Here is a 288,358-nt window from a genome sequence, read left to right as displayed (position 1 = left end):
CGTCAGCTGCAGGCTCGTTTGTGGCTGACAAGTCCGATGCGGGACAGGCAGACACGGTTGCAACGGTTGCAGGGGAAAATTGGTTGGTTGGGGTTGGGTGTTGGGTTTTTCCTCCTTTGTCTTTTGTCAGTGAGGTGGGCTCTGCGGTCTTCTTCAAAGGAGGTTGCTGCCCGCCGAACTGTGAGGCGCCAAGATGCACGATTTGAGGCGATATCAGCCCACTGGCGGTGGTCAATGTGGCAGGCACCAAGAGATTTCTTTAGGCAGTCCTTGTACCTCTTCTTTGGTGCACCTCTGTCACGGTGGCCAGTGGAGAGCTCGCCATATAACACGATCTTGGGAAGGTGATGGTCCTCCATTCTGGAGACGTGACCCACCCAGCGCAGCTGGATCTTCAGCAGCGTGGACTCGATGCTGTCGGCCTTTGCCATCTCGAGTACTTCGACGTTAGGGATGAAGGCGCTCCAATGAATGTTGAGGATGGAGCGGAGACAACGCTGGTGGAAGCGTTCTAGGAGCCGTAGGTGATAGTACACAAATAAAGAGTTTACAGATATATCAAATTTCTCCCTCAATTGGTTAAAAGAAATAAACTGTCCTTCTTTAAAGCAATCCTGAACCATCTTTATACCCTTAGAATTCCAACTCTTTAAATGACTATTAAACATTGAAAAGGGAATAAGTTGATTATGATATAACAGAGTTTGAATTGATAGTTTACCCTTCAACCCTAAAACCATATTTCTTTTACCCTATATCTTTAACAAGTGCTTTAATACCGGCATATTACATTCCCACAATAAATTCATATTCCATTTAAACTCTTTGAAAGTAAACAAGGTATTGACTGAAACAAATATTCGAGGAAAAATGTTCATTTTAATACAATTTACTCGACCAAATTAATGTTAACGGAAGATCTTTCCGTTTAATCAAATCCTTTTTAATAAAGGAACATAATTTATATAAAGATTGGTCATCTGCATTTACTGTTACTCCAAAATATTTAATTCTATCTGACCATTTCAATTTTATAATATTTTTATATTCTGAATAATCTCCTTCCCCAACTGGTAATATTTCACTCTTATCCCAATTTACCTTATATCCAGATAACTCCGCAAATTTCAGCAAGCAATCTTGCAAATATTTCAAAGACTGCTCCGGTTCTGTCAAATAAACCAACACATCATCCGCAAATAAATTAATCATATATTCTTCATCTGCAATTCTCATCCTTTTGATCTTATCATTCTGTCGTATTGTCTGAGCTAATGGTTCAATAGCTAATGCAAACAAGGCTGGTGATAATGGACAACCATGCCGGGTCGACCGCGTTAATTTAAATGGTAAAGAAGTTTGACCATCTGTCACCACCCTAGCAATTGTGTTTTTATATAAAGCTTTAACCCAACCAATAAAATAAGGGATAAAATTAAATTTCTCTAACATCTTAAATAAAAAAAAATCCACTCAACCCTATCAAAAGCTTTTTCCGCATCCAGTGCAACCACCATTGGGTGGTTAGGTTGCTGTCTAGATGCATTGACCAATGTGATCAATCTAAGAATGTTATCAGATGCATTTCTATTCTTAATAAAACCTGTTTGATCTACATGTATCAACTGAGGTAAATATTTAGCAAGTTTATTTGCTAATACTTTTGCCATAATTTTATAATCTACCTTTAGTAACGAAAGAGGCCTATACGAAGATACTTTCAATGGATCCCTATCTTTCTTTAAAATCACAGTAACTATAGCACTCGAACAAGATTCTGGCAACACCTGGTCCTCAGTTATTTGCTGTAGAACATCTCCAAATAGTGAGGATAGATCTTCATAAAATACTTCATAAAATTCAGCTGAAAAACCATCATCCCCTGGTGACTTCCCATTCGGCATCTCTTGAAAAGCTTCTTTAATCTCAAAATGTGTAAATGGAGCTTCTAATTCCCTAACCTCCTCATCTCCTAGAACAGTTAAATTTAATTTAGATAAATAAGAATCAATAAAACCAGCTTCCTGCTTTCCGTCAGAAGTATATAATTATTAATAAAATGAGTAAAACTGGTCAATAATTTCCTGAGGTTTATAGGTAACTATTGAATTCTTTTTAACAGGATTGATAATTTGCGATGTCATTTCTGTTTTTAATTGCCATGCTAACACCTTATGAGCCCTCTCACCTAATTCATAGTAACGTTTCTTAGAACGATTAATTAAATGCTCATACTGATAAGTTTGTAATTTATTATAACGTAGTTTCAACTTTGCTAAAGCTGCCTTTTTATCTTCCGTAACATTTTTCTGAAATTCCTTTTCTAACTCAGTAATTTGTTTCTCCAATGTTAAGCTTTCCGCCACATATTGTTTTTTTTTTAACTTATGTAGTATAACTAATAATTTGCCCACACAAATATGCTTTCAATGCATCCCATAATACAAAGATACTGCTTACTGTATTAATATTCTCAGCCAGATATAAAGCGATCTGTTCCTTAACAAAAGCAACTAATTCTGGTTTCTTTAAGAGCATTGTATTAAGCCGCATCTATACGACAATTGCACCACTTTCAGACTTGCACAAGAGAAGAACAACATAGAGTGATCTGATATGACCAGGCTTTTATATTCAGCTTGGAGTACTCTACCTTGTAAATGTGCCGATACCAAAAAAAGTCTATTCTAGAAAATGAATCATGTCTAAATGAATGAAAGGAGAAATCTTTCTCTGTAGGATTTACTCTCCTCCAAATATCAATTAAGTTCAAATCTTTCATCAAGGCCCCTAATTGTATTGCCGCCTTTGATTTCCTTAAACTTTTCAGAGACCTATCCAACAAAGGATCTAAAACATAATTAAATTCTCCATCCACCAAAATATTTTCCTTGGCCTGATTTAACAAGAAAAAAGCCTCCAACATAAACCTTTCATCATCTACATTAGGTGCGTAGATATTTAACAACGTCCATGATTCAGCAAAAATTTTACAATTTAACCACAAAACTCTCCCTGCATTACCTTCAAAGGATTCTTATTCTAACGGTAATTTCTTATGAATTAAAATCGCTACACCTCTCGCCTTAGAATTAAAAGAAGAAGAAAATGCCAACCCAATCTCTCTTCAATTTCATATGTTCTTTTTCAGTCAAATGTGTTTCTTGTAAAAAAGCAATATCGACTTTCATTTTTTTTAATATAAGCCAATACTCATATACGCTTAATAGGATTATTCAATCCCTGGACATTAAAAGTTGCAAAGTTCAAATTAGACATTTCAATAAAAGTTCTACTATAAAATATTACTCCCCTTTCTAATTCCCTAACTATTCTAAACCCACATCCCCTATATAAAAATACCAAAAAAGCAAAAAATATATAAATTTCCCCTCAATAAACTACTAAAAAATAGTAACTCCCTAAAAATCTGGGTGTGGTAAAACCCACTAGTGACAATCGACTATCAGGCCTCAGTGTCATCAACCCCCCCAGTTAGACTTTCCCAAAGTAATTATTCAGACATATTCAACCCAGCGATTCCAATCCCAATTGTTCCAGGTCTTCAATATCAAGAAGACTTTGCGTCAATTCAACCTTCTTTCCATTGTCTCCGTGTTTCCCATTCTTTCCATTCCCATTTCCATTTACCCTCCTTTTAGGCGACGATAACGGCGACTGACCATTTCCTCGCAAATTTGGGAACGAATTAGCAAAAATTAATGCATCATGATCATTTTCAAAAAATTGAGACTGAAAATTTCCATAAAAAACTTCATAAGTACAGCCGGATAACGAAAGGCAAACTTTTAACCCTTTCGTCACAACACTTCTTTAGCTGAATTAAATTCTCGAAGTCTTCTAATAATTTCTTGACTCAAACCTCATAAAAGAGCACTCTATTATTTTGAACCATCACTGGAGTCTGATTTTGCCGTGCCTTCTGCACCACAACTCGTAATATAATTTCTCTATCTTGGTATTTCAAACAGCGAATCAAAACTGCCCTCAGTGGTTGACCTGGAAACGGTTTTTTCCTCAATGCTCTATGCGCTCGATCCAACGCTATACCATCCGGAAAAAAATCCTTGCCTAATACCTTAGGAATCCATTTCTTAAAAAACTTTACCAGATTTGAAGCTTCCATATCTTCTGGGAGACCTACTATTTTTACAATATTTCTTTGACCTTGATTCTCTAGTGAGTCAATCTTCTTCAGTAATTCCTTCTTCTGAATCCCCAATCCACAAAAGAATCCTCCATTTTTCCATTTTTTCTCTATTACGATCCACTTGGTTCTTACGTTCAAAAAAAGCTTCTTCATTTTAAAAAAAAATATCTTGTACAGTGTCCACTGTTTTTATACATCTTCTAAAATCACTTTTGACTACAGTCATATCTTTCTTCATAGAGGTCATCTCTTCACATATATTATTCATTTTAGTTTTCACTTCCATAAATCCTTGATTTATCTGAGTTGACATCTGTTTTCCATTTGATGAGCAATCCCTTCCAGTATAGTAAACACAGAATCCAATCCAGGTTTCATCACTTCCCTTTGAGGCCTACCTTCTCTGATCCCAGTCTCCATATATTCTTCTTGTGTTGATTCCAATAACGCTGGGCTCTCCTCCTCTTCTGACACAGTAATTCGTCTTCCAGTGCGGCTGCGGATCTGGATACCTGTCAACAGCGTGCCGACCTCGTCAGCCCGCCGTCTTTCGGGTTCCCCCTCAGCCCACACCTTCTCTAATAAATCTCGAACTCGCGACGCACCGCGAATGCCTGGAAGAGTCACTGACCACGCAGCTGCGTTCTCCGACGCTACACTGCGCGCCCCTAGACCACCAGGCATTGCTGTGGGCTCGTGCATCTGTCCCCGCTCGGCCGATCCACCCCCGCGCCTGGACTCATGGGGGCGCAAGTCAGGTCCAACCGAGCTCATCACCAAACCGGTGCCATCTTGTGGATACGCGATCGGCGCAGGTGTAATACTCAGCCGAGCAGGGGTCCTTTGAGGCTTGGGAACTCCAGTTGATGACTCCGTGTCTTCAACTTGGTAGGTAGGCCTCAATTCTTCAACACTTTTATAGGGTAATTTCTTCTGTAACTGAGTTTTTGATTTTTTCACGTTCGTAGCCATTTCAATCCTCCACTATTCCAAAGTCTGTAAATACTATTTTTAACAACTTTTACAGGGTTTAAAATTGGGTATTTATAAGTCTAACTGGGGAAAGGTGGAACTGCTCGTCTTCCCTCTACGCCATCTTGCCATGCCCCCTGTAAATGATCAGCCTTGATTTTATTGAATATCAGTCATGAAGGTCTAAATAACCTACTTCTACCTCTTTTTTTATATTCGTATTAATTGCTTATCTGACATTTGATTCAGGTTAAAGCATCTCAGTCATCTGGAATTTCTATGAATTCAGAAAAATGCACTGTCTCTGATTCTGCCATTATCACAAGTAAGAAATTTGTTGATTATATTTAGGTTGTATTGTGCTAGATCTAGAAATTGTTTCTCAGTAAAATATTTTTCAAAATAAATAGCGTATTTTCTGATGTAAAACAACCATGCTTCATTATTTTTAGCTTGGGCCATTTTAAAATCTTAAATCAAGTATGCTTATTTTTAAGGTTTCTAATTATTTTTATGTGCTTAAAATACACTGAGTAAAGTGCAGAAAACTTTTTCTGAAATTTTCTACGTATTGCTTCTTAGCAAGTTAAACAGTCTCAGACAAAATAAAACACAATTTATTTTCCTCACATTCAGTGCAAGAAGTTGAAATGTTTGAATGTTCAGAATGTTAGGGTAGCACTCTGAGAGACCCTGTGGCTACAGTGACTTCCGGTGCTGTCTGGGTGGCAGTCGCTTGACTGCCTGAGTTTTTCCAAGGTGCGCTTATTTCCAATTGCATTCTAAAGATGTGCAGATTGATAGGTTAATTGGTCACTAAATTGCCACACTGTGTAGGTGAGTGGTAGAATCTGAAAAGAAATTGATGGGAATTAAGTAAGATTAGTATAAATGGTGCTTGATGGTCAGTGAGGATCCATTGGGCCAAAGAGCTGTTTCTGTGCTATATGGCTATTGTTGTAACCTTTGTTTGATTCATTTAGTATCTTAGCTTTTTAGATTATAAAATATTTAGAAAATATTTCACATGGGAAGGATGGATCAAAAGGAATATATTTCATAATACAGTATCATGTTGTAATTATTGGCATACCAAATTCTGAATAGCAAAATATATGCCACAGCGCTTTTTGTTCTGCTTCAGAATTGATCTTGATTTTTATATTAATATGTTGTAACACTACTGCTTACTCCTTCAGTATGATGTAGATTTATTTTTAGTATTTCACAATAATATTTTTTTTGCATCTTTGTCTTTGTATTTTAAATAGGTCAATGTTTGAATACAAACCAGTACCTCTGTAGCTTTGTTCTGTGTATTAATGGTATAATATAAATGGTTTCCATGTTGTTTTCCCAGCAGGTTCAGTTGCCTTGTCCTTTTTGCCTGTATCATCAACGGCCACTCCACCTGTGCTGTCGTGGGCCAAAATTGTTTCACAAACACCCAAGAAACCAGTTCTCATTTCAGTTCCACCAAAGGCACAGGCACATAATAATGCTCAGGTTAGAATGAAACCAAAATTGTAGATTATTTTATACTTGTAACTTCAAAATTGTTCTTACTTTTATTTGTCAATAATGAAATGGAAATTATTGCAGAGAAATGAAGATGAAACAAAGTTGAAAGAAGCAAGTGTAAAAGTGAAAAAGAAGAAAAAGAAGAAGAAGCCAAAAGAATCCAATGAAACTTCAAAGCAAATCGAGTCCAAGATAACAGCACAAGAGCCTCCTCGACTTGAGGTACATGACTTCTATAATTTGGTGATTCATTTGGTGTTGAAGATGATGTGTATCCCTAAATTATTTTGCTGCTGTGGTCGTTAAGGTAGTGAACTAGCAATCGGTTCACACTGACTATCAAATATCATTTACAGTTATATTTTTTTCCCATCAATTGCTGTTAGATTTTATTGCTCACCTACACAGAGGGACAATTTACTGTGGTCAATAACTTATCAACCTGTACATAGTTGAGATGTGAATTGAAATGGGAGTACCTTAGGATATATTAACACCATGCTTTTTGGAGAAGTTGGGAAGCTATTAACCAACTAGCAAGAAGGAATATTTTGATGGTATCAAAGGAAAGACTATTATTATATGCATCGCAGTGATATCTACAGTTGCGTGCAAAATGAGCACCAATAGATGGACTAAAGTTGTAAGACATAGGGTTACATTCAGCGGCTCAATTTTCTTGACCTTTTCAAAGATTAGCACTTAGATAGGTTGAGATTGTCATACCGGGGCATAAACTTGAGTGATTGATTTTTTGCTTGTTTTAAAAGCTTTCTAATGTAACTGTTTGCAAGGGTCTTATTTGATCTGGCTAATTCAGCATAATATATATAAAAAATAATTTGGTGTTCATACCTTTTGAAATAATTTGCTTGGAATTGGGTTTGGGTGGTGTTCATGGACTCAGCTAAGGATCGGAATGATTACACCAGGGCTGTCACAGACTTTATCAGAACAGCTATGGACCATTGTGTCCCCACCATATCATTCAGGATTTTCCCCAACCAGAAGCCCTAGATCGAGGGGTGGCCAACCTTTTCATTTATAGTTCAGACATATAGCACGGTAATAGCCATTTCAGCCCATGAGTCATGGCGCCCAATTAACCCCTGATATGTATTCATGGGCCGAAAAGGCCTGTTACCCTACTGTATGTCTAAATTAAAAATTAAAAGGTTGGGCATCCCTGCCCTAGATGAACAATGACATCTGGAACGTGCTGAGAGCCAGATCACAGGCATTTAAGTCCAGAGATCCAGATCACTACAGAAGGAGCAGGTATGATACAGAGAGCTATCTCCTGGGTGAAGTGGAGTTTCCAGGCAAAAATGGAACAACAAAGGATACCCAGCAACTTGCCAGGATCTAAATAATATAACCTGCTACAAAACCAAATCTGGTCCAGTAGGTGACGGCAAAGCTTTACTCCCAGATGAACTCCATGCCGTCTATGCCTGATTTGACCACGAACAAGGAAGAAGCACCATGTTCTCTAATGATCCTCTCCTGTTCATATCCAAGGATGACGCGTGGGCTGGCTACAGGAGATTCAACCTGAGGAAAGTATCCTGTCAGGGCAGAGTACTCAACTGAGTATCAGTATTTAAAAACCTGTGCTGACCAACTTCCCAATGTATTAACGGATATTTTTGACATCTCATTCTGGCAGGGTGTGGAACCCACCTGTTTCCATCAGGCGTCAATCGTACCAGTGCCCAAAAAGAGTGTGGTAACATGCCTAAATGACTGCTGACCAGTGTCATTCACATAAACAGTGATGAAGTGTTTTGAAAGGTTGGTGTTGAAGTATATCAGTTCTTGTCTGAGCGACAACATGAACCTGTTCCAATTCACCCATCGTAGCAACAGATCTACGGCAGATGCCATCTCATTGGCTCTACACAAAGCCCTGGAATACCTGGTCAGCAAAGATGCATATATCAGGATGCTATTTATTGACTATTGTTACGAGCCCAGAGGACCCCAAAACCCAGCAGCAATAGATATTCACCAAGACAAATGGTGACTTAAACAAAAGTTGCTTTTAATTATCTTTAAACATGAAAACAGAATCAAACTTTAATTTATTATTATTAACTTAACTAACCTAACTTGAACCAACTCCCCCCCTCCCCACCACTTCTAATTCTAAGCACACGTGTATGTAAGTTCAGAAAAGTTCACAGTCCAATCTCATTTCTCATTCCTCCAAGTTCACTGGTTGCAGGCAATTCTTATACTGTGTACAGAATTTAATATTTATGAAGTTCACCAGGCTTTGATGTTTAAAAGGTAAATGGTTACCACTCAGGAAGGTTCTTGTCGGTTTTCAGAGAGAGATTGGTTGTTCCTGGATCCCTTTTAATCAGCCACATCAGTGTCTTGCCAAAGAATCTTGCCCATCAAGGTTTTCCAGATGATAACTTCATTCTTTCAGGTCACTACAGAGTGCCTTTTTGTTTCTCTTATTTCAAGTGAAACATTAGGCAGCCAGTCCTCTCCTCTTCCATGAAGCACAAGGGCTTTGACAAGGCTGAACTAAGCACTCACAACCTTTCTTCCAAATGGGGTTTTTCCACAAGCTTGCTAGCTTGCCCTTTTCCAGTCCCAGCTGCTGCTGAAATGTAGCACTGCAGAACTGATCTCGCTCTCTCTGAGAAAAGCCTGTTTTACTCTCTCTGCTTGTAAAACCTCATGACCCACTTAGAACAGCAAGCTCCACTCCAGACAGCCTGCATTTCTCAACTACTCCTCTAATTTTTTTCATCTGTTGCTTTTCAAAACAACAATCCATTAGTGAAGTCTCTTGGGCACTCTCCAAAGGTTTTGCAAAGGCCCCCAGATGATGCCCTGTCTGGCTTGAGCAGAGCTCCATTATTTTAAATGAGATCTGTTTTGAAGTGTTTGTATGTGACCTACATTAAAAGACTTGTCCCAATTTATCTCCCAAAAACATATCTCTAATCTGTCACACTATATTTATCACCATCATCCCCTCAAAATTGATCAGCAATCTCCAATTGATCAGCAAATTGAAAGACCTGTGACTCAACACCCCGCTGTGTGATTGGATCCTGGATGTCCTCACCTCCAGACCAAAATCAATGAGGATTGGTAAGAACATCTTCTTCACAATCTCCATCAGTACTGTAGCACCATGGGGCTGCATTCATAGTCCCCTGCTCTACTAATTTTACACCTATGACTCTGTGGCTCGGCAGAAAAAATAAAACCATCTATAAATTTGCTGACGATACCACAGTAATGGGTTATATGAAAAGGAGCAATGAATCTGCATATAGAATGGAGATTGAAAACTTGGCTGAATGGTGCATTAACACAACCTCGCACTCAATGTCACCAAAATCAAGGAGCTGATTGTTGATTTCAGGAAGGGTCAGAGGTGGAGAGGATGAGCAAATTTAAGTTCTTGGGGGGGTCACTATCTCATAGGATCTTTCTGGGACCAAATAAATTAATGGCATTGTGAAGAAAGCATATCAGCGCTTCTACTTCCTCAGGTGTTTGTGGAGGTTTGGTATGACCTCAGATACCCTGGCAAATTTCTACAGATGTGTGGCAGAAAATGTCCTGACTGGCTGCATCACTGTCTGGTATGGCAGTACCAATACCCCTGAGCGAAAAGCACTGCAAAAGGTAGTGGACACAACCCAGAATATTACAGGCAAAACTCTCCCCACCATTGAGAACATCCTTTGGGAATGCTGCCGCAAGAGAGCAGCACCAATCATCAAGGATCCATATCACCCAGCACAAGCTGTGTTCTCGCTGCTAACATCAGGAAAGAAGGCTAGATGCCATGACTCCACCAGGTTCAGAAGCAGCTGCTACTCCTCCATCATTAGACTTCTCAACAATAAACTCAATCAGGGACTCATTTTGGACTCTTACTTTTGCTCTTCATTGATTTTTTTTCTCTCTATTTCAATGTTTGTTTACATTTCTTTATTTGTTTAAGTTTATACGTTGAGTAGTTTTTTTTTCTCTACCATTAAGTGGTCATTTTGCCTCGCCTGCGGGAAAAAGAATCTCAGGATTGTATGTAATCTGACAATAAATCTGAAATTGGAAAAGCACAGTGTGTGGTTTTATAAAAATGCAGCAACAAAAAAGTGACTGGATTTGGACTTTATGCAACACTAGAGGGCATTGCAGCCTTTAATTAGAAATGATTTCAGTAAAAACTATACTTAAGGTTTATTTTCCTTCTCCATTTCTTTTTCCTCCTGTTTCACTGTACAGTAACCTCTAATTTTTAAAGACTTGTCTCTTCCAACATCTATTAGAATTTTAAAGTATAATGCAGTACAACTCCAATTATCTGAAATCAGATTCCCTGAAATCCTCATTTATCCAAAAAATTTTCTGAGCCAAACTGACTGGGGATGTCGGGTTCCTGGCACTGGCAGCAGTGGACCTCAGGCTCCCAGCACAAGCGGGGCCTCGGTGGGGAGGGTCAGTGATCGGCAGTGGCCACCATCTTTTTTTGGTGAGAATTAAACATTTTAATGCTTAAAAAGCCTTACCTTGTTTTTTGTTGTTTAAACACTGTTACAAGTGATTTGCTGTTGCTACTGGGCTGTTTTTAAAACATGACCGGTTCTCTGAAAAAAAATGTTTATCTGAAATGGTGCTGGTCCCCACCATTTTGGATAATCGAAGTTGTAGTTACATTTTCAAGATGTTTGCATTTTAAGAACTATCATGTCTCAGTGAAGCTCATTTACATGTAAAGTACATGGTTGCCATTTATAGAACCACTAATACAGTTTGTATATGTATTTGACAAAAGGCAAAGGAGGAAAAACCCAACACCCAACCCCAACCAACCAATTTTCCCCTGCAGCCGCTGCAACCGTGTCTGCCTGTCCCGCATCGGACTTGTCAGCCACAAACGAGCCTGCAGCTGACGTGGACTTTTACCCCCTCCATAAATCTTCGTCCACGAAGCCAAGCCAAAGAAAAAAAACATGGTTGCCATTTATAGAACCACTAATACAGTTTGTATATGTAAAGATTTCCTGGTTAATCTTTTGTTGATTGAGATCAAATTTCACCTGGAGGGAAGAGCACAGGTTTTCTTTTCATGACATGAACATGATTTATTGGCCTCATTTACACTCCCATGAGAATGTGGTGGACAACCACCTCTCTGAGTCACTATGTTGAGAGTACTGGATGGAGAGTTCAACTGGTGATGAAGGAACAGCAATGCATTTATAAGTCACAATGTTCTGTGATTTTATTTTTTCAATTGATTTTCTGTGCTTTGGGTGCCTTTATCCTTATTGGTATTGTTCTGTCACACAACTTCACTTTGGAAAATTGGACTACCAGTGACCAATCCTACCTGCCTCCAAGCAGAAGCTGAGACATGAGCTCTCAGTCAAAATTGTGCATCACTGGATTGAGAAAACAGATAATGTCCTGCACAACAGCTTTGAGTCAATAGACTGGCCACTATTCAACAACTTGGCAACTAATCTTGAGGAATACATCGCTATGCCAATTATTTCATCACTAAATGTGTCAGAGAACAAAATCCACATCTCTCCCCCGCCTCCAACAAAACTAGGAACCATGGCATAAGGCCATCAGGGATCCAAGAGATAGTACAACTTGTACGTAAGGTAGTACTTGGGCCTTCGGCAAAACTATGGACACCGAACGCTTATGACAGGGTTTGCATGCAATCATAGGCTACAGTCCAAAGTTGAGCAAAATAGTGCATTCTTCCTGGACAACCTTGCTGCATTCTACACTTGCTATCAGCAGAAGGCCAGTGGAACACAGTTCTCCTTCCTCGATCACTGACGGTCAGCATTGCAAATGACTAATTTGTGGGAGTATTCACAGACATCTTCAACCTCTCTCTCCAACAGACTGAATTACCCACCTGTCTCAAGAAGGCCACTATCATCTCTGTGCCAAAGAAGAATATAGTGACAGTATAAGTAACTAGCAGCCACTGGCTCTGACATCCACCAATTTGAAGTGCTTAGATAGATTGGTCATGGCTCACATTAATTCCAGACACACTTGACCCACTCCAGATGCATACATCTGAAACAGGTCCACAGCAGATGCCATCTCCCTAGCCTTCACTCAGCCCAGGCACACCTAGTCAACTATTTATCGATGGCAGCTCTGCTTTCAACACAATAGTACCAAACAAACCAATTCCCAAGCTTCATGACCTCCTTCTCAGCACTACTCTTCACAATTGAATCCATGACTTTCTATTATGCAGACTGTAATCTGTGAAAATTGGTGACAACACCTCTTCCATGATCATCTGCAATACCAGAGCACCACTAGGCTGTGTACACCCTGTATAGTCAAAGCTTCATGGTCAACAAAATCATCCTATAAATTTGCAGATGATGCCATCGTCTTAGGCAGGATCTCTAACAATGACAAAGTGGAGTACAGAAGAGAGATAAGATTTGTGGCTTGGTGCCAAGACAACAACCTTCCCCTCAACATCAGCAAGACCGAGAAGGTAGTCCTAGACTTCCAGAGGAGAGGCAGAGCTCACTCCCTGATATGCAACAATGGTGCTACAAACCTATCTTGAACCCTGCATGTGGTCCCTAAACTTCCTCCACATTACTTCTGTTTTCACCCTTAATCATCTGTTTCTACTTTACTCTCGCTAGTTCCTCCCTCATCCCTTCATAGTAAGCCCCTCCTCACTTTCCCATTTTGACTTTTTTATCCTTTTCCATAGCTATGTTGAAGCTAATGGAGCTGTGTTCACTCTCACCAAAATGTTCCCCCACTGAAAGGTTTGGCAGGTTCATTAACCAGATCCAGTATGGCCTCTCCTCTCATGGGCCAGTCCACATACTGTCAAGAATCCTTCTTGAACACACCTGACAAATTCATCCCTATCTATCCCTCTTGCAGTCAGTAGGTGCCAGTTAATATTAGGGAAGTTGGAATCACCCATAACTATAACCCTGTATTTCCTGCACCATTCCAAAATCTGTCTGCTTATTTGGGGGCTTTTAGACTATTCTCGGCACAGTGTTTGCTCCCTTTTTATTTCTGAGCTCTACCCACACTGACTCAGTGGACACCCCCTCTGCACTGTCTTCCCTTTCTATAGCCATGATACTATTCCTGACCAGTAATGCTGCTCATCTCACCACCCCCCCCCCCCACCTTTTTCTACCTTCCATCCTATTCCTTTTAAAACACCTAAACCCCGGTAACTGCATCAGCCAATCTTGCCCTTCCTTCAGCCAAGTTTCAGTAAACTAATGGATCTAAAGGTAGATATGTGCCCTGGTTTTGATGGACTGCATCCCAGGGTATGGAATGAAATGGTAGAAGTTATAGTCTATATGTTAGTGGTAATTTACCAAAATTCACTGGACCCTGGAACGTTTTGGGTGGATTAGAAGACAGCAAATGTCAAGTCACTGCTTTAAAAAAAAAGGATGTTGCAAAAGGCAGGTAACAATAGGCCGCTACCTTAATGTCTGTAGTTGGGAAGATACTTAAATCTATCATTAAAGAGAAATAGCGAGACATCTGGGTAAAAATTGTTCCTTCAGGCAGACACAGCATGGATTGATTCAGCAGAGATTGAGTTGGCTGGGTCGAGACTTGCTGGAATTTAGAAGAATGAGTGGGGATCATAGAAACATGTACAATTATGAAAGGAATGGATAGGATAGAAGCAGGACAGTTGTTTCCACTGGCAAGATTAGAACTAGGGGATATTGCCTCAAGATTCGGGGGATAGATTTAGGGCAGAGGTGAGGAGGAATTGTTTTTCCCAGAGAGTAATGAATCTGAGGTTCTATGCTCAAAGAAGCAGATGAGGCTACCTAATTAAGTATATTTAAGACAGTTAGATTTTTGCATAGTAAGGAAATTAAGGATAACTGGACATCTCCATGTCCTTTGCTGATCCATTACAGTCAGTATCCAAAGATAACGTGCTGGCTGCTTTCGGGAGAGTGAATCCAAGGAAAGCATCTGGTCCAGACAGAGTATCTGGCTTAGTACTGAAAACCCGTACTGGCCAATGGATTCACAGATATCTTCACCATCTCACTGCAACAGTCTGTTTCAAACAGACCTCAATCGTACCTGTGCCCAAGAAGAGTGTGTTAACACGCCTGAGTGTGTTAACTGACCAGTGACACTCACATCCACAGTGATGAGTATTTTGAGAGGCTGATAAGAATCTGTTCCAATTTACCTACTGCAACAACATGTCATAGGAACGTAGGAAGTAGGAAAAGGAGTAGGCCAAAAATGGCCCATCGAGCCTGCTCCGCCATTCAATACGATCATGGCTGATCTAATTTATGACCTAACTCCACCTACCTGCCTTCTCCCCATATCCCATAATTCCTCTATCATGTAAAAATTTATCTAACCGAATTTTAAATATGTTTAATGAGGCAGCCTCAACCACTTCCCTGGTTAGAGAATTCCAAACATTCACTACTCTCTGGGAAAAACTATTTTTCCTCATCTCTGTCCTAAATCTACTCCCCCGAATTTTGAGACTGTGTCCTCTTGTGTTAGTTTCTCTGGCCAGCTCAAAAAACCTTCCTACATCTATCCTATCCATACCCTTCATAATCCTATATGTATCTATAAGATCTCCTCTCATTCTTCTGAACTCGAGCGAATACAATCCTAGATGATTTAATCTTTCATCATAAGTCAACCCCTTCATCCCAGGGATCAACCTAGTAAACCTCCTCTGGACCATCTCCAAAGCCAGAATATCCTTCCTCAAATATGGAGACTAGAACTCAGACACAGTACTCCAGGTGCGGTCTCACCAGTACCTTATACAGTTGCAACATTACCTCCCTACTCCTGAATTCAATTCCTCTAGCGATGAAGGCCAACATTCCATTTGCCTTCTTAATAACCTGCTGCACTTGCAACCTAACTTTTTGTGATTCATGCACAAGAACTCCCAAGTCCCTCTGCACAACAGCATGCTGCAGTTTTTCACCCTTTAAATAATATTCAGCTCTTTTATTTTTCTTGCCAAAGTGGATAACCTCACACTTACTAACATTGTACTCCATCTGCCAGACCTTTGCCCACTCATCCAGCTTAACTATATCCCTCTGCAGACTCTCCACATCCTCATTACAATTTGCTCTTCCACTCAATTTGGTGTCATCCGCAAACTTGGCTACACCACATTTTGTCCCCTCCTCCAAGTCATCAATGTAAATGATGAACAGTTGTGGGCCTAACACTGACCCCTGCGACACCCCACTTACCACTCTCTGCCAACCTGAAAAACTCCCATTTATCCCGACTCTCTGCCTCCTGTCAGACAACCAATTTTCAATCCAGGCCAATATACTTCCCCGGACTCCACTTTCCTGTAACTTACTGATAAGTCTCTTGTGTGGCACCTTATCAAACGCTTTCTGGAAATCCAAATTTGCGCCTCAAGTTCACTAACCTTATTTCTAATACTGCGGGCATTCAGATAAAGTGCCCTTATGCTCTTTATCCTTTTAATATCTAGTGACTTCTGTAACCTTTTTTAATTTTTCTGCCCACTATTTTTCTTTGTAATTTTCTTAACACTATCATTGACCCGAAAACTCACTGCACCATCTGATTTTTTACTTTCTCCTCCCAACATTACTTTTTCTATTTTACTTTTCCTAGCCATTACTTTATCTTCCCTACCCTTTTTCCTATCACTCTGGTTCCCATATCCCTGCCAAATTAGTTTAAACCTTGCCCCACTGCTGTACCAAACATACTTGCCCAAATGTTGACACCTTTTGGATTTAGGTGCAACCCGTCCCTCTTGTTAAGTTCATGCTTTCCCCAAAAGAGATCCCAATGATCCAAGAAGCCAAATCCTTGCCTTGTACACCAGCACCTCAGCCACATGTTCATTTTCCTTATCCTTACATTCTTTTCATCACTTGCATTTGGAACAGGTAGTAATCCCGAGATCACCACCCTAACGTTCCTGTCTAAGGCAGATGCCATCTTGCTGCCTCTACACAAAACCCTGGAACACCTGGGTAGAAAAGATGCATACATCAGGATGCTCTTTATTAATGACAGTTCAGCATTCAACATCATCATATCCTCAAAACTGATCAGCAAAACCCAAGATCTGGGCCTTGGATACTGGATTTCCACACTTCCAGCCTACAATCAGTGCAGATTGGCAAGAACATCTCCTCCACAATCTCCATTAGCACCGGAGCACATCAGGGCTGCGTATTTAACGCTGCTCAACTCGCTTTACACCTGTGATTGTGTGGCTCAATTTGAGAACAAAACCATCTACAAATTTGCTGGTGATACCACAGTAATGGGTTGTATAAAAAGGGGTGATGAGTCAGAGTACAGGAGGGAGATTAAAAATTTGGCTGAACGGTGCACTAACAACAACCTCGCACCCAGTGTCATCAAAACCAATAAGCTGATTGTGGACTTTAGGAAGGGAAAACTAGTGATGTACTATTCAGTGATCCTTAAGGTATCAGAGGTGGAGAGGGTGAGCAAATTTAAATTCCTGGGAGTCACTATCTTGGAGGACTTTTCCTGAACCCAGCATACCAGTGACATCATAAAAAAAAAAGCACATCAACACCTCTACTTTCTCAGGTATTTGCAGAAAGGTAGTGGTCAAAGTCCAGTACACCATAGTCAAGTCTCTTTCCCACCATCAAGGAAGTCTACGTGGAACTCTGCCATCAGAGAGCAGCATCAAGGTTCCACATCACCCAGGACATGTTCTGTTCTCACTGCTGCCATCAGGAAAGAGGTATCAGTGCCATAAGATTAGTACCCCCAGGTTCAGGAACAGTTGCTCTCATTCCACCATCAGACTCCTAAACAACAAGTTCAACCAAAGACTCAGTTATGAACTCTTACTTTACACATTATTTATTTCTGAATATTCTTTCCATATTGTACTGTCAGTCTGTTTACATTTTTCACTCTGTGTATGTATATATATCTTTTTCTTGAGTACAAATAGTCCCCAAATTATGATGGCCAGTCTTATGGTTTTTGAAGTTACAATGCCCTTTCAATTTCGAGTTCCAATCTGTTCCCGCACTTGCGATATGTGGTACTTTACTGTCTCACGATGCTGGGCACTGGCAGCATTGTGCAGGAGTATTGTACAGCATACTCTCGCGATTCTGACTTAACCACTCTTGCAGTCTCTATAGTGACCATGCGAACGAGTGCACTGTAAACAACCCATCCTGTCTACAAAATTCCCCTGTTTGTCTCCTGCTTCTGGAGATGAAACTCAAGATAATTGCTCAGCCTGAAGATGGCAAGCAGTAATGGCTGTGGCATGTGACTTAGGACTTTCGGAGCCGATGATCTTGACCATCTTAAAGGATAAGGGGGCAAATCAGTGAGGCAGTGACATCATCTGCAGCAGTGATTAAGACCATCATCAGGAAGAAAAGAGTTGGGTCAATTGATGATATGGAAAGATTACTTGTCACATGGATGGAAGATCAAATACAAAAGCGGATGCTGCTTAGCCTACTGACAATACAGGCTAAGACAAGAAGTCTTTTCGATATGCTTAAAGAGCGTGCTGATGATCCTGTGTATTGTTACGAGCCAAGAGGACCCCAAAACCCAGCAGCAATAGATATTCACCAAGACAAATGGTTACTTAAACAAAAGTTGCTTTTAATTATCTTTAAACATGAAAACAGAATCACATTTTAACTTATCACTATTGACTTAACTAACCTAACTTAACCCCCTTCTAGTTCTAAGCTCAAGTGTATGTAATGTGTGCTTAAGTTCAGAAAAGTTCTTTGGTTCACAGTCCAATCTCACTTCTCATTCCTCCAAGTTCACTGGTTGCAGGCAACTCTTATACTGTTCACAGAATTTAACATCTATAAAGTTCACCAGGCTTTGGTGCTTAAAAGGTAAATGGTTACCACTCAGGAAGGTTCTTGTAAGTTTTCAGAGAGATTTATTGTACACTGACACCCAACATCTAATTTACTTCCATTAGCCACTTCAGTGTCTTGCCAAAGAAACTTGCCCCCTCAGGGTTCTCCAGATGATAACCTCTTTCTTTCAGGTCACCACAGAGTGCCTTTTTGTTTCTCTTATTCCAAGTGAAACATTAGACAGCCAATCCTCTCCTCTTGCATGAACCACATGGGCTTTGACCAGGCTGAACTAAGCACTCACACCTGTCTTCCAAATGGGGTTTTTTCCACAAGCTTGCCAGCTTGTCCTGTTCCAGTCCCAGTTGCTGCTGCTGACTGTAAAACTGTAGGACTGACCCTCTCTCGCTCTCAGAGAGAAAACCTGTTTTACTCTCTCTGCTTGCAAAATCACATGACCTTCCGAGAACAGCAAATTCCACTCCAGACAGAATGCAGCTCCAACAAGTTCTTTCATCTGTTGCCTTTTTGTAAACAACAATCCATTAGTGAAGTCTCTAGGGCACTCTCCAAAGCTTCTGCAAAGGTTCTGGGGCCGATATGTCTAGCATTAGCAGAGCTCCAGGACTTTAATTAAGATCTGTTTTAAAGTGTTTGTGTATGACCCACACTAATAAACCCTGCCCCAATTTATCTCCCAAAAACATATCTATATTCTGTCATAGTATACGCAAACATAATTTTCATAATATGCAGGTTAGTAGTGAGGCAGCAAGTGCTGATACTGAAGTTGCTAAAGCTTTTAAGGAAGAGCTGCATAGGATAATTGTTGATGAAGAATATTTGCCAGAACAAATGTTTAATGTTGATGAAATGGGCTTGTTCTGGAAGCCTATGCAGGAGCATACCTACATTAATCAAGAGGCCAAGACAATGCCAGGATTCAAGGCATTCAAAGACTGTGTAATGCTGCTTTTGGGTGGAAATGTTGCAGGGATCAAATTGAAGCCTTTCCTAACCTACCACTCTGAAAACCCTAGAGCAGGGGTGTCAAACTCAAATTCACGGAGGGCCAAAATTAAAAACTTGGACTAAGTCGAGGGCCGAACTAAATATTTATTGAAAATTTTCAACAACATCTGCATGTTTTCTCTTCTTTCAACATATGTAATGTTAAACTTTAGGATATAACTTTAGGAGGATAATGTTACAGGTCAGGAGTAGGTAGCTCAAGTTCACCCTTTGCTTGACCTGAGGGAAACCTATTTGGTCCCTGTGGAGATGTAGTCAGCATTCACAGGCTGCGTCCATTTTGGCCTGCATCAGGACTCAGCATTTCCTGCTCACTCCTCAGGCTCTAGGCCTCTATTCACCCTCGACCCACCATCCCTCTACCTGACCAGTCCTTTACCCAACCTCTACTCACCCCTCACTCCACTCGCTCTGCCTCTACCCACCCCATCCTATACATGCCCCTCTACTGCCTCTCCCCTCAACCTGTTCCTCCCTCTACCCGTCTCTCACCCTCTAATCACCCCTCCCCTACTCGCCCTGCCCCTCCCCTTTTACCTCTTCCCTATCCACCCCTCCTTCTACTCATCCCTCCCTCTAACTGCCCCTCGCACCACCATAACTTCCCCTGCCCATTACTCCTCACCTACACCCTCTGCCCACCCCTGCTTACCCACCCACCCACTCAGGCCCAGCGCGCTGCCGATCAGCCTTTGCGGAACAGCAGGGGCCGTGCGCAGCCTGCCATGTCTGTCACGCCGACAGGAAATCACAGGCGCTCGCCAATCCGCCGCACCGCTCGACAGGTGGGAGAAGTGACTGGTTGTGCGGGGAGCCTTCCAACTGGCTTGCCGGCTGATGACATCGACAGACTTCTCGTGTTACAATTTTGTTTTCCCCGTTCTCAAAGTTTGCACGGTCAACCTGCAACACTCTTGCTCCCTCCGCGTCCCGTGGATCTGATGCCCGGGTGTTGTTAGGATTCCCAGCAGAAGGTTTGTGGAACTTTACCATTCTGGATTCCTTTTTGAGAATATTCTGGCCATCTTTTAGGGGGGGGGTGGTTTTAGGGGGGAGGGGATAGTTAGGGGGTGGGGAGGATGTGCAATGAAGGGGGAGGATGGTGGGGGTGACATTACCAAAAAACAGCATCGGCTCTCGCTGTAGGGCAGGCCACCTCTAATACATTTTTGAAATGATCTTGCGGGCCAAATATAATTATATCGCGGCCCAAATTTGGCCCGCGGGCCAGAGTTTGACATGTGTGCCCTAGAGCATTCAAGAATGTGAGCAAGCATACAATTCCTGTTTATTATCACCATAACAAGAAAGCCTGGATGACATTATTGTTATTTGAAGACTGGTTTTTGAACTGTTTTATTCCCCAGGCAAAAGAATGCTGTTGTCAAAACATCATCCCATTGAAGAGCCTGCTGATGTTAGACAATGCTCCAGGGCATCTACAGCAGCTCAACAACGTGCATCCTGATTTAAAGGCTATGTTTTTACCATGGAACTCAATTTCATTTATTCAACCAATGAACCAAAGTATACTTTCAAAAGCATACTATTTATGCCAGATGTTTGCCCAGGCTGTTAAATCAAATGAACGTGGCTGAGAGTTTTGGAAAGGTTTTAACATTTTATAAGCTATCCAGAACGTCGCTGTAGCATGGGAAGAAGTCACAAGGCAATGCATGAACAGCATTTGAAAGAAAGTTTTGCAGACTTTTGTGAGCACTTTAAAAGACTTTAACAAAGATTTTGCTGTTGATGAAATACATAACAAGATATTATTGCTTGGGAAACAGCCAGAATTGGAAATGGATGAAGAGGACATTCATCAGCTTGTTGTCTTTGCGGCTAAAGAGTTTTCCAATGAGGAGCTGATCGAACTGGAGGAAGCAAGAAATAAAGAAACTGAGGCAGAGGAAACAGAAGTTATACTCAAGGCACCAATAAAGTTCACAGCAAAGAAACTGGCTGAGGCGCTTGCTACTATCAATAGTAGCGTATGAATGTTAATTACGATAGATTTGCAAGAGCTGTCAGCTCTTGCTTGCTATAGAGAAATTTACATTGAAAAGAATAAACAATTTGTCCAGTCAAAAATTGAAACTTTCCTGAAGAGGACGATGCCTGTTAAACCAAAATTTATTATGATAGCCTTAGCTGTAGCAAAAAAATGTATTATGTCAACCTGGAAATTAGAAGATAGCCTGAGAATACAGCAATGGTACATAGAATGAATAAATGTATTCCATTGGAAAAAATAACATATAATTTAAGAAATAACATCACAGTATTCGAACAAATTTGGGAACTGTTCATGGAACACAATAGAGAAATCCTACCGCCGACCTCCTCCGCCTAAAATGACAGAAGGAGAAGAAGACGAAATGAACTGACCCAGTGTGTAAAAGTAGAAGACACAAATTTCTTGTTTATTTTCATTGTGTGACGACATTGTTTAATGGGTTTAATGTATCATATAGGTTGAACGTTGAGTGAGTGGGGAGGGGGGGTGAGGGAGGGAGGGAGGGGAGGGGGGGAAAAGGGGAGAAAATGACACTGTGTATATTCAAGAGGGAAATGTCTGTGTGAATTTTGGTCAGTATGGTTCATAGTGTGAAAAATAAAAAAAGTTTAAAAAAGTGTCAATGATGCAGTACGTTCTACAAGCTTTTGTTGAGCATCATTAGAAGAGAGTGAAATTGATGATTAGCATCTTCGCAATCCAGCAATTCATTTTAGTTCAATGCTTCAAACATTCTTTTTTTTAATAATTTTTTATTTTTCACACTGCGAACCATATCAACTAAAATGTGTACAAATGTTTCTCGTTAAATATACACAGTGGCATTTTCTCCCTTTTTTTCCCCCCTTCCCTCCCTCCCCTCTTCCCATCCCCCCTTGAAAACCCATAAATATTCAACATATACAATACAATAAAACCATTAAACAATATTTTCACACAAAGGAAAATAAACAAGAAAAATGCGTCATCTGTTTTTACACACTGAATCAAGTCATTTTGTCTTCTTATCATTTTAGGAGATGGACGTCTGAGGCAAGCTCTCTCTGTTATGTTCCCTGTATGCTTCCCAAATTTGTTCAAACAATTGTAACTTTATTTTTTAATTATGTTATTTTTTCCAATTCATTTCCATGTACCATTGCTGTACTCTCAGGCTCTCTTCCATTTTCCATGTTGACATTGTACATTTTTTTGCTACTGCTAAGGCTATCATCATGAATCATTTTTGCGCTTTATCCATTTTGAGGCCTAATTCTTTACTTCTAATGTTATTTAAAAGAAAGATCTCTGGATTTTCGGTATGTTATTTTTTGTGATTTTATTTAAATATGATTTTGTTCTTCCCAAAACGTATTCATTTTTGTACATGCTCAAATTGCATGTATTGTTGTTCCCATTTCCTTCTTACAGCAAAAACATCTGTCTGATAATGTTGGATCCCATTCTTTTAATTTTTGTGGCGTGATATATAACCTGTGTAACCAATTATACTGTATCATGCGTAACCTTGTGTTTATTGTATTCTTCATAGTTCCAGAACACAACTTTTCCCATGTTTCATTCTTTATCTTTATATTTAAGTCCTTTTCCCACTTTTGTTTAGGTTTATAGCTTATTTCATCATTTTCCTTATCTTGCAGCTTAATGTACATGTTTGTTATAAATCTTTTAATTATCATGTGTCTGTAATCAGATATTCAAAGCTGCTTCTTTCTGGTAATATCAATCTGTTTCCCAATTTATCTTTTAAATAAGCTTTCAGTTGATGATATACAAACATTGCATATCATGAGTTATTCCATATTTGTACTTCAACTGTTCAAATGTTAATAAATTATTTCCCAAAAAAACAATTTTCTATTCTTTTGATTCCTTTTCTTTCCCATTCTCTAAAGGCAAGGTTATTGTAAAAGGGATTAGTGGATTTTGCCTCAGTAATAATTTTGGTATTTGGTCATTCGTTTTTTTCCTTTTTAAGTGGATCTTCTTCCATATATTAAGTAAATGATGCAATACTGGTGAGCTTTTATATTGCACCAACTTTTCATCCCACTTATAAAGCATATGTTATGGTACCTTCTCCCCTATTTCACCTAGTTGTATCTTAGTTTAGTCTGGTTTTTCCCTTGTCTGGTAAAAATCTGATAAATACCTTAATTGTGCGACTCTAATAATTTCTAAAGTTTGGTAACTGCAAACCACCTTGGTTATACCTCTCTGTTAATTTATCTAATGCTACCCTCGGTTTCCTCCCTTTCCACAAGAATTTCCTTACTATTCTCTTTAGTTCATTAAAGAATTTCTCTGTTAAGGGAATTGGTAACGTTTGAAATAAGTATTGTATCCTTGGCAACACATTCATTTTAATGCAGTTTACCCTCCCTATCAATGTTAGCGGTAATTATTTCCAATGTTCTAAGCCTTCCTGCAATTTCTTTATTAGTGACTAATAATTTAGTTTGAACAAGTGGCTTAAGTTATTATCTAACCTGATCCTGAGGTATCGGATTGCTTATGCTTGCCATTTAAATGGTGATTCTTTTTTAAATTCTATATAATCCGCATTACTCACTGGCATCACTTTACTTTTCTTTGCATTGATCTTATACCCCGATATTTCTCCATATTCTTCAATTTCTTATGTAATTCTTTTATTGATATCTCTGGTTCTGTTACGTATACTATGATGTCATCTGCAAATAAGCTGATTTTATACTCCTCCTTTATTTTTATCCCTTTTATTTTATTTTCTATTCTTATCAGTTCTGCCAATGGTTCTATTGCTAAGGCGAACAATGAGGGGGATAATGGACATCCCTGTCTAGTTGACGTACTTAATTTAAAGTGACTCGATACATATCCATTTAGTGCTACCTTTGCCAACGGTCCATGATACAATGCTTTAATCCAATTAATATATTTTTCTGGTAGATTGAACTTCTGTAATACTTTAAGTAGTTCTACTCTACTCTGTCAAAGGCTTTTTCTCCATCTAAAGCAACAACCACTGTTGGTTTCTTATTTCCTTGAACTGCATGAATTAGATTAATAAGTTTACAGACATTATCCGTTGTTCGTCTTTTCTTAACAAATCCAGTTTGATCTTGTTTTACTATTTTTGGTACACAATCAGCCAATCTGTTTGCTAATAATTTCGCTATTAACTTATAATCTGAGTTAAGTAGAGATATTGGTCTATATGATGCTGGTGTTAATGGATCCTTCCCCATCGTTGTAATTATTGCTCTTTTACATGAATCTGGCAAGTTTTGTGTTTCTTCTACCTGGTTCATTATTTCCAGGAGAGGAGGAATTAATAACTCTTTAAATGTTTTATAAAATTCTATTGGAAATCCATCCTCTCCTGGTGTTTTATTGTTCAGCAGCTTTTTTAATATATCCTGTACTTTCTCTATTTCAGATGGTTTTATTAGTTTGCTTTGTTCTTCTTCTTGCACTTTCGGCAGTTCAATATTAGCTAAAAACTCTTCTATTTTATCATCTTTCCCCTTGTTCTCAGTTTGGTATAATTGTTCATAAAATTCCTTAAAGTTTTCATTAATCTCTGTTGGATTATATGCAATTTGTTTGTCCTTTTTCCTTGATGCCAATACAGTTCTTTTAGCTTGTTCTGTTTTAAGTTGCCAGGCTAATATTTAATGTGTTTTTTCTCCCAGTTCGTAATACTTTTACTTTGTTTTCATTATGTTCTTCTCCACCTTGAACGTTTGTAATGTTTCGTATTTTTTTTTGTCCGCCAATTCTCTCTTTTTCATTATATCATCCCTTTTTACTAGTTCCTTTTCTCCCTTTTCAACTGCTCTATTTCCCAATTGTAATCCTTTTTCATCTTAGTTACATAACTTATTATCTGCCCTCTAATGAAGGCTTTCATTGTGTCCCATAATATAAATTTGTCTTTCACTGATTCTGTGTTTATTTAAAAATATGTTTTAATTTGGCATTCAGTAAACTCTCTAAATTCCTGGCTTTTAAGTAGCATGGGATTTAACTTCCATCTATATGTTCTTGGGGGATGTCCTCCAGTTCTATTGCTAATAACAGGGGTGAATGATCTGATAGTATTCTAGCTTTATACTCAGTTTTCCTAACTCTCCCTTGAATATGGGCCGACAACAAAAACATATCAATCCTTGAGTATTTTTTATGCCTACTCGAATAATATGATTATTCCTTCTCTCTTGGGTGTTGCCTCCTCCATATAGACATAAGTTTCATTTCCTGCATTGATTCAACCATAAATTTGGGTACTTTATTCTTTTTGCTTGTCTTTTGTCCAGTTTTATCCATCATTGAATCCAAATTAAGGTTAAAATCCCCTCCTATCTATATATTTCCTTGTATGTCTGCAATCTTAAAAAGAATATCTTGCATAAACTTTTGATCCTTCTCGTTAGGTGCATATATATTGAGCAAATTTCAAAATTCTGAATATATTTGACACTTTATCGTTACATACCTCCCTGCTGGATCTATTATTTCCTCCTCTATTTTGATTGGTACATTTTTGTTAACTAATATGGCTACACCTCTAGCTTTTCAATTATATGATGCTCCCGCTATGTTTCCTACCCAGTCTCTCTTTAATTTGTTATGTTCCACTTCAGTTAGATGTGTTTCTTGCACAAATGCTATATCTATTTTTTCTTTCTTCAATAAATTTAGTAGCCTCTTCCTTTTAATTTGGTTATGTATTCCATTAATGTTTATAGTCATATAGTTCTGCTTTCTCGCCACATCCATCCCCCCTTTCCCATTTTCATCTTAGTTTTCCCTTTTTAAACTCAATGTACGACAACACATTTAAAACATAAAATACTCCAACAATTCCCACACCCAATAATACCTTAAACCCAAAAGCTCCCCTCCCCCCTCTCTTAGTTGCCCCTTATCCCTTGCCAGGCAACCACAACTCCCCTTTCCATTTGGATTATGATCTTGCTCACAAGCATCAACTGATTTTGCAGTGAATGGTTATTTCCTCTGCCCCCAGCCCCCCCCAGAAAATGTTTTTTTTACACATATAACAAAGCTCTCTTTTTTCCCCCTTACTTCCTTCCTTCCCTTCTCTTTTCCCTCTTTAGTTCTTTATATATACATTGTTTTTACATCTTTATATATACTTTATCACCGTTCTTCATTCTTCATCTCTCCTTCTGTCCTGGAAACGTTCTGCGAGTTCTTGTGCTTCTGTTTTGCTCCCCGGGTATAAATATTTTAAGCACAGCTGGATGACTTAACATGAATTAATGTCTTAACCTTTTTTCCTTAAAATCGTTTTCACTGTATTAAACTCCTTCCTTCTCTTTAAGAGTACAAAACTTGTGTCTGGGTAAAAAAATATTTTTTGACCTTTGTATTCCAATGGCTTATTATCTTCCCTAACTTTATTCCTTGCCTGCTCCAGTATATATTCTCTCAAAAATTTTACTAAGATTGATCTTGGTTTTTGATGTGCTCTGTGTGCCCTTTCTATTTCCATTTCTTCCTGCATTTCTATCATTCTCAGGACCTTTGGGATCCATTCTTTTATAAATTCCTTCATGTCTGTGGCTACTTCATCCTCCTTCAGGCCCACTATTTTTATATTGTTTTGCCTACTATAATTTTCCAACATATCAATTTTCCGAGATAACAACTCTGGGTCTCTTTAATTTTTTTGTCACTTTCTTCCAATTTTTCTCTTAAGTCATTGACTTCCATTTCTACAGCCATTTCCCGCTGTAACACATTTTCTACTCTTTTCCCTATTTCTGTCATGACCAGTTCTAAACTTTGCATTTTATCTTCTGCTCTTTTCATTTTTCTTTTAATTGCACTAAATTCTAATGATAACCATTCTCATTTGTTCTTCAAAAAGGCTTTATCTATATTTTGTCCATCTGTTTTACCTTCTATTTCTCTGTGAAGATCTTGGTCTTCTTGTTCCTCTTCTTCTGTGTCTGTACCTGTGTTTGTGTCTGTACCTGTGTTTGTGTCTGTACCTGTGTTTGTGTCTGTACCTGTGTTTGTGTCTGTACCTGTGTTTGTGTCTGTACCTGTGTTTGTGTCTGTACCTGTGTTTGTGTCTGTACCTGTGTTTGTGTCTGTACCTGTGTTTGTGTCTGTACCTGTGTTTGTGTCTGTACCTGTGTTTGTGTCTGTACCTGTGTTTGTGTCTGTACCTGTGTTTGTGTCTGTACCTGTGTTTGTGTCTGTACCTGTGTTTGTGTCTGTACCTGTGTTTGTGTCTGTACCTGTGTTTGTGTCTGTACCTGTGTTTGTGTCTGTACCTGTGTTTGTGTCTGTACCTGTGTTTGTGTCTGTACCTGTGTTTGTGTCTGTACCTGTGTTTGTGTCTGTACCTGTGTTTGTGTCTGTACCTGTGTTTGTGTCTGTACCTGTGTTTGTGTCTTCTTCTCTTCTTTGTCTCTGTGTCTCTTCTGTTTTTCCTGATGAATTGCTTATATCTCTTTATCGGGCCTCCTCTTGCTGGGCCTCTTGCTGTTGGTCCTCCCCTCCTGGGCTGCCCGTTTGTCGGGCCTCCTGCTGTTGATCCTCTTGTTGGTCACGTCGCTGTCTTTCTCCCTCGCTCCCTCCTCATCTTCCAGCTGAGAGCCCTGGTGTCGGGCGACCCTCAGCTGGTCGTACTGTGGCTGCCCGCTCCTTGGCTGAGCCCCCCCTCCCGTCGGTGTTTTCTTTTTCCTTTGATTGCGCACTTTTGGCTCCGAGAGCCATTTTTTAAGTCCACCGGTTGGGAGGTCACGACTCCGCAGGGCAGGCACCAACCTCGGGGATCGTGCACTCTTTGCCACCACAGCTCCCTGTTCCTTTGTGCAGGTAAGGCCTTTTTCTTTCTTCTCCGGTGACTTTATTTCTGGTTGCTTTTCCTTCTCCTTCTTGGGTGCCATCTTCTTTTTCTTCTCTGTAACTTTATCTTCTATTTCTTGTATTTTATATTTGTTGAGTTTTGTCTTTTCCTGACTTTTTTTCCTGGAGAGGACTGGTTTTACCCGACCGGCCACGACTCCATCACGTGACTCCTCCTGCTTCAAACATTCTTAAGGACCAGTGTGCTTTCAGCTGTGTACGTTAATGGTTTTTTTTCAGTGTGGACTAAAAGTATTTAACATTTAATTGTACAAAATGGTAGGTGCGGTATTCTTTTTCGATTTAAAATTTTCTTGACTTACGATGGGAGTGCTGTAATGCAACCCATTGTAGGTTGAGGACTACTTGTACAGTGTACAATTACTGATAAGTAGAAATTTTGCTGGCCAGCAGGGAAAAAAAAATCTCAGGGGTATTTAGACAATAAATCTAAATCTGAAGACAAAACAGATAGGTGGAGCCATGTTCATGGCCAGATCAGTCATGATCTTATTGAATGGTGAGAGTAGGCTCAATTGGCTAGATAGCCTACTCTTGGTCTTATTTATGTTCTCGTGGGAATCAACAGTCTTTAGTTTACTACCTTTCCAGTCACACTCCTATATTAAAATTGATGGTTTATTTTATCCATCCTGCCATGTCTGCTCTGTCTATTATCTACCTCTCTCCTAATTGTACATCAGATTGGTGTCCCATTTCCCTGCCAAAATAGTGTAAAACCTCCCCTTAGCACATGCAAGCTCCCTGCAAGGATTTTGGACCTGTTCCAGTTCAGGTGTAATCTGTCCTGCTTTTACAGGTCCCACATAACCTGGAAATATCCTAGTGATCTAAAAATCTAAACCACTCCTTCCTACATCCCTCTTTATGATCTTATCTTTCTCCTATTCCTCTGCTCAGTAGCACATAGTAATCCTGTGATTGCAATCTTGAGAGGTCCTGCTCTTTAATCTACTACCTAGCTCCCTAAGTTTATGTTGCAGTACCTCTTCTTCCATCCTTGGTACTGACATGTACTACAACCACCTGCCATCACTCAGTCTCCTCAGAATATTCTACAACTGCTTTGAGACATCCCTGGCCTTCATTCCAGAGAGGCAATATACTATTTAAGAGTCTCAATTGTTGACCACACATATGTCTGTCTGCTTTCCTTACAATTGAGTCTCCAATTGCTATGGCTCGCTTCATCTTTTTCTTTTCCTGTCATCCAGCACTGTTATGCTACAAACTTAGTTTTGCTGATTTTTCCCTGCATTCCACCCTCATCATTGTCTAGGACATTGCATCAGCTTGAGATATGGATGGCTGCAGGTGACTTCTGCACTACCTGACTCTGCCAATAGCTGTTCCTGCTGACCACCCCACTGCTCTTCTGCCTTTGCTGCCATTGTTTGCAGTGTAACCTGCTCCCAAAATGAGTTATTCACAATGACCCCATTGTTGCGGATGCTTCGTAGAGAGTCCATCTGCAGCTTCAACTGTAGAATGCCATCACTTCAGAACTGCAACTACACATTTTCTGTACACTAAATTACCTGGGACACATGAAGTCTCTAAGTTTCCACATATTGCAATAGGAGCATTCCATGGGTCCAAATTCTCCCACCCTTGAGCTCATCACTTATTATGTTCCTTTAGTTTAGAGTACTAATTACATGAGGTTCATCTTTCTCTTTAAATACTAGCTACTACAGTTTCTGACAAGAGTTGAAGATAAACTTGACTGATACTCACCAAAGCCCACACTCTGTAACTCCTGCACTCCAGGATCAGTTATACAAAATATTGTGGTTTCTTTATCTCTCTTTTTGTCCACTCATACAGCTTTAGACAACTGAAATTGACAATTGTGATCTGCAGATGTGGGTATATTCAGAGTGTTGAATGGGGGCCAATTAAATTGGCTGCTTTTATCTTGAATGGTGCTGAGCTTCTTCGCTGTTGTTGTGGTAGGATAATTTATAGTGGTAATTTCATTAAAATATCAAGATTAAGCAGTTTAACTCATTCTCAATTAATGGTTTTTACCTGGCATAGATGTTCATCATCAATGACAGATTGTCGACCAGTCCTCATTGCATGTAGGTACAAGCAGTTCCTTTTTTTGTAGAATTACAAATGGGACTGTTCTGCCAGTGGATAGGAATTGCCCATGAATTGTGATGGATGAGTCTGGTGCATTGCCTCTGAGATGTAATTCTGTGAACACATGTCTGTTTGGCTGATTTTTGACTGGTCTGTGAGACAAATTTCTCCAACATTAATCCATGGTTTAAGAGGAAATCTTATCAGTGTGACTGTGCTGGAAATGCCTTTGCACTGTTTGAGTTCAGTATCCAGGTGGATACCAGGTATTTCTATCTAGTTTTTTTTAAATACTTTTCCAGTTTAAACATAGCAGTTGGCCATTTTGGGGAGTGCTTAATTGTCAGCCACATTCCTGCAGGCCTGAAGTCTGATGTACATAAAGGGAGTAGATAGTACCATTCAATATTCTTAGATTGGAAAGATCAGAACATTTTGATGTTTTTTTTTGTAGATCTAAATTTTCATTGTACTGATCACCATCTTTTGCTATACTTCAAATTAGAAGGCACTACTACTATTGGTTAACAGTTGGCATAGTTCTAGATCTTTCCAGGAAATGGAATAGCAGCACTCTGCATAATTTTCTTAGTTGTGAATTATTTTTTTGCTACTTTAAAGAATTTACACAGGGTAAAGAATAGTACTCACTTTTCAATTATTGTGACCTGAGCATATCCTTTTAATTTTTTTAAAGTATAAAATAGTACTAGTAAAGAAAATAGGAATGATCATATTGCACTTTGCTATTGTTCTGTTTATGATAAGGTCATAGCTCTGGGCCATTCATTTCTTTTTGTAAAAAGTACTTCTCATTTAATTTACAGCTATTGTAATTCTGTAAGCAAATTCTCTGTTTTTGAAACCCATATTGTTTTCTGGCTTTGTTAAAGAAACCTGAGCTCAATCAAATACTGCTGTTGTGTTAACAATGTTCTTGAAACAAATAATTCGCCTTTTTAGGATGATGAAGAGTTTCCAGATCTTGCATCAGCTATAAGCACTTCTGACAAAACTGCCAATGCTGGGCAAAGTAAGTTTTCTGCTTACAATCAGGTTGTGAAAAAACAGTTTGAGGTAAGAGAAACTTTAGAACCTGAATACCTTTTTAAAAATAAGATAACCAATTTATTTTAAATGTTATGAATAGAAATGCATTTTATTTGAATCAGTAGAGAATACTAATGTAATAATTGTCCATTAGATGGCTACAAACAATATTGGTACAAAATATAATAAATGTAAACCATGTTGGTTATTTTCTGAAGATGTCTAGTTTTAATGTCTCACATCTTTGATTATTTTCTCCAATCCAGTGCTAAAACCAGCAATTTTATTTTGACTTCTATTAAAGGTCAGGAAGCCTCCTTGTAAATCAAATATTTAAAAAAATGAAATTGCTCCATCATAGAATAAGTAATTCCACTTTTCTTAAGAAATTTTCAAAGAGAAATATAAAAACATGTTTTAAGTAATGTTAAAAGGTAGAAAAGTATGGAATTGTGGTATTTGGGTGGACTTCAGGTAACAGTTTTGGATATCATCAGCCATTTTGGCCTTCACTTTGCTAACCAGTCATTCTCATCCTGGTTTTGGTTATGGTCCCTGCAAACAATGCTCAAAGTTTATGGACTCCCTTTCCTGTGAAGCAGTCAAGTTTAGTTGTTTTCTCTGTAGTTCTCTCAGAACAACTATTTTAAAAAAAACAAAAATATTTTTCACTTCAGTCCCCACCTTAAATGTGCTGTGCCCTTCAGGGGGACCATCTGCCCTCCCCCCCAATCCTTTGCGAATGGGTACTGTAAAGTAACCATTAGCTACAAATTCTATTTCTGCACATGGCCATTTAATTTTAGTAGAGTGTGCATGCCAAGCCACTGCAAGTGAAAGAAACACACTGAGTTGAGCAGAGTTTCAGTTCAACTGATTTACTCATTCAAAATCACATGTTTAAGAGGCCAGTGCTTCCCCAGCGACTCTTGTGCCCTGCAGGCTGGAAGTGACATCGGCTTCTAGGCCGAAGCTTTGGCCTGCACTAAGAGACCCTGTGAACGCTGCTGGCTGCTGTCGGACTCTAGCTTTACCCTACCCTCAACTTGGTCTATGTGTTGGCTGAGTCCACCGTGCTCGTTGAATGAAGTGATAGGAGAAGGTATTCGGTTTCACAATCAGTTTATTACATAGCACAAAAATAAAGCTTAACAGAGCTCTGGTTCAGTCGTTAGTTCATAGGTCACCTTCTCGGTGAACTATTTCCCAACACTGACTCCTACCGTCCAGTCTCTTCTGTTTATATAGATCAACATTATTACACTGACCAAGAGTTGACTTTCTTTGATAGGCTCCTTGCATAAGATTTATCTCAAGCAATTTCCTGTTCTGCAATTATCTATGGTGTAGACCTCCTATCTTAATCCCCAAAGCCAGAACATCCTGTTGTTTTGATCAGGTCAATCCATACCCCAGGTATTTCTAATTATTTCTTTGTTCTCGTCTTGGCCATAATCTTCTGTTCTAATCAACACCTCCCGTGTACCCTTATGACTCATCATTCCTACTAAAGTCGTTTATCCATTTTGTTTTACTCTGACATTCTTTGTACTTTTCCATGATTACTTAACTCCTTGGTTCCAACACTGCAGACCTGCCTGCGACTGCTGGAGCCGGTTTGCTTTCCGCTTGGGTGAGCCGCCACATGACCCCTTCCCAAAACTGGCAATAGGAAGTGCAGAAACTGTAATCGATACACTGTCTGTTTTATGTGCCGGCTTTGTTTCCTAACCGGTGGCGCCCGCCACAACTGGTTGTTCAATGTCCAGGCATGCTGGTTTGAGATGGTCAATGGTAAAAGTCTCTTCTTGGCCATGCCGTAGTCACTGAGGCGGTGGCAGAGCAAGCGAAGATGTGCCAGATGTTCCTGGTGGGAGTGGCTGGCTACCAGGATGTCATCTAGGTAGATGAACAGAAAGTCTAGATCCCACCCTACTGTGTCCATGAGGCATTGGAAGATCTGCACTGCAATTTTAAGGCCGAAAGGGATCATAAGGAATTTGAACAGGCTGATCGGGGTAATACCATCCCTCGAACCAGGTCAGTCTTTGAAAAGATGCGTGTCCCGTGCAGGCTGGCTGTGAAGTCCTGGATGTGTGGGACAGGATATCTATCGGAGATGGTTGTGTCAATCAGCCTCCTGTAGTCACCACATGGAGCGAAGAGGGCCATGGGTTATCTGAATACTGTTCAATCCCCATCTCCTCCATTTTGTTAAACTCCACTCTCGCAAGTCAGAGCGTATCTGGTGGTAGCCTGTGGGCCTGGGCGTGCAGGGAATTTCCCTGTGCATCATGCTGTGTTTAGGGGCTGCTGTGGAAAACTGCGGCGTGATGATGGATGGAAACTCCAACTACACCCTGGCAAACTCATCCGAATGTGGAACAGAGTCCAGGTGCAGAGCCGGCAATGGCCTCACTGAAGTAGAAGGTTAAGAATGTCTTTGCTTCAACCAGCTGTTGTCCTTTCAGATCCACAACTAAACAGTGCGCGTGGAGGAAGTCTGCATGTGAAACACCTGGAACCAAATTACAAGGGAATAGTCCGTTTGTTGTAGGTGCAGATGGTGCTGCTGTTGGCTGCCGTGAGCTCCAGTCCAGCCCTTCTGGTTTGGGTATCATGGCTCGAGGGTGGGAAGGATGCTGATTTCTGCTCTCGTGTCTACTGGGAACCTGTGCCCAGAGTGTCTGTCCCAGACGTATAAGAGGCTATCATGGTGGCCAGCTGCAGTAGCCATCATCGACGGCTGGCTCTTTTGTTTCGCTGGAACGAGCATGGCAGTCGGCAATGGCAGGCCTCAGATCCCCAACTTTGATGGTAAAAGCATCAAGACTAAGAAATCTCTTTGTGTGGGTGTTGCAGGTTTTGCTGCTGGGATGCAGCGTGGCTGGAGTTTCGGCCATGAAGTAGCACTAATCCTGATGCTTGTTCCACCATTTTGTTTGGCATGCCACAGAACGTCCCTGCGAGTGGCCACCTTTAGTGGGTCAGAGAAGACCTCATTTGCTAAGAGGAGGAGGATGTCCTCCAACATCTGCTCAAAAGAGATCTGTTCGAAGATTAGACGCGACTTGTCACTCATCAGGGCTGACAGCTCGCGGTCAACCAGGCCGTCCATATGTAGCAACCGCATAGCCCGTTTCCGGCATGAGAGGCTGAATGTGCAGACCAACAGGGCCTTGAGGGCTTCATACCTGCCAGCTCCATGGGGTGCATTCAAGGAATTCCTCCTCCTCAGTATTTTTACTAATTTGGCTGGTCCAATCTATATGCAAATTAAAGTCTCCCATGATGACAGCTGTTCCTTTATTGCACGCTTTTCTAATTTCTCTTTTAATGCCTTCCCTCACCTCTACACTACTATTTGGAGGCCTATATACCACCCCCACTAACATTTTCCGCCCCTTGCTATTCCTCAGTTCTACCCATATAGATTCCGCATCTTCCGAGTTGATATCCTTTCTGTCAATCGTGTCGGTCCCTTCTCTCACCATCAATACTACCCCACCCCCTTTGCTTTCTTGCTGATCCCTCCTAAATATCGTATACCCCGGGATGTTAAGTTCCCAGGCTTGCCCACCCTGCAGCCATGTTTCTGTAATCCCAATCAAATCATATTTGTTTATCTCAATTTCCACACCTAATTCATCTACCTTGTTCCGAATGCTTCTTGCATTAAGATATAAAGCCTTCAGATTTGCTTTTTTCACCCTCCTTGCTCTTTCTGATTTTTTACTTTTGCTGCCTAACCTAACTTTTCCTGTTTTATTTTTCTGTCCTTTGCCCTATCATACAGGTTCCCACCCCCCTGGCAAATTAGTTTAAACTGCACCCGACGGCTGTACCAAACCTAGCTGCCAATATATTGACCCCTTTTGGGTTTAGGTGTAACCCATCCTTCTTGTAGAGGTCATGCCTTCCCCAAAAGAGATCCCAATGATCCAGGAAGCCAAAACCCTGTCCTTTACACCAGCCCCTCAGCCACACATTCATTTTTCTTAACCTTCCATTTTTGTCCTCAGTTGCACTTGGCACAGGTAGCAAACCAGAGATCACCACCCTGGCTGTCCTATTTCTTAGTTTCTGTCCTAGCTCTCTTTAATCCTTTTTCAGTACTTCCTCCTTCTTTTTATCTATGTCATTGGTACCCACATGTACCAAGACATCAGGCTGTTCGCCTTCCCCTTTTAGAATACCCTGGACCCGATGTGAGATATCCTGCACCCTTGCACCAGGGAGGCAGCACACCATGTGGGCATACCTATCTGGCTCACAGAATCTCCTGTCTGTATTTCTGGCAATGGAGTCCCCAATGACCACTGCATTCCTCTTTACCTTTTGGTCCACCATGCCAGGCTCAGTGCCAGCGACCTGGTCACTGCTGCCAGCCTCTGTCAGGTCATCTCCCTCAACAGCATCCAACAAAATTTATCTGATACTGAGAGGGATATTCACAGGTGTGCTCTCCATTTTCCTGGTATTTTTCTTCCCTCCCCTGACAGTTACCCACTTACCTGACACATCTGGTCTTGGGGTAACTATGTCCCTGAAAGTTGAATCTATCAACTCCTCACTCTCCCTTACCAGCTGTAGGTCCTCAAGTTGCAGCTCCAGTTCCCCAACTCGGTCCTTAAGGAACTGCATCTCAGTGCACCTGACGCAGATGTGGCTATTTGGGAGGGTGGGACTCACCTATGGTTCCCACATCTGACATCCAGTACAAAGCACTAACCCCATAGGCATGACTGAGCTAAAATAATGCCACTTACCTTTCTCCTCGCCTGCTTTTGCCTAAGCCTGTTGAGCCAAAGGCTGGAAGTCCCACTCCTTCAGTGCCCCACTCACTCAGTGTGCCGCTCCTCGCTGGCCGCTCCCTCCCCTTTTACTCCTTTTACCGGCCCCTTGACCAATTAACCTTGACCAATTAACCTTGACCAATTAACCCAGTTACTCTCTCCAAGCTCCTATTCCTCTCTGACTCACAGCTCAAACTCCAACTGCTGCCTCCTCAGACTCCCAGCCCGATTTGAGTAGGCCCAAGCCCCAGTAAGCCCTTGTATTTAACTGCTTACCTCGACGTCACTCTCTCCGAGCTTCTCCTCCTTCGACACCCAGCTCGAATTTACATATAGATTGAACTAACCAAATTAGTAAGTCCAGCTATTTATTCTACTCACCCTCTGATGCTGTCTCATGGCTCCTCCTCCTCTCACCCGACACCAGGCACTGACTCACTGTCTCCTCCGACCCCGAGTTTGACCTTTCTGAGCCCAAGCCCCGGTAAGTCCAGCTATTCATTATACTCACCCTCTGATGCTGTCTCTTGGCTCCTCCTCCTCTCACCCGACACAGGCACTGACTCACTGTCTCCTCCGACCCCGAGTTTGACCTTTCTGAGCCCAAGCCCCAGTAAGTCCAGCAATTTATTTTACTCACCCTCTGATGCTGTCTCTTGGCTCCTCCTCCTCTCGCCCGACACCAGGCACTGACTCACTGTCTCCTCCAACCCCGAGTCTGACCTTTCTGAGCCCAAGCCCCGGTAAGTCCAGCTATTTATTCCACTCACCCTCTGATGCTGTCTCTTGGCTCCTTCTCCTCTCACCCGACACCAGGCACTGACTCACTGTCTCCTCCGACCCCGAGTCTGACCTTTCTGAGCCCAAGCCCCGGTAAGTTCAGCAATTTATTTTACTCACCCTCTGATGCTGTCTCTTGGCTCCTCCTCCTCTCACCCGACACCAGACACTGACTCACTGTCTCCTCCGACCCCGAGTCTGACCTTTGTTCTTTGGTTCATAGTTCAATCTCACTTATCCTTCTTTCAAGTTCTCTAGTTGTAGACAATTCTTATATTGTGCACAGAATTTAACATGTTTAAAGTTCACCAGGCTTTGGTGCTCAAAAGGTAAATGTTTACCGCTCAAGAAGGTTCGCAGAGAGAGAGATTTGTTGTTCCAGGATTTCTACAACTGAGGTACCACCATTAGTCACCTCAAGGTCTCTTTCTTCAGGCTATCACAGAGTTCCTTTCTGTTCCCCTTATTCCAAGAGAAACATCAGACAGATAGCACTTCCAGCCATCCACTGCTCTGGAACTTTCTGCTTCCAACCAACTTTTCCTGGCTTGCACTGTTCAGTTGCTTTCAGTACACCCACTAGCTAAGAAGGCTTGTCTTCTCTCCCCCTCTCTCTCTCTCCCTCTCTCCAACTGAGACTGCCAGAAAGCCCATGTGACTCTCTCACTTGCAAAATCCCCACCTTCCTCAGCAAATAACAGGAGTTCTCCTTGGTCAAGCTGTTGTCTTACATAAACAAAACCCAGGAGTGACCTTTCTGTGTGCACACTGTTAAGTACTTTTTAACAGCCAGTTTGTCTCCTCCAAACAATGGTCATTCATTTCATAATGTCATTTCAATTAGCACCCACTTGTGAAATGTGCATAAAAGTCTCCTAAGATCCTGCAATGTTACTGAATATGAATTCTTCAGTATTTGAAATAAGATATGTTTTAAAATGTGTGTATGCATGTAACCCACTAATCTTACAAATTCTCCCAATATTTATACATTACAATTAATATAATTTCTAAATTAACTCCCCTTTTGCTACTTTCTGTCTCCTATATCATATTAGCACTAGTTGTGCACTCCAATCTCCACAGGCCTGGTCTACAGCAATGAAGTGAGGAAGCTAATAACAAGATAGAGGGCTTAACCAGTTGGCGAGAATTGGCACAAGCTTTAATGAACTCGGTGGGTCAGGCAACATCCATGAAAAGGAATAGTCAGTCAACATTTTGGATCAGGACCCTTGATCAATCAAAATGCATGTCTGCCAAAAATTCAACATTTTTTGAATAGTTCATAGTTAATAGTCCCATCAGCCAACCCATGAGCTTGCTGTTTAGGAAGATTTCCATTTAGAACACTGGAGTTTCTTACTGATTATTGAGTTAGCAGGACACCTCCTGAAGGATTGGTCCCAGCCTTTCCTCGCACTCTGGCTCAGTCAGAGACTCCAAGGTTAGGTTATGGGATGGAGTGGAGGGGGATGAATTTAATTAACATCTCTCTGATACTATGTTCAAAATACCTCTCTTTGTGTTCCTATTGTTTTGGGTGAATAATTAAATAAAATCTCAATCAAGGGTGCAGACCAGAAACGTTGACCTGACTACTTCTATCCATGGATATTGTCTGACCCGCTGAGTCCCTCCAGCTTCTCTTTGTTTACTTAAGTTTCTAGCATCTGCAGTTTTTGTGTTTCTCTGGCATAAGCTTTGCTGGATATAAAAGATGAGTGTCATTTAATAGTTTTTAAACATCTATGAGATTCAGAGTGAAGTAAATATTAAAAAATAAAATAAAGTTGTCTAAAACGAATAATAAGGAACATTAAACCTCGTGATCTTTAAATTGAATTTTTCATTGACATTCATAACTCCACAGTCCTCATTAAACCCAATAAGATTTAAGAAATCCAAGAGGCAGTACCCATTGAAAAATGCTGGAGAATCACAGTCTGATACTCCATTGATATCTGATTTTAGAATTATGAAAGAGATAAGAATGTATTCTGCAGACCAAAGATTATCTATACTGCTTTTGCCTTTATTTTATTACTGGCTAATTGTGCTCATTGCAAGGATGGAGCAAAAACACAGTTAATTCAGATGTATGAGTAAATTTAAATAGTATTAAGAAATATTCATGGATGAATATTCATTGAACTGAGAATAAGATAATTTCTTCTGGTAGCTTATAGAAGTAGAAAAGCTGAACTCGAATCCTTTTTCAAATAAATTATTAGAAGTTTGATCTCTTTTTGGGTGGCTATTTTTCAAAGGTTACTAAAGTTTCTATGTGTTTATTTTTCAAATATCTTCTAGTAAGAAGATATTTGAACAGTACGTAGTTAATGGTCTCATCAACCAACAACCCAAGAGCTTGCTGTTTAGGAATGTTTACCTCTGTTTCTAATTGGAACACTGGAATTTCTTACTTACTGTTGAGTAAGTAGCACTCCTCCTTAAAAAAGAATTGGACCCATCCTTTCCTTGGCTCTTGTTCATTCAGAATCTCCAAGGTTAGGAGGAAGAATTTAGTTACCATCTCTCTGAAACTGTATGTTCAAAATACCTTTCTGTTATTGTTGTTTTTGGGCAAATAATAAAAAGGCTAAAGCTGGCCCCTAATATTTTATATATTTTTTTAAGTATTTTTAGAAAAATTTCCAGCTCCCACTTTTCTTCCAGATGATTGACCCAACGATCTAATGACATTTCCTGGCTATTTTTGAGTGGAGAATGGTACAAATGTGAAGTCACTCCCCACCACAAAATTTGACAACATGCGTAAAGTTTTAATTTGCCCTGTTGGGGAATTACCAGCGGCAGCCAATATAGCCCAATACTAACATTAAAAAAACTAACATTAGTAAATACCACCATCATGTTCACAAAAAAAGAACAAATGGCCATCTTCTTTGATTTTATTTTTTCCTTAGAAATACAAGTCAACTTAAGTATTTGATTATAAACAATTATGAATATCTCTCAGTGGTTGATCTGTTTTGTACAGTGAAATATTAAGACAATCATTTGATCATTTTGATCTAATGTGTGAATTTCAATAGTAATATAATTTAAAACATTGATATCTGCATGAACAATTTTTTTTTCATTAAGCTTAGGATGCTTAGTTTTCTGCTGTGGAAGTATGGCTCAATTTTCTGGATCTAAGTGGCATTATGAGATATTCTATTCTTCATAGGAGTATAGTGGGTGTACTTTAGATTGCCCTTGCTGGTTGAGGGAGTTCATTATTGGTCATTGGATGTAGAATTTGTTATTGTCTCTCTATTGTCAACAACCTGTATTTGAGCAATTTTTTTGTTAAATGATGTTCAAAGTACACAACCCCCTCAATAACACTACTAAAGTAGTGAATTTGTATTCATTTTTGGCAAACATTTGCTAACTTTTATTCAACTGTAACAGAACAACACTTTTGATCATACAATTATGATTACATAGTGCTCTTCAATTTGGCTTGTAGTGAACCAAATTAGAATGCGCAAGGTCAACTTATTTTGTTAACGCTGTTACAGTTTTAAAGATAGAAAACATAAATTTTGACATAACACTTGTGTGTGATGCCAGCAAGCAATATGTAATCGAGTTATTTCATGTGTAATAATGCTCCTTGTTTTATTTTGGTTCCAGATACAATAGGAGGCAAGATGTCCACTTGATTCATTACCTAGTTTAATATTTTTCTTTCTTTTGCAGCCTTTCTCTGTCAACTGTTGCTTTATTTTATTTTTTTTTTCAGGTTTCAGTGGATGAAGAGCTAGGTTTACACGAGACCAGCTTGCACGATCCTGGTGATGGATCAATTTATCTGGACCAGAAGACAATTCAGATAATGAGGAAAGAATCAGTTCAAGAAAATAGGACCACCAGTCCTCTAAAGAACTCTATGGTTTGTTCAGAACTATGCATCTATTTCACTGCTATAACATTCTTGTGGAATTTGAAAACATCAAAGGAGATCACAGTCTTTTAACTTGTGGTTTTTAAGGAAATGCTGCCTTATTCAACCATTGAAGCACCCCATTCCTTTTGGCCATGTGGAATACTTTAAGAATTGTCCATTTTACTCTACATAATTTAAAGAGCTTGAAGAGATGCATTGAGATCCTGTTTTAGAAGTGAGAAAGGCATTTCCACTATCCAATGCAGTGAAGGGATTTGTTTTGAACTAGTTCTTTTGATGCTGGTAGTATAAATTGCATATCAGTAAAAATGTTAAGCTGTGTGTAAGTGCCTGCAATCTACAGTCATTATATTAGACTGCTATTCTATGAAGAAAATAAGATTGGACCCTAAGTAATCCTAATGAATGTGACCCATAAGGTACCCATGAGCTTCTAATTTATGTCATTCCCACAACCCACACCATGGACAATTTGGATTCTTCAGTTTTTAAAATATTTAAATATGTGGCTCGCTGTGGGAATACATTACTTACTGTGATTCAATTGTGCTTTTGATTGGCAAGGAATTTAGCATTAATCTAATCTGCATCTACCTTGCTCCTAATCTATAACCATATTACCTTCTTGTCAAATTCTTAATTAGAATTGCTCTGCCTTTTCCATAAACTAATTGATAACTGAGAAAGTTTCAAAATAAGAATTCATAATCGCTGCACGGTCCAATTCACATTTTCATTTGGCAAATGGTGTTCTCCTTTGTGATTTGGAAATTTAACATGCAACTCCAAAACTTGCTATGTAAGACCTTTTATAAAATGAAGGGTGCATCAAAATATGACTATTGTTCTGTAGTAAACAATTAAGACTTTTTGGATCCTTCTATTCAAGTTTGTATAGTTTTGAATTGAATAAATTCAATGTGATATCACTTTCAAATATTGATTAAAGAGACCCAAAGGACTGCAGATTTTGGGATCTGGAGCGAAATACAAGCTGCTGGAATAACTCAGCGAATCAGGCAGCATCTGTATAGGGATAATGGCCGATATTTCAGATTGAGACCCTTTATCTGGACTGGCATCGACTGTCCATTTTCTTCCATAGATTTCCCTGCCCCAGAGAGTTCCTTCAGTGACTTATTTTTTGCTCCAGATTCTAGCATCTGCAATCTCTGACGTCCTCATTGGTTATAAACATTTTTTTGAAAAGTTGCGGTTTTAACTATTGTTTTGTTTAACTTTTGCTTTCAACAATTTTTCACCAGTCTTGGTCTAGATCTAGATCCAGATAGTGTGAAGTAGGGACACAAGTACTGATTATTAATACACATATAAATTACTGGGGTAATTGTGATTCCTCCATATACACAGAATGACACTGAAATTATTAGCAATAATAGATTCACTTACACAGCAAATAATTCCAATGATCATGACTTGTTTTTGTATAGGAAGTTCCAAAGAAAAGTGGTAAAAAGAGTAAGATACCCATGCAACTAGATTTTGGTAACATGCTGACTGTCCTAGAGCAGAAACAGCAAGAGAAGTCATCCAAACATACCCCTAAGCCAATAGTATTTGCAGGCAAGTGTTGAAATTATTCTGTTTTATCTCTCCTTTGATCCTGTTGTATATTTTGAGGCAGAGATTAATGAATTTATGGGGATTTTATGCATTATTTTTTCAAACATTCATTGATTCGTCGTCAATACATTATTATTTGTTTTGTTTTCCTGTCCGTAATCATTCATTGTAGTTGGAGGAGCACTTCCACTGGTTCCCAAAGAACCTACCAGTACATCAAAAAGATTACCTCAAAGCTCAAGACAGGAAAAGGTTCCTCACAATCCCTTGGACTCAAGTGCGCTTTTGATAAAACGAGGAAAACAGAGAGAAGTCCCAAAGGCTAAAAAACCAACATCTCTGAAAAAGGTTAGTTGGATGAAAAGTTGTTTTCCTTAGATAACATAAGCTAGCACACTACACAAATGGCTGTCCAATTTAAACTATATTCTTTCTTTTTAAAAAGCAAATAAATACTTTAAGGAACAATCCAACTTGTATGTTTCCAAATGTGACATTTTAATCCAAGCCCTTTGTCATTAAAAATGTTAAATTAGAAAGTCTGTTGATGTAGGGGTTGAGTGCAAAAAAAAAATGCGTGCAAGATCATCAACCTGACTTTCACTCCACATAAAAAGTATGCCTTTGATTGCAAAACTAATTATAATTCTGGTAGAACGTGACATTTGGCAGTAGTCCTGCAATAAATTAACATTAAATGGAAGTAGGTTTAAAAAAAAGTTCTATTAGAAGTGTGTGTGCCACAGTTTAATTTTGGTCTTAACAGGAAATTGGATACATTTTCCTAAATCCATTTGACTTTGCCAGAGGAGCCAACAAATATTTGTTAATAGATTAAGGTGAGAGGAAGGAATCTTAAAGGGGACCTGAAGGGCTTATTGTAACATTAAACCTTGTACAGGGAAAAGAGTTCTATTGCAATCTAGCCAGTCAACTCTAACATTCATTTAACCATACAAAGTGAAAGCAAGGGTACATTTACAGATCATAGTGTTACAGTGAAAAGATCAATTATAAAGTTGTTGATACTCAAGAACTCAGATACAAATACAGTAAAACCCTGGTATCTGGACTTCAGGCAACTGGCAAAAACAAATCGAGAAAAATAAATAAGAATAAAATAATTGGTTAAAAAAATATGCAAGTTAAGTAAATGTTCTCTGAAGTAGCACATAAACCTTTCGTGAAGATGGGAGCAAATATTTAGCCAGTGGAGTGTCTTAGTTGTGCTTTGCTCTTGATAGCGGTTTGAATAAAGTTGTGTTTGAATAAAATGGCGTTGTCCAGGATGAATGGCTGCTCGCCGTTGGGGTGATTACTTATCCCTGCTTAGTAAGAGTTGCCCATTTAGAGCCTTTATATGTAAACTTGGGGGGAGGGGGGGGAAATTAATTTTCTATAATGCTATTGACTGTCTTTCGGCGGCACTGGAGGGGGAGGAAGCTGCAGGTGCAGTGACAATTAAATGTTTTTAAAGAATGTGACTGAAAATAAAGTAAAATGCTTTAAGGTTTATATATTCATGCAAGTGAAATTTGTTCAGTGTAAGTACAGTGTAGTATTTTTGTCTTTTAAATTGTTTATTTTTAATACAAGTGTATTAGGCATTGTAAGAGTAAGCTTCAATCAACCAGAAAATTCACTTAACCTGCATCTATTAATCCCCATAGATGCCAGCTATTAGGGGTTTTACTGTACTATGTTTAAGAGACATGCCAACTGACATTTAAATAGGCAAAACTTAGAAGGATATGGACCTAATGTGGGCATGGAATTAGTGTAGCTGAGCAAAAAGGTCAGCCTGGATATGCTTAGTCGAAGAGCCTGAATCCATGTGGGTAGACAGGTTTTGGAAGGATATAAGTATTTTATTGGGACAAGTTTTGAAGATGAACATTTTGAAGGATCCTAGAGTATTTTTATTGAGATATTTCCAAACTGAAGTTAGATATTTATCAAAAGAAGTTTTTAAGTGTAGCAATAGCAAAGAAATTTATAGCTGTTACAAGGAAATCTGGTGATATTGTAGGGTTGAATGGAATTATTACATTTTATATCATTAGAGAGAATAACATATAATTCACAAAATCAGCCAGAAAAATTTGATAAAATTTGGAAACCCTACATGGATTTTATTGCTAGTGTTACGAACCCAGATAACCCATAAACCCAGCAGCAATAGATATTCACCAAGACAAATGGTTACTTAAACAAAAGTTGTTTTTAATTATATTTAAACATGAAAATAGAATTGCACTTTAACTTATGACTTAACTAACATAACTCAACCCCTTTTAATTCTACGTGTATGTCATGTGTGTGTAAGTTCAGAAAAGTTCTTTGGTTCATAGTTCAATCTTACTTCTCATTCCTCCAAGTTCACTGGTTGCAGGCAATTCATATACTGTGCACAGAATTTAAGATTTAGAAAGTTCACCAGGCTTTGGTGCTTGAAAGGTAAATGGTTACCACTCAGGAAGGTTCTTGTCAGTTTACAGAGAGAGATTTGTTGTTCCTTTTTAATCAGCCACTTCAGTGTCTTTGCTGATGAAAATTGCCCCCTCAGGGTTCTCCAGATGATAACCTCTTTCTTTCAGGTCACCACAGAGTTCCTTTTTGTTTCTCTTACTCCAAGTGAAACATTAGACAGTCAGTCCTCTCCTCTTGCATGAACCACAAGGGGTTTGACCAGGCTGAACTAAGAACTCACAACTGTCTCCCCACAAGCTTGCCATCTCTCTCTCTTCATTAGTGAAGTCTCTTGGGCACTCTCCAAAGCTCTTGCAAAGGCTGTGGGGCCAATATGTTTAGCATTAGCAGAGCTCCAATATTTCAAATAAGATCTGTTTTAGAGCGTTTGTATGTAACCAACTCTAACAAACCTTTCCAAATTTATCTCCCAAAAACATATCCATATACTCTGTCACACTAACGACTTTACCTGCTGCATCCACCATGCCCCCATCCAACCCACCCTAATTAGTTATGATTTAAGACTGTTATGTAAATTGAAATTAATTGAAGGGAAGGGGTGGGTGGGGGGGGGGAAGAAAATATATAAAAATTGTATCATTTTTGTGTCGTAATTTTATCTTTTTTATGTTATGGATAAATACTGTGTATGCTTTGATGCAAATGGAAAATAAATTTAAAAATTAAAAAGGGTACATTACTGAAATCTGATTATTGGTTATAATTTTAGCTTGTAGTTTCTGGTAAAATGTTTTTTTTATCTAGTTTATAAATATTCTGTCTATTGCAAAATTTTCCAATGTTTTAAATAGAAAGGGCCATTCCAAACAGTCGAATGGTCTACATCTGGACAGGGCCAGGATCGATGTCCTAGGGAGATTGTTTGCTAGAGTGTTGGGGAAGGTTTAAAATAATGCAGCAGGGGGATGGGAACCTACAAAGAAAGAATGAGGAAGGTGGTACAGGGACCATAGATACAGTTAGGAAAGAGAAAAAGAAAAATAAAGGGCAGAAATGTCAAAAGCAAAGGATGCAGAGGTCACTAGATACTAAAAGGACAATGAGCATAAGGGCACTTTATCTGAATGCCCATAGTATTAGAAACAAGGTTAGTGAACTTGAGGCTCAAATTAGTACTCAGATATACGAGTTAGTGGCCATCACAGAAACATGGTTGCAAGATGGGCATGTTTGGGAATTAAACTTTCTAGGTTATCAGGTAGTACAAAAAGATAGACAGGATGATAAAGGTGGTAGGGTGGTGCTCTTAATCAAGGATGAGATCAGGGCAATGGTGATAAGATCTAAGGAACAGAATGTTGAATCCATCTGGGTAGAGATTAAGAATGGTAAAAGGAAAAGAAAATCACTGGTGGGAGTTGTCTAGTGCCCACAGTGGCACAGGCAATTAACCGAGAGATAGCTGAGGCATGTAAGAATGGAACGGCAGTTGTCATGTGGGACTTTAACTTCCACGTAGATTGGAAAACTCAAGTTGGTCGAGGGAGTCTGAAGAATGACTTCATATAATGCATTTGTGATAGCTTTCTTGAGCAGCATGTTAAGGAACCAATAAGGGAGAATGCTATTTTAGATCTAGTATTGTGCGATGAGATAGGTAAAATTAACAATCTAGTAGTTGGGGACCCTCTTGGAAAAAGTATCATAGTATGAGTGAATTTCTCATACAGATAGAGAGTGCAATAGTTAGATCTGAAACTAGTGTATTATGCTTGAACAGGGGAGACTACAACAGGATGAGGGAGGAATTGGTCAGCGTGGGCTGGGAGCACAGGCTAGTTTGCAGAACAGTTGAAGAACAGTGGTAAACTTTCAAAGAGATCTTTCACAATGCTCATCAAAAATATATTCCTGTTAAAAATAAGGACGATAAGAGAAGGAAGAGTCAACCTTGGATAGCTAAGGAAATAAAGGAAAGTATAAAATTAAAAGCTCTTGTGTACAAAGTAGCCAAGAGAAGTGTGAAACTGAAGGATGTGGAAAACAAAGGTCAACTAAATGGGAAATAAGGAAAGGGAAGAAGAAGGATTATGAAGGTAAATTAGCACAAAATATTAAAACCGATAGCAAAAAATGTTATAAATATATAAAACAAAAGAGGGTGACTAGAGTCAACATAGGTCCTTTGGAAGATGAGAAAGGGAGTTTGATATTGAGTAATGAGGAAATGACTGAGACATTGAACAAATGTTTTGTGTCAGTTTTCACAGTGAAAGACACGTCCAGCATGCCAAAGAGTGGTGATAGGGATACGTAGGGAGGTGAAGACCTTGATAAAATAATTGTTACAAAAGAGATAGTGATGAGCAAACTAATGGGACTGAAAGCGGACAAATCCCCTGGTCCTAATGGGATGCGTCCCAGGGTACTGAAGGAAATGGCAGGAGTTATAGACAAATATGTTGGTATCATTTACTAAAATTCTCTGGATTCTGGGCAGGTCCTGGCAGATTGGAAGACTGCAGATAACATGCTACTTTTTAAAAAGGGATGTAGGCAGAAGACTGGTAACTATCGGCCAGTTAGTTTTACGTCTGTAATCGAGAAAATGCTTGAAACTGTCATTCAAGATACAGCATGGATTCAGAAAGGGCAGGTCTTGTTTGACAAACATTCTGGAGTTCTTTGAGGATATAATGGGTGCAGTAGATAGAGGGGAACAAGTTGATGTTGTATATTTGGATTTCTAGAAGGCATTTGATGAGATACCACACAAGAGACTTACCAATAAGATACAGATGAATGGAGTTGGGGGGAGTATATTGGCATGGATTAGTTAACTGACAGAAGGCAGAGAGCCAGAGAGTGGTAAGTGGGGTGCCACAGGGGTCGGTGCTGGGGCTGCAGCTGTTCACCATTTATGTTGATGATTTGGAAGAGTGGACAGTGTCGTGTAGTCAAGTTTGTGGGTGGTACTAAATTGAGCGGAAAAGCAAATTGCACAGAGGATATGGAGAGGCTGCAGAAGGATATAGTTAAGTTAGGTGAGTGAGCAAAGGTCCGGCAGATGGAGTACAATAATAGTAAATGCGAGGTCATCCACTTTGGTAGGAAACATAGAAGAGCAGATTATTGTATAAATGGTGAAAAACTGCAGTATGCTGTTGTGCAAAGGGATTTGGGAGTGCTTGTGCATGAATCACAAAATGTTAGGTTGTAGGTACAACAGGATATTAAGAAAGCAAAAGGAATGTTGGCCTTCATCGCTAGAGGAATTGAATTCAAGAGCATGGAGGTAATGCTGCAACTGTACTAGGTACTGGTGAGGCTGAACCTGGAGTACTGTGCAATTCTGGTCTCCATACTTGTGGAAGGACATACTGGCCTTGGAGGCAGTCCAGAGGAGGTTCACCAGGTTGATCCCAGAGATGAGAGGGTTGACCTATGAGGAGAGACTAAATTGTCTGGGATTATACTCACTTGAATTCAGAAGAATGAGAGGAGATCTTGTAGAAACATAAAATTATGAAAAGGATAGATAAGAGAGGCAGGAAAATTGTTTTCACTGGCAGGTGAGACCAGAACTAGAGGACGCAGCCTCAAGATTCAGGAAAGTATATTTGAAACAGAGATGAGGAAAAACTGTTTTTCCCAGATAGTAGTGAATCTGTGGAATTCTCTGCCCAAGGAAGCAGTTGAGGCTACTTCATTAAACATATTTAAGGTTCAGTTAGATAGATTTTTACATAACAATGGAATTAAGGGATATGGGGAAAAGGCAGGTAGGTGGAGTTGAGTAAATGATCAGATCAGCCATCATCTTATTGAATGGCAGAGCAGGCTCAATGGGCCGGATGGCTTACACCTGCTCCTATTTCTTATGTTTCTATGTTGGGAGACTGCAATACTTAGATTCCGTTTGAATTTTGCCATGCGTATTAAATAATCTTACTAGATTATTTGAGGAATGTCTTCCTTTAACAAATCCTGCTTGATCAGTATGTATCAATTTCGGTAAATATTGTCCTAACCAATTAGCCAACGCTTTTGCTAATATCTTGTATTTAGTGTTTAACAGGGATATTGGTCTATATGACAAAGTTTTTAATGGGACCCTTTTTTGGTAACACTGTAATAATCGTGGTTGAGAATGATTCTGGGAGGATCTGCGTTTCTACTGCTTGGTCCAGAACATCCATTAATAGTTCTTTAAATTGTCTGTAAAACTCAGGTGGGAATTCATCCTCCCCCGGTGATTTATTAGCCTGTAGGCTACCCAGGGCCTTTTCAAATTTTTCCCTTGTAAAGGGAGTGTCTAGTTCTATCCTTTCTCTCTCTTCTAGTTTTGGAAGTTCAACATTTGACAAAAATTCTTCCATTTCATTCTTGTCTTGTAGTAGTTCTGATTTGTATAATTTTGAGTAATATTGTCTAAAATTGTCATTGATTTCCTTTTGTTTATATACTAGAGTGTCTGTCTTTGTTTGTATGCCATTTATTATTCTTCATGACTCCACTGCTTTAATCTGCCAAAGTAAAGCATTATGTGCTTGTTCATCTAACTCATAGTATTGTATAGTTTTTAATACCCTGTATAGCTTTTTCTATTCTATATGTATATTATATTTTAGCTTTTTATTCTCCAGTAACCTATATTCTTCTTGTAGTCTGTTCTTTGATTTTTTTCCCTAATTCAAAAATATCTTTCTCCAAACAATTTACTTCTGCCATATATTATCTCATAAGAATCTTCGTATAGGATATAATTTGTCTCCTCAAATATGCTTTGAGCGTGTTCCATGTCAAAAAAAACTATTGTTAGTGGACTGCTGATTTGTTTCAGAAAATATTTCTACCTGTCTCTTTATAAATTCACAGAAGTACATTCTTTTAAGTAGCGTGATATTAATATGTCATCTCTATACATTTTCTTGCTTTTCCATTATTGCAGTAGTTAATGTTAGTGGTGAGTAGTCTGATAGAAGCCTCGCTAGGTATCCTGTTTTTGTCACTCTACTTTTTAACTGGGCAGACATTAAAAATAAGTCAATTCTTGTACGTGAATTGTGCACCCTTGAGTAAAAGGAGTAGTCTCTCTCTGTGGGATTTAATTGCCTCCCGATATCAATAAGATTTAGATCCTTCATATATAAACATGTGGTTTTTGCTGCTTTCACCCTCATTACTGTTCTTGCAGATTTATCTTGTATTGGATCCAAGGAAAAATTAAAATCTCCTCCAACCAATATATTTTGTCTTCCCTCTGCTGTTTTTAAGAAGATATCCTTCTAAAGACTTCATTGTCAGAATTTTAGTGCATAAATATTCATAAATGTCCATGCTGCTCCATAAATTTTTACAATGTGCCATTACATACCTTCTAACTTGATCAATCAAAATGTTTTCTATTAATATTGGTGTATTTTTATTAATTAGAATTGCTACCCCTCTTGCCTTTGAACTAAAGGAAGATGATATTATTTGTCCTACCCATCCTTTTTTTTAAAATTTATCATGTTCCAATTTGGTAAGATGTGTTTCCTTCAAAATGATTATATCTGCTTTTAATTTCTTTAGGTATGCCAAGACCCTTTTCCTCTTCACCAACCCGTTTATCCTGTTAATATTAAGGCTAATAAACTTCAGTGTTTTATCCTTACCATTTTTCAAACAAATATTGTATAACAATAAAATCTTTCCATTTTTTTTTAAAAATACTGTAATGTTTCCCTTTCAAAAGTAATTTCCCTTTTCATTTCACTTGTAAGGAACATTTCCCTTTTAAGAAACACACACATATCCCTGGCTCTGCCAGCGACATTAACAATAGAACCCGGAAGCCCGCAAGAAAAGCCCACGGAACCTTCCGAAGAAGAAGACCCCTCCTTTTAGCGCCATTTTTTAAAACCACTCCTCGCAACGCTATTTTCCCCCTTAAATTGGAGTTCCCAGTCTGCTACTTTCTTCACCTTTTTCCTTTCTTTCCAGAGCTCTCCATGTAAATTACAATGATTTTTCTTTAGCAGCAAAAACAAGATGGTTCAGTACGACTAAATATAAATTTTTAAAAAATGCATTTTTTAGTTAGTCCCATTTTAAAATGGTCTTTTCAGTCTTCTCATCTGGCGACTTTAATCTTATGCTTCTTTGTTCTTGAAAATTCGTTGATTACCTTAGACGTTCATCCTCAATGTCACTGGGTAAGTCATTGAATATTTAAAGATTTTAGATCACAGTTGTCTCTTCATCTTTGTTTGACAAAGGCAGGACTAAAGTCCTGAAAAAAAACATTATTTTTGCATTGTCCACCACATTGTTATTTTTTGAAATGTTGCTCTCAAGATCCCATCCCTCGCCCGGTAACTTAAAAAGTCTTACCACGACTGGTTGTGGTTCTTGTGGGTCTGAGGGTCCGGTGAGCTCTTTCAGTTTGCAACTTTTTAATACTTTTTATGGAGAGCTTTTTCAAAACATGTCTGCTCAGATCCTCAGCATGCCCATTCCCCAGATGACAATAATCTTGTGCATGATTTGGTTGCAAGTCCTTTTCAGGCTCTGCACATCTCAGTAAAGGGTTAATTTACCACTAGTCCAACAACCCAATCCTCTGTATAACTTTGTATTTCCCATTAAATGCAATTTTCATCTGAGACTGTGCTTTGCTAGTGTATAAAAATATGTACTTTTGTTCTCTTAGATTATATTGAAGGAAAGAGAAGAAAGAAAACAGCAGCGACTACTGGAGGAAAAAGGATTGATCCCATCAAGCTGCAATATAATATCTGCTCCAGAGAGTCAGACACTCACCTTGGATCAGAATGTAATTGTGAACACAAACAAAGAAATGGCTGAATTAAATGGTAAGTACTTTTTTTAAAAAAATCCTTGAATAAATGTAGAAAATGGTAGAAGAATTCAGCAAGTCAAACATCATCTGTGGAAACAGAATTAACATTTCAGGTGATGATCTTTCAACAAGAATGATCTGATACATTATCTCTACTACTCTCTCTCTACTGAGACTGCCTGGCTAGATAAGGGTCTCCAGTTTTTTCTGTATGTTCCACCATTTTTGGTTTAGTGTATGTACCTAATGTCTAGTTAAAAGTGACCTGTGAGGCAATAAACAGCGATTCTCAACAGGAGTCACAGCACATTTAAGGTGGGGGGGGGGTCATGAACTGAAATCATATTTTTTTACGTACTGGTAGATATTAGGAGAGAAGTATAGAAGAAACCAACTAAATTCAACCACTTTGCAGGGAAAGGGGTCCATAAAACCTGAGCAGAGTCCTAAAGGGGCCATAGCCAAAAAATATTCAATTGAGAATGGCTGCTATAGTCTTTCACAGTGGCCAACGGTTGTACTGTATCTGCTCCAGTTGTGATTTTATTTTTGTTCATTGATTAATACCAATATTCAGGTCAAACAAGGCTAAAAGATGGCAAATAAAATATCAAGATGGTGGAGAATAGAATTGCTGAATGGTTTAGAAGACAAGTGAAATAAGAGGATGATTATCTGAGGAGAATGAAGAAGGTGTGAAATGTAGATTGTCAAATGCTGAATAGAGCTTCACTGAAGTTGCAGCCTAGATTTTGCACTCCAGCTCAAACAAACCAGCGACAAACAATCTGCTTGGATCGCGATATAAAATTATTACTTCCAATTCACCCAATTTCATGCCAGAAATAGCTGTTTTTGGTTTAAATTCTACTATTTCACCTTATGTTTTGTGTCATGATGCTTCCCTTGATTTTCTCTGCTTTTCTTTTCATGATTTGATTCTCCACATATCTCCTGTTGTAAGTAATTCTGCATGAATAATATCCTTCATATTTCTGCATCCTCACTCTAATTTTTTTCATGCTTCCATCTACCACCATGCAATGAAAATGTACCTCTCCTTGCAAATCTTTCCTATCCGTCTTATATATTCATGTCACAATTCTATTTTTAGCTGTATTGGTACAATATGTCACACATTTCTTTGGTCCCTTTAAAATTTGCAATTTGTTTATGCACTTATTCACCTGACTATTGTTTAGAAATTACCATACATTTTGGCATAAAAGATGACCTTCAGATAAGACCGGTCCCCAATTTCAGCCTGAATTTCATGGTTTTATCATATATTGGGTGAATAAGACAACCCCCTCCCCCCAAAAAATACGTGTGTTGACTGAGTTGTTGGGCGTGGCCGAAAGGTGGGTGTTATCATGGAGCCTCCAGCAAAACGAAGAAAGTAGGAAGCCAGTTTTAAGTTAAAAGGCATTAAGTTAAAAGGAATCGACCATCTGAGCTGCTGCGAGGACATTTGACGTAACTGAGAAGATGGTAAAAGAGTGGAAAAAGAATGAAGATGCTTTAAGAAAAATAGCAAAAATTTCATGTTCAAACCATGAGATAAAATGGAAGTAGATACTGTAATAAAATCTTTCAAAAAATGTGGTATTGTGGTGGCGCACATACTCGTGGCGAACCGGCCCCGCTCGTACCGCCGCGTGGCGAGGCAGCCACGAGAAGATGGCGCCATCGGGGGACCTCCTTGCCTAGTGGCTTCAACCCAACGCGCGCCCAGGGCAGCCATTATGACATCACCGCCCACGTGGGGGCAGAGCTCACGCTGCCCTTAAAGGGACGTGCACGGGATTTGAATAAAACAGTCGCTAAGAATCCCCAACGTGGTGGCTGTGAGTTTCTTGCTTAGTAGCTGCTGCTACATTGGTGACCCCGACAAGCCAGACGTTTTTCTGGTCTCCCAAAATGGATCCCGTGGAGATTAACGCTGTCGCCGTAAAATTGCCCCCCTTCTGGACCCATCGCAGACGAAGGCGCAGTTTTGCCTCAGGAACATCTCTGCAGACGCCACGATGTTTTACCACATCGTGAGCGTACTGGACGAGGATACTGCAGCTAGGGTTGACGACCTCATTCACAACCCGCCCTCAAAAATCTCCTTCTGGGCACATTTGGCCTCTCCCCACCACAGCGCGCCTCCAGACTCCTGCACCTAAACGGGCTAGGAGATAGGACGCTGTTGGTCCTGATGGACGAGATGCTGGCACTGGTGGAGGACCACAATCCCTGCTTCTTGTTCCACTAGATCTTCTTGGAGCAGATGCCCGAAGACATTCAGCTTCTGCTGGCAGACGAGGATTTCACAGACCCACGGCGAGTCGCGGCCTGAGCAGACACCCTCTGGTGAACCAAAAGGGAAATTGAGACCGCCCTCAGCCAGGTCACAGCCCTCCCCCAAGCACAAGCCAGAGGAGCACCATCCAACCTGGTGCTTCAATCACCAACGCTGGGGAGCCAAGGCTCGTAAGTGCAGACAGCCCTGTACCTTTCAGGGAAATGGCTTGGTACGCAAACAGCCTCCTCTGACAGTTCCTGGTGGACACAGGAGCGAAACTGAACGTCTTACCTCTGACAGCCCTTGAGACCCGCACCCGAGCACGGGGTCCCACCCTGCGGGTAGCCAACGGGTCTACCATCAAATCCTTCGGCATCCACAGGACGCAGATCCAGATTGGGAAAGACAAGTTCAGTTGGAGGTTCATGCTATTGGGAGCTGATTTCCTTAAGGCACATTGCCTACTGGTGGATGTAAAGGACAAACGGCTGGTCAATGCTCGCACCTTCCATTCGGCCCATCTCAATGCCACAAAAGCCTACAGGGCAGAGATAGCCGCCATTACCACTCCCAGGGACGAGTATTCCACATACTCGACGAGTTCCCCACCATCCTGCAACCGCAGTTCACCGCCGCTATGCCCCAGCACAGGGTCTATCTCCATATCTCCATGCAAGGCCCCCCGCTGCACAACAAGGCCAGGAGACTACCACTCAAAAAGCTACAGCTGGCCAAGGAGGAGTTCTCCCGCCTGCAGGAGTTGGGGATCGTCCGCCGGTACGACAGTCCCTGGGCCTCACCTCTCCACATGGTCCCCAAGTCTTCTGGGGCCTGCCAACCCTGTGGAGATTATCGGCGCCTGAACGACGTGACTACGCCTGACAGGTATCCAGTCCCGCACATCCAGGACTTCACTGCAAACCTCCATGGCACCCAGGTCTTCTCGAAAGTCAACCGGGTACGGGGCTACCATCAGATCCCGGTGCACCCTGATGACATTGGTAAGACCGCGATTATCACCCTGTTTGGGCTGTTTGAGTTCTTACGGATGCCTTTTGGACTTAAAAACGCAGCCCAGACTTTCCAATGCCTCATGGACGCAGTGTGCAGGGACGTGGACTTTGTGTTCATATACCTCGATGACATCCTTATTGCCAGGCACCACCACGAGGAACACAAGGTCCACCTCCGCACCCTGTTTGCCCATTTGGCCTCACAGTCAATGTGGCCAAGGGCCAGTTCGGCAAGCAGACGCTGCAGTTCCTGGGGCACACCATCTCTGCAGCTGGAGTCGCCCCGGCACCATAGAAAGTCGTGACTGTGCGTCAGTTTCCCAAACCCACCACCCTCAAGGGCCTGCAAGAGTTTATCGGTTATGGTGAACTTTAATCATCGCTTCATCCCCGGCGCGGCCCACATCATGCGCCTGTTTTTCTCCATGCTTGCTGTGAAAGACAAGGTCCTGATTTGGTTGTAAAGAGGCGGAGGGCACCTTCACAGCAACAAAAGAGCACCACACTTTTGGCTCACCGTGCCCAGAGGCCCACACCGTGCTCTCAGTAGACGCCTCAGCCATGGCCATTGGGGGCGTACTGGAACAGTGGGTCGATGGCCAGTGGCGCTTGCTGTCTTTCTTTAGCAGGCACCTTCGACCCCCGGAACTCAAGTATAGTGCTTATGACTGGGAGCTCTGGCCCTGTACCTGGCCATCTGACACTTCTAGTACTTCCTGGAGGGCAGGCCATTCACCATGTTCACTGACCACAAGCCCCTCGCGATGACTGAAGCTCCATGGTCGGCCCGCCAGCAACGCCACCTCTCCTACATGTCCGAGTTCACCACCAACATCTGGCACAGGGCAGGTAAAGACAACGTCGTGGTGGACGCGCTCTCTCGACCCACAGCCTTGCCCCTATCCTGAACTACACTCAGCTGGTGCAGGACAGAGAGACGACACGGAAACACAGGCCCTCTGAACCACTATTACTGGGCTCCGCCTCCATGACATTCGCTTCCTGGACAGCCCCAGACACGCTGCTCTGCGACGTTTCCACCGGTTCGCCGTGCCCAGTAGTCCCGCCATAGTGGAGGTCCTGGGCTTTCAGCGTGGTCCACAATCTAGCACACCCCTCGATCAAAACATCGGTGTGGATGGTGGTGGAGCGGTTTGTATGGCACGGGCTCAAGAAGGAGGTCACCCAAATGGCCAGGAACTGCACACAGTGCCAAGCCTCCAAGGTCCACCAGCATACGAGGGCCCTGATTCAACAGTTCGACCCGGCGATCAAAAGGTTCCAGCACATTCACGTTGATACCGTGGGCCCCCTACCGGTGTCCAGGGAGGCGCAATACCTGCTAACGGTGGTTGACCAGAACACAAGATGGCCAGAAACCATCCCCATCAAAGATACTTCTGCTGAGACATGTGCCAGGACCTTGATCGTCCACTGGATCGCCAGGTTCAGAGTCCTGGCACACATCGCCAGTGACAGAGGTGCTCAGTTCACCTCCGCAACCTCTCTGGGGGTTAAACCATCACACCACGGCATATCACCCGCAAGCCAATGGCTTGGTGGAGCGGTTTCACCGCCACTTGAAGTCAGCCCTCATGGCTCGCCTCACTGGTCCTGGATAGACGAGTTGTCCTGGGTCCTCCTTGACATCAGGACGGCTCCAAAGGAGGATCTGCAGGTATTGTCCGCAGAGCTGGTGTACGGCGCGCCACTGTCGCTACCTGGTGTGTTCTTTGGCCTAGAAAAAGCCTCCACGACCGACCACCCGACCCTGTTGGCAGACCTCCGTAACAAAGTTGCCTCGCTGGCCCGCCTCCTACACACCAAGGCACCCGATCAACCCAACTGCCCAAAGAGCTGGATGAAACTGAATTTGTCTTCATTCGGTGCGGCCTGCATGCTGTGCCCTTGCAGCGCCCTTACAAAGGTCTGTACAGAGTCTTCCAGCGGTCTGGCAAAACCTTCACATTGGACATCGGGGTTAAAAGTGAACTGTTTACGGTGGACCACCTGAAGGCAACACACCTGGACTTCTTGCAACTGATCCAAACAGCTCCGCCCAAGCGACGGGACGCATAAGCCGGTTCTGTGGCGGCGCACATACTCATGGCGAACTGGCACCACTTGTACCGCCGCATGGCGGGGCAGCCACGAGAAGATGGCACCGTCAGGGGACATCCTTGCCTCGTGGCTTTAGCCCAGTGTGCGCCCAGGGCAGCCGTTATGATGTCACCGCCCACGCAGGGGCAGAGCTCATGGTTCCTTAAAGGAGCATGCACGGGATTTGAATAAAACAGTCACTGAGAACCCCCAACGAGGTGGCTGTGAGTTTCTTGCTTAGTTGCTGCTGCTACAGTATCTCTAATACAATGGATGGTACAGAGGATGATTATTATGGGACAGTGTCATCAGATTCAGACTGGGACCCATATGATGACAGAGTAAACCGTGAGACTCTGGATGCGCTTGCTGAGTTCTTTGGCTCAGACAGTGATAGTGATTGTGGAGGATTTTAGATTTTTTTTTTACAATAAAAATGTCTTAAAAATTTGTTGTAGTGTGGGATCTGTGGGTTATGGAACCAATCGAGTGGTATTTTGAGTAGAATTTTTATGAGCAGGTTTTTGTATCTGGCCTATACGATAACCCGTTTTTGGCCTTTTTTTGGGGTGCTTCAAGGGTCGTCTTACACATCGAAATATATGGTAGGTAATTCTAAACAGCATTACTCCAATCTTGTTAATTTGACACTTTTCCAAAGCCTGGAGGAACCTAATCTCCTATGAATCATTGCTGAGTCCCTCCAGCATTTCTGTGTGCTTTTACTTTTCCAAAGCCTGCTTTCCAGCCTGTCTCCCTGTTCCACAGATAAGAAATTGTTTTCTGTAATTCCAGGGTCAGACTGACATAGCTGAGATAACTGCTATCAGCACAAAACAACTAATCCAATATAAATAAAGTCTCTGAGCATATCATGGATTCCCAATAGACTCTGATTAATCAAACCTTTAATTTCCTAAAATACTACCCATTGCACATTTATCTGTTTTTGCATGGTATCCAGTATCATTTTTGCAGTAACTTTAATTTAACCAACAAGTTTTGAACATAGTTAGCATAACTGTTCATTAAAAGCTGTTAATTTACTCTTCTGCCTTTTGGTATTAACTTTGCAGCCTTGATTATAGTGGTCAATCAGATTTTTTATAAACATGTCATAATTTTATGTAAATTAGATCAAAATTGAGCACTGCAAATGTTTTGTTGCAAATGTTTTTTTTGGACTTTCCTAACCAAAGTATCTTGAAGTGCTCTTGTATTTGTGAAGCAGATACATGTAGAAAACCAGGACAACACAGTTGTGGAGTGCAAGGCAATGATAATAACTTAATTAATGGTTAGAGCACTGGCCTTGTAAGTCAAGGATTGCAAGTTCATTCCTCGTTGGGCCCTCATTTCTGTTTTTGTGAGGGGCGCTTGACAAAAGGGGTGTTTCTACTGAGCCGGGAAAAGCGCGGTGACACCTCGAATCTGGCCGCACTGTAAACATCCAGTTGTGGCCGATGTGCGGCGATTCGAGGTGCTCCGGCGTCCTACTTTTGAGGTGGTCGATGCGGGGTGATGCGAGGGACGACCTCGCAGTGGAAACACCGCGGGTGACTCACCGGAAGTCACGATTTTTCACCCGTGGTTTTCAATTGCTCATCGGACTTCCTGGTCACCTCGCATCGCCCTGCATCACCTCGCATTCCTCGCATCGCCCTGCATCACCACATATTCATCGCTCGGTAGAAACAGTTCGGGTCGTCCTAAACTGCACGGTAATGCGAGGAGATGCGGGGTGATGCGAGGTGTCCTTAGTATAAACACACACAAAGTGGCGATGCTGTCTTCCTTACGGTAGGCAAAGTTAGAGAATTTAATGTATTTACATTCTAAATGTAGTATTACATGATAATAATGGAATCTTTACCATTTTATCTTTAACTTTCAGTGCATTCTTCCCAAGTCCGGTAATGGAGGAACAAACAGTTTGACATTAATGAGTTCATACTATTTCATGTTCTTAGTAAAGCAAAGTACTCTATTTGAAAGCTAAAGCTAAGATTGTAGCAGTATTCTGTTCCATGCCAAACCTTTTCATTCCAGGACATCTGAGATATCGTCATTCAGTAAACATGGTGCCCACTCCACTGATAGCAGTATAGCTCTCAGCTGCATTTCCTCCATTTTCTACACATCTTCTCTCGCCCCTATCCTCCCCTATACAAGGTTCCTCTCATTCTCACTGACCAGCCGTCACATCCCACGTTATTCTCTGCAATTTCCACCACCTCCAAAGAGAAACTACCGCTAGTCACATCTTCCTTTCCCCTCCCTCTCTGCTTTCGTAAGGGATCAATCTTTCTGTGACTCCCATCTACACTCATCCCTTCCCCTGGCACTAATTCCTGTGATACACCTCCTCCCTCACCTTTATTCAGAGCCCAGAACAATCTTTCCAGGTGAGGCAGTACTTCACTTGTGAATCTATAGGGGCTATTTGGTGCAGCCTCATTTAGATTGGGGGAACACTTTAGGTACCTTCATTCTGTTTGCTGCAACGGCCAGGATATTGCCATGGCCAGATCTTTAGTTCCACTTCCCATTCTCACACTGACATGTCTGTGCATGACATAATTACTGCCAGATCAAAACCATAGGCAAATTGGAGGAACTGCACCTTGTATTCCATCTTGGTGGTCTTCAACCACACGGCATTGACTTCTCCAATTTCCAGAAATCTTCACCTTTGTTTCCTCAACCATTCCCCATTTTCTGTTCAAAGCAGATTTTTAGTCTGCGCCATGTGCAGTCTGTATCATTATAACTCCTGTTGCTTCTATCTAAGTTTCTGGTTATAGAATCGGTTATATAAAGGATGAACTCTGGCTAAATTTTTACTCCAACTTTCTCGTATATATTATGTAGAAAACCTAACATGCTAATTGGGCTAGAACGTGCTGTGAAATGTCAACATTTGTGTGTGAAACTGCCAATAATATTTCCCTCTCCTCCCTTAAGCGTCAAAATATTCTGAACTCCCCTGATGTCCTATCACACACAACTGCCAAATTAGGTGTGCAGTAGATGGTCATTGGCTCCTAGAACGCTTCCACCAGCGTTGTCTCCACTCCATCCTCAACATTAATTGGAGCGACTTCATCCCTAACATCGAAGTACTCGAGATGGCAGAGGCCGACAGCATCGAATCCACGCTGCTGAAGATCCAACTGCGCTGGGTAGATCACGTCTCCAGAATGGAGGACCATCGCCTTCCCAAGATCGTGTTATATGGCGAGCTCTCCACTGGCCACCGTGACAGAGGTGCACCAAAGAAGAGGTACAAGGACTGACTAAAAAAATCTCTTGGTGCCTGTCACATTGACCACCGCCAGTGGGCTGATCTCGCTTCCAACCGTGCATCTTGGCGCCTCACAGTTCGGCAGGCAGCAACCTCTTTTGAAGAAGACCGCAGAGCCCACCTCACTGACAAAAGACAAGGGAGGAAAAACCCAACACCCAACCCCAACCAACCAATTTTCCCCTGCAGCCGCTGCAACCGTGTCTGCCTGTCCCGCATCGGACTTGTCAGCCACAAACGAGCCTGCAGCTGACGTGGACATTTACCCCTCCATAAATCTTCGTCCGCGAAGCCAAGCCAAAGAAAAGATGGTCATTAGAACATTACAGCACAGTACAGGCCCTTCACCCCACAATGTTGTGCTGTCCTATATATACATACTCCGAGTGAACCATTTTGAGGGATAAACTAATTGTGTGTCCTCGGCAATCTTGCTGGAGCTCATGGATTTTCGGAAGTGTCAGCACTGGTGGAGCCATGTTCCTAGTCTCACACCACAGATACTGGCAACCCTCTTATGTGGCGCTTGTATCGTGCTTAATGAGATGGACTCAGAATAGATCTGATGTCTCAAAACTCTTGTGTCCATGAAGCCCATGGACCATCATCAGGAAAGTATACCAGAAAAGTCTAACCCCGCGGCTTAAAGTATTCCTCATTCTACCTACTGTTAGCCAAGGAATGAACCCAGCTTCAGAGAGGAGACCTGAAGAGCAGATCAGAAACAGAATTTGACTGTAAATGAGGTGCCATGAAGCTGAACCATCAACAGAGAACCAATTACATATTAAATAGGCAAAAACAGCACACACTAGACAGCAAGAAATCTATCCGTAAATTATATCAGATGTCTACAGTCTTGCCACATCAAATTGTGAAAGTTATTGACAGAACCATAAGAGGATGATTCTCTAAGAAGATCTCCATCCTCAATGATGGCAGAGCTCAGTGCATAGCTATTAAAGACAAAGTTGATGCTTTTTGAGATAATTTTCAGCGAGAAACATCAAATGGAAGATCCATCTCTATGTCCTCTTCAGAGCTTCACCATCACAGGCCTGGTCTTTGGCTAGTTTGATTCACTCTATGTATATCGAGAAATAGCTGAACACACAATACATACAGCAAAGGCGACGTGACCAGACTACATTCCAGATCTAGAAGACCTACTCACCAGGACAAACTAGTCAATCCACTCAACGCTGTTACAATTTCAATATATCTGCCCAATACTAGATATTTTCTGATGTTTACAAAAAGCAGAACAAATGTAATCTGGCTAATTATGATTCAATCGGTGTATAGTCAGCAAAGTGATGGAAGGTGTTGTTGAGAGTGCTGACAAAGTATCACTTACCAGTAATCTGCTGATCATTGACCAGTTTTTGTACAGTCAGGAGATCCTCAGATTAATATTGTGGATAGTATTTTCCACTCATTTTTCCTTCTGGGGATGTTCACTAACAATTGAACATTCTGCAATTCCACTGGTGAAACCTGTGTTTTGCTACAGACATGCAGCAAGACAAGAAGTGGACACATCATCAAAGCCCTGTTTAATAACCATCTTTAACAAGTTGGAGTATTAACAACAGTGTTACATTCCCTAAGCCCTCCTCCATCAATATTCTGGGGGTTGATGTTGAACAGAAGCTCATCTAGACCAGAACCATAAATACAGCAGTTCCAATTGCAGGTGAGAGGCTGGGCATTCAGTTGCAAATGACTCACCTAACATCCCAGAACCTTTTAACCATCCACAAGGGACAAATGAAGTATGACATAGAATACTCTTCACTTGTCTGGATAAGTATGATCCTAATACTCAAAATCAATTGATTAGTACTTGATCCACCATTGCTGATCATTTAATTCACCTGTGATGCACAGTTGGCTACAAAATGAACTGGAAATATTACAACTCTGATAATATCTTCCAGACCCACTTTTCTGATTGTATTTTAGGCCTATGAGGATTTGAAAGGGGACCTGCAAGTGGCATTTCATCATGACTTGAAAATATATAGCTGGTTTTTCACTGTTGTCAGGCATCTGCTGTTATTTTGCTTCTTGGTGATAAATACAATAGGTCAGGAAGATTCTGTAGAAGAAGCCAGGAGAAATAACTACAGTGCATTTTGAAGATGATATTCAGTACAGGCACTGTGCACCAGTGGTGAAGGAAATAAATGTTTAGGTGGATTGAATGAGGGATGCAAGTCAAGTGGTCAGTTGTTGAGTGGCTTGAGTGTTATTGGTATTGTTAGTGGATATATTGCAGTGTACCAGGAGGGCTGCACCAAACCCAGAACAGAATTTCCCTTGCAGCTGCTGTGGCCGGGCATGTCTGTCCTGCATTGGCTTCATCAGCCATCAGTGAGCCTGCAGCAGACGTGGACAGCCCCCTCCTAAATCTTTGTTCGCCATGACCAGGAGATAAATCATTCATCGTGGGATATCAAGCCTCTGAAATGCTCCTAGAGCTATGGTAATATTGCTGGTCTGGAATGAATTCCATGTTAATGGTGAGGGACCCTGTGATGGTAATGCTGTTGAATGTCAAAGGTAGGTAGTTAGACCCTTATTTGAGATGTTCATAGCCTGACTTTTTTTTTTGGCACATATTTTGCTTGTCATCTGTCAACCCATGCCTATTCCACAAGAGAAACTTGTCCGTGAACTACTCTTTGCAGACGATGCCGCTTTAGTTGCCCATTCAGAGCCAGCTCTTCAGCGCTTGACGTCCTGCTTTGCGGAAACTGCCAAAATGTTTGGCCTGGAAGTCAGCCTGAAGAAAACTGAGGTCTTCCATCAGCCAGCTCCCCACCATGACTACCAGCCCCCCCACATCTCCATCGGGCACACAAAACTCAAAACGGTCAACCAGTTTACCTATCTCGGCTGCACCATTTCATCAGATGCAAGGATCGACAATGAGATAGACAACAGACTCGCCAAGGCAAATAGCGCCTTTGGAAGACTACACAAAAGAGTCTGGAAAAACAACCAACTGAAAAACCTCACAAAGATAAGCGTATACAGAGCCGTTGTCATACCCACACTCCTGTTCGGCTCCGAATCATGGGTCCTCTACCGGCATCACCTACGGCTCCTAGAACGCTTCCACCAGCGTTGTCTCCGCTCCATCCTCAACATCCATTGGAGCGCTTTCATCCCTAACGTCGAAGTACTCGAGATGGCAGAGGTCGACAGCATCGAGTCCACGCTGCTGAAGATCCAGCTGCGCTGGATGGGTCACGTCTCCAGAATGGAGGACCATCGCCTTCCCAAGATCGTGTTATATGGCGAGCTCTCCACTGGCCACCGTGACAGAGGTGCACCAAAGAAGAGGTACAAGGACTGCCTAAAAAAATCTCTTGGTGCCTGCCACATTGACCACCGCCAGTGGGCTGATATCGCCTCAAACCGTGCATCTTGGCGCCTCACAGTTCAGCGGGCAGCAACTTCCTTTGTAGAAGACTGCAGAGCCCACCTCACTGACAAAAGGCAAAGGAGGAAAAACCCAACACCCAACCCCAACCAACCAATTTTCCCCTGCAGCCGCTGCAACCGTGTCTGCCTGTCCCGCATCGGACTTGTCAGCCACAAACGAGCCTGCAGCTGACGTGGACTTTTACCCCCTCCATAAATCTTCGTCCGCGAAGCCAAGCCAAAGAAAAAAATATGCAGGTCTGGGGTGCTTCATTTACCAAGGATTTGTGAATTGAATCAAACATTGCACAATTATTAGCAAACATTCCCACATCTGACCATATAATGAAAGATCATTTAAATAGTCATATAAAAAAGGTTAGGCCAAAGACACTGCCTGATGGACTCCTGTGGAATAGGTACACAATCCTTTATCTGGAACCTTTGGGGGACAGTGTGTTCCGAATATCAGATTTTTCTGGATTTTGGAAAGCCAGATTTAAGCCTATCCGAATTGTACTGCCGTATCCACCCCACCCCCTTATAGTCGCCCTGCTGTCTCCCCCCACCCCCTACGGCCGCCCAACTCGTGCTGCCAGTCCCTCGCCCACTCGACTCGCATTGCTGGTCTCTTTCCCCCCCCCAACCTCAGCCACCCAACTTGTGCTGCCGGTCTCTCTGCTGCCTGATTCGCACTGCCAGTCTCTTGCCTGCCCGACTCATGCTGCCGGTCTCCCCCCTCGCCCGCCCCCGACTCGCTCTACCAGTCTCTCGTCCGCCCGACTCGCGCTGCCGCCTCTTTCCCCACTTGATTGTTTTCTGCTCCAGAGTTTGCTAGCATCTGCAGTCTCTAGTGTGGCCTGTTGTGTTGTCTTGTGGATTAAGATTTCTGACAATGTTGACCCCACCTGAAATTAGTGAAATGGAACAAACAACCTGGATTGGAAATACACCCAAATTTATAACAAAAATGTACTATGCTCTCCAGGATTATAGAGGTCAAGAGAAAGGTGGAAGTCGGACTTGAATGTGGTGATTTCAGAAAGAAGCTGGACAGGTTGGTGTAAGGACAGCCTGACATCAATTATAAATGCAAGATATGGATTGGTTCAGTATAATTTTTTACACCAATTATATCTTACCCCACATAAATTGCATAGATTAAAAGCAGAAATATCAGAGATATGTTTCAGATGTGGGACTGAGACAGGAACTTATTTACATGCTATGTGGTCATGCGTGAAGGTGAGGCCATTTTGGCAAGACATCACAGAAAATATTAACCAGGATAACAGAAGTGGCCTTCACGGGCGACCCAGAGCTATATCTACTAGGTAATTTCATGGAAATAACCAACAAATTGAATAAATATCAAATCTCATTGATAAAAATAGCAAATTTCTTCTTGAAATTTAGAAATATGACGTAAAATTCCAATTCCTATGGCCAATAATGTGGTAAAAGAAGTAGGAGAAGTTGTTTTGTCACTTGCATTTGGTCTGCCATTCAATGAGACATCATGCCATTTTCTTAAATAATAAATAATGTACATGATGGAATATGGCCCTTTGGCACACTGAGCCATTAATCATCCAGTTGTACACTAATTCTATCGTAACCCATTTTAATCTCCAGATTTTATTTACAATGGACATTTAACCTACCAGTCTGCATGTTTTGGGGATGTTGGAGGAAACAAAAGTGCACAGGGGAAACCTCAGTCATGGGGTAGAATGGGCAAACTGCACATTTTCCAGTGGTGCTTAATGGGTGGGAGGGAACAACAGTTGTGTATACATTCCTCACTGCACCATTGCATGGAATTTTCTAAAGTTCAAATTTGTTTCTGTGAGACAAATAAAGCAGAAAATGTTCAGGTGAGTGGTATTGCTGGTTAATAGAATACTTTGAAAAGCCATTGCAGTTCATACTTTTCCAAATGTAGATTTATCATTCTGTGTAACCTAGAAAATGCAAGTGCTGTATAATTTTCCATTTGTAATTTACAATGTTTTTGGTTTAGATTCAACAGAAGATTTGAGTAATTCTGCACCATCATCGCCCTGTCAAGATTTACAGCCTCTTTCTGATGTTCCAAAAAATCCTGAAGAAATTTGGACAAAAAACATTCTACCGAACCCCAGTCATCAAAAGATACATAGCAGACGGTTTAGAGAGTAAGTGAATTTCTATTGCTCTAAGTTTTGCCATTACAGTTCCTTTGAACTACCAGTACTCTAGCAAGGTGTGCAATTCTAACTTCTGCACTGAACATTCCAACAACTGTTGCTTTTTGTGGAAGCCTTTTATTTTTTTGCTGTGCCTTCAGTTTTTTGATCCCCATGTGGGACAGAATTCCTTTCCCAAACTTCTGCACCTTGTCAAGGGCAGTTACCAACGGTCGACAAACATGAACCTTGCTGAAAATGAAAAAAAACCCTCCTCCTCCTGTAGTGGGCAACAGAAGAACAGTACAGAGTTGAGAAGACAGGATCATTAAAAAGTAAAGCTGTCAAATGCATTGGATGTAGTATGCTGGTAGGCTTAACTGCATTTACTTGAATCCAAAGAGATTCACAGGTCGGACAGATGAGCTGAGAGCATGGATCAATGCAAGGGAGCATGATATTGCTGCAATGACAGAAACATTATTAAAGGAAGAGGAGGACTGGCAGTCCAGGGAGGTGAAATTTCAGGTCTTACAATGAGGTTGTCAAAGGGGAGACTGTGTTGCACTGCCGAAGAAAGAGCATGTCAGTCAGTACCTCTCAAGAAGGATAAACTGGAGAGATCGGCCAGTGAGGATTTATAGATAGAAATAAATCATGAGGGGGAATTGGACAACAGACAGGTAGGCAAATCACAATAGGGAATTAAAAAATAATTTTTTAATAGAAGGGATTTTTAACGTTCGCAATATTGACTGGGAATACATTAATGTAATGGGCTTGGATAGGGTTGAATTTGTAAAAATGTATCAGAGTTTTTTTTTAAAAAACAATATATAGAAAGCCCCACCTTGGAAGGGTCTATACTTAACCTTGTTTTAGGGAATTAGGATGAGTAAATGTCTATTGAGGAATGTTTTGGGAACAGTGGCCATAATTTGGTAAGTTTCAAGTTAGTCATGGAAAAGCATGCGGTTAGGGAGGGCTGATTTCACAGCTCTAAGACAGAACCTGGCAAAGGTAAATTGGGAACAGCTGGTCGAGGAGACAAACATCATTTGAGAAATTTAAAAGGGAGCTGAGGGCCAAGTTTCAGAGATTGGTTTATATGAAACAATTTGCCAGAGGAGGTGTAGTTACAATTACATTATTTAAAAGGCATTTGGACAGGTAATTGGATAGATAAGGAGTAGAGGGACACAGGCCTAATGCAGGCAAATGAAATCAAGCAACAGCTCTGACTGTATGACTGAGCTATTGGGCATAACATCACTGCTTGCCATGTATTTTTGTGGGTTATTTTTTAAATACCTTGGGACTTTTTCATTTTAAAAATAGTTGTTTTCTTTATGAGCAAGTCTGTTTTGGTCATTTCATTGTGTGATTTGTGCGTAATCTGATGTTTTAAGATTATGTATTCAAATATTCTGCATGCTAACTGAATTGACAATAGTTTGATAATGTGTTTCTGCTTACTAACAGTTTAGTTAACTGCAATATTGAATAAAAGTTGACAGATGTTGAAAACTAAATTATTAATCATGATTAAAATGTTGCCAACCTGTTTACAGTTAAGAGTTACAATCCATCTGTCAGTTGCGCACCAATTTCTGAGTTTAGATATTTATAAACTACTTAAGGTTTTTGTTCTTGTGATTCACAGCAATCTCCAAGATCAAGTTGCAATTATAAATCCAATAGTTCCTTCTTTTATGAAAGGGATCTGCTCATGGAAAATTGTTTTGTGAAACCAAAATTCACATCTTGACTATTTGTAAATTGAGGAACAACTGTCATGAGGTTCCTAGTGTTCTCTACTGCAAATTCTATTTTGCCCATTAACTTTTCCTCCATGTCTTGTTCTTTGTCACAAGAGCTTAGTCTAAACCTTCCAACAATATTACAATGTTGTTCCTCACATAATAGATTTTTTTTCTTCACCATGTACATTTTTTTTGTTACCTCAGATATTGCAGCCAGGTATTATCTAAAGAAGTTGATAATTTTGTCACTGACTTGCTGAAGGAACTTGTCCGTTTTCAAGATCGTTTATACCAAAAGGATCCAATTAAAGCCAAGAAGAAACGTAGGATTGTTATGGGGCTGAGAGAAGTGTTGAAACATCTCAAGCTGAAAAGGCTGAAGTGCGTCATCATCTCTCCAAACTGTGAAAGAATAAAGTCCAAAGGTACATTATTTATAATTAAATTTTCTTTCATTGGATATAATAAGACTATAAAATATAGACTTAGCTTGTTCCAAATGTTTGTGGCACTGTATTTGCTATATAATACAAAGTACAAGCTGACTATGGTGGATCTGGAAATTGAAAGGTATATTGCAAATGAGCAATAACTCTTGTTTAAAATAATTACTGTTCAGTTTAAAGTTATGTATATATCCCCTTATGGTACAAAATGAATAGGAAGATATAGGTATAACTCCAATTGTCCAAAATGTGATTCTCCAAAATCCTCATTTACCTGAATTTTTTTTTTTAATTTTGGATGACTGATGATATCCAAAACAAATCAGAAATTCTCATTTATCCAAAATTTTTTTGGAGCCAAACTGATTTCACAAGTTGGAAAAAAAAATTCACTCAACGGGAAATTAGATCAACGATTGTCCTCGTTTCAGGTAACTCCCTTCCCTCTCTCTTTCCATTTCTTCTTTACCTTTCCCCATTGACTTTTGTCTCCCTCTCAAACTGCCTCCGAGCCACAAACGGTCGGAAGAATCCCTTGTGCCGGCGTCATCAAAGAGACTGGCCTTTCACGCAGGAGTGGGACCTCAGGGCTTAGTGGCATTCACACCCCTCCACTCTCTCTGTGGTACACCAGAGCTCCTGACGCCAACTGCAAACCATCCCCATGGCCTACAACCACACATGTACACTGAGTGTGCATGTATGGTAAGCTGATGGGAGGATTCTGAGTCGGGACTCGGTTGTCAGGAGCTCCGATGACCGGGGAGACCGGAGCCCACAAACTCACCAATGAGTATTCCACCAGCCCAGAAAGCATCCCCAGGGATCAGCGGCAGCAGTGGGGAACATGTCGGGAATCAGTGGTTGGGAGATGTTGGTGATTGGCAGTGGTGTTGCAGCCATCAATTTTTTAGTGAGAATTAAACATTATTTTAATGCTAGCCTTCCCTTGTTGTTTGTTGTTAAACATTGATACAAGTGATTTGCTGTTGCTAACGACCAGTTATCCAAAAAAAAGGTCCTGACCGTTTCAGATAATTGGAGTTGGACTTTAAAAATAAAAGCCCCTACTGGAAGATAAATGTTGGAAATCGGAAATTAAAACAGAAAATGTTATAAATAATTAGCAGGTCAGATATGTCGAGGTTTAAATGTTGGCAAAAAGTAGAGTGAACTTGAGGATCTTTTTTGGATTTCAGAAAATGCGGGACCAAGAAATTAAAGAAAATATAAGTTTAAAAAATAACAAGCAACCTAATGAGAAACCAAATCAAATTTTAAGAGAATAAAGACTATTATAGGGGATGAAGGAACACATATGCAAGTAGATTAAGGAAAGATGTAAAAGTAACAAGGTAATTGTATCAGGTGACTCATTTCTCCAGTGTTGACAGGCACACCCTTAATCCCAGATTTTTTATGCCATTTCATGTCAGGCCTCCACCTTGAGGCCGACTACAGGAGCAGATGGAAAACCAAAAACTTATCTTTCAGACAGCAGCCCTAAAAGGATGCTCCATCGTCCCATTCATATCCAGAGACGCCTCGTAGCGACCTTCCGATCTGATGGAGGCGGGGCAACTGGTGCCACTCTTCATAAATATGCAGCAGAGCAATGGCTGTCTTCCCTACCCATAATCCCCCAAGCTGCTGGAACCACTCTGTGGTTCCCAGAATAGTTCCTGCTAGGTGAGGGATTATAGATAGGGAAGACGGCCATTGCTCTGCTGTGTTTTGAGCCACAGAGAACTCCTGCTGCCTCAACACTCTCAGCTGACAGCTCCCATTGCCCCGACAGCCACCGCTGATAGCTCCCACTGCCCTGCTGCCCCTGCCTTGGAGGGAGAGGGGTGAGTGGGGAGATGGGTCACAGGCTGATGGCATCATCAGCCCGTCCATAAGCAGCCGCTTGTAGCGGCTGTACATTCAGGTCAGGTGGCAGAGCGCAGAGCTCTGCCAATAATGCTTCCCTGAGAAGGGTTGGATTCAACGCCTTGGAGCCAGCCATGGCACATTCAGGAAGGAACATCTTTAGCTGTAAGGGCAAAGAACTTCCCCATTTACAAATTAGTATTTGATCAACCTGAAAGTGCCTTTGGATAGGGCAAATATTTTTGTTGAGCCTGCTCCATCAGCTTAAATGATCAAAAGATTCTTATCCTAGAGCAGGGTCACCAAAGTGGTCTATATTGATCCCTGGGGATCGATGGGACTATCCAAGGGGTAGATAAATGTCTAGGCTATAGAGAAATTCACAATTGATAATATTTATTTATTTATTTTACATGCTTGGGGGTCAATGAGAAATCAAGGATTCCATGAAGAGGTCGATGGTTTAAATAATTTGCTGACCCCTGTCCTGGAGGAAACTTACCAATTCATTTTTGTGAATTACAGACGTTGGATTTTTTAAAGCTTGTCTTTAAGATGTTTACAATATCTAAAAATTGTTTTGATCAGGTGGCTTGGATGAAGCATTGTATACTATAATTGAAGTGGCCCGTGAACAAGAGATTCCATTTGTATTTGCTCTGAATCGCAGAGCTCTCGGCCGCTGTGTGAACAAAGCAGTTCCTGTTAGTGTGGTTGGAATCTTCAGCTATGACGGTGCTGAGGTTAGTCACTCAGAACCAGTGATTTGCAAAGTCACAGGGGATCTTAAGAGAGTATAATTTCCATATTGCTGCTGCTCTTTAAAAGGATATGAAATTAAATTCTGTGACAGTATTGAAAAAAGCCATATAAGAATTTTGAATGATGTATTCACATTAAAAATCAACAATCCGGCACAATCAGGCTTCCAGCAGATTTTCTAGACTATTAGAAGTTATTCATCATTTCACTTTTATTTGCAGTTTTAAAGTGAAATTTGTATAATAAATTTTCCCAGTAAATTAATGCTAGTCAGAAAAGTTGAAAGATACAAATATTCTGGACATCAATCCTTGGTTCTGATCAAAGATCTAAGCACACACATTTTCGAGCTCCCGGTTCTGGCCAAGCATCCACTCACTCTCCCACTGAAGCATAGCTGATCCCAGAAGAACTTGAGCCTGCAGGTAAAGTCCATGCATAATGAGGGCTTGATGTATAGATGTGCTGAACCATCAGGAGCACCATGGAGTACATTTTACATTAACTAGAATGCAGTGTTGCTGGATGTGCATCATATCAGCAATAGTGTATCTATTTTAGTGTATCTATTTAACATATTCTTTCTTCTTTGGCTTGGCTTCGCGGACGAAGATTTATGGAGGGGGTAAAAGTCCACGTCAGCTGCAGGCTCGTTTGTGGCTGACAAGTCCGATGCGGGACAGGCAGACACGGTTGCAGCGGTTGCAAGGGAAAATTGGTTGGTTGGGGTTGGGTGTTGGGTTTTTCCTCCTTTGTCTTTTGTCGGTGAGGTGGGCTCTGCAGTCTTCTTCAAAGGAGGTTGTTGCCCGCCAAACTGTGAGGCGCCAAGATGCACGGTTTGAGGCGATATCAGCCCACTGGGGATGGTCAATGTGGCAGGCACCAAGAGATTTCTTTAGGCTCTCCTTGTACCTCTTCTTTGGTGCACCTCTGTCACGGTGGCCAGTGGAGAGCTCGCCATATAACACGATCTTGGGAAGGCGATGGTCCATATTTACATTTGTTAAATTGCAGTGTCACATTTTAACTGAAAATGAATATTTTAAGTTCAACAGGAAATTAAATATGAATGTGAATATTCGATTGCTGGATAGAAAATTAATTTTGATCTTCTATTGACACAAATTGTATCAATTTTGAAAATTAATATTTTCAATATTTCACTTACAGAATCAGTTTCATCAAATGGTTGAACTCACTGAAGAAGCTAGGAAAGTATATCAAGAAATGCTGAATTCTCTAGAGCAAGAATTACAGGCAGATAAAGGCAATTCATTGGAACCATTGTGCAATCTTTCAGAGACCATTGCATTAAACAACATGACCTCTCAATCTTTTACTGAAGCCAGTGAACCAGAATATGGTGCGTATTAAATATCATACAGGCATATATTCCAAATGGCTACATTCATATATAATAATGTCTTTTCCTGTGCAACCATAGTGAGGCATTTATTAAATTGTAATCATCCCTTCTAGTTGGAAACCTAAATTGTGAACACGAGGATAGTGGGTAACAATGGCTTTCAGACAAATGCAGAATCCTAGAATGGTACAGCAAAGAAACAGGCCCTTTTGGCCCACCTCATAAATCCAACAATGATGGCCATGTACACCAACTCCATTTCCTGCAGTAGGCCTGTATCTCCTCCCCCCACCCCCCATGCCTTTCCTCATTAAACACCTGTCTTTTATCTACCTCTTCCACCCGGTTGGCAGCTCATTCCAGATGACCACCATCCTGTGTGGAAAAAATTAGGTTCTTTCTAACATTTAAACCATGGCCACATGAACCTGGACAAGCCAGGTTCTGACTGCAAGATATACAATTGCAATTTGCACATTACTGGAGTTTAGTTATTATAAATGACTTTACTTTTGTGGTCATAAAAGGGTGTTTAAATGAAGGACTGTCATGGTAGTTGCCAAGATAAAGGACTTCAATTAAAAAAAACATTGTATTGCTTCTGTAACACTTGTATTTACCCAACAAGATGCAGAATTTTTCATTTGTATCATGTCCATGAAAATTATGACTATTTACAATCAGGCCAATTAGCAAAACAGTGAAAAGTGCATTTAACAGTTCCATCAAGCAGTACTTTTTCTGAGTCACGTGATGGAGTAGTGGCCGGTAGGGGAACCCCAGCCCTCTCCAGAAAAGTTAAAAAAAGATAGAGAAAAAGCAAAGGCACAAACTTAAAAACCAAAACAAAGTGAAAGTAAAAGTGTGGAGAAAATGGCTGCGAAAAAAGAAAAACCAAAAACAATGGGAAGAAAAGAAGAAGGAAAGACGTCGGAAGAAGAAGGTGAAGGCCTTACCTGTACGAAGAGGCCCGCCGCGGAGAGAGAAGCCCGCTCCCGCAGGTCAGTGGAAGTCCCGGGCTCGGGACTACAAAAATGGCTCGCAGAGCCGAGTAAAAGTGCGCAACCGCGCACGCGATGCGCATGAAAAAAAACACACTGACGGGAGGGGGGAACAGCTGCGGAGTCGATCTCCACAGCTGAGAGAGACACCTGCAGCACAGCAGCAGGTGCAGAACACAGACAATAACGACAACACGAAAGAAGAGGGTAAAAAGAAAACAAGGAAACAACAGATGGTCAATCCAGAGGAAGAAGAAGAAGAACAGAAAGAAGTGGAAGAAGAAGAGAAAAGCAAGACAATGGATGTATCTTTTTTTAAAGAATATATGGAATCAGTGTAAGAATGGCAATTACAAGAATTTAATGAATAAAATGGAAATGGCCATATCAGAGTTAGGAAAAGGAGTGGAAAATATGGAAAAACGAGAAACATTTGTAGAAATGGAAGTAGAAGACTTAAAAGAGAAATTAGAAGAATCTAATAAAAAAGTTAAAGACACACAGGAGCTGTTAGCTCAGAAGATAGATATAATAGAAAACTATAATAGAAGAAATAATATAAAGATAATGGGCCTTAAGGAAGATGAAGAAGGCAAGAATATGAGAGAATTTATAAAAGATTGGATCCCCAGGATCCTGGGAAGACCAGAATTACAGGAAGAAATGGAAATAGAGAGGGCACATAGAACTTTAGCCCCGAAACCACAACTGCAGCAAAAACCAAGATCCATTTTAGTAAAATTCTTAAGATATACAACATAGAAAATATACAAGAGAAAATATATTGGAGAAAGCATGAAGAAAGTAAGAGAGGACAAAAAGCCACTGGAATATAAAGGTCAAAAAATTTTTTTCTATCCAGACATAAGTTTTGAACTCCTGAAGAAGAGGAAGGAGTTCAATACAGCAAAAACGATCTTATGGAAAAAAGGATATAAGTTTATATTAAGGTACCCAGCGGTACTTAAAATAGTTATTCCAGGGCAACAAAACAGACTATTCTCGGATCCAGAGGAAGCAAGGAAATTTGCAGAACAACTACAAAACAAGCAGAGAGATGAAGACATGTAATAAGAGTAAAAATGACCACGATCTATATGTATGTGTGTAAAGGGGTATATGTGTGTATATATATAGTGTGCATACATGAATGTATCTGTATTTAGAGGAAAATATATAGAGTATAGACAAGAATTAATAAGGGAGGGAAATGGAATAGAGGGAATAAGGAGGGAATTAAAAGAGTGACCTTTGTTAGACGTTTGCGAGTGAATTCGCAAATCCGAGGGGAGATGTGGTTGTCCGACAAAGGATAAAGGGCAACTCAGGAGGGGGAGGGGAGAATGGGGTTAAAGAAGTTTTAAATAGGAGAATAAGGAAAATGTTTGATGTTTTAGAAATGTTGTCTGGTAAAGTGTTCAAAACAAGAAAGCAGAAATGGATAAGAAGGAAAGGTGATGATGGAGAAACGGAAAGGGAAGATAAACAAAGTATAAAATGGCTACGCTGAACTGTATGGCTTTAAATATTAACGGAATACATAACCAAATTAAAAGGAAGAAACTGCTAAATTTACTGAAAAAAGAAAAAAGTTGATATAGCATTTGTGCAAGAAACACATTTAACTGAATTGGAGCACAAGAAATTAAAGAGAGATTGGGTAGGACACGTAACAGCAGCGTCGTATAATTCAAAAGCAAGAGGAGTAGCTATATTAATTAGTAAAAATGTGCCAATTAAAATAGAAGAGGAAATAATAGATCCAGCAGGGAGATATGTAATGATAAAATGTCAGATATATTCGGAGTTTTGGAATCTACTCAATGTATATTCACCTAACGAAGAAGATCAAAAGTTTATGCAAGATATTTTTTTGAAGATAGCAGATACGCATGGGAACTTATTAATAGGAGGGGATTTCAACCTGAATTTAGATTAAAATATGGACAAAACTGGGAAAAAAAATTAACAGAAAGAACAAAGTAACCAAATTTATAATTAAATTGATGGAAGAAATGCAACTTTTGGATATATGGAGGAAACAACATCCAAATGAAAAGGAATATTCATATTACTCGGCTAGACATAAAACATACTCAAGAATAGACCTATTTTTGTTATCAGCTCATATGCAAGATAGAGTAAGAAAAACAGAATATAAAGCTAGAATATTATCAGACCATTCACCCTTAATATTGACAATAAAGTTAGAGGACATCCCTCGAAGAATGTATAGATGGAGATTAAACTCCATGCTACTCAAAAGGCAGGATTTTAGAGAATTCATTGAAAGACAAATTAAAATGTATTTTGAAATAAATACGGAATCAGTGAAAGATAAGTTTATACTATGGGATGCAATGAAAGCGTTCATCAGAGGGCAAATAATAAGTTATGTAACCAAGATGAAGAAGGACTATAATCAGGAAACAGAGCAGTTGGAAAGGGAAATAGTAAATATAGAAAAAGAATTAGCAATGAAGGAAGATACAACTAAAAGAAGAGAATTGGCAGATAAAAAAATAAAATATGAAACACTACAAACATATAAGGTGGAGAAGAATATAATGAAGACAAAACAAATATTATGAACTAGGGGAAAAAATGCACAAAATTCTAGCATGGCAGCTTAAGACAGAACAAGCTAAGAAAATGGTATTGGCATCAGAGAAACAAATCACATATAATCCAAAGGAGATCAAGGAAAACTTTAGAGAATTCTATGAACAATTATACCAAACTGAAAACGAAGGGAAAGAAGGGAAAATAGATGAATTTCTAACTAAAATTGAACTACCAAAATTACAAATAGAGGAACCTTTTGAAATAGTAGAAATACAAGAGATAATTAAAAAAATTACCAAATAATAAAACACCAGGAGAGGATGGATTCCCAATAGAATTCTATAAAACATTTAAAGATTTATTAATTCCTCCCCTCCTGGAAGTAATCAACCAGATTGATAAAACACAAAGCTTACCAGATTCATATAAAACAGCAATAATTACAGTAATACTAAAGCAAGGGAAAGATCCACTCGCACCAGCGTCATATAGACCAATATCATTACTTAACACAGATTATAAGATAATAGCTAAACTATTAGCAAACAGATTAGCAGAGTATGTACCGAAAATGGGAAATCTAGACCAAACTGGATTTATTAAAAAAAGACGGACAACAGACAATATTTGTAAATTTATTAACTTAATTCATGCAGTAGAAGGGAGTAAAGCGCCAACAGTAGCAGTTGCTTTAGACGCAGAGAAGGCCTTTGACAGAGTAGAATGGAATTATTTATTCAAAGTATTGCAAAAATTCAGTTTACCAGAGAAGTATATTAATTGGATTAAAGCATTATATAAGGGGCCATTGGCGAAAGTGACAGTAAATGGATATATATCAAAGCAATTTAACTTAAGCAGGTCAACACGGCAGGGATGCCCACTATCACCTTTATTGTTCGCATTAGCTATAGAACCACTAGCAGAATTGATAAGAACAGAAAATAATATAAAAGGGATAAAAATAAAAGACAAGGAATATAAAATCAGTTTATTTGCGGATGATGTTATAGTATACTTAACAGAACCAGAACTATCAATAAAAGAATTATATAAGAAATTGAAGGAATATGGAGAAGTGTCGGGTTACAAGATTAACGTAAATAAAAGTGAAGCAATGCCAATGAATAATGCGGATTTCTCAAAATTTAAGAAGGAATCACCATTCAAATGGCAAATGCAAGCAATAAGATACCTAGGTATACAAATAAATAAAAATCTCGGCCAACTATATAAACTCAATTATTATCCACTAATGAAAAAATTACAGGACGATTTAGAGCATTGGAAAGATTTACCATTAACACTAATAGGAAGGATAAACTCTATTAAAATGAACATTTTCCCAATGATATTATACCTATTTCAGGCATTGGCAATACACTTGACAGAGAAATTGTTCAAGGAGTTAAAGAAAATAATAAGGAAATTTTTATGGAAAGGGGGGAAACCGAGGATAGCACTAGATAAATTAACAGAATGGTATAAACAAGGAGGCTTACAACTGCCAAACTTTAAAAATTATTATAGAGCCGCACAATTAAGATACCTATCAGATTTTTATCAAACAAGGGAAAAGCCAGATTGGACTAGATTAGAATTAGATAAAATAGGGGAAAAGATACCTGAACACATATATAAAATGGATAAAAAATTGGTACAACATAGAAGTTCTCCAGTATTACATCATCTACTCAATATTTGGAAAAAGATTCATGTAGAAAGGAATAAAACAAATTATCAATTACCAAAACTAATATTGATGCAAAATAAGTTACTCCCTTTTACAATAGATAAACTTTCCTTTAGAGAATGGGAGAAAAAAGGGATCAAAAGAATAGAAAATTGTTTTTCAGGAAATAGATTATTATCCTTTGAACAAATGAAAGATAAATACAATATAACTCAAGGTACAGTGCTGGCATATTACCAATTGAGATCCTACTTGAAGGACAAATTAGGAAGCAGTCTGAGGTTACCAGAGGGAAATAACTTTGAATATGTGATTACAGATACAATGATAATCAAAAGATTTATAAAAAATATGTATATTAAACTGCAAGAAAAGGAGAATGAGGAAACAAATGGTAAAACTAAACAAAAATGGGAACAAGATTTAAATATAAAGATAAAAAAGGAAACATGGGAGAAGTTACGTTCTGGAACGATGAGAAATACAATAAATACGAGGTTACGTATGATACAATATAACTGGATACACAGGCTATACATTACACCTCAAAAGTTAAATAAATGGGACCCAACAGTATCTGATAGATGTTTTCGATGTAAAAAAGAAATGGGACAACAATTCATGCAATCTGGACATGTGAGAAAGTAGAAAAATTTTGGGAAGATCTAAACCAAATATTAAATAAAATTACAGAAAACAATATACCAAAGAATCCAGAGATCTTCCTCCTAAGTAACATAAAAAACAAAGAATTTGGAATTGATTTGGATGGTGCACAAAAAAGATTTGTTAAGATAGCTCTAGCCGTAGCAAAAAAATGTATTATGTCAACCTGGAAATTGGAAGATAATTTGAAAATACAACAATGGTATATAGAAATGAATAAATTTATTCCATTAGAAATAATAACATATAGTTTAAGAAATAATATTGAAATATTTGAACAAATATGGGAGCCTTACATGAAACACAATAGAGAAAACCTACCGGGGACATTCACTACCTAAATTAACGAAAGGAGAAGGAAATGAAAAGAATTGACTCAGTGGAATTTCTTGTTTATTTTTATTGAATGACAACATTGTTTGACTGGTTTAATGTATCCTAGATTTTGTACTTTAAATGGATGGGGGGGAGGAGGTAGGGAGGGTGGGATGGAAGGAGGGAGGGGGGGGGGAGAAAATGGCACTGTATATATTTGAAAAGGAAAAAGTATGTATCATGGTTAATGTGGTTTATGGTGTGAAAAATTAAAAAAATTTTTAAAAAAGCAGTACTTTTTCTTAAGTACCCTATTGACCTATGCTGAGTTTGCTTCAAGAGATGGTCTTTTCCACATTTTCAAGTGCATACAGAAGAGCTAAAATGTTAGTGACTTCCCAGCAATTGACTAAGTGTCCATCATAAAGTTGTAATTAAACTAAAGGTTAAAATCTTCTAGTGTTACAATCTTACCTTCCCTAGATAACAAGATCTTCATGATTGTTCAAGACCAATCATCTCAGTTACAGGCTGTCACAGCAGTTGTTTCCCCAGGAAGTATTGAACTCTAAACCATCTTGTATCAATGAACTTCCATCCATCAAAGGTCAGAAGTGAAGGTATTTGCTGAGGATTGTAGATATTTTAGTTCCACTAGCAGATCTTTAACTAATGATATTGTTTGTGTGCAGCAACATCTTTACAAGGAATATCAATTTTAATCTCAAACAACAAGTTTAACACCTTTCATTTTCCATATCAATTTGGACACAGTATCTTGGGTTTCTTTACTTTCACTTTCTTGCCTTGTTCTATGTGCACTATTTCACATTTTGCTAATTGGTCTTTTTATGTATTTTTATATACTGTATATTTAAATTATCCATATCCAATATTCATTTGTGCAAAAGCAACTCATTTTCATGGTTCTGTTGGGCAAGTAAACTGTCACAGAATACCGTGTGGTGCAAGTTAAGAGTTAAATTTGGTTTTCATGAAATTATTCTCTGCTCTGGAAAAGGAGAATTTTGGATCTTTTAAACCATTTATATCAATGTTAAATCTATTTTCAATTTTCTTATGATCAACTGTGACTTAAATAAATTATATAAAGTGTATAATTCTCAATTCTATTGCAATTTGAAATCATGTTAAGCACAGTCAGATTGATGAAAGGGAAAAGAACCAGCAATATTTGAATTTAGTTGGAATACCTAATAATTTGCTTTATCCCTTGATGCTAAATCCCCAAGTTGAATTAATGTTATGGTTTAATTATCCCTCTTACAGTCACCACATGGAGAAACTTGTTAAAGAGACAGTGCAATCCTAACCTGTCAGACACTGAAAACACTCAAACTTCAGAGATTCTACACAGTGACTCGGAAGAAGAAACCAGTGATTCTGTGCAGGATTTTCCAAAATCTATTCTTGATTTAGAATGTCAAGCAGCAATAAGATGAATAAATGAATATGGTTCATGATAGTTACTGTAAAATGTTTCAGCAGTTTTCAATCCTAAGGAAACAAGTAAAACAGCTTTCCATACAGTCATTTCAAAACCAAATATAGATTTCATAAATACACAAGTAGGGTTAAACCTGACTTAATTGCATTTTTATAATTAAAGCATTTGATTGGAAGAATAATATTAATCTGTGATACATTTTAGAAATTCTTAAAATCTATATAAACCATATTCAGAAATGATGCAGAACTAAAAGTTGATCTGTTGCCCAGAGATGACCTCAGAATAAGATTGGCAGTGATAGCGACATTTTGCTCCACAGCAACTGCAACAACCAACCTCAAATTAATGGAGTGTAGCAGATTTTTTGCATCTTTCTGAAATCCATGCCTCCCTGTCTTCTTATTCTAGGACAGAACCCAACTTTAAACTGGAAAATGAGGAAAAACCTGGTAGCTGGTTTAGCAGCATTGTGAAGCTTTGTCATCAGACTGGCTGATTGTCATCAAATGTTTGCTCATTTATAGAATAATTATATTTATTACAAAATTGCAGGGGAATAATCCATCTATTGTTAGGTTTACTGCACACATTGAAGACTCTGGACAACTCAATACCATCAGGATGTATTTTCACTACAAGTTTGTGCTAATATCTAGGACAATGTACCAGATATTTTTCACTGCATCTCATTATTTTTAACAACTCTTTGCCCTTGAGTGGATATGTTGAGAACAGTCAACAATTTTCCTAAATCATTCATATTGAAATGTGTTCATCTTGAATTTGAATCTATCTGCTGTTCCTAAAGCATAAACTGCACAAATTAAACATGCATTTCCGATTTTCTTATGACATTAAACAACAAACTAGATATGTAAAATATAAATGAAGACCTTGTTTTTAACCATAGTTTCTGAACCATTTAAGCTGTAGGGAATCTTCCAAAATTTTGCAAAAATCCCTCAAAATATTTCTATTTATCTGTTCATTTATTTCTCAATCGGTTTTGAGTTTTTTTTTTAAATCAATACTTTGAATAAAATTGATTCGGTTGAATAGCCCATTGAAGCCTTTTTTGTGAGATGGTAAAGCTGCCTATGATCCAGATTTGATGTGGCAATGATTGCAAGTGACCCAATTGGATTAGAACAGGTAGCACTAATAAAAACACTAATAAACATCAGTTCAGCACATCTCTCTGATCAACAACAGCAACAGAAATGTGAATTTACTAAGTGGCAGCCCTTGCAAAATGAAATACCACGAGGGACAAAACTAGCCACATATTTATAACAAAAAAAAACACCAAAGGTATAAAATCATATTTAATAGCTGCTGATAAACCTGTTGCCATGAAGCACAGAAAGATTTTGCCAGTGGGTTTTTCATGATGAAAAGAAACATTTAAATTTTGGTGAGTGAAATGCTTCCTGCATAATTAGTTCACGTTATGCTCTATCAGAGACACAATTAGTTAATTTGCAAATAAGAGTGGCGAGCTTCTGCCTAAATAATTTGCAAACAAAAGTAATTTCCTTTTGATAAATTTCCATCGTCATTTTGTCAAGGTGCATATCTAATATAATTTATCAAATACATAATTTAAAAAACACCCTAATTTGGTAATAAGTGGGAGTTCAGTTATTTTTTTTTAAAATAATAAGTGCTAGAAACACTCAGCAAGTCAGTGTGTCCCAGCATTTTCTATGTGCTTTTTTTTAAATATTGTGCAATGCATTTCAACTGACTTTGAACCCATTTGAATTCCAATTATATATTTATCTACAATGCAAGCTTTCATGGTAAAAAAAAATTAATGTTATATGTTTACTACAGAAAATGATTCTAAATGAGCGTAATTCAATTGTTAAACTGATCATCACACACACCAAACTACCATGAACCAACTGATTTTATAATCAATATGCATGAAAGAGAAAGATCGATCCAACACAGTTGAACATAATGACTCATTAGGGTAAACTAACATTACTGCAGAAGAGATTGGTGAATAGCTAAAGAAGACTGTAAAATTAACAAGGTATGCAAAATACAAGAGTCATCCGTGTAAGATTTGGAATTAACTTTAGCATACATACAATTCTTTTTTAAATTTTTTCCCTTTTTTTGTATTAGAGATCCAGGCCATTTTCTGCCTTGACAGATTGGCATTTTGACGCCATAGGTTTGGAAATTACTATGGGATCTTGGTTGTCGCACTGCTGTTGTTTTCCTATTCTAACTGCTTCACTTTGCTACATATTTTTAATTTCTACTAAAAAAAAAACTTGTGGCAGTCCACCCAATCATTGGGTTATCTATATCCAAAAGACTAAACTTGAAAGTCAAAATTTAGGGTTCTATTATCCAAGGCACACATTTTCAGTCAGTAATTAATGATAGTCTTACCAGTATATTTTAGAGCAGCATGGTTTATTAGCCAAAGATAGAGAAAATGATACAACTGAGTGTGTCTTGATAAAAGCAGCAAAGAATCTGTTGTGCTTAAACTTGGTTTATAAAGTTCACTTCAGTACCTTATAGCGATGGAGACAACTAAAATCTACAACTCATTAAACAGACATTAAATTAACAATGCTGCCTGCAGAATTACTTCTGCAGTGTTTTCATAAATTGATGACTTCAGCCTATTGTTAGTTTTGTTTTAAACATCCATAAATTGTTTTGCATGTTTTATAAGAAAGCAACCTTGATATTTTAAATGGATTAGATTGTGGGTCAGTTCCATAATATTACATTTGTTAGGTTACAAGTGAACTCAGTTACGCTTTCATAAACTGGCAAATAGAAGAAAATCTATACTGCCGCAAGTATTATTGCTTTCCTATAATACGTGCACAGTGGGTAGATGAGTTAATTACCCAACTTCCTGCAATTGATATCAAAACAAATTTTTTAAAACTCAAGTTTTTCTCCTTTTTTTCTTTCCGTCTTTGGCTGGAAACGTAAAAAAAAAGTACAGAACAAAACACTGACAAAGGACAAGTTAGCTGTGAATTATTATGAGCTGTTCAAGAGAGCCGCTGTTGTTCTCTGCCGCTCATACCCAAACATTTTCCAATTTTTTCAGATTTAAGACCCAATGTTGCACTGAAAGTTGGGCCTATTTCAAATTTCCAAAACAATGTTCACTTACTCGCTGTGCAAATATGGTCAACAAATAGCTGAAATGATACTTTGATGTCTTTCTGCTGCTACGTTTTCACTGTTGTATAACGAATCTTACCAATCCCCCTCCCAAAAAATCAACTTTTCAAAGAGAGTACTGTTATTCATACTTACCTTGTATTTAGGCCATGAGAAAGCATGATGCACTAAGAGGTGATGGGAATACTGGGCTCTGTTTGCTGGTTTGATTTGTGAAAGCAATTAATATTTAATAATTGCAATTCTGTAACTATTAACTTAAGGATATGTTTGTGTATAAATGATTAAATGAGTTTTATGCTGCAGAGCATAGTAAAATAGCAAACATCCGTACAAATTTTTGAGTTTAATGAAAGTTTGATATACATGATTGTTAAATACATATTCTATAGATTTATATTGAATGAATAAAATTCAAATGTTGCTGCTTTTGAATATTTTTGAAAAATAAATGTTTTGATTAAAGGAAAGGAGTGTATTTTTGGTTTCCTTTAGCTCTCGCTGCTGAAACTCACCTTCCTGGGGAGGCGAAGGGGAGAAAAACTTCTGTGTGCCTATAAATTAATGGTATTGCGGCCAAAGTTATTTCACTGTTATCTGCTGTTGATTTTGGCTTTTAAAAATGAATGGAAGTTAAATAAATTGACATGAGTGAAACACAACTTTGACTACAATCTGTCCCCTGTAAGAATTCCATTCCTAACTCTCAATTCCTTCATCTCTGTGCATCTGCTCCCAGGACAAGGTCTTTCATACCAGTTCGGAGATGTCCTCCTCCTTCAAACAATGTGACTTTCCCTCTACCACCATCAACTCTGCCCTCATCTGCATCATCTCCATTTCCTGCACATCATCTGCCCTGGCCCCCTCCACCCCCAAGTGCAACAAGTACAGGATTCCCCTTGTCCTCACCTACCAACCCATCAATCTCTGTGTCAAACATGTCTTCTGCCACCTGCTACGTGAGACACACAATCCCCTCTCCACATTCCACAGGAACCACTCCCTTTGTGCCTCTCATTCACTCCTTCCTCCCCATTAATCGTCCCCTTGGCACCTACCCCTTTGACGACAGGAAATGCTCTGGTTGCGCCCTAACCACCTGCAGCACCATCAGTTGGGCCCAAACAGTCCTTCCAAGTGAAGCAACATTTTACATGTGAATCTGCAGGGATGTGGTCTCTGCATCAGAGAGACTGAACATGGACTGGGAGATCACTTTGTTGAGCACCTTGGTTGTGGCCAATTCCCCATTCTATTCCTTTGCTGATACATCTGTCCATGGACGGCCAGACTGAGACCCCCTGTAATTAGGAGGAAAAACACCTCATTATTCGTCTGGGCACCCTCTAAGTGGATGGCAATAACATCGACTTCTCTGGTTTCCATTAGCGCTGCCCTCCCCCCCCCCCCCCCCCCACACCTCATTCTACAGATTTTTGTGATTTACTTCTACCCCTTATTGTCTTTCTCCTGGCTCTGTCAATCTCTTCCCTTTTCCCTCTGTCTCCTTTCACATAGCCAAAAATCATTACTCACCTCTGCTCTTTCATATCCATTACAAAATCCAGTAGTTGAACCCGAAAATCTTAAATGAGGTTCTCCTCATCTGTTTTTGCCAAGCATCAGCTGGGAAAATATTTGGTAATTCATCCGATTATATTTAAACATTACTTTCCAAATCATTGGAAATAGTTGACTAAATGGATACTAGTTCACATTTCAACAAGAACAAGTACAGAAAAGTCTGTAGATACTGTGATGGTAGTCAAAACACAAATGATGGAGGAACTCAGATGGTCTCACAGAAGGTCTGAGGCTTAGGCCCGAAGTGTCAATAATATATCTTTACCTCCAATGAATGCTGCAAGACTGGCTGAGTTCCTCCAGCATTGTGTTTTGAACACATTTCAACAAGGTTCTTTACCATTTGGGTTCTCTTGGTGCCTGGTTTACCACATAACATGAGGCCAAAAGCTTTGTTAAAATGGTTCTGCTCCCGACAGAATCATCATTTACTTAAGTGGCCCTTAGTGCTGCATAATGACTTGCATCATCCCAGGATATAAATGAGATTTTCAAATACATGGTTGGATTGGCCACGTGCTGAACCTGATTAAAGAAATTTCTACAGGTGCAAGTTAGTGGAGGTGTAGAGAATTTGGCGTAAAATGCAAATAGTAGCAGGATCCAAGATGGTGGTAGAGGAGTGGTAGTAGGTTTCTAGAGCTACCTGGATAGTTAAGTTTAAAAGACATAAAAAATATTATTAGGAAAGGATAAAGAAAAAAGAAAAAGGTGAGGAAGAATGGGAAAGAAGACAAAAACAGTGATTTTAGAAAGAATGGAAAAGAAGATGAGCAGGAAGGACTCACCTCGTGGTCAGGAAGAAAGAGACAACTGTGGGCCTTCCCAGAGGCCGGCGACAGCACTGGTGTTGGGATAGTAACATCGTGATCCCCGTTGGGATATCTGAAGCGGTATGCGATGGCAGCCCTAGTGGAGGTCAGCGGGGAGTTGCAAGTGAGGTGGCTAGAGTGCTGTCGGGTGCAGATGAGGAAGCCTGTATGCAAAGGAATCGGCCTGACACGGCGACAGCAGCAGCAGTGATGGAAAAGGGAACCCAATGGGCTGCGAGAAAAATAAGAGACTGGGTAAAGTTGTTTAGTCCAGGGATTGAGTGGAGACTGATCGCAGAGCATCGTCAGGAATTCGAGGCATTGGCCAGGCGGGAAGCAGGAGTGGTGAGGCCAAAGAGGCAACAGGAACAGAGGGCTGGAAGAAATACTGTGCGAATCGAAGTTGGAGAAGTGGAAGAGAAAGATGGAGAAAAGGGAGGAAGAATAAGGAGAAAGACATTAAACAAGAGCAGAAAAGAAAGGAGGTAGAGGGCTTGATGCCCTCTACCAGGGATAGAATGGTGGCCATTGGCCAGATTTTAAAAAAAACATTGAAAACACTGGTGGCAGGCCTGGGGGTGATAAAAGAGAGGCTAGATAACTTGACAGAATGGGTGACAGGGATAGAAGAAAGAAGTGAGAGGGTGGAGGAAAGGTTGGATAAGATAGAGAGAAATAAATGGATGTTTAGGTGAGGGAGAGAGAGAGATTGTGGGGAAAAATAGATTTGTTAGAGAATTACAGCAGGAAGAATAATATCAAGATTGTAGGGGTGAAGGAGGGTATGGAAGGGAGAGACCCAGTGGGGATCTTTAAAAAGTGGATCCCATAGGTGTTGGGGAGGGGAAAAATTGGAGAAGATTTGGAGATAGAGGGAGCACACCAGTCTCTTGCCTCTGCCTGGGTCCAAATCAATGACCCCACTCTGTCCTGGTTAGATTAATTCGCTACCAGGACAGAGATTGAGTTTTGTGGGTGGCAAGTTTGGGGATAAAGGAAAAGGGGAGCCTGGTGGTACATGAAGGAGTAAAAGTTTTCTTCTACCTGGACATTAGTGTGGCACTATTAAGGCACAGGAGTGCATTTGATCTAGTAAAAAGAAATCTTAGGCAAAAAAGAATTGAGTACACCCTCTTTCACCCAGCAACTCTGAAGGTAACAAGGGCAGGAGGGGAGAAAAGGTTTTTTTTAAGGGCCCTGGGGAGGTAATGGACTATGCAAAAACCCTGCCACCCTAAACATAAATAAGGAGATAAAGGGAAATCAATGGAAGGGCTGAGTTTTGTGTGTGTGTATTATATATATTATATATATAATCCATTGGAGCGCTCACACCCCTAACGTCGAGGTACTCGAGATGGCAGAGGTCGACAGCATCGAGTCCACGCTGCTGAAGATCCAGCTGCGCTGGATGGGTCACGTCTCCAGAATGGAGGACCATCGCCTTCCCAAGATCGTATTATATGGCGAGCTCTCCACTGGCCACCGTGACAGAGGTGCACCAAAGAAAAGGTACAAGGACTGCCTAAAGAAATCTCTTGGTGCCTGCCACATTGACCACCGCCAGTGGGCTGATAACGCCTCAAACCGTGCATCTTGGCGCCTCACAGTTTGGCGGGCAGCAGCCTCCTTTGAAGAAGACCGCAGAGCCCACCTCACTGACAAAAGGCAAAGGAGGAAAAACCCAACACCCAACCCCAACCAACCAATTTTCCCTTGCAACCGCTGCAATCGTGTCTGCCTGTCCCGCATCGGACTGGTCAGCCACAAACGAGCCTGCAGCTGACGTGGACTTTTTACCCCCTCCATAAATCTTCGTCCGCGAAGCCAAGCCAAAGAAAAAAAAAAAAAAATATATATATATATATATATATATAGCAAGTGCTATGAACATAGAGGGGAATATGTTCACTATATTATTGTTTAAATATGACTGTTCAAGTTAAATGAAGAATTATTACAGGAAGCTCAAAGGGGGAGGGAACAAGTAAGAGATAGATGGGTGCAATATGCAGACCTCAAAATGGTGGGGAAATTGGCACCAGTATCTCAGGTATGAGTGCCAAGAAGGGAAAGGGTAGACTAGGGTGGAGAAGGGGGGGAGGTATTTGGGGGTATTTTTGGGGTTTTTTTTATGAATTGTTGATTTTAGTTTTTTTTCAGGTTTTGTTTGGAGCATGGTCATCTGTGTCAGAGATCTACAGCAGATAAACAGGATGGAAGATAAGTAACAGGGAAAAATGAGGGGAGAAAAATGGTAGAAGGGCCCTGGGGTAATAGATAAGACAATTAAATTTGTAAGTTTCAAAGTGGATAGGATGAATGGACTGATAAAGAGAGTTTTAAAAATGCAGACAGATATAATATTTTTACAGGAACTTCACTTTACAAATCAAGAACCTATAAAGTTAAAGAGGGGTGAGTGGGCCTGGTGGTGTCATCCTCCTTAAATTCCAGAGCCAGGGAAGTGGCTATTCTGATACAGAAAAACATTCCAGTGGTGGTCTGGGGCTGTGGTTGCCAATCCAGCCGGAAGATTTGTTTTTTTTAAAAAATTTTATTTTTCACACCATAAACCACATTGACCAAGAAACATACATTTTCCTTTTCAAATATATACAGTGTCATTTTCTCCTCCCCCTCCTCCCAACCCACCCTCCCTACCTCCCCCCCCCATTCATTTAAAGTACAAAATCTAAGATACATTAAACCAGTCAAACAATATTGTCATTCAATAAAAATAAACAAGAAATTCCACTGAGTCAATTCTTTTCATTTCCTTCTCCTTTCGTTATTTTAGGTGGTAGATGTCCCCGGTAGGTTTTCTCTATTGTGTTTCATGTATGGCTCCCATATTTGTTCAAATATTTCAATATTATTTCCTAAATTATATGTTATTTTTTCTAATGGAATACATTTATTCATTTCTATATACCATTGTTGTATTCTCAAATTATCTTCTAATTACCAGGTTGACATAATACATTTTTTTGCTACGGCTAGAGCTATCTTAACAAATCTTTTTTGTGCACCATCCAAATCAAGTCCAAATTCTTTGTTTTTTATGTTACTTAAGAGGAAGATCTCTGGGTTTTTTGGTATATTGTTTTCTGTAATTTTATTTAATATCTGGTTTAGATCTTCCCAAAATTTTTCTACTTTCTCACATGTCCAGATTGCATGAATTGTTGTTCCCATTTCTTTTTTACAACAAAAACATCTGTCAGATACTGTTGGGTCCCATTTATTTAACTTTTGAGGTGTAATGTATAGCCTGTGTATCCAGTTATATTGTATCATATGTAACCTCGTATTTATTGTATTTCTCATCGTTCCAGAGCATAACTTCTCCCATGTTTCCTTCTTTATCTTTATATTTAAATCTTGTTCCCATTTTTGTTTAGTTTTACCATTTGTTTCCTCATTCTCCTTTTCTTGCAGTTTAATATACATATTTGTTATAAATTTTTTGATTATCATTGTATCTGTAATCACATATTCAAAGTTACTTCCCTCTGGTAACCTCAGACTGCTTCCTAATTTGTCCTTCAAGTAGGATCTCAGTTGGTAATATGCCAACACTGTATCTTGAGTTATATTATATTTATCCTTCATTTGTTCAAAGGATAATAATCTATTTCCTGAAAAACAATTTTCTATTCTTTTGATCCATTTTTTCTCCCATTCTCTAAAGGAAAGGATATCTATTGTAAAAGGGAGTAACTGATTTTGCGTCATTATTAGTTTTGGTAATTGGTAATTTGTTTTATTCCTCTCTACATGAATCTTCTTCCAAATATTGAGCAGATGATGTAATACTGGAGAACTCCTATGTTGTACCAATTTTTCATCCCATTTATATAATGTGTTCAGGTATCTTTTCCCCTATTTTATATAGTTCATATCTAGTCCAATCTGGCTTTTCCCTTGTTTGATAAAAATCTGATAGGTATCTTAATTGTGCGGCTCTATAATCATTTTTAAAATTTGGCAGTTGTAAGCCTCCTTGTTTATACCATTCTGTTAATTTATCTAATGCTATCCTCAGTTTCCCCCCTTTCCATAAAAATTTCCTTATTATTTTCTTTAATTCCTTGAAGAATTTCTCTGTCAAGTGTATTGGCAATGCCTGAAATAGATATAGTATCCTTGGGAAAATGTTTGTTTTAATACAGTTTATCCTTCCTATTAGTGTTAGTGGTAAATCTTTCCAATGCTCTAAATCGTCCTGTAATTTTTTCATTAGTGGATAATAATTGAGTTTATATAGATGGCCAAGATTTTTATTTATTTGTATACCTAGGTATCTTATTGCTTGCATTTGCCATCTGAATGGTGATTCCTTCTTAAATTTTGAGAAATCCGCATTATTCATTGGCATTGCTTCACTTTTATTTACGTTAATCTTGTAACCCGACACTTTTCCATATTCCTTCAATTTCTTATATAATTCTTTTATTGATAGTTCTGGTTCTGTTAAGTACACTATAACATCATCCACAAATAAACTGATTTTATATTCCTTGTCTTTTATTTTTATCCCTTTTATATTATTTTCTGTTCTTATCAATTCTGCTAGTGGTTCTATAGCTAACGCGAACAATAAGGGTGATAGTGGGCATCCCTGCCTTGTTGATCTGCTTAAATTAAATTGCTTTGATATATATCCATTTACTGTCACTTTCGCCAATGGCCCCTTATATAATGCTTTAATCCAATTAATATACTTCTCTGGTAAACTGAATTTTTGCAATACTTTGAATAAATAATTCCATTCTACTCTGTCAAAGGCCTTCTCTGCGTCTAAAGCAACTGCTACTGTTGGCGCCTTACTCCCTTCTACTGCATGAATTAAGTTAATAAATTTACAAATATTGTCTGTTGTCTGTCTTTTTTTAATAAATCCAGTTTGGTCTAGATTTACCATTTTAGGTACATAATCTGCTAATTTGTTTGCTAATAGTTTAGCTATTATCTTATAATCTGTGTTAAGTAATGATATTGGTCTATATGACGCTGGTGTGAGTGGATCTTTCCCTTGCTTTGTTATTACTGTAATTATTGCTGTTTTACATGAATCTGGTAAGCTTTGTGTTTTGTCAATCTGGTTGATTACTTCCAGGAGGGGAGGAATTAATAGGAGATTTGTGATGATGCATTGTCAAATATATTCTGAATCATGGAATCTTATGAATATAAATTTTGATGATGAACAATTTATACAAGATATATTCTGTAAGGTAACAGAGGGGTGCAGAAATGTCTTGATTGGAGGGGATTTCAATGTTTGTCTGGATCCAGTCATGGACAAGTCAGCAAAGAAAATAACAAGGGCCAAAATGGCTAAGCCAACCCTGGCTTTTATGTATGAAAGAGTTGAATTTAATAGCGCCTGAAGAAGGTTGAAACTGAGAGAAAGGGATTATTCCTTTTACTTGAGACAACACAATTCCTACACCAGAATTGATTTATTTTTGGCATCAATCCAATTTGAGAATAGAATCATGGAGTCTGAGTACATGGCTGATCTACTGTCTGACCATTCACCCTTGACTCTGTCCATTATAATGCCAAATAAGCAGGCCACAGTGTATAGATGGCGCCTTAACTCATTGCTATTGGGAAAATCGGAATGCCATAGCTTCGTTAGAGCTCAGATAGAATTGTTCTGTGAGGTGAACTGTTCCTCTGCTGACAATAACTTCCTAATATGGGACACACTGAAGGCTTATTTAAGGAGCCAGATAATTAGATATATGAAAGCTATCAAAAAGGGGAAATATGAAAGAGATTAACAACTTGGAACAGGAAATAGCCCAATTGGAAAAAAGATTATCAAAGATTGGGTTCGGAAGAGAAATACAGGAACTTAATGATTTAAAAAGCTTAAATATAATACAATGCAAATATATAAGATTGAAAAGTTGATCTTAAGATCTAGACAACAGCATTACAAGCTGAGGGAAAGAGCCCATAAAGTCTCATCTTGGCAGGTGAGGTGTTAAGAACAATCAATGTGATTCAAATGGGGGAAATAAATGAAACATTTAGAAAGTTCTATGAAGACCTGTATGAATTAGAGTCAGCACGAGAGGTGGGGGGTGGATCCTAAGATAGATGATTTGGAACTACCAAATTTGGATCAGGAGGAGCGTGAGGGGCTGAGTGCCCCCTTTTCTAGAGAAGAGATTGAAAAAACCCTGAGCTCTTTGCAGGCTGGTAAATCATCAGGTGAGGATGGTTTCCTCATTAAATTTTATAGAGTTCAAAGATCTCTTAATGCCCTTTCTTATGAATGTGATGGATCATACATAAAAACCAGGGTTGACCCTCCTGGAGTCTTTCTCAACAGCAGGCCCATTTTGTTATTGAATGCAGATTACAAGATCATAACAAAAGCATTGGCTAATAGGTTGATAGAATATCTGCCAGAATTAACAAATCCAGACCAAAATGGATTTGTACAAAGGAGGAAATCAGCAGACAATATAGCTAGTTTGCTTAATACAGTACATTTGGCAGTCAGGGGTGGATCCAGACATGGCCATAGCTCTGGATACAGAGAAAGCCTTTGCTAGATTGGGGTGGGAGCTTCTGTTCAAGGTACTGGAGAAATGTGGATTGGGACAAACATTTGTTAATTGGGTTAAGACACCATAATAAACCCCAAGCTAAAGTTTTTACAAAGGGCCAAATATCTCCAGTGTTCCCACTGAGTAGATCCAGTAGGCAGGGCTGTCCACTGTCCCCAGTAGTGTTCATTGAGCCGCTGGCAGAAGCCATTCAATGGGATTCAGACATAAAGATTTCAAGGTGGGCCAGGAAGAGCACAAAATCAATTTATTTGATGAAGATGATATGTTAGTATTTTTGATGGATCTTGGATTGTCGTTGACTAAGGTGAGGACCACACTGGAGGATTATGGGAAGATCTCTGAATACAAAATAAATCTGAAGAAGAGTAAAATTATGCCTATGACAAAGGGGGATTATGGACAATATGAACAGGGAAGTTAATTCAATTCAAAGGGCCACAGAAAGCATTAAATTTCTGGGGCTAAAAGTAGATAAGGATTCTCGCAATGTATCTTCATTTGCTCTAGAAGATGGAGGATGACCTCAGCAGCTTGTTCCAGATACCGATCTCCCTCTTAAATCTTTCCCTTTTCACCTTAAAACCATGCCCTCTGGTTCGAGAGGCATCTGCCCTCAGAAAAAGATTGTGACCATTTACATTATCGAAGCCCCTCATGATTTTCTAAACCTCCCTCAGTCTCTTCGCTCAAGGGAATAAAGATCCAGCCTATTTAACTTCACCCTTTAATTCAAGCTCTGCAGTCGAGGCAACATTCTGGTAAATGAAGTACTTTTGAACATAGTATTATAATAAACTCCCACAAATAGAAATGTGATAAATAACAGATCATCTGCTTTAATGATGTGAAATGAAGCATTGATTCTTTAAAAACTTTAGACATACAGTAAGGAAGCCTAAGCCCTTTCAGCAAACAAGCTTGTGCCACCCAGTTATACTCAATTAATTTACAACCCCAGGAACATCTTTCTGAACAGTGGAAGGAAACCAGAGAACCTGGAGGAAATCTACGTAGACACGGGGAGAACGTAGAAACTCCTGGGATTCAAACCCCAGTCCCAATCTCTGTCGGTATAACAGCATTGCATTAACTGCCACGCCACCTGTGATATTAGCCAGAACATCAGTATAACTGAACTGCTTAGAAAAGTTAACCAAGCCTTTGATTTAACTTCTTATCTACGTTCAACATTGCAGCAAACCTTCAGTCCTTCACTAGAAGGTCAGTATAGACTTTATGTTCAGGTTTATTTAACATATAATGTTGATTCAAGAAACTACAAATTCAGAGGCAGTAATACCACCAATTTTCTTACTAACCTCTTCTTCAGCAGACCCTTGGGAACAACAATGATTAAATTCTACCCAGTTTGTTTGGTTCTGTAGTGGCTTACACTTGTAGATTCATCCATTCTGAAAGCACCTGCTATCCTGGGCATCTGTAATGAGTTGACAATATTTTACAAAAAAATGCTGACCATGTTTTACAAAGAAAGGTCCTGATGTTTGGATATTATACAATTAAATGGGAAGGCCAAAGTCCTATCTTGATTTTTTTTAACTCTGTCTAGATTCTATATAGTACTATATTTTAGTTTCAAGAAACAGTCAACACACAAATATCAGTCAGGTTTCAAGTATGAGATCTAGCTTGTGTCAATGAAGCTCCATGAAGATTGCAGCGATATTATCAAGAATGGGAATTCAAGAAAAAAGATTCGCTCAAGAAAATCAGCATCTATTTACATATTGAAACAAACTCTGGAAATCTTAACATTTTATTTAAAATTTTATTTATAATTCTGCAGCTTTCATTAAAATAAATATTTTTAAACACAAAATATTTTTGACATGCACCATGAATTCAGATTTCCAAATATTGGTGTACAAGTAGTGGCTGACTTCAACCTTTCAAAGAAAGCATGAGTTGCAATTTGTCAAGATATCTCCAAGACTAAGGCACTTTTCCATTAACCATTATACAGCACTATGGCATATTCTGAAGTAGTATGCATTATTACTCTTGCTTGGAAATAGGTGTTAAATAAGGTTTTGGTTCCTGTTTTTATATATACACAAATATCTGTGGTCCAAAGCCTAGTGAATAAACCAAGATTCTAAAATGATTCCAATCTCCAGCAGTGATGAAAAGGATGCTTTGGGAACTAGATTCTAATTCCCAATAATATCATCTCTTAGCATCTTAACATTCGTTCTGGCAATGAAACCAAGGCTAATAGCCAACATTAAGAATTTTCTCATTTTACAATGGCACTTGTTTAATCATGCTTTTGTTTTTACCAACTTAAAGATTGGAAACTATCAATTATTGTAACGTAAACTGTAATGAACTTCTACTTGAGTGAAAATGTTATTTTTAAAGAGAGTAACAAAGTTTATGAGTTAACCTTGGATTTGTCAAATATATGATGAATATTGTAATAAAACACAAAGGTCAGTAGACACTGTGGCTGAAGTAAAAACACCACATTGGAGACACTCAGCAGATCAAGCAGTGTACTTTATATTGCAAAGATAAAGATATATAACTGATGTTACAGGCTTGAGCCCTTCATCAAGGTTGGTGAAGGGTTCAAGCCCAAAATGTCCATTGTGCATCTTTATCTTTGCAATATAAAGTACACTGTTTGACCTGCTGAGTGTCTCCAGTGTTGTGTTTTTAAATTACAAATACTGTAGTCTAGAATCAAAGAACCATGTATATAACTCATTACACTGGCTGTCTAGAAACCATCCTGGTCTCAACATAATAATCAACAGTAATAGATTACATATTCAGCAAATTATACATCATCCTTTAAAAGTTCATCATCAACAATGAGAGAGTCAAATTTATTCACTTGCTGGTTTGTGGGAAAATAACAGTTGACATTCATTAAACAAAACTTCTTGTGCCTCTTATTGCAGGTCGTCTTCGTCACAGCTGTCCTGTAAAAGTTAAAATAAAAATAAACTGGTTATATTCATCTTGTAGTAATGTTGCTAAGAGATTAAAATATCCCACAGTACCAAAAGGATCTGGAAGCACACTAATTAGTATAATATACCATGTAAAATATGGACTGGTGCATGATGGTTTTCCAAACTATCAATCACCTTAGCCGAGCGTGCTTTGTTGCAGAAAAAATTCAGAAATTCATCCAAAAGTCTAGCACTCAGCTCCATCAGGCACCAGAATGAATTTGATTACCTTCCTTCCGAATCATCCAATACTTCTTGTTGAGATCAGAAAGAAAAAGGAGGAGAGGGAGAGAGAGGGGAATCACAAGTAAATTTATATCTAAGATGTCTTTCCTTTTGCAGAGCAATAGCCCAAAACTGGCTTGCATAAATTAACAGAAAGGTGGGAGATGGACTTGGGGTGGGGGGTGGGGGGGGGGTGGGAAAAAGGATTCAAGAACAACATGGTCAAAATTGTGTCTTGATAATATGACATCAAATTATAGATTGGTACAATATATTTTTATGCACCAATGATAGCCTACACAGCAAAAATGACATGGTTTAAAATATGAAATTCTGGACTTATGTTTTAGGTGTGTTATAGAGGTTGGAACATTTATACATTCAACCTGTAAGATTCTTTTGGTATGACTTGGCAGACATTTTGAGAAAAATTATAGAAGTGGATTTTCCATTGGAACCAGAACTGAATTTATCATAACATAACATAACATAACAATTACAGCACGGAAACAGGCCATTAGGCCCTTCTAGTCCGCACCGAACCAAACACCCCTTTCTAGTCCCACCTCCCTGCACAATGCCCATAACCCTCCAACTTCTTTTCATCCATATACCTGTCCAACCTTTTCTTAAATAATACAATTGACTCCGCCGCCACTATTTCTCCCGGAAGATCATTCCACACGGCTACCACTCTCTGAGTAAAGAAGTTCCCCCTCATGTTACCTCTAAACCTCTGCCCCTTAATTCTTAACTCATGTCCTCTTGTTTTAATCTTTCCTCCTCTTAACGGAAATAGTCTATCCACATCCACTCTGTCTATCCCTTTCATAATCTTAAATACTTCTATCAAATCCCCTCTCAACCTTCTACGCTCCAAAGAATAAAGACCTAATCTGTCCAATCTCTCCCTATACTCTAGATGCTTAAACCCAGGTAACATTCTGGTAAACCTTCTCTGCACTCTCTCCACTCTGTTTATATCCTTCCTATAATTAGGCGACCAGAACTGCACACAGAACTCCAAATTAGGCCGCACCAACGTCTTATACAATCTCAACATCACCTCCCAACTCCTATATTCCATGCAATGATTGATAAAGGCCAGCATACTAAAAGCCTTCTTCACCACCCTATTCACGTGAGTTTCTACCTTCAGGGAACAATGTACCGTCACTCCTAAATCTTTCTGCTCTTCTGTATTCCTCAATGCTCTCCCATTTACCACGTATGTCCTATTCTGATTCTTCTTACCAAAATGAAGCACCTCACACTTCTCAGCATTAAATTCCATCTGCCATTTTTCAGCCCACTTTTCTAAGCAGCCCAAATCCCTCTGCAATCCTTGAAAACCTTCTTCATTATCCACTATTCCACCTATCTTAGTATCGTCTGCATATTTACTAATCCAATTCACCACCCCATCATCTAGATCATTAATGTATATAACGAACAACAATGGGCCCAATACAGATCCTTGAGGCACACCACTGGTCACCGGCCTCCAACCTGACAGACAATTATCCACTACCACTCTCTGGCCTCTCCCTTTCAGCCAATGTTCAATCCATTTGACTATCTTAAAATTTATACCTAAAGACTGCACCTTCCTAACTAACCTTCCATGTGGTACCTTATCGAAGGCCTTACTGAAGTCCATATCGAGCAATCTTTGGCACAAAACTATCAAAATATCAAACACACATTTGAATCATCCTGGCTTAAGGATATGATCAACTTCCCTGAAATGGTTTAAGTAATATAGTTAGGTTAATAGCATTGAATTAATGAAGGCATGCTCAAACAGTCTTTCCTTTATTTTTGGACAATTGTTTTTTTTAATGTTAGCATGGGTGGGGGGGGGGATGGGGTTGGTGGTGAGATTTGGGCAATCGTACGAGACTGAAAAATTTCAGTGCTATTTACATGAATGATGTAATAATGTTCTATAGGAGTCTTGTAAAAATTTTAATAAAATATTTTTAAAAAGTTATGTTGCCTGTTGAAATAGAAGGCACTCAAAGATTGCAAGCTCGTGATACTCAAGATAAAGATCAAAAGGTCCCAAAGTGGCTGACTTGGTATCCCATTGCAATGGATTATCTAGGTTCATGAACAAGAAACAATAAAAACAAACTTCAATCACATAAGAAAGGTTCACGTTAACAAATACATATGCTGATTCTTAACTTTGAAATTTTAGAAGATTTAGTGACCAAACCCACATGCTAAAAAAAAAAATGGAATTTGCATGTCGCTGTGGTACTAATTCTCCAGCCTTGTGGAGTTAACAAGGAATTCTTAAGGAAATAATTAATGCATTCTGTGGCTTCTTCCTACCCATGAATTCATCCAAGCCTGCATCATTTTTTCATGATCGTCAACCGCCTTCCTCCATTTCACCAGCTCCCTCGACCATTTATTTTTGGCAAGAGCATCTAAATCCAAAACATAAAATGAATTCATTTGCTGAACTCATCAGATGATCAAATTTGACCATAAATGGAAATTAATGTCATCTTTGACAGCATGAAACGATATGAATTAGTGCAATAGCAATTCAGGGAAATGAAACGAATTAGTATGCGTCAGTTCAAGCTCCAGTGAGGAAGCTACATTGCTACACATTTGATGGTGGGACTGAAAATTAAAATACTGTCATATTCCAGTGAAACAGGTCTTCATTTCTCTTTCTTCTTTGGCTTGGCTTCGCGGACGAAGATTTATGGAGGGGTATGTCCACGTCTGCTGCAGGCTCGTTGGTGACTGACAAGTCCGATACGGGACAGGCAGGCACGGTTGCAGCGGTTGCAAGGGAAAATTGGTTGGTTGGGGTTGGGTGTTGGGTTTTTCCTCCTTTGTCTTTTGTCAGTGAGGTGGGCTCTGCGGTCTTCTTCAAAGGAGGTTGCTGCCCGCCGAACTGTGAGGCGCCAAGATGCATGGTTGGAGGTGATATCAGCCCACTGGCGGTGGTCAATGTGGCAGGCACCAAGAGATTTCTTTAGGCAGTCCTTGTACCTCTTCTTTGGTGCACCTCTGTCTCGGTGGCCAGTGGAGAGCTAAACTCGTACTTACTAGTACTAGACCCTGACTAATAAGTACTTACTAGTACTTACTAGTCAGGGTCACTGGGTCACTGGAGGAAAATATTTTTTATTTAATAAGAGTGACAGGACCAAAAACAAGAACTATTTTAAACAAAGACTGGATCACTATTTTAAAAGCTTCATATATTAGCATGTCAGAATACTCAGACTTGGTCAACAAGTTAGTCAAATAGTCCGTAGATATAAAGAACACTGGAGCATATGAGCTTTGATGCAAAGATTGTGACCAAGCACTCAAATGGTTCAGCAGAGGAAATAAACTGGATTGTTCTGTTTAATAAACAATGATCATAATGCAAACATTAAACATAGAAAATTACTAATATAGAGTTTATAATAGAAAATGCATATTTGTTGACCCATGAGGATCCCTTACGACAAGACAATTAATTTCACCCATTCCATTGCTCCGATCTAAGATTGCATGTTCCCCTCTAGGTTTAGTAATATGCTGTTATCATGTTATCACGGATGCATTCTTTGATGTCCTTCTCAGGTCACTCTCAACCAACCTGATTTGCCCAAACTCTGTGCAAGTTAAAGTCCCCCACGTTAACTGCCATTTCATTCGTACCTGCAGCAGATATTTTCTGGTTTATTGCCTGTGCCATTGTTGTGTTGTTATTTATTGGTTTATAGACATCTCCCACCACTGATCTTTTCCCTTTACTATTGTTAAACTCTAACCAGAGGGAGTCAACATTCTGGTCCTTAGATCTTGTATTCCCTTCTAGAAGCACTTGCTGAGTACCAGGCCCACAATATTCTTGGTTCTTCAGGAAAGTCTGCAGATGCTGGGGCTGAGAACAATATCAAAAGTGCTGGAGAAACTCAACCAATTGTGCAGCATCTTTAGGAAGATACTATGACAAAGGTTTTAGGCCCAAAACATTTGTTCCCCTTTACTTCCTATAGATGCTGCACGACCTGCTTAATTTCTCCAGCACTTTTGGTATTGTTCTCAATACCAGTATCTGCAGACTTTCCTGAAAAAAACCAAGAATATCGTGGGCCTGGTACTCAGCAAGCACTTTTAGAAGGGAATATAAGGTACAAGGAGCAGAATGTTGACTCCATCTGGTTAGAGTTCAACAATAGTAAAGGGGAATGATCAGTAATGAGAGTTGTCTCTAAGCCTCTAGATAATAGCACTACAATGGCACAGGCAATAAACATGGTTCATTATTTCTTCTCTATCTATTTTCTCTCCTTGGTGCCTGGAGAAAGAAAGATCTTTTATGACCACTGGCTGGCTACAATTCTCTTTCTTTTTTTTCTTTTTCTTTGGCTTGGCTTCGCGGACGAAGATTTATGGAGGGCATTGAAATTGAGCTAGAATTTCAACTGGACGTTACATATTCAGCCAACTCTTGGCAACACTCATCAAAGTCCAATACACATTTAAACAGTTCATATCTGCACTGACAATGATCATTTCCAAGTAATCAGAAGTACTCACAGGAGTGAAGAGTTTGCTGATACTGGAAATTGAAACCTTTTCTGGTTTCCTCAATAAGTTACATGCAACTGTGTCAGTGTTAGACCAGTTCAAACCGAACATCTACAAACTCAAGAACACTAAGAGCTATTGAAAAAAAGAGGCTGGATCATAGCGGCCAGGATGTAGTTTCCTCTCCTTAGCACCTGACCACTCCTGTTATAATTATCTTACAGTTGTGCAACTCTCTCCCAGCTGCTTCAAATTCTAAGTAGATGAGGGGTCTATATTTGCCTCTTATTCTTTCTCACTCATTCATTAAATCTCCACAGTTTCCTCGATTCCGTTCCAAAGAGAACAAGCAACTTAATCAATCTCTTCTCATTACTAAAATTCTCAAGTTTTAAAAATATCCTCCTGAATTATTTTTGCACCTTCTCCAGTGCTATCATATCTTTCTTGTAACAGTGTGAACACTATCGCCATGCCCTAACTAGTTTTTAAAAAAATATATTTTAGTATAATTTCCTCACTCAGATTGACAAATAAAGGCAAGTATCCCACATGACTCATTCATCACCTTATCCATCTTTACTGCTATGCTCAGGAATGTACACAACAAAGCCTCTTTCACTGTCATCCCATTTATTATTTCTTTGCCTACTCCAACTGCATTATCCCACATATTTTGAAGTTAAAGGCCAGTTCTGGTCAGGCATATCCACTGCTTTCCAATTTTATTCAAATAGTGGAACCTGACCTGGTTCAACAAGGGGGAATAGAAAACAATGCCAATAGTAGCAGCACCTGATGTATCTAAATACAAGATTCCTAGAAGTTACAGTATTGCAAAGGTCTTGGTATTTTGTATGGACTGACTTGACCCAAATGCCTTTTTAACTCACTTATCCCAAACTTTAAACAAGGCCCAGGTCCAGAGGAGGATGCAATAATCCAAACTTGTCTCAGCACCAAAAGCACAGTTTATCATCCACAGAAAGCAGCAGAGTTGTTGTGAACCCAACCCCACTCATGCACCACTTGTGTAATGAGTACTACCCGCAGGATGTAGTGCAGGGCTTAACCGAGTCTTTGTCATAACCAAATAAGACACACTCCCTCACCATGCTAGCATGTTTGTGTACTGCCATTCCATCATCTGGGATAAAGTTCTAAAGCTCCCCACTCATGCATACAGAAGCTACAGATCACTCTCAAGTGCAAAGAAGGCTGGCCTTCTTAACAATGTTCATATAATCAAAAAGCTTAATTGATTGTGGTCATATTGCTTATTTTCCTTAATTATCTTCACCTACTTATGCAAGGCATCTGCTGTGTTGCAAGTACTACATCAATACAAATTAATGCATCATGGCTTACCTTCAACTATGACGAGTACATTTGATTTTGCAGTTCCCTTTTTAGATATAACGTGACAAGTGTATTGTGTGTCAACAGTTACTATGTCCTTCAACCAGCTGAATACATGGATCTGCCCACTTTTTAATGACTGAGTTTGGTGCTTGACAGATTCGATCACCCTTTTACCATTTTTCTTCCAAATGAAATGCACGTCTCTGGGTCCTGTGGAAAGGAAGAATTTAGTAAATTATCACAATCTCTCTTGCTTCTCCAAATTATTCCCATTTAAGTTTCTTGTTACCATCTCATCCAGTCCGGAGCAACTGTTGCGAGGTCAGATTTATGACTTTCTGATAGCTGACAAAATGTAAGCAAGTTGATGTGGACATTGTTAGTGCAGTGGATTCCTATGTGATCCTCAACATTGAATGCCAATGAAACCCAATTGAGTCTAAGTAATAGTGCTTGAAACAATTCTCCAATCTCCCAGTTTGGGGCCCAATACCAGGAGATACTGTTGTTCTCACTGGGTTAGTCCTTAACTGATGAAATTCAAAGCTACAACATTTTCTGTCATGACATCCTCCATTTGTATGAAAATGAATCAAATGTTTTATATTAAATATTGATCTGTTAACTTAAAGGTTATATGATTAAGCACAGATTTAGCAACTTCTCAGGACTTTTTCACAAATATAGACCTTTTGCCTTTTTACAGTTCACATCAAAGCACATAACCCTCATTAATATTTCCACCCTAATCATTAAACCACTAATTTGATAGGACAGATGATTACACCAGGAAGTTTTGCTACCACCCATCATGTCACAATGAGAATGGATATATTTTTTAAACCTTCATTTTCTAGATTCACCTGGTGACGATATTCAAAATTGAATTGCTGTTCTGGTCAATCTTGTTCATTCTCACTCATGTAATGGATAATGCACTCATTTTAGTTAAAACATGGTAGATAAATCTTGTTCCTAAAATTCATGTAGAAAATATTCTAGTGTGCAATTTTAAATATCAGTTCCCCTAAAATATAGTTAGGAAGCATTCCAAATATCTAACTTTTCCAACAGAAGACTGCCTCTTGGTTCCAAAGTATTAATTGGATATTTCTAGTTTTCACTCACTTCAAAACTTTCCAGCAACTGCAGTGTTACTGCTCCAATGTCCCCATCCCTCCCTTCTGACCTCATTCATCTCCATTTACTGTAATCTACAAGCCTTCACCACCCTCTCCTTGTCAGTGACGCATTTTGCAGTCTCTCTTGCATTCCTTCCTATTCCTGACCTTGTCGTCTTCAACCTTCTCCAGAACTCAAAACATGCTCATTTCCCAACTATGCTTATTTAGTCTGATGAAGTGTTTGACCAGAAGCATTTCTCTCTCCTACATACTCTGCTCACCCTGCTATTTCCAACATTTATTAACTCTACTCTCCCATAATTCATCAAGTTTGATTTATGTCCCAAAACAGTGAGTGTCTAACCTGGTCTTTATTGAGAGGAACTTGGGGAAGGGCTTAGGCCCAAAATGTCAGTAATATAACTTTACCTCCTATGGATGCTGCAGGACCTGCTGAGTTTTTCCAATGTTTCAGTATTTTGAAGGTTTTTATTCTGTCTGGTTGAAATTACCCACACCCAATTTGCACCTGTACTACAGACTATAATGGGGAACCTTTCAGTTTTGGTCAAAAGGAAACACAAAACAAGAGCAACATCTAAAGCTCATAACCTCTTATGAAAGGAATTAATGGATGACAATAGGAATAGGTTGAAAAAGGGGAATGCTGCGTTTAGAACAGACTTCCACTGACCACCAAATGAGAGTGCCACTTCTTCTAGACCGTGGAAAAATAATTGCACACAAAAAGGCTAGTGCCAGGGGTGGGGGAGGGGGTATCCGCGGCTACACGCCCCCCCCCCCCAAATGAGTTATTGTTCCCCCCCACATTCACAGCACTGACATCACATGGTTTTGTCTCCATGCACTATAAGCACGAGCATTTGTCTGTCATGGATGGCAGAGCACGGAGGAGGTTCATGGCAGGTATGGAACCTGCAGTCACCCTAATGTCCCCTGATTAGACTTGTACTGATGCCGACTCTTGCGGACACTCCCTCTGTGAAACAGTCCACATCTCTTGGCAAAACGCAGATGTCAATGTCAAACAGGCATGTGAAGGAATCAATGGGTCAATTCAAATATGAATTTCAGTCGTGATAAATAGCTTTTTCCCTGTTGATCCAAGTTTGTGTTTTTGGAATTTATTTTTGCTATCTGTGGGAAATGCATCGTGGTGGATAATTAGGGAAAAGAAAGTTCACCATATGATACATTGCTTGGGGAGTTTAGGGTTGAGGTAGGGGTAAAGGTTGGAGAGAGATTTTTTCTTCAATCAGCCATTCCTTGAGAACATTATTCCAATTTTAATACGGATTTTCTTGTGCAAAATACTGACAAACAAACCTTTTTATTAATTAACAACTGCTACAGTTCGATTCTCTCCTTCCACATTGAACAGTTAATACATAGCTTTGCTTGTTTACACAGGATATACCTTCGACATTAACTTTGTCCATGAGGAGCCACTTCATACTCAGAACAAACACTAATCAATTGGATTTGTGTAGGCAGCCCCCTCCATTCCACTTGTATGTCATCAAGCATCATTTCTGGTCGAATGTTGGAGTCCAGTGCAGTTCCTGCAGAAATGCACGTTTTTTTTCCAGCTAAACTTTAGAAAATATTAGCTCTTGGAATAAACAAGATTTAAGCATAACAAGTGGACAATTAAGAATTTTGTGCCTCAGTTTTCCTTCAAAAAGAGCAATGAAAAGTTTTTGCTTCAGACAGAAAGAGGCCTTTTTTTTTTGTTTTATAATACTGGATGTGGAAGTGAGTTCATGCCTTTGGATATTTTTGTCTGGATCTATGGAGAAAATGAACAGCAGATGTATGAACTTGACAAGAAGTTGGGGACCCTTTACTACCAAAACAGTAACCCTGATTGTCTTCATTAAATTTAAATTGATGTACAGCATGGCCCATTTCCCCTCGATGCAGCAATGAATCTACAATCCCCATTTGTTTTTGAAGGGTGGGAGGAAACTGGATCATCCACAGAAAATCTGCAAAAGGGGAGAACGACAAACACCTTACAGTCAGTGCTGAATAAGAACGGATTGCTGGCACTGTAATGGCATTGCACTACTACACTAAACGTGCCACCCAATTTCCTATTTCCAAAGTATCAACTTCTCACAGAGCACCGTTATTCTCCAGATATTACCAAATGTGCCAGAACATTTTCCCGTTTTGGATTTGAACCTAAACCAGTTTTCCTCTTTACTCACCTACCAGTACAGTACTCCGATTTGCATTGGGAGTAGTTATTACTGCTGAGCAGCCTGGTGGCATTCCATTCTCTTATGCATGAGAAAATTATTACACAATGCAGTGAAACTCCAGTTTTGCACTCCAAATATTCACTTGGGCTTTACCTAGATCCATTAGTCTCACTGATGAAGAGCTGGGGTGAAACTCAGCTTCTTCAAATGTTCACCCCAAATGTTTCCTCTCCATCAATATCACCATTTTGCCAACATCTCACTTTCTCAACTGCTTTCTGCCATTACATTTTTATTTCCCTTCTCTGATTGCATTTATTTCAACCTCAATAAAACCCGTCTAAAGATGGCTCAAATGATGTTTTCTGTACTGCATTCAGTCAAAAAAAAGATCTTTGGTTGAATGCAGAAAAGACAGTGGATAATTAATTGAAGTAGATTGATTTCCCAATTCGTGCAAAAAAACCCCAGTAAAATATGAAGGTAGAAATAAAGTTGAATTGGATTTGAAGAGTACAAATTAACCAAAACTACAAAAAAAAAACTGCTTAAAGGTTTAAACCAGCATCTTTAGTTCTATAAATATGGTTTGTATTTTCTTGATTTTAGACATTTTAGGGATAATGTGGTGTTCTAATATTACAAAAGGGCTATAGAGGAATGTTCACTGATTGACATGTAAAGGACAAGTATAAACTCTCACCTTCCGTCCATGCTGTTTCAGATAAATTTTCCAAATTCAGTTGCAGGAAACATAATCCAACGTCAGCATCTTCTCCTGGGTCAATAGCCCTAGCATCAAGGCCTCATTGCATATAGTTGATTCTGATCACCATGCTTGACAAAACCCAAGTCACTCTCCCTTCAAGCTCCATCGTGGCTAGAGATTACCAGGTGAACAGAGGAATGTTTCAAACAATGATCCCAAGCCATGGATCTCCTCACTTGTCAGGAAGGTGCAACAGCGAGTGCACTTCCTGAGAAGACTGAAGCAGGCAAAGCTACCAGCCACCATTATGTCAACCATCTACAGCACTATCGAGAGCATTCTGGACGGTTGCATCACAGTGTGATACGGTTGATGCAGAGAAATGGATCGAATGTCAACCCACAAGACCAAATGAGTGGCAAAGAGGATCACTGGGGTTCTCCCTTCTGCCCACAAATCAACATGATCTGGAAAATCATTGAGGACCCCTTCTACCCCACACATCTTTCAGCTGCTCAGAGCCAACACCACCAGGCTGAGAGCAGCATCTTCCCACGGGCAGTGAAAATGTGAATGATCAAATGAACTGCTAACACTAACCATTCGAGACTCTCATATTTACAAAACAATATTTATTTGTATATATGAATATATATTACCCTGCATATGTATTGTTTATATGGGTGTAATGTCCGGTTATATGTCTGCATTTTTGTACTAAAGACCAGAGAGTGCCCTTTTGTCAGGTTGTACTTGTGCAATTAAATGAGCAGAAACTTGACTTGATTTAATGCCTCCACTAAGCATAGAAATGCCTAGCCCATGACCATTCTAAATAGAGAAGAAGATCAAGTCCTGGCATCAAGAATATTTTTAATCAGCATTTCCATTATTTTTTTATATTCTCTATAATCATTAAATTAATGTATAAATGTACATTACCTTCACATTTAAGGATAATTGATAGGATCCAAAAATATTCCATTCATCTTTATTATTTACTAATTTCACTTCCCATTAAAAACTGGAAATTTGTTGGCCTGTAAACAATGGGTTAACCATAAAACAAATACTGCATTTATATTGCATGTCTTGGCTCTGGAGTATACTAACGCACTATAGATCCACTAACTTCCTATTGAAGGTAAACATGAAGTCTGCAGATACTGGAGAATTGGAATATACAGAATGCTGGAGGGGCTCAGCAGGTCCAATAACATCCATAGAAAGAAATAGACGGCCAACAATTCGGGCCGGAGCCATTACTGATGAAGTTCCAGCCTGGATCGTCACCTGTCTACTTCTTTCCGTGAATGCTGCTTGACTTGCCGAGTTCCTCCAGCATTCTGCGTACTTGGTATGGAAGTTGAGATGCTGCCATGTTGGAGAAAATGAAACAGCATTTGGCACAGGAAATCTCCACAATGAAGAAATCCTGAATATAGATGCAGAACAATTTGTTGAATACAAAAACAGCTGTTTCTGCTCTACAGCAAAGACTCGAGATTGGGCAGAAATAGTTTAGAGAACCCATTCTCCAGCTTGCTAATTTAAACGTTCTGAACACAGCATCAGCTTTTCCTTTGCCAATATAGCATTGGTAGACCAGTCTGTGGCTGCACTTTAAAGATCAAACTCCTGATGATGATAAAGCAAGTTAATTTGCTCAACTACCCAAAGTTAAGCATGTTCGGGAAAAAAATGTCATGACCTAATCATGTTACTGTACTTTTTTGATATATTAAAATATTGGACATGTGTTCTTCTCTCCCCCCCCCCCCCCCCCACCCCCTCCACCCCCCCCACCACAACCTGATACAAGCACCTGGAGAAAAAAGAGCTGCAAACACATGCTGCAGCACTGGACCTTGCTGTCAGTAGGCCTTATCTGACAGGTTTGAAACTCCAAAAATAATTACTGCACTAATCTACAATTCACAGAACATTTTGATGAGATTCTCTGTAGATTTTAATATTGTTGCAATGGACAAAATTAAATGAGACAAACCTCCATTCATGCAGCAATAAAATATTTTCAGTACTAATATCAAATATCCCTTTGATAAATAATTCAGGCCCAGGCCTTTAATTGTTGGCAAGAGAGAAGTCGCAAATAATGGCTGCTCTGGCATTTGAAGAAATTTCTTTTTTTTCCAGTTTTTGATATTGCATACTAAATATTAACTGCAAACATTGGCCAGATGATAAGAATATGAATTTTTACAAGTATACATAATTAAGCCTTCTCAAATATTCATTGTAGTAGTTTTAATGCAGAGCCCTTGGCACTGATAGTGCCCAGATAATCCCATAAGACCCCCAGGAGTTCAACTTTATGGTAAAGAAAATAATGCAAAAATTATAACTGAATCAAAAAATGTGAAGGATGAATTAAGAAATTGGGAAATAACAAACTAGAACAATATTAGTAGAAGTATTGGCATTAAAGGAATGTAGCTACAAGCAGAAACTAGCTAACAGCTTAAGGAAACAATACACCAAAGCCAAATTGAGCCAGCCTCACATTATTAATGGGGAATGATAGATTTGTATATAAATTTGGTAGAAACACAATACTATAAAGAAGTAATCAAGAGTCAACTCTTTTTACATTGCATGCAGTCATTCTTGTGTTTCAGTTTCTGGACTGTGATGGTCTATCTCAACATTGGATTGATGCAACTGACCTATGGCATTTAGGGCAAGGGTAGGTCATTCAGTCCCTTCACTCTATCTTTCATTATGGTTAGTCTATGATCCACATCTAGTTATCCAACGTTGTTCCTTGTTCTTGCTTAGATTTAAAGCCAACAATTGAATTGTGATTTGGGAAAATGTTCTAAACAATTATCAGCAATTGGATAAGGACAGGAAGGTAGGGAGAGGGGGTGGGGTTGTTCAGCTGGTTAAAAATGGAATTAAATCTTTGGAGAGAGGAGACATTGGATCAGAAGATATAGTTTCCCTGTGGGTAGAATTAGGAAACTGTAAGGGTACAAAATACCCTCATGGAATTGTTTACAGGCCTCTAAACAGTAGCCAGGATGTGGTGTGCAATCTAAAGCAGGTAATACAGAAGGCATGAAAAAAAGGCAACATTACATTAGTCACAGGGGATTTCAATATGCAGATCCATTGGGAAAATCATGTTGGATTCCTTGGAATTTATCAAATGCCTTCAGTTTGGCTTTTTAGAACACCTGTGGCTGAGCTGACCAGGGAAATGGCAATTTTGGATTCGGTATTGCATAATGAACCAGAGTTGATAAGGGAGCTAAGTCAGTGATCATATGATAAGAGTTCACCCTGCAGTTTGAGAGGGAGAATCTAAAATCAGATACCAGTGGAATAAACAGAGGTACGTGAGAGGAAATGGCCAAAGTTGATTGGAAAGGCACACTAGCAGGGAAGACAGCAATAGATGGAGTTTCTGAGAGAAATAAAGAAGGAGCAAGACAGGGATACAGTAAAATCCTGATTATCCAGAATTCAATCAACTGGAAACTCAAACATAAAAACATCTTTGAAGAAGTAAATTAAATAATTTGAATGAATAAGACTGGGCAGATGGACCCCGCAGGGGAGCTCTGAGACTTCATTTGACACATGCAGGTGTGCCCCTCTGAATGGACTATGCCTCTCAATGCAAGTGTTCTTTTTGCTGTTGCATGGAAGCGAGACAGGACATCAGTGTGAGGAAGGTGCACCGAAGTGTCTGACCAGGACACTTGCATGGAGGTGAGTCAGGTTGTGCCAAGAGCCTGACCAGGACACTTGCATGAGAGTGTGTCAGGTTTCGCTGAGGGTCTGATCAGGACGCTTGCATGGAGGTGGTCCGGCTTGTGCTGAGGGCCTGACCAGAAAACTAGTGTGGTGAATCAGATTGCGCTGACAGTCTGACCGAAAAACCAGGACGATGCCACTCCCCACTGGGGTGACTCTCCCAAAGTGTCTCTCTATCCTTATCTAGTAAGATTCTTTATTTTTATTAGCATTAAGTATATTAGCGAGGCTTTAGCTGTAAACTTGGGGGAGGGCTTAATTATGATGGCAGCACGGTTAGCATAGCGGCTAGAACAATGCTATTTCAGCATCAGCGACCGGAGTTTGAATTTAAATTTTGTAAGTTACAGGAATTTCTTGAGTGAACCTTACATAATTAAAGACAATAACAGTGACTTTTTTTCAAATTACTTTACATTTTGCACTGTCTTTTCTTAATATAGGTGTATTGTGTAAGTATCTTAAGAGTGAGTCTCAGTCAACCGCAAAATTTATGCATCCTACATCCACAATCCCTTTAGGTGCTGGATAACGTGGATTTTACTGTATTCCAAAAAAAAAGAAATATTTGAATGAAGAAATGACAACTGCAGCTGATAGGGGAAGTCAAAGCCAAAATATAAGCAAAAGAAAGGACATATAGGGAGCAAAAATTAGTGGGAAGGTAAGGGATTTAAGAGCATTTAAAAGCTTACAGAAGGAAACCAAGAAAATCATTAGGAAGGAAAAGATGAACTTTGAAAGGAAGCTAGCAAATAATATCAATAAGGATGCTAAAAGCTGAGAGAAATAAAGGCCAGAGTAGATATAGAAACGATAGAAAATAACGCTGGAGAAATTGTAATGGGTGACAGGAGATGGCAGAGGAACTGAATGAGTATTTTGCAGAGACTTCATATCAGCAATATACACGACTTTCAAGGATGTCAGGGAAGAGAGGTGAGTGCAGTCACAATCACCAGAGAGAAGGTGCTCAGTAAACTGAAAGATCTAAGGTAGATATGTCTCCTGGATGACAGATTTTTTTCAGATTATAAGCCTGCTGAACAATTCGTGGAAACATTGCCAAGTATTAGATCACTGGAATTATTAATTAAATAATTAAATGTATTTTTTTATTCTTTTTATATTTACATACAACCCTTGTATACAAAGAATAATGGGGGACTCTTTTCTATTGTACCATGAGTACTTTTGTAGCAACTGCCACAACCCATACAATGGGGGGGGGGGGGTAGTTATGATATAAACAATCCAGGGGGGGGGGGTTGTTAATTTTGATCTGTTATGTATGCTACATAATATATGTTTTAACTATATTCTTTTTCTTACTTTTCAACTTGGACTGCCGGAAGGTATATGCCACATCACAGAGGATAAAGATTGAGTGATTTATTGGAGGAGACATACAAGGAGAGGTGAAGGGGGAACATGCAGATGTTGTGAACTACCTTCGTAGAGATGAATAATTCAGTAAAATACACAAGTTTTAATGTTAATGATCTAAATGGGCTGGTGAAGAGAAAGAGAGAACTGTCACGTATTTTAAAAATGAGAGCGGACCTGGCCTTCCGACAGAAAACTAATTTAACTGAGAAAGAACATCACAAATTAAAGAGATTGGGTAGGGCAGGTCTTTGCTTCTTCATTTAATTCAAAAGCAAGAGGAGTGGCAATTTTGATGCACAAGAATCTTCCAGTTAGAGTACAAGATGTGGTAATAGATTCTGCAGGTATGTATGTTTTGGTGCACTGTCAAATATACTCAGAATCCTGGACCCTTATGAATGTATATGTATCACATATAAATGATGAGAACTTTATTTCAAGAAACATTTTTGAATCTAGCAAATGCTTATGAAAATATATTAGTGGGAGATTTAAATTTTTGCCTGAATCCAGTTTTAGCTAGATCAACAAAAGTAATAATGAGGCCAAAAACACCAAAAGCTACTTTGATATTAATGGGAGAACTGAATTTAGTGGACGCTTGGAGAAGAATTCATCCAAGAGAAAAGATTATACCAAATATTAATTAAGTGTTTTAACAAAGGGGTTTCTCTCTAACCAGATACTATTTTTGCTTCCCATTTATATATAAAATACTCTGCTATTCTCTCTCCTATTTTATCCCATTCTACTTTTACCCATGCAAATTTATCTCCTTCCTCAAAAAAATAAGTTAAGACATCTCATCTGAGTTGCTCGATAATAATTTTTAAATTAGGGAGTTGTAAACCTCCCAGCTCATACCTCCAAGTTAGTTTTTCTATGGAGACCCTCAACATCTTACCTTTCCAAAGAAATTTTCTGACATTTATTTAACTCTTGAAAAAAAACCTCTGAGATAATGGTATGAGCAGTATAATGATATTGTACCCTTGGAAATATATTCATTTTAATACAATTAACTCTTCCCACTAGTGTTTTAGGTAAATACTGTCCATCTCCTTAGATATTCTTCGATCTTTTTGAGTAATGGTAAATAATTGAATTTGAATGATTTTTAAGTTATTATCTGTATGTATTCCTAAATATTTTATCCCATTTAGCAGACTTAAATGTACGAATAGATGAGGAAACCTGGTCTGAACTATGTCGGGATAGTATGATTAATACGATAAAAGTAAGATATAGATTTGAAAAATATAATTTTCTGCATGAATTGTTTTTCACATGACAGAAATTAAATAAATTAATTTCAGACTGATGTTTTAGATGTGGTGAAGAGGTAAAGAGGTAGGAACATTTTTTTTTTTTTTTTTTTTACACACACTCAACCTGTTTATGTTCTAAAGTTAGTCCTTTTTGGGTCTAGAAAATTTCTCAGAGCAGATTACAGGAATTAAATTTCCACAAAACCCAGAAATATTCTTACTGGGTAATATTACAGTAATAAGATCTAAGCTGAAATTATCCAAACAGTGGCTTGAAAATGTATAGCAGCTGCATGGAAGTATGATTCACATCTAGGTATGGCACATTGGAATGCATAAACACATACTTGTATTCCCCTTGAGAAAATTACCTATAACTTAAGAAATAAGTACATTATTTTTACAAATTTGGCATCCATATTTACAATTTTCTAGTGTAAATCTTCAGTTGTGTTCTTCCTAGCCCTCGAGTCCTGCACTGATCTCCTCTAAAGAAAATTTAATAGAATACAAACTTATGATCTGTGGATTATGCAGCACTTTTCAGCAATCCATTCTGCTTCTTTTCCTTTTTTCCTATTTCTTTATCTTTTTTCTTGCTTTTCTTTCCATATCTATGTTTTTCTTTGGGGTTTTTTTCTAGGGTGCGTGGGGGTTGGGATGGGTCAGGGTATAACCATCATGGAGTAAATACTGGATTTAGTTTTGTACTTGCATTTTTAAATTTTGTAATTGATTGCATGTATGGTCAAATTTTTAAAATAAATTATTAAGAAAAAAAATTATGTACAGATGCATTTCATGTGGATAAACTTACAGGAAAAGCACAAATCAGTGTATACCTACACTTCCACAGACATTTAACATTGGAAAATTTCTAAATTTGATTTACAGAGCGCATTGTTGCCAATAAAATATTTTCAGTAGAGAAACAGAAAGCTTGGCTAGAGGTATATCTAACTAGTTTTCCACTGTCTCTCCTCTGTGCTGTGGTGAATTATCCATTCTTATTTCCCAGAGTCAGCACCCTTTTAACATAGTTGATCACACCGCACCCCTCTAACAGCCTGTTTAGTGGAACAGCCCTCAACCTTTTGATCAGGACCAAGGCATCACCTTTTCTCCTTCCTGCAGTCATCACCACAGAACTTCTCTTAGGCCCTTTTGGTTTCTCTCCCACAATTTCACCTGAAAACAATGATAACCACCTCTACTTCACCAGTGTCATTTCAATTTTGTTGTGGTGCTTGCGTGTTATCATATGAATAAGTAATCCCACTAAATAATGGGAAGGTCAAAACAATTGCCATTTGGATCTGTCACAAATTCCACTTCTTTTGCTTTCCCTACCTGGTTACATATTTCATCTTTGGACTTACCTCTTCACATCAGATCCTAAAATTGATTCCAATGGATTCCCAGGCAATCTTCCATTTCCATCCTTCATAAATTTGAGTTCATCCTAAACGCTGCTCCCTCTCTCATATCCATATCCTACTTACCACTGCTCCACACGAGTTGGTAAAATTGCACTGTTACTTGATCAAACAATAATTTTAAATTCTGCTCTATTTTTTCCATATATCTCAATCTTTTTCTTCACTCAATTGCTAATTATTTTTCTAGTCCTGGAATCCCAAAAGTTTGTCCCCCTCCATTTCTCCTGCACATCTCAATTTTACTCACTGCATCAATAGCACTGATATCTCCAGTTGCCTGGGCTCATGTCTCTGCAAGCCCTCTAAATCTCCTTTTCATTCTTTAACACTGTGTTTAATGACTTGATGACTAAGTCTATTGACACCTTTCCCAGTACCTTTTTAGCTGCTGTATCATCAAATTCTATTTGAATACCTTCTTTGAAGTAAACAAGGTGGGTTTTTAATGACAACTTTCCATGGTCAACATCACTGACGCTGGGGATCTTTATTCCAGAATTACTTAAACCAAGTCTTATCTCCCATGATGAGGCAAATTCCCAGACCATTAGTTCAAGACTGGGAAAGAAGAATGGATAATTCATCCCAGCACAGAGGAGAGATACAAGGAACACACCGTTACAAAACTAGAGCATTCCTATGGAACCTTTTCTAAGCCAAAATGGCGTAGTGAAGAAGTGATTACCATTGATTTCTATATGAAAAATATTTTGAGCATTCCCAGACACCCCCCCCCAAAAAACCCACAAAATCATACCACAGAACATATAAAACCTAAAATAATACTAAAATTTATTAAAAGCAGGAATGATATGATAAATACACAGCATATAAAGTATACATTTACTTTTGAACCTTCTTATGGGCTCTGGTCAGAGCCCCGCTCCCCCTGCTCAGCATCTCCGCCACCCTGGAGATACATGGAACACACCCTTGGTCCATAAAGGGGGAGCAATGACACCCATGAGTTACTGCACTGGGTGACACCAACCCTAGTGACGCCACTGGGTGAGAGATACAGGAGACTGGGATGTAAGAGAGTGAGGAAGAGGGTCATCCATCTATTGACATCTCATTGTAGTTCCTGGGAAATAAGCTGCTTGGAGTACCTACGAAGCCTCTATAATAGCTCGCTGCTTTCATAAAAATGAAAATCCTTTCATAAAAGTAAAGATGTTTCTTTGTGAAAGTGAATTTGTAAAGAGGGTATATCTGTAATGCACCCTCCCACTCTTACATTTTCTAAATAATTAACACAAATTATGTAAGACTTGCATTATTTTGTGCCTCGACACAGTTCATATCCATTATTAGATTTATACTCTCAAGGTACACAAATTTTTGCATTTTGAATTTTATTGTAGAATTTGGTTAAAAAACTTTCAAAAAATGACCAATGCACAAACATTATCAGAAATCACAAACTATTGGCCAAAGTGAAAGATAAAAAAAAGTCCTCCTGAAGTCCTCAGTAAAACTCTCTACATTACTGTACAGAAAATCCAACAATTGCAAGAAATGGCTCTCCACTTTCAAAATATTATACAGGTTACACTTGCATTTGTAGTTATTACAGTGAAATCACTTTTCCCTGGTAAGAATAAAAGTTGTTTGCAGCCCAAAAAAGGACAATTCTGACTCTCTTTGCCCCTCCCCTAATATGCAAACATACACACCTGTTAGCAAATGCTTACTCACCAATAGCTTGACAGAAGAGATGAACAGATCCAAGACTACAAACAGTATTTGTCTGGTCGCTGAGCAGCGGTGGCAATAGCTGGACAACTGCATTGGACCATTCATGAGAAGACCCTTCAGATGCGGTAAAAGCAAGGGAAAGTGGTGGATCAGGCCCAACAGGTGGAGGTGGGACCAATAGGAGCAGAAAGGTAAAACAGGAAAAGTTGAGAGACAGAAAAGACACAAAGCAAACAGAGTTCCAAAGATTCAAACACTACGAGGACAGTCAGACATGCATTCTGGATCGAAAGATAAATGGACCAAGTCAGACACTTGAGGGCTCCGGTGCACAGCAGATTGAAAACCACAACACACACACTCAAACACATGCACACATAGCTGAATCAAATGTTATTTCTGTATCAGTGGACAGATTCTTTGCAGCCCTCAAATTCTGTTTATAATTAAAAATGAAAAAAAACCCAGTTTCTTAATATATCTTTGAAAGAATTGGTCTATACCACTAAATGTAGCATATGAAACAATTTCTCTACACTAGCTCTACACAAAACCTTTTGAAACTTTTTGAACAATTTCAAAAGGCATTGCCATTTTTCACACATTAATACATGCACAGCAGCATATCAAGATGCCAGAAAATGAAATGTTTGCTGTACAAAAAATTAAAATAGAAATGTAAAATGCTGCCATATCAACAGATTAGAAAGCTGGTTAATTGCAGCTGTTGCTCTTATTTTCTACAGCAGTTCAGTGGGTTACTACAATAATCAATATCTGTAGCAGCAAAACACAGGCTCCCATGCACTTCTGTCAGTCCTTTAAGTCCATCAGATCAGGCCTTTCAAAATCCACAGCCAAACAGCAACCGCTTTGCAAAGGATGTAGCCGGGTGGCAATTTTCATTTTTGTCCACTTTTGTACATAATCAATCCATATCACACGGTTAGAAATGGTCACGTCTGCACCATTTTTGCTATAACATAATTGCTATAACATTCAACTGAGTAGCAATATTCTTCTACGGGTAAAGAAAGTCTTTGCGACAGGGCATTTGGCTCAGTAAAAGCATTCCTTTTAAAACAGATTATTTCTATGAATCAACGGCCTGTAGACCCCATGCTTCACTGTACAAGCATGTCATTTTAAGTTAAGACACAAACACACTCATAGTCTTTTGTCCATTTTCATGAGGAAGTTAATGAAAGTCCACAAACCTAAGATTCACTGTCTGATCCCTGAGGTATACAATGTTAGCATAAACAAAAGGTATCAACCTACATTAGATACAGCAACAAGCTACAATATGTCCAACAGAATATTACTCAAATTTCGGTGCAATACAAAATATCACATATACAGAGTATGCAAAAAAAAAAAAAAAATCATGCTCCAATTTGGACAGCTCTTTGAGATTTACCAATTTGATAAATTAATAATTTCCAATTTGGAATGAACTACAAATCATTTATATATTGAAAAGATATGAATTGTAATCAGAGAGTGCTGAATATAATGCAGGTTGAATAAAGAGACTTTAATGTTAACATCATTTTAAAGAGTTTCTGTAATCTACTGCAACATTTTTATAGCATTTCATGATCTGGACTATTTATTAAAAGCTTCCCAGTTTCCATTTCATAAGCGTTACATACACAGCCAACTGCTAGCAAAGACTCTGTGCTTCCTCGTCAATATATTTAATATCTGCATCTTTCTCTGCATCAACGGATTTGATGGAGTAGTTTTCCTGGATTTGCTTTAATTCCTGGGGCTTCTCTGCATGAGGAATTTTTCCATTTCCACAGTCTGATTCAGTTTCATAACCCTTGTCGCCAGTTGCAATCTGCTCACTACCTTGATTATCTCCATTGATTTGCACTGACTGCTGTTTTACAAGCTCCTCGGAAACATTATCATAATCAAATTGTGGTTTCTTTCCATTGCCAACTTTATACAAGCATAATGTCAGGCAAGGACCTGGCAAGTATTTCATGTAACAATTGTAAATAATTAGCATCAGGAATAGAAGTGTAATTACCACAAGGGTACACAATAGAAAGCTATTAATTTCTTCAGACATGGAAGAACTTCTGTCAAATTTAGTTTCTATTTCTAAATCAGCATTATCTGTAGGTGTGAGCATGGGGGTTGAGGACATGCCAGTGGAAGTGTGGAACTCTGTTGAAGTAGAAAACTCAGTTTGAATCCAGGATGTGATTGTGTGAGGAGTTCTCCTTTCTTTATCTGTGCTTGTCAGAGTTGATGAAGATTTACCTTCCATCTTCGTAAGTTGTGTAGTTGGAGATGCTGTTATGATATTCACTGGATTCTCAACGATCAGAGAATACCTTTCCACCAGCTGTTGGTACGTGTGTCCCTTTACAGTTTCCCTGGACCAGCAATCATAGATTCCAGATTCAGCGTCAGTAAGATGAAAAATCAGTAGATTGTTTTGATCAACTCGATAATTTGAATTCTCATGGAGAGTTCTGTTATTTAATTTCCATGTAATTTTAGCCAGTCTGGAGGCAGGTAGGCACTTCAATTCTATCAGTTCTCCTTGTTTCACTATGTGCTCTTCAGGTGACACAGATTCCACTATGAAATGAAACAAAACATAAAAGATATTCCTCCTTTTACTTGATACCACTGCCAACTGAAACATTCTAGAGACCATTGGTATAATTCAAAATTATTGACAGCTTAACCCAAGAAATACACAACTCAAAATTTCCACTTCTATTTTATAAGCAATGCAAATGAACAATTCTGATTTATACTTCAATCCAGTATATTAACTGGATTCCAACTGAATTTACTTTAATAGTAAGTTCCCCAAAAACATGAACAATTTTTCATTTGTCTGGTTTGACTTGAAGATGAGGAACTTTGTGTACAAAATGGATTCAGGATAATTGGGTTGACAATTCTAGTGCAGGGTGTTTTGTTTCAGTCCATTATTTTATCCTCCCGTTGAATCATCTCTTGAGACATTCCAAAGCCAGTGGGTGCTTTCTGTCATTGGTGTCCGATTCAGTGTAAAGAAATGGCTGAAAACGTCCAGACCGACTTCTGAACAATCACCTTTCAGAATATTCTTTCTCTCTTATGTGAATGTTTTGTAAATGCATGTGAAAGCTGTGGTTTTATACTGCAATATACACCATAATTCTGGTGTGATGGAGCGGGTTAGGGTTATATCCCTCTTTCTGACACAAGGACCTGCAAATTCAACATTTTAATTTGAAAAGTGAAGATTAAAAGGACATTGCTGTCTTTAAAAAAAAAGAGATGAAGAACTACATGTAGAGTTTGAAACTTTTGCACTTTAAATTGTTTTTGAAACTTGTGAAAGGAGTGAATTCAATGGCATGATGCATTAAAATTACAAATATGATTTTACCTGGAGCTAAGCTGTATATGTTAACTGGGTGTGCTTTCCTCCCCCCCCCCCCCCCCCCCCCCAGAAGTTCCAATGGTTCATTACCATGTGTATCATACGCAGACCCATAAATCATCACAAGGTCTGGCTTCCTAATGCAAAAGGTTTTAAAACAAAAACAAAAGTAGCTTACTTCTAATCTTTATTTCCTCTGATCAAAATACTATCAGCAAGGGAAGTTTTAGAACTCAGTGTGGGTTCTAGGTGGAAACACACACCACATATACTGTACTTACACAACACAGCAGCTTCACAAGTTTCTGATCATTATTTAAAAGGGATTTTCATTTATTGTGCGCTTCTCCACAATTGATTAGGTTTACGGCGGTGACTGCAGATGGGAATTATAAGGGAGCTTTACTTGTTGAAGGCACAAACACATATATGTAAAATAGCTATTCGCTAATTAATGGATCTTTAGAGTTTAACTAATCAAGATTAGTCTATCAAATGTGGATTTCCAGAATATTAAGATGTGAATGAAAAGCACTTGTCCTGCCAACAGAATGAACTGCAGGTTGCCTCTTAGAGCCAATAACATGGCATTTAATGATGAGAATGAACAGTTGTTCACATACCATCTTTGGTTCTGCAGTGAGCAGCATTTCCATTCAGAAACTGCATCAAATTACTGTGGAAAAGAAAACAAATCATTAATACTTGGAAGCAACCACAATCTAAACCATAAACAACTCATCCTTTAAACACATTTTGGGGAAGAAAACAGTAGTTCACTGGACGCATACAAATAAAAACCTAGTATCTAGTATGCTGTATGTTAAGTATTAATTTTGTCATAAGCCAAAACTGCTTAGTCATGCTGAACAAAATAAAGATGGGCATGTCTTATAACACCTCTCAATTTCAGCAAGTAGCATCAAACACAGTCACCAAGCTTAACAGCTATGTACTAAGACCCAGGTAAGCATCCTTAGCAAGATGTTGGACCAAGAGTAAAAAAAGTAAAATAAATGATTAAGAACTCACTTTGTCATTAACAAATAATAGGATGGAATATTTCAAAGATCCATCTGAGAGAGCAGAAAAGATCTTAGTTCAACTTGAATTAAAAAACAGCAGTCCAGCTGAGAACATGCCCTCAAATTCCCGATGTGGGCTCCAGTTGACAATTTTCTTCTAATTGAGATGAAGCTGTTCTTGAGTTTTGATTAAATAAAGGTTCAAATGAAAATAATTCATTGCAAGTATCTACTTAAAATGGAAATCGGAAATGTTCGAATGTTTCCATTCCACCTGTCTCTATTTGAAGCTGACAATCAGATTCGAAATTTCACATTGGCATGGGGATTTCTAATCTTCCCAGACAAATTCTGGGATTTAGATGCTGGAAATTTGATGACGAAAAGGCAGCCTTCACCGATTTTCTGCATATTAGGATATTGTTTTCACTCTGCAACAGAACTACCAGAGACCCAGAGTAAAGCAACAAAGGAAATGACGTGCAAGATGATGATAAACGGGAGCCAAAACTCTACTAATGGCAGATGCAAAAAAAAAGCAAAATAAATTTTCCTCATAAAGGTTAATGAAGGTTTCTTTTTGACAATATAGTCATAGATTGCTTATGGTTGCACAAGCATAAAGTAAATATCCAAGAAGCAGTTCATCATTTACATGCAATTGAAGTCTTTGAAGTTAATCAATAAACCAGGCATGGATGGCAGAAAATAGCCATTTGTTCAGATCCTGGCTACTGTGAATATAACAGAAGACAAAACCAGAGACAGCTTGTTAAGAAGTACAATTCAGTGCAAGAATCTTGGATAATTATTCAGAGTGAAAGGCCGTTCTTGCGAAACAAAATAATCATATGTTAAATAAACACCTAAAACCCACCATGTAAAATCAAACCAAATGATAAACACAATTTAAATTGAACTTTAATCATCTTATTCTACTGTAATGCACTGGTGTTGTACTTCATTTATTAAAACGAATAACCAGATTGAGAACACCACCTTGATTGGTGTGAACAATGATTTGGAACATAAGTTTCTGTGGTGAGAGTCATGGGCCTTCGGTCCATATCCAATCAAGGAGATTGAGAACTTTGTAGTTAGCAAAATAAGTATATCCAAGTGTTCATATTTTACAACACTAAGATGATCAATATGTTAACTACAAGTAAACTTGTGTAAATTCACAAGTCATATTTGGCTTCATCTAAATATTTCATTTTGCATTGAACACACATACTTATTGCTGTTGTCCTTCATTATCCTGGTGCAGCTTTTATTTAGGGGGTTCCAAGCACAATAGGGATCCCTTGCCAAAATGCAATCTGTGCAGGTTTTGTATTTTTCACAGAAAGCCACAGGAACTTGAACAACTCCTGAATGGGATCCTGCATAGATATACTTTCGATCCTACAAGAAGAAAGTTCAAAGATCAATTCAGATGATTGTAAACACTATTTCTACAATGAAGGAGGAAGCCAAATCCATAAAATTTACACCAGCCATTGTAAAAATGAATGTTTACATAAGTCGCACAACAATGTGGGCTGAAGGGCCTGAACTGTGCCGTTCCATGTTCAAAACATGTGTCAAATCAAAAACAAGTCCCTCTAAAGTTTAGTGCACTGTGCCAGAGACATGCTTTTCAACTATTATTTGTTTGGATTTTTTAAAACTAATTTTTAATTACAGTTGCGCGTGAAATGAACTGTCAGTGGGATCAAAGCTGGCTTTCCCCACCACAAATTTCTACGTAAACAAACATCCCTCTGACTGCAATTGAAAATCTATCCATTTAGATTTGATTCATACAAGCTAATTCATGACCCACTGAAATTCTATTGAATGAAGCTATTCAATTAATCCAGTTTCTGCTGCTTCTCAAATCTATAAGAAGCAAATTGGATATGCAGCTTTAATTCTGCCAGTAGTTCGTTTCATGACATCACAAAAATAAAAATTAAAATAACTTTGAAATTCCATTTTTAAAAAAAATATGGGAACATAATTTTTTTTAGTACAAAACTCTGAATGTCTGAATATTGGATAAACAGTTTTTCCGGATAACTGGCCATTTCTTTTCTAAAAACAGCCAAGTATCAACAGCCAATCACTTGCATCAATGTTTAATTCTCTCCAAAATAAATGCTGACCACAATGCTGCTGCCGATCACTGAGACATCTCAACCATCGCTGTCGATGCCCGATGTGCCCCCACTATTGCCGCTAATCCCTAGGGAGGCTCCCCAGGCTGGTGAAACACTCACTGGCAAGTCAGTGGGCTCCTGTCTTCCCGGTCACTGGAACTGACACCCAAGTCCCAACTCCAAATTCTCCCCTAGGCCTACCACTGCACACCGGGAAGTCCGGTGTGCAATAATAGGCCGAGGAAAGAGTTCAGGGTCCAGCATCAGGAGCTCTGGTGTGCTAAGGAGGGAGGGAGGGAAGGGAATAGGAGGGAAGGGAATGCAACTGAGCCCATGGTCTTGATCCTATCTGGGAAACCGCTCTCCTTGATGATGCCGGGACATAGGATTCTTCTGACAGCTTGTGGCTGGGTGACAGTGGCATGCAGTTTGAGAGGGAGAGTTGGACAGAAAGGTCAATGGGGAAGATAAAGAAGAAGTGGAAAGAGAGAGGGGAGGGAGTTACTTGAAACAAGGATAATCTGCATTCTAATTTCAAGTCAAGTGAAATATTTTTCCAACCTGTGAGGTCAGTTCGGCTCTGGAAATATTTTGAATAAATGAGGACTTCGGAGAATCCAATTTCAGATAATCGAGTTGTACTGTACCTTCAGAGTACTCAGCCCTCTAAGTTAAAGCAAAATTTGACAAAATGGGCAAATTCTTGATCAGAGATGAAATAAATGGTGGATCTTAAAAAAGTGTTGAGTTAAAAATTAAGTAGTATTTGGGGAAGACAGCTTATGCCTTTGTTCAATTTCTTTCCTGCTGTCATAGCATTTAACTAGACCTTTCATTGGTAAAAGATGGTGCCATTGCACTATTTTAACTGTACTTTTTCTATACCATGAACTTTATCTTCTAACTTTATACTTTGACTGACTCCTAGACTGACTGTTACACCACAGCCTGCACTTCTGCTTCATTCTTGCACTACCTGTTGTTAACTTTGAGTTGATTTACTTGGACTCTGACCCTGAACTCTCCCCTTAGCCTATTACTGCACACTGGACATCCTGGTGTGTAGTGGTAGGCCGAGGGGAGAATTTGGAGTTGGGATTCAGGTGTCGGAGTTTCGGTGACCAGGGAGACAGGAGAACGCCAACTTGCCAGTGAGTGTTACACCGGCCCGGGAAGCCTCCCCAGGGATCAGCAGCAATAGTGGGGGTGCATCGGGCATCAGCAGCGGTGGTTGAGATGTCTCAGTGATTGGCGGCAGTGTTTTTCCACTGTATCTCAATACATCACAATAAACAATTTAATTAGCTAACAACAAGGACACAAATGGGAAGGCAAAGGAAACATAAGCCAGAACAAAATTGCAAATTCCTCTAACTGTCTTATTTTTAAAAAATTATTCTATACTAGCAGACTGCTAACTTGCTGTTAAAATAAAAATCTGAACGTTGAGATTTCGTTCTTTATTTTAGCTGAGTTCAACTTTACAGAACTAATCAGAAAACTCTTTCAGCTCTGATATAATAATCCTATTTGCTAAAATACCAACTTATTTTCTACCTCATCGACAGTAATCCACTTAAGCTTACTCATTTGTTTTACTGCCTGTGGAACTTATTCGCAAATTCTTCCATTAGGTTCCAGAAAAAAACAAAAAAAAAGTACTTATTGGAAAGAGCTTTGTCCATATGGAACATTAAATGATTGCAGGAACAATCCACTTTGTTTCCGTAACCCTTTAAAACAACCTTGCAACATTGCGATAGAACAAAAGTAATAAAAACAGTAACGTAGGCTCCAGTGCCAGAATATCTTTCCTTTCACAATTAATTATTTGGTGACAAAACATTCAGGTAGTTTACTATTACCTCTTTGGACAAGAGCAACGTCTGCACAGGCTCAGAGCCAGAGAAAATATGCAGTTCTTCAATTATATGCATCTCATTGCCAAAGTTAACCGCTTTGTGCAACAATCCTTTATCTGAAACAAAAAAAATATAGATTAGAACATTCACTTCAACTATTCATCACAAAAATGTCTACTCTTAGACCATAAGAAATGAGCACACCAGTCAGCTAATTAACTCCCAAAGCCTACTCCACTATTCACTTGATCCAGGTTTCCTTGCCCACACTGTCCTGAACCCTTTTTACTGGCTTCAATGGCTCTTTCCCAAACATTGGAACATAAGAAATTAATGCAAATTTTATATACAATATAATAATTTAATGTTTTTAATTCCTCAAATATTGTTATTATGTGCTTGGGGCCAGCATGAAAAAGAGCAAATGTTAGCTTTGGGAAATTCTGCTCTTCTTGGTCACTAGTGACCAAAAGGTCTTTTCCAGCCAATATACTCTTCCGCTGATCACAAGTAGAGTTCTGATGGTCACCTGCTGAAGGTGCAAGCTTTAGTACCTTTTCCAGATTGGTCTGCAATCCATAAAAGATCTGGAATAGTAAATCAACTAGTGACCACATCTAAAAATACAAAACCATCATTTCTAATCTTTTGATAAGTGGCTTATGCATCTCTCACCATGGTTCCACGTGCCAAATTTAGGAAAGCATTCAGAATATCTCCTTCCATATGTCACGATAATTGATTATACCACAATACACATCTAAAAGTCCCATGTTTATTAGACATACTTTCTTACTGTCGCCTTTCCCATCTATTCCTTCTTCCAATTTTATATCAATATTTCAGATATACTTGAATTGACATTTTCACTTATGCTTCAAAGCTAGATTGTTCCTATCAATCAAGTGCCAAAACAAGAGTAATCTGGTTTGCTTGTGTGCAATGAAACCGTTGGAGGTGTTATCTTTGTCAATAACTTGTGTCATCAGAACAAATAAGCCAAAACCAAGTTGTTTGGCACAAACATCACTGGCAAATTGAGGTGTTGTCAGCAGCAAGTCAAAGATTATAGAAATCAACACAACTTCAAGTTACCTCACCCAACGTAGGGAAGCATTATCATAGACATTGAGAAAATTGAAGCAGAGTTATCCACTGTGATTCCCAAATAATTATTTTGGTGCACAGCCAACTCATTAGGTTATGTATTTTGACTGGCTGAGTATTTGTGATATGCTCTAAGCTTTGGCTTCTTTAACATTCTAGTAGATTTGAAGGTGTGTGGTTGATTCCTCACCAGCTAAGTGATAAACGGCATAGATGGAATTGAGTACCTAACGAACACATGACAAAGTGCAGTGTCCAGGAGTTTGCTGCAGAACTTGACAATTTGGAGTCACAGCGTCGCAACAATCCCTCAGAGCAACAAATCCATGCTATTAACACCCATTTAACAAAATTATTTTCTACTCATTTCTCATCATCGCTGCCCTCCCCCAGCCACCTAGATTCACCTGCACACTATAGACACGGGGCAATTTACCCACACCTTTCACCTACACACTAGGGACAATTTACAGTGGCCAATGAACAGACTAACTTGCTTGTCTTTGGGATAATGGGAGGCATGTAAGTCCCCAATAGAAATATATGCAGGGTCTAAAGAGGCTATTCTAATTCTACGTAGACAGCACCCGAGGTTAGGATTGAACCTGGGTCTTTGGCACCAATAGACAGCAGCTCTAAGAGCTGTGCCACTATGCTGCCCACAAAGACCATCATCCTTCCTGTAGTTTAGATGGAAATTTGCAAGATAACCTGTGATCCAACTGTGGCACAGAAGCTTCACAGGGTGTCCAAGAATTTACGGCGGGGATCCTGTTGCAGGAGAATCCAATGGTACAGCTGAGATGAAAATAAATAATCTTTCTTTTCTAAACTAGGTTTTTATATAGCATAATACTATAATTGACTAAAAGCATGTTTGCAATTTTTTTTCAATGTTAATTTAATTCTCTTTACCACATTAAAGTAATAGGACCATGTGTAAAACTTTAATCCCACATTCTCACAACAAATGCTTACTGACCCGCTGACCTTTGTTAGTTAGGGAACTCACTTACAGTCATAAATTAGAGATTTCCGAGATCTTAGTGATACTTTCCTGTTACAGGTACACAATCCTTTATCTGGACATCTAAAATCTAGAAAGCTCCAAAATCCAGCAGGTGAGGCGAGAGACCCGGCAGCACGAGTCAGGCCAGTGAGAGACCGGCAGTGCAAGTTGGGCCAGTGAGAGACTGGCAGTGCCAGTCAGGCTGGCGAGGGGGAGAGACCGGCAGCACGAGTCAGGTCAGTGAGAGACCGGCAGTGCAAGTTGGGCCAGTGAGAGACTGGCAGTGCAAGTCGGGCTGGCGAGGGGGAGAGACCGGCAGCACGAGTTGGGCCGGCGAGTGAAAGAGACCGGCAGTGCAAGTCGGACCGGCGAGAGACCGGCAGCGTGATTCGAGTGGGCGAGAGATCAGGAGAGCGAGTTGGGTGGGAGAGGGGGAGAGACTGGCAGCCCGAATCGGGCAGGCAAAGGCGGGGGGGGAGAGACGGTAGCATGACTGGAAGGGAGTGGGGGTGGATACGGCAGCACAATTAAGGTGGGTTTATATCTGGCTTTCCAAAATCCAGAAAATTCCAAAATTCTGAACACACTCTCCCCAAGAGTTCCGGATAAAGGATCGTGTACCTGTACAAATAAAAGGCCACCATGGGTAACTGCTAATCAATACAATTGTGTTATCCTTCTCATCCAATTCCTTCAAGGCACGGCTTACACAGCTACTAATCATTAGGCTTCCAACTTATTTGCAGACTAGGTCAACATGTACATGCAACAGAAACTCACCTGTACCAATAAACATGACATCGTACAGGTGGTTATCAAGTCCTCTAACTCTGTCCACAACAATCTGTGTATATTTGACATTTTTCATCACCAATTTAGGGCCATTTCCAATGGGTTTAATTGTATCTGCCATCAGAGGGTGATCCTTAACAAACTGGAGAGTTTTGTCTGGCAACATGAGAGAGTTACTAAAATTTAAAGCTCTTTCCTCATTGTTTATGCACTGGAAATATAAAAGGAATTGAAGAATTAAAACAACATTTTAACATCAGCAATTTACACCCTTGAAGAGAATCAAACAAAAAAAAAACTTCTGGGAAAGAACTGACATGATACACATTCCTACCCAGATGATGAAGTGGTAAAATGATATATTTGTTTTAAAATTCAAATGTTTTACTTCTTGATAGCTGTCATCTAGAAATTTTGGTATTCACATTTTAAAAGCTATGATATAATTACAAATCATTGAATAATATTCCTGCCTATCATCATAAATTATTTATACTTCTAACTTCCTTAGCAAAGGGATGTGTTTCACAAAAGTGTTTATTAATAATATTGAAAATTTGTAATTTTACAGCCATGTCTTGCTATTTTGTTTCCCCATTGTTGGCGTGTACTCGTGCTCATTATAAACCTGGCAGCTACACTACTTGTAACAACCTAGAAGATAGTATGACAGTGAAAAATACTCACTGAGCCAGGACGTGGCAGTGGAACCGATCCCCCAAATATGACCCATTTCACGTGAGACTGATCAAAGCTGGCACTTTGCATGAACTTCCCTGTAGAGAAAACGTCTTCCACTTTGGACATTTTAAAGCTGCAGACGGCAGACACCTCCAAATTACTCCTGGCAAAAGTAGAAAAGTAGAACATATTGTGCTGGTATTGTGGTCATTTCAAGCATGTATGCTTGAAAACAGTCGGATTAGATTTTTTAAAATTTAGCTCAAAGTAACTTCTGCTCTGATGAGGAACCATCGGTTTATGGTTTATGAGCTTCAGAAAGGTATGGAACTTGGACCTTGTGGCTGAATGGTCACTGCTGAGAGGAATAAATTCTCATCTTTATATGGATTTAAAACATTTTGGGAGGATAGTACTTGCAGTTTTAAAAAAAAAGGAACAGTAAACTGATGACTTGTGGACATGCAAGATGAGACTCTGTCCAAAGTAACTGATGACGTGATGTAAGGCAGTTCCATAAAAAATGTGCACATGCCCAATATTTCTATAACAACAAAAGAGTTTAAGCCCTTCTTTTTACCTTACCAAAATACAGTACCTACCTTGGCATATTCTGCTTGTGTTGGCTAATAAACCACCTTGAGTTTTGCAAAGAAAATGGCTGGGCTGCTGTAACAGTCTGCTGATGTGGACCTAGGAAAGCAGGGAATGGAGACACAGCGCTGCTCTGCAGGGTCCAACCACCCTGACACGCTAGCAACTTCATACAGACTTTCAACAGCCTCTTAAAGGAGCTGATGAGGTTTTTAATTAAAATCCTGCGACTTCGGAGTCTGTACCAAGAATGCGGCACCTATGTTCAATATCAACCATGAGGGACTGCAGATTCTGGGAGTAGCGTCTGCTAGAGCACCAGAAACAGGGATGACAGCCCCCTTCCCCCATTGAGAAGGAGAAGCAGAGGAGATGATCTTCCACCAAATGTGTTCTTTAAAACAGGTTTTCCCCTGTAATTTCAGGTCATGATGATATCAGTAATCCCCATACAAAATTCTCTTTTGAACATGATGTATATCAGCAGTGGAACATGCAGAGCATCTTTAAATGGAGCAGTTTCATTTTGGGAGAACACCCTCTTTATGAAAACTGAGCTCTGCTTGTTACTAACAAAGCAATTGATGGTGAACAGTGACCACGGCAGCAGACCAGCAAGAAACTCAGCAGATGAAGGACCCACACAGCAACTTGAAGTCGAAGAACTCATGAAACCGGGATTCGTGAGGGTGCTGAGGGCAAGAAAGGCTACCGAAGGGCCTTGGGTGCTGAAGGTTTCCTGATCAGGGATCTGTGAGGTTTCAGAGGTTGTGGGAGAGCTGGAGGCGAATCCACGGACACTTAACATTCCTGAAGGGATTCTCTTTTGCTACTCTAACTCTCTTACTCTAAAGGGTGCCAGGCAATACTAATGGCAACTCCTTGTCTGCCTTATGGCAAGCAAAAGTAATATTACATTTTCTCTATTATTACATGACAATAAAGCAATCTTGAGCAATACGCATTACAGTCCCAACTGGCAATGTAACTCCTTGCAGGAATCAAACATTAATCGTCAAACAATAGGCTAATCTGTTGAATTACAGTACTTCAGGTCAAAGGGGTTTTGATGCAAAATGCTAACTTTATCTTATCACAGATGGCCCCTGATCCGTCATTTTTATCAATAAAAATGGCATCATGCAGTTAGTTATCAAGTCCTTTAACTCGGCCCACAACAATCTGTATACAGTTGATATAATTTGTTACTAATTTAGAACCTCTTAAGTAATTCCAGTATTTTCCATTTACATTACAGAATTGAAGAACCTGTATGTGCATTTAAAAAATAATAATTTAGCTTCAAACCTTTAGATAACTATAAGTTTACAGTTCAATTGTTTTGGCAGCAATGAACAGAGCTGTTTTTGTAAAGAAGGTATTCATCTAAAATGAAACTGTTCCATTTAAAGGGGCTCAGCATGTTCCATTTCTAATACACATCCTGTTCAAGAGAGAATTTTGCTGATATCATCAGTACCTGAACTTGTGTCGAAAAAAACATTTTTTAAAGAATACCTTTGGTGGAAAGAACATAAGTGCTGAAAATAAAACTTTTCAAAAAAATGTAAGAACATGCGGGCATGTGGATAAACATATGGAAGATTAACGAGGGCTTCTGAGGTTCTAATATTGCTCACTAATATTTCAGTTCATCAAATTTGAAATATGCAGAGGGCATCATTTAGACTTTAACTAAGTTCAACCACCTTGCCAGACAGACCTATTATCCAACATAGATTGAACCAAATGATATAAATCTATTGGATGACAATAGATGGAACTGATGAAAAGAGGGAAGTGAAATGGAGGCAGAAGGAAAAGTTAGAAAAATGTAAAATGTGGAAGGCAGAAAAATTAAATGCAAGAAACAAAAAAGGCATACTGCAAGATTATAAAAACTCAAGAGTGTGAGAGCAGTAAATCTGAATGCTCATAACATTCAAAAGGAAGTTCACAAAGTTATGGCACAAAAGGTTATAATTCAAGATTCTTTATTGTCATGTAATAACAAAAAACATTTAAGATTACACAAAATTGCCTTCTGCCTGCCATAAGCCAGAGACCATCAATGTTATTTGGCGCCCCTTACAGAAAGAGAGAAAGAAACAAAAGAGACACTGAGTGTTCGTGGATTTGCCTCCAGTGCTCATGCAGCCTCTGCAGCTGTATAGACTCCTACTGATTCATCGGCAACCCCGAGCTCCAGATCCAAACCTCAGACACAATCAGGAAGCCTTCAGCGCCCGAGGCCCTTCAGAAACCCTTCTTGCCATCAGCTCCCCCTTCTAATCTTGGCTCCAATACCTGGTTCTCATGAACCAGTCTCCAGCAGCCCACAGCCCGACCGTGTCATCCGCAGCCTGTGTGGATCTGTCAGCTGCTGAGCCCCTTGGTGGTTCGCTGCCAATGGTCACCTTTTCTGCCTTTTCTGTAGGGCCCCAGTCGCAAGATTTTATTTACAACCACCACGGAGCCCTTTTACAGGGTGCTTAAGGCATGTATGGAGGCACTGGCATTAGGACTGGGCAGTTGAACCCTTTGGAGTAGCGCTGTGTCTTGGCTCTCTACTAGTAGCAGTGTTGTAGTTACAGCAGCTCCGGCAGCCCCAACATTTGTTTATTTAGTGGCTATTATGGTTACAGGGTAGAGATGACTGGGAATTAAATATCCAAGAATTTCAGGTAATTCAGGAGGCCAGGCAGGCAGGCCAGGGCTCTTAATTAAGAATAAGATCAGGGTGATGGCACACTATATAGGTTCTAAAGAGCAGAATGTTGGATCGATCGGGGAAAAGGTTAGGAATAAGGGGGAAAAGTCATTGGTGAGAATAGTCTACAGGCCACCATGTAATAATAACATTATAGACGCATAGACAATAAGTGAGATAGCTGATGCATGTAAGCGTGGTCTGGCAGTTGTCATGGGATCTTTAACCTATGTATTGATGGTCAAATCAAGTCAATTGACGAAGCCTTGAGAACACATCAGTGATTTTTTTCTTGAACACCATGCTATTTTAGAACATAGAACACTACATACAGCATAGAACATGCCCTTCAGCCCTCGATGTGGCCCTGACCCATATCTTCCTTAAAAAAAGTACTAAACCCTTCCTACCCAGTAACCCTCTATTTTTCTTCCATCTATGTGCCAGTCTATGAATCTCTTAAATGGCCCGAATGTTTCAGCTTCCATCACCATGCCCAGCAAGGCATTCCAAGCACCAACAACAGAGTTTAAAAAAAACTTTCCCCTGATGGCTCCCTTAAACTTCCCTCCCTTCACTTTGTACTCATGTCCTCTGGTGTTTATTATTCCTGTCCTGAGAAACAGGCACTGGCTCTCCACCCTATCTATCCCTTTCATAATCTTGTAGACCCTTACTCTCATCCATCAAAAAGTCCCAGCTCCGCTAACCTTGCCCAGCTCTGCTAACCTTGCATCGTAAGATTTATTTTCTAATCCAGGTTACTTCCTGGTAAATCTCCTCTGCACCCTCTCCATAGCTTCCACATCCTTCCTATAATGAGGTGACTGGAATTGAAAACAATACTTCAAGTGTGGTCTCACCAGAGATTTGTAGAGTTGCAACATGACCTCTCTATTCTTGACGCTATTAATGACGCTCAACTTCATAACCATCCTATCAGCGTGCAATGAATGACCTTGTGGGATGTAAAGATTTGAACCCCAAGGTCCCTTTCTTCATCTACACTATTAAGTAATCAACCTTTAGCCCTGCACTCAGCCTTCTGGTTTGTCTTTCCAAAATGCATCACCTCACATTTATCTGGATTGAACACCATCTACCACTTTTCTACCCAATTATGCATCCTGCCTATACCCTTTTGTAACCTTCAACAACTTTCAGCTCCATCTACAACTCCTCCAACCTTCATATCATTCGCAAACTTACTGACCCATCCTTCCACCTCTTCATCCATTCACTGACCTCCAGGAAGAATACTTTCCTTCTACTATTACACTCTGCTTTCTACCTGTAAGTCTATTTTTTATCCACACAGCCAAGGTTCCACTGATCATATGCCTCATGACTTTCTGGATGAATCTCTCATGGGAGACCTTGTCAATGGCTTACTAAGATACAAATCTACCTGTTACCTTCTCAAAAAACTCAAATTAAGTTTGTGAGGCGTGATCTTCCTTCACAAAGCCATGCCGACTATCTTTGATAGATTGTACTTCGTCAAATGCTCATAGATTCTATCCTTAAGAACCTTCTCCAATTGTTTTCACACCACTGATGTAAGACTTACTGGTCTATAATGCCAAGGATTCTCCCTACTACCTTTTTTTTTAAACAAGGGAACTTACATTTGCCATTCTCCAATCCTCTGGCACCTCCCCTGTGGCCAAAGAGGACTCAAAGATCATAGCTACTGCCCCAGCTACATCTTCCCTCACCTCCCACAGCAACCTGGGGTAGATCTGATCTCATGCAATGGAACAGATAAAATTAATATTTTCATAGTTAGGCTCCCTTGCAGAAAGAGTGATTATCATATGACTGAATTTGATTCAAAACAAAATGCTATGCCAAAACAAGGGAGTCTACAATGGGTAGAGGGTGGAGTTAGGAATGTAGACTGGGAGCATGGGCTATATGGTGAGACAGCTGAGGAATAGTGGAGGACTTTCAAAGTATTTAAAAAAAACACAGTACTAAACAAAAGTATATTCTAGTTAAAAACAAGAACAGTAAGGGTATGGTGCGTCAGTCATGGATAACTAAGGAAATAATAGAGAACATCAAATTAAAAGCTAATGCATTCAAAGTATCCAGGAGGGGGAAACTAGAATATTGGAAAACTTGAAAAAACACCAAGAAAGTAATAAAAAAGGAATGATAGATTAAGAAAGTAAATTAGTACAAAATATAAAAAGACAGTAAAAAGCCTTTATAAATATTTCAGTGGAAAAAAAATAAGAGGGAAATTAATAATGGGTGATGTGGAAATAGCAGAGAATCTGAACTATTTTGTGTCAATTTTCATAAACAAATAATATCCCAAAGAGTTATGTTCAGGGGATGATGGAAGATAATGGCTTCTTTCAGCTTGCACAATGGGACAGTAGAGGCACAGTTACTGTCCTCATTACAGTATTATTACCTGCAGCCATTGATCTGCTGACCAAGGCTTTCTCTCCCACACTGAGATCTGTACTGGGCTCAAAGATATCATACAAGCACTATCATTTAAGAGGTAGCGCTGAGCAAACAAGTAGGTCTATAGGTTTCACTGAGATCCCCCTCTCATCATTTTAACTCCAGCAGTACCATCAAATGCTCCTCATGTGGTAATTTGCTCATTTCCAGGATCATTTTTGTAACCTCCTCTGGACCCTCCAACACAAGAAGAGCCAGGGGTAGACATACCTGGCAATGGATGGACATCAGATGCCACTAATGACATAGGCTAATGCTGGCTATGTAAATCAGGGAAAACTGCATAAATACTAATATTAAAAAATGGGCCAAAGGCATGGCTACCTACCACTGTGATGTAAATACACCATAAAACACTGACTCCTTCCAATCTGATGTTTTCAAGATATAAGCATCCTGAATGACATTGAAGACAAACTCAGACTCTGGCAGAGAGCAGACCAGCCTGGCTTTAAGAAATGTGGTCCATCTTTTCTGCAGAATTCTGGATCCTCCTTGATCACCCTGAATTTTATCAAAACATGTATCAGCATTCAAGTTCATGACACATTTCAAATAGATTTATAATACTTGCAGATATTCAATATCTCTCATTAAATCAGTATTTCAAATTCATAGGCAATGTATATTTGATGGGAAATAATGTCCCTTAGATGATACTGGAGGAGGCAATGGGATTTAAATCAATATTGGACAGATTTTCTTCATATCCTTTCTTACAATCTATGAAGGTTCACAGATGTAGCTTCTTTTAGCTTGCACAATGGGACAGTACAGGCACAGTTACTGTCTTCATTACAGTATTATTACCTGCACCCATTGAACTGCTGGTCAACACTATCTCGCTCTTCAAGAGCTCAAAGAACTCATTCCTACAACAGCAACCTAACTATAAGCATTCAATGATCAACTTCAACACCAACAATCACATTTCCATCAATCTAAGACAATTCGAGATTTGTATCTTATTGGGCCAGAAGGTTCAGATTATAGCAGATACATTGTCAATGAAGAAATCCAGTATCTGTTATGCGAGGCATGGACACCTAACCGAATTGCCAGTGAAATGTGCTGGACTGTTTGAAGTTGCTACACCTGCAGACAGGACACACATGAACTCATTGTTGAAAATTTGGTTTTGATGCTTCATGTCAAATATCATTTTAACAACATGATCAGTATTGATTGCAACCAAAAGAAATCAGGAACTAAAATAAATTATTGCAATTTACACAGACAGGACATATCTGTCCATGGAGGCTTAAGAAGAGATTAAAATTTGAATATTTTTCTTAACCCAGTCTTTCTTTTCTGATGTCTCTCTGTATGGTGAATTTGCCCAGTGTAATCCGTTAACCTCACTGCCCCAGAATCATGGAGATTTGGAGATGTACAGACAAGAGACCTGTTGGATGTTATGGTGACCACATTAAAACATGAATGAAAATGCATAATGAAAATTGGGCAGAGGAAGGAAATCATATTCCTTGACTTCTTCTATCACGAAAGCAAGCGACTTCATATGACTGTAATCACAGTAACAGAAACAGATCATTTGCAAACATGAATTTCCTCTTTTTGTCATTGTTCGAATTAATAAAGTATTTTACAGATCTTACTTTGCATACTCGAGCAATTCTTGACACTAGAATTCGGCTATAAAATTCATATTCAACAGCCACTTCCGTAAAGAAGAAGTAGACCTTGTCATCACTGCCTACTAAATTAGTTTCACTCTCTCTTATCACATCTGAGTGGACAAAACTTGGCTCTGCAAAAAAAAAGCAACACAAAAACTTTGGTGATAGAAATACTGGGAGCATCCTGAATATTCCATAACAAACAAAAAAAAAAGCAACACAAAAACTTTGGTGATAGAAATACTGGGAGCATCCTGAATATTCCATAACAAACAAAAAAAAAAGCAATACAAAAACTTTGGTGATAGAAATACTGGGAGCATCCTGAATATTCCATAACAAACAAAAAAAAAGCAACACAAAAACTTTGGTGATAGAAATACTGGGAGCATCCTGAATATTCCATAACAAACAAGGACTGAAAGAAACAGAAACAAATCTCCATGTTTATGTCAATATTTTCAGGAACTATCAAACAAAGCAACTAATGTGCAGAAAAAGATATCCAAGAAATTTGCTGACCTGGATGATTGACCGCTTTTGCTGTCCTCTTTTATGTAATTGGCTAGCATCAATTTTCTTCCCTTATTGCTTTTTTGTTGCCTTCCATTGAGTTTTAAAAGCAACCCAATTATCCAGCTTCCCATTATTTTTTGCCACACCCTATGCCCTCTCTTTTGCTTTTAGTGCAACTTTTTAAATTTACTTCCCTTGTCAGCCACAGTTGGCTGACCTTCCCTTTAGAATGGTTCTTTGGGATATATGATCCTGCTTCTTTTGAGTTATTTCCAGAAACTCCTGCCATTGCTGCTCTATCGCTGTCACTGGAAGCGGCACCTTCCATTCATATTCATTTTGATGGTTATTCAGAGAGCAGCCACTTTGATTACAATTTTCTTCCAGCAAATACAAATTAAAACTGGCAAATCAGCTTTCTATTTAAGAAATCTTGGTGCAGGATACTTGGTATTTCTCTAGGATGCTCTTCAAAGCAATTCAAAACAGTCTGAAATGTTTCCATACATTAATTATTATTCATATTAGGAAATTACCATCACAAAAATATAATAAGTAAGGACATTATAGTTTACATAGAACCATTGCTACCTCAAGTAACTAAATAACTGTCAGTTATACACTCATTCTTTAACTCTGAAGCAGAAGATAACTTTTCATCTGCAATTCTGCTTTTTCCTCGGGTAATAGGACTGAATCGTGAAACTAACAATGGCTTATTTTAAAAGGCCAGAACTCTATTCATCATAGAATGAACATCAAAACCTTGGATCCTATATTTTGAATTTGCTCAACTACCTCCATAATACATGAAAACTGCATCTCTGGATGCACTGAACTTGGGACCCAAATGAAATACCTTTAATTTGTAGGTAAGCAGCACAATTACAGTAGCAGTTAGAACAATTCCTATTACAGCACCAGTGACTTGGGTTAGAATCCGCTGCTGTCTATATGGACAGTGGGTTCTCCCTATGACATGCAAGGGTTTTCCCAGGAGCTCCAATATCCTCCCCATCACCAAAATGTATGATGCTAATAGGTTAATTGCATGTAATTGGCTAGGTTGGGTTTCATAGGCAGAAGGGCCCACATCATGCTTTATCATTATAATTTTAAAAATGTTTGTTCTTTTTTCCTTTATTATTCTAAAACCATCGAGCTCTCCACCGGCCACCGTGACAGAGGTGCACCAAAGAAGAGGTACAAGGACTGCCTAAAGAAATCTCTTGGTGCCTGCCACATTGACCACCGCCAGTGGGCTGATATCGCCTCAAACCGTACATCTTGGCGCCTCACAGTTCGGCGGGCAGCAACCTCCTTTGAAGAAGACCGCAGAGCCCACCTCACTGACAAAAGACAAAGGAGGAAAAACCCAACACCCAACCCCAACCCACCAATTTTCCCCTGCAACCGCTGCAACCGTGTCTGCCTGTCCCACATCGGACTTGTCAGCCACAAACGAGCCTGCAGCTGACGTGGACATTTACCCCCTCCATAAATCTTTGTCCACGAAGCCAAGCCAAAGAAAGAAAGATTCTAAAACTTATTTGGAGTTTTAACATGAATTAACAAAAAAACAAGAAACACTGGAACTATAATGCTTTTGACAAACTTGCGATGTATGGAATTCCCCAACGCCTGAATTTCTTCTGAAGTACATTCACAACTGCAGCATCAGGAGCATGACATTCGCAAAATGTAATGTCCCACAAAATTAATGAAGCAAACAAAATCAGTTTACTGGGATTCATTCATTTCATTGTTTGGTGTTAGCCTGCACAAGATGATGATCCTAAACACTGACAGGAATTTGTTACTCAGAATACTCACCATTTAACCAGGGTATTGCATACTCAGTCCGTAAATGACCGCGCAGAATGACTGTCACGCTTCCCAGAAAATTGTACACTGTTCCTGAGTAAAGCTCACGATCTGAAATAGTCCATAAGAATCTCTTAACATGAACATTTGAACTACACATGCTTGAATAGATGAAAATATGTTTGTACAATTTAGTGTGCTCTGCTTAACTGCACAGCAACCACTTACATTCTTTTCACTATATTTTCATTTTTAACAGCTACTTTACAGACCATGCAGCTGATGAGAAGAGCCACTTTCTCACGTAGATGGCAGGAAAATATGGATGTTGTCAACAGACTTTTATTTTTTCCCCCTCTGATTGATTGTTCTGTTCATGGATGTGTGGGATACCTGTCCTGATGAGTACATTTTTCCATGTGAGGTCACAGTCAAATGCATACAAATTTATGCTTTCTCTTCAAAGTACCTCAGCCTGAATCTCAGAACTGGTTCAGTACTACATCTCTGAACTCAGCAAGAAGTGGTTGTGATCAAAAATTTCAACCCGCGATTTAAAAAAATGAATAAATTTACCTATAACTTAAAATGAAAGGGTGAATTGTATAAAGATTAATGTATTTCTAAGGGTACAATATCTTTTTCAGACATTATCAAATTAATACAGTACTACTCCAATTATCAGAAATAGGATTCTCAGAAATCCTGTTATCAATTTTTTTTTTTAAATTCAGATAAACGAAGATATCCAAAACAAATCAGAAAACTTCATTTATCCAAATTTTTTTTTGGACCGAACTGACCAGGGACTGAATCCTGGCAGCAGTGGGGACCTCAGGCTCCTGGCGCCGGCAGCAGTGGACCTCGGGTTCCTGGGCAGAAGCAGGACCCTCGGGCTCCTAGCACGAGCGGGGCCTTAGTGGGGAGGCATGGCCAGGATTCTTTTGGAGAGAACTAAACATTATTTTAATGCTTAAAAACTCTTTCCTTGTTGTTTGCTGCTGTTTAAACACTGCTAAAAGTGAATTACAGTTGCTACTGGGCTGTTTTCAAAAAATAACCAGTTCTCCGAAAAAAAAAAACATTTAGCTGAAATAGGCCTGGCCCCAACCATTTTGGATAATCAGAGTTGGATCAAAAATTTTTTTTCAAGAATTAAATAAACAAATAAGGAAATTTCTTTGGAAAGGTAAAATGGCAAATATTTCTATAGAGAAATATGAATTAGGACTACAGCTTCCTAATTTTAAGAATTTTTATCAAACGGCACAGATGAGATTCCTTGCTTCTTCATTTCAAAATGTAAAACCCGCATGGGTTAATATAAAACTGAATAAAATTGGAGAAAAGAAATTAGAGGAATTTATATACGTGGGAATCAAAATTGCTGGTTGCTGATAAAGACGCACCACTATTGAAGCATTTACTCAGTGTTTGGAATAAAATGATCAGGATAGTGGTGGAGGATTTTTATCACCTAAAATGCCATTGATTAATTCTTTTTTAGTCTTCTCAAGAGATAATCAATTTTTAAATATATTGTATTGTAAAGGAATTGTTAGTGTGGAAGACTGCTATGAGACAGGACAATTAATGTCATTTGAACAATTGAGGAATAACTATGATATACCACATAATACTCTTTTTTGTTATTTTCAATTCAAGGAATATTTGAGAGATAAATTAGGGCCAGCAGTGTTTTTGTCTAATTGTACTGAAATAGAACTTCTTATTAGGAATGAGAATGTCAAAAAATGTATTTCTTTGATATATTCATTATTGCACAAAGGAACTCCTAAATTAGGATTGTATAGATCAGTGGTTCTCAACCTTTTTCTTTCAACCCACACACCATCTTAAGCAATCCCTTAGTAATCACAGAGCAGCTATGGCATAGGGAATACTTAAAGTGGTAAGTGAGAGGAAATTGAGAACCACTGGTATAGATCTTGGCAGAGATGGAAAACAGACTTAAATATTATGATAGATCAACAAATTTGGGAAAATTTATGTAGAGATTCTATGACTAATACTATTAATGTAAGATATAATTAGTTCAATATAATTTTTTACATCAATTATATCTTACACCACAGAAGTTGAATAGACTGAAATCAGATTTATCAGATTGATGTTTTAGATGTGGTGACGATGTAGGATCTTTAATACATTCAACATGGATTTGTCCAAATGTGAGACCCTTTTGAGTGTCTGTAAGTAATTTTCCACAACAAGTTACAAGCGTTCTATTTCCTGTTAAATCCTGGACTGTTTTTATTAGGAAATATTGAACGTACAATTCCTAAATTGAAATTGTCAATGTATCAATTGAAATTTGCTAAATTAGCATTAGCAGTAGCGAGAAAATGTATTGCAATTACTTGGAAATCAGATGCATCTTTAACATTAACAAGGTGACATGCTGAAATAAAAAGTTGTATCCCTTTGGAAAAAAACATAATCTAGGAAATAAATATTCTATGTTTTTATAAATTTGGCACCCGAATACTCAAGTACTGGGATTGAATTTATAGTGAAATCCATTTTGTCCCTCTGATCCTGCAGAATCCTCTTACATATGTTTTTGTTAGAACTGATGAATTGCGCTGCACGACATCTCTCTCTGCAATCCAAGGTTCTTTATTATTTTTCCTTTATATTTTTTCCACATACTTTATTTTTCAATCTTTCTTTTTTGAGGAGGGAGGGAAGGAATTTGGGATGGGTTGAAAACCATCGTGTATGTAATCAATTTGTTCTTTTTGATATTTGTATATTATAATTGTAATTACTGCATGTATGGAGTATTGAATAAAATATTAAAAAACAATTTCAATCCACAAAGAAGATGCAACATAGAAAGCAAGGAAACTTTTTGTTTTAAAACAAACTTCATTCCAGCATAAACCATTATCAAAGAACAAGTCTGGAAAGCACCTGTAGCCTTTCTCACTCAATTACATCAAAATAATCAATGTTAATGATATCAGTTTGACTGAACTCAAGCCAGGTTCCATAGGAAAAAGAACCTTTGATCTCGCTTCAGAGTACCACAATATTGTAGCTAAAACACCAGCAAATTTAACAAAATCAGCGACTATAAAAACACCAGTAGCAACAAAAACAACAGCACATGCTTGTAGCATATGTCATTCGAAGTGTCATTGGAATTGGGTAATAATGACAGCTCTGACCGGAGTGCATTAGAAGGTCCAAAGAAGTAAATTACCATAGTGTTTAGGTATATTGATACATGTAAGCTGAGCTTACAAAAATTGTTTTTGTTGTTATAACTAATGACAGGAATATTTTAATAAAAACAATACATTTCTGCTGAAACACTGCACAAAAATTTTATAGACAGTCAATTTGGTGTCACTTGGTGCGGACTGCACCCCCCTAGTGATGCCAGTGCTTTAGAGTCCCATTGAAATAAATACATTGACATAGGACACGCTGAAACTTTTATGCAGATTAAAATGAATATTATTGAATAATAAATACAAAACCTACAAGTGGATACTTACCAACCATTACTGAGGTATATTTCTGATTAGGACCAAATGGACACTTGCCTTTGCCTTCCTCATTTCTCTGTTGCAGAGTAAAACTCTTAACTGACTACAAGTGCAAAAAAGGGTCAAGTAAGTTCTTTAATTTGATAAAAACTTAGAAGAGTTCTACTAAATATTGAAAATTCATACTTACAATGTAATCACAAGTTGGTTGAAATGCAAAAGTCCCACACACATAAAGGGTTTCATCATCAAATTCGTGTAAGATTCGAATATAGTTCAGGCATTCAGTCTATAAAAAGATTGCATTATTAACAAATTTTATCACAGAATGAGTTAAAATCAACATATATACAGACATTAGCACTGATGATCATTGCAGGTTCTTCCTGCGCTCCAGAACTTCATTTAGTCATCCAGCAAACCCCCAGGAACAAACTTGAGCAGTTGCTACAGAATTAAAATAGAGATGGGCCTATTCAGAAGTCTGGTAGCATCTATGGGGAGAGAAAAATAATGTTTTGGGTTAATAATCCTACATCAAAACTGAAAAAGAGAGAGAACAAGCATTTGTTTTTAATCGTAAAGAAGAGAGAGTAAAGAGATCAAAGGGAATATCTGGGGAAGGGTGGAAATAAATCCAGTTGACACAAACACTATTGTTAACATATTAGAGAAAATTATTAATGTTTATTTATCATGGCTGCTCTGTTTCGGCAGATGCAAATAAAGGAATTGAATACACTCAAAAGAGAAATAAAGTCCTAGAACTGCAAGGCACACAGGACTTGTCAGAAAACTGAAATGAAGGAGAATGCTGGAATTATTCAGCAGATTAGAAAGTGCCTTTGGGGAGAGAAAAAAAGGAAGAGTTAATGTTATGATCTCATTTGCATTTGTTTTCTTCGAAGTGGAGCATCCAACGTATTGCATTACATTAGAAGTCCAAATTCCGGATAGTAGGAAGGAAAAAGCCCAGATGATGACAATAATCATGATATGACTTTATTGTCTTTTTTTTCAGTCCCACAAGTCCATGTCATGCAATTACACCCAATTAAACCTACAACCCCACGTATGTTTTGAAAGATGGCAGGAAACTTAAATGCTCGGAGGAAACCCACGCAGACATGGGGAGAATGCACAAACTCCATATAGACAGCGCCAGATTCCAACCTGCCATGCTAACCATGCCACCAAGATTATTCCTTCCTGCAGCCAAACCTGTACCATGAAAGCTATTCTAATTTATATTAAATTAAAGTACATTTCCTGTGTTTGCATGGGGGAGGTGCCATGACAAGAGGAGTGGATTGATATGGAAAAGTGACCTCCAGGAAATTGTGTAAGAAATGGACCCTTTCGAATGCTAAATAAGGAGAAGGTAAGATGTGGAAGTTCATTAAAGGTAATGGAAACTGCAGAAGATAATCCACTGATAGTGGAGCCTGATGAGGTGCAATCTGAATATAAAGGGAACCTTTATCTTGTTCTCTCAGGGAGCAGAGAAGTAAAAGCAGAAATGTGGGAAATAGCCAATGGAATTGAGAGCTCTGTCAACTATAGTAGAGGGAAAGACACAGATAATGAAAAAGACATCTCAGAAGTACCGGCAGGGAAATTCTTGCCAATCATTAGAGATTTAAAAAAGCCAAATAAATTGGGAGACTGGAATGGAGTCTTTACTGGAAGCAGAGTATAAAAATATGAACCTGAGATAGCTCCAGGAGTCCATGGGTTTGTAATGGATATGGGCCATTAACCTATCACTGAGATGGAGAAGTCCAGAGAGGGAAGGGAACAAGCTAACACAAGCCACATGAAAGAAGCAGCAGAGTGAAAATTGGCAGGAAAGATTATGCAAGCTATAGTTTCAATACAGACATTAATGTACTGGAAAGTAAGCTGAGGGAGATGGTCCAAGAAAAAATGAAATAAGGACGATTCCAAATATCTCACATAAAAAATGGTAGAACTGAACCCTTTAATTCAAAAAGGCGAGTGGAATTGTTCACAATAATATTGTTCTCCAGATGAAAAACATTGGTGGGAACAGACTAGGGACTGCTTCCTGATTAATTTTATGGATTCGTCTGAACTATCATTTTATGTTTAGGACATTTGTCAACTAATCAAAAGAAAAATTACCTCTTTAGATTTCCCTTTATCAGCACATTTACTTTGTTTTTCTTCTGATACCTTCCAGTAGACCTGAAAGAAAAGAAATACAGTAATAAATGATGGAAATCAACAAGAATTTCAGCACTGACCGACTACTATAAATCTCCAGAATCACAAATTAACATGGTAACAAACAACTGAATAGAATTTTTGGACACATACACAGTTGTAGTTTCATCCTAAATATGATGTCACCCGGGAAAAAAATTCTAAAACCAGTTTTGTGGTTTCCAACACTGGAATGGTGTTAAGATATTACAGAATATACTGAACTGCTCATTCAGGTAGCAGACATTTCCTCAAGATTTCTCCGACATTTCAAATGACTTGACAAATTGCAAAGTGGCAGAAACGTGGCTCCAAACCCAGATAATGAAACAGCAACACACTTCCACTGATATCCCCAACCGACATCTAGCATTGTCGTAGTGTCTCTGCACCACTTCATCATGTTCTTGTGCAATTCTAACTCTCAGGGACTTGCCTGCCTTTAGGCTAGGAAATCTACTTGGTTTGCACCAGGGAGGTTAACAATTATATGGGAGAAATCCGATGTGAAAGGGGAAAGGTAGTTAAGTAAAACCCTTTTAGTTCTCATTTTTGACAAAGGTTTGCATGATTGTGAACATTTATGAATATCAAAAAGACCTCCTGTGCCTGGATTTGCTATTTTTATTATTTTTTTATTTTTTGCACTGAGTCATATCAATAACAACATCCACAAATGATCATCATCAATATATACATAGTGACATTTTTTATTTTCCTCCTCTCTCTCCCCCTTCCCCATCCCTCATCAAAAATCAATAAATGATAAAACACATAAAACAAAGAAATAACAAAAAAAAAAGAAAAAGTCGTATCGTCTACTTTCACATATTTAAATCTTATTGTTCTCATAATTCTGTTGTTTTAAGAGATGGAGTTTTGTGGTCGGCATTCTCCAACATTTTATGTATGGTTTCCAAATTTGTTTGAATAACTTGTCTTTCAGATTGTTTGTAATTTTTTTCCAATGGAATACACTTATTTATTTCTGTAAACCGCTGTTGCATTTTAAGGTTTGTTTCCAATTTCTAGGTTGTCATAATACATTTTTTGGCGACTGCTACCACTACCATAATAAACTTTATTTGGGCTTTGTCTAATTTTAATCCTAATTTTTTGTCTCTTATATTATTTAACAGAAATTTTTTTGGATCTTTTGGTATATTATTTTTTGTGATTTTGTTTAATATTAGGTTTAGATCTTCCCAGAAAGGTTTCACTTTTGACCATGTCCGAATTGCATGTAATGTTGATCCAATATCTTGTTTGCAACAAAAACATCTATCCGAAGCTTTTGGGAACCATTCTTTTAATTTCTGAGGAGTAATGTATAATCTGTGTAGCCAGTTATACTGAATCATACGCAATCTACTATTTATCACGTTCCTCATTGTTCCTACACACAACTTCTCCCATGTTTCGTTCTTTATCTCTGTGTTTAGATCTTTTTCCCAATTTTGTTTCTGTTTATACTTTATTTCATCTTCTTCTTTATATTGCAATTTGATGTACATGTTTGTAATAAATTTTTAAATTATTATTATTATGCCTGTGATTAAATATTCATAGTTGCTACTTTCAGGTAATCTCAAACTATTTCCCAGTATATCTTTTAGATAAGTTTTCAATTGTTAATATGTAAACATAGTATTTTGTATTATTCCATATTTATCTTTTAATTGTTCAAATGTTAATAAATTATTTCCCAAAAAAAACAATCTTCTATTTTCTTATTTCCTTTTTCTATCCCATTCCTTGGATTTGGTATTTTTGAGGAAGATCAATCAGGGTAATCTGTCTAATGTTCTCTACATGGAGTTAAGCAAGAATTTTAAGATTCCACATGACAACCGGTTAAACACGCAAAACTCCTTCATATCCAAGGGAGATTTGGATCCCACACACAATTGGTGGCAGAAAGCAAACAGTAATGATTGATGGCTGTGTTTGTTATTATCCAGAAGGCTGTCACCAATGAGGTTCCACAGGACACAGTCCCATAATTTTGCTGCAATATTTGTGACTTTAACAAATACTAGAGCCATGGTTACATTTGAAGATGACAAGCAATGGCAGTGTGTTTTGGCAGAAGGAAAGCTTTAGACTGCAGGAAGATTTAGATGGATCTGGTCACAAGGGCATATGGAATTTAATCCAAAGTGAGCTAATGGATTTGGAGAGATGCAATAATGCAAGGGAACATGTGGAGTAACAACAGAAGGACCCTGCTGTGTGTGTCCTTGTCCTACAAGAGAAGCATAAGTTAATAAATGGGAAAGCAAGTTTTTGAGAAACCCAGCAGGTCAAGCAGCAGTGTAGAGAGAAAGACAGCTAATGTTTCAAGTGTTGATGACTACTTTCTCTATAGGTGCGGCTTAACAGGCTACACATCTCCAGTTGTCTTTTTTTACTTCAGATTTCCAACAGCTACAGCTTTTTAGGCATTGGAGTGCTTTTCATCAATGCTTTGACATTGGTATTAATATTGTATACAACACAATGGGCCATGGCTCGACCATCACATACTGTTCTGCTCACGTTGCAGGAAAGACAAAATAGAAGGAAAATTTGCCAGAATAACACCAAGACCAGCAAGGTGCAGAATTGAGGAAAAACTGGGTTTTCTTCTGAACACAGGAAGTCAAGGGTTATTTTATTGAGATTTATAAAATTGAAGGGTCTGGAAAGAACAAATGGAAGGATCTATTTCCCTTATCATAGGAATCAGAAACAACAAGCAAGAAGTTAAAAGTAATTGAAATGATGGAAGGGGAGGATTGGGTAAGTCTTCTCATCCAGGAGTGAAAGTTTGATAAAGGAGAAACCCTTGTCAAATTGAAAAAGCACTTGAGTATATGCTCGAAGAGCTGTGGTCTGCTAGAGTGGCATCCTGCTGCCACATGTGGGATTAGGGTAGGCAACTCTTTGTTAAATAGCACAAAGAGAATGAGTCAATTGACCTTCTTCAGTGTCATTAATGTCCAAGGTTGGATTAGAAAATAGCTGCTACCAAATTCTATAACTCAGGGAAATATTTGTTAAGGGAGAAATAGAGTGCTACTAATAAAGTTTAAGATGCATTAAAAAGGAAGAAAGCTAAGTGTACGAGGGGCAAGATAACAGAACAATATAACGAGAGGATTACATGGTTAGGAGGATGTCTGAATGGGACCCAAACAGCAGCAAAGTCTATGTGGAACAAATGGGCAGTGTCTAAGCTCTAGATTCTACGTTATAGTAGGTAACATGGATATGCATTCCTCAGTAGAGGTCATTACCTACCAAGTTAAAAAGAAGTCACAAATCCCTCATAGTATAATACCAAACAATTCAGTGCACAATCCATTACATGACAAATGTTTTTGGAACAAAATAGCTTGAGATGACCAGAGTGGTGAATGTTAGTCTTCTACAGTGGGCAAGAAGTAAATTAAAAAAAAACAGGCTTTTTCTCTATCATGGGAAAACCTCTAATAGAAGATTCACCATATTAGTGTTTGATTAGTAACAGTTAAAGAGCTTACTTAGGTTCCGCTATCATGGATTTTTTAAAGGTCATGCTTGATTAATTTGACTGATTCTTTCATTAGAACAGCAGACTGTACATCCAAAGCAAATGCAATGGGAAGCATTCACGTGCAGATTTCTCAAGATGTTTGCCAAGGCACTGCATACAAGATTGCTGTCAAATTTAAGGCACATAACATTAAATGCAGGGTAGGAGCAAGAAATTAGTTTAAAAGTATTTTTCAATCAGTCGTGTATGGTGGTGTGCCACAGGATTCTAAGCTCAACTTGTGTTTTCTATTTATATCAAGCATATTGACGAGCAGAAGTGGAATATCAAGTCTGCCAATGGAATTACACAGGGACAGTTGGTTGATAGATGGACCTCAATGAGTAGCAACAAGAAGTGGGAAATGAGTAGAACAATATCCAAGGGTAGAGCTACAAGCATCTTTAAAAATGTGGGCACAGGAAAGAGTTAAAAATTTCAATTAATTAGGACCATTTATCATTAATTTTTGCAACTGAAGTCCCTGGCTATGGGCCCCCAACACCCCCCCCAAAAAAAAACAACGGCCTCTGGAAGATCTATCCAAACTCTGCAGGTTTTCTTGGAATCGCACAAAGTCAGAAGAACGCAGAACTATTCTGAATTTCCACAAGACGGGGGGTGGGGGGAAGAAGAGGTAGTGGAATTCAAACTCATGAGGGGCAAAAGCAATACAGATGGAGAGCTTTCTGATGATCAATCAACAAAAATATTTTCTTTAAACATTACCTCATGTTTTTTATCCGAAATGTCTGACATGTTCACAGCAAAGATGGCTTCCTGGGCACCCACATACAACATTTTGCGGTCTTCACTAAGCAAGAGGGTGGAATAATTTGATACCCCACTGGCAGAGAACGTGGTCAAAGATACTTCTGCAAATAGTCACAATGAACATTAGCACCAAGTTTTAAAAAAATGGCCTTCAAACTGAATATTCAGCACATTTTAACATTTTGGAAGGAATGGGTTGTGCTGTGGCTTTCATAAATTTATATGTCTGCACCTGTACAACAGATTCAATTCTGACCCAAACAAAGCCTGTGGAGAAGATGTGGGGAGAGAGCAAGGGACAGGGTGGGGAAAGAGAACTAGTCTGGGAACACAAGTCTCATTGTTTTATATCTGATCCCTAGAGTCAAAGATTGGTTCTTTACCTGGCCAGTGCACAATTTACCCAACTGCACTGAGAACTCAATTTTTCGTTCTCTCTCTCTCTGCAGATACAATCTGCTCACCATCTGTATTTTTTTAAAAACTCTATATGACTTCATCTTCCTTGGTTCTAAGGAAGTGTTTTTTTATTTGAGCTGTGAACCTCTTGAGTTACTAGTTTTAGTTGTTAAACTCCTCCCTCACCCAATCAAAAACACATATACCAAAGATGGTTTGGTCATGCACCCACCTACCTACTCAATACAAGAGGAACCAAATGGTTGAGAACTTTTGATGACATGATTTGATATTCTAACATCCGCTAAAACGCTACTAACGCATGCATTTTAATGGAATTTGTGTTATCTACCACATTGAGGTTCATGCATCTTTGCCTCGGCTATTAAAAGGTTACATAAACTGCATGATCAGGAAAATTGTTCACCAAGGTGACTCAGAAAAGTCAATTGACTCTTGATTAACTGAACTAACCGATTCTGTTTCATCAGTTGCATCAGTAATAAACTTGGGTGAAATGTATGAATAATTCGGAATCTCTGTCTTCCAACAGTCAAGTTTTCAAAAGGCACCTGAACTTTTTTGACCCACCAAGTGACAAGATGGCTTAGTATCTTTTTATTTATTTATATTCTTGCTTTATTTGTTCTGGATATAGCAAGGCAAAAGGAGCACTCTCTCATATGGGTTCCCTCCTTTTCACCTAACCCAAAACTCTTCCCCTTTCCACTCCCTCCTTCTAAATCTCTCCTCCTAATCTTATTCTCTCCTCCACCAACTCTGACCATCCCTCTCCTCCCCACCCCTCTCAGCAAGATCAACTCCTGGCAGCAATCTGGGCAAACTGTGTCAAGCAGGATCTGGAGCTGGGGCTGGGGGGGGGTTAGGGATGAGAGAAGGTGATGAATGGCTGTGGGACCTAACTTTGGCTTTTGACAAACGTTGTTCCCGTATTAATTTGTTGCAACCTGTAGTGGAAGGCAGATGAACATGCTCCATTATTTGAAGACTGCTGATCTAAAGGGCAACTTCACTTTTGTTTACATTGAACTCTTGAAGAAAAAGTAACAAAGAGTAACAGGACTTGCTTGTAACTTCCTTTGATTCATACAATTTTCAACCACTTCCATTTTACATCATGCACACAAACTGACCACAGTGCAACAGCCATATCACTAGACATTGGTACTTCCCTTTATAAAGGTACCACCACATGGTTCGAATTTAGATGCAGTTCACTCAAGACACTACCCCATAATGACTTCTCATATGAATTAGAATGACCAGGTTTTGATCATGCCCTTCACTACATTCCTTGAACAATATAACATGACAATGAAGGGCACTGTTAACATTGCTAAATTTGTCTGTATAATTCAATGATGGCAAATTATATCTAATTTGTTAATAATCTTAAGTGGAGACATTTTATAATATTTAATAATGAGATGTAAAATACCTTATTTCTTACTGTTAAATTGCAAATTTATGATGAACTTAACTGGCAACTATATTACCTAAGAGCAAGTGCTATTTAATACGACTTGTCAAAGATATTGAACAATGACAGGCCAGAGAAAGAACATCAATTTTAGGAAACTGGAAAGGATACTTAAGAGATAGGATTTACGCACATTTGGGAAGTCATGGTCAGATTAGGGGATAGTCAGTGTGGCTTTGTGAGGGGGAGCTCGTGTCTGATCAATTTGATTAACTTCTTTTGAAATAAGGTAGTTGATGAAAGGAGGGCAGTGGAACTTTTAGAAAGGTGTTTGACAAAAGTTCTCTATGGTATGCAGATTCGGAAGGTGCACAATGCTTGGAAGCCAGAGTGAGCTAATAGTTTGGATACAAAATTGGCTGGTTCATAGAAGACTGACGGTTTTGGTAGAAGAGCATTATGAGAGCTTTAGTCCTGAAACCAGTTCTGTTTCTCTGGGATCAGATTTAGGACCCCTGCTGTTTGTGATAAACATGACTTGGATGAAAATAGTCAGTAAGTAGGTAATTTAGCAGGTGTGCAGCACAATTAGTGGTAGTGATTCGCAAATTCAGTGCTGTCTCAAAGGAGTTTATATATTCTCCCAGTTTCTGCATGGGCTTTCTCTGGGTGCTCTGGTTTTCTCATACATGACATATTCCTATGACATACAGGGTTAGTAGGTGTATTTGGGTGGAATGGGTCAGAAGGGCCTGCTATCGTGTGGTATCTCGAAAAGTAAAAAAAATATACAAAATTTGGGGGAGTTGTGGACAGTGTGGAGGGTTATCAAAGAATGCAACAGGATACAAATCAGTTACAGATACGAGCAGAGAAATGGCAGATGAAGTTTAATCCAGACAAGAATGTATTACATTTTTGGAGGTCAAATGTAAGGAAATATATAGGAATGTATACATTTAATGGTAGGGTTCTTAAAAGTATTGATGTGCAGAGGGATCTGGGGGGTCCATGTCCACAACTCATTGAAAGTGGCCATGTGAGTAGATGGGTTGGTAAAGAAGGTGTATGGTGTGCCTGGCTTCATTGGACAGGACATTGAGTACAAAAATAGACAAAGGGCTAAAACTTTGGACAGGCCACATTGGAATACTGTGCGCAACTCTGGTTGCCCAAATACCAGAAGACCGTGGCGGCTTTAGAAAGAGCACAGAAGAGGTTTACCAGGATGTTGTCTGAATTAAAGGGTATGCCTTGGGGAGAGACTAGACAAACATGGGTGGTTTTCACTGGAGTTTAGGAGGCAGAGAGGAGACCCGATAGAGCTGTGAAGACATTGGGTAGATTGGTCAGAATCTTTTCCCCAGGGTAAAGGCATCAAATACTAGATGATATTTGTTTAAAATAGCCTACAGAGAGGGTGGTGGTGGTTTCCTGGAACAGGCTGCCAGGAGTAATAGTGGAAGCAAATACAATACCAGCGTTTAGGAAGCTTCTAAATAGAAACATGAACATGAAGGGGTCACAGGGACATCTACTAGGTTGGACATTATATTCAGCACATCATGTTCCTGCACTTAACTGTTCTGTTCTATTTGAAACCTGTTTTCACATTGTAACAACAATCTACCTACAATATCAGTTTTGTAAGTTAAAACAAGTTTGAAAGATTTAATGGATTAAAATGAGTGGTCACCCAGACCAGATCCTGAGGTGGTCATTCATCCCAAGTCCCAACGAAAATATTTGCTTTTAATTTTTCAGGGTTTGACCATCCCCAGTTATTCTTGAGGAGATGGCGTTGAGGCAGATTCCTGGTCCACTGAATATCTCACCCCAGAAGAAGTTCCAAAATCATTAAGGCTCCTCACTAAAGCCACAGATATTGGAAGGAAATGTTCCTCGCTATAACAATATTAAACCCAACAATAAGTGGTACCAGCTGGAAACACTTCCCTCTGCACTGCCAAGGGAAGAAGAGACACTTGCATCTCAAGGTCTACTCAGGAAATAGTTCAAAGTATAAGAGTTGCAGATTTGAAGAGAGGCATTATTAAATTGCTTTTTCTCGAGGAGGCAACAAAGTTATAATGGGGTATCAAATCAGGTCTTAAAACTGAAACCCTGTCTGTGATGGCATTGAACAGCTGTATAGTATGAGTTTTTGGGAGAAAAGGCAGTTTCTAAGGCAAAGAAGTCCTGATTTCATGAGCGACTTACATCTATGAACGGAAGAAAAAAAAACCTCTTCAAATTGTTGCTAATTTATAATTGCTGAGTCTTCATTTTCAAAAGTACCAATTTCACCAATCACTTCTTTCGGAAAAGGATAACCAATCTGGAGACAACCGGAGAAATGTGATTTGATGATGCATTTCTTTTAAGGGAAAAGCATGCTGGAGGAACTCAGCTGGCCTATTCAACATCTATGCATGCTGCGCCAGGCACACATTTTTAGTTTTTGTTCTCTTAAGACTGAAATGCTGTGCTTTGTATATGCGCTTTCTGCCACAGCTGTGTTTCTTAACAATGTAAATGGTTGCTTTTCAATTTGTTGCCTGGCAACGCCTGGAGGCTCCACAGAAACACACATGGGCTTTATACTGAACTTCTCAGGTCAAAGGAGAGGGGAAGGTGAAAGTTCAAGCCAAAATAATAGCCTCAGGTCCAATGCAATACAGCTGTTCAAGGGTCAGTCGACTAGCCCAGAAGACCATACTTGAAATTCATATTTTTAAATAAGAATTTCAAAATGCAAAATAATGCCTTTGTTAAAATTGTAAAGATAACCATGAAACAAACATGCTATCCAATGATCCACACAAACTACTGAAATAAAATCATAGCTTTTGCAAATCTCATCAAACATTTTAGTGGTGCAAATTCACTGCCACAATTCTTACATTACACTTCATTAAATATTTTATTGACTCCAAACCGTTTAGATCATTGGTTTTCAAACTTTTTCTTTCCACTCATGTACCACCTATGCCATAGGTGTTCTGTGGATATTTGAATGGAAAGAAAAAGTTTGAAAACCACTGATTTAGATGGATTCATGATCAGATACTATTTATTATTATGTAATAAAACAGAAATGTCATATTACACAAAATTGTCTTTAGTCTGGCATAAGGGAGACAAAAATTCGTCATCAGCACTGGCATTGCTCGGCACCTCTTGCATCCTCCAGAGTCGCCTAGTGTCCGTGGATTTTCCCCTAGCACTCCCACAGCCTCTGCAGCCGCACAAGACTTTCCAGTGGCGAGTCCTATGACTGAAGTCACTAGCAGTCCACACCCTGTGTGGGTTCCTCAACCGCAAGTCATCAACAATTTTCCGCCTGTGAGCGTCCTTCAGCCACAGAGCCCTTTGCAGATCTGCCATCCATGGTCACTGTCCTTAAAATTGGCTCCTCTCCTTCTCCCCGTTACTCGTGCCCTGAGCCAGTCTGTTGCTCCCCTGGAATTTGCAACTCCTGGCTGCTGCCAAACACAGGATTTCAAATAAACCAAAACACCGTCGGCTTCTTTAACAGGCCGTTTAAAGTATGTACAGAGCTAACGATATTTGACTGGGCAGTAGGACCCTGGTCAGAATCTCTGGGTCTCCGCTCCCCATTCTCCCTGGATCTGCACCAGCGGCCGCTCTGCTGTCACAGCAGCTCCAGCGATCCTGCCATTTCTTTTTGACACCTCCAAGATGGTACTTGTTCCTCTGATTTCCTTGTTAATGGCACATCACGTTAAGTTGCTTTTGGTTCAAAGGTACAAAAGGCAAATGCAATGTTAGCCTTCCACTCAAGAAGAATAGAAATATAAAAGCAAGAATGTAATGCTGAGGCTTTACAAGACATTGGTCAGACCATATTTGGAGTATTGTGTGCAGTTTTGGGCCCCATATCTAAGGAAAGGTGTACTAGTGATGGAAAGGGTCCAAAGGAGGTTTTCGAGAATGATTCTGGATATCAAGAGTCAACATATGAGCAATTGATGGCTCTGGGTTTATACTCAGTAGCGTTTAGGGTTAAGAGGGAAATCTTTGAATCATACAGACATTATAAAGATAGAGTGGATGCGGAGAAGATGTTTTCAGTGGTGGGAGTGTTTAGAATTAGAGGGCACGGCCCTCTTTAGGAAAGAGATGAGGAGAAATTTATTCAGCCAGAGGGTGATGAGTCTGTGGAATTCATTGTCACATACAGCTGTGGATGCCAACACTTTGGGTAGATTTAAAGCAGAGGTTGATAGGTTTATGATTTGTAAGAGTATAAAGGTTATTGGAAGAAGACAGAAGAATGGGTGAAGAGGAAAAATACATCAGCCATGATTTGAACAGCAGATTTACAAATTTGCTGACAATACCACAGCAGTGGGCTGTATAAAAAAGGGGTGATGAGTCAACAGATTTAAAACTTGGCTAAATTGAACACATACAACAATCTTTCACTCAATGTCACCAAAACCAAAGAGCTGATTGAAGACTTTAGGAAGGGAAAACCAGATGTGTACGATTCAGTGATCATTGGGGGGAGGGGGGGGGGGGAATCAGAGGTGGAGAGGGTGAGTAAATTTAAATTTCTAAGGTTACTATCTTGGTGGACCTTTCCTGGACCCATCATATTAATGCCATCATGAAGAAAACACGTCTGCGCCTCTACTTCCTCAGGACTTTGCAGAGGTTTAGTATGACATCAGAAACCTTGGCAAACTTCTACAGATGCATGGAGGAAAATGTGCTTACTGGCTGAATTACAGCCTGGTATGTGGACATCAATGCCCTTGAACCTAAAGCCCTGCAAAAGGTAGTGCAAATTGCCCAGGGCATCACAGGCAAAACCTTCCCACCATTGAGAACATCTACGTGGAACATTGCCGCCGGAGAGCAGCAGCAATTATAAAATACCCACACCACCCAGCACAAACTCTGCTCTCGCTGCTGCCATCAGGAAAGAGGAACAGGTGCCACAAGACTCGCACCACCAGGTTCAGGAACAGCTGCTACCCCTCCACCATCAGACTCCCCAACAAGAGACTCAGAGGCTCATTTAGGGACTCTTATTCTGCACATGATTTATTACAGATTTTTTTTCTGTATTTGCAATTAAATTTCTCTCTTTTACATCTCCACCTTTCTTTTGATTATAGTTTGCACTACCGATAAATAGAAATTCTACCTGTCATGCAGGTTAAAAAAAGAATCTCAAGGTTATATGTGATGACATGTATGTATTCTGAGCTTGATGAACTGAATGATCCAAGTTTTCTCTAACCTCCCTTAGTGTTTGCAGTTCTTCCCCCAACTAACTGCCAAAATATTCTACCTCATGCCAATGAATGGGTTGTAAAATAATAACTTCTTCTGCTATGTTCTCCAATTGAGTGCAATATCAAGAGATCATTTGGTCACTTGGGAAGAAGGTTCATGGCAGTATTCTAAGGTTTCGGTAAAAAGTATGTTTTGAGAGCTCTTCTGCTGACGCAAGGAAAAAAGATCCTAGAAAGAATGGAAGGTTTCGAACAGAGCTCTTAGGTTAAATAGAAGAAGAGGGTGTGGATTTTAAAAGAAATATAGATAAGGAGGAGGTTGTGTAGGATGCAACTTGTAAGGGTGTGGTAAAGTTGATACGAAACTCATTCAAAATATTAAAAACACTAATTAAAAAGAGAATAAGGTAAAGGGAGCAAGTAGCAATAAAATTTGAAAATGCTAAAAAACACAGCAGGTCAAGCAGCAGGTTATGAAAAGGGAAGTAAAGTTAGTTTCAATGAACTACCTGTAAGCTGTGTATTAATGGGTGGCTGAAATCCAACCTTGGTTGGCAGGTGATGCAACTTCCAAATAAGTTTCAGACAGGAAGGTCATGTGACCCTGCAGAATCCATAATGTTCCCGACAGAGAGGCCAAGTGTTCCTCCACAATCACATATAACTCTTGGTCTCCTCAAGTTCTAACACAAGGGCTTTAACTTGAAGCAGTAATAGTTTTTCTTTCCACAGATGTGGTCTGAACTGTTAAAAATACTTGTTTCAAATTCCCAGCAACTGCAGTTACATGAATTTTTTAATTTAAAAAATTTTTAATATCAAGATACAGCATGGTAACAGGCTCTTCCAGCCCACGAGCCGGCGCTGCCCAATGATGTCACAAATTAACCTACCAGCCCTTATGTCTTTGGATGTGGGAAGAAACTGATGCACCTGGAAGAAAGTCGGCGGGCAAGAGAAGAATGGACAAACTCCTTAGTGCCAGATTAGAACTCAGGTTGCTTACACTATCATTATGTTGTGCTAAAGCATCTGTCCCCTACACTGTTTGCAGAGAAGGAAGATTGTAATATTGCTCTTAGTCTGACAAGTGAAACATCAAAAGACCCACATTGTTGGGTTCGGGCCAACCTTACAGTCGGGAAGTGGAAATGTTCAAGAGTATCTGACGAGGACCAATGCATGGCTTCGATCTTTCTGGTGTTTGGTTGCAGGTGAGGCTCAACTTCAGTGCCACTGGTCAACTTTAGCATAAAAGACTAACAGCATCAGTGCCTTATTGCTGCCACTGGTAGATTCATTACTGCAGGTAGCAGGTTCAACAAGCAAGAGAGGAACAGACAAAACACAACGAGACTGAACATTCCCCTTAATTTTTTGTTGGAAATACTGGCATCAGTATCTTGAATGATCCGCTGCTTGTTCAAATGGAGGCATCACAACAACCCAATTAATGGGAATGTGTCCCTCAATAAAGCAGGCTGAGAACTTTGGTTCATGAAGTGCCAATATACAAAATATGCACTCCCTTAACAGAAAAGTAAATATGACTAATTGCTTCCATAAGAGTATAAAGATTTTAAGTACATTATGCTTCCTGGATACAAAGGATTATGCCACGGCTGGATATAAAGTTCTGGAAGCACTGTGGAATCCAGGAAGATTAAGGTTTCACTGCTGGATTAAAAACATCCCTGGCAAAACCAGCAAGTTTGGGACCTCCGCATTCACAAGGAAATCTTGCATGATCCAGCACATTAATTCAAAGATTTCGGAAGATGCTGAAAACTAAAATCTTGCAAAATGTGTGTTCTCTGATTCACGGAATTCAGAATCAGGTTTAATGTCATGAATATGCATCATGGAATTTGTTGTTTTGCAGCAGCAGTATGGTGCAGAACAAGGTGCAAACATTACTGTAACGTTACAATTACATTCAGGATTTAAAACATATGTTGTGCAAGAAAGAGAAAAAGTGAGGTTATGTCCAGTGGTTCATTATCTGTTCAGAAATCTGATGGTGGAGGGGAAGAAACTGTTATTGTAACACTGAATGTCTTCAGGCACTGAATAAAGGCTTTTTCAGGTGCATTCTCTGCCAAGAATGCGCCTGAAGAAGCAGAAACGGCCCTTAAAATTGCAGTTCAGCTGGCAGCATTGAAAGTGCAACGCTGGCCACCTGAAAGGACAGCTGCGCCGAGATGCGTACCTGAGCGCATTCTGGCTCCTGTCTCTTGGGCAGTCAAGTCAGGATGGCTGGCTGTCAGCTGGGACAGCCAGTGCGGGCTATCAGCACGGGAACGTCCAGCGCGGGATTCCCTTACACTGATGCCAGCACGGGCTATCAGCGTGGGGACGTGCCGAGTGGGATTCCCTCACACTGATCCAGCTGCCGCGCTCTCTCCCCACTCACGAAATCAGTCTCCACTGTGGGGCAGCTGGCGTGGGCTGACCCCACACTGTCGGACGGCTGGCGCAGGCTGTTCCCACACTGTTGGGGAGCCAGCGCAGGACGTCCCCACACTGATCCTGCTGCCCAGCTCTCTCCCCACTCATGGGCCTGGAGCGGACAGCGGGGGTGAAGGGGGCTGGAGTGGCTGACGGGGGAAAAGGGGGCAGGAGCACTGGCGGGGGAGACAGAGGCTGGAGCGGCCGGCGGGGGAGTATGGGGGCTGGAGCGGCCGGCGGGGGAGAAGGGGGCTGGAGCGGCCGGCGGGGGAGAAGGGGGCTGGAGCGGCCGGCGGGGGAGAAGGGGGCTGGAGCGGCCGGCGGGGGAGTACAGAGGCTGGAGCGGCCGGCGGGGGAGAAGGGGGCTGGAGCGGCCGGTGGGGAAAAGGAGGCTGGAACAGCTGGCGCGGGAGAAGAGGGCTGGAGCGGCCGGCGGGGGAGAAGGGGGCGGTCAAGTCGGGTACTGGCATTGTTTTGGCCAGCCACCTTCTCCCCCGCCGGCCGCTCCAGCCCCCTTCTCCCCACTCCCGAAATCAGTCCCGACAGTGTGGGGACAGCCCGCGCCGGCCGCCTGACAGCGTGGGGACTGGGAGAGGAGCTGTCAGGCATTGGCCAGCTGATTGTCATCCGAATGCAGCTGCTTTCAGGCGGCTGCATTCAGATGGCTGGGGAGGCCACTGTGCTGCGGGGATTATCCCTCTCGAGGAGGGTTACCAAGCTCGCCTTGCAGGCGCCTCCTTGCACATCACATGGCCTTCCCACCACCGCATTTTGCCAAAATATGCTGCTTTACAAGCGGGGCAATTGGCCACCTGAAAGTGCCTTAAGTGTTTTTAAACGAGTACCTGTAAGTAAATGTTGCTGAAAGCAAATAACTTCATGAACTGAAAACTCCAGAGAAATAGATTTCTTGTTTTACTGCAGTTTCTTATTGTTGCTTTATTTAAAATTTAAATTTGATTGCTGCTTCAGGACATGAAGCGATATGGAATATTTTGCAATGCAAAGCGAAACATTTTTATTCACAGTTTGAAAGAACTCACTTACTCTCTACCTACAGCTATTGAAAACATTGAGTTTGCCAAGAATTAGGACTGCCTCAGGGCACAAGGCTCTTACGTTAAATTCAACACGGTTCTGGGGATTCATCTTCATGCTTCAGCTCATTGCATTGTTAAAACACCCATAGTTCAGATCACGGACTCAACACATTTGCAAGATCTTTTTGAACCACTATTTTTCTTTTGGTAGCACATTTCAATGCAAACAGTAGTTGTACTCAAATTCAATCTTACACCATTAGCCAAGGGCAGTAGTTTACTGAGGGGAAGTTTTTATTTTTTTTTAAAATTTTGTGGTATTTTTATATAGGGGAAGGGTTTAGAATATTTAGGGAATTAGAAGGGGAGTAATATTTTATAGAAGTTTGATTGTTGAATCAAAGTGAACTGGGACGGCTGGAGAACAAAGTGTACGTAGTTGAATTTAAATAAATAATATTTTAATTAGTGGGAAAATTCTAACTGATAACTGGTCACACATGGGAACTAATCTTAACACAACAAATTAAAAAATGATTACAAGTCCACCTTGTGGTTAAAATGCAAATAGTGGCTCTGTGAAAGCTAAAAATATAACATTAAAAACACAGACTACTTCAATCTATTAGGTTTTGTTCTGTTGTTTCATTCCCTGTAAACAATTGCTGAATTAATAAAAAATGAACCTTCAGCCCAAATTGCCAGCCAATATGACCTACCCACACCAAGTCCCATGTGCCTGCCTTTAGCCCATATCCCTCTAAAACCTGTCCCATTCACATATCTGTCCAAATGTTCCTTAAACATTGCCTCAACTATCTCCTCTAAAAGCTTGATAGAAATTATTTTTGTAACACTCACTGGGATAACACAACAGACTTTGCTGCGATTAGCATAAAACTGATAATTATCACGCTGTCTCTGTGCTTCTTCCACCCACTGTGTATGATTCTTACAGAGAACTATCGATTGGCAGCTCCACATTTGGTTCTTGGGTCATAAAACTCCCACAATAGTGACACCTCCAAGAATCTAAATTGTCAGTGAATTCATCAAACTGCACATAACCTTTCCAGCAATTCCAACAGATAGATATAACTGTACCAATCTTGTGAGATTCCCAATATAACCATTTCGAGTAATAACTGGTTAGAAACAGGAAACACCAAGATTCTGGTACAGCGAGCAAGACTGAGAGGCTCCAGTAACATGCATGATGTCAGTGACAACATGAAGTCATTTAGTTTAATAAATAACTTCAACAACCGGGAACAGATAGCAAAATCAACAAGGTTTTTTTTGGGAGGGAGGAACTCAAGATTGAAAATGAATTGATCAGTAACTTTTAAAAAGCCACAAACAAATTTTCTGCTATTCTTTTCATACTTTAATCGGAATACTTTAAAATTAATTTATGTTATGATCACTGAGTACTACTGTGTTCATTAAAAGTTTTAAAGAAAGTGGGACGACAGTTCTCCAGTACATGGTGGCGGTGTGAGCTCAACAGAACAGTGCAGGTCCTTCAGGCCATGGGGGTTGTGCTGGCCTAATAACCTACTCTAACAACTGCCTAGAATTTCCCTATTGCATAATGTCCCATTTTTCTGTTCCATGCAATCTTAAAATATCCTATTGTACCTGTCTCCACCACCTTGCCTCTTACTACAGGCGAGGTGAGGAGAATCTAATCCAAAGTGAACCCACACCAAGCAGTAGAACCGGACAACATGCCTGGTCAGGTACTGAAGGACTGCACAGACGAATTGACGGAAGTTCTTACAGACATCTTCAACATGTCACTGCAGCAGTCCATCGTCCCCACAGGTTTCAAGACACCCACTATTGTCCTGGCACTAAAGAAGGCGACTGTAACTGGACACAGTCTGTCCAGGTCAGTAGCGAGATGTCGAGCACCATCACGCTGAGCAGTGGCACACCTCAGGGCTGTATGCTCAGCCCACTCCTGTTCGCACTACTGGCCCATGACTGCAATGCCAGATTCATCTCCAACAGAGTTCTCAAATTTGCAGCTGGCACAACAACAATGAGTTGCACTACAGAGGTGGAAAATCATGTGATATGGTATGAGAATAACAACCTGAGTCTCAATGTGGTTAAGACAAAGGAGATGATTGTGAACTTCAGGAGGACCCACTTCAGGACGTCCTTCCTCCACTACATTAATAGTTCAGTCGAGAAGTAAGTGGCAAGCACCAAGTTCCTTGGAGTCCATTAATCAACATTTCCTCACTTATCGGCATCGTCGTTTAAAGAGGGCTTGCAAAATCATTGAGGATTCATACCACCCTACACACATCAACAGCAACTACACTTCCTGAGAAGGCTGAGGCAGGGAGAGCTACCATCACCATCCTGTCAACTTTCTACAGGAGTAGAACCTTGAACCATCACAGGTATGTGAGAAGGATTCTTTGGCAGGACTGCCTGATAACCTTAAGAAACCAGCTGTGCCTTAATATAAAATGGAATTGTTTCTTCTGTGGTTTCTCTTACCATTCAAGGGATAACTGTCTAGCACATGAGGCTACTTGCTATAAATGTGCCAAGAAGGGACATTACGCCCGAGTGTGCAAATCCAAGCTCAGTGGCAACAGTGGTCAATTCTCAGGCACTGACCACACTTACTAATATGCCACAAGGACTCGCTCAAGCCACAAGCTTTGTGACTGTGAATGGTAAAAGGTTAAGTGCTCTGTTGGATTCATGTAGCACTGATAGTTACTTTAGTGAGGAAGTCACACAGGAACTAAAGCTAAAGGTTCACCCATCCAGTAAAGACATTACCATGGCTCAGAAAACTTTAAACACTAGTTTCCAAGGATATGTTGTTGTTTACCTCATTCTTAGTCTTAATAGTCAGTCATACGCTACCACATGACTTGGTGAATTGAAGGATCTATGTTCTGACTTAATACTTGGCCAAGGTTTCCAGCGTCAGCATCTGAGTGTGAAATTTGAATAAGAAGGACCCTTCTCTGACCCCACTGTGAATGGTGCTGGTCATTACTGTGTACTGACAGCAGCAAAAATAGAAGTCATCCCTTTTTCCAAACTTGTCACCAAGCTGTAAGCCAACTGCTGCCAAATCAAGATGCTTTAGCAAAGATAATTAGGATTTCATTGTAGAGAAAATTCACCAATTACTTACAAAATGCACAATTGAGATGTACATGGAGCGCCCAAGTGGTAGAGGTGAAGGATCCTACCCACTGACACAAGAAGTAAATGTGTGTGGATTATTCACAATCAATCAATACATGGAAATGGATGCTTACCCCTCACTGAGAATTGACGAAATGGTGAACAAACTGAAAAGTGCCGACCACCAAGTGTCACTGAAGGAGTCAGATAAGAAGAAAAACGGCTTTTGAAGCCAATGGACGTTTTACCAATTTTGTAGGATTCCATTTGGAGTCACAAATGGTGTAGCCCCCTTCCAGCAAGCTATGGTCAAGTTAGTTAGAGAAGAAAAACTGCAAGGTGACTTCCCTTACCTTGCAAATATCACTATTGCAGGACATAGGCAAGAGGGACATGATAAAAATGTAAAGAGATTCCTAAAGACCATCAGTCAGAGGCACCTAACATTGAATGATCCAAAGACTCTGGAGTCTGTGAATTCCTTTAATGCCCTTGGATCCTGTGTGGGGAAGGGTCTCATTGAGCCAGATCCTGAGAGACTTTGCCCACGACAAGAGCTTCCTCCACCAGAACATTTGTGATCCTTAAAAAGGCCCCTCGGGATGTTTGCTTATTATGTCAAATGGATTCATGGGTTTTCTAACTGGTTTTCAACTGGTGGTAAATACAGAGAAGTTTCCAATGTTGGAAAAGTCCCTGAACACATTGAATTTACTAAAGAGAGTTGGAGGAAGCTACCTTGCACTCGGTGGATGGAAACTTACCCTTTGAGGTAAAGTGTGACCCATCTGAAGTGGCTATTTCTGCTGTCTTTAACCATGGACAACGGCCTGTTACATTCATGTCAAAGACACTACAAGGAAGTGAATTGCACCACCACATTGTAGAGAAAGAAGCGACTGCCATCATTGAGGAAGTGCACAAATGATGCCACTACCTGACACAGCGCCACTTTAGCTTGGTTACTGATCAGAGGCCGTTATGTTTGACAGTAAAAGGAGAACAAAGATAAAGAACTCAAAGATTCAAGAGTGGAGGCTGGAACTTGCAGCATTTAGTTACACAATAAAGTACCATCCTGGGAAAGAGAATGTGGTCCATGACTTGTTCAGCCTTTATTACCTCCACACTCGCTGACATACACAACGGACTTTGTCATCCAGGAATATCTCAGCTGCTGCATTTTGTTAGAGAAAAGCATCTCCCTTTCTCTACAGAAGCTGTCAAGAAGACGTACTTCAGGAAGGGTCTGTGCTGAACTAAAGCCTCAGTTCTACCACCCACCATAAGAGGGATTCTTATCAAAGCAACAAAACCTATGGAACGGCTCTATGGAACGGCTTAGTATTGATTTCAAGGGACCCTTGCCTACAGTAGTTGATGAATACTCATGTTTCTCCTTTGTCTTTCTATGTTTCAATATGCAAACTACAACAGTGATCTGCTATTTAGCCTATGCGGAATGCCAAATTACATATTCTCTGATCGAGGCACCACTTTCACGTCTAAGGATATGAAAGGTTATCTCTCCCAGAAGTCATACTACCTCATACCACCCACCCAATTGGGAATGGACAGGTAGAGAGGTTCACTGGCATCTTATGGAAAGTAGTCTGCTTGGCCCTTAGATCACGTAACCTGCCGAGAAGCATTGGGAGCTGGTGCTACCTGAGGTACTACACTCCCAAAGATTGCTGTTGTGTACGGCAACAAATACTACACCTCATGAATGTTTTTTTTGCATTCCAACGCCGTTCATCCCATGGAAATTCACTGCCCTCTTGGCTAATGACACCTGGACCCATTCTACTAAGGTTTGTGAGGGGTAACAAGAACAAACCACTTGTGGATCAAGTTGAACTCCATGACAGTAATCCATCATATGCAAACATCAGGTGCCCAGATGGACGGGAGTCTACCTTGTCTGTTCATGACCTGGCACCTTGTCCAGAAGCCCAGGCATAAGGTAAAAGAAATCTGATGGTACCAATACTGGAGGAGGAGGAGAAAGATATGACATGCCATAGTGTGGAGGATGACGAAAGAACAGTTCCACAAGAACTAAGGAGATCTGGCTGTGTATTTAAACCTCCCAATCGATATGGATGGGAGCAGTCCTGTAAAGTGCTGCTTGATGTTGCTAGCATTATTTTTAAGGAGGGAAGAATGTAATATGACAAAATTATTCTTAATTGTTCTTCTCTGCTCCTCTTTAGGAATTTTGAATGTGCCTTTCTTTTGAATTCTAACTGTAACTGTTCAATTAAGTTGAGCAAAGCTTGAAAAGCAGCCAACAAGTTTTTCATTCTCACAACAATCATCTTAATCAAGTCTCGATGAAGGGTTCTGGCCCGAAACATTGACAATTCTCATTCTCCCGCTGATACTGCTTGACCTACTAAGCTCCGACAGTGGAATGGGTTTGCTGCATTTTTTATCTATACATTTTCATGGTCCCTGTGTTGGTGTCAAAGTCAGCGTTCATTGCTCGTTCCCGGCGACTTACTTATTACAGCACAGGGGGTGACTATTTAGACATGCACAACAGTGATAGGCCTTTCCAGTCCATGCTGCCCAATTACACCCAATGTATCAATTCCTTTGGATCATGCAAGGAAACCACAGCATTCAGAGGAAACCCACACAGATATGGGGAGAGCATACAACTCCTTACAGACCACAGCAGATTCGAACCCGGGTCACTGCCAGTGTAACAACTTTGCGCTAACTATGCTATTATCTTAGAACAGAATCAAGCTTGGGTCCCTGGAAATGCAAGGCAGCGGCACTAATTGCAGCACTGCCATGCTAGCCCTGGAAAAGTTCTTCCAGAATGCTGATGCTTGAGACCCAGTGACAATGAAAGGCCAGTCAGGAGATGGAAAACCTGCAGGGAATGCTGCACCCGTGGCCATCGTCTCTCTTGGTGGTTTTCCTAGTCCCATGGGAATCATTTCAAATGTTTAAAATATTTAAATTTTCCTAGTAAAAATGTCACTTGCTAATTACACTATTACACATCTATTATTAAGGCAGGAGTCTAACATTTAATTAAGCCCTGACTAAAAGAAAATTAAAGGTGGAAAAAATAAAATCACCTTTCTACAAAATAAAGTTATCACTAAAGAGATTGATCGATCAACTTGTGTACTATTTAACTGTGGTTGAACACAGTTCTCTTTGAAGTTTGATTTCTATAAATATTAGCTTTTTTCACCAGATTTCTGTAAAATATATACATTTTAAAAATTTAGACATACAGCACCAATTAGACCCAATTGACCTACAACTTCTGGTACATTTTGAACAGTAGGAGGAAACCTAAGCCCCAGAGGAAACCCATGCAAACGTACAGACAGCGCAGCAAGTCGAATCCCAATCATCGCTGGAACTATAACAGCACTGTGATAACCGCTTCGCTAACCATGCCACCCTAGAGCTTAAAAATAACATTTCCCAGTGAACTGAAAGAAAATCTAAAAAAATGAACCTTACCTCCATATTTCCACACAGTCCGTGGAACAACAAGGTCAGAATATGAAGTTCGAAGCAGGTGAACAATCAGGCATAAAGGAACAAGGATCATATCACGTCTTCTCATTGTGTCGCAGAAATGTCCAAAGATTGAAAAACTGAATTACTCCAACATAACAGGAATTAAAAAGGATGATGGTCCAAGAGGCAAAAACGCACCAATCTGGTTCCTTGAGCTGGTCACTTGAACTGATTGCTCACTTGCATGTTTTACACCCCTTCCGATCGTTTGGCGAATTGAGGTTCCAGGATACACACCTGCAGTCAGGGGTAGAATGGGAGGGCAGTGGAGTAAGAAAATTGTGAAAAAATATTAAGTGCTTAAATAACAGCAAAGTTAAATACACAAATATAAACTGCAAACTACTGGAGGTTGATTCAGACGGAAGCACGCTCAATAGTGGGTCAGGCAGCATCAGTGACAAGACAACAACTCAATACGACTTTTCTTTACACCAGGGAAACAAAATTGAAAATGCAAAAAGTAGAAAGAGGAAGAAAATCAAGATCTGCAATTTCTGCATTCACATAGGAGAAAGAAACAAGAGATTGTCATCTTTCAAAAAACTGATGGAGGAGATAACTGTGGAAGGAGTAGATTAAATTGTGGAACAAAGGCATCTAAACATGACAGAGAAAGAAAAGTTAAAGTGACATAAGGTCACCACAGTACTTCTACAAGTTTGGCTCAATCCTCCATTGCCAATGAAATGGTAGATTTCCAAATAGCACCTCCCCCTTCAACAAAGGAAAATTGTCACCTGCTCTCCTATCTCCTCCTTTCACACTTAATGCCCCACACAGTGGAAGTAGACACTGATAATTTATTTACATGAATGCAGTGCTTATTTCACATCCTGCAGTTTCCTCTGCCCTGGAGAAACAAAGATTGATTTGTGGAAATCCTTCATTCAGCCCTCAAGCATGACCAAGAGTTTTGTCACCTATCACTTCAGTTTTCTATCCCACTCATAGTCTTTTTGATCTGTTGCTTCTTATTCTGTTTCAGTGCAGCCCAAGATCCAAGAATACCATCTCAACAAGACACATTTCAGACTTCCAGTCTCCAAAGAAAATCCACACTTTCAGGCAATGATTCTTTTCTTCCCATTTACAGGTCCTCTTCATAATCTTATGTTTCTTTCTTCATCTTGATACACCGTCCTTTGCCTTGCACCATAACATTTATTTTCTGTATTCAACTCTCACACCCTTTATTCTCTCTTCCTCACCTTCTCCAAATCTTGAAAGTTATCTTTAATTTATTATGAACATTTCATCAGCTGTTTCTTATGGCAGCTGTAGAAAATTGCATTAGAGGTCAATCCACAGGACCTTAAGAGTTGCAGAGAGGATCACTAGGGTGTTGCTACCCTCCCTCATCCCCCCGCCCCCACCATCAACATGATCGACTGGGAGGAGGTGCGTAAAATCATTGAGGACCCCTTCCACCCGGCACACAGCATCTTTCAGCTGTTCCCGTCAGGAAAGAGATACAGCGAGCACCACCAGGCTGAGGAATAGCTTCTTCCAATGAACTGTGAGAATGCTGAACGACTAAAGGAACTGCTCACACTAATGGTCAGAGACTAATATTAACAAAACAATATTTATTGATTTATTTTATAAAAATTATTTTTGTCCTGCATATGTATTCCTTGTCTGTATATTATGTCTGGTTGTGTCTGCCTGCATGTTTTTGCACTGAGGACTAGAGATTGTTGTTTTGTCAGGTTGTCAATGTGCTATCAGATGATAATAAACTTGAACTTACTCCATTGATATTGCCTGACTGGTGCGATTTTGCAGCAGTTTTATTTCAGTGCCAAGTGCTTATAATCTTAAGTACTGTACTTTAATAACATTTCTCATCAACCTTCATATTTCCCTTTTTAATTACCTGCTGCTTTGCTGACTATTTTAATGTAAGAATTATTTTCCAGAAAGTGCTGACCAAAGCATTCCAATATGTACATTCCAGTTGTTCCCCGATATCCACAAGCTGTCCTACTAAGGTGCTTCTGGATTATTATTAGGGTTCATACCCAGTTTTTCCTCTGACCCAGCAGCGGTCAATAGGTCTGTCTGGCCAGTGCACCTCTCTGAACTTCATGAAACAGCAGCAATGGATGTTCAGACCATGGACTTCCCAGATGATCACTGGGTAAACTTGCTGGGCTATCACTAGAAGAATTGACTTTGCTGCTGTACCTTCTAGCATCACCACCCATGAGGTGATTGTATCACAACTGTGTAATATTTATTAAGGATAAAAACATGAACAATGTAAAATGACACTTCACCAAGATTGCTACAGGATTCATGAGAATAGTTAGCCTGACAAAACAATTGAATTTGTATAAAATTAGATCTTCTAGAGCTGGGGTTCCATTGCCAGGCAGAATATATTTAAAATATTAAAGGCAGAGAATCAGGATTCATATTTTTGAAATGGTCAAATGAATCTCAAAACTGGATTATGAAGTTTTCTAAACCAATCAGGAAAGTACTAACTTTTTATAAACAGTCAGTGGCACTAATCCACATCAGGCAGGATTCAGCTGAAAAAATACGGATTTAGTAAGTCAGATTCTTGTTTTAGATGTGGGTTAAGTACTGGAACTTTTTTTGCATGCAGTTTGGTCTTGTGATAGGGTACAACCATTTTGGGAAAAAGTTAGGTTGGTTTTGGAGAAACTATTTAAAATTAAATTACCATTAGATCCAGGGATTTTTTTGTTGGGTTATATGGCTTCTTTGACTGGTTTGGGATTGGATAAGTTTCAAATTGCATTTGTACGTTTGGTGTTATCTGTGGCACGAAAATGTGTAGCAATTACTTGGAAAGACAATGTAGAGATTAATATAGTACAATGGCATAATGAATTAAGATCTTGTATTTATATGGAGAAAATAATTTACATGATAATTACTCTTTTTTTGTTAAAATGTGGTCATCTTATTTAGAATATATGGGTTTGGAAATATCTTAAAATATTGTGTATGTTTTGGGGTTTTTTTGGCTCTCCTTGAAGGGTCTGGCTGAGGGAAGGGGGGTGTTTACTTTATTGTGTAAAAATCTTTTATCCTGTTGCTGCTATTGATTTTATGTTGTTTTTAAGTTTTAAATAAAGTTTTTTAAAAAGGCAGGATTCAGCTCTTTATAAACTTCCTACAATCATGTCATTATCTCAGTTTCTCCCTCAGGACAAAATGAATTGGAACTGTAACTAAACCTCAAATGTCTCAAGGCAGCTCATACAAAATGACAAATGTCAAGAGAAAATACAGCAATCAAAAGAACCTTTCAAGCATCTTCATACCATTGTAAAAGTAGAGCCCATGGTACAATTCAACATTTTCAAAATAACCAAGTCAGACAAATGATTTTGTTTTATAACTATAGGATTGCAAAAATTCCATAATTTCATATATGCCTTATGAGTTCATATCAGAACAAGCTAGTTCTTTTGAATGCTAATCTACAACAGGCATTCAGTTTTTCCCCTTCCATAGATGCCACCTGATCTGCTGGGCATTTTCAGCATTTGTCTTTTCTTCAGATTTCCAGCAACAATATGGTTTTGTGTTTCATTGTTATATTATTTTTTTCTTGCTTATAACCCAAGCAGCTTAAACATTCTTTGGAAGCAAGCAAGAGAATCTGCAAATGCTGAGGTCTTGTGTAGACCTTAAAAATACTGGAGAAACTCAGCAGGTCATGCTGAGTAATCTTAAATATTCTCTGGTCATGCTTTTATACTTTTGCAGATATTACTCAATAAAGCTTATTCATATCTATCACAACTTTTATTTATAACCACCAAATACCATGACCTTCAATTTCTAACAACCTATTTACTACAAATTATATAGATAATATAACTTTCTAAAACAGCACATGTTTGCTGGCTATAATGGAAAATGTACTTTTATCTCCACCTAGAATGACAGGCAATGTTTCCCTCCATCAATTTCTATGATTTGCAGTTTTATGCATTAAAAATTATTTACAGCTACCTCCCCTGCCATTCACCAACTTCCCCTCATTTTGAAAAAATTCTTTATATTTTGATTATTTGAAAGACCCATACTATTGGAAGAATTGAAGTCAGCTTTCCAAGCAATAGAAACTGAATATTGCATTGAAAATAATGCTGTAACAAAGGATTATAAGATCTGATCTGCAAACTGTCTTTCGGGATCAAAGATATTCTAAAATTATCTTTACACTAACGCATCCCATATCTAAAGTTTTTTTCAAATTCAATAAAATTTGGGTGAAGTGCAACACCATAACAATTTATAACATGCAATGATGGAAATGTATCTAAATTCAGATGCATAATGAGCAAAACCTAACTTATTATGGAGTTGGAAATAGTTAAATTTATGAAGTCACTTTCACTGTTACAACACAAATTAAGCAGAAATCAAATAGTTATTAAGATAATGAGAAAGTAACACTAAATGACCCAGTCTCTCCCTTGACTCTGCAGGTTTGAGCAAAAACACTAAAGCAGTAACAATCCATGCACAAAAATAAATAACCATGCTGAATAAAGTAAACACGTTACCACTATATACTTCACTTCTCCAGCAAGTTAACCAAAACACATCTCTTACATATATTTTCTTCTTGATCTACTATTAGAAGTTCAAAGTTAGTTTTTAGGAGGCTCTTGAACAGTTAGATTGACGGAAGTGTCTGACTGAAAATGCTCATGAATTAGCTGCAGCTATCAGATGTACTCTCTCTGCAACATAAAAGCTGAAGGAACTGGGACTTCAAGGAAATAAAATGCGAAATCACCAGGCCCAAACAGAAAAGAAAGAAAAGCTCCACTGAAAAATAAAGGACAGCTCTTGAAACCCAGTATTTGTTACTCAGTTAACGATCAGCATTTCATAATAGCTAATCTTAAATTTCTACTCTAGTTACAAAAGCATAACTGTTCTAAAGGACTGATAAAATAAACTTCTTGTCTTCATTAAACAATGTGTAAAGAGATACACCCAAGCCTCTAACCATAACCATTTACAGCACAGAAACAGGCCAGTTTGGCCCTATTAGTCTGAACATCATCTCCCACCTAGTCCCACTGACCTGCATTTGGCCTATAACCCTCCATACCTCTCCTATCAATATACCTATCCTAGAATATTAACATCAATCTCGCTTCTACCACCACTGCCAGAAGTTCATTCCATACTCTGCGTGAAGAAATTTCCCCTTGTTTCCCTTTTACTCTCAATCCTTGCCCTCTTGTTTGAATCTTCCCCCACTCTCAGTGGAAAAAGCCTATCTCCATTGACTCTATCCGTCCCCCTTATAATTTTGAATACCTCTATCAAATCACTCCTCAACCTTCTACACTCCGGAGAATAAAGTCCCGGCCTCCTCAACCGTTCCCTGTAACTCAAACCCTGAAACCCCAGCAACATTCTCGTAAATCTCCTCTGCACTCTCTCTACACTGTTTATATCCTTCCTGTAATTCGGCGACCAAAACTGCACACCATATGCCAATGCCTTATACAATTTCATCATAACATCCCAACTCCTGTGTTCTATACTCTGATTTACGAAAGCCAACATACTAAATGCCTTCTTCACCACCCTATCCACATGTGATTCAACTTTCAGAGAATTATGTACCATGACTCCTAAATCCCTTTGTTCCACTGCACTTCTCAAGGGTCTACCATTTAATGTGTATGCCCTATTTTGATTAGTCCTACCAAAATGTAGCACCTCATTTATCAGTATTAAACTCCAACTGCCATCTTTCAGCCCACTCTTCTAACTGTCCTATATCACCCTGTAAGATTTGATAATCTTCGTCACTGTCCACAACACTGCCAACCTTTGTATCATCTACAAATTTACTAATCCAATTTGTCACGCTATCATCTAGATCATTAATATATATGACAAATAGCAGAGAACTCTGTACCGATCCCTGAGGCACTCCACTCGACATCGAGCTCCAATTCAACAATTTTCCACCACTACTCTCTGGCATCTCCCATCCAACCATTGTTAAATCCATCTCACTACTTCCAGATTAATACCTTATGCTTCTGCCTTCCTTACTAACCTCTTATGGGGAACCTTATCAAAAGCCTTAAAGTCCAAATATACAACATCCACCATCTTCTCCTTGTCAACCTTTTTAGTAACCTCCTCGAAAAACTCTATAAGATTTGTTAGACACGATCTACCACGTACAAAACCATGCTGACTACTACAAATCAATCCCTGACTTTCCAAAATAGTTGTACATACCATCTCTAAGAACACTTTTCATTAATTTACCCAGCACCAACGTCAGACTTATAGGCCTAAAATTACCAGGTTTAATTTTTGATCCTTTTCTAAACTGCGGAACAACATGAGCCACCCTCCAGTCCTCCGGCACTTCACCAGTGGCCAGTGACATTTTAAATATTTCTGTCAATGTCCCCACTATTTGTTCACTAACCTCCATCATTAGGGAATATCTTGTCAGGACCTGGAGATTTATCCACCTTGATCTTTTTCAGTATAGCCAACACTACCTCCTGTCTTGGGTAAACTTATACCTCTCATTTTGTTCGTTTTAGATTGGTCACAGTGTTTGAGTTACCGAAAGAAAATAGACACACACCGAGAGCAGTTCAGTTTATGCAACTCTTTATTACTAAATCTAAAGCTGAATTCGCATTACAATATGCAAGCCCTTCCCAATTATACTTATCAACACCTGGACTGGTCCCAACTGCTGAAGCGAAGCAACGACTGCACACTTGTAGTAGGTAGTCGGGGTGCCGGTAGCAGCTTCTCTACCTCCCTCGACCGGGACATTAGCTGGACTCTTAAAGTTCTTCTTGCTGAGAGATGTTGCCACCTCTTGGAGAGTCTCAATCTTCAGCAGTGGGACCATGGCTTATATTACCCAAAAGTTGTTTACTTAAGATCTTATCTCTTTGAACAAATGATTTAATTATCTTCAAGGTCTCCTGACAGTCTGCGACCAACAAAAGACAACTGCATCTCTTGGCCTCATGGTGGAATTTAGATGTGTCTACTAATTAATATGCATCCCTGGGCCTCATGTGGTCTTCTGATTTAACTGTATCCTGGGCCCCATGGTGGAATTTAGGTGTGTCTACTAATTCATATGCATCCTGGGCCTCATGATGTAAATTAGATTATGTCTGCTGATTCTAAAAAACAAGCAGGTTCTCAGCCTGCAAAGGCTGCAAAGTAAAAAACAGTTTAAATCTTCCATTACACCTCCTCATTAATTATTTTATTATCCTTGAGCTCCCTACCATATCTTCACTTCATCTGGCTCAATATTATTTTCCTTCGTGAATACTGAAGAAAAAAAATAGTTTAAAATTTCACCCATCTCCTCTGTCTTCTCACACGGCCTACCTCCCTCATCTTCAAGGGATCCAATTTTATCCCTCACTATTCTTTTACTTTTAATTTACCTATAAAAACCCTTTGGATTTATTTTTACTTTTCATGTCAAAGCAGCTTCATATCTCTTTTTAGCCTTTCTAATTTCCTTAAGATTTTTTTTTACTCTCCTTGTATTCCTCAAGCAGTTCATCCTTTTCTTGCTGTTTATACCTGTTGCACACATCCCTCTTCCTCCGAACCAATTTTGTTTACCAGTGATTTTTAGTGATCTTCTTTGACTTCCTAATTTTATATTTAAGCACTTACCCAATTATTTTACACTCCAGATATGATTTAGTTTCTCATATATTTATTTTTTAAAATTTTATTTACAATACAGTAGAAGCCATTGAAGCCTGTATTGCTCAATTAGAGCCAATTAACCTACCAACTGTATGATTTGGAGGGTGGGGAAACCTATGCAGGTCACAGGGCATTGCTCTTTAATACAAGAGAACGTACGAATTCTTCACAGAACCTGAGTTGCTAGTGCAGTAATAGAGTCGCACTAGCCACTATACTAACTGCGACATGCCTGCCAGAGGTTTACTTATTTTTCTCTCTGTTCAACCTTTGACATCCTGGATTCCTTGAGCTTGTCACCCCTTTTATCCTGTGTACATTCTTGGCCTCGTATCACCTTCCCAAATGCAGTTACAGGCTGTCCCCTGGTTAAAAACAAGTCCCATTACCTAGGTATGTCTTTAACTCAAATTTATATTTAAGTTGAAAGAAGTACATACAGTCCTTATTTAGCTTCTGTTAGTCAAATGTTTATCTTAATATATAGCATAAACAGTATATATTTTACCTTTTTATGCATGTTAAACACAAGAAACATTTCCAAATACACTACAACATCTTAAACATAATAATACAGTACATAATTGGATGATGTAGGAGATGGAGAGTTGGCTCCTTTTGGAGAGGATGGACCTGATGTTGGAGAGTCAGGGTTTGATTCTACTGCTGGAGATGGAAGTTTACTACTGGAGTCAATTTCTTGAAGTAGGCATCAAAGGAGCTGCAAAGAAGCATCTGTTCATTTCTAGCTGCCTTTAACCCAAGGAGGCAGTGAAGAGTCACCAAACTGTTGGCCACAAGTCACTGTAAACCAGACGAAATAAGAGTATGATGTGTGATGTTTGAATTTGAACTTTTCAATTTTGAATCTGTTCTTGTGCTTGCGCTGTGCAGTACACTTCTCTCTCGCAATGCTGGGCGATGGCAGCTTTGAGTAAGAATATTATACAACATACTCTCTCCCGACGTTGGCTTAACCAGGCTCAACAGAGAAGTTGGCGGCATTCTACTTCCAGCTGACTTGTCAGTTCATAAGTACGAGTTGTTCGTAAATCGGACATTTTGAACCTAGGGATTGCCTGTACTCTCTAGATTACATTCTATTTCGATTTTTCCACCCAAGTGACCAGATCATCCCTCTCATTAACTGCACTTCCAATTATTGCAGCATTTGCAAACTCCTTCATGAACCCTCTCACAATTAAGCCCTTAACAATAAAATGCAGCAAATACACAATGAGACATGGATACATTGTCAACAGCTGTGATTATGCATTTGTTTTATTTGGAGAAAAAAAATAGGTTCTATCAAGAAGAATGAAAGAAAGTGCAAGTACCAAAATGATGCAATCTAAATATTATTATTAAATATTATTCCATGTCTTTAGATCAGATCATCAAAGAATTTGCTGTGCAAATTTTCAACTGCATACCTCTTAATACAACATTATCAAGCTTACCTTTAACAGATTATCTTAATTGTACATAAAATACTTATTTACACATTGAACAATTCAGTAACCATTATTCAATCCAGAATGGAACACTATTTTTGACAAAGCAGTCACTCATCTCTCCAGTACCATCTGTACATTAATCACTACACTCCACAAGTCCTTATGACTTGTGTATAATCCACTAATGTTGCTGCAATGCTCAAAATTGCCTTGACACCACTCACAAGTACCATATGGCATCTGATTCACCTTTCAGAACCAATCACTCAAATGTAGTAACTATAATTGCTGCATTACAAACTTCAAAATGGTTTCATGCTACAAAAGCAGAGTACGAGAATATGTTTCAACTGGAAAAACAACTGAATGGAAAATGTGAAGCAAAATGTACCCAGCAGAAAGCAAAAGATTTATTTAATTTATTATTCAGGGAGAGAAATTCATAGTTAATTTGTTGAGATGAGCTTTAAACTGACCAAAGCTAACAGGAATAATAAACTCACATCTCTAATACTTAACAACAGGGGTGTAGTGCAAGTGAAGCTCACCAGAGCGTCACTCCGGCACCTCTGTAAAAAAAAAGGCAAAATAAATCCCTGCCTCTCTCCCTCCCCACCAATATTCTCTCAATCTCCGTCTACCCATCAGACCCAGTAAACCCCATTTGGGGCTTGGAGGGGGAGTGCCACTCACACCTGTTGTGGAAAGTGTTTCTGGCGGTAATACCAATACCAGTTTTTAAAAGCATAGATTCTCAAGGTGGGGCATACATCCCACCAGAGGGGCATGTGGCTTAAGAATATTTTAGTTGGCGTAGGAATATTTTGGGAAATAATTAAAACGTTGGTTTGAAAAAAGTAAACTCCTTATATAGCCCTATAGCCGTTTACAGCACGGAAACAGGCCATGTCGGCCCTTCAAGTCCGCACCGGTTCACTTATACAACTCCACTAGCTCAACTCTCCCACTCTCCGCCCATAACCCTCCAACCCCCCTCACCTCCATTTACCTTCTCTTAAATGACAGAAGGACCCTGCCACAACTATCTCTTTTGGAAGATCAATCCATTCTGCCACCACCCGCTGAGTGAAAAACCATCCTCTAATATTTCTCCTAAAGTTTTGCCCCCTTACCCTTAACTTATGCCCTCTTGTTCCAACCTCCCCTGCCCTTGGGAAAGTGTCTAGTCTATCTATTCCTTTCATAATTTTAAATACCTCTATCAAGACCCCCTCAACCTTACTTCTTAAATATTAAGAAGTCAGAGTACATGCCTCTACCAGTTTCTCAGATAATGTCTTTCAGATAGCAACCACACTGTTGGTGTGAAAGATGTGACTTGACAACAATGTCAGTACAACACAATTGTGGTAACATCCAAGTAAAATCACTTTGTTCTTTTAATTTTCACAATGAGTTTTTGCTCTTCCGACATTTTGCTGATGTTTCTCCGCTGTTTCTCTTATTTTAACTCATGTTATCCTTGGTTAACATTTTTTTTGACTGGTCTTATTATCATCCATTCCAAATTATCTCATTGACAACAAGGATTCCAAATTATCTCAACAATCATGTCTCCCATCCATATCCCTTTACTTTTTCAGTTCAGTAGTGAGTGAGACCTGTCTCTGTATGCATCTTTATGCACTAGTGTATTGATGGTCCGTCCCAGGCACCAGCCTTGGGGGGGGGACACCAAAATCAAGAAAAAAAAGTGTTACGGACCCAGATGAACCCAAAACCCAGCACCTACTTGTGAAGTCTCTATAGGCATTCTTCAAAGTTTTTGCAAAGGCACTAGCTTGAGTAGAACCCTGGCATTTTAAATGAGATCTGTTTTCAAGTGTTTGTATCTGTGTTACAGAGTCCAGAGGACCCCCAAAACCAGCAGCAATAGATATGCACAACACAGGGTTATTTAAAAAGTAATTTTTAATTATATTTGAACAAGAAAACAGAATTAAACTTTAACTTATTACTTAACCTACCTAACCCACATAATCCTCCCTCTAATACTAAGCGCAGGCGTGTGTAATTTATATTTAAGATTAGAAAAGTTCTTTAGATCACAGTCCAATCTCACTGGTTATAGGCAATTCTTCTACTGTGCACAGAAGTTAGCATTAACAAAGTTCACCGGTCTTTGGTGCTTAACAGGCAAATGGTTACCACTCAGGAGAGTTCTTGCTGGTTTTCAGAGAGAGATTCCTTTTCCAGGACATCCGCAACTGATTCCTTCTCAATCAGTCTTGCTGACGAAACTTGCCCCTTTCAGGGTTCTCCAGATGATCCTCTTTCTTTCAGGTCACCTTTCAGACCGCCAGTCTTCTCCTATGACCAGCCAGCTTTCCAAAATTTGCCAGCTTGTCCCTCTGGAACTGATGTCTGTGACTCCTTCTCTCTCCATTTCACACCCTCCCTCTCTGAGAACAAAAATGTTCTCCTCCTGCCTGCTCTCCCAGGCAAGCTGTATTCTGCCACTTTGTTGCTCTCTTTGCAAAAAGCATTCTGCAAAAATTCTGTATTTTAAAATGTGTTTGTGTGCAAGCTAAGCCACCTCTAAATACTCTGTCACATCTGTGTGTGACCTAATTAAAAATGTCACAATCTATCTTCCAAAAACACATCTATACATAATAAATATAACTTAATCTGTCACATTTTCCTCTACAAAGGAATTTTAACTCAAGTTAAAATCACTAAAGAGATAACAATACACAATATAACATGTTATAACAATGTAACCCAATGTTGAGAGTATACATTTCTATACATGATCAATTTTAACATCTTGACAAACAATCTGCTATCACATTATTTGTACCTCTTATAGGATTAATTTGCAGATTATATTCTTGCAATATTAAACTCCAGTTCAACAATCTTGTTTTTATTCTTCATTTTATTCAAAAACTCCAGAGGATTGTGGTCAGTAAATATCACAATTGGTTCATGAGGTACCAAGATATACGTAAAAATTCTGCAGAGCAAGAATTATAGCAACAGTTCCTTCTCAATAGTGGAATAGTTCCTTTGATGAACATTGCCTACTTTAAAACAAAATTCAATTTCATCATGTTTTTGTAACAAACCTCCACCTGCTGCCCCCTCACTGACATCCATTGTTAAAGAAAATGGACAGCATAATGGCATAGCAACTCCTTTAAATTTTCTAAAGCTCTCTGGCAAACTTTAGTCCACACAAATTTCTCCCCTTTCTTCAAAAGATTGGTTAAAGTAAGAGCAACTTCAGCAAACTTTCTGCAAATTTTCCTTTAATATCCTGCCATTCCTAAAAACCTTCTCACTGCTTTCTTGCCATTGGAAATAGGAAATTCAGAAATTGCATTCACTTCAGCTTGAATAGGTGCAACTTTGCCATGACCTAAGTATGTCACAGTAGTATGTCCAAATTCACTTTTAGCTATATTGATAGTTAAATTTGCTTTGGATAATCTTGCAAACAATTTATCCAATTCCCTCAAATGTTCTTCCCATGTGACACTTTTTGTGACCAAAAATCATCAATATAAGCATCTGTATGTGTCAACTCTTGGATTACTGAATTAATCATCCTTTGGAATGTGGCAGGTGCATTTTTCATGTCAAAAGGTAACACATATATTTGTACAATCCAGATGGAGTTACAAAAGATGAAATATTCTTTCGTCTCTCAGTTAGAGGCCCACACCAGTAACCCTTCAACAAATCCACCTTAGTAAGAAATTAAGCTTTCCTATTTTTATCAATACAGTAATCTATTCTCAGAATATGATGAGCATCTGTTTTAGTTACTGAATTAACCTTCCTGTAATCTGTACAGAACCTAACAGTTCCATCTAGTTTAGATACCAGAACACAAGAAGAACTCCAATCTGAGTTCAAAGGTCTAATAATATCATTTTTCAACATATATTCCACCTCCTGATCCATGCTTTTACTCCTCTGGATGTTTATTCTATATGGGTGTTGTTTTATGGGACTTGCCTCTCCCACATCCTTCTTCTTTCTTTGGCTTGGCTTCGCGGACTATTTCTGAAGCAAGTCCCTATCAACTGGATCTTCCTCTGTTCTCATCATCTTCTTAAAGACCTTGTAACAGCACATGCAGGATATATCTCACAATCTTCTTCAAACTCATACTTACTAGGTTTATTTGTTTATCTCAAAATTGACCCAACTTTATCCTCTGCCAAATCATTTAATAAAAATGTGACTCCTTGCATGGGTAAATTTGAAATAACTCCTGCTACAACAGCCCTTTAACTAATTTTGAATTTAGCGCTATGTTGTGAAGAGATATTGACTCTACCTCACCTCCAACATTTTTAATCAAAGTCATCTCCACTGTGTGAGTCTTTCGATCAAGAGTTAAAACATTCTCCAACAACAGTGACTGGAGCAGTTCCAGTATCTCTAAGAATTTTAACTGGAACCTGTGATTCTCCCTCTTTTACTGAAAACAAGCCCTCTGACACAAAAGGTTTGAAAACATCCAGGTTTGGAACATCTCCTCTCCTTAAATTCAACTGACTGAATACACGCTTCCGGTAATAACACTTTTTCTCATCTCCTTTACAAACTCGACAATTTGCAATAACATGACCAGGTTTCTTACAAAAATGACATACAAATTCAGATCTTCTGTCCTTTCCCACCTTACATTTAACATAATCTGTCACAATAGGGACACCAGAACATAGAGCACGAGGCTAGCACAGTTTTAATGCACTCTGTGAGAAAAATGTCACAAACCGCGCTAGTGTTATTTTTCCTTTTTTTTTTAAGGGTCAGTATTCTTCCTTTGATTTGGTCATTACTTTAATTACATTTTTCAATTCTAAGATATAATAAAATATTAATTAATCTGTTTCAGGGAGCTTGCGCTGTTGTATATTCAAAATGAGCAAACCAAGCAAGCAAAAGTTTCATCAATATTCAGTGGAGTTGTTGGTTTAGCTTTATACCTGCTGTACACGATGAAAGTGCACCTTTTTGCCTATTATGCCAATAGACTTTGACAAATAAATCAATGAAAGCAGGTTTTCTTGAAGCTCATTTGTGGATAAAACATCCCAACCATGTCAATTCGAAATTAAAATATTTTAAAATCACTGAAAGTTTGAAAATAGATTAACAATCTCTTCATTATTTACTGTGCAAACTACAGCCCTGAATCGTCCCCTTGAAACGAGCTGTGAAATTTCTCTGCTGATAGCAAAACAAGGGAAGAATCATATGATTGGGGAGGAACAGATTAAACCCACAATATCATTATTTCTCAAAACATTTCTGCAAAAGGATGACAAAAGATTTATGAGCAAGGTCATTGTGAAATAGTACTGTCTGCAACAGAATAGATAACATGGGTCAAGATGTTGAAAAACAGCTTATTGAGAAGTTGAAATTATGAAATTTCTCAATACAAGTGGATAAATCTACCATACAAGTCAGTGAGGCTCTGTTAGTAGTATGCGTGAAATATATTGATCAGGAAGCGTTTCAAGAAGAGATGTTTTTATTAAGTGACAACATTGTTTAATGGATTTAATGTATCTTATAGATTGAATTTTGAATAAATGGGAAGGGGGAGAGGGAGAGGGAAGGGGAGAAAATGACACTATATGTTCAAGAGAAAAATGTCTGTATGTATTTTGGTCAATATGGTTTATTGTGTAAAAAATAAAAAAAAATTTAAAAAAAGAGATGTTGTTTTGTGGATCATTAGAAACAAGCACAACTGCAGTTGATATCTACAGCAAGCTCAAAAATTATTTGGATGAAAATGAAATACCAAAAGGAAACAGTGTATCTTGTGCTGCAGATGGTGAACCTGCTATGATGGGTAAAAAAAAGTATGTTTAAAATTAATGAAGGATGAAAATCCAAACATGTTGGTTGTGCAGTTATCCACTGAGAAACTTTAGTTGCCAAGAAAGTTAACCCTGTTCAACATAAGATATTGCAATCTGTGATCAAGTGTATCAATGCCATCAAAGCTAATGCCAAATGTGAATGTCTGTTTAAGCAGTTTTGTATCGATTTAAAAATGCACAACATGTGAGATTATTGCTTCACACTGAAGTCAGATGGTTGTTAAAGGGAAACTACTTCAAAAGGTTTATGGAAATGTTTGATCTCCTCAGTGAGTTTTTGAAGGACAAACCTGAAATGAAGCTCTTGCTAACAACAGATGGCAAAGCATTTGTGAGTTACTTGACAGACATTTTTGAGAAACTAAGTACATTAAACAAGCAACTCCAAGTAGCAAAAATGATGCTAATTGATGCAAAAACAAAGATATTTGAATTCATGACACTTCTAGAATTATGCCAAAAGAATATTTCTGCAAGAAAATTCAGTCAATTCTATTGGTTGAATAAGTGTGAGGTAACTAATGCTGCTACAAATGTCACTGTTGACCATTTGAAAATGTTGGTTATCGACTTCAATGATAGATTTTGTGATTTAAAGGCAATGGATTTTCCCTCTTGCTCAACTCAACCATAGCTAGTGGACTTATCTGAAGTTCCAGTGCAATTCCAAAAGGAGTTTTCTGAGTTGCAACATGATGAATCTGTGAAAATTCTGTTCAAAGTGAAAGTAATGTCCCTGTCTACCAAGGTCGAAAAAAAATACACAAATTCGACTATTTTAGCAAGGGAACTATTGGATACATTTTCCATTGTCTTCTTTAGGAGAATATGGTTCCAGTACTGTTAGTGATTTGCTACAAGCTAAGAGAAATCGACTGGAAATTACAAAACGTTGAGATTTAAGGTTGAAACTAACAAAATTAGTACCTCGAATCAAAAAATTCTACAGCCAGCAGCAGGGGCAAGGTTCCCACTGAAGTGATGACAATTGATGAATGTGTGTTTGAGATAGTTGACATATTGAAGTAGTAGTTGAATATGAAATGTGTTACAGTGTATTCCTGACTTTCTTTGGCTTGGCTTCGCGGACGAAGATTTATGGAGAGGTAATGTTCACGTCAGCTGCAGGCTCGTTTGTGGCTAACTAGTCCGATGCGGGACAGGCAGACACGGTTGCAGCGGTTGCAAGGGAAAATTGGTTGGTTGGGGTTGGGTGTTGGGTTTTACCTCCTTTGTCTTTTGTCAGTGAGGTGGGCTCTGTGGTCTTCTTCAAAGGAGGTTGCTGCCCGTCGAACTGAGAAGCGCCAAGATGCATGGTTGGAGGCGATATCAGCCCACTGGCGGTGATAAATGAGGCAGGCACCAAGAGATTTCTTTAGACTGTCCTTGTACCTCTTCTTTGGTGCACCTCTATCTCGGTGGCCAGTGGAGAGCTCGCCATATAACACAATCTTGGGAAGGCGATGATCCTCCATTCTGGAGAGGTGACCTACCCAGCGCAGTTGGATCTTCAACAGCGTGGATTCGATGCTGTTGGCCTCTGCCATCTTGAGTATTTTGATGTTGGTGGTGGGGCGTACGTTTTTTGAAAAATTAAAGGCGTCTCTTAGTCTGTTTTTTGTATCTCTGATATGGAGCATGTCTGATCACGTGCACCGAATACAGCAGATTAGATTGGACAAGGGGCCAGTACATCTCTGCATCACGTGAAAGATATGTTTGTGCCCATGAGTGGAAGCGTGAGGGTCTATGCGGAGGGAAATATTACACTATTCTTGTTGCAATGGGAAGTGCCTAAGGGGTCGGTTAAGTGCATAGAAAAGGAAAACCAAAGCAGGGATTCATGAGGAGATAGGGCAGTAAGTGAAGTAAAGGAGACAGTGGTCTTTCAGAGGTAAAATGCGTGTCGTCAACTATTCAATGACCTGATCTGAACTGGTGGATTGAGTGAGTTTGGTGAGGGATCAAAGGGAAAAGTTAAGTTAGATTTAGTCCAAAGTTCTATCTTCACTACCGTATAGGTGTGGTGGGTTCAATAATATGAGTTAGACATTTAATCCCATTCGCCACCTGCCTGAATCTGCACTGAGTCCTTGCGTAGATTGACATGTTGGCACAGGAGCTGATGCGAATGAGTAAGATGTCTAATTCATTTGCCACGAATAAGGGACTCCTGAGGTCCATGCCAGAGAAATTGACTGTGACTCAAGAGCAAATGTGTAATACAGGGGATTTTACAGAAGCGGATGTTGGGGTTGGGGATGGGGAGAGGGGGTCATGGCTAGTGGGGGAAAAATACCATTATAACATGAGTGAAACCATCACTATATTTCTGTGGAGCTCTGGAATTCATATATCTCTTTCACCTTGGTTTCATGCTTGACGTCACAAGAAGCCCTATTCACACATACATATACATTATACATATAAACAAATTCATACATATATCACACACATACAGGTATATAATATAAATATGTATAAATAAATAAACAAATAAATATATTTTATATGTGAATATTATATTTTTATATGTGAATATGATATATATGTGAATATTATATATATGTGTGTGTGTGAATATTATATATATAAAATATATATATAAAAATATATATGTGTGTGTGTGTGTGTGTGTGTGAGAATATTTTATATAGATATATATAGTTACACCCAATTTGTGTACCTGCTCATTTCACGTACTGAGTAGGTACACACACTGGGTGTGACATAAGCTCCTTTCTCACTTCCAATTGGACTTTAAAGTGTCTAGTGTGAAAGGAAAACCTTTCCAACATCAGCGTCAGATGATCCCATCTCACACTGGGGAGTGACAGCCTCAACCCCTAGTACAATCCCCACCCAGCGTCTGCAGACTCCCGCCAGCATTGCAATCAGGCAAGTGTAGAATGGGCAATTGCACTGTGAGATTGAAAGTGTAGAATGGGCAATTGCATTGTGAGATTGAAATGACCCAGTTTTTGCGTGAGTGCAGTAATATGAAGGAAGAAAAGATTAAAATGAAGGTTCTCAACCTTTTTCTTTCCACTCACATACCACTTTAAGTAATTCCTATGCTCTGTGATTAGTAAGGGATTGCTTAAGGTGATATGTGAGTGGGAAGAGAAGGTTGATAATCACTGCTGTAGACCCAATTGTTACTGAAATATTTTGCATGAGAAAAATTGTCATTGGTCCATTTCCTTTGGAGTTATAAAACCGTGCACGTAACGAGTCAATTAGGTATGATTAAAATGGTGGATTTCAAATTTTTGCTTTCCACCACATACCACATTAAGCAATCCCTTATTAATCACAGAGCCCCTATGGCATAGGGAATACTTAAAGTGGTATGTGAGTGGAAAAAGGTTGAGAACTTTGCTGTGGGAAAGTTGCAGCAGGGGAAGGAGAGAGAGAGAGAGAGAGAGAGAGAGAGAAAGAGAGAGAGAGAGAGAGAGAGAGGAAATAAATAGCAATGAGAAGGTATTAAATAATCTCTTAAGAGTCTATTTTGAAGAATTGTTCTTCCAAATATTGAACTGAAATTGCATTTTTCATCTCCTTTGCTAAATGAAGGACAGCGATTAATAATTGTGCATTCTGGATTATTTGAAACAGATTAGTTAAATTTTCAGCCATTGATCTTGAATACAGAATTAAAGACACATGAATCCAGTGTCCCTGCAGAGGTCCTGGAAAGCAGCAGGCTCAACAACCCAGAAATTCAAAGGACTTTCTTGTGCCCAATCAGTTGAATTCCTGTGATCCGACACACAAGCCATAACAAGAAATCAACATCCTTAAATAATCTACAAGTCGAAACACAATTAGCAAATTTTCTCCACGCAGATCACTTATCAGAGGTTCCTGGTATCCACAAATATGACATCTGCACATTGGGACTATAATTCTATTTCTGCTGCTGACCTGCCAGGTGTCTGCAGTTAGCAGCTGCCTTCATGAGCTGAATTTTAATCTTTCTCATTTACTCTCAGCAAAAATATTATTTTTCAAGTGTAGTGTCATCACTCAGCCTTTGGAATTAATGCTTTAAAGCTGCTAAAAGTCTCAATGGTTCATACCACCTCCCTCTTCATAATCAAGTGTGCTTTCAGAAATTAGGGCAAATGGTTTCTAAACTGAGTTGCATTTATATAGAGCAGCCATTCTCAACCTTTTTTTATAGCTATGGCCCTCTTAGAACTTTGCCCCTTTCCCTGTGAAGCAGCCAAGTTTTGCTTTCTTCTGTACTTTTCTCTTACCAACTGAATAAAACACAAATAAAAAATAATCATGTTAGGCGAGGTGGAAAAAAAACAAAGTTTTTACTTAAATGTGCTAAGGCCCCTGTTGAGAATGCCTGATGTAGAGCATATAACATTTTAAAACATCTTAACTCACTTCACAGGAAGAAACTTGACACGTCATGAATATTAATAAACACCTATTACTGAGCCAAATCATATTATTTGGATAGTTGTTCAAAACCTGGAAAAGTAGGAAAATAGGGTTAGCCTAGGTACTTTGTTTCTCACTGTCACAAATTAAAGGGCCAATTCGCCAGATCCTATTTCAGGACTACAATTACATAGAGGTCAATCGAACAACTTAAACCAAGTTGGTTTGAATGAAAGCAGCACATTGGGTCAATTTGTGTTTTCATTTAAATAGAAGACATTTTTAGATTTCAGATTTCTTTTCAGAGTACATACATAACATCACATACAACCCTGTGATTCTTTTTCCTACATTTGAGGGAGAACTACCACTTAATGGTAATGCAAAGAAAAAACTGTGCACAAAGTACACAAGAAAACAAATAAATAAATTGAGCAATATAGAGAGAGTAAAAAGGTCAATAAAGTGCAAAAGTCAAAGTCCTTAAATGAGTTTAATGATAAAAATTAAATGTAATTAAAAAATAAAAGGATGCTACTAAATAAATAACTAGGATTACTTGGTGGCACAAGGAGCAACCTCAATAGCAACTCAGATCACTCATACTTGATTCAAAAACCTTTGTCAACAAAAATCCTGATGCATCAGTGTTCTGCAGAGACCTGCTGTTTTGACTGCACAAGTTGGGAGAAATGTACAGGATCATGAATGATTTTGTTCAAAGTAACTTCCCACAAATGAGTAGCCTTCCTCTACTTGTACGCCAGCAGTTCGAGGCTTGAGGGCATAAAAATGTAGTCTAGTTGAAATAATCTTACCGAAAAAGGAGAACTTCAGCACCACAAATCATTATTTAAAAAGTTGCATTTCCTCATTAATTTGTAGCTGTGTGCTTTTTCTGATTCATTACTGCATTGAGCTGTAGACAAGGGTATAATTTGTCCCCGTGCCAGTAGCACGAGAATGATTTTGGCAGGAAAGCGACAGTTGGCGAAAGAAAGCAGCACAATTTTGAAGGGTTATATCGACATTTAAAACCTGTTTGGAAATGTTACTCAAACCACTCACAAAAAGATTTTTTTTCAATAATTCCTCTAGACTGAAGAGTCTGGCCATGTCAGGCAACATCAACAATATCCCTACCTCCCTCCGCTACTTCAAAGCTCCCAAGTCACATGACTAGCCAGATGAGTACAGAAGACAACTGGTGGAAATTCCATGGGTTAGGGCCATTCCTGACTGCAACAACAGATGGGCTTGTCTCAACTGTCCATTCTTGTCTCTTGGCTCTTCAGAGCCCTCGCACCTCAACTGCTCCAATTTCTCTCAATCTCTACATAACTTTCAAAGCAAAGTGGATAAAACCAAAAGCAGATTTGACGGAACTTTATTTCTCTCTTCACAGATGGTGCTTCACAGTTGTGAGATGTTTAAATTTGATCCTTTGCGAATCTTCCCACTGAGCACGTGCATTTCAAGAACAATTCCCTGATATTCACTTGCAGTCACATCACAACTAATTTCAAGTGACCAACAACTTTCTTACAAGTTGAAATGAACTTGTACCCACATTTATGGAAGGGTGATTCCACTAACCAATTGCTACAACTTGGAAAAAATATGAAGAATAACAACATTTCTGTACAAGGTGACAAGCAAGTTTGTATGATTCCTGGAATTTCTGATATAAAACTGCTCTTATTATGCAAGAACTCTCATGGTCACTGATTAAAGATGTTATATACTTGTGTGCAATTGGACATAGCTGCAGGCTTTGTCCTTCCAGTGATAAAAAGTAGCAGCAATCAAGAGATTCACCTCAGATTAGTGGGCCCTTTCTCCCAATTGCAGGCAATTCCATTTGTTCCTTTCATAATGGATTTCATTGTTGTCAGGACCTTGAGCACATCTGCCTCCTCCACCACTGTGCCCACTTCTTTAGCTGGAATCTTTACCCCAGGGGAAGGAACAAAACTCATGCTTTGTAAAAGAAATGTGAATGTTATATGGCAAGCTCTCCACTGGCCACCGAGACAGAGGTGCACCAAAGAAGAAGTACAAGAACTGATTAAAGAAATCTCTTGGTGCCTGCCTCATTGATCACCGCCAGTGGGCTGATATCGCCTCCAACCGTGCATCTTGGCGCCTCACAGTTCGGCGGGCTGCAACCTCCTTTGAAGAAGACCGCAGAGCCCACCTCACTGACAAAAGACAAAGGAGGAAAAACCCAACACCCAACCCCAACCAACCAATTTTCCCTTGCAACTGTGCCTGCCTGTCCCGCATAGGACTTGTCAGTCACCAACGAGCCTGCAGCAGACGTGGACATACCCCTCCATAAATCTTCGTCCGCGAAGCCAAACCAAAGAAGAAAGATTACTATTTACCGAAAAACATTTTATTTAGTTAGTAAACAATACTTGTTGTTTTGCACCAACATTCTGTCACCATGAGCTGATACACAATTCTGCAGATGTTTCATATCCATTGAATTACATGATGTAAAGAGTCAATGGGGGCTAACTGGATGAGGAAATGGATTGAGAAACAAAATGGAGTACACAGAGGATAAAATTAGCAAGCAATTTATTTGGTAGGTAGCAAAAAAAAAAACAAAACTGGAGAAACTCCAACTTATCTTCTCCTATTTTATTCATTTCTATATAAATCCATGCTGGTTTCTCTCCCTCTTGATAAAAAGTAGAGTGAAACCTCAATTGCGCTGCTCTAAAATAATTTTTAAAATTTGGTAATTGTAGTCCTCCTAATTCAAATTTCCATGTTAATTTTTCTAATGCAATTCTTGCCAGTTTCCCTTTCCAAATAAATTTCCTTACATATTTATTTAATTCTTTTTAAAAGTTTGATTGTATAATTATAGGTAGCATTTTAAATATATATTGTATTCTAGGGAATATATACATTTTTATACAATTAACCTTTCCTATTAATGTTATAGTTAGTTCCTTCCATTTCAGTAAATCTTCTACTTTCTTAAGCAATGATGTATAATTCAATTTAAATAAATTATTTAAATTGTTATTAATTTTAACAGCTAAATATTTAATTGTATCTCTCTGCCACTTAATTTGACTTTCCTTTTCACACTGCTCATAATCAGCCTTTGGTCTATATGTCAAAGTTTTTAAATGGTTCCTTTTTTTTGTTAACACTAATAATTGCGATTGAGAATGATTCCAGGAGGGTCTGTGTTTCTATTGCTTGGCCCAGAACATCCATTACCAGGAGCATTAATTGTTCTTTAAATTGTCTGTAAAACACAGGTGGAAACCCATTCTCCCCCAGTGATTTATTAACCTGTAGGGTACCCAGGAAATATTCAATTTCTTCCCTTGTAAAGGGGGTGTCTAGTTATATCCTTTCTCTCTCTTCTACTTTTGGAAGTTCAACATTGGACAAAAATTCTTCCATTTCATTCTCGTCTCTAGTAATTCTGAATTGTATAATTTCATGTAATGTTGTCTAAAAATGTCATTTATTTCCTTTTGCGTGTGTATATACAGGTATATATAGGGATATATATACACATATAAATAAAGGGATGCTTTATCCAGAACCCTTGGGGGACAGTGTGTTCTGAATTTCAGATTTTTCTGGATTTCGGAAAGCCCACCCGAATTGTGCTAACGTATCTACCCCCACCCCCTTCCAAACGCCTGGCCGTCTCCCCATGCGCCGGTCCCTTGGCCGTCTGGCCACCTCCCCCATGCGCCGGCCGCCTCTCTCCCCACTTACCAGATTTTTGAGCCTTCCAGATTTTAGATGTCCGGTTAAAGAATCGTGTATATATATATGTGTATATATATATATGTGTGTGTGTGTGTGTGTGTGTGTGTGTGTGTGTGTGTGTGTGTGTGTGTGTGTGTGTGTGTGTATATATATATGTGTGTGTGTGTGTGTGTATATATATATATATGTATATATATATATGTATATATGTGTGTGTGTATATATATATATATATTTATATATATACACACACACATACTAGAGTATCTTCTCTACTTTTATAGCATTTATTATTCTTGCTGACTCCTCTGCTTTAATCTGCCAAACGTTGTATGCCTGTTCACCTAACTCATAGTATTCTTGTTTAGTTTTTCATAGTTTTTTTCTGTTCTATATGTATTATCTTAGCTTTTTATTCTCCAGTAATCTGTATTCTTCTTGTAGTCCTGTTCTTTATGATTTTGTTTCTAAATTCTATAATATCTTTCTCTAAACTACTTACTTCTGCCATATGTTCTCTCTCAAGATTATTTGTGTAGGATATAATTTGTCCTGTTACGAGCCCAAAGGACCCCAAAAATGAGCAGCAATAGATATTCACCAAGACAAATGGTTACCTAAACAAAAGTTGTTTTTAATTATCTTTAAACATGAAAACAAAATCAAACTTTAACTTTTCACTATTAACCTAACTACCCAACTTAACCCTCTTCTAATTCTAAGCACGTGTATTTAATGTGTGGGTAAATTTAAGAAAAGTTCTTTGGTTCACAGTTCAATTTCACTTCTCATTCCTCCAAGTTCACTGGTTGCAGGCAATTCTTATACTGTGCACAGAATTTAACATGTATAAAGTTCCCCAGGCTTTGGTGCTAAAAAGGTAAATGTTTACCGCTCAGGAAGGTTCTTGTAGGTTTGCAAAGCGAGATGTCTTGTTCCAGGATTTCCACAAATGAGGTACCACCATTAAACACCTCAATGCCTTGTTGATGAAACTTGCCCCATCAGGGTTCTCCAGATGATAAATCTCTTTCTTTCAGGCTACCACAGAGTTCCTTTCTGTTCCACTTATTCCAAGAGAAACATCAGACAGATAGCACTTCCAGCCATCCACCACTCTGGAGCTTTTTTCAGTTCCAACAAGCTTCTCCTGACTGACACTGTTCAGTCTCTCCCTCTCTCTGAGATTCCAACAGCCAGCCACATGTCCTTCTCTCTCTCACTGGCAAATTCCCCACCTTCTCCAGAAAACAATAGGAGTTAGTCTTCTGCTCCCATCTGTTGTTTTTGGTAAACAAACCTCTCAATGAATGAGCACTTTGCAGAGAGGTCAAAAGCCTTGCACAAAAGTCCAAACTGACCACCTGACTCCAGTTGTTCTTCCAAGACAATGGTCTATTCATTTCAATATCATCATTTCAATTAGTACCTACTTGTGAAATGGGCATAGCATTCTCCATAGTTTCTGTAAAGTCACTGAATATGAATTCTTCAGTATTTCAAATAAGATCTGTTTTAAAGTGTGCGCATGTATGTAACCTACTCTAATTTTACCAACTTATCTCCCAAAAATATTCCCAAATATTCCACAGTCCCCTCAAATATGCTTTAAGCATATCCCATATCAAAAAACTATTGCTAGTGGACAGCTGATTTGTTTCACAAAATATTCCTATCTGTCTCTTTATAAATTCACAGTAGTCTGTTCTTTTAAGTAGTGTGGTATTAACATTTTCTTGCTTTTCCATTATTGCAATAATTAATGTTAGTAGTGAGTGGTCTGATAGAAGCCTCGCTAGGTATTCACTCTACATTTTAAACTGGGCAGGAATTAAAAATAAGTTAATCTTGCATGTGAATCATGCACCCTTGAGTAAAAGGAATAGTCTCTCTCTGTGGGATTTAATGCCATCCACATATTGATAAGATTTAGATCCTTCATATATGAACTTGCGATTTTTTGCTGCTTTCGCCCTCATTACTGTTCTTGCAGATTTATCTAGTATTGGGTCTAAGCAAAAAAAATCTCCAACCAATATATTTTGTCTTCCCTCTGTTGTTTTTAAGAAAATATCCTTCATAAAGGCTTCATTGTTAGAATTTGGAGCATAAATATTCATAAATATACATGCTTCTCCTTAAATTTTACAATGTGCTATTACAAATTTTACAGCTTGATCAATCAAGGTGTTAAATTGGTGTATTTTTTTTATTAATTAGAATTGGTACCCCTCTTGCCTTCGAACCAAAGGAAGACAATATTATTTGTCCTACCCATCCTCTTTATCATGCTTCCTGCAAAAAGATTATATTTGCTTTTAATTTCTTTAGGTATGCCAAGATCCTTTTCACCAACCTGCTTATCCCATTAATAGTAAGACTAATAAACTTTAGTATTTTATCCTTACCATTTTTCAAACAAATATTGTATAAGAACAAAATCCTTCTAATTAAAAAAAAACGAACATTTTCCTTTTAAGAGACATTTCCATTTTAAAAAACATACACATTTCTCAGCGCTTGACGTCCTGCTTTGCGGAAACTGCCAAAATGTTTGGCCTGGAAGTCAGCCTGAAGAAAACTGAGGTCCTCCATCAGCCAGCTCCCCACCATGACTACCAGCCCCCCCACATCTCCATCGGGCACACAAAACTCAAAACGGTCAACCAGTTTACCTATCTCGGCTGCACCATTTCATCAGATGCAAGGATCGACAATGAGATAGACAACAGACTCGCCAAGGCAAATAGCGCCTTTGGAAGACTACACAAAAGAGTCTGGAAAAACAACCAACTGAAAAACCTCACAAAGATAAGCGTATACAGAGCCGTTGTCATACCCACACTCCTGTTCGGCTCCGAATCATGGGTCCTCTACCGGCACCACCTACGGCTCCTAGAACGCTTCCACCAGCGTTGTCTCCGCTCCATCCTCAACATCCATTGGAGCGCTCACACCCCTAACGTCGAGGTACTCGAGATGGCAGAGGTCGACAGCATCGAGTCCACGCTGCTGAAGATCCAGCTGCGCTGGATGGGTCACGTCTCCAGAATGGAGGACCATCGCCTTCCCAAGATCGTATTATATGGCGAGCTCTCCACTGGCCACCGTGACAGAGGTGCACCAAAGAAAAGGTACAAGGACTGCCTAAAGAAATCTCTTGGTGCCTGCCACATTGACCACCGCCAGTGGGCTGATAACGCCTCAAACCGTGCATCTTGGCGCCTCACAGTTTGGCGGGCAGCAGCCTCCTTTGAAGAAGACCGCAGAGCCCACCTCACTGACAAAAGGCAAAGGAGGAAAAACCCAACACCCAACCCCAACCAACCAATTTTCCCTTGCAACCGCTGCAATCGTGTCTGCCTGTCCCGCATCGGACTGGTCAGCCACAAACGAGCCTGCAGCTGACGTGGACTTTTTTACCCCCTCCATAAATCTTCGTCCGCGAAGCCAAGCCAAAGAAGAAAACACACACACGCATCCCTGCCTCTGATGGTGACATTAACAATAGAAGCTGGAAGCCCAGAAAAAAACCCACAGCATCTTCCAAAGAACAATTCCTCCTTTTAGCATCATCTTTTAAAACTGCTCCTCTCCTGGTGCCATTTTCCCCCTTAAATTGGAGTTCCCACTCTGCTACTTCACCGCTTCCCTATCTTTCCAGAGCTCTCTATGTAAATGACAATGATTTTTTTCTTTTAGCAGTAAAAACAAGACTATTCAGTACTACTAAATATAATTTTTTTTTAAAAGATGTGTCTTTCAGTTAGTCCCATTTTCAAATGGTCTTTTCAGTCTTCTCATCTGGGGATTTTAATCTTTTCATAACTTTCTTATATATTTATATATTCTTCCCCTTCTTCCTTGTTCTTGAAAATTCATCGATTACGCTCTAAGACATCCACTCTCAACTTTGCTAGGTAAATCATTGAATATGTGAAATTTTTAAGAGCAGTTGTCTCTTTATTTCATCAAATTCCTTTCTTTGTTTGACATTACTTTGTATTGTCCACCACTGATGGGACATTGTTGTTTTTTGAATATTCGTATGTTAATTCTAAGAATTGCATCCCTCTCCAGATGATAACTTAAATGTTACCAGAAATGGTTGTGGCCACTGTTCTTCTGAGTCCAAGGGTCTGATGAGCTGTTTCAATTTTCAACTTTGCATTTAATTTGTTTTGTCCCAGTATTTGTGGGATCTATATTTCAAAGCTCACTGGGTTTTCCCCCCTCATTTCCTTCTATCAGTCCGAAGATTCTTATTTTGTTACGTCTGTTGACATTTTCCATATGATCAATCTCATCATCAATCCTTTTCTGTCTGTGTCCCATGTTTTTGTTTTTTTCTTCTAGGGCCTTTACCATCTTTTGTTTTATCCAGTTCAGCCTCCACTTGAATCATTCATTCCATTAAATCTTCAACAATTTCTTTAATTATCGATATAATTTCCTAGATGTCTCTATCACTGATTGAACACTCATGAAACAAGTGCACAAAGTTTTAATCTTATTCAGGATATTGGCTATTATCTTGGGCCAACTCCCAGTTCTGCTGGGTTCAGCAGAAAGCCCCTTCTCATCGGGCTTTCACTCGATGTTCCTGGCTGAACTGTTAGTTCTTCAGTTTTTGTTTGTCTTGGTTGTTTAGCACTTGTTTTTTTTTCCCATTTTTGAAGATAAAATTCTGACTTTTTGAGCTTTCAAACCATCTTTTTACAGAAACCTCTTTTAAAGCACGTCTGCTCAGATCTTCAGCATGGCCACGCCCCCCTCATCACCACCTTCTCAATGGCAATTAGGGATGGGTGGTTAAATGCTGACTCAACCAGCAAAGCCCATAATACTTGAATGAAAAAAAAAACAAAGCAATCTCATCATTCATTCACCACAGTTCTGCAAATTGTTCTCATGCAGAAGCTAACTGGGAAATTACACCAGTGAAACAAAAAGGTATAGATTGGCAAAACATTATGGGAAGAAAAACTGCATTTGTAATCAACAAATTAGTTTAATACATAGCTTGTGTCCTCTCTATTTCCTTATTGTAGCTAGGCCCTGAGCAATCTTGTAAAAACAAAGTCCCTGCTTTTTTAAACAAAAATAATATTCATTTGGAAATATAAATGGTTTACAAGGAGCCACTACATTGTTTGGATGATACCACATGCTCAAGATATACAACAGAGATCTGGGGACATCATATGAAATGCTAAAACAGATGGTTAAGGAAGATGAATAAACAAGGTAATGAGGCTCTCATGTTAATTAAAAACAAGAAAACCAATGTCAATAACTTCAATTCTTATCTTCAGTTCTGCTTCAGCTAATGTGTCTTGTGTCATATTCAGAATATAACTTGCAAGTACATGGTCACAAATTTTATAACAGAATCCAACATAAGCTGAAAACCAACTTCCATCTAGTTAAGTTGCATCCTTCCAAACATTGAATTTTCCACCTTCAGATAATATGCTTTCTTCCTGCCTGTACAAAAACTATTTCTCAAATTCAAGTTCAAATTCATTCTCAAAGTACACACGTGACATCACAAACAACCCTGAGATTCTTTTTCTGCAGACCAAACAGAATTTTTACTTAGCAGTAACTGTAGTCAAGATAAAAAGAGATAAGTATACAAAAGAGAGAAATGTAAACAAACTGACTGCAATAAAGAATAAAAATATTCAGTAATAAATGCTGTGCAGAGTAAAAGTCCTTAAATGAGTCTCTGATTGAGGTTCCTGTTTAGGAGTCTGATGGTAGAGGAGTAGCAATTGTGCCTGAACCTGATGGTACAAGTCTTGGTGCACCTACACCTCTTTCCTGAAGCGAGAACAGAACACATTCTGGGTGGTGTGGATACTTGATGTTTGCTACTGCTCTCCAAAGGCACCATTCCATGTAAATTGTTTTTGATGGTGGGGAGAGTTTTGCCTGTGATGTGCTTGGCTATGTCCAGTACCCTTTGCAAGGCTTGCTGATCAAGAATTGGTGCCCTTGTACCTGGCAGTGATGCAGCTAGCCAGCACACTTTCCACTTCTCATCTGTAGAAGTTTGCCAAGTTTTCTGACATCATATCGATCCTCCACAAACTCCTAAGAAAGTAGAGGTGCTGATGTGCTTTCTTCATACTGATATTAGTATGTTGGGTCCAGGACAAATCCTCCAAGAATTTAAATTTGCTCACCCTACCCTCCAATGACCACTGGATCGGACACCTCTGGTTTTCCCTTCCTAAAGTCTACAATCAACTCCTTGGTTTTAGTGTAACATTGAGTTGTTATTAGAGCACAATCCAGCCAAGTTTTTAATCTTGTTTCTGTATGCTGACTCATTGCCATTTTTTAGACAGCCAACTACTGTGGTATTGTCAGCAAATTTGTGTTGTGTCGTACCAAGCCACCCAGTCATAGGTGTGCAGCAAGTAGAGCAAAGGGCTAAGAGGGCTAAGAATGCAGTGCTCCGGTGCTGATGGAGATGTGGAGGAGATATTCTTATCAATTCTCACTGATTATGGTCTTCAGGTGAGGAAATCCAGGATCCAATTACGCAGTGGATTGTGGAGTCCCAGGTCCTGCAGTTTGCTGATTTTTTTGGGGGTTGCAAGAATGATGGTGTTGAATGCTGATCTGTCATCGATAAAGAGCATCCTAATGATGCATCTTTGCTGTCCAGTTATTCCAGGATTGTGTGCAAGTCCCAGTGAGATGGGTTCTGCTGTAGACCTATTGATTGCTGCAGTAGACAAAAGAATGGGTCCACATCACCACTTAGACATTTGCTGTGTTTCACCAGCCTTTCAAAACACTGTGGACGAGTGCCACTCGTCTGTCGACATTGAGGCAGTCACTACCACACTTTTTGGGTACTGGTTTGATTGATCCCTGTTTGAAACAGGTGGGTACCACATCTCATCAAAGTGAGATTTTGAAGATATCTGTGAATACACTGACAAGTTGATCAGCACAGGTTTTCAGTACTCAGCCAGGTACTATGTCTGGACCAGAAACTTTCCTTGGATCAACTCTCCTGGAGGCAGCTCACACTTCACCTTTGGACATTGACAGCAGAGGATCATCAGGGGCCATGGGGATACGAAGTGGTTCTTCCTCATCCTAGTGGTCAGATTGAGCGTTGAAGGCATTGAGTTCATTTGGGAGTTTGCTGTCTCCTACTGTACTAGATTTGGTTTTGTAGCTGGTTATGTCATTAAGGCCCTGCCACAGATGTCGGGTGTCCCTTATGGTTTCCATTCTCATCTGGAATCTCCACTTCGCCCAGGAGATAGCTTTCCATAGGTCGCACCTGCTCCTTATGTAGTGTTCTCCCTGGTATCCTCCTCTTTCTCTCAATGTCTACTCTGCTGAACAAGGCTTACTCTGCCAGAACTACTAGCTTTGGAGGCAGTCCAGAGGTTGTTCACCAGGTTGATCCCAGAAATGAGGGGGTTGACTCACGAGGAGAGACTAAATACTCCGGGATTATACTCGAATTCAGAAGAATGAAAGGAGATCTTACAGAAACACAAAATTATGAAATAGATAAGATAGAGGCAGGAAAATTGTTTTCACTGGCAGGTGAGACCAGTATTAGGGAACACAGCCTCAAGATTCAGGGGAGTAGATTTAAAATGAAGATGAGGGAAAACTATTTCCCAGAGTAGTGAATCTATGGAATTCTCTGCCGAGGGAAGCAGTTGAGGCTACTTCATTAAAAATGTTTAAGGTTCAGTTAGATAGATTTTTAAATAAAAAAGGAATTAAGGGACATGGGGAAAAAGCAGGTAGGTTGAGTTGAGTCAAGTCAATGATCAGATCAGCCATGATCTTATTGAATGGCAGAGCAGGCTTGATGGTCCGAATGGCCTACTCCTGCTCCTGTTTCTTATGTTCTTATGTACATGTGCCATAAGTTACACAACCAGAACATCTTAACCCATCTAAGAGTCCATTCACGTATTCAGAAAGCAACGAGATTTCACCACATTTCACGGCTGCTCCAAATGACAATTTCTATCAGAATTTAGAATTTATTGACATAAACACATCACAAAATTCATTGTTTTGAGTCAGCATAATAGTCCAAATATTGCTACACATTACATTTCATTATTACATTAAATGTAAATAAATAATTAGCGCAAGAAAATCGGAGAAAGTGAGGTAGTGTCTGTGGTTCACTGTCCAGTCAGAAATCTGATGGCAGAGGGGCAGTTGTCGTCGAGTTGCTGGGTGCTCGTCTTCAGACTCCTGTATCTTTTTCTCCCAATGGTAGCAGAATGAAGATGGCATGGCCTGGGTGGTGGGGGTCCTGGAGGATAGAGGTTGCATTCTTAAGATATCACCTCTTATTGATGACCTCGAAAGAGGGAAAACCGATCGTCATGATATTGCTGGCTGAGATAACAACCATCTGGTGTTTATTTCCTGACCTGTGCATTGTCACATCTTTGGTCTTAAGAGTCCCTCAATTGTAAGATTTACTAATTCTCGTTCCACAGATCCTGCGTGACCTGCATGACTTTATCAGTATTTCCACAATATTTAAAATCACACAAGCCTAGGCCTGTCAGGAAAGTTACCATCAATAACACATTTCACAGACCTAATACTTTAGTGTGCAGATAACTGTCCCCTTTAAGACATTTCAACTTATCCTATTTCAGTCCCTCCCTTTGTCCTACACATCTCTCCTCTACCTTTTTTTTAACTACCTGAAACATTTTTGCGTCTTTTTCGGTGACTCTTTCCACAGATGTCTGATTTGTTGAATTTTTTCCCAGCATTTTTGATTTTTGCACAGCACAAAGCTCAAGTAATTTTAGATTGCTCAGCATTGCTCACCAGATGAATGATGGAGAAGTTTTCATGGAAAAGGCCAATTGTGTCTGCCTTTCAAAGAAAAACGTAAGAGGGAAGTTAGTACTGAATGTCAATATGGGCAAATGAGAAATGGCTGTTCAGGACTGCATGGACTGGAACCACAAATTCCACAACAACAAACTGCATAGAGGTGAAAAGAAATCAGCGGAAAAACAAGCTGTGCACTATGACCACCTTTTACATGTAGCAGATGTAACAGGGTCTACCACTCTGGGCTGGGCCACAATAACTACAGTCACAAACCTATCATTGGACATGTTCAGGATTATGCAAGATTCTTGACAAATGAGCTTATGTTATTTAAATAAAAGGTTAATGGGACTCTAGTTCTAGTTATTAACAATTAACCCTCTCTGCAGATATTCAACACTGTCTTCATGTCTCCACCTTTAAAATGGGCAGTTTTAACTATACAAGAAAAAGATTGGTCAAGACAATATTTTGATTTAATGAAACATCTATCCACAAAATAGCGTACAAATGTTACTCGTTTTATGTACCATTTTATATCTATTGCTGTCTAGCCAGTGCAAACTGTCACTAGGGTTCTAATGATGCTTTCATTACCACAGAACAATGGAACATTGCTATGACCACAATTTATGGCCCACGTTGACATTAGGTTTTAAAACTTCAAAGGAGTGCATATAAAGATTCTGCTCCACTAATCAATCTTCAAGTGATCAAGACTGTTACCAATTATTTATGTCAAATTGTCTGCAGAGGACCAGGACTACATATTAAAAGTTTTACAACCAAATTTCTTCCTTACATTGTACATCAAAGATCTGCATAAAATGTAACTCAGAGCTACCCTGGTATTGCATTTGGCATTCACAAATCTACTCAAAAGTGAATCAGCTGATTTTCATACAATTTGAATGTCAGATATTAGTCCTTGGAGACAATCTTCATGCCATGGTTACAAGGAAACTCAAATGGTTATCATTTGTCACATCTTTCCTTCAATGCATACATCATGCTGTGAGCCTGTAACAGTGCAGACATACATTGTTAACACAATGAGAAACCAAATTGGGCTTCACATCACCCTTGGCATTAGTTGCCAGGAAACCTTTGATAATGCTTTCTATCTCGCCAGGGTGCATCACTGAATAAAACAATTTTAATCTTTTGTAATTTTGAATAAAAGTAAAATAAAAAAGGAAATACATTTTAAACTGGAATATTTCAAAGTTTAGCCAATATACATGTGAAAAAGTTTGATACTTTTTTTGAGTGGGGAAGCATTTCTATTCTATGGGGAGGGGGGTTGAAAATATTAGGAAGAAAGAAAAAATGTAATTACTAGTATCTTCTATAATACATCAGATATTGTACTAATTATTTTCAAATGATTAATTACCAGCTCACCTCACCACCCCATCACAATTTTTTTTTAAACTTTAACATTTTAAATCTAAAATATTACAAATTTTAACAGGACGAAACAGAGCAATTCATACAAGAATGACCAGCTCAGAATGAAAAACACTGAGACTCGGAGTATTCACTCAGTAAACAAAACTGCAGAAAATAAGTTTCTTTCATTTTTTTTTAAAGAACTTTGCCTAAATGTTTGCCACTATTGATCCATCATCTTAGCCTATTTTCCCAGTCCACTTTAGACAACTCTGCCCTCGTGCCACTGCAGCTCCCTTTATTTAATTTTATGACTTTAGTTCCCTCATAAAATGAAATTCTACCAGACGATGAACATTCTCTCTGAGGGGGATCCTTTACCACACGCTCATTGATTTACCTCTTCTCAATTCCATAAGCATCAGACCCTTATATCCCATTCTCATTCCTTCTTGTACTGCATTGACTGCTGTTGCCCAGTACTTCCATTCCAGTAACACAGTGGCTGTGTTTTCCCCAAGTGAGCCCTGACATTTGCACGTCCCTCCTCTTCACTGGGTTAGGTGGATTGATCTTGCTGGCACAGGCTAGAATAGCAGAGTCCTACATGGCAGAAGGATCTCCAAACAGTCCAGGGACAGTGCACAGGCTACAATGAGGCTCATAATAGCCTTCACAATTTGGCAAAGCATTCTTGTAACTTACCCATCTGCAGAATCAGTTAACATGAAAAAAAATCAAAGTAAAACACTTCAAATACATAGAAATGTAACAATGTTTCTTCTTCTTTGCAGTCTGAAGTTGTATTACTCATCAATAGGCCTGGATTCAGGTGCAGAATCCCCAACATGACAACTGGAAAATCTCTGTCAGCTCACACTCCATCACTGAACTCTACAAGGAGCTCCGTGGTGTAGAACACTCTAAGAGTGTGGTCAATAGGTTTGGGCTTTCCACAGTGGTGCAACAAAATTGCCTCTTATCTGCACGTGCTGCAAAATCCCAGCAATTTAGCAGGAAGCTGCTAGAAAAACCTAGCAAAATCCTGTCCGTTGCACAGCTGCAGACAACATCACGCAAATCAAATGTGCTATTGGAAGGCAGTTTTCAATCTGGTCCGATCTCTTCATGAGACATTTCATGGAAATGACAGAGAGAAGAAAGGAACTGAAGACCTCCTTATGAGTACAATGCCTCGCTGCTCAGCCACAGACTTCAGAACAATTGTGCAATACCCTGTAAACTTACAACTTCCTATAAATTTAAGATACCAAATCAAATTAAATTTATTGGATTAGACTTTCAAACAGCCTTTTAAATGAAAAACAGCACAGCTTAAATAGTATTTTCCATGTACTAATCTAAGGAATACATACAAAAAGATAAAAAAAAATGGCATTAATACTTTAGACAACAAAACACAGAACAATAAAAGATAAATATTAAAAACTGCAGATGCTGGAGTCTTGAGAACATAATAGAGTATCTCAGCAAGTTAGACAGCAATGGTAAGTTAACGTTTTGGGTCAGGCTAATTTATTGAGGCTGCACAATAATAAGGGGTCACAATAATCTTGGTTTGAAATACATAGACTGCTGGTGAGCAGGCTGATCCAACCAGAGCACTTGATTAGCAATTACTGCTCTAAAATTTAATTGCAAATGAAATACTTCTTGATAATTTCTATAGAAGTCCAATCAACCAAGGTAACCGGGTTCTTTAAAATATCATTTACCTTTCTGATGAACAGTGGAAATTATTCTAATTTGTACCCATTTATTTCAAGTTATCTAGTGCAGGCCAATAAAAGAATAACTCACTCTATTTCTCAGTTTATCAGTTGAATTATTGGAGGGCTAGGATATACAGATTTCACCAAATTTTAAAATCTCAGGTCTTACCACTTCAAACATTATAGGAATTACTGTGGTAACATGTCCTTTAGGCTGATGGAATCTATCATAAAGTCTCTGCACAGAACAGGTGGATTCAAGACAGAATGCCAGGATCCAGCCATGACAGAACATTGGACACTGATTTCTGATTACAAATATTTTTTTCCCACTTAACAGTTTCCTTCCATGTTCTATTATCCCCTTTCTGAAAGAGGTAACAATGAATCTTTAGATCGTTGCCAAATTCCAAAAAATAAGTAAGGTGCATACAGTAAAACCAGTTATCCAGGATTCAAACAACTGGGGGGGGGGGGGGGGGGGAGGATACATCAGAGAAATGAAGATAAATAACAATGAATAAAAATTTTAATTTAAAATTGTGAAAGTACATGTTCTCTGAAGTAACACAAACCTTTGGTGAAGATGGGAGCAAATATTCAGTTGTGCTTTGCTTGTATCAGCTGTTTGTGTGAAATAGCAATGGCATCGCCTTGGATGAAGAACTGATCAATACCGCTCGCCATTAGGGTAACTCTCTTAAAGTGTCTCTTTATCCCTGCTTAGTAAGAGTATTTATCTTTATTAGTATATTATTAAGTATATTAGTAAGGCTTCATCTGTAAACTTGGGTGAGGGGGTTAATTAGCTATTATGTTATTGTTTGTCTTTCGGGTGGCTCCGTGAAGGGGAGGAATCTGCAGATGCAGCAACAGTTAAATGTTTTCAAAAAATGTGACTGAAAATAAAATCCTTTAAGCTTTATATATTCATGCAAGTGAAGTATAGTATTGTATTTTTGCCTTTTAAACTGTTTATTCTTAATGCAGTGGTATTAGTTGGGCATTGTAAGATTGAGCTTTAAGCAACCAGAAAATTTGCTTATTCAGCATCTACCTACCCCATATGTGCCAGATACCAGGGGTATAAAAATTTAGCACATCTCAAATATAGCATTATGATTTCCTCAACACTATACTTTTCCTGCAGGAAATTAAGAGCTTGTATGGAACAAAAGTAAACCATGTGCTCCTCGTAAACAAACCCCAGCACTGAAAGGATCTGCAATTCTAAATATAGCTAATTTTTCTAAAAAGCGCATGAGAAAGAACCTATGTAGTAAAAGTATTAAAATCTGTTGGCACTGGAAGGCAACTTGGTACAAAACTATCTCATAGTAAATTTTTGTAAAGCAATCGTCTTTGTTTCTGCACATGATAGGCCAAAGGTAGTGATGGTGGAGAGCAGGGAGAGGTTTGAATTAGATTGCAAATCTTTAGGGATCATTCCTGAGACAGCAGGTTGCTTTCTTAAAAAGAACATGCAAGAAATAGCAAAGAGGACTCTGTGATATGCAAGAGTGCCAAGTGATGTAGGGTTGAAATAATTCAGATAGGAAGATGGAATGCATCAAGGTTATTGTGGGTCTCTGAAATGAACAAGAATTTTTTCTTTGGCTTGGCTTCGCGGACGAAGATTTATGGAGGGGGTAAATGTCCACTTCAGCTGCAGGCTCGTTTGTGGCTGACAAGTCCGATGCGGGACAGGCAGACACAGTTGCAGCGGTTGCAGGGGAAAATTGGTTGGTTGGGTGTTGGGTTTTTCCTCCTTTGCCTTTTTTGAACAAGAATACTGATGCAGTAATTCCCCTGTGCGGGGTATAACAAAAGTGCCAAAAGCTCAAAAGAATACAACACTAGAAATAAAGACTTCACTGTAATAAATATCTCTGCATATACTGACAGAATTTACACTTTGAAGCAAGAAAAAGAACCTAAATACAAAGTTGGTGTTGCAAATCCAAAATAATAAAAAATCTTCAATTCACTTAACATAACAACAGTATCCACAGAAAGAAATTGCAGGTTATAAATCAGCCATCTATAGGGAGTCTGGCACCCACAACTTTTACTTGTCTGTTTACCACCCAAATGTTGTTTGACCTACTCACAAATACAAGCCTCACTTTTAGGAATATTGCTTTTGTCATTATCTTTTATTTAATGGAGATAAACTGAATGCGACTGCCAAGACCATTATAAAAATAAGAAATTCAAGCCCTAAACTGTAGGTCATAATAGAGAGCACTCCTGAAATATGAAAACTGAAGACACTCCATGCCCTTTGAAATAATGCAAATTCTCATCTCACTTACTTCTGCCCTGCCTGGCAGCCATACAAAAAGCTCCATTGCAGCTATGTCAGAATTAATGCAAGGGCCATGTACTACAGGAAAATGTACTGCTACCTGCGGGAATAGAGGATACATGGAGCCCAAAGAAAAGTCAGAAATGCAGCTTAGGTAATTATAAAATTATTTTAACATGAATGCATTGATATATAAAATGTACAGGATTTGTGGGTTATTTGGTGTATTTGGGAGGCACTGGCTTGTAGGCTGGAAGGGCCTGTTACCATGCTGTATGTCGAAATTTTTTAAAAAATATTTTACATTAGGGAACTTGAACCAATCTTTATTAACATATTCAACATCAGATTCTCACTGCAAAAGCCAAGGTAGAATCACAGAATGCAAAAATGTTGTGGTAGGCAAATTCCACACAGACAGACATTGGTAGTATCTAAAAGGTCACAATTCCAATGACACAATAAACATCATAATTGTGCTGAATGAGATTCATACTTGTGTGTGTGGCTTAGCAAACATTTGAGCACATTGAAAGTAAATTTAAAGGCCATGCTCCAAACAGTGAACTGGCATTTACTAATACTGTTGCAATGAAGATGTGCAAAATTGCAGCCAAAAATATTTCAGCTATAATTTATTACTTGCTTGTGAAGACCAGCTACAAATCCGAAGTTGAGAAAGATTGAGCTAGTTCATCTCAGTGCCATGCAGTCTGAATGTCTGACATGGAGCAGCTCATTTGCTGGCTGCCCCCCCAAAAATTCACCTGCATAACACAGCAAATGTTTCTAATCTGAAGTCCATTTAAAAGTTTACTTCAATTGAAAATGTAAGTTGAGAATTTAGTTTTGTCAAGACTTTCTGTCAAATTCCAATGAATAATGCTTACAGATTTATGCAGCACTGCGTAGGCAAATCATAACCTGTTAATGTATACCTCAAACTCTACCTCAATTGTACCTCAAAGTTATTCACACAACATAATTAAATCTATTTATATTTGGTTCACAGCAATTAATTAAATGCCTGCATCATCTACAAGATCAATTGAAGTATGCAGCTTCACAATTTAACAATGGGAAAATTATAGTTCAGTCTATCCTGCAGTCTAATAAGGCCTTGTTTTCTATTTATCACCATTAAAGGATTTATCTACCTCGTATCAATTAAAGAGCAAGTGCCTTTCAATGCCAGGTCAAAGTATACTATTATGGCGGCCTGCCACGGTGGCAATTAAACTGGCGCTCCGGACAACGAGCGCAACCAAAGGCCAGCAGCCCGCACAGTGGCACTGACCCCAAAAAGCAAACCGAATGGCTTATTCAAGCAGACATTGAGCGGTTGCAATAGCGACATCAAACCACCCAGGATAACCACCATGTGTTATTTTGTGCAAATCGACTTTACAGAACATAGCCCAGACAAGCAAACTCAGTTCCTTGCGTAAACCGCCTGGCTGCTGGTTCCACACATTGTCTATCCATAGTTTTACACCATTTTCATCCATCCATCCTTTTTCATGAAAATGTCCAAATATACCTGCTGGGAATTTTACTTTAGGTTTAAGTTTGCACCTGAAGATTATCATGGTCTTAATTTCGTCCCGTCGGCCATGCACAATATCACCACAGTAAACCTGGTCCTTTCATGGCCTGTATGACTGATTTGCACAGTTTTCACACCTTTCCATTCCACTGTTCTAATCATGTCAAAATTCATGGGGGTTTTGTCCATGTTTCCTATATTTGCCAATGCAAACTTGTGTTTTTTGCCAGTTACGTATAATAAACTAGGGAAAATTTGCAATTTTATGATCAAGATCTTTTGGCAGTGTTATGTAATGGAGGATTTAGACCAGCTGATGCAAGGAGGGATGCAGTTGCATCAGAAGACATAATCTAAATTCCACCATGAGGCCCAGGATGCATATAATTAGTAGAAGTAGACACATCTAAATTCCACATGGGGCCCAGGGATGCTATGAATCAGTAGACATAATCTAATTTACACCATGAGGCCCAGAGATGCATTTGTCTTTTGTTGGTCTCAGACTGTCAGGAGACCTTGGAAGATAAATAAACCATTTATTCAGGGTGATGGGCTATGAGTAAACAATTTTTGGGTAATATAAGCCATGGTCCCACTGCTGAAGTTTAAGACTCTTTGAGGGGTGGAAACATCTCTCAGCAAGAAGAACTTCTAGAGTCCAGCTGACGTCCCGGTCGGGGGAGAAGCTGCCACTGGCACCCCGACAACCTATTACAAGTGTGCGGTCATTGCCTCGCTTCGGCAGTTGGGACCAGTCCAGGCGTTGATAAGTATAATTGGGAAAGGTCTGCATATTGTAGTTTGAAATCAGCTTTTGAATTTGTAATAAACATTTGTATAAACTGAACTGTTCTCGGCGTGGGTGTCTATTTTCTTTCGGTAGCTCAAACACTGTGACCAATCTAAAACGAACAAAGTGAGAGGCACAAATTTACCCAGGACAAGTTACTGAGCAGTTTTCGTTTTTTTCCATAATACCAGATTTTTCCTGTTCGTGAAAAGGTTGCACCAGCCTACAGTGGGTTCAAAATCTTTACTGACGTCTGGGTGCGACTTTGCCCACTGCAGTGCAAATGTTCTTTTTTATTTCAAATGACTATGTAGCAATCTTGCCTTTGTTCATCTATCCATTCTGCAATGTGATTTTCCAACTGTGGCCAACGATTGATTCCTCTTCTCATCGAACATTGCCTTTTTGGTATTTATCTTAAAGTCTCTTCTTTCTTCCTCTAATCTTTTACCAACTTCTCATATATATCAAATGATCTTGCAGAGGCTCAGTGGTGGGTTTTCTTGGCCATTTCTATCACTCACTTCATACTTTTGTTTTGAAGGAGCTTCCACGATAAAAATCACCTCCAGCCAACACCCAGCAGATAAAGCATCGTGTTTTTGGGGGTCCACTTATACGGCAACAAAGGACCAGTATCTCAGGCATTGTGATTTTTGGGGATACATTGTATACTTACTTGTATGCCTGATAGGTGATAAAACCCTTAAAATAAGGCTGAAAATGGGGGGGGGGGGGGGGGGGGACGGTCAACTTATATACCAGTTGACTAATATGTCAGAATATACGGTATATAGAAAATGAAACGAAACCACCTTCAGAAAAATCAGCAAAAAAAACTCAAAATACAGTATAAAATTTAGTGAAGGATATTCACTGTCTTCCTTCATCTCCCCATGCACCAATAAAAAATACAAAATATGCCTGATCAATAGATGCTGTCAAGGTCAAATGTACAAATTCTCCATGACCAAAACTAAAAAAGTGTCAAGTTTGCAATTATAAAACAGTACCTTGTTCAAGATAGACAGCTAAGCCTGATTTTAAAAAAATCCCACTTTAGTATTAAATAACATGCAATGGCTCAGTCACTGAAAGCACCTCTCAATAGGGTTCTGAGCCAAGCAAGGAAAAGAACCACCCAAGTATAATCCATAACATTGTTTAGTTCCTCCAAGTTTAAGAGACCTGAACCAAATGCACTCTGGCTCTTCCTATATAATAAACAGAAAATGTTGGAAACACTGGGCAAATCAGTTCAGATCTGATCTGAACAAATTCAGCTCAAGCTTCTGAGTACTCCAGCATTTTGGGCTTTTCCCTCAAATTCTCAGCATTTTTAATTATTTTTGATTATTTTGTTAAAATGACTTTCAGTAAACTAATGGCATATCAAGTCACCTTTATTTGTCATTTGTACCATGCGTTGTATGGTAAAGACGAGATAGCATTTCTCTAGGACCAGAGTGGATTTACATAAATAGAAGTTAAAATATCAAGACATATACACCATCCACATATGTTCTGGGAATTCAGGAGCCCGATGGCTTGGGTGAAAAAAAACTGTTGCCCAATCTGGACGTATGGGTCCGAGTGCTATGACAGAAGGGAAATAAGTTTACGAGGGGTGTATGAAGTCCTTCACAATGTTTATTGCTTTCCATGTGCATTGTGTGTTATAGATGTCTGTCATGGTAGGAAGAGAGCCATCAAATGATCTTTTCTGCTGACGTCACCTATCCTAGCAGGGTCTTGCATTCTGAGGAGGTACAGCTTCCAAACCAGGTGATATAATTACTCAGAATAAATACTCTCAATACATCTTCTGTAGAATGTAGTGAGGATGGAGGATGGGAGATGAACTTTCCTCTGCCTTTGCAGGAAGTAGGGGCACTGCTGGGATTTCTTGGCTATGGAACTGGTGTTAAGGGACCAGATGAGATTCTCTGCCAAGTGCACACCAAGGAACTTGATACTCTTGATGACCTCAACGGTAGAGCCGTCAATGGTCAACGGAGAGTGATCCCTCCAAGCCCTGCAGTGGTGTTAATACAATATTTCCAATACTTAAGTAGAAAACATCTACTGTCCAAGTGAGAAGTAGTCCTTTGGATTAAGCAGGTCATTCAAGATAAAGGAGAACAATGGGGCAGTTGATCCTGGAATGGATAATGTACATATGGGATAGAGAAAAAAATTGAATGAAGCTCTTTAGTTTCTTGGCAATCAAAATTTGCTTCTGGTCAGCCAATATCTCCAGTTTAAAACTAATCCCATGTTAAATTTATCCACAGTAAATTGTTCACTCCATGTGAAAGCTTGTGCTTTCTCAATTCTAAACTTCAACAATAATACTGAAGAATTTATCAGACTTAATGTGTTTTAATGTGTTTTCATGATTTTGTTTTTATTTTAGATTTCCTACATTTGCTCTCTTTGGTTACTTTTCCACCCCTTATAATCACAGAGCTTCACAGAAAATGATAAACAAAATTCAACAGTCACACAAAGAAATATTATGGCAGGTAACTGCAAATTTAGTTGAAGGGGTTAGTTTTAAGGAAACTCTTACAAAAAGCAAAGGGAAAAATAGTCTCAGAGAGAATTAAGAGCTATAGCCATAATAACTGAAGACAAGGCTACCAAATCTGGAAGTGTTGAATTATAATAGTGAAGGACAGACAGTTTGGGCAAATATTTCTGGAGGAGAAATTTGAAAACAAATATGCAAACCTTTTCAAAACAAGACATTTCCTAATCAGAATATAATATAGATCTCCCATCCGAGGTGAAAGACATACTGGGAATTCTCAAGAACTTATGTTCCTCCAATTTTAACCTTTGTCAATTGTGGGGCTGAGAAAATGAAGAGGGACAGGTTTTCCATTCACCTCTGTGGAGATATTTTTCTTGAATTCTCCCTTCCTGTCATGCTGAATTCTTCGTCATACCACACTCCAGAGAAAAACCTTGTCCATATTTTACTGCAATTGAATGTACAATATAAAGCAAGCAAATTTTTGATTTGATGCAAATTTTCATGAAGGTGGAAAACTTGAAAGAGGTATCAAGATTATTTTTCTAAATAAGATTTCAAACTTGACTGCTTTCCATTCAATCTTAAAATGGCAAATTGTCTGTTTTTCAGTGCATTTTTTTTTAAACATACATAGAGCAGCTTAAAAAAAAAATCAATCATGTGGAATTGAGTACATTCAGTACAGTTTTAAATTGAAGGCAGACTTGGGAAAAGAATATTTCAATCATAGATACCCAGAATAAAACATTATCCAATTTCACTACAAGAAATTTCATCAATAATTTTTTAAAAACGCATTATTTAAGATAGGAACCCTATTTTTCAATAACCGTTTCAGATTATTTTTTATTATATTTCAGGAACCTTATCTCAATTTAAGCATCCTTCTGTTGTTCCCAAAGGGAAGCAAACATTTATCAAACAACTTTCACCCACAAGGTTGACAGAGAAAGACCTGACTGATTGGATGATACTTAAGGAATTTCAACAAGACAAAGCAACACTGGGGGGTGGGGCTGAGGAAGTCGGTGCCATTCCAGTGAAGTGGGCCATGGCAACTGAAAGTTTGCCACCTGTGATGGATGTAACCGAGGCACAAAGGAGGCCAAGACTTAAAGGGTGGAGGACTTGGAGTAAGTCAACCAATGCACCTGCAGGTAAAGAGTTAAATACAAAAAAAAGTTTAAAAATTTTAAAAATTAAAATAAAAAATAATTAAATTACAGTTAACAAAAATACCATGGTATCCAGCACTTATGGTGATTGGTTGTTGCTTGAGATTATGCATTGCGTGTTGGCAAACTAACGGTGAGGTGCATCAATTTTAAAACACATTTTTTAACCAATTTCCGGTTGCTGGACACTGCCAGGTGCTTGAATGCCAGATAACAGGGGTTTAACTGTTGAAAAAACTGAGCTGGAACTTGGAAATGCAAGGCAGAAGCCTGAGCAAAAAAATAGACCTCTACAAGAGAGAGAGAGTTACCTTTAATGAACAAAGGAGATCAGCCAATGGAAGGCAGCAAAACGTATGAATCAAATCACACGGGGAGCCCAACTAAAAGCACAGCCAAGGATTTCAGCTCCTGATAGGAGATGGCAGGTAGTGCTGCAGGCGTGGAAGAGATTTTCACTGTTCAATGGATTCTGCAAAAAAAATTGATGAGTCAGTCATTTGTTCTGCAATATGCATGATAATACTCTTTAATATGCTAAAATTTTCTTGGATGATATTGTATTCTTTTTGACACCATTAATCCTGATCAGTGTACATTAAAATGTTCCACTTGTAGTTTCAGTGTCAGTCATCATCAGATCTTTTAACTGGCCAGAGAACCGATTACATTGAAGTCACACACTAGAGACTGATGCTGTAAAAGTCATCATCACTGGTAATATTTCAAGGTGATCAGAGCAGATTATTTTGCTAATTGAAAATCCAGATGCAGACAGCAACAGAAAGTATGTGAACCAAGAGTTCAGGAAGATAGTACAACTGGATTTGGATCATCAATCCATTGTAAATCCATTACTGACAACAATTTTTTGCCATGGAAATCTCTGATAACAGACCATCATGAAAAGGCACAATTTAAAGACAACAAAAGAAATAACAAGAGACTCCTGACTGATAGCCAAGAACTTCCCGAAGGTCCAGTATTAGTTAATGCTCCAGCAAACAGCACCTGAGACTTTAATGGCCCTATCTATTCTAAAACCATGATAATAGAGGATAGCTTATGCACAATATTGTGAACTTTGCTGATGTCCTATTTCAAGCAGCATGTTTTGGCTCTGGGAACGAATGAATGTGATATTTTCCCTCATTCATAAAATTATGGAACAGCATATTGACAGAATTGGTGTCTTGTGCTTTTTAAATTGCCACATTGACCACCGCCAGTGGGCTGATATCGCCTCAAACCGTGCATCTTGGCGCCTCACAGTTCGGCGGGCAGCAACCTCCTTTGAAGAAGACCGTAGAGCCCACCTCACTGACAAAAGACAAAGGAGGAAAAACCCAACACCCAACCCCAACCCACCAATTTTCCCTTGCAACCGTGTCTGCCTGTCCCGCCTCGGACTTGTCAGCCACAAACGAGCCTGCAGCTGATGTGGACATTACCCCTCCATTAATCTTCGTCTGCGAAGCCAAGCCAAAGAAGACGACAAATATATGCTCTTCCAAGTAAGTGAGGTGAAATAATAGGTGTAAGATTTTAGGAGAGGAGAGGGGAGAAATGAATCTTGAGAAAAAAAATTTGGCCTTATCTCATCTTGAACACAGAACAAGAGTAAAATCTCCTTTGACTTTGCCACAAGTTGCTTCAGCTCTTTTTACCCCCCACCCCACTCCTCGCCCTAGAGCCAATAGTCAATATCTTCAGAAGAAATATATCAGACATGATCAAAATGGTGGAGTAGACCCAATGCATCTGCAACTTGTTGTCTAAATTTATCAGCTTGGGTTGGATGTGAGCAGATTTAACCAACCTCTAAAAGTTGAGCAGCAACAGTGCAGGATGCACAAGTTCTTCGAAGATTAGGTTTAACTCACATTACATGGTTATCAGTTCACTAGGCCTATCGAGAAACTCGTGCCACCATGTGTGCAGAGTCTGCAGGCCCCACATTAACCATTCAAAACCCAGAGAGCTGGAATGGAAGAAAGGCATTCTTGACCATGAAGATCTTCCTAAGAGAAGCCCACCAACCACAAAAACACATGAAGGCAGCTTCTCTGAAGCAGGCTACAGAAATAATGATATATTGAATGCAAATTAATTACTTGTAGCTTTTCAAAACATTACAGTAATATTGCTGATCAAAAATGCCACCTTCAAGGCAAAGCTTGAAAAAAATGTATGGTCTACTGTGGATTACAAAACTGTTAGTAGACTGAAGGCACCTCAAATGTGGCTTTGTCTTGTTCAAATGGAACTCTCTCTGCCAATTGCACTCTGTACTGTGTTTTTAATGGCTACACTATGCAAGGGTCAATTAGCTGGACTGCTCGCAAGACAAACTTTCTCACTGTGCCTCAGTTCACGTCATTCTAAATTTAAACTTGAAGTTAAACTTGTACCTACACCTCCTCCTCCAGCACCATTTGGGGCCCAAAACTGTCCCAAGTGAAGCAACAATTGTGAATCTGTGGGGGTCATCTACTGCAACTGGTGCTCACTTTGTAGTGTTCGCTATAATCGAAGAGACTGGAACTAGACTGAGAGATAATTTCTCTGAATACTTTTGCTCTATCCACAAGAGTGGAGATCTCCCAATGGTCAACCATTTCAAATTTGTGCCCCACTCCTGCACCGATGTGGCTGTCCATGGCCTCATGCAACACCAAAATCACAGCCAACTTTAAATTGAAGGAGCAACACCTAATATTCTGCTTGGGCATTCTCCAACTGGGTGGCATTAACAGAGTTGTTCACCTTCCATTTGGCCACTCCCTTATCTCCTTCTCTTCCCCATCCTCTGACTCCTTTCCACCAGCTCTCCACCTCTGCCCTACTCGCTTAGAGAGCTATCCCTTCCCCCTAACACTCCCAGGCTGCTTTTCTGGTATATTTACCCAAGACCACCCCCCCACCCCTCATCTGTGACCCTGTGCTCCTCTCCCTCCCCCTCTCCCACCATTTTATTCAGATACCTGCTTGCTCTTTGCTCATTCTTTGATGAAGGACTCAGGCCTGAAACATTGGTTAAGTATCTTGATCTCTGCTACATAAAGATTGCTGCGTGACTTACTGAATTTCTCCAACATTTTTGTGTAAACTTAAAACTTGTCACGTGTTTTTTTTTGTTGATAAAGCACAGTAAACTAAATTTCACTTCAATAACAAGATTTATAAAAATGTGTCTATAACCAAGGATTTTTATCATGGCAAAGTATCACTGGAACACGATAAATAAACATTAAACATCACTCCCATCCAAAATTACCAGGAATCCTTTAAAAACCAACAGAAGGCAACTAAAAAAGCAACGAGGGGAGAAACAATGAAATATGAAGGTAAGCTAGGATATCAAAAGTTTTTAAAGACACATAAGAGTAAATAGGCACAAGTAGAAATTGTAAAAACACAAATGCTGGAGGAACTCAGCAGATCTCGCAGTGTCCATAGGAGGCAAAGAGAGATAACCAATGTTTTGGGCCTGAGCTCTCTTCAATGCCTTGAAGCGCTCAGATCCATGACGTCAATTATGTATACGAGCTACATTTTGAAGAAGGGCTCAGGCCTGAAACGTTGGTTATCTCTCTTTGCCTCCCATGGACGCTGCAAGACCTGCTGAGTTTCTCCAGTAATTCTGTGTTTTTACCACAATCACAGCGTTCACAGGCTTTTGTGTTTCACTCAAAAGGAGATAATGGATCCATGGAAAAATGACACTGGAGAAGTGGTAATGGGAAAGAAAGAAACAGTGGATGAACTGAATAGGTATTTTGCATCAGTCTTCACTGTGGAAGACAGACACCAGAAGACAGACACCAGTGCCATGTCAGAAATTCAAGTGAGGGAGAGGGCAGTAATGAGTGTTGGAGAGGTGAAGGAGGAGAAGTCACTTGGACTGGATGTACTACACTCCAGGGAAAAGAGGTAACTGCAGAGGAAAATGTGGAGGCATTACAAGTGATTGTTAAAGAATCATTTAAGTCAGGAATGGTCCAAGAGAATTGGGGAGGGGGGAGGGGGAAATCACAAATGCCACTCTGCTCTTTAAGAAGCAAAAGACTGAAAATTATAGGCTACTTAGCCTGACTTCAGTTGTTGGTAAGATTCTAGAGTCTGTTATAAAGGATGAGATTTCGGGGTACTTAAAAAGCATAGGTTAAAAAAGGCCAGAGTCAATATTTTTTTCCTTTGGGGAGATCTTGCCTGACATCTGTGGGAGCTCTTTGAGGAAGTAATCAGCAGAGATGTCGTTTACTTGGATTTTCAGAAGGCCTTTGACAAGGTGCCACACTGGAGGCTGCAAAACAGGATAGGAACCTGTAGTATTACAGGAAAGATGGATAGAACGATGACTGGCAGAAGGAAAAGTGTGGAAATAAAGCTGGGTTTTTCTGGCTGGTGATTAGTAGTGTTCCACGGGGCTCGGTATTGGGTCCGCTTGTTTTCACGCAACATGTTAATGTCTTGTATGAAGGAATTGATGGCTTTGTAGCTAAAGTTTGCCAATAATACAAAGATCAGTGGAGGGGCAGGTTATATTGAGGAGACACAGAGACTGCAGAGGGTCTTGGACAGGTTGGGAGAAAAGACAAAGTAGCAGCAGATGGAATACAGCTTAAGCCCCTTTCACTCTTGCATTCCAGTAAATCGGCCGGTCAGTGTCCCTGGATAGGAATGGGGGTTTGGTCTTTCACACTAGACCACTCCTAACTGGGACACTGAACCACTTTCACACTTGCAAGGGTTTATCCCCGGCATTTGGCCTATTCTACCTTTAATAGAAAGTGCCTGCAATGCAATTGCCCCTTTCACACTTGCCTGATCTCAACGCATCTGCAGACACCGTGTGGTGCAGATTTTGCTTTCACACTTGCCATTTTAAAGGCTGATTGGCGTTCGATTCCTGGGATCGTTGGGAAGGAGTGAAAGGGGCTTTAGGGAATTGTATGGTCATGCCCTTTGGTAGAAGGGAATAAAGTAGACCATTTCCTAAACGGGGAAAGAATTCAGAAAATGGAGGTCCTTGGTTTTGCTAATGTTGAGCACAAGATTGTTAGCGTGACAACACCCAATGAGCTGATCTTTCTCACTCCTGTATGCTTCCTCATTGCCATTTGTGATTCTGCCGACAACTGTGGTGTCATCGGCAAACTTGTGGGTGGCACTGGAATTGTGCCAGGCCATACAGTCGACGGTGTATTACAGGGGACTCCAAAGTGGACACTGGGGAGTGGGAGGGCAGAGGGAGGTTGATGGGGCATTCCAAGATAAACACCAGTGGTTGAAAGTGTGTATTTGGGGAGGATAGGGGGTGGTCGATAAACCGTGAGAAGGGTGGTTCAATTTAACTTTTGAAAATAGCGCCTATGATAAGGCTGGCAAACCTCGCAAGAGCTTGCCTTGGTGGACACCATGTTGTATTTGGCTTCAGCCCCTTAATAAGGAGAGGTGAGGTATGTATCTCAGCCAGCACCGCCACCCCCTCCCCGGTCCGGCGCTGCCTCCACACACCACCCCCCCACCCCCCCCCCGCCACCACTCCAGGGAATCCATGCCTGGGGGTCATTGAGGTATCAAGGATTCCATTAAGGGGTCGAGGGTCCAAAAAGGTTTGAGGACTCCTGGTGTATAATGAGTAGAGCAGTGGGTTAAGTATGTATCCTTGAGGTGTGTCTGTGTTGATGATCAATGAGGAGATGTTGCTTCCAATTCGTACTGACTGTAGTCTTCCAATTAGGAAGTCGAGGATCCAGTTACAGCGGTGGGGAGTCTTCTAAATAGAAGAAATTTGACAAATGCTCCTTTCTAATGTTACACATGAGAAATTCCAGCTTAAAGCCCAATTCCAATGTGGTTTCAAGTAAAATTCTGCTGGCACAAATTTCAAAGAAGTTTCTCTTTCAGGGAACTTCAATAAATGTCAAATCTCTACACCAGCATGCACAATTTAAAACAAACCTCACTAGTAGCTCATTTCAAGACCAAATACTTACTTCCTTTTCTGGAACCCCTCCTGATCTTTCACTGGAAACTGATCAGAATTTCAAAGGGCCTTCGAATGTGGGGCACTTCCTTTCTCAGGGTATTTCTCACTTTGATGAGGGCAACATTACCATAAAACAGCCAGTGCAGCTCAAGCTAATTGCACACACTGCTTTGAGATATCTGTCATTAAAGCAAGTGCATCTTGCAAAGAAGAGTACAAAGGCAACTTTAACTCTGTAACATTCACTATCCTTATATTCCTGCCATTTGTCATTATAAAATAGTTTGATTGAAAAATATAAATGTATTCCACTCTCCTGAGCATATTTTTGGAAATCTCTGAGTATTCCCAAAAATCACTCACTTCAAATGTTTCTGACTATTCCCCAACAGAATGGCTTCAGACAATATTTCCATTTCCTGACCCATTATTGACAATGAGTTTAGATTGATTTTTAAAATTTAGTGTACATTGAGGAGATTAGTCAATAACTATTTCCCCTTTGATGGTTTAACTATCAACCTTTAAATAAGCTGAAAGTATCGTGTCTTCAAGAAATATCTAAATTATTAATCTATCTTTTCCTAGCCACCTGTTCTTCATTAAACACTATGTACTTTGCTGACAGTGTAATGATATGTTGCAGCAAGGGAAAGCACGCATCTGGGACCCACATTAACAAGGCAAGGAATTTGCCTCAGCCAACAAGGCAGGAGTGTAAAAGCAACACTGGAGGGACAGAACTGCAAATAGAACAGTCAGTCAACTCTGGTAAAATGAAAGAAATAAAGCAACAATTTGTTTTTTTTAAATGAGACACAACAAAGTTTGGAAAAAAAACATCTAAAATTAGTAGCCAAGCAGTGAAGCCTTGCTTTTGTATTATAACACTAAGGAGGTTGACTGGCAGTAATTAATAGTTTCCATAAGCTATTTTTGAAGAACAAAGAAAGAGCAGGCCAATCATCTCTTCACGGCTGATCTTTCATCTCATTGCCACTTTCTATATAACTCCATATCTATCAATTCCCTTAATAACTAAAACTACCAATCCCTCTTCAAAATATTTAGTGATTGTGTTGGCCTCAGCCCGTCCCATTGAGAATTCTAAAAATTCACTTGGTAAAGAAATTTCTTCCCTGAATGTCTGCCTGCCTTTTTACGATTTAGACAGGGAACAGCTGAAGGTGAAGAGTACATAGAACAAGTTGCCAGAGGACGTGGCGGTCAGAGGCAGGTACTTGGGACTTTTAAAAGGCATTGGAATAGGTACAACAATAGGAAAGGCTTCGGCTGGGAGCTAAACAAGCTGCTGTAGGAAATCAGCAAGTCGAGGAGCATTAGTGGGAGAAAAAGAATATAGTCAATGGTTCCGACTGAAACCCCTCATCAAGAACAAAACTCTAGCAGTGACTCCGTTTGGAGGAATATGGGCCAAATGGGAATAGTCTAGAAAAGTAGCTTGGTCAGTGTGGATGAGTTGGCCATGGGGCCTGTGTTGCATAACTCGGAGTCCCTACTGTGGCACTAGTCACAGACACCACCCCAACCCAAATATGAACATTGTAATCATCTCCCCCCTGCCTCACAATGTTGATCTTCAAGCCTAAAAATCTATTCGTTTTCTGTTCCACATCTGTTTATTGATGCCAATTTCTTTGTTGTTATTCAATCCAGACCTGCTGTTCTCAACATGGACTTTTATTATCCATGATGGCAGATAAAATATTTGTTAGCTTATTTTTTTAACACTAAACAATAAATTAATTGACTTACAAGCATACAGAACAAGACAGGCCTCTCTGCCCAAATATTCAGTTACATTATTTACAGACCAAACAATTCAGATTTATTGCCAGAGTAGATACACGGCATCACATACAACCCTGAGATTCTTTATCTGTGGGCGAGGCAGAATTACCATTTATTGATAGTATAAAAAAACACTGTACACAGCGTACACATGTAAACAAATACAAAAACTGTAAACAGATAACAAATGTAAACAAACTGGCTATGCAATACTGAGAGAATAAAAAACCCTTAAATGAGTCCCTGATTGAGTTTGTTGTTGAGGAGTCTGATGGTGGACGGGTGGCAGTTGTTCCTGAACCTGGTGGTGCGAGTCTTGTGGCACCTATACCTCTTTCCTGACGGCAGCAGCAAGAATAGAGCATGTGCTGGGTGGTGTGGATGATTGCTGCTGCTCTCCGACAGTACCGTTCCCTGTAGATATTCTCAATAGTGGGGTGATGTCTTTGCCGGTGATGTCTCTCCCTCTCTTGACTTTTTCTATGCTTTCAGCTATTTTTTTTTCCTGTCCTCAATCTCTAATGGAATCAGTTTCCTTCTGAAAGCTCCAAGTACTTCCTTAAGCACTTCCTGTAACAGTTTCTGTATCCTCATCGCTTTCTCTTTAACCCCTACTGACTTTTACTAACATGTAACTGGATGAATCTTGGGAATATTCTCTCCACAACTACCCTCTAAATCATTCATAATTTTAACTGAAAACAAATATCCTTTGAAACACTTTTCTCAAGGGGCAGCAGATAGAAGCCCCCGTTGTTAAATCTTTCTCAACAGCTGTCACCTCTCAGCACTGGCACCTTCACTAGTTCTTTCTACACTGCTTCGATATGCATATTATATTACAGAGAAGACAACAAGTATAATCCAAGAGCAGCTTTACCGGGTTCGTATTCAAAGCTTCACCATTTCGGAATTTAATATTCCATTTATTATGATGGGTGGCCCAAAGAGTTTTCTTATCAAACTGCATCATTTCATGTTTACCCTTGATAAAGCAAAAGTGCTATTTAACTAACCAGTCTGTCATTTTCTATGGCCTTCCAGCATGATCAAATCCCACTTAAATTGGTGCAACTTCAAAATGTTTATGACTTGCTCTGAAACAAAATCATGGATGGAAATTTTGAACTGGTCCAAGCACAGGTTTTCTTGCAGAACACTGTTCACTAGCATCTTCAACACGAATAACAACTTTTCATTTTATTTTCCATTTTATTACTGTCCCCAATTTGGTATGAAGTTGCTAATTATCTCCACTTGCATTTTGTAATATGCTTAACAAGCGATAGTTACCAGTAATTAAAATCAGGATAAAATAATTAGATATATTGTACCTGAACAGAACTTATAATAATTTCATCATTGCAGTGAAAGTTCCAAAATATTTAATCTCATGCATCACTGAACATGTATTATTATGGGCCGAAAGGACCCCAGAACCCAGCAGCAATAGAAATTCACCAAGACAAATGGTTACTTAAACAAAAGTTACTTTCAATTATCTTTAAACATGAAAACAGGTTCAAACTTTAACTTATTACTATTAACTTAACCCCCTTCTAATTCTAAGCGGATGTGTATGCAATGTGTGTGTAAGTTCATAAAAATTCTTTGATTCACAGTCCAATCTCACTTCTCCAAATTCACCGGTATCAGGCAATTCTTATACTGTGCACAGAATTTAACAGACTTTGGTGTTTGAAAACCGCTCAGGAAGGTTCTTGTTGCTCGTTGGACACCCACAACTGATTCCTTTAGATCAGCCACTCCAGTGTCTTGCCAAAGAAACTTGTCCCATTAGGATTTTCCAGGTGATAACCTTTCTTTCAGGTCGCTACAGAGATCCTTTTTGTTTCCCTTATTTCAAGTGTAACATTATGCAGCCAGTCCTCTCCTCTTGTATGGACCACAAGGGTTTTGACCAGGCTGAACTAAGAACTCACAACCCGTCTTCAAAATGAAGATTTTCTACAAGCTTCCCAACTTGTCATGTTCTAGTCCCAGCTGCTGAAACTGTAAAACTGAATTATTTCTCTCTCTCTCACACACACACACACACACACACACACACACACACACACACACACACACACACAGAGAGAGAGAGAGAAAACCACATGACCCTCTTAGAATAGCAAACTGCACTCAGACTGCGGCTCCGGACCTAATCTTCTGAGTCCATTCATCTGTTGCTTTCCAAAACAATAATCTATTACTCCACAGCATGTCCAATTAACACCTACTTTTAAAGTCCTTCGAGGCATCCTTCAAAGTTTTTGCAAAGGCACCCGAGTGTGGACTGTCTGGCTTGAACAGAGCTCTGGCATTTTAAATGAGGTCTGCTTTGAAGTGCTTGTCTGTGAGTGACACTAAAAAACCTGCCAATTTATCTCCTTTTAAAAAATATCCATATACAATATAAAATATAACATTATCCGTCACAGTATTAATGCACTCGCTTTGCATAATATAAAAAGGGATTCATTTAGGGAGGAAAAAGAATCATGTTGACTGGATTTTAAATTTAGCCATTTGAAACGGTCTACGTGTTAACCTACAAGAAGTCTCTTATCATTTAACTTGTCAATTTTACCTCAGAACTGATAAACCACTGAAGATTTTTATTCTTTAAAAAAAACCTAAATGCAATTGAAAACATGTGGCAGTGAAATGCTCATGTATATCCCAAAATACAGAGGGAAGTCATGATCAGTAAAAGGACATTCTTCCAGATAGCTTGTCACTTGTACAGAGCATCCAACTGTGCTTCAAGCATATCTAAAATAGCTGCTATGGAAATAGCCATTCATCTGCAATCTTTTCCCCTTCCCCCACACACTGTGCACTTTGTCAAGAACAACTTGTGATACAAATCAGAACTTAGTCCTGAGCCACAAGAAATGTCCACATTTCAAAATGCCAGGCTGCGTGAGAGGAAGTACATTTAATATTTATTGTGGCATTTTGCACCTAATGTCATAACATTTTTCCCCATGTAGAAATTATTAACTGCACTCTTCCATTAATACCGCTGCAAAATTTGCATAATTCTACAACACATACTTGCTTCCTGTGTTAGAATTTAAAAACTGCAAATTCCAAACGAGAAAAAACACAAAGTGCTGGAAAAGCTCAGCAGCTCAAACAATGTCCTTTATGTTGCAACGGTAAAGATGAATATAGCTTGAGCCTTTCATCAAAGTAGGGGAAGATGCCAGAAGGCATCCAAAAAAAAGGGGGGGGGGGAGGAGGGAAGGGGGAGGGAGGGTGGCAAAGTCAGGAGATGATAGGTGGAGAAAGGAGGGAGGGAATAGCTATTAAAAAAAGTGCTAAGATTATTAATGGATCTACAAGGTCATATTTCAAAGCTGCGATATGTATAACATTTGCATTTCCACCATCAGCATAACAAATGATTGTAAACTCTTAAAGAGCCATATTGTTTGACCTGCCAACAGTTCTTCACCTTTGCAGTTACAGCCACAGGCTGATAGGGTTCAGCAGTACAGGCAGTCCCTGAGTTAAAAACAAGTTCCGTTACCTCGGCCTGTCTTTAACTTGAATTTGTATGAAAGTCGGAACAGGTACATACGGTCCTCCCACATCTTTGCTCTTTCCAAACCACACTCGATTCCTTCGCTTGCTCCTCTCTCCCTTCCTCAGTGGTGCAATCACACTCTAAGGCTGGGCTGTCATTTTGCGGGGCCAAGTGGCAATCCCATGTCGAGCCGTGACGGCTCTGAAAGCATCACGATGGTGCCCGCTGCTGCTTCTCCTCTCCCCCCCCTCCCCCATCTTGCCACTCATTGCCTGCGGCTTTGCCCTGGCCATGTGCGGGGCAGTCTGACTGCAGATGTGCATCACTCAATGGGGCAGCCAGCCAATGGAAAGCGAACTCCGCTCGAACCAGAAGTAGACATCATTCTCCTTCTGGTCAGCTTGTCGGTTCGTAACTACAGGTTGTTTGTAAATTGGACGTTTTCAGCCTGGGGAATGCCTGTACAAATTGCTGGCAAACCTTGTGTACAGACTTGTATGGCACGAACTGATAAGCAAGTTGCTGGTATTTGCATGTGCTAATGACATTATTTTTGGAGTTTATGCTTACCATGTTTAGGCAGGGGAGAGGGTGAAGGAAAACACATCAGTGCTGTGGTAGATCAGCAAGGCCTCAAAAGTATTATGAGAATAAAGTTCAATTATCATCCGTAATGTGACTAAAAGCCAATTTTTTCCTCCTCAAAGTAAAACCAGTAGAAAGAGGAAATGTGTGCCAGACCACTGCTCTGACGATAAATACTGCCATTTGAGGAAAGAGGTCAGGGCAACGTTTAGCTAAACTATTCCTGTACTTTCAAACCCAAGTATTTTAAAGCAATAGCATGGGTGGTTAATTAGGTAAAATCACTTTTACCCATCCAGTTAACAACAGTTGAGATAAAATAAGATAGAGCCATACCTATTGCAAACAAATGGGGAGCTCAGACAATAAAAATAGGTAGGGCAATTCTTCAAACTATTCCATGTAACCAAGTAATTCCCCACGCACCCTGATCCAAGCATTCAAATGCAACACAATTTAAGTTTGCTCAGATTAAACAGCATATTTCAGGCTGGCTAAGAAATTAAAATGTTGATGAGAATTGGTTCCACTCCTTCAGCTAGTGAAATAATGCTGTGATGTTCGCCTATTTTTCAGTTCATTTTATTCTGCGGGACTGACCCTTTAAGAGAGTAGATTTAATAACCTACCTGCAGGATTTGAAATACTGTGAAATTAGCAGCCAGTTTTGAAACAACTGGTTCCTAAATGGATACATTTGAAGAGAAGCAAGGCAGCATTGCTACACCCCAGGTGACCAACCAGTTTTGTTCAGGGAAACATCTCTTCAACCTCTGTGGAATTGAGAAACCCACTTGGCCTCACTATTTGTAGCACCTCTTGTGACCCAGGTGCGATTACTGGGGCAAGCACCTTTTAAATTGCAGGGGAGATGTACCCATTAAATCACCACCCGCGATCCAAGGGGGATCCTGCCCCCGCAATGACGTGTCATGTACTCACTGAAGTACCACCAGATGTTCGAATGCTGACTGCCTGGAGACACACGCAAACACTGACGTCATAAATAAGTGGACCAGCCATTTTTGTTTTCAAATCGCCTGTGGACGTGACCTAGTTAAGTTTAACTGGGTTCCCGGACTACCTCTGAGGTAGGTCATGGACGCAGTGGGTCAGACCCTTTCTAAGTGCTGTGCAACTGGGGCACTAACCAGGCAAACTGCCCTGTTAACCCCATTTTACAGGGCCTATTGAAAGGGTCTATTGTGTGGTTATAGACAGAATTGTCAGATTTCCTCCTTTTGCTTTCACTTCAATTGACCCACGAAAAGGGTTTTAAAGCTGCTGAAGAAATACTGCACTCTACTTGAGTGACCTGTGAAAAGGGATGTAAATGCTGAAGAAGGCACTCATCTAAAAAGGACATTTCTCTGAAGTACCTCAGCACGGGTGTTTGTGAGTTAATCAACCTTCTGTCACCCCTGGTCTCTTACACCCACTTCATAAACTGCGCCTTCCATCTAAGTGCGTGTCTCACCATCTAAGGCCTTCATGCCTCAACCATCTAAAGCCTGCGTGTTGCATCAATATCAAGCCCACGCGTCATCACCAAATTTCTGAACTTTGAACTTCCTTCCCAGAATTGGCTTGGGGTATTCCACACAGTCCAATATATATGCACATAGTTAGAGTTTAAGTTAGATAATTGTATATAATTTTTGTTAAGTTTTGCTAATTAATAATTAAAAATGTTATTTTAAATATAACACCATCTGGGCTAATTTTTATCGTTGCTGCAGTGTATATAACAATGCTTTATTTATATTGTATATCTAAATGTAAATGACAAGTTATAAACTGATGCCAGTTGCTAATTCCGGAAGTGAAAGTAGAACAGTGGTGAAATTAATACTAACTTTACCTTTAGTAACTGTAATTGAAAATAACATATGCTTGAACATCTGGCAAACAGAAAAAGAAAAATTTCAAGACTACACAACCCAGATCACCAGCAAGGAATGGAATAAACTGCCCAGCCAGATCGGGCTCAAGCTTCAACATCAGGTAGCACGAGCAATGATGAAAGATGTGAAAAATCAGAATGGAAGGCAAAGTCTGGGGCATCTCAAACTACCATGGGTATAATTAAAAAAGATAATTTTTATAAAGCCATGAACAATAACATTCCAAATTTGGAAACACAGCTAAACAAAATTGGTAGTTAAGTGCACAATGCTGGAGGAACACAGTGGGTCAAGCGGCATCAGTGGGAGAAAAGAATGATCGAAGTTTTGAACTGAAACTCTTCCTCAGGCCTGAGGAAAAGAAGTACAGAAGCCAAGGGTCCTGCATGGGATTGATAGTCCAGGGTGAGGTGAAATATGACAGACAGAAGCAGAGGACTGGCAGATTCCAGACAAAGGGAGCAAGAGGCAAAAACAAACCAACAGGGCAGGATGGGAGTGGCTGTTTAGAAGACAAAATGCCCTTTTAAGGTGAAAATTAGTGATTCGTAAAGACAGGTTTTCTCTGCCTTTAAGATGCTCCACCTACCTTCATAAAAGGTCAAAAGGTGGATTGGCTGGTCCAACTTGCTCCACGCTCCTTCCGCTTAGGGCAGTAGTGTCAGAGGTGGAGCGAAGTCGCGCCGCACTGACAGCCCCGTCGACCCGCTGCCCTGTCACAGAGCGGTGGAACTGTCAGTCTGCGCTCGTTCACTCCGGCTTTTCCCTGACGCCACCCCTCGGACCGAATGGCTGTGTCTCTGCAGACTCCTATCAGCTGCACTGCTTCATTCAATGCTGGATGTATGGGGCTTGCAGATTCTGTGAACCGTGCAGCAGGCTGTCAAGCAGAGGGGAGTGGGTGCTGTCAGGCAGGAGGGTGGTAGAGCTGTCGTAGGGTGGACACTGCTATGCTGCACATCCCGCCCCCTTTTAGTCCTGGGGAAGCCAGCACGCTGCTATCCGCCTTTTTCAACCTCTGCGTAAAAGGTAGATTTGCCTTTTTTTTAAAAAAATTTGAGCAGGTGATAACGTGGCTTTTGTGCATAAAAGTCCCTAAAGGATGCCAGTGCTGGAATCTGATTATTGATAAGGTGAGAATGGTGGGTTGTAGAGAGATCAGATGGAATTAGGGAGAGGTGGGGAAGAATCCAGAAGGGAGATGGAGGAAGGGAAGGATGGAACCAAAGAGGAGTGAAGGTAAAGGAGAAAAGCAGGAGTATAGAAGAGAAAGTGGACTCGTTGCCAGAAATTATAAAATGTTATGATAATACCATTGGGGCGTAGACTGCCCAGGCAGAATATGAGGGATAATTCCACTGATTTATGTTGGGACTCACTCTGGCAGGACAGGCAGGTCAGTGTAGGAATGCAAAGAGGACAGGGATTTGAAATGGAATTTAACTGGGAGCTTGGGATCACCATTGAATACTCAACATAAATGCTCTGCATACCAGTCCCAAGTCTGCTCTTGCTCTCACTGTTGTAGAAGAGGCTTCATCAGGAGCACTGAGTGCAGCAGATGAGGTTAGAGGAAATGCATGTGGAAGGGCAATTTGGAACCCTGAATGGTAGAGATGGAAATGTATGAACAAATATTTCACTTCCTACAGTTACAGGGGAAAGTACCAGGGGTGTTGGAAAGATGGGTGGAGAAGGATGAGCAGATCATGTAACCGTTTACAGCATGGAAACATGCCATGTCGGCCCTTCAAGTCCGTGCTGGTTCACTAGCTCCCCCTCCCGCTCTCCGCCCATAACCCTCCAACCCCATCACATCCATGTAGACATCCAACCTTCTCTTAAATGACAGATGGGACCCTGGCGCAACTATCTCTTCTGGAAGATCATTCCATTCTGCCACCACTCTGAGTGGAAAAGCATCCTCTAACATTTCTCCTAAAGTTTTGCCCCCTTACCCTTAACTTATGCCCTCTTGTTCCAACCTCCTGCCCTCAGGGGAAAGAGTCTATTTACGTATAGTCTATCCATTCCCTTCATAATTTTAAATTCCTCTATCAAATCCCCCGTCCACGTTCCAATGAATAAAGACCCAGTCTCCTTAATCTTTCTCCGAAATCTAGATGCTGTAAGCCAGGCAACATCTTTGTAAATCTTCTCTGCACCTTCTCCACCTTATCTATATCCTTTCTATAATTTGGAGACCAGAACTGAGCACAATACTGCAAACCAGGCCTCACCAATGCCTTAAACAGCTGCAGCATCACTTCCTAGCTCCTATACTCTATACTATGATTTATGAAGGCCAGCATGCCATATGCCTTCTTAACCATCCTGTCTACATGGGAATCCACCTTCAATAAACTCTGTACCATAACCCCCCACCCCCCCCAGGTTAAGATAACTCTGCATACCTCAATGCCCTCCCCTTAACTGCATATGTCCTATTTTGGTTATTTTTTTCCAAAATGCAGCACCTCACACTTGTCTAAATTAAATTCCATCTGCCATCTTTCAGCCCTCTCTTCCAAACAAACCAAATCCTTCCTCACTATCCACCACTCCCCCTATTTTCATATCATCTGCATATTTGCTTACCCAGTTAACTACACCCTCCTCCAAATCATTAATATAAATGATAAACAACAAAGGACCCAGCACCGATCCCTGAGGCACCCTGCTTGTCACAGGCTTCCAACCTGACAGACAGTTATCCACCAGACAAGGGAACTATAAATCCAATCATCACTTGGAAGCTTTCCTTATCAACTTGGCCTTGCTTGATGCATTTAAATTAAAGAAAAAGCTACTTTTCCTGTTCTGGTACCAAAAATTAAATAAATGATACAAATACCTCAATGATTTGAACAAAATCTAGTTCTGAAAACACAAGTTAATTTCCTCTTCTTTTCAAAACAGCTTTTTGGTATAGAACATCTCTCCACATCTATTTCCAAGTGGATGAATGACCCAGCGGCCATGTCAGATTTAATGTCAGAGTACATACATGACATCATATACAACCTTAAGATACTTTTTCCTGCGGGTGAGGCAGAATTACCACTTATTAGTAGTGCAAAAAAACTTCTCAATATACACATTTTAAAAAACTAAACAAACTGACTGCAATATAGAGAGAAAAAAATCAATACAGTGCAAAAGTAAAGCCTTTAAATAAGTCACTGAGTGAATTTGTTGCTGAGGAGTTTCATGGTGCAAGTCTTGTGACAACTATTCCTCTTTCCTGATGGCAACAGTGAGAACAGAGCTTGTGCTGGGTGGTGTGGATCCTTGACAATTGCTGCTGCTCTCCAACAGCAGCGTTCCCTGTAGCAATTTGGTGTGCTGTTACTAGAGTCACAGCGTCTGCAGACTTCCATGTTTCACTTCCTTGTAGATCGGTGTGGCCAAACTATGGCTCACAAGCCTCATGCGGCTGACATATAATGTGCAGCTCATGAAAATACTGTATATCCCATTGTATAGGACGACCCCAAAACAAAAATTTCGCCTTTAAAAGGTCGTCCTATACAAAGGATCTGAAATTATTACCTTGCTGACAAAGCCGCAATACCGCTGCCACCTTCCTGCCAGCTCTGATGCAATCTCGTGCATGGCCCATTAGTTATTTGTGAAGTCTCAGAGCTCCTCCACAGGATCCATCTGCTTGTTGGCTCTGTACAGGCTTTAAAACAGCCTCCAACAGGAGCCGACAATGGTTTATTTTAAAATATCCAAATAAAACGTAAGCCTTTAAATCACACATATCAAACTCAGGCCCGTGGGCCAAATTTGGCCCGTGATATAATTATATTTGGCCTGCAAGATCATATCAAATATGTATTAGAGCTGGCCCGCTGGCCGCCGCACCAGTATACAGCTAATACTACAAATCCCAGAATGCTTTGCAAATGTGTTGGCGCCGGCCCGTCAGCCCGCTAATCGCCCCCACCTCCTCTCTTTACTTTCATTAGCACCTGCGACCTGTCACCCAACTCACATGTAATAAACCCCTTACGAAAAATGGCCAAACGAAAGACAGAAAACAGGACCTTTCAACACAGGTGGGAGGCAGACTATATGTTCATCATTTTAAAAGACAAACCTGTTTGTCATTGAAGCAAGTTGTTATTTTTTGACTTGTTGGCTTGTGAAAAAAAATACATTTAAGAGGAGCTTAAAGGCTATAGAAAAATATTATTTATTGAATATTTTATTTTTCATTTGTTAATGCTTCTTCTGGAAAGAGTTAAACCAAAACTATTATTAAACATTTATTTTAATAAGAAAAAGTTTAACATTACATATGTTGAAAGAAGAGAAAACATGCAAATGTTGTTGAAAATTTTCACTAAATATTTAGTTTGGCCCACGACTTAGTCCAAGTTTTTAATTTTGGCCCTCTGTGAATTTGAGTTTGACACCCCTGCTTTAAATGATCATTTCTTATTAAAATATTGTAATTTGCTTTTACAGCATCCACTGGTCAGCTGTAAGTGCCAGATTTAGGAGGTCGTCTTATACAAGGAGTATCACTCAAAACCACTTTTTAGGTGGAAATATCAGGGTTTTCCTATACAACGGCACATATGGTATGTTGGCTGAGAAAGGGATTGGTACAAGTTGCTGATTACAATGGTAGTTTTAGTGGACATGGCTTGTGATCATATAATTGTTGTGGCTTTCAAACATCTGAAGTTTATTGTATGTGGCTCTTATGTTAAACATGTTTGGCCAGCCCTGCTGTAGATGTTCTTGATGGTAAGGGAGGGTTTTACCTATGATGTCCTAGACTGTGTTCATTACCTTCTGAAGGGCTTTACGCTCAAGACATTGGTGTCCCCAGACCAGACTGGGATGTAGCCACTTATCACCTGCAAGATGGTGCAGATGCTGACAATCCAAAATCAAAAGAAAATGATGCCAGCCAATGCTGGTATGAAAACCAGTCAATATAGTATTAGAACACTACATTCTATCTTCTTTCCCAGGTGCTCTCAGCAGCTCAGGAGTTCACCCACTGACCAGAGATCCCCTGCAAAGTGTGAGGCTTTTCCAACCTGTGACTGATTTCAAACTTTGCAATCTCTGAGTTGCAACTGCTAAACATCTGGTTCAAAATGTAGTTAACTCCAAACAAAAACAAGAGAAAACAAGAAATAAAGACAGCCCATACAAGACATTCAAAGATAATTTTAAAAAGGCATTTGAAAAGGTATCACTGATCTTACTATTACGAGCACAAAGGACCCCAAAACCCAGCAGCAATTGATATTCACCAAGACAAATGGTTACTTAAACAAAGATTGCTTTTAATTATCTTTAAACATGAAAACAGAATCACACTTTAACTTATCACTATTGACTTACTTAACTCCCTTTTAGTTCTAAGTGCTCGTGTATGTAATGTGTGTACAAGTTCAGAAAAGTTATTTGGTACACAGTTCAATCTCAGTTCTCATTCCTCCAAGTTCACTGGTTGCAGGCAATTCATATACTATGCACAGAATTTAACATTTATAAAGTTCACCAGGCTTTGGAGCTTGAAGGTAAATGGTTACCGCTCAGGAAGGTTCTTGTCAGTTTTCAGAGAAAGTTTTGTTGTACGCTGGACACCCAGCCACTTCAGTGTCTTGTCAAAGAAACTTGCCCCCTCAGGGTTCTCCAGATGACAACCTCCTTCTTTCAGGTCACCAAAGAGTTCCTTCTTGTTTCTCTTATTTTAAGTAAAACATTAGACAGCCAGTCCTCTCCTCTTGCATGAACCACAAGGGCTTTGACCAGGCTGAACTAAGAACTCACAACCAGTCTTCCAAATGGGGCTTTCGACAAGCATGCCAGCTTGTCCTGTTCCAGTCCCAGCTATTGTTGCTGACTGTAACACTGTAGAATCGATCTCCATGTGTGTGTGTGTGTGTGTGTGTGTGTGTGTGTGTGTGTGTGTGTCTCTCTCTCTCTCTCACACACACACGCCCACACACACAGAGAAAACCTGTTTTACTCTCTCTGCTTGCAAAACCACATGACCCTCCCTAGAACAGCAAGTTCCCCTCCAGACTGTCTACGGCTCTGACAAGCTCTTTCATCTGTTGCCTTTTTGTAAACAACAATCCATTAGTGAAGTCTCTCGGGCACTCTCCAAACCTTTTGCAAAGGCTGAGGCCCCCACATGTCTAGCATTAGCAGAGCTCCAGTATTTTAAATAAGATCTGTTTTAAAGTGTTTGAATGTGACCTACACTAACAAACCCTGCCCCAATTTATCTCCCAAAAACATATCTATCTATATACTGTCACAGTGCCAAAAAGTTTTGTTTGCACGACACAGCTTTGTACGATTTTACATTTTTTCCTAGGTATCCAATTGTTCTTCAGCACTCCTTTATAGCCAAATCAAACTGTTCTAATGAACAGTAATTAATCTGAAACTAATTCTGTGTCTCTCATCGTGGCTGCAGCCTGACCTGCTGAGTAGTTCCAGTATTTCCTCTTGTCATCTTAGCCCATGAAGTGAAGGCCCCTGCTGGATTAACATGAGGCTGAACACAGTTTAGGCAAACACAGGCCCCAACCTCCAATTGCAAAACTTACAGAAGATCCAGCCCATTATTATCGCAACTTACTAAAGATAGAGAGGCCACAGATTTAAACAAGGATATGGCGAGGTAAGAGGCAGGAGAGGTTCAGTGACTACAAAACTGCCCAAGGCAAAAGTGAATAGGGACAGAACAAGTAAACAGAAGACCTATCTGGACTCTATATGATCAGCCATAGCAGAATTATCAAAACTCTAGTCCAAATAAACATGAGCAGCTTTTCTAATTAGAATTAGATGATGAATGTGGTAACTATAAAATGCCTAATGAAAGAATGAGGGACTGTTCTTTCAGCTTTTATTGAATATTGTCTGGAAAGGCAATGGAGCAAAAAGATGGAAGGGTTTAGATTGCTTGTGGGACAAAAGATTACAATAGTGTTCATTGGGTAGGGGGGGAGGACAGAGGTATTTCACATGGCTACTTTGGTGTACCAGTTCCTGTGTGGTAAAAAGAGACAATATTTGAATACAAGTAAACCACCTTGTACCTAAAAGGAGTTGAAGGGACAGAGGGAAAGGGTTGTGGAACAGGAAGAGAATGATAGGATGTTGTGGAGGGAATGACACTTTGCACATGTTGAAAGATGAGTGACTGTGGGCACAGGGAATTTTATAGCAGTCTTGTATGGGGGAGGGGGGGGGAGGGGAGGAAAAAAAACAAAAGTGCAGGAAATGTAACAGACACAGCCAAGCCTAATCAACCAAAGTTACCAGACACCTCAGTGAGGAATGTGCAAGAATTATTAGAAGCAAAAGAAAAGACAAAGAAACAGCTGGAGCTCATGAACAACTGAAAATAAAAAAATAATTAAAATCCAGTTGAGAGTGGAATGAAATGGCAGAGAAATGGTTAACGTAACTTTGTTATCACACTAGACTTTTTTCCTCTTGGAGAAAGGCAGAAGGGAAGAAAGTAGCCATCAGAATAGGGGTTTTTTTTGTTTAAACTGCCTTCATTGGAATACATCTCTGTCTTCTAGTACTGAGAAGTATTTAGCTCAGTCATTGCTTCAAGCATGTCTGAAATGTGGCAAATCCAGGCAATCCTGATACAGATACAATAATGTGATCCTACTTGGCAGAGCATCTTTGATAAATGAGGGAATACGTTGCAATTCAAATGAGTAACAGTAATGGTGAGCCAGAGTTCGTCCCCAAAACTGCAACTCAAATGTTACATCATACAGGCCAAATTCAGGTGCTCCAAAAAGAGAAATTCATAAATGGATGGAAAAACAAAAAACAGGGATACAAAAAATGGAAAGTGAAACTTAATCTCTCCTACCTTTCACCTTCTAAAGTCATTCCAATTTTACTTTTCTTGTCCATATCCTTGTTTAAATCTGTTCCCTTCTGAACTCTATCAATAATAAAAATGGGGCACTGCCAGAGCTGCTGCAAGGACATCACTATCGCTGGTGCACACCCTGGAGAGCGGAGATTCAGCATTGGTGTAGGTGTTAAAGGGCCAACGGTGTTTTTAAACCAAAATCCTGCAACCGCACAGGTTTGTGCCCAGTCCTCAGCAGCAGCCCCAAGTTTGGAGACTCTGAGGAGCAGCAGGCCCGGGAGATGCACAAGAAATGGTGAGAACGTTCCCCATTGAGAAGCAGGCAGCAGCAGAGGAGACAAACATTACAGGACAGTGACCACTGTGGCAGATCAGCAAGGGGTTCAGCGGCAGAGGGACCCACAAAGGCTGCAGGCAACTTGCAGTCAAGAGACCTGCACGGGTTGCTGGAGACTGGATCAAGGGAACCAAAATTTGAGAGGGTGCGGAGGACAAGAAGGGCTCCCGAAAAGTCTTGGGTGCTGAATGCATCCTGATTGTGTCAAGGGTTTGGATCTGGAGCTCAGGTTCCTGATGAATTGAACAGGAATCTGTGCGGCTGCAAGAGCACTGGAGGTGAATCCAGGGATACTCAGTAACTCTGAAGGGGTTCTCTTTTCCTTCTCTTTCTCTCGTACAGTAAGGGTCACCGGGCAATACTAATGGTGACTCTTTGCCTGCCTTACAGCAGTAAGAAGGTAATTTTGTATAATATTACATGGTCTGTAATAATACATGACAATAAAGGAATTGTACATCTTAAATCTTGCTCTTAAAATTAGCTAGTCTGAACTTGCCAGGCTAAATGGTTTCCTTCATGCTCCATCATTGAACAATAATTTCCATCGACATAGTAATTAACAAAAGAAAAACACCCAAGAGATGCTCCAAAACTTCTTCGACATTTGCATCCTTATGAAACCATTATGTAAAAAAACTGATGCTAGATGTTAGGACAATGAACAAAAACAAGAGGTTGGAGGGATTGCCCTAAGGGGGAGGAAGGAGCAGGGAAAAGGAAGGAAGGGAATTCCAAAACTCGAGCCTTAGTAATTGTGGGAATGGGGACCAATGATGGACAGGATTAAGGTGGCAATTAAAGGCAGGTTGTTTCTGAACAGAAAGGAATGAGTCAAAAGAGGTTTTTAAAAATTAGTCTAAATATAATGAAAAATTGAGGGATCGTCTGAGTCACCAGCCACGAGGTGAGCAGAATTTGATGAGCATTCAGGCAGAGGAAACAAAGCTTCAGGCCACAGAGAATGGAATGGATAGAGGATGACTGGGAGTAGTATTTCAAGGCATGAATATACAGAGATAGAAATTGTGTGATTTTACCGGTCTGAAGAATGTCCGACATCTCTTGACTAAAACTAAAGATCGGAAATGTGGTAATTAAAGAGGTGGGACTTGCAACGCGCAACATTGATAGTTCCTATTCATTAGCTCATTGTTCACGGAATGCCTGCAGTAACTTTACACTGCAGGCGTTTTGGGAAATTTACTTGGGGTCTAGAAGGTAAAATGTCAGAACAGGTATGGCACCCTCATTCCAGGAAAATGGCAATAATTTCCTGGAATGAAGCGGCAGTGTAAAAAACATATTTGTCTCCCATGGACGCTGAAAGACCAGCTGAATTCCTCCAGCATTTTGGTGTGCTTTGACTCTACATCACCTTTGTTGACCTCACCAAAGCCTTCGACACCGTGAGCAGGAAAGGGCTTTGGCAAATACTAGAGCACCTCGGATGCCCCCCAAAGTTCCTCAACATGGTTATCCAACTGCACAAAAACCAACAAGGTCGGGTCAGATACAGCAATGAGCTCTCTGAACCCTTCTCCATTAACAATGGCGTAAAGGAAGGCTGCGTTCTCGCACCAACTCTCTTTTCAATCTTCTTCAGCATGAAGCTGAAACAAGCCATGAAAGACCTCAACAATGAAGACGCTGTTTACATCCGGTACCGCACGGATGGCAGCCTCTTCAATCTGAGGCGCCTGCAAGCTCACACCAAGACACAAGAGCATCTCGTTCGTGAACTACTCTTTGCAGACGATGCCGCTTTAGTTGCCCATTCAGAGCCAGCTCTTCAGCGCTTGACGTCCTGCTTTGCGGAAACTGCCAAAATGTTTGGCCTGGAAGTCAGCTTGAAGAAAACTGAGGTCCTCCATCAGCCAGCTCCCCACCATGACTACCAGCCCCCCCACATCTCCATCGGGCACACAAAACTCAAAATGGTCAACCAGTTTACCCATCTCGGCTGCACCATTTCATCGGATGCAAGGATCGACAACGAGATAGACAACAGACTCGCCAAGGCAAATAGCGCCTTTGGAAGACTACACAAAAGAGTCTGGAAAAACAACCAACTGAAAAACCTCACAAAGAGGTATACAGAGCCGTTGTCATACCCACACTCCTGTTCGGCTCCGAATCATGGGTCCTCTTCCGTCATTACCTACGGCTCCTGGAACACTTCCACCAGCGTTGTCTCCGCTCCATCCTCAACATTCATTGGAGCAACTTCATCACCAACATCGAATTACTCAAGATGGCAGAGGCCGACAGCATCGAATCCACGCTGCTGAAGATCCAACTGCGCTGGGTAGGTCACGTCTCCAGAATGGAGGACCATCGCCTTCCCAAGATCGTGTTATATGGCGAGCTCTCCACTGGCCATCGTGTCAGAGGTGCACCAAAGAAGAGGTACAAGGACTGCCTAAAGAAATCTCTTGGTGCCTGCCACATTGACCACCGCCAGTGGGCTGATATCGCCTCAAACCGTGCATCTTGGCACCTCACAGTTCGGCGGGCAGCAACCTCCTTTGAAGAAGACTGCAGAGCCCACCTCACTGACAAAAGACAAAGGAGGAAAAACCCAACACCCAACCCACCAATTTTCCCTTGCAACCGCTGCAACCGTGTCTGCCTGTCCCGCATCGGACTTGTCAGCCACAAACGAGCCTGCTGACATGGACATTACCCCTCCATAAATCTTCGTCCGCGAAGCCAAGCCAAAGAGAAAGAGAGAAAGACTATACTTACACTATCTATTACCTTAACAGCAAAATTGAGGAAGTTTGAACTCTACCGTCAAATAAATAACTGTCCTAGTTTCATCGTCATTATCATAAATCACACACACTTGGTACTGCCAACTCAACAGTTATTTCTGGTAAATTTCAAAACGTTATCAGAAATGCACAGGTACAATATTGGTTTTTAAATTACAAGCCTACCATCTTAGACAGTACCCCAAGGTTGAGGACAACTTCATTCGCCTATGGATTCTGAGGCCCCTAATGAGACCAAAGTGGAAAGTGGGTGGAGAGAGGCCTGTTTTTGTTGCAGGGTGCTCCTTCCACGACATTTCTTTGCGTGTTCCCGACATATATAGACAAGGTTCTCAATGTCACTCCAAATTCTCCTCTATTTTAATTAGAAATGGCATGTTACATTTTCTCACTGATCAACCATGTCTGACCCGACCATGATGCCAATTAAACAAATTCCATCGACCTGTCCATGATTCTGATCACCCCACTGCTTGTTTGTGAGCCAGTCCAAGTGCATCTTTAACCGCTTGCAGAGTAATAATCTTGCCTCATGCAACTACTTTCAAATTTCCCCGTCTCACCTTAAACACTATGCCTCCTGTATTTGACAGTACCACTCTGGGAAACCGTCTTTGAGAAAGTCCTTGACATGCCCTCTTTCCACCTGCTCATCCTGTATAGCAGAGAGCCAATCAGAACCACCTTCCACAGGAGCTGGCTGAATATATTTGGGGTCTAGATGTTTGGAAAGTTTGTTGAGATAAGTAGAATAACAATGGAATTTGAGGATTTTATAGTGCTGTCCTAGTGCTTCAAGATATCTCCTGTAGTGGGGGGGGGGGGTGGAATAGAGAGCGGAAATGATACTTTACAAGGATGACTCTTCCACTGGGTAAAAGTTTGGTACTAGGTTTAAGGTCTTCATTTTCAATCGCCCTTCTTCAGATGGCCAAGAGGGCCTTGTCAATGCTCTTGCCGATGAGATTTATCATTAAACTTTATTGGGAATTGGAAGTGCCCAGCATTGCAGGATTCTATTGTGAGCCTTGATAATTCCTGGGGATGGTGACCTTGCAAAACATTGTACAGGTTGGTAGAGCCACTTTACTTATGTATAGTTGTTGGTCCAGTTTTCTTGAAAGGTTCAGTAAACAAAGCTATGATGACTTGGGGTATGCACATATGCAAGCATCACCTGCAAACTGCAGTGCAATGACTGAAGATGGAATGACTTTGGTTCTGAAGTGAAGGTGTTGAACAGTATCCCATTTGTTCTCTAGATTGGTTTCACTAAGGTTGGAATCTTGATGGTGGCAAAGTAAACCACCACGAGATGGAAGAACACAAGAACTAGGAGCAATAGGCCATCTGGCCTGTTGAGTCTGCTCCGCCATTCAGTCAAGTTTATTGTCATCAGGATGTACAAGAACAGAAGAAAATGCATTCTCTGCTCCTTGGTGCAAAACAGACATAACGAGACATAAACACACAAAGACAAACAATATATTCGCAGGACAAGAATTTAATCTCTACAAATAAAGAAATAAATGTCATTTTGCACATACGAGAGTTTCTTTGGTTGTTCAGAATTCTCACTGCCCATGGGAATAAGCTGTTCCTCAGCCTGGTGGTGCTGGCTAGGATACTGATACTCCTGTATTTCTTCCCCAACGGGAGCAGCTGAAAGATGCTATGTGCAAGGTGGAAGGGACCATCAATAATTTTGCGCGCCTTCTTCAGACAACAATCCCAGTAGATCATGTCGATGAGGGTGGGAGGAAGTCTTGACTTCCAATCCATTTCTCTGCAGCAACCATACTGTAATTCAGCCAGCCAGGATTCTGTCAATAGAGCTCCTATAGAAGGTTGACATAATGGTGGCCAGTACCCTTGTCCACTTCAATCTTCTCAGAAAGTGCAGTCACTGTTGCACCTTCCTGACAAGTGAGGAGATGCTGAGTGTCCACGATAGGTCGCTAGTTAAGTGAACCCCAAGGAACGTGGGGTTCTCCACTCTCTCTACTACAGAGTTGCTGATGTGTTATGGAAAGTGGTCATTCCTGGTCTTCCTGAGGGCCACGACCATCTCCTTCATCTTGTCCACTTTGAGACTCAGATTGTCACTCTCGCACCATTTCTGAGATTTTCCAACTTTTCTCTGTAGTGCAACTCATCGTTGTTGCTGATGAGGCCAACTACTGTTGTGTTATCTGTGGGAACAGGAGTGGACTAAGCACACAGCCCTGAGGTGAGCCGGTGCTTAGCATGATGGTGTTTGACATTCTGCTACCGACCCAGACAGACTGCACACTTTCTGTGAGGAAGTTCAGGATCCAGTTACAGAGAGGGGTGTTGAGTCCCAGCGAGGACAACTTCTCCACCAGGCTCTGGGGAATGATGATATAAAATGCAAAGCTAAAATCATTGAACAGCAACTTGGCATATGAAGCATCTTTCTCCAGGTGGGCCAGGGTGGGCAAGGCTATAGCATAGTCTCTGGAACAGTTTTTTCTATAGGTGATTTGAAATGGGTCCAGCATCTCTGGGAGGTGTGCTTTGATGTGTTCCATCACCTTGATGCTTGAAGCATTTCATAATGGTGGAGGTGAGTGCCACAGGAGGGTAGTTATTGAGGCCTGTAATTGTCATCCTCTTGGATACCGGGATGATGGTAGCCATCTTGAACCTAGTGCAATGAAGTGTTGAAGATATCCATAAGATGATGGCTGATCTGGCCATGGACTCAGCTCCACTTAGGTGCCAATTCACCTTAATGCTCAATTCTTCTCTAATTTAAAAATCTAACTGTGTCTTAAATGCATTTAAAGAGGCAGCCTCTACCGAAGGTTGAATAAAAAGTCTTAGGGCAATAGCACAGCCACCTACAATGAAAATACCCAAGGGCTGCTCACCAGCACCATCCACCCCCACCAGCAAGATCACAGGGAAACTTAAAGAACAGAGAAGACTTCAGCAAACAGAAAGGAACACTTCCAAGAACCATAACTCTGTCCTTGACATGAGGGGACCGTGACATGACTCTCCAAAAGGAACCCATCCAGTCCTGCCTCAAATACCATCCGTGGCCAATACAGCATCAAACTAAATGAGAGATAAGTACAATATAACTGGAGATACAGCGCTGGCATATTACCAACTGAGATCCTACTTGAAGGATAAATTAGGAAGCAATCTGAGTTTACCAGAGGGAAGTAACCTTGAATATGTGATTACAGATACAATGTTAATCAAAAGATTTATAACAAATATGTATATTAAACTGCAAGAAAAGGAGAATGAGGAAACAAATGGTAAAACTAAACAAAAATGGGAACAAGATTTAAATATAAAGATAAAAAAGGAAACATGGGAGAAATTATGTTCTGGAACGATGAGAAATACAATAAATACGAGGCTACGTATGATACAATATAATTGGTTACACAGACTATACATTACACCGCAAAAGTTAAATAAATGGGACCCAACAGTATCTGATAGATGTTTTCGATGTAAAAAAGAAATGGGAACAACAATTCATGCAATCTGGACATGTGAGAGAGTAGAAAAATTTTGGGATGATCTCAATCAGATATTAAATAAAATAACAGAAAACAATATACCAAAGAATCCAGAGATCTTTCTCCTAAGTAACATAAAAAACAAAGAATTTGGAATTGATTTGGAGGATGCACAAAAAAGATTTGTTAAGATAGCCCTAGCCGTAGCAAAAAAATGTATTATGTCAACCTGGAAATTGGAAGATAATTTGAAAATACAACAATGGTATATAGAAATGAATAAATGTATTCCATTAGAAAAAATAACATATAGTTTAAGAAATAATATTGAAATATTCGAACAAGTATGGGAGCCTTACATTAAATACAATAGCGAAAACCTACTGGGGACAAACATTACCTAAGTTGATGGAAGGAGAAGGAAAGAAAAGAATGGACTCTGTAGAATTTTTGGTGTATTTTTGTTGAATGACAACATTGTCTGACTGAATTAATGCAACCTAGATTGTATACCTAAAATGGATGAGAGGAGGGGGGGGTGGGGGGGTGGCTTGGGAGGAGGGGGGGGGGAGAAAAAGTCACTGTAAATGTGTGAAAAAGAAAAAGTGTATATCATGGCTATTGTGATTTATGGTGTGAAAAATAAAAAATTTAAAATAAAAAAAAACTTGTCAAATGGCAACCAACGGGGGGGAAAAAAACAACTTTTAATGACAAGAACCATTGCCCCATTTTACAAGGGAAAACTGTCACGTTTTGGACATAAACATTGCACCACGCAATTTAATTTCTTGACCAATATCTTTGCCTTACTAATTGTTTTTTTTTAAAAGCAATGCTATATTTTTGCAACTCAATTAGCTCATTTGAGTAATTAATTAGAGTATTTACAAGATGCATTACGTCTAAGAATTGCATATTCAGGAACAGAGATACAGAAAATTCAATGTAATCAGAGAACACTGAATAAAGCACAAACCTCTCCCATTTGGCACTCCTACCCCACCCAGTGCTTCCAGTGCCTGCTACTTCATGGCTAGAAAGCACCAACAATCCAGCCATGTCAAAACTTTCTTCATACCCAGTTCTGCTCTATGCAAGATTTACCACCCAAATTAAAAAGATCCCACAGAAAGAGTGCAAGACACAAAGGTGCCGTAGAAAGTTAGCATGTAACACAGCATCGATAGGAAGTAAAGGGTGCATATCTAACAAAGGCTCAGGCCCAAACTGTTGATTACCCTTTACATTTCGGGCTTGGGTCCTTTGTCAGGTATACACAGTTTTCTTCCTATGGATGCTGTGTGACCTGTTCAGTTTCTCCAGTAGATTTGTGCATTGTACTTGACCCCAGCATCTGCTGACTTTCTAGTTAACTCCACTAAAAGAGTGGACTGTTCTTTTAAAAAAATCCTCCAACCAAATTATTTTCCATGAAGGGTTTGTAGAGTGTTGAGCAGCAATTTCAACTTTTGGTTGTCATTGTGCTCAACTGAGCCACTAAGATCCTCAGCTTGCAGAGCCAAAAAACTGCACAGACCATCAAACCTGCCACTGACATCAGCTGAGTGTCTTGTTCTGGTTTCACAACCTTGACACCTGCCCACAGAGCTGCAGATGAAAACATTAAACTACTGCATAGAATGAGAATTGTTTTACTAACTGAACATAGGAATTGTTTGCAGTGGAAATACACTACTTTGCTACCGTCAACTTAACTTCTAAGCAGTATTTTAGGTTGTGATTAGAAAAGTCATTAATCTAATATTTTCTTTTGCAAACTCACATTTTTGGCCACTGTCCAAGCACAATTTGCATGTGCTTTCTATTGTTAGCAAATCAGCTTCACATGTAACAGTTGATCTGAAATAAAGCTCTGGCCTTACTTACTGAGCAGCAGTCAACAAAATGACTTTACAGTAACCTGGTCATTAAGTCTTGTCATTATTGGAATTCCAGTTTCAGATGCCAGTTCAGGACGTTAGCAGCAAATCAGAGAATGTTTACTAGACTATGGAGGGATATGGATCATGTGGAGACACTAGATTTATTTCAAACCTGGCATCATATTTGGCACTGACATCATGGGCTAAATAAAGGGCCCTTCCTGTTCAAATTCCCACCATGTCTGGGATGCCTTATTTGAAAACATTTAACAAATTCGGCTTTTTTTTGCAGCAGTTTAGAAAAGTTCAATGAGACTTCAAGATCTTAACGTTTTGCATCGCTATTCCTCTTAAGACAATGGAAGCAGTTTTTTTCAAAACAGCAGATATTCTTCCCCAGAGAGCAAAAGGTTACCGTTGGTAAAATGGAAGATGGAGCTGAGTTTACAATCAGATCAGCCAAGACCAGGCTCGAAGGGAAGAGTGGCCTGTTCCTAATTTAAAGTCTCTGTAAAGTTACCCAGTCAAAGGCTGACATAAGCAAGTAGATAGACTGAAAATTAAGGTTCCAACTTGCGGAGTGACACACAGTAAATAACTCAAGAGGCTAAGACCAAGTCACAGATCTACAGGCTTTCATTCACAATGGACAAGGACCTCATCCTGTGCCTTGACCTGGCTTTCTGGGAAAGGGTTAGGGTGTTAGAGGCTTTATACAAAGGTCAAGAGAGGGAGGGGCCACAGGTATAGTCACAGGACAGGGTGGAACCAGGTAATCAAGAAAACAATACAGTTTAGCAGCTCACCACAGGGAGGAAGGCCAATTTCAATCTGGACGAGATGTAGTTAAGAATTGGCAAGTCTCCAGGTGACCAATAGGAAGCATTTATAAATGTAATAGTGAATGTTGATGGGCCAGCATATTGGCCTTGTCCTTCACCAGTCCTGGACATCAGGCAGTTTTGAGAATTAAAAATAGGAGCATCTAGTGTAGGGCCTTCTTAAAAAAAGGAAGAATAAAATGGGGCACAAAATAGTCCTGGTGGAAAAGATTATTATGCAATATATTAATACATTATGGACAAGAGAGTAACCAGAAAAAGAATAGAGCCTGTCAAATAAACAAAAAAGTCCAGAGAAACACTGTTTAACCTGGTTGTCTCCGCTCCATCCTCAACATCCATTGGAGCGCTTACACCTAACGTCGAAGTACTCGAGATGGCAGAGGTCGACACCATCGAGTCCACGCTGCTGAAGATCCAGCTGCGCTGGATGGGTCACGTCTCCAGAATGGAGGACCATCGCCTTCCCAAGATCGTGTTATATGGCGAGCTCTCCACTGGCCACCGTGACAGAGGTGCACCAAAGAAAAGGTACAAGGACTGCCTAAAGAAATCTCTTGGTGCCTGCCACATTGACCACCGCCAGTGGGCTGATAACGCCTCAAACCGTGCATCTTGGCGCCTCACAGTTTGGCGGGCAGCAACCTCCTTTGAAGAAGACCGCAGAGCCCACCTCACTGACAAAAGGCAAAGGAGGAAAAACCCAACACCCAACCCCAACCAACCAATTTTCCCCTGCAACCGCTGCAACCGTGTCTGCCTGTCCCGCATCGGACTTGTCAGCCACAAACGAGCCTGCAGCTGACGTGGACTTTTTACCCCCTCCATAAATCTTCGTCCGCGAAGCCAAGCCAAAGAAGACATAAACTTAAACTTCAGGGACGCAAAATGAATGAATAATGATTTAATGAATAAGAGGAGAAGTATTCATTTACCGAGGACATCGCACTTGGAGAACTCCAGGAAGGAAATGTCAATTCTTAAATTACCTTTGAAAAAGAGAGATTAGATCTCTAAATGGTATTAAAAGCTGGATATGATATCAATGTTTGATAAGATACATCCCAGGCTGCTATAGAATGAAGAGATTGGAGCACAATTCCCATAGTGATTTGCGCAATGTTATTGCAGTGCCTGCAATCTGGGTTCTAATTGGGTGCTGTCTATAAGATGTTTGTCTGCTCTCCCCAAACTTATGCTTTTTTTTTTACACAGCCACTTCATTCTGGGATATTTGCAGCTTTTTTACACTTCACCTGCTGTGTAAAAAGCACTGCAGCAGAATAGGGGGTTCATTCCAGTCCTGGCTTTTTTCTGGCAGCAGATGTAGTAACAGTGCCGGAACACCATTTGTGTAAAATGGCGATCTGGCATTCTGCACCATGATGGGAAAGGATGAGTTTGTGTATAATTTTTTTTCAGTGTATTTAAGGGCAAGCATTTAAAACTTGGGCAAAACATACAAGTAGGACAACAGGATTTTTAAAAATAATAATACCGCTGTCTCGCTCTCTCCCGAAGCCCGCTGCCTGCTCTCAGTTGCTGTTGGCTGCTTATGGAAGGAGTGGGGGGGGGGGGGGGGGGGGGGAGGGGCAATCACAAAGTGTTGCTGGATCCAGCACCAACCCAGCAAACTTTCATTCCAGTATATCACTAATTTGACACTAGATCTACCAGATTGAGCTGCAAAGGTAAAAGGCTGAGCCAATCTGGCTGACATTAGGGATTAACTGACTGGCAGCCACTGGGGGTTTAGCCCATCTCTGATGTCTATGCATGCTCCCATACATGCAAGAAGTCTGCAATGAGCTGTAAATGAAATGGCTGAAGTTGGAGATGAAATGAGCTGCTGGCGATGCATGCTCTAGGGCAGGGGTATCAAACTCAAATTCACAGAGGGCCAAAATTAAAAACTTGGACTAAGTCGTGGGCCAAACTAAATATTTAGTGAAAATTTTCAACAACATCTGCATGTTTTCTCTTCTTTCAACATATGTAATGTTAAACTTTTTCTTATTAAAATAAATGTTTAATAATAGTTTTGGTTAAACTCTTTCCAGAAGAAGCATTAACAAATGAGAAATAAAATATTCAATAAATAATATTTCTCTATAGCTTTTAAGCTCCTTTTAAATGTATTTTTTTCACAAGCCAACAAGTCAAAAAAATAACAACTTGCTTCAATGAAAATCCAATCTTTCAACTATGAACAGTCCAAAGTTAACCAAAGAAAAGATTAATCCAATCTTAGCTTGCTACACTGTGATTTACTCTGATGCACCTGGGTCTAAACCAGATACTTGGCATCTCTTCTTAGATGCATGTTCATCAAACTCTGGGGTCAGAGTCTGCCTCCCACCTGTCTTGAAAGGTCCTGTTTTGTCTTTCGTTTGGCCATTTTTCGTAAGGGGTTTTTTACATGTGAGTTGGGCGACAGGTCGCAGATGCTAATGAAAGTAAAGAGAGGAGGTGGGGGCGATTAGCGGGCTGACAGGCCGGCGCCCACGCATTTGCAAAGCATTCTGGGATTTGTAGTATTAGCTGTGCATGCGCTATACTGGCGCATCAGCCAGCGGGCCAGCTCTAATACATATTTAATATGATCTTACGGGCCAAATATAATTATATCACGGGCCAAATTTGGCCCTCGGGCCTGAGTTTGACATGTGTGCTCTATTAGACTCATCGTTTCATTAGGTGGGTGAAGCACTGATGTGTTGCTGGGAGGAGAATGAAAGATGATTTATTTCATAAATACATAATTTGACTGGACAGATGTTGGGTGGCTGTTGGTCTTTCAAAATAGGGCTTGATCATTCATGAATAAGATAAAAATCTGGAACTCTACAGAAGGAGGGTGTGAATGCTCAGTTACAAAATGTATTCAAGACTGCCACTAACAGACATATTAAGGGAGAGGAGATTAGTGTTAGGGAGTGGCATTGTGAGAAAAGACCAGCCCCCACACTGATCCCACCACCCCTCTCTCAGCTGTCCCCAGTCACCTGTTCTGTGAGCAAGCTGGTCTGTCGGTCTGTCCTCATTTTGAACAGTCTGAAGCCCACTGCCCCACTCCCCCACCCCCCCCAACAGCCCGCCACCAGCCCCCAACAATAAATAGCAGTGATTAGTAAAGGATTACTTAAGGTGGTATGTGAGAGGGAAGGGAAAGCTTGAAATACACAGCTATAGATCAATACTTGAAGTAGATTTTCTCATGCACTTTTTTAAGTTGTACATGTATGCTTTATTAAATTGTGCGCTTTATTTTTCTCATGCTCTTTTAAATTGTGCGTGTATGTTTTATTAAATTGTGCATGTATTTTCCACATTCTTTTTCATAAATTGCACATGTTTTATTAAATTGTGTAGGTACTTTCCCACGCTCTTCTATTAATTGTGTCCTAATGATAGTAACGTTTGATTGTAAACCCTTATGTCCAGACTTGTCTCCCTCAAACCTGACATTTTCTCAACACAATGACCAGTGCGGGGACCGATAGTGGTCACCGGGAGAGTCTCCTGACACCACATCACCAGCCCCCACACTGATCCCACTGCCCCACTCCTTCATGTCAGCCCTAATTTCAACTTCGCCGGAGGAATATTTTTGCGCCATTTTTTGGGAGATAAAAGTGGATCCAACATGTCGTCAAATATGGTATGTTATACGTAAAACTAGATGCCAACACTGTTGTGTTACATGTCCTGTCTCTTTTGCTCCTGGAAAGCCAGCTTGTTGTGTAAAAAGATGAACTAACCTGGCAATATCACGGGATTTCTGTGTAAAAAAAATACCCGTGTCCCTGGGTTTTTCATGGGTGCTTCAGTGTCCTTCTCACTCCAAAATGTATGGGGTTATAAGTTAATTTGGGTTTAAATGGCTGGAATTGGCTGCTACCATGTTGTAAATAATTTTTTTAAATAAAATTTAAAAATTTAAAGACCCAGACATAAATTTTCCAATCATCACTGGCCACATGTGAGGTGTCAGATGATTAGAGGATAGCAGTGAGTAGTAGGAAAATTATTAGAAAAGTTCTGAGACAGGATTAAAGTACATTCAAAGAGCCAAATTTGGTCAGAAATTAAAACAAGATCTTATTTGACTAGTTTGACTGAATTTTGAGAAGCTGACCAAGTAGTGCCTTTGATGTGAACCATGTGGACAAGGACCTACATATGAAACTGATACAAAAGGTGAGAACCAAAGGGTCCAGGCAAATCGGAGACAAATTTGCTTGGTGGGATGAGGCAGAGGGCAATGGTCAAGGGGTGTTTTTGTGAATAGATGCCTGCCATCAGTGATGTACAACAGGGGTTTGTACAAAGATCTTTGCTGCTTCCTACATTTATTAAATGAGCTGGGTATGAATGCAGAGTGTGTGATTAGTGAATTAGAAAAAAGAAAATGCTATTGGCAGAGGTAATAAATTTCAGCCATGAAACACCATTGATGAGTTGATAGAAATACGGACAAATTTGATGAAATTTAATACTGAAAGGCGCAAAACAAATTGAAAGTCAGCCACACAATCAGCCAATGTATAGTAAAGAGGGATCTGGAGAGCTGCCTACACCAAATACATTTATTTTCCTTGGCTAGAAGGAACATTTTGTCCTCTATCAAAGGATCAAAGGTCTGTGCTGGCTGAACTCCATGATTTTTGGTGCTGAATAAATTTACTTTTTAGCAGTTCAATCGTCAAAAACTATCAGAAAAAGCTTACTAATGATCTATGCATTTTCAGTCAGTGAGAAAAAAAATCTCAACTTTTAGTCAAAAAAAGTAATTAATGGGTAATGTCAAAAACCAAAAAGAAAGTCATCCTTTCTATTTACTCCTGTTTTTTGTTTCCATCCAGATTGTTTCACATTTTGACTAAAACATCCTCAGGCTAATACAAACTGTATCTAAGAAATCAGCCAGCATAAAAGTTTTTTTTAATTTAGACAGATAGTTCAAGATCCTGTATGCAATTAGTCATGTGAGTGCTATTATCTGAGTAATTAACTGAGTCATTAGAAAACTCCTGATCATTCCAAAATTCTTGAAATTACCCAAGAAAGCAGAAACATTACAAACATGATACTTCCTAACATGCAAGCAAGCCAACTGATTCAAAATTAAAAATGTGACAAAACAGTTCTTCCAAAAATTTAGAAACTCAAGCCTGATGAATTATTCTCCAAATCATTTGTGCTACTTGAGAGGGAAAGGTGTTGGTGTTAAAGTTCCAAAGAACACAAAAAATGTTTGCCGAAAACACACATGTCACAAGTCTAATAAATCTGACACAGAGGCAAGTGACAAGGCATGAACAGAGCCATGTCAAATCATTTCTGACTTTTAGCTGGGTTGCAACAGCAATTGCATGCAAACCAATGGAAAACCCACAGAAAGTACAGCTAATACCAACTGTGATTATCCAAAATCGGATTCTCCAAAATCCTCATTTATCCAAAAAGAATTTTAAATTTCAGTTAAATGAGGAGATCTGAAACAAATCAGAAACCCTCGTTTATCCGAAACTTTTTCGGAGCTAAATTGACCAGGGATGTCAGGATGCTGCGGCGGTAGTGCAGGCCTCGCTGGGGAGGTGTTGGTGATCATCAGCACCAGCACTTTTTTTTGTGAGAATTAAACATTACTTTAATGCTTAAGAAGCCCTCCCTTGTTGTTTGCTGTTGTTTAACCACTGTTAGAAGTGATTTGTTGTGGCTACTGGGCTGTTTTAAAAAAAAAGACCAGTTCTCTGAAAAAAAAAAGCATTTATCCAACATGGGCCAGGTCCTGAATATTTTAGATAATCGGAGTTGTACTGTACTACCTTCACAGCACATGACTAGCTTCGCTTAAAGGTACTGTCATATAACCAACAGTGCCATTCTGCCTGGTAATAAATGCCATCATTTAAATAATCATTTATAGTTTTTGAAACAAATTCATTTTCTTAAAGAACTTGCACGAGTTTTTTGTCTCAAAAATTACTTTCTGCTGTTAATACATCAGAAAGATCAGACCAGAAATCAATACAGAGGATCATTAAAACAGCAGAAAACATTAATGGGACCTCCTTTTCCTCTAGTGACAACATTCACCAGAAGCATTACTTAGTGGGGGCTCAAAAACAAAATTATTGACGATCCCTACCATCCATCAGCATCAAAATGAGTACTGCCAGATGTTTCCCGCAGGCTGTGAAATTGATAAATGGTATCCTGCAACTTTGGGTCTCATAAATGAAAAGCAAATTATTCCAAATATTTGTACATATTTATGTGTACATTTTATGTGTGTGTGTGTGTGTGTGTGTGTGTGTGTGTGTGTGTGAATATCATGTGCTGAGTATTTTGTTTGATGCATGATCTGATGTGGTCTAAGGAAATGTTTGTCTTGTTTCATATGTAGAGTCAGATGATAAACTTCAATTTCTCAACACGGTACTTCAATCACATTTATTGTCACAATTTTTATTTTGATTTTGCTTTTCTCTTGGATTTCCCCTTTACCTATTTCCTAATGTATCATCACCCTTTATATATTTTTTCCCTTTACTCTGGACATTCGCTCCCTGGTGTTCCACCTTCATCAGTGTCATTGTCTTTCTTATTGTGTTTCATTTTTCTGCCCAATCTGGGGGAGAGCTTATCAAAATCAGAATTTATTGTAATGAACAAGACACAAAATTCATTGTTTTGTGGCAGCATCACATTACAAACATTTATATAAACCACCTTACAAAAACATCATGTAGCATCAGGATTTTGCACTCAGAATTTTCAGATCTGATAAACAGATATATTTGTCAAATATGCATGGGACCTAAAAATGCCAAAGCCCCAGGTAGAATTTGCAAATCAAAAAGGTTATCCAAGGGACTTTCTGGGGGGAGAAATTGTTTTTCTCCAAATCTAAAGTAGTGGTTCACAACCTTTTTCTTTCCACTCACATACCACTTCAAGAATTCCCAATGCCATAGGTGCTCGGTGATTAGTAAGGGATTGCTTAAAGCAGAATGTGGGTGGAAAGGAAAAGTTTGAAAACCACTGTTTTAATCGTACCTAACTGACTCATAATGTGCAGTTTCATAACTCCAAAGGAAACGGGCCAATGACAATTTTTCTCAAGTAAAATATTTCAGTAACAATTAGGTCTACGGTGGTGTTCTCAACCTTCCGTTCCCACTCACATACCACTTGAAGCAATCCCTTACTAATCACAGAGCACCAATGGCATAGGGATTACTTAGTGGTATGTGAGTGGAAAGAAAAAGGTTGAGAACCACTGATCTAAAGTATTAAAGAATTAAGTGCAAGTAGTTATCATCGACTCCAGAATTTAAAAAAAGCCAAATCTACAGCCCCATTACTCTGTTAGGGACAGTTAGGTAGAGTTCAATTTAGCTGCTTTCTAGTTGTTGAATGTGTAACATTAGGATTCTATTCATTGTGTTTCCACATCAGTCATGCTTCCAACACAAGCCATTTATTTAAATACTGTCTGTGGAACACTTGGAAACATCCTAAAACAAAGGGCACCAAGTGCAAGTTTTTCCCATGTAATGGAAGAACAAAATTGAGAGTTTGATATCATTAACATGCTTTTGAAAGAATTGTGTATACTGTGAGAATAATGTAGCAACCCGCCATGGTAAACAAAGAGTTACGTTGATATGGTCGTTTGTCATATTTTACAATATGTTACAAATAATTGACCAAAGCTTATCCATTCAACAGCAGGAGTTGTGCAGAGATGTGCCTGAGGAGGCCTCAGGGCAGAAGCCGGCAATGTGCAGAAGCACACTGGAGAAATGCTTTTGACTAATGCAATCCTATGGCTATGGGGAAAAAGAAGATGGAGGTCAATCCCCTTACTGAATTAATTCCTCAATTGTTCTCATCCCTTACTGAATCCTACTGAATTAATTCTTCAATTGTTTTCACCCTCGCAACCTGCTGAGGGTGAGAACAAGGGGGTTTAAGGCCAGGGATTGATAATTTTACAAGAAGTCCAGGTACGACCTGTGGAAGGCCATTTTTAAAACAAAGTGGCAATTCTGGAGGAAGCTAGAGACAAATACACGCCAGCTATGGCAGGGAGTGCAGGTCATTACAGCCTACAAAGCAAGGGTGAACACTAAAGATGGCTGTGATGCTTCATTACCTGATGAGCTCAACCCCTTCTGCGCCTGCTTTGAGAAGAACCACCAAAACAGTGCCTACTATAATCCCTGAAAAGACTGAGGACTCTGTGATATCTGTCTCTGAAGGCAACATTAGAATATCTTTCAAGAAAGTGAACCCTTGCAAGGCATCAGGCCTTGACGGCATAACTGGCATGGTATAAAAAATCTGTGCCAACCAACTAGCTGGTTCACAGACATTTTCAACCTCTCATGTCTGAAGGCAGACATTCCCACCTGCTTCAAAAGGTGCATCCCAGTACCCAAAAAGAGTAGCGTGGGCTGCCTCTAAGACTACTGCCCAGTCGCACTAACTTCTATGGTGATGGCCAGAATCAACATGTACCTAAACAAAGTTCTGGACCCACTGCAATGCGCCTATTGTCACAATCGTTCCACAGCAGACGCAATCTCGCTGGCTCTTCACTCAGCTGTGGATCACCTCGAAAACAGCAACTCACATATGGCTGCTCTTCATCGTCTACAGCTCAGCCTTCAATACCATTATTCCCTCAGTGCTAGTCAAGAAGCTACAACTCTAGGCCTCTATACCCCCTCTGCAACTGGATCCTTCACTTTCTCATCAGAAAATCAGTCAGTATGAATTGGAAACAACATCATCTCCTAATTATCAACACAGGCACACCCCAAGGATGCATGCTTAACTCAATGCTCTACCTATTATACACCAAGGATTGTGTGGCCAGGCACAATTCCAATGCTGTCTACAAGTTTGCCAATGCCACTCAAGTTGTCTGCAGAAACACAAGGGTATAGAAGGGAGTTAGATCAGCTCATTGAATGGTGTAACGACAACAACCTTGTGCTCAACGTTAGCAAAACCAAGGAGATGACTGTGGACTTCAGAAGGAAGTCAGAGGAACATGACCCAGTCCTCATCAAGGGCTCAGTAATGAAGAAGGTCAAGAACTTCAAATTCATGAGTGTCAACATCTCAGAGGATCTGTCCTGGATCCTCCATGTTGATGCAATCACAAAGACGGCTCGCCACCGGCTATACTTTGTGAGGTATCTGAGGAGATTAGGTACGTCACCAAATATTGTTGAAAACTTCTACAGGTGTACTGTGGAGAGCACTTTGGCTGGTTGCATTACTGTCCGGTGTGGAGACGCCAATCCTCTCAGGGCAAGAATAAACTCCAGAGGGTTGTTAACTCAGCCTGCGACATCACAAGCACCAGACTTCACTTCATCAAGGACATCGACATGAGGTGGTGTCTTAAAAAAGCAGCCTCTATCCTCAAAGACCCCACCACTCAGGTCATGCCCTCTTTACTCTGCTACCACTGGGTAAAAGATACAGGGGCCTAGAGTCGAGCACTCAGCGGCACAGCTTCTTCCCCACTTCCATCAGATGCCTGAATAATCAATAAACCAAAGACACTGCTTTACTTTTCGTGCACTACTTTTACAGTAATGTTATAAGATGGTTATAATATGAATGTCTGCTCTGTGACGCTGCTGTAAAACATCTAATTTCATGACTTGTTCATGACAATAAATTGATTCTGAATTTGCTGCTGGCAAGCAGGAATCAGGTGCAGAATTCACGAAGGCTTGATGGCCAGCAGGCCTCCTGAGAGGTTGCAGGCACAGAAGGCTTTAGTGATCCAGAACCAGGGATTGAGCAGGTGCAGCTTGAATATCACAAGTTCAGGATCACCACAGAACAAGCCATATGGCTACAGAAGTTACAGGGGCTCCAGAGGAGGTAGCATCGGAGTATGCAACAGTGGTGGATTACTTGGCTTTTGCAGAGCAAAGACAGGACAGCTTTTTGTGCCTCTTGTGTTCTGACAACAAATAGAATCTTGAATATTGGGTAGGAAACATAATAAATATCAATAGCAAAGGAGAGAAAATACAAATTGAAAATACAGATTGTTTGGTCTGGACCCTCATTGCCCATACTTAAAATCATAGAAGTTTATTAAATGCAAATTTTTTTTTTTAAACTAAAATGAACTAAAACAACCAAAATAAATTTGATGTCTACTTCCTAATTTTTTGCATTAAAATCCTTTTAAAATCAAGACTCTCGATCTTCTGTCAGCATACCAAATCCACGTTTCACAGCATTTGCACTACAGTCTGGATGCAACGTATTGAGGTTTAGATGGCTGAGTGTTGGCAGTTCCAATTGGAATCATTGAAAAGAGCCAGCAAGATCCTGGAAAGAACCAGTAAGATCCAGATAATGCAATATATCCATTCTATCAATGAAAGACAAAACCTATACATTTTCTCTATTCTATGCTTAACCATTGTAAACCAGACTCCATAATAGGTACCGCAAGTAGGACAGATCTCGCTTTGAAAGCTCATCAGAGAACTTTATATAGATTTTGAACCAGTTGAACTGTTGCCTTACAAATATTTGTTGACCTTAAAGAGTATGTGGTTTGCAGATAACACAAAGATTGGTGGAGATGTGGAGAGTGTAGAGGGCCATTAAAAACAATACAACAGGACATACAGTAGGTCTGCTGCAGATAAGAGTAGTCAAAAGGCAGATCGAGTTTAATAAGGACAAGTGTTGCACTTTAGGAGATCAAATGAAAGGGGAATATCTTCAGTTAATGGCCCTGATGTGCAGAGGGGTGAGTCCAGGTCCATAGCTCATTGCAAGTGGTGTTACAAATAGAATGGTAAAGAAGGCATATGGTAATGATTGGGCAGGGCATGGTACAAAAAATAAGGAAGTCATGTTGCAGCTACATAAAAACTTTAGGCTGTGGGTAATTCTAGTCACTCCATGACAGGATGTGGAAGCTTTGGAAAGGATACAGAAGAGATTTACCAGGACATTGCCATCATTAGAAGGGTATGAGACATGGCGAGAGATTGGACAAACTTGGGTTTTTTTTCTGGAGTGTAGAAGGCTGAGTGGTGACCTAATGCAGGTTTATTTAACCACGAGGGCATCAATTGGGCATACATTCAGAATCCTTTCCCCAGAATAAAAGCATCACATACTAGAGGACACATACTTTAGCTGCAGGGGGAGCAAGTTTAAGGGAGGCATGCAAGGACTTTTTTTCTTTTTCCACAGAGTGCTAGTGCCTGGAAAAGGCCATCAGTAGTGGTGGTGGAAACAGTTAAAGTAGTAGGATTTATACACGTAGATACACATACGAATATAAAGGGGATGGAGATGCAAGCAGCAGATTTTTAGTTGATTTGGATATCATGTTTGGCGCAGACACATGGACCAAAGGGCCTGATTCTGTGCTGTTCTATGGTCTATGAAACAAGAGGGACATGAAAAGGTTTGTCAGCTTTTTAAAACATAATTACTCAGTTCTCAATAAAGAGAAATGTACACAGACTGGCTGAAATAAAAGATGTCTTTTTGAATAAAGGAAACCATTCCTTCTCAGCCAGCAGACTGTAGATCAAATATCACATTAGGGTAAGCAGGCAGTCTGCTCCTGGCCACCCCTGGTGCCTTTTGTGGACCATGCACGAAATAAACTCCAAGATAATCAGCTTCCACAAAAAGACCTCTGCTCACTGCTCTGGGTTGAAGAGCAAATTCTCGAGCACAAAATGAAATCAAACTGGTTTTCTAATACTGCTTTGGCAAGTACAGTTCAAAAATAATTGTTCTTCTTTCCAATATGCCACACCACCATTAGGACTGAGGCTCAAGTGAAAGCAAAATGGTAGACACCATTTAAACTGAACAATCTTCTCCTCCCTGCTGGAGCAAATTTAATCCCATTAATTACCAGGTGATTTACAGAGAAAAAAAAGATAAGAATCCAAATGTATGTTATGAAGGAGATCAAATTCCAACTGTTGGAACATTTCTGTACTGGTAATACAATGCCCAAATAAGCACAAAATTCATATCAGGGAAGTGTGTATAGGTGGGGGGGGGGGGGGGGGGTGGGTGGGGTGAGGGGAATAAATTTTCATTTCCACAATCTCTAAGGTATTAAACACTAACAGGCAAAGAAAGTGCTCTTTTCTAATTCCCAGATGCCATTTGGATTGATGATTACAATGGTCAAATTGCACAAGTTTCCAGGAAACTCATTGCTTTGTTGTATTTTGGTCACAGCAATTGTAAAATTATACTGTAAAAACGGCTGCTATACTCCAGGTGCAAACGTTTCCTGCTCACACCAGTGAGATTTACATTCAAAAACTTAACACCACCAAAAATGTGGGTGGTTCCCCCCCACCCCATGCCCACAGGATCATTGATATATCAACACTTTGCCCTTATCTGGCAGATTAATGAACTATCCTTCCCCGAATTGCAATGAAGCAGTCTTATTCTTTTCCCATAAATGAAATGGAAGAAAATGCAAATACAGCATTTCTCCCACATTCGGTATGACTGCTTTCCATTTGAGAAAATCAGCAAGGAACATCTATAACAAGCTCATGTGTATATCTAGATCAGATTAAAATAGAGGTAAGATTCAGTATTTGTTGAAATTAGAAACAAATTAATTCCTTGGAATATATTTGGCTGAAGAGATGACAGAAGCATTTTCAAATGTTTTTCTTGCCACTCTCAAAATGAAACTGGATGTATGCTTGTAAAAAAGGAGAAATTGAATGGCTGTGGGAAAAGAACAAGGAAAGAAGTGAAGTGGGCAGTTCACCAAGGAAGTGGCACAGAGACTTTGTGGTAGGCAGTTTTGTACAGCCTGAAACAGTGATCCAAACTCTGCCAAAAAAATTAATTGGCTTATTGTGCAAATCAGTCAGTAACTGGTCATGAGGAAACTATACTTTAAATTCCAAACCATCTCATGGTGGTTGATTTATGAAATTCCAAGATGGCATCTGACCTTTAACCTTCTTGATCATTAGTTCACTATCCAGATATAGTATTTAAAGAGATGTTAATTACTTGTTAATTGTTCATGACTGCCAAAATCTTCCCCAGAAAATAAACAAAGCTTCCTTCATTCCTTCTATTTATCTTTTCTTTCATATTTATTATTTATCTCTCACATCATAATTTAATTTAGTTGGTGTATTTTGTTCACCTGCTTGGCTGCAGCAAGATACAAGTACAACGTATAAATGCACCAAAAATTTGTATGTGGGGGGAAAAAAAACTCAATTTCTCCTTTTCAACTCAGTTTTACATCAAATTAACTCTCTCCCTGGATTTATTTACACAAATCAGAGATACACAACCTGCCCACAAAGTGGCCAGGCATGCTAGACTAGCTCTGATGTTTGTAACTTTAAATTTCCACGACACAATGGCTCAATTCTCAAACAAGAACATCCGGATGGTCTTCTTTCTTCTTCTTCGGCTTGGCTTCGCGGACGAAGATTTATGGAGGGGGTAAAAAGTCCACGTCAGCTGCAGGCTCGTTTGTGGCTGACCAGTCCGATGCGGGACAGGCAGACACGATTGCAGCGGTTGCAAGGGAAAATTGGACGTTGAGGGGGAGGACGTGGACCTGTCCTCGGGCCTGCGCAAAGGAGCTTTTAGGTGGAGTGCAGTGCGCGCAGTACTGGCCCCACCCTTTACACCCATGGTTCGTGTGCCGTGGCCAAGCAAGCTGGGACGTGGCAGCGAGGTCCTTGGGTCGTAGGTTTCCTACAAAATAAGAATGGATAAAATGTCAACTGGCATGGCTCTCTTGCCAGCTCTGCCATGTAATAGGATCACAGAGGATCTTTTAGCTCAGTGCCAATTTCCCACTTTAACCCTGTATGTCTTGAATCTTTTGATACATTTAAAAAATCCTTCCAAACAATAAGAAGCTGAAGGGACTTGGCTGAATGAGCAGCATCCATTGCTCAGTTTGCTTTGGGACGAAGACCCTTCATCGATGGCTTCTCATCATTTGTGCAAAATTCCTCCATCTGCAGTTCCTGTGTTTAAAAACCTATTGATTGGGTCCACCTGTCTCGCTTCTGTCAACAGAGGCTGTGGAATAAAGGTATTTAAAAAGCAAACAAAGGCAACCACTGTCCAACATCACCCATTCAATTGAACAGATGATGGAAGTGAAGTTTAAACTGAGTAGATTTCACCTCTCTGTACAGCTCATCATGTAGCATTCAAAAGATGTGTCACACTATTTGCAAAATTCTTGCATCAATTTTGGAGACCAAATAACTAATTTTTCAACTTCATCTCCACTAAGGCAAAGTCAACAAATAGGAAAACTGAAACAGTGCAGAATATAAACACCCGACACAAACCTACCCGTTTTCTCAAAAACATTTAACTGCGTTAAATTAGGCAATTAGTCAAGAGTAAATTACTTTTTGACTAAGGATAACTATTTTCTGAGAGACCAAACAAATATAAATTCATTAATGTTTCCACATTTTCACATTCAAGGATAGATATCTCAGGCAGTCCAAATGTGGCTGGACATGTCGCTTGATGAAGTAAGGTATCCCATTGAGGTGCAGTGTCAACAGCTTGTCAGCTTGTGTGTTCCTGGCAGAAGATAAAGCCCATCTGTGAAGCTATTTATTGTTGCAATCACACATGCCAAGCGCTAGTGTTTCCTGCCAACATTCGGCTTAACTGGGGCATTGGGAAAGATATGTCACCTTAACTTAAAGATGCAGAGAGATGATTAGCGGTCTGAAATCATGGGTTTGGATGGGAGAGTTTCTGAGAGGGCAGGCAGCTAGAAGGGACCCAGATGGATATGGAGAAGGTTGAGCAAGTTGACTGGCAAAACAGACCAGCTGCTCCTCTGCTGTCCTTTTTGGCTGTAGGGTTTAGAAGAGAAATGCAATAAACATAAAACATTTTTTTTTTAAAGTGCTTAAAAGTTAGCAGATTTTTTTTTCTTAAAAACCTCTCCAATTTCTTCAGGATTCTACAAAGTTCTATATAATCAATTCTCAACTTGGATGTCCCCTTTGGGTTCTTCTGCCTTCTAATTCTAGAGTCAGAGGTTGCAGGTTAAGCTACAAAAAGTGCACGTTTTCACTTGTCATTTTAGTTGTTCACATTTTTTGTGCCCATCTCACTTTTTTTAATATAAAGTATTGCTCACTTTTTGTTAGCTTCAAAAATACTTACTTTATCCTAGTTATGGGTTGTGGTTGTTGTGAGGCCCAATCATCTCAGCCCCAGGCCATCATTGCAGAGGCTTGTCAGCACAGTCCTAGATCGAGCCACTTTCAGTTGCTTTATTAACAACCACATCATCACACCAGACACACTCCTCTGGTATTAGAAGTGATTTTTGACACAGATATATCACCAAGTTTCTCTAATGAGTCTGTAACAGCACTAATAATGCAGAGACCAATTCCAAAGACCCAGTGAAAATGAAATCAAATGCCATCAGAAGATTAACAAATGTGAAAGGAGCCTACAGTTCCCGTAGTGAAAAGTTGGTTTCAAAGTGATGCTAAAGCTCCAAGATTATTGCAAAAACTAATGTCATTCAGGATTTTCTTTAGAAAAAAGTAATTCCTTCCCAAATGTGACCCCAGACCAAGTTTCAGCCTTGGGACATCAGCTTCAGTGACGAGGCTAGATTTCCATTCCTCACAGCCCACAGAATAATTGTATTTACCACTCTGATGTTCATCAGGCAGTTGCAGAATTTTGACCCAATAATAGAGAAGGAACAGTATTTAGTTTCAAATCAGGGCAGTGTGCAACTTTGGGAGATGGCCTTCCCTGGCTCAAATTGCCCATGTAAGATTGGAAAGTGTGCCATGAGGAAAACCAACTAAAGAGCAGAGGGGAAGAGAGGAAATGTCTGAGATGAAGCGCCACAGATTTGTCCAGGATAATAATGGACTGTCCTTATCCAGGTAAGTAATTCCAATTTCTATGATAAGCACCCGCTGGGGTATCATGAGGCAAGTCCCTTGCCACAGCATGAACAACTTCTTACTGTTCTTATAGCCACATTTGTGTAGCTAGTCCATTTAAGTTTCTGGTTAGTGGCAAGCCAATCTGTTCTGATTAGACTTCTTTTTAGATTTGGAGACAAATAAGAAAGGATGCAGCTGCTGGAAAACTAGAGCATGAAGTTGCCATCTCAAATGCCAAGATAACAAGAATAATCAGTATCACCTCAAAAACTAATATCCAGTTCTTTTGTCCTTCTTCTTTGGCTTGGCTTCGCGGACGAAGATTTATGGAGGGGTATGTCCACGTCTGCTGCAGGCTCATTGGTGACTGACAAGTCCGATGCGGGACAGGCAGGCATGGTTGCAGCGGTTGCAAGGGAAAATTGGTGGGTTGGGGTTAGGTGTTGGATTTTTCCTCCTTTGTCTTTTGTCAGTGAGGTGGGCTCTGCAGTCTTCTTCAAAGGAGGTTGCTGCCCGCCGAACTGTGAGGCGCCAAGATGCACGGTTGGAGGTGAGATCAGCCCACTGGCGGTGGTCAATGTGGCAGGCACCAAGAGATTTCTTTAGGCAGTCCTTGTACCTCTTCTTTGGTGCACCTCTGTCTCGGTGGCCAGTGGAGAGCTCGCCATAGAACACGATCTTGGGAAGGCGATGGTCCTCCATTCTGGAGACGTGACCCACCCAGCGCAGTTGGGTCTTCAGCAGCGTGGATTCGATGCTTGCGGACTCTGCCAGCTCGAGTACTTCGATGTTGGTGATGAAGTAATTCCAATGAATGTTGAGGATGGAGCGGAGATAGCGCTGATGGAAGCGTTCTAGGAGCCGTAGGTGATGCCGGTAGAGGACCCATGATTCGGAGCCGAACAGGAGCGTGGGTATGACAACGGTTCTGTACACGCTGATCTTTGTTTGTTTCTTCAGGTGGTTCTTTTGTCCACATCTGCAACAAAGCATCATTAGATCGGCAGATGACTGGTGCCAAAGAAGTCGTCTGAAAATTCATGTTCCATTGTTCAGATTTTCATGTGAATACAGGAGGATGCTGGTCCCTGTGAAATGGGGCCTCGAGCAGAAAGGTGAAACATTTTACTGAAGGGTGATGATCTTGTGGATAGCCAGGCATGGGTAAAAGGGATTGGCTGACAAAAAAAATTTCACTAAAAAATGGTCACACCAATAAAACAACAAAGTTCAAAATATCGTGAACCAAGTGTACACCTCAATTTATGAAATTAAAAGACCTTTACAAAAGCCAAGAGGTACGGACAATTTAAATATTGACAGGTTTTTAAGCTTTGTGTCTGAGCAGAGAATACAGATTCAATATTAACGTTCTCTAAGACAACTGAAGTTGCTTCTGATCCAACCATCGACATTAATATGTGGAATATATATACAAAGAGATCAGGTAGCACTGTACTGATTAACACTTTAAAGAGATCAAGGCAATCAAACAGTTTTGCTTCCCGATATATATGTGAAAGGGACAACAGAGTGTTGGTGGGAGAGAAAACAGCAGACAGATTCAGAAAATCATCTAATTACCCTGAGGAACATTGTTCTTTCTTATTCTGCAATCACTCCCAAGATAGCAATATAAATTTACCATGAAAATTAAATTGTCAACCAATATAACTAATTTTCTTGTATATATCAGGGACAAGTCATGGTCTCTGGCACAGAATCTGACACTTAGGCTCAGAAGGGAATGGTGGGAAGAAGAGGAAAGCAATTGCAATTGGGGATTCATTAGTTAGACAAACAGATAAGAGGTTCTGTGAATGAGATAGAGGGTCCAGGATTGCATGTTGCTTCCCAATGCCAGGGTTAGGAACATCTTTGGTCAAGTCCACAGCATTCTGAAGGGGGATAGTGAGCATCCAGATGTTGTGGTTCACATTGGGACCAAGGGCATAGATAGGGGTAGGGATGATGTCCTGAAAGGCAACAAAGGGAGTTAGAAAAGTTTAAAAAGCAGGACCTCAGGGGTGGTAATCTCAGGATTGGTGCCTGAAGTGGTGACAGATGAATGTGTGGCTGAAGAGTTGGTGCAGGGGTTCAGATTTGTAATACATTGGGATCCCTTCTGGGGAAGATCTGACCTGAACAAAAAGGACAAGCTGCACCTGAACTGGAAAGGGGCCCCAATAACCTGGCGGGGAGGTTTGCTAAAGCTGTTGGGGAGGGTTTAAACTAGTTTGGTTGGGGGGGGGGGGGGGGGTGGTGGAAACCAGAAGGTGAGTGCAGAGAATAGGGCAGAAGGTGAAAAGCATGATGCTATGTGTTCTGAGTTTATGAGGAAGAAAAGGCAGGGGAGGAAACATAAATGTAGTCAGTTAAAGGGTTTGAAATGTGTCTAGTTCTATGCAAGGAGTATTAGAAATAAAGATTAACCTAGAGCAGATGAGTGGGTTGAATTATGATGTCATGGCCATTACAGAGACTTGGCTGGCGGAAGGACAGGATTGACTGATGCAGATACTGGGGATGCAAAAAGGGAGCATGCTGTGGAGGGAGTGTCTACAATCTGGGTATAAGTCAGAATTAGGAAGGGAGCAATCACTGTACTGGGGCAGAATCTATAGACACCCAAAGAGCTCTCAGGTCTCCAAGGAACAGACAAGTAGGTAGATTTTAGAATGGTGTAGAAATATTGTCTGGGATTGATGAGGCTAAATTTGTCAGATGCGTCCAAGATGAATTCCTCACACAATATGTGAACCAGCTGACAAGAAGAGAGGTCATAGTAGATTGAGTACTGGACAATGAACCTGGTCTGGTGCCAGACATCTCAGTGGGAGAGCATCTCAGTGAGTAGTGAGAGTGACCACAACTCCCTGAGCTTCAGCACAACTATGGACAAGGATAAAAGCAGATGGATGCCATGGCTCAGGTAGGGGCCAATGATGTGGGTAGGAAGAGTGAGGAGACCCTGCAAGGAAAGTTCAGGGAGCTAGGTTGAAGGACAGAACCTTCAGGTTTGTGATCTCAGGATTGCTACCCATGCCACATGCCAGTAAGGTTAGAAACAGGAGAATAAATGGGATTGTAAAGAGAGCTTTTGGCATAATGGTTTTCATAAATCAAAGTATTGAGTATAGGAGTTGGGATTGTTATGGTAAAGTTGTACAAGATATTGGTGGGGACAAATTTGGAGTATTGTGTTAAGTTTTGGATACCATATACAGAAAATATATTAATTAATAAGACAGAAAAAGCATAGAGAAAATTTATTAGGATGTGCCCAGACTTCAGGAATTGAGTTATAGGGAAAGGTTAAATAGGTTAGGACATTTTTCCTTGGAAGGTAAAGAAGGGGTGAAGTCTTGACAGAGGTACTTAAAATTATGAGGGAGATAGAGAAAATATTGGTAGGCTTTTTCCACTGAGGGTAGGTGAGATACAAACCAGAAGACATGAGTTGAGAGTGAAAAGAGAAAAGTTTAGGGGGGAACTTCTTCACACAAAGACTGGTGGGAGTGTGGAAGTAATGAATGAGGGCTCAATTTAAACATTTTGGAAGTAATGAATGAGGGCTCAATTTAAACATTTAAGAATTTGGACATACTGTACCTGGACTGGAGGGGTATCGAGGGCTATGGACTGGGTGCAGATCAGTGGGACAAGGCAGAAAAATGGTTTGGTACAGACTACAAGGGCCAAAAGGCTTGTTTATGTGCTGTAATGTTCTATGGTTCTACTGCTAATTACAATGGGATGAGGCTGGAATGAAGGAGAGTAAATTGGGAACAGGAGAAAGTACAGAAGTTGTGTGGAGGATGATTAGGGCCCACATGCCAGGTTGAGGATAGGTCTGACTCACTGCAACATGGAAAAGATGGAAGAAAAAGAGAACAATCGTTGACAAAACAGGTGAGTCAGTTTGTTAAGAGGAAGCATGCATTAGATTTTGGAAACAGGAAAGAACTTAAGAAAGGACTTAGAAGTCCTTGAAGAGAGCCCAAGGCCATGGCATGGAGGATTAAGGAGAATCTGAAGGCATTCTATGCATATGTGATGAACAGAAGGATGATGAGAATAAAGGTGGGGCCACAAAAGGATAAAGGAAGATAAAGGAAGAAAAATGTGCCTAGAGGCAGAAGAGGTCTTAAATGAATATTTTGCTTCAGTATTCACAAGAGAAAAGGACCTTGATCAGAGTGAGGTCAAAAACGAACAAGCTTGTGTGCTGGATGGTGCTGAGATTAGAGAAGTGGAAGTGTTGGATCTTCTCATAAACAATAACATTGATGTCCCTGGGGCCGGACGCAATATACCCCAGGTTAGGGTATAAGGGAGGGAAAAGATAGCTGGTGCATTGGCTTTGATCTTTGAGTCCTCCTTGGTCACAGGGGAGGTGCTGGAGGATTGGAGAATGGAAAGTGTGGTCCTCTTGTTTAAAAATAGTAATCAGGAGAATCCTGGGAATTATAGATCAGTGAATCTTACATCAGTGTCACGCAAACTAATGGAGAGGATTTTTTAAGGATGGGGTTTACAAGAATTTGGTGAAGTACAGTCTACTGAGGGGCAGTCAGCATGGTTTTACGAGAAGGTCAGGCCTCACAAGCTTAATTGAGTTTTGGGGAGGTATAAAAAAAATTGATGATGGTAGGGCAGTAGATGTTGTATAAATGGATTTTAGGAAGGCATTTGATAAGGTCCCTCATGAGAGACTCATTCAGAAAGTCATGAGGCGTGGGATACATGGAACCTTGGCTGTGTTGATTAAAAAAAGAATTGACTTGCAGATAGAAAGTAGAGAGTAGTAGAGGAAGGAAAGCATTCTTTCTGGAGGTCAGTGACTAGTGGAGATTCATAAGTTCTGCTCTGGGACCCCTGCTCTTTGTGATATTTATAAATGACCTTGAAGAAACAGCAGAAGGATAAGTAAGAAAGTTTGCTGGTGTTACGAAGGTGGCAAGAGTTGTCGATGGTGCTGAAGGTTGTCATAGGTTAGACAGGATGCACAGTTGGGCGGAAAAGTGGCAGATGAAGTTCAATCTGGATCAATGTGAGGTGATGCATTTTGGTGGATCAAACCAGAAGGCTGAGTATAGGGTTGATGGTCAGATACTTAACAGTGTGGAGGGACAGAGGCATCTTAAGGCCCAAATCCATGCATCTCTCAAGTTGATAGGATAGTTAAGAAAGCCAATGGGATGCTGGGGTTCTTTTGTCAGGGTTATAAATTCAAGAGTCGAGAGGCCACTGCAACTCTACAAATCTTTGGTAGACCACACTAGTATATTGTGTTCAGTTCTGGTCACTTCATTACAGGAAGGATGTGAAATCTAAGGAAAGGGTGCAGAGATTTTCCTATATATTGTCAGGATTGGAAAGTAAGTCTTATGTGGAAAAGTTAGCAGAGCTGGAACTTTTCTCGTTGGAGCTTAAAAAAAAAAATGAGAGGAGACTTAAAGGTCTTCAAGATTCTGAGAGGCATAGATAAGATAGACATCCAGCACCTTTTTCCAGGGCAGCAGTTGCAAACACCTGAGGATATCTTTTCGAAAAAGGGAGGAAAATTTAGGGGTGACATCAAGGATATTTTTTTTTAAAAAGACTTAAGAGTGCCTGGAAAGCCTTGCCAGGTGGTGGAGCCTGAAATATTAGGGACATTTAACAGACTCTTACACAGGCATATGGATGAAAGAAAAAAGATGGTTACGAGGTAGGAAAAGGTTGAGTTTTTTTTTGAAAGGTTGATTTTTTTTGGTAGGAATGCATAGGGCCGAGGGGCCTTTACTGTGCTATAATGCTCTAACTCACTCAAAAAGTAAAAATGTGGGTCATCTATGGGAGCAGTTAGTCTTCTGATTTGATTGTGCACAACAAAATCCTTTAGAGTGGTTAATTGCACATGTGAATATAGAAATAGGTGTATTTGTATAGATTAGCACATTAAAGATGGTGATTTTTATTACATTCACTTTTAACTTTGATGCAGCACTCGCAGATCTTGAATGCAATCAAGCACAAATTTGATGCATTAATCATTGTAAAAAATCAATCGCTCATCCAATTTATCCACAGGATCCATTAAGAAACCTTGATAATCTTGGCCATGGCAACACATTTCAGTGATCTTGAGAAGATGAGATTAAATGTGGAAATGAACAACCGCTTTCCAATCAGCCATCTGCCAGCCAATTCAGATTCTGGTACCCTTGGAAAATAAAAAGCCTCTAAAACATATTACCAAATCTTTCTAATGAAGAATAATCACATTGTTTCATGACGGATATATTTGAGACTTCAACAATGCAATGTGACTAATTTAAATTCCAAAAACAGGTGGTAAACAAAAAAGTTAAAAAATATGAAAAAAATTAACATGAAATCACTTGCTTCTCCTTTAACATTGGTAAGAATGCCAACCTCAAGGATGTCAATTTTAACTCAACAAACTTTCCCTTTTCAACCCCATGCAACCAGGTTCATGTGGTATGCAAAAAAAAACAAGACATCAAAAGAAAGGCAAAGACCAAAATGCCTAAAAGGAAACGTCTTCATTGAAAAGTGCAAATGGCAGGGCGTAGATGAAACAGATATAAAGCGGACATTCAGAGCGATTAAGTAACACAGTGCAGCGATTGGGGTTAGCTACAAAGGGAATGCTGCAGAAGGAAGTCAAAGTCTGACAAAATGGAAGGTGTTTCAGCTGAATTGCAAGTAGCTTTTGTAATCTTCTTTGGCTTGGCTTCGCGGATGAAGATTTATGGAGGGGGTAAATGTCCACGTCAGCTGCAGGCTAACATAAATGAATATTGCATGGTGGGTTTCATCCACAACAGACAAGTGGCTGCTGGGCGATTTTTAAAAATGTATTTGACTTGCTTTGGGAAAATTTAAGGGGAGGGGGAGAAACAGCAAATGGCAGTTGCTTCACCTGTAGAAATGAGTGGTACTTGTGCAGATCAGAAATAAAGTAGGAGATAAAAATAATGAAATTAACGTAGTAGATTTTTTTTGTCAAAAGAAATGGCAGTTGCTCAGATTGGAGAGTAGTGAAAAATCTTTTCAACAAAGTGCCAAAATGGGAAGGTGCATTCAGCTATTGAATGTGCACACAAGTCAAAACCAAGATACTTGCAGTTAATATGCTGTAGATTTAGTGGGAGTGGATTCTGAATCACAAGTGTCATTTTATATCCACAATCCTTATTCTCATTTTCTACTACTAAAAGCCATGAACTCTCAATGACAGCACCACAACCTCATTCCAGCTCACAAAATAGAAATCAAGATCAATCTTCTCCCGGAATGTCCGAAAAAAAAAGAATGAGAATCTCACAAAATTCAGAGCAGTTTTCCACTTGTTCTGTTTGTAGCAGCCCGCTAACCGGGTCGCAACATTGCTGACGAACAAGGTGACCACGCAGACTACACGGGGACCCACGACCTTCGTCCCAGGTGACAATCCGCACAACAGGAAGCAACGACGGGAACGTCAACCAATCCAAGGCCAGTGCTGCCGTGACATCACTCCTGTCGTCAGCGGCGGGGAGAGAATACAAGGCAAGTTACCAATGCAATAAACCAGTCTTTGTGTGTGTGTCATTCTTTCCACACTTCGCAAGCTACATCTTGTGAAATTACTGTACTTCCAACTTTGGGCTTGTAAACCTCCCGAGTTGGACACTAATAATTTACTGCTTCTGTCTTGACAGTCCTTTGATGGGAGACTGACCAACTGTGTCCTGCCCAATTAAGAAAGCATTTAATCACAAGAGACGTGGCCTCGTCCAGATTTCAAATAAAAGCAACAGCTGGTACAAAGCTATAAAATGTTTAGATTGGATTCCAGCATATAATAAATTTTGCCAGCATGTAGCTTTCCCTCCCAACTTACAAATATTATTTAATTTTCCCTTTTTATTCCTATTTGTGGTATCTTTTGTGTTAACTAAACTCAAATTGTTGTTCGTGTAACCAAGCCGCCAGAGCCCAGGAAGACTTTCTTTGCATCTGGACCTTCTACTTATGCATTTGATTATTAAAGTGTTCAATTGAAACTGAATATCCCATTCAATTGCAAGATTAAAGTCCAAAGAAGGCAGATGCCCATTTTCTACCCTCCCCTCACACACCACCCCCCTCCCCAAGTGCCTTATACATTCCAGGTTCTTACTGAACCATTATTTTGCTGAGAGTTCACTTCTTTGCCATGTTGTTAGTTTCATCGCAATGTCAGTACTCAGTGAAGAATTAGAATTTGTGGAGATCCTTAAATTGACACCTGGAGAATTTTAATTTCCAGGAATATTATTGTGAGATAAATGAAGAGTGTTTTGAATAGCATAATCATTCATGCAATGTCAAGATGCCTCAAGGCAAACTTAACAACATGAAGGACATGCATTTACTACATCAGACAAATTCTAATTTGGTTAATTTTTTTGGGATGTTTATTGCTTAGTGTGTGAAAAGAATTATGTTGTAGAATTTTAGTTGGGAGCAAAATATTGACTGTGCTGAATGGAGCAGACAGGGTTGGTGTAGCAAGATATGAATCTCTGCCTTAACTCGAGCAGCTCACCTGGATGGTAAGGGAGGAAGTGCTAGGACAAGTATTGCACCTCCCGTGGTTGCAAAGGAAAATATCGGGGATCAGGGAGGGGTGAGTTGGGAGATTTGAGAAGATCAGGAAATCAGATTGTGGTCCTGAAGAAGGCACAAGGAGGTGAAGAGGGAAATGCATGGTGGGATTCTATTGCAGCTGGCAGAAATGATGGAGATCTCATAAGCAATTCACCCCATGTTCTGTCTTCCATCAAAGCTGACACATGGAGAATAACATTAATATGGAGGCAAATCCAGAACTGTATCAATCTACTGACCACTAAATAAAAAATCCAGGAACACAAGTAGCGGTGAGGACTACTTGTGAAAGAAATAGGCACAGAGCCAGAGAAACAGAAGAGCTCAATGTCACAAGCCCAGAATTTGTTAGGGTGTTGCCAAAAGGATATGAAGGTAAGGATACTGCTGAGACCTGACTCAATATTCAAGAGGGAAAGGTCAGGGAGAATGGCAAAGATGTGGCAAGGGTTGGAGCTAGGGTAAGGTATGGAGTTAGAAAATTAAGAGGTTAATAGGAGAGGTTGGGGGCTCTTAAGAATTTTACCAGACAGTTAAATAGTTCACATTATAAAACTTGAGAAATGTGCTAGAGTTCTTCTACGTCAATTATAACCTCTTGAAATAAGGAAAATATTTGAATTTGCCATGTAATGTCTTCATGAAAGCTGGATTGATTTGCAGGAAATCCCAGGCTAAGTCCCATACTTTTTTTTTAAAACCTCAGCTCTGTGCTGAATGGTCACAGTTAATCTCCTAACTTCATTCTGAACAAAATCTCAGGACCAAGAACAAAAGATTGCAATATATATAAATTTTAAATACTGCTTTTGTACAAACTTAATCACCAATTTGTCATAAAGTCCTCGCTCCCAAAATATGGCTTAAAATCTAGCTGTGGGTCATAGGAAAATTAATGCACTTTCCACACCACAGAACGTGTGGAAATCAATGCAGTAACAGACAGAATAGGGAATACAATTTTAAATTGTTCTGCAATTGAATTTGGCTCTTTTATAAACTTTAAAAAAAATAGCAGATGAAGTCATGCAGTTCTGGTCACTATACAAAAGGAAGGCCATGGTCAAGTTGAAAAGGGTGCTGAAATAATTCACAAGAATGTTGCTGGGACTGGAAGACTCAAGTTATAAGGAGAGACAGAAGAGTCTGGAACTATTTCCTTGGAGTGAAGAAAGCAGAGGGGTCCTTGTAGAGGTTTATTAAATCATAAGGATCAAAGATCAATATTTTTCCCCCAAGGTAGGAGAGGCTAAATCCAAAAGGTACAGGTTTAAGATGAGGGAGGAAAAACGGAGACTCGTGGGTATATATGGAGTAAGCTGCCAGCAGAGGTGGCAGGGACAGGTACAATAACAATCCGCAAGAGACATCTGGATGAGTGCTTGATAGGAATTTTTTTTATATATAAACAGACACAGTGCCCAAATGCAGGTAAATGGTTCCTCAGGAAGGTTCCTTTGTCAACATGGACAAGTTGGGCCCATTTCTTTGCTGTATATTCCAGGACTCCAAGTCCTTAGAGGTAACAGTAAAATGATCATGTTTTGTACTGACAACCGATAATTATAGGGTTCGCTTGTATGTTGATGGCTGATGAATGAATGCAGGCATTCCAACATGGATATACCCACCCACACCTGGTAATCAAAACCGATTAAGTACCTGAATTACTCTATTCTTGGCAAAGGAACCAGCTTTTTGAATTTTTGCTTTTCTATCCTTTCTCGGTTATCAATGAACACAACCACCACTCCCCTCTTCTCCTCAAGTTAGGAGGAGGCTAGGACTCAGGACTCAACTAAAAAACACTCACAAACATAAAACAGAGCACGCCGGGTCTTTCTCGGTGGTACGGTTATTTTTTCCCTAACATCATCTTCACCCCACTCCTCCAAATATTGCTTGAATATTTCAGACTTGCTCAATAACTAAATCGTGGCAGCACATAATCTAAAATACCAGCTTTCCTCACAACTAAAAGTGGGAGCTCTTGAGCTGTGAAACTGTTATTTGCAACAAAACCACACTTTTCCTTCCAAAAATGTGTCTTAGGATTTGGCCAGTCTCTAACGTAGGAGAAGGGAAAGTAAATTAGTGTTGGCATTCAGGTGCTGAAACTTTGCACGACACAGGAACAATAGATCACTGCAGCCTGATACAAAAGGGAAAAATCATTTCAGGCAGAATCATGGCACAAGCTTTGCAAGAACTTGAAGTGAACTAAATTCCCTCAGAGCCTGAAAGAGATTCAAAGGAAGGAAAACTATCACTTTCCTGTCCTATTCCACTATAATGTCACTAATATCTCCTCCCATCAACCCCAATTTAACCTTCTTGTTTGGCAGAAATTAAATGATCAAAAAGTAAAAGGGCTATTTTAGAAGAACAATTTGTATAATCGTTTTGAAAAATGTTTTGAAAACTGAGCAATGGAAACACATTTCCTTGCTTAATACACAAATGTGCTGGAGAAACTCAGCAGATCACACAACCTTCATGAAAAGCAATTGGCAGTTGACACTTTAGGCCCGAGCCCTTCTTTGGGTGTGCTCAAACAATTCTATTGTCCTTAACCACAGATGCTTTTGTTCCCTCTAAGGCCCCACTTATAATGCAGCACTATGTTTTGTACCACAACAACATAACCTTAAATGGAAATGAAAAGAGCAAAGTAAGGGAGTGCTGAGTCAGGTTCATCTTTCAGACCAGGCATAAAACAGTCTTGACCAAACTGAAGGCACCCCAGTAGAACTTGGAAGAGTTAGGAGATCAAACACCTCTGGTGACCATCCTTTACCAACATCCAAATAATCACGTCTCAAGGCATCATTGCTTGTCCATTATCTCCTAAAACAGGTGATACAATTTAGAGAATTATCTCTGTATTACTCTTTATGGCCTTCAGACAGATATAAAATACATCACAAAATAAATAATTTCTTCACCAACACTTCTACTTGCAAGTTGAAAACATGCAATTGCTCTTCAATTTTGTAACTGTGGCTTTTACCAAAACTTTAATTTATCGTTTCACAACAGTCACACACCAGCCTTGCAGAGAAAAAAAAACTTAAAATATTCAACTTGAGGTTTTTTCAATATGTAAACTTTTAGTTCGAGTTAAGAAGTGGTGGTTCAAAGTCCACTTCCAACTGTGTACGCAATTTATGTGGGGAGGTGAAAGATGACATGGAATAGGGTGATGCATTTTCTGAGGAGCTAAAGTCTTCAGGTAGATGCAGGAGATACTTTTAGATCATTACTTCAAGAGGTTAACACGTCTATGAATTAAAATGCACAATGGTTAGTTTTGTTGGAATTACATTTCATATAAAGAGGAAAAACTGCCCCTGTTGGATAAGAATGCTATTAAAGCGCCAGTGATCCAGTTCAAATCTGGCACGAGTTTTACATTCTCCCCATGTCTGCGTGGGCTTCCTCTCATTCTCTAAAAAAAGTACAGGTTTGTAAGTTAATTTCTGTATTGGGGGGGGGGGGGGCGGCACTGGCTTGTGGGCCTGAAGGACCTGTTACCATGCTGTACATCTAAATTAAAACAAAAATAAAATTAAAATGTGGGCGCCACGTATGGCCACTAAACAACAAACTCAAAGTTACAGATGTCCTAATGCTCTTCATAGTCTGGATTTCAGTTTTCCTTCAAAAACAAAGTACTGTCAATTAAAAAAAAACAAGTAACATGCATTTCAAACTCTTCAGGTTACATTTTTAGTGATAATTCTTACTAATGATGATGAACCCCAGTAATTTTATCTGGAAAACTGGCAGCAAGTCTAGGGAAAGTGTCAGTAATTCAGAACACCTTCAGAGACTTTGCTATTTGGTGCCATTGCAATTAAGCAACATTATTTGAATGCTATGAATTTAGGCCATTTACAAATTACTTCCACTGTAGGATACACTGAAAATGTTTCATTTAGTAATAAAAAATCCAAATGAGTTTTAAAATGGTGAAACCATCTGCAAGCCTTAATACACAAATGTGCTGGAGAAACTCAGCAGATCACACAACCTTCATGGAAAGCAATTGGCAGTTGACACTTTAGGCCCGAGCCCTTCTTTGGGTGTGCTCAAACAATTCATTCATGAAATAAACCACAAATTTATAATACAGGAAAATAATTAATCCAAGTAGTCTTTATTATTTTTATATTTTAAATTGAGGCATGCAGCATGGTAACAGGCCCTTCCAGCCCACGAGCACATGCCACCCAAATACAATAATTAACCCGTACGTTTTTGGAGGATGAGAGGAAACTGGAGCACCCAAAGGAAACCCACATAGAAGAATGGAGGAATGTACAAACTCCTTACAGAGCTAGATTGGAATGATGGTTGATGGTGCTGTAGTAGTGTTGTCCTAGCCTCTACTAACCGTGCACCCACTCCAAAGCTCTTAGAAATTTCATCTTATACTTTGAATAAAGATTAGAGCATGTGCCTATAATTTTAATTTGTTTAATTTATAGATACTAATTAGGGACAACACAAATTTGCAAGTGGGAGGTCATGTTCAAAGTTCAAATTTATTGTCAGTGTACATAAATGACAATACCTTCAAGCCTGAGATTCTTTTTCCTGTGGGGAAAGCAGATCTACTTAATCATTAACTGCAAACTGTACTTGAGGATAAATATGTATACGCTGAAAAACATTAACAAGGAAAGAAATGTAAACAAACTGACTGCAAATATGGGGTAAAAATCAATAATAAATAATGTGCTTATGTTTTGGGCTTGCCCTAATTTGCAAAATAATTGGACTGACAAGTTTTTCAACCATATTTAGTATCATTTTAGATTCATGTCCACTAATTGCACTATTTGGTTTTTCTAAAGATATAAATATTATTTTATATTCTAATCAAAGACAGGTTATAGCATTCTCCACTTTATTAGCAAGAAGAGCAATTCTGTTAAAATAGAAAGAGGACTTCCCACTTCGACAATCAATGGCTGTTAGATATTATGTCCTTTCTACATTTGGCGAAAATTAGGCATAATGTCACAAAAATCAAGATTTCTTTTGATAAAATTTGGGGCTCATTTATAGCTCACTTCCATCATTTGATAATTAGGTGCAATGATGAATGTCACTGGGCCTGTTTGTTTGGATCCCCAGAGGCTGCTTGTTCGGATTTAACACTACACATAATATGAATTTTAACCTTGATTGCTGTGGGTTTGATTTTTTTCTTTTCTTACTTATCTCTTATAATATTTTATGTTTTACTGTTTATTAGATTTAGAATCAAGTAGTATTGCTACTATGCCATATGTTATTAGTTATAAATTTGCAAAGGTTTCATTGCAATTGGTTTACTGCATTTTTTTTGTTTTTCTGACAAAATTCAATAAAAATAATTTTAAAAGAATAAATAATGTGTATTGTAAGAATCCTTAAATGAGACTCTGATTGATCTGTTGTTTTGGAGTCTGATGGTTGAGGGGTAGCAACTTCTCCTGAACCTGGTGATATGAGCCTTGCGGCACTTGTATCTCTTTCCTGATGGCAGCGAGAATAAAGCAAGTCCTGGATGGTGTGGATCCTTAATAATTGCTGTTGCACTCCAACGGCAGCGTTCCATGTAGATGTTCTCAATGGTGGGGAGAATTTTGCCTGTGATATACTGAGCTGTGTCCACAACTTTTTGCAGGGCTTTCCGCTCAGATGTATTGGTGCCTCCATAACAGGCCATAATGCAGCTGGTCAGCACACTTTCCATGACACATCTGCAGAAATTAGCCATGGTTTTTTAATGACATACCAAACCTCCACAAACTCTTGAGGAAGCAGAAGCGCAGACCTTCTTTCTTCAAAATGACATTGGTACGATGGGTCCAGGAAAGGAAGGTCCTCCAAGATAGTGACACCCAGAGATTTAAATTTGATCATCCTCTCCACCTCGGATCCCCCAATGATCACTGGTTGTACACCTCTGGTTCTTTTTCCTAAAATCAGCTCCTTGGTCTCAGTGACATTGAGTGAGAGGCTGTTATTTGTACACCTTTCAGCCAAGTTTTCATACATCATTCAGTAAAGTTTTCAATCTCCCCAATTGCCATGTCTCTCAAATCTGATTTTTTTTTTAAACATGTGACTAATGAGGTTGAAGACAGTTGCCAAAAATAGCAGCAGTATCTTCATTGGTTGGGCAGATTAATGGTTGATGGAATTTAATGCAGAGAAATGTGAGGAGTTTCATTTTTGGCAGGTTTAACATGAGTAGGAGCTACACCGTGAATGGTAGGGATCTAGGGAGTGCTGAAGATCAGAGAGATCTTGGGAGTACAGGTACAGAGCATCTTGAAGGTGGTGTCACAGGTAAATAGGGTGGTTAAAAAAGCTTTCAGCAGTCGGAGTATTGAGAATGAAAGTTGGGAGGTCATACTGCAGTTGTACAAAATGTTGTTCAGGTCCCATTTGGAGTATTATCTAGAACATTACAGCAGAGTACAAGCCCTTCGATCCACAATGTTCTGCCAACCTATTTAACCCTACTCAACAAACTAAACCTTCCCAGTCATCTCTCTCAATTTTTCCTGCATTCATATGCCTGATTAAGAGTCTTTAAAATATTCCTATTATACCAGCCTCCACCACCACCCCGGCAATGCAACCACTACTCTGTGGGTGAAAACTTATCCCTGACATCATTCTTAAACTTTCCTCCCCTATAGATGTCCTCTGATGTTTGCAACTCTCAACACAGGTAGCAAGGTGCTGGCTGTCCACCCTATTTTTACCTCTCATAATTTTGTAGATCTCTGTTGTCACCTCTCATACTTCACTCCAAAGAGAAAAGCCCTAGCTCTGCTAACTTTGCCTCTCAAGACACATCCTCTAAAAATTTACTTATTAATTTAGTGGGAAGGATAAATACAAGTAAGATTAATACCTTTCCATGTAACAATATCGGTTTCAATCTATTCCGTTTTTACTTGATAAAATTTGTTTTTGAGATTTAAATAAAATGGTTAGGGAGTTTTTATGGAGGGTTAAATTTTCGAGAGTAGCTTTGAATAAATGAACTTGGAAATATGAGTTAGGGGGATTACGTTTACCACATTTTCAAAATTATTATGAGGCAGCCCAACTTAAATTTATTAGCTCATTGATGAATTTGGTACAGCCTCCTAGTTGGGCTAAAATTGAGATGGCAAGTATTTCTGAATTTGAAATACATCAATTTTTGTTTAGGTGGAATATGAATTTGTTACAACAATATAATCTGCCTATACGAAAACATTTAATGAAGTTATGGATAAAGAAAAATAAAATGATAGGTTCTAGGGGTAAATTATTGGCTTTGACTCCGTTGTATAATAATCAACTTATTTCTTTTTCAATACATAATCAAAGTTTATTGCATTGGAGATTTAAAGGTGTGAAAAATTTGGGAGATTGTTTTAAAGAGGTTAAGTTTTTATCTTTTAATCAGATGAGGGAAGATTTTGGTATTGATAAGAATTCTTTATTTCTTTATTATCAAGTTCGATCTTTAATAAAATGTATGTTTGGTAGAGATATGATTTTACCTAAAATGACTAAATTTGAGACTTCTTATGAAGGTACCAGAGAAGGGGTGTATTTCATTTATGTATCAAATATTACAGGATGGTACGGATAAAAAGGGTTGGGATAGATCTAAAATTAAATGGGAAGCGGATATTGGTTTTATTTTTTCTGAAGAGGATTGGTTAGAAATCTGTTATGATAGTGTAACTAGATTGATAAATGCACGTTATGCAATGATTAATTACAACTTTTTACATCAATTATATTTGACACCTGAAAAAATTTTTTAAATATGGTTTTAATGAATGAGATTTGTGTTTTAGATGTGGTGATACAGTTGGAACTTTTCTTCATGCCGTTTGGTCATGTATACATATACAATCTTTTTGGAAGAAAATTCAATCATTTTTAGAATATCTGTATAAGATTAAAATAGCTTTAGATCCAACAGTATTTTTATTGGGTAGTTTGCAACCTCTGAAAGGCTTGGGATTAGATAAGTTCCAGCTTGCTTTTGTATATTTAGCTTTATCCGTAGCGAAAAAATGTATTGCTAGTACGTGGAAATAATAATGGAAACAATTACATATGTTTCGGATGATAATTATAATTTTTTAATTAATAAGTGGCTTTTATACTCAGAATATTTACATTTCAATTTATATTGATTAGATTTTAATATGTATATTTAACTTTTTTTAATATTCTTTCCTTTTTCTTTTTTATGGCTCTCCTTAGGAGAGTTGGCTGAAGGGGGGGTTCTTTTCTTTTCTTTTTTTTAAAATATATATAAAAAAATGTTCATGTTTAATTGCTGTATACGTCACATATTATTTGTTTTTTGAACGAATAAATAAAGATTTTTAAAAAAAGACACGTCCTCCAATCCAGGCAACATCCTCTGCACTCTCTCCAATAGCTTCTACATCCTTCCTGTCATGAGGCAACCAGAAATGAACACAAGATTCTAAGTATGGTCTAACCAGAGTTTCAGAGCTCAATGTTTCCTCACAGCATTTGAACTTGACCCCCTTACAAATGAAGGTTGTTTATCCTGTTTACAAAGCAATCAAAAACTTGGTGTATGTTAAGTAATATTAATTTAACCATTGTGCTCAGATTTCTGCTTCACCAAAACCTGGTTCTCCCTCCTCCCTCTCTTTTACTGCCACTGTTAACTGTAAAACACAAATAAATGCTTGGGTTCAAAGTTAATGATTGAAGCATAACAAAAAAAGTGCAAAGTTTGGGTGGAAAACATTTTAATCACGTCAAAGAATAAGTAAGCTCAACTAGGAAGCAGGTGCCTTTTCTCTTTCCCATGTTTCAGCAATAGCAGGTTTAAGATTGAACACCTCTTTCCCCACTAACAGCTGCTTTATTTACTTAAATTATGTCCAATTGTACTGTCATAGACTACATTAAAAACTTGCTCAAAGACTTAATTTGTGCTGAAGAACTTCACTGTAAATATCTCTGAACACTATCCCCAACTACATTGCACAAAATCAAAATGGAGAGCACGGAGGCTCCCTTCTCAGAGTGCTTCATGATTTCATTCAAGCACCAAGTTTTGTGCACAAAAAAACAACAGCCCATATTGTCAGATGCAGGATGCACACTTGAATGATTAGATTCTGTACATAGCCCACATTCATTAAGATTTAAGACATCATAGGAATGTTTGTGGATTTTTTGGGTGGGAAAAAAAAGCAGAAAGATTTAAAACGTACCAGCAATTCCAGGTAGAAACAAAAACTAATGCAGAGTTGCAATGGTTAACTAGGTTCTGTCACATTCTAGCTTGTACTTAATCACACTTGATTAAGACCATAGTAATTAAAAAATAACTCCAATATTTGTGAAAATAGTCTTGGACCAGCTTACAATCATCTATCTGTACTCCAGTAAGAAGCAGCCTTTTACTTTGAGCCAGAAAGTGTTTTTCAAGATAACTTCATTTTAGTTTGATCTCAAACTCCCAAGGTCGAAAGAGCATCCAGCAAAACTTTTTTTTTGCCACCTTGAATGTCAGGCTAACTTTGCTGAATAGTTTCCCCTGCCACCGCCCCCCCCCCCCCCCCACCCGCCCCACCATTTTCTTATTTTGGCAAAGGACCAACTCCACATCCTGAAATTAAATGTGCTTGAAATCTACCACAAGAGAAAGGTTACAGCACAGGAGGAGGGCTTGAAGTTCATGCGATGGACACAAAAACACTCAAACTTTGCAAAACTATTCAGATATTTAATTAAACCCAGCAATGCATTATGCCAAATGAAAAGCAAAGTGTGGCGAATGCCAAATATTTTAAATTTTCTATAATTATATGAAATGCCAGAATAACTTTAGTAGATCAGGCACCAGAAGGCAAACTATACAAAACCTGAAAATGTATGCATTTTCCTTATTGGTAACTGTTCTATTTTTAGTTGAACCCATCTGCCATTTATCTCTGCTTTCATGGTTCTCATGTCACCTTTCTTATCAAATTCCAGCACTGGTAGTCTTTGTGCCCACATCCATTACCCTCTGCAGGTATCCCCTCCTTCACCAAATTGTCTCCATTTGTCTTTTTTTCCCTCCAATTTGCTTCCAGTTATCACCTCCTGTCCTCCTTCCCCATCTGGCTCTATCTGCCCAACATCCCTTCTCAGTCCACCCATTACCTACTGGAACCTGTCACACCCCTCACCCGCTTTATACTGACCATCTTCTCCCACCACCACTCTCTGCAATCTCATCAGGAGTACTCTGCATCAGATCTCATTACATAGACCAATTGACTGAATCCCAGTGGCAAGGCAAGAGTGAATGAATGCGACATCCAAATGACTGGTAAAACTGAAGACAACAGATGTCACTCTGCGGATTGGAGCCATACCTTGCATGAAAAGGAAAATGGTTATGGCTATTAGAGGAGGGGGTAGAGGAAGGGTCAATCATCCATGCCCCCAGACATCACCATTTGTTTCATCAATTACCTTTTTTCCATCATTATGGGTGGGAATGTTTGCCGATATTTGCAGTTTTCAATTCTATTTGCACCTCAACAAATGAAGCACTTTATACCTGCATGCAACAAGAAACCATGGATAAATCACAGTTCCTTATCCATGATCTTTCTTTCTTTGGCTTGGCTTCGCGGACGAAGATTTATGGAGAGGGTAAATGTCCACGTCAGCTGCAGGCTCGATTGTGGCTGACAAGTCCGATGTGGGACAGGCAGACACGGTTGCAGGGGAAAATTGGTTGGTTGGGGTTGGGTGTTGGGTTTTTCCTCCTATAACTTAGATATATGGGGAGCTTCTTTCAGACTGATTCCTGGGAATGGTGGGGTGATATATCAACAGAAATTAAAAAGACTGGCCTTTTTTTCCTTAGAATTCAGAAGAATGAAACATACAAAACTCTCTTGGTATTTGACAGGGTATGCATTCCCCTGGCTGACATGTTGAGGACAGCACAGTGACACACTGGTGCAAAGTTAAACAAGAAAATCTGCAGATGCTGGGGTCAAGTGCAATACACAAATGTGCTTAAGAAGACACAGACCTTTACTTCCTATGGATACTACGTGACGAGCTGAGTTTCTCTAGAGTGGTACATCAAGTTTCCCTGCTGCTAAATCACACTTCCTAGAACACATTTCAACCCCAACTTCAAGCAGTGTCTGGGAGATTTTGCACATTCTCTCTGTGACCATGCCATCTCACACCAGATACTACAATCTCCTTTCACAATCCAAAAACATGTTGGTTTCTGTAAATTATCCATTTAGTCAAATGAATGGCAAAAAGAATCAAGGCGGAGTTGGCAGGCATGTGAAAGTACTGAGAAATAAAAATGGGTGTAGAACTAATGGGATTGCACGGCTCACTATCGTACTTGTAAGTATATTGAGTGTGTAAATCCTAAAACTTTCTTTCCAACAACACAGTGGGAGTACCTTTACAAGAAAAACTGCAATAGTTTAAGAAATTTAGGCATGTGTAGCAAATGCAACACTTGCAAGCAAAGCCAAGATATCAGAAAGTGAAATAAACAAAAGAATAAAATTTATATGCACCAGGATCCTAAATTTTTTATTGGATTGGAGTTCTTCCAATTTTGTTTCTCACCAATATCAAAATGACAATCAGTTTAATTGGGCCAAATCCGATATGAAGTATTTGGAGTTTAAATTTAATAGTAATTTGATTAATCTATACAAATTTAATCACCTCCCCTTGCTGTGGAAAATTGAGGAAGACCTATGTAAGTGGGTAAACCTGGGGAGAGTAAATTGTGTAAAAATGAAGATAGCAATACTTATTTTCCCCAACTCTTACCTATCTCACAACCTAATTTTTTTTTAAATTCTTAATGAACATATTCGTTCATTCCTTTGGTCAGGTAAAGTTTCTAGAATTTCCATTGATAAATTATTGTAAATTACCAGATTTAAAAAAAAAATATACATATATATTATTTAGCTGCAAAATTCATTTTGTGGCTGCTTTTTTTTTAAATGAAATGATTCCTTCCTGGGCTATAATTGGCTTGCACATGGTAGGAGAGAAGATGGTAGAAGTTATTTATAAATGGAATCTTGAATTAATTAAAAGGAAAACAAATAACCCATTATTTAAACATGTAATTTATATTTGGGATAAAATTAAACAATTTGTGGGATTAAAAGAGGGATTATCCTCAAAGACGTCCATCTCAAAACAGTTTAATACCGATGACTTTGGGTAATAGAATCTTGGCTACCTGGTACCAACATGGTATCAGGTGCATTGAAGATTGTTATGATCAACAAAGGAAATTTATGTCTTTTGAGGGACTTAAAAATAAATATAATTGATTTAACAACATTCTTCTGCTATCTCCAATTGAGATGTTTTTTTTTGAGGGACAAATGGAGACCATTAATGTAGGTGTGGTATAGTTGTTGGTACCTTTTTATATTCCACTTGGTCATGCATGAAATTAAGACCGTTTTGAATAGAATTGGGGGAAGTGTTGACAAAAAGTGTGGGGGTGAACTTCCCTCTAGACTTAGAATAGTTTCTTCTGTGGAATTTGATAGTTATAAAAGTTAACTTCTCCCGAAGTAAATCTAAATTTATTAAAATTGCATAGCCAGAAAATGTATAGCGGTAACATGTAAATCCAAATCCCTACTTCACAATGATCGTTGGAACATGGAAGTGCACAGTTGTATTCCCCTGAGAAAATTACTTAGTCTTAGGAATAGATATAATATGTTCATTGAAACTTGGCAACCTTATTTAGATGACTTAAGTGGCTAGATTGTATAATTTATTTTGATATTTGCCAATTAGTATACTCCTTATTAGAAATTTAAAACTTTTAAAATGATGTGACTCTGAGATGTCGAACCTTGCTCCTATTGCTTTTTCTTTTCTATTTTCTTTCTTTTTATCTCATTCTATTCCCTGCCGTCTGTCCCCTTTTCTTTCAAATCTGGGGAGGGGGCGCTGGAAGAAAAGGGACTTTTTTTTTAAACCCCCAGTCCTTATGAATGTTTTTCTATGATTTTATATTCAATGTATTATTGTTATTATACTAATTGAGTTCTATATTCTGTATTTTCTTAAAACTTAAATAAAATATTTCTCACTGCCTTCTTCTGTCTGGTATTCTGAGGTTTCTGGAATCCATGCTTGAATTGGAGCCAAAAATGGTGAGATACAAAAGTCACTCTTCTTATCAAATGCATGTGAAATAAGTTTGGATGACTTCAACTGAGTTCCTATTGGACACAAGCCCACTGTATAACATTGTCCTACATTGGCACTGAGTCTTAAAAGCCACAATGACAACTTGTGTGGGAAATGTTACAATTAAATCACAGAATGTGCTTTTTAAGGTGAGCGATAAAGCAATTTGTTAGCATCAAGTTGCATAAACTTATGTTTATTGGTAATGTTGGGCATTTCATTCCTCAATATTCCCCAATGAAAAGCACATTCATCCAGGTTTTAGGGCACAAAGGAATTACTAATTTTTCAACAGCTCTATGAAAGCCAATCAAGAGTTATACATGCAAATTAGAGTATGCTCCATGATATTAAATGAAGAAATTCACATCTCGAATCACAAAATTGTACACCATTTGAGTAATTTTTAAAAAATCACAATGAAATCTCAAATTCTCATTCCCCTCAAACTCAACCATTCTCTCTAGACAAATGGCAGTCACTTGCATCCCAATGACATAGTAGGCCCAATGCACGTCATTGATGGAGATTTTGATTGGACCTCTAGCACAGCAAGTCTACTGTAAAGAGATGGTAGGGATCAAGATAAAACAAATGATGTGCTTTAAAATGTAATTTGGACTTTGATGCCACTCTGTACTATAATGTTTTCCTGAGACTCTCAGTGCCATTGATTTGACATGAGAAACAAATTCTCCCGGCATCATTACCATGGTCCATTCATGCACTGAACAAGGACAACATTATTTTTTCCTCAATCACTATGCAGCAGTCAAGCCTGGCATTTTTCTCTGTCCTGGCCAGCAGCAGGATTTGCTGTCGAGCAATGGCCATTAAGAACAAAAATTTTAAATCACCTCACTCTATATAGCTGCACAAACTCTTAAGTGGAAGGGGGTCTCTAATGAAAAATGTTTTGTGATTTCCATGAAGTTCTCACAATTTGCATTATGGGAATTCACCTTAATTCACTGAGACCCTCGTCACAAAGTTCCATAGAAAACAAAACTTTAAACAATTGCACCAGTAAAGATTTAATGCAACAAGAAATACTCATTTTGTTTTAAAATATAGAGAAATATTTCAAAAATAAACATCTTTTGCATGGAGATGTTTCTTTCTTGTGTGCAGGCCTTTATTATTCCCACACTAAAAGAAAGATGTTGTGGAAGTTGAGGTAAACAAGAACTACGGTAAGAATTTTTTTAAAAATCAAACCAAATGGTGCAAAATACTCCATTAATACTCCCAATTAACATGGTCTTTGACCAATATATACAAGAAAACGTAATTTAAAAATTCAGTGACCAAGATGAGTAAAAATGGGGAGGATACATTTTGACTGACCACCATGACAACACTGAAAGTCAACAGCAGCAGAATTCTGGCATGGCCAGGTATTGTTTGAATAAACAGCGAAAATGTACAGGGGATGAAAAAATGTTGATGCAAAGCCAAGAAGTACATTGTGCTTCCATGTAAACATCTGCTTGAATTATCTCCAAATTTGGATTAATTATTAGCTCATATCAAATGCAAAACTTTCACATGCCTGGATTAAGTAACTCGCATTGAAATATATGAGCAAACACGAACATTTCTACCACTTTCTTTTAATTCCTCTCATCATAATGTTAGTTTTGAGTGAACAGACATGCAAACTGAAATGCATTGCTTATTCCGTACAATATATAAAACACAAATAAAAGTTGTAAATCAATAAGTTGCAGAGAATAATGCATCTATTTTCAAATGTTGTCTCTTGCCTATTATTCTTCCCACCGGGGTTAGGTCACCATACCAATATGGATAGAAGGGGGAGATAAAACAGAATTTGGTGGTGTGTTAATACATTCAACTGGTGGCTAGAAATTTGATTCTTATCTATCAGGGTCAATTTAAATCAATGATATTTGCCTTAAAGTCCAAAAAATTAATTATTAGAAATTTTGAATCATATTATTGATCTTAGTTTAGAATTTTCCTCTATCAATGTTGTACCAGTTTGATTCTGTATTAAGATAAAACATTTCTAAACATATTTCACTGTTTTTATTTTGCAAGACTTACAAACATTGGAATAATGTGTACTAACAAACATCTCCAACAATACCTCAGTTTATTACTCTTGGCATTTTCTAATGATGTCACCATTATCACCAACTATGCTGATCACTGCTGCCCTCTTCATAATCAGGCCAATCTTTTGAGTCCTTACAGATTTATCATGGGCTGTTGAAACATGAACAGGAACAGAGCTAACACCAGCCATTATCTTCATCATTAGAATGAATTGGGAGATCACTTGAACACTAACCCACAGCCTTCAGGGTGAACCAATCAAAAACTAATTAAACCACTTCAGTTGCTTCTCAGATATTACTCGCATTAATATATTCAAACTATGCCTCAATTATCTTCATGGTAAAGTAATTTATGGTTGTAACATTGCATAAGAAAGTTTATTCGAACTGACATAAAAAGGCCATTTGTCAAACAAAATTACGTGCTTTGTCTCCGCATAAACTGGTATAAACACGCAATAAGCATGTTTATCTGCCCTGTGAATATATACCTTCAGTTATCCAATTTAATCAGGGACTTAGGATCCCTGCCTCAGCCACTTCTAGTGAAATTACTTTACAAAGCTTCAATCATTTAAGAAAAGATTTTCTTTTTCTCCAAAACTCAGATTGCTTGTTCTTATCAACTGCAGGAAACAGCGTGCTTGTATGACATTTCCATGCTTTTATAAAGATTGAAGGCCATTCAATCCTGAGTTATCCTATTTGTCCCACTGCCCCAATTCACTTGGATATATACAAATCTGCAAGGACAGCACTGGAGTTCAAGTTCAAATAAGGATACAGCAGTAACGACAGCTGCTAAACAAAGATTGGATTTTGGCACCCTGTTATTTGATCATTTGGTAAAATCAATAAAACCACATGGGAGGAAATCTGCAACCCATCAAAACATGGCTGAAGTTTATAAAATCTACAAAGATTATTGATAGTGAGGAAAGAAAGAAGGTTCAAAATGTCTGGTCAGCTGGGCAGAAAAGTGACAAATGGAATAGCAAGAAACTGAGTGATACAGAGAAACCCAGCAACCTTGGGAGAGTACATCAGCAGGTCCCAAAAAAGAAACCAAAAGGTTTTGAGGAGGCCAAAGTGCATCTTTCACCAAGTTGATCTTCCAGCTGTTCTAGATGTTTGTCTTTGCATGCATCCCCAGGAGCAGCCCATAAGTAAGAGAGTTCTGCGATAAAATCTGCATTCTGCCAAGAGGTGGCCAACTGCCTCCACTCTACCGCATCCATCTTGGGGACAATGTACGTCGTGTGTGACATTTGTGTTATACAGGAAGGCTCCTCTTACTGCTAGCTATGCCAAGTACTGGTGCATGATCAAAAGGCATGGCAATGAAATATTCCACCAAATGACTTGGCAGTCTACTCACAGAAACACCACGGTATCTAGTGAGTCCTCATGTCTCAGTATCTGCAGAACATTTCCTGCTGACCATTGCCTGATGGACGTGGTCAATGGTGCTTGTCTGGAAAAACTTTTCCAGTGGAGTGGTGATGTAGCAAAGTCCAGCTAATTGGGAAATTGTGTGGCAATAGGGGAGGCCCATCCTTTACATCTGGGACAGGTAGAACCTCAGCACACAGTGGCACTTGGTCCCCTTGTACTTTGGTTCCACACATGAAGCCCACATTGGGTATGCCTTTACCCATTGTCCGGTGACTTATGCATGGTGACCTTTTGGACCATTTCCATTTTGAATCTCCACAACTATTGGACATTGGGTGGGATAATGCAGGTGTACTTGAGGAATTGGACCACGTTTTGAGATCTGCATCAAGCTGAAGCAGATCAGACATGAGATTATATTTTTCCACTGCCTGCCATGAAATAATGCCACTTCCAAAATTCAGTGACAAAGGACAGTGCAAGTATGAGGAAATCCATTGCAAACTGTAAATCTCACCAGCTTTTGAACCTGAAGATGAACGGTCAGTGGCCCAAGGGTCCTCTGCCATTAGATTCCTGAATGAACAATGAACCAGTCACTACTTCAACTGTCTTTTCCTGCCACCATTTCATTTTGAAACGTGGTTTGTAGAAATGTTTACACTCTGATAGAACTGCAAAACAACGAACTTCATGACAATAAGTTCTGATTCTGTAACTACACACTTAAAAGACTGCATTTCCAGATATCTTTCCAATACAAATATCGGTGTAACCTACACCATCACACTAGAGATAAAATATCAACATGCATTTATCTGAGGAAGACGTTCTGCAGAGGTACAAGGAAATTAAAGACTAGATCAATTCTTTGTTTGATAGGGTGACCAGATGCTTGTTCAAAGAAGCAGTTTTAAAGTAAAATTTTGAAGGAAAGAAATGGAAAGTCAGTGAGAATTTTTTTTAATAAAAACCATGGAATAGAAACAGCCCTGGTGAAGGGGAGAATGTACAAGACGAGAGTTGAAGGAAACTGGGGGATGGAGGAGGGTGGGGCAACACACAAATGGAAAGGGGTTGCAGAGGTAAGAGGCAAGACCATGGAAAGTTTTAAACAGATGGTTGCAGTGTTTTCAGGCTCTGCAGTATGTGTCAATAAGGATGAATGATAGGCAAGCAGAATTTAGGACATGTATATTGATCTTTTTTTTAAACTTTGATCAAAATATTTAACATATAATCAAAAATGTTTTCAAAGTTGGTAAACATAGATGCCATGTAATCCAGGTAATCTAAATATCTGGACTAAACAGGAAACATGTTATGTATATATATTGGCAATGCAGACCCGATGGGTTAACTCAAAATGATTTACTGCAATGTGATTATTTTTCATGTTTTCAATTTAACCTACACAGCTCCTTATAACACAGAATCAGTCCATTCATCAATTACCTTACTGCTTGTGGGAAAGCTGTCTCCGGACAACATCCCCCCACATTCACCCACTCCTTTCCAGCACCCCCTGCAAGGCAAATTCGAGATCAAAACTCTCATACCACGGGAATAGGTGCAAATGACATGTCTCATTATTCCAAAGGCACTATCTGTTGGAAATAGCATCGTTTTTTATAATTTATTTATTATATCCCATTAAGGTTAAGAAATATTTAATCAGAGAAGCTAATTATGCAAATGGTTGAATGCTGATGCTTGTATTTAAAAAACAATGGAAATTCAGGACATTTCACTGACCATAGCAAACATTGGGTCTCTTTTTTTTAATACAAACTATTAAAGAATTTGTATTTGCATTTTACTCAATTCAACAAATTTATGTAAATCTTTACAGCAATAAGTTAAAAGTTGTCTCAAATATTCTTGGCAATCACATTTCAAATATATGGCTGATCAGTTATTTTACAGATCTAATAAGATTTTTAGATACTTTTGAAAAAAATATATACTACAAAATAACAGACATTTTTCAAAATGGTATACTGTACTTTTTCTGGCAAATTCCAAAAGAAGGCAGGTGAGGCCAAATTTGGAAAATTGTGTGAGTTTTGTCACCTAACTACAGGAAAGATGTCAATAAGAGAGAAAGAGAGAGATTTACCAGGATGTTGCCCAGACTTCAGGAATTGCGTTACAGGGAAATGTAAACACGTTAGGTCCTAATTCCTTGGAGCATAGAATGAGGGAGATTTGATAGAGGTATTTAAAATTATGAAGGGGATAGACAGAATAAATGTAAATAGGGTTTTTCCACTGAGGAGAGGTGAGATACAAACCAGAGGACTTGGATTAAGGGTGAAAGGGGAAAAGTTTCGGGGAACTTCTTCACACAGAGTGGTGGGAGTGTGGAACGAGCTTCCAGCTGAAGTGGTAAATACAGGCTCAATTTTAACATTCAAGAAGAATTTGGATAGGTGAATGATTTGGAGAGGCATGGGGGGGTCTGCAGGCTGGGAGAGGCACGTTGGGGGAGGGGCTGCAGGCTGGGAGAGGCACGGTGGGGGGGGCTGCAGGCTGGGAGAGGCACGGTGGGGGGGGCTGCAGGCTGGGAGAGGCACGGTGGGGGGGGCTGCAGGCTGGGGAGAGGCACGGTGGGGGGGGCTGCAGGCTGGGGAGAGGGATGGTGGGGGGGGCTGCAGGCTGGGAGAGGCACGGTGGGGGGGCTGCAGGCTGGGAGAGGCACGGTGGGGGGGCTGCAGGCTGGGAGAGGCACGGTGGGGGGGGCTGCAGGCTGGGAGAGGCTCGGTGGGGGGGCTGCAGGCTGGGAGAGGCACGGTGGGGGGGGGGGGGCTGCAGGCTGGGAGAGGCACGGGGGGGGGGGGGGCTCCAGGCTGGGAGAGGCATGGGGGGGGGGGGCTATATAGGCTGTGTGCAGGTTAGAGGGGCTAGTAAAAAAAAATAGTTCGGCACAGACCAGAGGTGGCCTCTTTCTGTGCTGTAACTGTTTTTATGGTTCTCAGGAGCAAACTAACTCCTGCAGGAATGTGACGGGGCAAGTACCTTTCTGCAGTCTCTAGTCTCCAAAAATAAAAAGAGAAATTCGATTTGTCAAAGATTAGTGAACATCCAGTTAGCATCTTTAAGACATCGATTTGGTTCTGGCCACGGCCAAACTGCTGATTCTTGAACTACTTTTGATGGAGCAAACAGGTCAAGAAAGGGGTCTTTTAAAGCAGATGCTTCCCCTTTACACTTGTGTCCTTTCCCTCCTATTAGCCTTCCTCCATGCCCCCGCCGCACCCACCCCCATAAAACCATTTCAACGCCGACCAAGGTAACAGGCGAGTGACCTGCTCCTCTCTGCCTTTGTTGGGAGTGGCTTCACGCTGCCTTTGATTAAGAAAGCACCTCACAGCAGCCCACAAACTCAAGTGGCTGAAACTGCTCGTATGAAAAACTGCTGCACATTACAACAGTCTGCTCTGCAATCCACAAGTGACACGACTTTTTTTCCAAGTAGACCGCAGAAAGAGTACCATCAAACAATGTTTCAAAAGGAAAACCGCGCCCCCAAATCCCTGGGCAAAGATTCTGTGACCAAAAAGTGTTCTCATTAGAGGCGAACGTCCCTGCACATTGATCTACTTTTAAAAACTCGCTGACCAAGGCAAATTAGCACTCTTTACAGTGTTGAAGAGATTGCAACAAGTAAACGATGAACACATTAAAAGCAGATTCAAAAGCTTCACTCCCAGCACGTTGTTTTATCTCATGTTCCACAATCAATGGAGTCACGACGGTCAATGTTTGATCAATTGTTTACTCAAAAGCGCACTGACCATGAAATTCAGAATGATCTCCCCCCCCACCCCAACACTCAGAATGATCTCCCCCCCACTCCAACACTCAGAATGATCTCCCCCCACTCCAACACTCAGAATGATCTCCCCCCACCCCAACACTCAGAATGATCTCCCCCCACCCCAACACTCAGAATGAACTCCCCCCCACTCCAACACTCAGAATGATCTCCCCCCACTCCAACACTCAGAATGATCTCCCCCCACCCCAACACTCAGAATGATCTCCCCCCACCCCAACACTCAGAATGATCTCCCCCAACACTCAGAATGATCTCCCCCCCACCCTAACACTCAGAATGAACTCCCCCCCACTCCAACACTCAGAATGATCTCCCCCCACCCCAACACTCAGAATGATCTCCCCCAACACTCAGAATGATCTCCCCAACACTCAGAATGATCTCCCCCAACACTCAGAATGATCTCCCCCCCACCCTAACACTCAGAATGAACTCCCCCCACCCCAACACTCAGAATGATCTCCCCCCACCCCAACACTCAGAATGATCTCTCCCAACACTCAGAATGATCTCCCCCCACCCCAACACTCAGAATGATCTCTCCCAACACTCAGAATGATCTCCCCCCCACCCCAACACTCAGAATGATCTCTCCCAACACTCAGAATGATCTCCCCCCCACCCCAACACTCAGAATGATCTCCCCCCACCCCAACACTCAGAATGATCTCTCCCAACACTCAGCATGATCTCCTCACCACCCCAACACTCAGTATGATCTCCTCCCCCACCCCAACACTCAGCATGATCTCCCCCCCCACCCAACACTCAGCATGATCTCCCCCCCACCCAACACTCAGCATGATCTCCCCCCCCACCCAACACTCAGCATGATCTCCCCCCCACCCAACACTCAGCATGATCTCCCCCCACCCAACACTCAGCATGATCTCCCCCCCACCCCAACCCAACACTCAGAATGATCTCCCCCCCCCCCCACCCAACACTCAGAATGATCCCCCCTCCCCCCAGACTCAGAACTGTGGCTCAGCTACATTTATTCCACAAGGTTTGATCTTTTCGGCGCCAACGTTCGAGGTGGGGGGGGGGGGGAAAGAAACAATAATCTCGGGCTGGGGACTTTAGTCATGGAAACGGATAGACATTTTGGGGAGGGCGAGAGCCATTGCAGATACGAACCGCAAACTTTTAAACAAAACCGGGTTGGGGGGCGGATTTTTGAAACGCGGCCACACCGCTACACTTGCATTTCTCGAAGCAGCCGACCACGCAGCCACTTACCGGAAAAGCGCGCAGGAAATCTGAAGCTATTTCTGCAGCTCCGGAGTCCGGGTTCCGCCTCGCGCGATGGCCGCCGCGAGCCGAGTCGGGGCTCGGGGTGCACGACGCGCTCGGTAGCGCGCGAGCGAGCTGCAGCCTCGAGGTTGGGGGGGGTAGCAAGTGCCCCCGCACCGATTCCAGCTCCTTGCTGCCTGTGGACGTTGTCTGCGATCTGCAACCATTCAATGTATTGTTTTTCTCCCGATGATCAATTTTTTGGGTTGTTGCGCGAGGTGCATTAAAAGACCAAATAGAGAGGCTGGTCGTGAAGCAGGGATAAAGTTTCAGCTATTTGAGACTTGTCACAGCTGCAGCCACCACGATGGCTGATGCTTTGGTCTTGCCCCCGCCCCAACATTACGCCCTTTTTGATTTTGTTGCCATCCAAGCGCAATTGTTGTTTATGACTTCCTTTCCCTTTTTTTCTGGGCAAGTTTGATTTCAAAAAGCGCAGCAAAGCTGGGATGGTCATTGACCATAATTTGTTTAGCACCAATCGCCATGAAAACAGCAGCGTTTGATTATTGGTTCTAAATAATACGTACTTTTATTATGTTAACTCGTGTATTACTTTTAAGCATGTTGTAGGCTTTTAAAAAAAAAACTAGAATAATGATATTGCAAATCAATGCCACTGTAAAATAGAACCAGGAGCTGGGGTTGCTTTGATTGTCTTGCTGCCGGACAAGTCTGAAACCAGTTTGAGCAGTTACTAATGAATTAGTGAAACTGTAACTTTAATAGATGTTGCAGTAAATCTCAAATGCAAGATTAAGTCACCATGGGAGATGTCGTTCAGTCATGAATGAAGCAGCTCTCCTCCTAACCCAGAACTTGATCATCCGAAATTCTACATGTTCGGGTTCAGGTGTATGCTCTGTAGTGTGCAGCACATACGAGAACAGCTGATACTGGAACCTGAACAGAAAACAAGCTGTGGAGTAATCCAGCCTGTCAAGAACATCGATGGGAGAGAAAAAAAAGAATGGTCTTCTTCAGCCCTGAATGGTCTTCAGCCCTGAATGGTCTTCAGCAGTGCCAAATCGGTCATTCTTCAACGCAGTCAACTCCACACTGATTCACCAGTTCCCAACGGGACCCCTGCCCAACCCATCGCACCCTGTTCCCATTCTACTGTTATATAGTCAGGATAATGTGAACTATTTTGTAACCGCTTAAGAATGCGCCCTTCTCACTGTAGTGCACCACTGTAGGGTGTATGTATATGAGTGTGTGTGAACAGATTCCTGAGATGGTGGAAGGCCTTAGTAAGTAAAGTCTCTTCTGTTAATTTGAATCTTGCATCTCTAAATTATTTAAGAAGTCTCCCAATTAACTCCAGAGACATAACAATACTTTCTATCTCCTCTCTGCACTCTCAATCTGTATGAAGGGTTCAGGCTCCTAATGGCGACTATTCTTTTTCTCCCACTGATGCTGTTCAACTTGCTGAGTTCCTCCAGCAGTTTGTTTTCTGTCTCATGCATTTGGGTTTCGGTTGGGCTATATCAGCACGGCACTGGTTAGGTAAGGTATGATTATAAAACTCTGTTTCTAGGCTTGGGTCCAATTCAAGTCAGGTATTCATTTTAGGCCTGAGCAAACTTATCCCCATCATATAATGGGAGCTATTATAAATACACAGGAGGCAACCCACATGTCTATGTTGTCATATATCCTAAATCAGAATATTTTGAAACATGTCTCAGTGAATCAGGCTGTTGCTGTGGAGAAAAAGAACAGGAGTCCAGAAACAATGTAAACTTTTCACATTGATGACCATCTATCAGAACTGGAAAAGGTTTAAGACATTTCCATAGTCCCTTTTCCATTGATATCCCAGTTAATTGGCTGTGCAGTGTCCAGAGATAGGAAGCCCTTTGTGCTGTTTCCACTGTGCCACCTTTAACTGGAACAATAATTGCTATTCCACAGAACACACTCATCCTTGGGGATAGGAGTGTTCTACCTTCAATTGGAAATGGGTGACTTTTTGCTGTTCCTTTTCCACTGGTTTTATCAGCACATCGGCATCAGCAAATGCTGGGGATATGAATAGGGGTAGAGGCAGTTAATCCCCAGCGTGAACTGATGTCATTTGACATTAGCTTTTGGACAATGTTGCTTTTCCACTGGACCCTGTCCCAGTAAATTCCCAGTTAATTTGTGGTGAACTGCTGTACACTCATTTATCTGGCTCTGCCCCACTCTGTGACTGTACCTGTGGGCCCTACCACCCTTTGCGTAAAGTTCCTTTGGGGACTCGCACAAGTGTGCAACTTCCAGCTGACCAAAACACGGAGGACATAATCCGGGACGCCTTGGCACAGACATCAGGTCAGAGGCTAATCGAGCAGAGAAAGCTGGACCTAAAAGGTTCGATTTACCTCATGAAATCACTGGAGATTGCCCTCCATAACATGGAAGCTTACTCGGCAAATAGTTCAGGGTCCACACGGGGGCCACATTTTGGGATGTGGGTTTACAGGCCAGCAGTCCATTACCGTGTCTGATGAGTGAACTCACCACAGCGGCGGTCTCCCAGGAGCATCTGAAAGGCTAATTTTGCGACCAACCGAAACACCCTCAAAAATGCTGCCCAGTGAAAGATGCAACATGCTTGAAGTGCAGAAAGAAAGGACACTGCACAAAGGTATGTTCATCACAGTCACCTTCCAGTCCAGCGCCGCCATATGCACAGCATGGTGGCTGTGATCTTGGCCCTCATCATCTTCCGGAGACAACCATGTCTTGACATGGGGCCACAATCCTGGACGTCATCAACTTCTGGGGATAACCACATCACCACATGGGTGCCACCATTATGCTCCCAGACTACAAATCGGCACAGGCCTCCATGGTAATGGATCAAAGCAGCCCGAATTAACTCTC

At 39.7% G+C, this 288,358-nt stretch overlaps 2 protein-coding genes across 11 annotated transcripts in view; one reads left to right on the top strand and one right to left on the bottom strand.

Moving 5' to 3' along the window:
• The window catches only part of secisbp2 (SECIS binding protein 2), a 108,731-nt gene extending 28,458 nt beyond the window's left edge, over positions 1-80,273 (top strand). Inside the window, exons 6-19 of one of the 4 annotated variants that reach the window (XM_069928690.1) lie at positions 5,393-5,468; positions 6,504-6,649; positions 6,746-6,886; positions 31,571-31,684; positions 40,991-41,140; positions 42,607-42,739; positions 42,912-43,087; positions 51,870-52,032; positions 66,182-66,335; positions 68,294-68,514; positions 70,996-71,150; positions 72,340-72,532; positions 79,259-79,382; positions 80,066-80,152. In XM_069928690.1, the coding sequence (XP_069784791.1) occupies positions 5,393-5,468; positions 6,504-6,649; positions 6,746-6,886; positions 31,571-31,684; positions 40,991-41,140; positions 42,607-42,739; positions 42,912-43,087; positions 51,870-52,032; positions 66,182-66,335; positions 68,294-68,514; positions 70,996-71,150; positions 72,340-72,532; positions 79,259-79,347 (1,911 nt within the window). In that variant the 3' untranslated portion in view covers positions 79,348-79,382; positions 80,066-80,152. Of the gene's footprint in view, positions 1-5,392; positions 5,469-6,503; positions 6,650-6,745; positions 6,887-31,570; positions 31,685-40,990; positions 41,141-42,606; positions 42,740-42,911; positions 43,088-51,869; positions 52,033-66,181; positions 66,336-68,293; positions 68,515-70,995; positions 71,151-72,339; positions 72,533-79,258; positions 79,396-80,065 lie in introns of all 4 variants that reach the window. The other 3 variants (XM_069928696.1, XM_069928679.1, XM_069928669.1) reach the window with 3 other exon arrangements.
• Positions 80,274-116,755: 36,482 nt separating this feature from the next.
• LOC138758950 (semaphorin-4D-like) lies at positions 116,756-285,818 on the bottom strand. Of its 7 annotated transcripts, none has more exons than XM_069928618.1 (17): positions 285,428-285,818; positions 281,800-281,869; positions 208,215-208,375; positions 164,287-164,583; positions 146,987-147,132; positions 142,621-142,683; positions 140,666-140,764; positions 140,485-140,578; positions 136,967-137,068; positions 134,597-134,748; positions 133,306-133,481; positions 127,199-127,355; positions 126,500-126,722; positions 123,607-123,719; positions 120,835-121,004; positions 119,196-119,248; positions 116,756-117,773 (listed from the first exon to the last, which is right to left on the bottom strand). In XM_069928618.1, the coding sequence occupies exons 4-17, from the start codon at positions 164,390-164,392 to the stop codon at positions 116,839-116,841; spliced, it is 2,589 nt and encodes an 862-aa protein (XP_069784719.1). In that variant the 5' UTR covers positions 164,393-164,583; positions 208,215-208,375; positions 281,800-281,869; positions 285,428-285,818; the 3' UTR covers positions 116,756-116,838. The 7 variants fall into 7 exon arrangements, with proteins under 7 accessions (XP_069784719.1, XP_069784727.1, XP_069784735.1 ...); XM_069928626.1 differs by lacking the exon at positions 281,800-281,869 and adding an exon at positions 207,081-207,173; XM_069928634.1 differs by lacking the exon at positions 208,215-208,375.
• Between the last annotated feature and the right edge of the window lie 2,540 nt (positions 285,819-288,358).

Source organism: Narcine bancroftii, chromosome 1, assembly GCF_036971445.1.
Source record: "Narcine bancroftii isolate sNarBan1 chromosome 1, sNarBan1.hap1, whole genome shotgun sequence".
Taxonomy (NCBI): Eukaryota; Metazoa; Chordata; class Chondrichthyes; order Torpediniformes; family Narcinidae; genus Narcine; species Narcine bancroftii.
The sequence above is the reverse complement of the archived record's forward strand: the minus strand, read 5'-3'. Positions and strand labels throughout refer to the sequence as shown.

What these genes read in the sequence shown, in the direction of transcription:
- LOC138758950 (XM_069928618.1), bottom strand. Translation starts at nt 164,392, where the DNA reads ATGAGAAGACGTGATATGATCCTTGTTCCTTTATGCCTGATTGTTCAC. An exon ending in ATATACCTCAGTAATGGTTG is followed by an intron (nt 137,069 to 140,484) that starts GTAAGTATCCAC and finishes GGACTATTTCAG; the next exon opens with ATCGTGAGCTTTACTCAGGA. An exon ending in CGTTGCTCTTGTCCAAAGAG is followed by an intron (nt 121,005 to 123,606) that starts GTAATAGTAAAC and finishes TTCTTCTTGTAG; the next exon opens with GATCGAAAGTATATCTATGC.